The 253,929-nt window shown below is 49.2% G+C and overlaps 7 protein-coding genes and 3 pseudogenes across 16 annotated transcripts; 4 read left to right on the plus strand and 6 right to left on the minus strand.

Moving 5' to 3' along the window:
* Positions 1–4,054: 4,054 nt before the first annotated feature.
* FBXO42 (F-box protein 42) lies at positions 4,055–92,641 on the minus strand. Of its 2 annotated transcripts, none has more exons than XM_069479395.1 (10): positions 92,425–92,641; positions 59,404–59,670; positions 52,869–52,985; positions 44,372–44,506; positions 13,740–13,893; positions 12,809–12,919; positions 10,840–10,936; positions 10,302–10,358; positions 9,508–9,624; positions 4,055–8,981 (listed from the first exon to the last, which is right to left on the minus strand). In XM_069479395.1, the coding sequence occupies exons 2-10, from the start codon at positions 59,651–59,653 to the stop codon at positions 7,866–7,868; spliced, it is 2,154 nt and encodes a 717-aa protein (XP_069335496.1). In that variant the 5' UTR covers positions 59,654–59,670; positions 92,425–92,641; the 3' UTR covers positions 4,055–7,865. The 2 variants fall into 2 exon arrangements, with proteins under 2 accessions (XP_069335496.1, XP_069335497.1); XM_069479396.1 differs by lacking the exon at positions 92,425–92,641 and adding an exon at positions 82,680–82,782 and having other exon boundaries at positions 7,731–8,981.
* Positions 47,717–48,246, minus strand: LOC138389179 (large ribosomal subunit protein uL23 pseudogene; annotated as a pseudogene).
* Positions 66,254–66,742, minus strand: LOC138389180 (ran-specific GTPase-activating protein pseudogene; annotated as a pseudogene).
* LOC138391098 (U6 spliceosomal RNA) lies at positions 81,896–81,988 on the plus strand (annotated as a pseudogene).
* A 7,509-nt stretch (positions 92,642–100,150) lies between the features above and the next one.
* Positions 100,151–122,857, plus strand: SZRD1 (SUZ RNA binding domain containing 1). 2 transcript variants are annotated; one of them, XM_069477382.1, is made up of 4 exons: positions 100,151–100,206; positions 119,284–119,333; positions 120,996–121,250; positions 122,684–122,857. In XM_069477382.1, the coding sequence occupies exons 1-4, from the start codon at positions 100,156–100,158 to the stop codon at positions 122,784–122,786; spliced, it is 459 nt and encodes a 152-aa protein (XP_069333483.1). In that variant the 5' UTR covers positions 100,151–100,155; the 3' UTR covers positions 122,787–122,857. The 2 variants fall into 2 exon arrangements, with proteins under 2 accessions (XP_069333483.1, XP_069333484.1); XM_069477383.1 differs by having other exon boundaries at positions 120,999–121,250.
* Positions 122,858–126,446: 3,589 nt separating this feature from the next.
* Positions 126,447–149,149, minus strand: SPATA21 (spermatogenesis associated 21). The gene is made up of 13 exons (XM_069479150.1): positions 149,018–149,149; positions 147,179–147,330; positions 145,171–145,390; positions 142,215–142,510; positions 141,823–141,871; positions 136,482–136,954; positions 135,972–136,060; positions 133,464–133,601; positions 131,274–131,345; positions 131,040–131,157; positions 128,066–128,241; positions 127,055–127,226; positions 126,447–126,504 (listed from the first exon to the last, which is right to left on the minus strand). Exons 1-13 carry the CDS (start codon positions 149,147–149,149, stop codon positions 126,447–126,449), a joined length of 2,145 nt encoding a protein of 714 aa, XP_069335251.1.
* Positions 149,150–156,665: 7,516 nt separating this feature from the next.
* NECAP2 (NECAP endocytosis associated 2) lies at positions 156,666–170,705 on the plus strand. Of its 5 annotated transcripts, none has more exons than XM_069479397.1 (8): positions 156,666–156,765; positions 160,050–160,150; positions 162,445–162,549; positions 162,636–162,717; positions 163,686–163,794; positions 165,956–166,133; positions 168,553–168,640; positions 169,533–170,705. In XM_069479397.1, the coding sequence occupies exons 1-8, from the start codon at positions 156,674–156,676 to the stop codon at positions 169,579–169,581; spliced, it is 804 nt and encodes a 267-aa protein (XP_069335498.1). In that variant the 5' UTR covers positions 156,666–156,673; the 3' UTR covers positions 169,582–170,705. The 5 variants fall into 5 exon arrangements, 4 of the variants coding, with proteins under 4 accessions (XP_069335498.1, XP_069335499.1, XP_069335500.1 ...); XM_069479398.1 differs by having other exon boundaries at positions 168,556–168,640; XM_069479400.1 differs by having other exon boundaries at positions 156,674–156,687; positions 168,556–168,640.
* Positions 170,706–178,282: 7,577 nt separating this feature from the next.
* On the plus strand, positions 178,283–218,528 carry CROCC (ciliary rootlet coiled-coil, rootletin). The gene is made up of 37 exons (XM_069479401.1): positions 178,283–178,342; positions 178,857–178,980; positions 180,350–180,504; positions 185,082–185,267; positions 185,364–185,447; positions 185,524–185,585; positions 185,669–185,834; positions 186,398–186,504; positions 189,354–189,590; positions 190,008–190,104; positions 190,735–190,818; positions 191,169–191,402; positions 192,006–192,205; positions 193,680–193,862; positions 195,081–195,225; positions 195,879–196,025; positions 196,372–196,602; positions 197,389–197,582; positions 197,856–197,983; positions 199,100–199,269; positions 201,099–201,278; positions 201,969–202,103; positions 202,501–202,644; positions 203,051–203,289; positions 203,762–203,921; positions 205,504–205,671; positions 206,839–207,211; positions 211,973–212,142; positions 212,250–212,370; positions 212,653–212,816; positions 214,127–214,342; positions 215,046–215,270; positions 215,719–215,868; positions 216,145–216,345; positions 216,519–216,650; positions 217,277–217,456; positions 218,189–218,528. Exons 1-37 carry the CDS (start codon positions 178,283–178,285, stop codon positions 218,273–218,275), a joined length of 6,039 nt encoding a protein of 2,012 aa, XP_069335502.1. The 3' UTR covers positions 218,276–218,528.
* Positions 218,529–219,984: 1,456 nt separating this feature from the next.
* MFAP2 (microfibril associated protein 2) lies at positions 219,985–225,637 on the minus strand. 2 transcript variants are annotated; one of them, XM_069477385.1, is made up of 9 exons: positions 225,577–225,637; positions 223,392–223,469; positions 222,395–222,481; positions 222,169–222,195; positions 221,994–222,080; positions 221,826–221,870; positions 221,080–221,167; positions 220,751–220,824; positions 220,062–220,507 (listed from the first exon to the last, which is right to left on the minus strand). In XM_069477385.1, the coding sequence occupies exons 2-9, from the start codon at positions 223,426–223,428 to the stop codon at positions 220,404–220,406; spliced, it is 549 nt and encodes a 182-aa protein (XP_069333486.1). In that variant the 5' UTR covers positions 223,429–223,469; positions 225,577–225,637; the 3' UTR covers positions 220,062–220,403. The 2 variants fall into 2 exon arrangements, with proteins under 2 accessions (XP_069333485.1, XP_069333486.1); XM_069477384.1 differs by lacking the exon at positions 225,577–225,637 and having other exon boundaries at positions 219,985–220,507; positions 223,392–223,474.
* Positions 225,638–228,848: 3,211 nt separating this feature from the next.
* On the minus strand, positions 228,849–248,370 carry ATP13A2 (ATPase cation transporting 13A2). Of its 3 annotated transcripts, none has more exons than XM_069479402.1 (29): positions 248,237–248,370; positions 242,422–242,516; positions 242,135–242,317; positions 241,800–241,858; positions 241,526–241,640; positions 241,180–241,259; positions 239,843–239,920; positions 239,580–239,649; positions 238,601–238,735; positions 238,452–238,518; positions 238,241–238,372; positions 236,646–236,801; positions 236,058–236,168; positions 235,929–235,975; positions 235,654–235,842; positions 234,368–234,574; positions 233,855–233,950; positions 233,614–233,773; positions 233,383–233,503; positions 233,091–233,215; positions 231,957–232,117; positions 231,718–231,834; positions 231,546–231,625; positions 231,192–231,344; positions 231,010–231,106; positions 229,959–230,182; positions 229,726–229,877; positions 229,434–229,603; positions 228,849–229,348 (listed from the first exon to the last, which is right to left on the minus strand). In XM_069479402.1, exons 1-29 carry the CDS (start codon positions 248,244–248,246, stop codon positions 229,211–229,213), a joined length of 3,528 nt encoding a protein of 1,175 aa, XP_069335503.1. In that variant the 5' UTR covers positions 248,247–248,370; the 3' UTR covers positions 228,849–229,210. The 3 variants fall into 3 exon arrangements, with proteins under 3 accessions (XP_069335503.1, XP_069335505.1, XP_069335504.1); XM_069479404.1 differs by having other exon boundaries at positions 229,115–229,348; positions 229,434–229,529; positions 248,237–248,356; XM_069479403.1 differs by having other exon boundaries at positions 229,134–229,348; positions 238,601–238,708; positions 248,237–248,356.
* Positions 248,371–253,929: the final 5,559 nt, after the last annotated feature.

Below are 253,929 nucleotides of genomic sequence, written 5' to 3' on the forward strand. Positions count from 1 at the left end.
CCCGCAAGCTGGAGACACAGCCAATTAGTCCAGTCAGGTCAAGGGCACTGACCTTGTTGCCAAGCTCAGTGGCCAACTGGCAGTCCTGAGATCACCTGACACGGGGCTGGCTCGAAGATGACTGAGTCCCAGATGGTATTGCAGCTAAGTGACAGGAAAAGCAGGAGGAAGAGCAGGCCAGGTCAGAGGAGGAGCTGGGGGAGTGAGGGCTGGGTGGGGGACTGTCTGGAGAGGACACACAGCAGATGTTGGGTTGAAAACACAGGTGAGTGTAATTAAAGTGTTGTGAAAAGAAAAAAATAAAGTTAAAAAAAAAAGTAAAGCACAGGTGAGCGGCCTGAGCAGAGTCGAACACTATCAGCGTGGGCGGACCACGCCTGAAGCAATGGGTGTGGGCAGATGAGACCCCAGATGTGGGTGGACATACCGCAGAGGCTTGGATGCCACCTGGGCAATGACAGCCACTAGCTTGGGCGTAGGAGGAGCAGAGGAACCTGAAACCCCCTCCTCCAGCCCTGGGGCTCCTGTTCAGTGTTGGGGGAGGCTTACCCAAATGCCAGGGAAGCATAACTGGGGAGGGGCACCCACTCCTCAGACTGTCTTTCCTGGGCCTTCTGCTCCAGAGAGAACTCTCCTCAGGACCTCCGCCACGGCCCCATCCGTGTCGTGTCTGTGGGTGTTCTCTCCTCCACCGTGTATTCTAGTCAGGAGCTTCTTTCCCTGCTACAGCCGAGAGGATGACCTCATCAAATCCACACAGGTCACTCTACGTTGTCCTCAGCCTGACCACTGGCTGCTGAGACCTTTAGACTAATCAACACCCTGCATTAGTGACTGCCAGAGGTGAGGCCCAGATCCCACCCATCAGGGACCCCCAGAAAGGCTCTCTCATCTGCCTCCACTACAGTTTAGCAGGGTAAGGCCAGGGGCTATCGTCTGAATGTCCCCCAAAATTCATGTGTTGAAATTCTGTTTTTTAGAGACGGGGCTTTGTTATGTTGCCCAGGCTGGACATGAACTCCTTGGGCTAAAGGGATCTTCCTACCTTAGCCTCCCAAGTTGCTGGGACTACAGGCACATGCCACTGTGCCCAGCCATGAGTTGAAATTTAATCACTAATGTGATATTATTAAGAGGTGGGGCCCTCAGGAGGTAAGTCACGAGGGCAGAGCCCTCATGAATGGGATTAGCTCCTTACAGAAAGGGTTGAGGGGGCAAGTTTGCCCCTTCTGCCATGTGGGGACACCGAGTTCATAATGGAGCAGCAATGAGAGACCACCTTGGAAGTGGAGACTGAGCCCTTACTAAACACCAAACCTGCTGGTACCTTGACCTTGGACTTCCCAACCTCCAGAACTGTGCAAAATAAATTTCTGTTGTTTATAAATTACCCAGTGTGTGGCATATAGCAGCACAAATGGACTAAGACACCAAAGCAAGGAGAGGATTAAGTTCCTAGCTTCTGGCTTAGGAACAACTGTTCTGCTCCTGGCTGGCTGTGTGGGCTGCAGATGGTTCTACTGCAACCTTTCGTATCTTTTTAGTATGATACCTGAATTGTCTTTTGACCATAGCAGCTCGGGATTTGTCATCTTTGTCATCTTTGTGCCACCTCCCTGGTTTGTGATTAGATTGTGAGCTCCTCCAGAGGTGGGCCTTTTTGGAGTCATCCATGTGTCCCACGGTTGCAGGGTCAGTAGATGTTCAGCGAATGTTTGCTGAGAATGGTCCCCAGCTCAGTTCCAGGCTTTCCTGGCCTTGCCAATGGGCCATAGCCCATGTCCCGGGACAGGAGCTGACTCCCTCCTCCCAGGCTGCTGCTGGAAAGGCATCCTTCCTTCTCTTCCCTGCAGTGGGTGAGCAGACAGGCTCCCTGGTGGGGGTACAACACACTCTGCAACCGCTTTTAGGCATTTACTTAAGACGTTAGCTTGGCTTTGTGCATGCCGACAAGGCCTGGGCCCAGAGGCCGGCTCCATGGGGAAGACATTGAATTTCCCACACATGGGAGCTGGAGCAGAGAAGGCAGGTGGGCCAGCCTGGGGATGGTGCTGGACAGAGGCCAGAGGGTGGCGCTACCCAGCTCTGCCAACACAGGGAGGGGAGAGATGGGCAAGCATTTTCCTCCTCCTGCCCATCCTTCTCAAGACTGCCTCGGAGAGATCGCCCAGGCGGACTTGAAGCCTTTCACAGGGTGCCCCCAGCTGGCCTTCTGGGGAATCACATCCACTAGACACATCCACCAGCAGCCCCCAACCTTTTTGGCACCAGGAACCAGTTTCTTGGAAAACAATTTTTCCACGGACGGGGGTGGGGTGGGGGGAAGAGGGGGGATGGTTTCAGGATGATTCAAGCGCATTACATTTATTGTGCAGTCAAATGTCTCTGCTAATGATAATCTGTATTTGCAGCCTCTCCCCAGCACTAGCATCACCGCCTCAGCTCCAGCTCAGATCATCAGGCATTAGGTTCTCGTAAGGAGCAAGCACCCTCGCGTGCGCAGTTTACAGTAGGGTTCATGCTCCTTTGAGAATCTAATGCTGCCGCTGATCTGACAGGAGGCGGAGTTCAGGCAGTGATGTCAGCGATGGGGAGCGGCTGTAAATACAGATGAAGCTTTGCTGGCTCCCCACCCCTACTCCCCCACTCACCTCCTGCTGTGTGGCCTGGTTCCTAACAGGCCACAGACTGGTACCAGTCTGCAGCCCGGGTAGGGGACTGCAGCGTTAGACAGATTAACAATTCTTGGCTGGTTCCAGTTAAATTGCTAACCTCTTAAGTGGCATCATAATTGCCATTTTACTTATCAAATTGAGGCTCAAAGAGGTAGAATGACTTACCCCAGCTCAAAGAGACAGAGCCAGCTTTTGACCCTAGGTCTGTCCTGGTCCAAAGCCTGTGCCTATGTCCCTGTCCTGCTGCCTCTCTTCTAAGTCCCTTCCAAGTCCACAGAACCATGTCTCAACAGTTGAAAGGGCATGTAGGAGTCCCTTGGTCCCATTCAGGATCTGATCAGCTCTGACATCTCCCATGCAAGTCATCAGTCCCTGTTTGAACACGTCAGCAATGGTGGTCATCACCTCCCACAGCATCCACCATTCTGGCAGGACTGTAGGAAGAAGGGGTGGTAATTGCCATTGAGAGCAGAAGGCGGACCTTAGCTGGGGACACTTTCTATGCCTGGGGGGAGAAGAAAAAGCACCGAGAAGCAAGGATAAGCCTTACTTGTGTGGCACCACTATGCACAGGCCAGCCTGCTGGATTTTGGTGGACACCTCCTGTCCTGCCTGGACCTGAGGGTGCTCAAAGCCTGCCACTTCCAGGGACCTTTCTCAGGCTCCCCAGAGAAGGGGTGATGCGGGTCACAGCTGTGGGCTGAGGAGCTCACTCAGGGCAGTGACATGGGTCAGGGATTCCTGCACTGCCTCCTCTTCCCTGGCTAGGTCCCGTAATTTACACTCACATGTGCACAGGCCTGTGGCCGTTTATTATTCAGAAAAACTGGCTGGGGAGTGCTGTGCCGGGACTGCAGTGGCTGCCAACTTACTATGTGCCAGGCACCGTGCTAGCACTTTTCATGTGCTTCAGTGAATCCACATGGTCCTTTAAGGTAGAAGCAACTACACTTACAGTATGAGGAAACTTGTATCCAAGGTTAAGTGGTGAGAAGGGGAAGGCAGAATTTACCACAGGCCTCTGGGGCTTCAGGCTTGTGCTCCATGCGATCCTGGGGCTTTGTGTCCTCATCTTTGCTTAGGGGGCCAGTGACAGTGAAGATGTCATCCTGGCCCCTGGGCCTCTGCTCCAAGCTCACACCTCTCTTGGGTCTCCATCGCAGATGGAACTAAGGCTCTGAAACATCAACCCTTCAAGCACGATGGAGAGAGCTGCTTTGTCATTAAACAGCGGCGTCCCCAGGGAAGGGCAACTCTCTTCCCCAAAACACCACCTTTCCAGGGGAGGAGTATCTTTCCAACTACTTCCCTCCAACTTCAATCTCCAACCTCAAATGCTTCTTTTCACTGCAATTTTTCTTTTCTTACTAATAAAACAGTTAAGACAATTGTCCATTTTGTTTTATTTGTTAAACCGCTAAAAAGTCATCAGGGGGACAACATTAACAAAAAATGAAATTGACAGATTTAAATATCAATGAAGTCCATTTTCATTCCTACACTGTTATGTGCCTAAAATGACTATCTCAGGGTAAGCCACCTGGCATCCCTGAGTTGTATGGGAAACATCACTCACAGCACCAGCTTGGCCAGGGCACCATGGGCGTGCACTGACATGAACCCTGGTTGGTGGGAGGGGAGCAGAGCGAGTAGAGTACAGTGGAGCCAACGCCTAGGGTTTGCTCTCGTTAGACAATGAACATGGTGAGAGGGAGCCACATACTGGTGACCATGCAGAACATGCCTTCTGCAGTTCACGGGGAGCTGCGTGGGACACGGGCCTCGAAGTTCAGCTTCCTTGCCCCTGGGTGTGTTCAGATCCTCCCCACTGACTTGTGTGCTAGTAAGAGACCACAGATAATGCAAAGCAGAGCACTTCAAAATGCCAGGATCACCACAAGGACAAGGACAGACAGACAAACCAACCAGGAATATCACTTTCAAGGGGAAGGAAAAAAGCAAAGCAGAAAGAAACCCAGAAAGACAAGGTGGAAGGAAAGGGAAACACCCCTTTGTTCTCCAGTGGCTGGCAGCTTTCTGTCCTCCAAAGTCAAGACTTCTTAAGTTGTTTTTCTTTCTTCCTCTTCCTCCTTTCTTTAAAGAATTCCAACACAGTTCCTAGAATAGTCCATGGTGTCAGCTCTTGCTATAAAACTCAAACATTAAAATCAAATAAATCCACAGAGGGCTGGGAGGAGAGTAAGCCCAGTATTGCCTTAAAATGAAATTTAAGCTTGTTTTGATACCTAATTTGTGCTCCCAAAATAGGGTAGGGTGAGGTTGTGGAGCCCAACCTCCCAAGTGTGGAAGAGTGGAAATGTGAATGAAAACACAGAGCCCTTTCTGCTGCATAACCTGTAAAATGAGAAAACAGGAAGCTCTGTCCAAGAGAGTAGTAGGAAGAGACTGAATTCTTACATGAGGTCAATAAGGAGGCAGTGGTGAAGTCACTAGAACATGGGAGCTCTCCAAGGCACACTTGCAGGAATGGAAGGGGTTAAAGCTTCAAGTAGAAACAAAATGTATTTTAAATAAATTCTGACAAATATTTGCTTTAGGTGCTCCTGAGGGTTAAAAAAATTTTTTGTCTCATTTTCTCAGTTAATTTTAAGACAAAATTGGTATCATGTCAAAAATGGAGTTGTGGTTAAATCTGATCTAACTGAAGCATCCACGTGTTGTGGAAATGCCCACCTCAATCGAGACACCTGAAGTTCCATTGCACACGTGGCTTCATAAGGCCTGAGGAGAAAATCATCTTGACAGTGTTGGGTTGCCTTCTCAAGGTACACACCCACAGTGCCCAGGAGCCACCAAGACCAACACCAATGTGTACAGACAAGGCAGATTTTTCTTAAACAGCTGTAAGCAGACTGGTTCCAAGCAGTGTGGGCCACCCTAGGATGGCATGGAGTTCAGAGGAACCAGGTTACTTTCTAAGAGAATTAACATCTCCGTTGCCTGCCCCCTTAGGGGAAGTAGAAGGAATCAACAGGGTAACAGCTGGCTTAGGAAGGCCACAGGACAAAGAGAAAGACTGAAATTGAGACTCTGAACTCTCAGGCTTCCAAATACTTTATATTTCAACAGGAACTGAGCTTGGAGGCACTGTCCATGCACAAATGCAATGTCAGAAAAAAGGTTCAGCAACAGCAATAATGCCTAAATTGCTCATCTTCGGGGCTAGTTTTCCCTTGTAATTAAGGACCCCACATGATTGAACAGTCTTTGACAAGCAAGGGCTGGCAACAGTGTCAGAGCCCCAGAGTCTGGAAAGCAAAGTGTGGAGCTTCAAGCAGTTGGACACCACAGTAAGTAGGCACATGGTCGTTTCCTCATCCAAGGGAGCATGGAGAGAACCTTCTGGAACGCATACCTCTCTCCATGAGCTGGCCCTTTCCTGGGCTTGGCACCAGGGCTGCTTCCTACCGAGACCACACTGTAAAAGCTAATGACTGGGGAAGGGACTCAGCATGATGCAATAGGAGAAAACACACTCATGGGACAGACTGCTAAGCGCTGGCTGAAAGCCAGGACCCAGGGCCAGCTGCAGCAGGCCTGTGCCTGGGAAGCGCTAACAAGGAAAAGGGGAGGGAGTACGGGAGTGAGAAACGTGATATTTTGAAATTTAAATCCTAAGGGCAAAACAAAAATCCTCTTTCCACTGATGAGAAATCACCAAAAACCCCACATTTAAATGGTGCCATCTGAAATAAACTTATTTTGACATCTTCTATGTCCAGGCCATGGTCTGCAGACTAGTAACTTGTAACTTTCTGTATCGACCAAAGAAATGCTCTACTTGGTTGCACCTGAATCTCAGAAATAAAGTGGAAGTAAAAGCCCAGTCCCTGTTTGGGTGACACATGAACGAGACAAGCACAAAGGATGGAGCTGCTCCCAAGGCTAGCCATGCATCATGAAGGTCAAGTACATGATATTTGACCTCATTACCTGTCAAATAGCCAGCGAAAGGAATATATGTCACAAGGAGAAAACACATTTCTGGAAAGAACTGTTCCTGGGATTTCCTTTCAGGATCAACTTCCGCATAACATAAATATGGGAGGGTATGCCCAGTGTGCTTTGGAAATATAAAGAAGCCCACAGGGAAAAAACAGTATCTTTTGAAGCTTCACAAATTTTCTCATGATACTAGCATCTTAGAATTCCCTAATGGCCCCCTAGTGATATCAGGGAAAGGGTTCCAGAAATATTTCTAAGAATCATCCAATTTCTCTAGGCACATGAGCTTTGTAAAAGAAACAAAGTGAGAAAAGTTTTAGGGCCTTTAAAAAATGCACATATGCAAAAAAAAAAAAAAAAGAAGAAAAAGAAAAAAGTAGCCTATAAATGGAAAAGGCAGCTTCCAAGGACCAAGTTCTAAGAGAAAAAAAAGGAGAACAAATAACGGTTTTTGGCAACTTGCAACCAAATACGATTGTCAGAAAATTCCACAATCAGACACCAAAATGTTTTCCAAGACACACAGGGAGCACTGAAAAGACCGATGGACATTAGGTGGACAGATGATGGTCGCATACACATTATTTCACGATGACCTGGCACACAAACATGGAATAAAACCCCTTGTTGGGTAACTTTCCTCAGCCATAAAGGGCAAAAAGGCCAGGCATAGGGCATTTCTTCAGAGTTGTCACAGGTTCTCTTGGCTTTAAGAGGAGAAGGGGAAGAACAGTTTTCTATGAGTTACTTTTACCCTGCCAGCACCTGAAGCATGAGACTAAAAACCTCCACCGTTGCCCCTTATATATATGCCCTTTCATTTTTTAACTCCGAGAAGGCCACATAAAGATTTATAGGGGGCTCTTCAGTTTCTTTTGGAAAGTTACTGATATTAGTCTGTTCCCTAACTCCTTGGTCTAGTTACCAGCAAAGTAGAAAAAGGCAGCACAGCCTCTGCTAAAACACAGCAACAATTTTATCTGAACCAGGACGGGGATCTCTCCCTTTTGTAAACAGAGTTGGCTATATAATATATATATATATATATTTATATATAATTTTTTTCTTAATGGAGATTTGATCCCAGCCTGGAGTGAGTTAGGTTGGGAATTAGAGTTTTGGTTTATGGGAATTTTGTTGTTTTCCCAATTCTCAGTCCAAATGCTTGCACACTGGAAAATTCCAAATTAAAAGCCACAGAAAGGGAAAGGGATTTAGAACACATTATCTCTTTGCTCGCACAAAGTACAAGGCGTTTGTTTTTGGATAGTACTTCACATTCTGTTTCTTATCCATAAGTCCTCCAAATATGATGAGTTCACCCCTGCCTTGTACCACTGTGTGCAGGCTGGTTTCAGGAGGTCCGACCACGGAACTACTATTAAATACTTTCCATTTGACCCGCCCCTTCTCCTTGGTGTCTTTAATGTCCAGCACGTACATCTGCATTGGCTTGCAGTTCATACTCTGGTACAGGGGTTTGCCAACATTTAGGGATTGTGGAGGGTGGTGGCCCAGGCGGCGGGCAATGGGAGGTAAGGAATGTCCATCTCCTTGGGCAGGCCCTGGGCGGGGGATGGGCACTGTTTCTCCACTGCTCAGGCTCTGGCTCCCAGGGGAGCCTGGAGAAGACCCAAGAGGAGGACTTAGTGCTGCAGAGGCCGAGGGGCCTTTGGATGACATCGCTTTGACAGCTTCCAGACTCCGACGCAGGGCACCTGGGGAGACGGCCCCTGCAAGGGCACTGGCCACGTGTGGTGGGGTATGCACACCATTCGTCTGTTCAGGAGGGTGTCTCATACTTCCCCCAACTGTCCTGTTGTCCATGGCATCCATATGATTACTACTGGAAGCAGGTTTCAGATCCCAATTCAGATCTATGGATCCTAATCTCAGATCTTTCTGATCTGGCAGTGACCCTCGTCGAGGGACCAAAGAAAGTCCCATTTTTAGGTCATATCCTTCAGCAGCAGACGGAGTACTTGGAGATATGGCCTGTACAGGGCTGTCCAAGGAGGACCCACCGACAGCTGCCGTTCCTGGAGATAAACTCCCACCGTTGAGGATAGGAGAGCCATCTCCTCTGGCTGGGGAAAGGCTCCCTTCCCGAGAACCTGAGGGAGTCTGCCTTTGAGCCCTGGGCCTCAGTGTTCCCCAGCGGCCGTTAACACAAGGAGCTTCATCCATACTTCTTACTGGAGACTGAGAGCGGTACTCTCGGGTTTCGGGAACCAGAGCTGGAGGAGTGGCACTGATAGGTGATGGACGAGAGTTCAAACTGGGGCTGAGTGGGGCTCTCCCACTAGGAGCCTGGCTGAAGACCACCACACACTGTCCCACCTGGAAGACAAAGGACCTGTGCTCACAGACTCTTCTACAATTTGGATTATTCATTTCTATCAAACATTCTATCACGAGCAATCCGAAATGTGCCAGGCATTTTGCAGGTGTCTGAGACATACAGATGAAAATGATATAGTCTGCTCTCTAGGCTAGAAGGAGAAACAGACATGGGAACAATTGTTACTTTAGTGTATGTGACATGTGCTATCATTAGAACTATGTCTACGGAACAGGGTGAAGTAAAGGGAAGAACCAATTTTTGTCTGAGGGACTCCAAAGAAAGTTTCACAGAAAAAGAGACGTTTAAAGTTGGGACTTACAGATGACTGGGGCCCATGTAAGTTTTACCATCTAGTGGCTCATATATGTGAAAAATGCCAAAGGAGCGATGGTTAATATCTACCTCTTTTGTGACACCAAGGTGTTTTCTATTTTTGTACAAATTTCCTTTGAGATCTGACAATTAATGTGGTTTTCCAGTTTAGGACCTCTCTTCCCGCTGGCCTGCCAGCTCCCTGCTTACCCGGCAAGCTGGATGGCACCACAGTTCTGGGGCCCCGTGCTCTTCATTTTCTACCTTGAGTGGCTGCCAGGCCCAGGGACCTGCGTGCATGTGCAACAACCAAGCGTCCTTGAACAGCTGTAAGAGAAGAACCAACAACAGGACTCGGGTGTGACACGTGTTTCAAAACACACACACAGAGCTGCAGTCTCAGAGCCATGCTGTCTGGTCCCAAAAGCATGTGGGCTCTTCAGAAAGAACAGCAAAATCCTAAGTTCATCATTCAGGTATGCATGCCTTCATTTATGCTTTCATTCATTCATATATTACTACTTGCCTGGCACGTGGAATTATGCTTGTAACCCAAAAACCAACTGTGGGGGGTTTTGAATTTTGCCCATGGTCTTACGTGTGTGTGTATCGGGGGTTGAGAGAAAGGGTAAATAATATGTACCCATAACTTTCTGACTCTGCATTCTTAGATGCCATGTGGACTCTGGCAGTTATCAGCTTGCTTCTCTATGCTACCGCCCCCTCCCCCTTTGAAAGAATGACAGTGGCAAACGTTATAGCCTAAAGAGGAAGTAGGAGTAGGAAGAACATAAATATGAATATTCAAGAGACATACGTCTCTGATTAAAAGCATCTCCCACCCTAAAAAAAGGCCAGAAAATACGAAGGCTATATACCCAAGGTCAAAAAGGCATTCCCTAAATAAAAATGCCATGGAAATAGTCCTGCACAGTAAGATACGGGAAGTAAGTTTTGAACACTTAGCAGCACATACACGGCAATGCCACACAAGCAATACTCACAGCATTGGGACCGCCACACCCTCCGAGGATTAAGATAGTTGCATCATCTATGACAATCTGGGGAATGGAAGAAGTTAAAAATAAATCTACAAAGACACAGGTATCTGACTTCCTATGCTTCAGTGGTATATGAAAACAGCCCACCTAGCTCCCAAATGAGAGTGTTCTAGTTACTATAAGCTCTCCATTCTCCCAAACCATGTTAATTACGATCCCTGTGAACATAATACTGATAATTCGCCTGAGAGGATACATTCGTGTTGATCAAATATTAACATGAGTGTCAACTGCATAAAATGCAGGGTTCTCTTGAGAAATGAATTAGCAAAGTAAATGCTTTGGGAAGAGGAATGATATAAAGCCACTATAAATAATATGACCCATTGGAAGCTGAAAAATTAAATGCCAGCAAAAAAGAATGACAAATTTTCTTTGGCTTAGTGTACACTGGCATCTTACCTGACTCCGCCCTCCCTCTCCCGTCCTAACTGAAAGATACTACGGTGTTTGCTGAATAGCTATTTTATTTCCTGAGTACCTGAGATTGGCCACCTCGAGGATGAGGACTGGGGCCGGAGATGTTCGGCTTGGACCATGCCCACTGCTCGAGGTCAAGGACCCAGACATCATTGCTCCTGTGAGATAAAGACAGAAGGATGAAGGGAATTGGGAGCTACCAGGGACCACAGTGGTGGCTGGGGAGTTCCACATGCCTGTGCCCTGCTGGTAAACTTGCACCATTTTCACTTTCACACAGACTGTCTGGGCTGAAGGAGGTTTCAGAGATGGCCTACTCCAAGTTCAGGGGCTTCAGAATCAGAAAGATCACATTGTTGAATCCCAGCTCTGCAGCCTGAGTAAGTCCCTTAATTTTCTTTTCTTTTTTTTTCGAGTCAGAGTCTCGCTCTGTTGCCCAGGCTAGAGTGCCGTGGCGTCAGCCTAGCTCACAGCAACCTCAAACTCCTGGGCTTAAGCGATCCTTCTGCCTCCGCTTCCCGAGTAGCTGGGACTACAGGCATGGGCTACCATGCCCGGCTAATTTTTCCATGTATATTTTTAGCTGTCCATATAATTTCTATTTTTAGTAGAGGCGGGGTCTCGCTCTTGCTCAGGCTGATCTTGAACTCCTGAGCTCAAACAATCCGCCCGCCTTGGCCTCCCAGAGTGCTAGGATTACAAGTGTGAGCCACCGCGCCCGGCCGAGTCCCTTAATTTTCTCTAACTCTGGATTCCTTATCTACAAAGTGAAAATTCTGCTATTAAAGAGCTGATATAAACGAAGTCACCTTCATAAAGATGACTGGCAAAGTACCACACTCCTAGCTGGCATTTACGTTGTACTGTTCTTCCCTACTTTTCTTAGCAGTCATCTTAAGACCTTCAAACTTCTGCTCTTTCCACTGACTCATAAGGCCTCATCTGAGCCATGGCTGTAGCCACACACTAGCACCTGAGGTGAAAGTTAATTGACGACAGCAGGAAAGAGCTATTGGTCAAGCTATAGTCGTTCAAAAGCAAAAACCACAAGGAAGAGAAAAAATGATTTGAAAGGCAGCTTCATCATTGTCCAGGAGTTAAAAGCTTTATCGATTCTAGCTACAAAAAGTAATTTCACAATGGCTAAGGAAACCTGCAGTTTCATCAAGGACAAATTGGCATCTCCAACCCTCAAGGCAAGGACAGACTCCTGCATGGAAGTCTCTCTTTTATGGTCACCTCTCTAAGGTCATTTATTTACACACAGGAATACAGGAATAATAGCTCCAATACCTTAAATCCTAAACCCTCTCATCTAGAAGCTAGCTCCTATAGTCTAGCTCCACAACTGTTTTAAAATGTGAAGATGGAAAATAATCAAGGAGGGGACAGAGTCCGGTCTGGAGTGGTCAGAACACAGGGGGAATGATCACGACGGTTGCTACCATCTAGCCAGATACGTGGTGATACAGACGGAACGCTCTGGCTCTTGACTCTGGCCTGAGCTGGCCAATTATGGCCTGAGGTGGGGAGGACAGCCTCACAGAAGTGTGTCGCACCTAACACAGGTTTCTTGCTCCTGTCCACTCCCCAGCCCATACCGGCTGGAGAGCCTATCATCTCCACTTGTCCTGGCAGTCTCGCTCTTGCCTCCTCTAAAGCCAAAGGGCAAGAGCTGGGTAAAAAGGCAGAGCAAGTACAAGCACCCTGTTTCTTGGAAGCAGGCCTTTGGGTCTTCTGTAGGCACAGTACAGCAGACCAGGTGGAGATTCCATCAGAATTTGATCCTATTAAACAGAACCACATGTCAAACAAGGAGATTCTACATAATCTGGATTTTATGGAGCAAGTTTTCAACATATTGGTCTGTTACTAGAGGATCAAAGAACAGAATGCTAGGGTGAGATAATTAATTGGATTAATCAGAACTACGCTCAGGAATACTGAACCTGACTAGTTCACTTTTCTGACTGGTTGCTCCCAGGAGTATTTACCTTCACGTTAATATGGAGCAAACCAAATATACTTACATTTGCCGGGATCCTAAGGAGCCACCAAAAACAATCATTTTATCATCTATCACGCAGGAGGAGTGGCCAGCCATGGGAGGTGGCCCATGGGTTGTCACAATGCAGTTCCACCTAATGTAAAAAGATAGGAGGAAGCCAAGAAATCAGCACCATCTGTTTTCGATCTTAAGTGTTTAAGGTGAAAGTTGGTAAGTAGGCATCCATTAAAATGACAGTCCTATCACCTTCAGTATAGACACTGTTAGGACAGTACCTAACGGATGGCGTAAGGTACCTGTGCCTTTCATACACACTCGCTTAAAGTTATATTCACTTTCAAGTTCTCAATGTGGATGGCTTGGAGGTAGTGTAGAGAGATGAGAAGACAATGACAAAGGACACGATCATAGCTTCTTGGCTGCTTCAGCCTGGTTTGCTGAAGGAGCACCACCTGCCACGTCTCTCTATGGCCCTAACACTAGCAGCTGCCAAGAGCCATGTACTAAGTATTCCATTACAGGGAACAGGGGTATCTGTCATTTAAAAAATACATGTAAATTACAATTGGGAGTCAGTCTTGGAGACACAGCAGGAAGTAAGGACTCATCCGGATCTATAACACTCCTGGGGAATTAGCAGCCAAAGCTGAAGAGCTCCTTGTTCTTCAACTGGTTCACTCATTTTTCTTGGAAAAGGAATAAATCTCTTCTACTTTTTCTCTTTGGATTCTCAAATAAGGATTCTAAATTTAGGGTTCTAAGAAGATCCTCTAAGTAGACCCTCTGCAACTGTAGGCAAGATCTGTGCATACGTACGTTTTTTCTACTCCTGGGAAAAGAGTCCATAGTTTTTCATCAAATACTCAAAGGGATTCTTGACACAAAAAAGATAAAGAATCCACTGATTTAAAATCTTTCCTTCCAGATTTAAGGAAGCATATGTCATGACTTACCAATTTTTAGAGGGTGAGTAAGTGTGTATTTCATCAAAGAATCTCTCTGGTTGGTGTAGGGGATAAGGGCTTGGCCGCGTCCAGCCACCAAACAGCACTAGCAGGTCCTTGTACACAACCAGAGTTGCTCCGGCTTTCGGGGAAGGATAGGACCCTAGGAGAAGTCAATAACACCACAGTTAGGATCCGGGATCTCACAGCAATCCATAGGTAGGCTATCTACAGATCACCTTTCCCTGGAAGAGTGACAAAAGGGGAATTAATACTAGAAAGCACAGGGGAAAGAGAGAGACAAAATTGGGTTTACAGGTCTGAGAAAATCATCACGAATTGATATATCTTTAATAATTAACACAGAGAAACCTGAGTTACAGAAAAGTTACTTAGCTTCTCTCAGGTTTAATTTGTTCACTTGAAATTAGGCATGAGAATATCTACCTCATAGGCTGTTTTGAGTATTAAATAACATTCATAGATCAGCCTTGGCAAGAAAAAATTTTAAAAAATACATTCAAAGCATCTAACACAATGCCTGACACATAGTAGATACTCAATAAATGTTGACTTTCGTTTCCATCCCTTTAACCAGCTTAACAGAAGGCAGAAGGGAAAGAATGTAAGGGGATCCAGGGATGGATGTATATACAGACGCTGGATACCTGGATGCAACTTAAAAATAACTGCTGCCACCAAACTTAGGTAAAAAAAAAAAGAGACAGAATGCAGTTCTTATTTCTTCTGAGTCAAATGTTAACATCGTGACCTCTGGGCCCCTAGCTATGGACCTCGCATAGCCAGACAGCCCCAGATTAACACAAATGGGGCAGACTTTCAAGGCTTATTGTTAACAAATTTCAATGAAACCATGAGCCTTATACCAAGAGTGGTTACTAAGGCCATCCATGGCCAGGAGCAGTGGCTCATGCCTGTAATCCTAGCACTCTGGGAGACCAAGGCAGGAGGATTGCTTGAGGTCAGGAGTTCGAGACCAGCCTGACCAGGAGCGAGATCCCGTCTCTACTAAAAATAGAAAAATTAGCCAGGTGTAGTGGCAAGCACCTGTAGTCCCAGCTACTCGGGAAGCTGAGGCAGGAGGATCACTAGAGCCCAGGACTTGGAGGCTGCAGTGAGCTATGATGATGACACCGCACTCTAGCCTGGGTGACAGAGCGAGATCTTGTCTAAAAAAAAAAAAACCAAGTAAAATAAAATATATAATAGTCTTCAGCACAGTAGTAACATAAACCTTGTAAACTAGAATGTGGATTTGGATTTGAGATACTGCAAACCCTGGCTTTTAAAACAAAATGTATAAAGGGAAGCAGCAGACCAAGGGCCCCTCAAACAGCCGTAAGTGGAAACAAACAAAAATTAAGAAAATTGTTTTTTTGAGACAGGGTCTTGTTCTGTGGCCCAAGGTAGAGCATGCAGTGGCATCATCAAAGCTCACTGCAACCTCCAACTCCTGGAACGCCAGCAGGCTGGCCACTATGCCCTGCTAATTTTTAGATTTTTTTGTAGAAAGGAAGGTCTCGCTCTAGCTCAGACTAGTCTTGAACTCCTGACCTCATGCAGTCCTACCACCTCGGCCTCCCAAAGTGCTAGGATTACAGGCGTGAGCCACCTCATCCGGCCAAAAAATACAATTTTTAACGTAAATTGGGCAATTAGTATCAAAATTTTTAAATTGTATATGCTTCAAGTCAGTGATTCCATTTCTGGAGATTAATCTAATGAGATAGCTGAGAGGATAAAAAAAGAAATAGGCCGGGTGCGGTGGCTCACGCCTGTAATCCTAGCACTCTGGGAGGCCGAGGTGGGTGGATCACTCGAGGTCAGAAGTTCGAGACCAGCCTGAGCAAGAGCGAGACCCCCATCGCTACTAAAAAATAGAAAGAAATTATCTGGCCAACCAAAAATATATATAGAAAAAAAAAAATTAGCCGGGCATGGTGGTGCATGCCTGTAGTCCCAGCTACTCGGGAGGCTGAGGCAGTAGGATTGCTTGAGCCCAGGAGTTTGAGGTTGCTGTGATCTAGGTTGACGCCACAGCACTCACTCTAGCCCGGGCAACAGAGTGAGACTCTGTCTCAAAAAAAAAAAAAAGGCCGGGCGCGGTGGCTCACGCCTGTAATCCTAGCACTCTGGGAGGCCGAGGTGGGCGGATCGTTTGAGCTCAGGAGTTCGAGACCAGCCTGAGCAAGAGCGAGACCCCATCTCTACTAAAAATAGAAAGAAATTATATGGACAGCTAAAAAATATATACAGAAAAAAAATTAGCCGGGCATGGTGGTGCATGCCTGTAGTCCCAGCTACTCGGGAGGCTGAGACAGGAGGATCGCTTGAGCTCAGGAGTTTGAGGTTGCTGTGAGCTAGGCTGATGCCACGGCACTCACTCTAGCCTGGGCAACAGAGTGAGACTCTGTCTCAAAAAAAAAAAAAAAATATAATACCAAATAATACTAATAATACCCAACTAATTTTCTATTTTTTGTAGAGACAGGGTCTTGCTGCTGTTCAGCCTGGTCTTGAACTCAACCTCAAGTGATCCTCCCGCCTCAGCCTCCCAGAGTGCTAGGATTACAGGCGCGAGCCACCGTGCCTGGCCCCTGTAACATCTTTTGAGATAAATTATCAATACTTCATGGGGAAAGACAAACCAATATTTATCAGTTCTGGGTTTAGAGAGATTACAAATATAATATAAGAATACATATCTCCTAGGTGAAAAATATTCAGAGAATTTTAAAAAGTGTTGGTAAAATGTAATAAAATATATAATGAAACCAGAAGAAAGACCACACTTTAGATCTGTACTGTCCAACACAGTTACCATTAGCCACACGTTGCCAGTGGCTACCAAACTGAAGAGCACAGACACAGAACGTTTCCATCATCACAGAAAGTTCTACTGGATAGCACTATTTTAGAAAAAGAATTTTAACTTTATAAACAGTGTGCCTATGTTTGGGGAGTATGGGGAAGGTGGTAGGGATGGATAACTTGATTAAGAGAAATTATTGCTACCATAACTCTCTTACTACTGACACTACTACTACTAACAACTAGTATTTATTGAGCATTTACTATATGCTAGCATCTTTTTTTGAGACAGAGTCTCACTCAGTTGCCCTGAGTAGAGTGCTGTGGTGTCAGCCTAACTCACAGCAACCTCAAACTCCTCGGCTCAAGCGATCCTCCTGCCTGAGCCTCCCCGAAGTAGCTGGGACTACAGGCGTGAACCACGACGCCGGGCTAATTTTTCTATTTTTAGTAGAGATGGAGTCTCGCTCATACTCAGGCTAGTCTCGAACTCCTGAGCTCAAGCAATCCTCCTGCCTAGGTCTGCCAGAGTGTTAGGATTACAGGAGTGAGCCACCACGCCCAGGCCTGCTAGGCATCTTTCTAAGTGCTCCACATGTATTAACTAATTTAATTCTTCCAAAACTCCTAGTTTTATTCCCATTTTACAGATGAGAAAACTGAGGCACACCTCACTTAAATAACTTGTTCAAGGTCATAGAGCTAACAAGTGGCAGGGAGTTTGGGGCAGTGGCTTACACATGCAATCTCAGTGACTGAGGAGGTTGAGGTGGGAAAAATGCTCGAGACCAGGAGTTCAACACCAGCCTGGACAACAAAGCGAGACCCTGTCTCTCTCTCTCAAAAAAAAAAAAAAAAAAAAAAAAAAAAAAAAAAAAATTAGCTGAGTATGCTGTACTCCTAGCTACACGGGAGGCTAAGGAAGGAAGATGATCTGGAGTTTGAGTGAAAACTCCTTGAGCCCAGGAGTTTGGGGCTGTAATAAGCTATGATTGCACCACTGTACTTCTAGCCTGCAACAAAGCCAGATTCCATCTCTTAAAAAAATAAAAATAAAAAACAAACAAACAAACAAACCACCAGGATTCTAATCCATTTAGTCTGGCTTTAAAGCTCGTTCTTTTGACTGCTATACTACACTGTTCTTCATGCATACGGATACATCGCTTCTGAGCAGCTGCCCCAAACAAGTCAGATGCCTGAAAAGGTCTGAGTATTTCAAAGCTGAAGCTCTTTCCTAAATCTTAATTAATCAGGTATGCTGAAAACCAGAGTCATCAGGGAGATAAGTAAATTGAACAGAAAGCTATTCTTAGGACCTCTTCTCCGTGAGGCTCTGGGACACACTCTAATATAGGACCATTTACTTCTTCTCTAGACCCTCTAAAGAAAGGTAAGCTGAGGTCAGTAACAGTGCTAAACTAATGTAAGAAATCCGTCAGGATTATCTTAGGTAAGGGTTTTCCAAAAAGAGGTTTCAAATATCTTGACCTTTTAGAAAGCCAAAATCTCCCTCTACTTCTTATCGCAAGGACTTAAATATCTTGACAACTAAGTAGAGTCAAGGGTTAAATTTTATTTTATTTATTTATTTTTTTGAGACAGAGTCTCGTTCTATTGCCCGGGCTAGAGTGCCGTGGCATCAGCCTAGCTCACAGCAACCTCAAACTCCCAGGTTCAAGCAATCCTTCTGCCTCAGCCTCCCGAGTAGCTGGGACTACAGGCATGCGCCACCATGCCCGGCTAATTTTTTTCTATATATATATTTTTAGCTGTCCAGATCATTGCTTTCTATTTTTTTTTTAGTAGAGACGGGGTCTCGCTCTTGCTCATGCTGGTCTCGAGCTCCTGACCAAGAGTGATCCTCCCGCCTCGGCCTCCCAGAGTGCTAGGATTACAGGCGTGAGCCACCACGCCCGGCCTCAAGGGTTAAATTTAAAAAAAAAAAAAAAAATTTTTTTTTCTTTTCGCCTCCCCGCACAAAGGTTAAATTAATCATGCTCCCCTACCTCAGTTTGTTAAGTGGGAAAAAATTCCATAAGAACAAGTTGGGGAGGGGGTGGAATTCAACACACAACCTTTATACAGCTAGTTTAGCAACCAGAAGTCAAGGATACTGGTGTATCAAACTTTATGTTACTCAATTATACATATAATGTTTGACTTATTTGCTGCAAATTGGATACTTTTAAATTCCTGCTATTTTAAGAATCAATACTGTAAAGACTTTGTAAAGAGTTCCTAGTTTTATCATTTCTAAAAACCTACTTATTTCATATTCTGAATTTGTTTAAAACAGATGGTCCTTAATTGCCTCTCAATTGTCTTAATGCAAGGCCTACAAATCAAATGAATTAAATTTAGGGTGAGGTTAGAGACTGTGGGACTCCACGAACTTTGGCCATTTCTGTATCTTAAAGAACAAATGTTGGCCGGGCGCGGTGGCTCACGCCTGTAATCCTAGCACTCTGGGAGGCCGAGGTGGGCGGATCGTTTGAGCTCAGGAGTTCGAGACCAGCCTGAGCAAGAGCGAGACCCCCATCTCTACTAAAAATAGAAAGAAATTATATGGACAGCTAAAAATATATATAGAAAAAATTAGCCGGGCATGGTGGTGCATGCCTGTAGTCCCAGCTACTCGGGAGGCTGAGGCAGTAGGATTGCTTGAGCTCAGGAGTTTGAGGTTGCTGTGAGCTAGGCTGACGCCACGGCACTCACTCTAGCCTGGGCAACAGAGTGAGACTCTGTCTCAAAAAAAAAAAAAAAAAAGAACAAATGTTCTCTTTAGCCAAGTGGAACTGTGGAAAGCAAACAATAGGCCTTTACTAGAATTTTGAGAAAAACAAGAAAAGCTGTATTCAAATGATATACCTTTATTTATTTTTTTAAAAAGTTCCAGGAAAAGCCAGCCATTTAAACACTACTTATAAACTTTCTTTTAAAATACACGACCATACGTTATTAGACCAGGGGAAATAACTAACGTTTTATGGACTAGCCATAGATTAAGTGTCAGGTCCAACTCTGAAGAACTGCCCCTATGTGTATGTAATTCATTCCAAACAGCAGCTACAATGATACAATATAAACTTAATAAATTTTTATTAAAGCACATCCACCCATCATAGTAGTACTGATTAATTAGAAATCTTATATAATCTAGCAGACACTTCAAGCTAAAAGGCACACCATCACTGTGGAGTGGTGACATATGCTAAAATAAATACCCCTCCCCCATGAAAACTTATAAAATCAAGGTTTTATACTCATTAGGATATTTCTTGGCCTGTCTTCCAAATAACAAGGCCATTGGGCCTCTAAATGCAGTCTAAGTGTTGTCTTTGCACAAAGGTGAAGGAAAACAGGGTGTCACTCCCACTGAGGTTCCCATGAAGCACCACAGAACCAATGTGTCCTTATCAACCATGGAAGGACGTGTCGCTTGAACCTATTCCCCCAGAGCCAATGGTCATCCTCATAGTATTCACTCCCCAAATACACCAAAGGCCTAATCGCACAACAGATACGATCAATGGAGAGAATTTCAAAACAAGGCACAAGCCCAAAAGCAGCTGTGGGAAACTGGATAATCAGATAGGCACCCTGCACAACAGAACTAACATTCCCTAAAATTGCTAATTGGTTCAGATTTTTCCCAAGGTTCCTATGAAATCAGAAGAAAATTTCACATGTGAAAGACAATTAGAATTATAAGGCATTCGTGTTTACTTTTGCAAAGAAGCTGGTAACAAAGTGAAGCAATTCCAAATTCTGGTTTGGTTTCTATGCCACTTTCCCACAACTGTAGTTTCTAGTCACACAGAACCCAGGACTAGAAGAGCAGCTCAACTATTTGATAACAAGATAAAATAAGCACCCTTTAAAATTGGGGATGCCTGTATTTTATGCGTGATTAAAAAAGTATTTTTACATCTCCATACTATCATCATTATTTATTATTAGTTTATTAAGGTGTTATAAATAATGCTTACCATTTCTGTGCTAACTACTAAGTGCTAACCATTTTATATGCATTACCACACTTAGTCATTACAACCCTACAACGTAGGTACTACTAGCCTCATTTTACAGATGAACAATAACAGTAGTAGGAACTAATGCATAATGCCTACTTCATATGAGCCAGGCACTGTTCTATGTGTCTCACGAAAACCAAAAAAGAAAAAAAAAAAGATCCAATTCCATGTTCTAAGTCATTAAGAAATCCAACCTTAATGAAAGAAAAGAGTTAAGCCTAGGCTGGGTGAGATGGCTCACACCTGTAATCTCAGTACTCTGGGAGGCTGATTTGGGAGGTCAAAGCTGAGGCCAAGGCCAAGGCAGGAGGATTGCTTGATATTAGGAGTTCAAGACCAGCCTGAGCAAAAGTGAGCCCGTGTCTCTACTAAAAATAGAAATATTAGTCTCTACTAAAAATAGAAGAGCATCGTGGCGCACACCTGTAGTCCCAGCTACTCGGGAGGCTGAGGCAGGAGTACTGCTTGAGCCCAAGAGTTTGAGGTTGCAGTGAGCTACAATGATGCCACTGTACTCTACTCAGGACAACAGAGGGAGACTGTTTAAAAAAAAAAAAAAAAAAAAAGTTAATCCCTTCTCTTTGGAAGTTTAGGTTTAGGTTAGAGTCCCCATTAAAAAAAAAAAAAAAGATGTTTATCCTGTGAACACATTTGGGGCACACAAATTCTAAAAAAGAGAAAAAAAAAAAAGTTTAATGGCTGGGCTTGGGTGACTCACGCCTATAGTCCTAGTGCTTTAGGAGGCCGAGGCAGGAAGATCTGCTTGAGGTCAGGAGTTCAAGAGCAGCTTGGGCAATAGTGAGACCCCATCTCTACAAAACGTAAAAAATTAGCTGGGCATGGTGATGTATGCCTGTAGTCCCAGGTACTTGGGAGGCTAAGGCAGGAAGATCCTCTTGAGTTCAGGAGTTTGAAGTTGCAGTGAGCTATGATGACACCACTGCACTCTAGCCTGGGTAACACAGTGAGATGCTATTGGAAAAAAGAAAAAAAAAATAAGACATTTCAAGACCTCCAAGAGGAGCTCTACGGGGCTCACAGTGCCTTTGAGTGCCTTTGGTCCCTGACCACACTGCTGGCTCTGAGTATAAGTGGCCCTAGGCAATAACAGCCAAATGTCACCAGATGAGAAGCAGATTTATAATCCCACAACTTTCTCAATGTCACTTACAGTCTCAACAAATACAACTGTTACTTTAGTCTTAGATTTTCTAGATAGCACATTTCATATCTTTGGAGGGAAATTATTTATTTAAGAAAACAAAAGTACTTAAAAATACTTTCGGCCGGGCGCGGTGGCTCACGCCTGTAATCCTAGCACTCTGGGAGGCCGAGGCGGGTGGATTGCTCAAGGTCAGGAGTTCGAGACCAGCCTGAGCGAGACCCCGTCTCTACTAAAAATGGAAAGACATTATATGGACAACTAAAAATCTATATATAGAAAAAATTAGCCGGGCATAGTGGCGCATGCCTGTAGTCCCAGCTACTCGGGAGGCTGAGGCAGTAGGATCGCTTAAGCCGAGGAGTCTGAGGTTGCTGTGAGCTAAGCTGACGCCACGGCACTCACTCTAGCCTGGGCAACAAAGTGAGACTCTGTCTCAACAACAACAACAACAACAAAAAAAAAAAAAAAAAAAAACTTTCAAATAAAACAATCAAACAATATAGAACTTCTAAAAGAAAAAGTGAAAGTCCTTCCTATTCCCTGGAAAATGGTTTTGCACTACTGTCAAAGTATAGTTTTTAAAAAATTAGAAACCTATCTTTTATACATGTATAGAATGAAGGAGCAAGTAGGAAGCAGAGCTGGTTCAAAGGAGAATTTGAGGAATAGAAGCACACTAAAATAAGTTTGCTAAGTTAAAGACAAAACTAGTTAACATCCATGGGACGATAAAACTATTACCTTTTGGGTTAATTTTTTCTTTCCTTCCTTTTTTTTTTTTTTTTTGAGACAGGATCTCACCGTATTGCCTGGGCTAGAATGTAGTGGTGTCACCATAGTTCACTGCAACCTCCACCACCTGGACTCAAGCAATCCTCCTGCATCAGCCTCCCAAGTGGCCAGGACTACAGGCTTGTGCCACCATGCCTAGCTAATTTTTAAAATTTTTTTGTAGAGACGGGGTCTTACTCTGTCACCCAGGCTGGAGTGTGACAGTGCAAGCATAGCTCACTGCAGCCTGGAACTCCTGGGGCTCAACAAGCGATCCTCCTGCCTCAGCCTCCCGAGTAGCTAGGACTGCACAGGCGCACAACACCAAGCCCAGCTGATTTTTCTTATTTTTTTGTAGAGATGGGGTTCTTGTGGCTGGTCTTGAACTTCTGGCCTCAAACAATCTTCCAGGCTTGGCCTCCCAAAGTACTGGGATTACAAGCGTGAGCTGCTGGACATTGCTTTAGAGCAGTAGTTCTCAAACTTTGGCTGTATCAGAAGCAGCTGGAGGACTTGTTAAAACACAGATTGCTGGGCTCTACCTCTGAGTTTCCTATTAGTAGGTCTGGGATGCAGCCTGAGAAATTGCCTTTCTAACAAGTTCCCAGGTGATGCTTATGGTTTCAGGACCATATTTTGCAAACAATGTCCTACAGAGTTTAATAATCCTTGGGGTAAGCCTATAAGATGACGCTCCAATAGGACATGAAAAGGACATGCAGTCATCCTTTTGCCTTATTTCCAAATTTTAGATGATTTTTCTTAACACTGAACCTTAAGCAGACTTTTTTTGGTGCATATATTCTATATATGAATACAAAGAACTCTTCATTTTGATAGTAGGGTAAGGACAATGATCCAAAATGGGTTTCACTTGACAAACGCTTTGATTAAAGGGGTACTGAAAGGAACTATTTTAGTATTTTCAATATACAAACATTTCCCTGATCATCATCTTCTATAGGTCCCTGAACCTAGACTGCAAAATAAATAAAAGGGAAAAATTGTTCCAACTACTGGCTTTCAGGAAAATCATTGTAAGACTTATTTACAGCAAATAAGTGATTTGCTAATAGTTCTCCATGACTCTGAAAATAGAATGGTCTAGGACTAGGAATTGGGGGCTTATAAGAGGTAAAGTTTCAAAACAAGAAAACTATAAGCATGACAAATTTAACCTTGAGACTTACTAGCATGCCAATTAATCCAAAAGAAAAGCACTGGGCAAAATGTCCACTGAGCTCATGGAATCCCAGAATGTTTTGGCATGTGATTCGCTTTTTTTTTTTTTTTTTTGAGACAGAGTCTCACTCTGTTGCCCAGGCTAGAGTGAGTGCCGTGGCGTCAGCCTAGCTCACAGCAACCTCAAACTCCTGGGCTCAAGTGATCCTCCTGCCTCAGCCTCCCGAGTAGCTGGGACTACAGGCATGCACCACCATGCCCGGCTAATTTTTTGTATATATATATTTTAGTTGTCCATATAATTTCTTTCTATTTTTTAGTAGAGACGGGGTCTCACTCTTGCTCAGGCTGGTCTCGAACTCCTGACCTCGAGCGATCCACCCGCCTCGGCCTCCCAGAGTGCTAGGATTACAGGCGTGAGCCACCGCGCCCGGCCTGTGATTCGCTTTTTAAAGGCAGCACAGCATAGTCTAAATTGCTTTTAAACTAGCAAAAAATTTTCCCTGGATGCTTTCAAATTATTTTATTTTATAGTAAAGATGCCAAAAGGGACAGTGAAGAATGAAATCGAACTGAGGTTCAGGTCATACTCCCATTTCACATTAACAACTCTGCACAGAAACTCACTTTCTCAGGGTACGTCCAATGAAAGGCATTCATTTGCAGCTCTGCAGGCAGTACTAGTCCTTCTCAGATAAAACTGGTCTTGAGGGCAAAATAAGATCAGATTAACCAAAACCCTACCACACCAGTTGCTTTTGTGTGGGTAACTTCTTTGTGGTAGTGAAGAGAGTCAGATTGGTATGTGTATGGGGGATGGGAAGGATGAACTTTGCTGATAAAACCAAAGCTGGTCTTGGAAAGCTCTCATTAAGCCCTCAGTGTCATCACAGTAGTGTGTGAAGTGACTGACCTTGATAGCCAGAGTTCAGAGGTCAGGAGGAAGAATAATTTGGGGAGGCATTTCCCAGAATACCACATTAGCATTAGAATCAGAAAGCCTAGAGGGCACAAGAGGACAGGCTGGCACTTAATTTATAACTTAAGAGGCAACAGACCCCATGAAGGAAAACTACTGGAGTTATAATTTAACTGTGTACTCTGAACTGTTTACATCTCTAAACTGTTTTGATTTTGCAGGTAATACCTTGTAACGAGAACAAAAAAGGATGTTTCATAATTTTGTGGTTTGGGGGAGGACAAAAGGAAAATTAAGAAAAACACTTCAAAATTCCTAAGTATAAAGTCTGTCTTGGCTGGGCATGGTTGCTCATGTCTGTAATCCTAGCACTCTGAGAGGCTGAGGTGAGAGGATCGCTTGAGGTCAGGAGTTCAAGACCAGCCTCAGCAAGAGTGAGAACCCCGTCTCTACTTTCAATAGAAAGAAATTAGCTGGTAACTAAAATAGAAAAAATTAGCCGGGCATGGTGGCACACACCTGTAGTCCCAGCTATGCAGGAGTCTGCGGCAAGAGGATCGTTTGAGTCTAGGAGTTTGAAGTTAGAGGTTGCTATGAGCTAGGCTGACGCCATGGCACCCTAGCCTGGGCAACAGAGTGAGACTCTTACTCAAAAAAAAGTAAAGCCTGTCTTGACTGTAAACACTTTGAAGACAAATATAACTACTTGGAATGGTCTTCAAAGTATGCAGCCCAAGGACCACAGGGGTTCTATCCAGAACAGATGCCAGTTTCTCTTCTGGTAATAAAAATATTTCCAAGTTAACATCACCATGGCCAATAACAATTACAAGCCTTTGCATTTACACAGATGCCCATAGAACACACAAGAATACACTGCTTCAAACAAAGAAAATAGGAGGTAAATATGTCACAGAACCCCTAAACTGCTTTCCAAGACTTAATTCTATCCAAGTGTGCTCTTTAATTTCACTTCTAATCAGGGGTGTTGAAATTATCCATTTAGAGTCTCCCAATAGGATTATACTATCCTAAAGGGCAGGGACTATTTCTTATGAAAATGACTGCTGAATTGAAACCAACTGTAGAAACCGAATGGTTATATTAATAGACCCTTCAAGAGTTGGAGTCAGAACTGGCTCCACCTAATCACAACACACCCTGGAGGGAGGCATCGGCAGACCTTTCAGCAGGGTTAACACCAAGTATTTCTTTGGGTGTCCCTCTCTCCCTACTCCAATTTTTTTCTTCCCCTTTTATTCCTCAGTTGCAACAAGGCCAAAAAAGTTACTGACTGATATAAAAACTCACTGATACTAGACAAAGCTTGTTAAGATCTCAGGCTTCAGGGTACACATTTTTATTATTATAACTATGCCCACATTTTTAAAACCATCACTTTCTGGGTTATTTATGAAACATCCAAACAACAGGAACTTTTGCAATGGGCATGAGAAACTTTTAGATCCTGTATAACTGTATGTGCCACAGGCATGAACAAAAAGAAATTCTCTTTTGGCATCGTTTTCACTTCTAAACAAACCCACATGAAAGACCGCTTGATGGGCAGCACTTATCAGCTAAAAATTAATAACATGAAAACCAGTAATAGTTCCTTGTTACCATTTCAAGTAGTCTTTTGATGATTTCTAGGGGAGGAGAGGAGGTCCAGAGTCTCAGTTTAATCTGATAATTTGTTAATTGCCATTCTAATCAGGAGGTACCCTTTCAAGTGGCTGCATTTAGAAGTGAAAACAATGTTGCTAGTCATAAAGTTTCTGGCCTGGTATCAGAACAGGAAAATTCTAGTCAGTCTGCGGAGAGAGCCAAACTGAAATACGGTAAAATCTTATTTATTCTCTCCCTTGGAGGACCAAAGGTTACCCAGATCTATGCTACGCAAATTTTCCCACTCTTCTCTCCAGCAGGAGAGAATGTGTACCCACCTTAGAAAAGCATGCATTCTGGAAAAATCCCAGGATCTGAACTTTATAAATAAACAGGAAGGATTCCTTCCTTTCCTAGGGGAACCCACTGGCTCTGCTCTCATTCACATGTCCCGAGACCACCACAGGTCCAGGTTGTTCCAGGACTGCACAGGGCTGGAGGAAACAAGGAAAAATCACCATCTTGTAAAGATTAACCAGGAATGGGTCCACGGGTCAGTGAGGAGCTAATACAACAGAGAATTTAAAGTGTCCATTTAAGTAACATCCTACGCCTTCTTAATAGGGATTATTAGCCCATGCAAGTGGAGTCTGTACCTTGGGTGCTTCACTTCTGCAAAAACAGAAAGATGTTGATGGATATTGAAACATTTCATAGTCATTTTAATCAAAAGCACATCATCTTAATAAGAATAAATAATGTGCCTTAAAAATAAATTATAAAAAATTGTGAACAGAATCCTAATTCATTAGTTTGCCACCTTTCCCCCTCATAGGTCAGATTTCCTTTAAAAATCTATCCATCCATGTAAGTCCTGGCTCTATAGACTTTTTTTTTTTTTTTTTGAGACAGAGTCTCATCATGCTGCCCAGGCTGGACTTGAACTCCTTGGCTCAAGTGAGCCTCAGCCTCCTGACTCCTATAGATATTTTCTAATTTATTTTATCCCCATCTACTCTGTTGTACCATCCAGTTATTTTCTTCTTAGTTTCTTTTATTGTCTTTGTATTGATTTGTTTATTATCTGTCTTTCTCCAGTAGACCCGGCTCTTGTTCACACAATACCTATAGTACCTAGAACAGCATTGGGCATATAGTAAATACTCAATAAATAAAGGAATGAAAATGAATAAGTAAAGGAATGAATGCAGTCCCTTTTCAAGATCTGGGAACACAAAGTTCCCCTGGCAGTGATATTTCATTACAAATACTAATTTTCAATCTAATTTCCAGAGAAACAAGTTACCAAATCATACATGAGTACGTGCCATTGTGAAATTAAACTGCTCAAAGTTGGAAGTGGTAGGCTGTGTCTTCTTCTCAAACCCCACCCCTCCCTAAGCCCAATTTCTTTTCTAGCCTCCAGTTACTCCTCTTGGTCAGTCTGCGACCATGGGACCATACCCTGCAGGGCCCCAGTAAAGTAACATGGGAAGGCTGCACACACCAACTGCCCTGGGGGTTGATAAGGCTTCTCCTGAATTTGGGGAAGGAGATTATCAAATTATTCAGTTTCTACTGCTCATTATCCTTAAAATGTACAAGTGAAGAAAATAAAAATCTTTCTGTTATACCAAATGTGAACATAAAAATGAATGTATGGGAAGAGGGTTTCAGATACTTGTGAATAAATGTATTTGGACTACATGCCACCAGTAGCCTGCTGAAATCCTGGGCTCACTGGTCTGTTTCAGTCAAAGTATCAAAAAAAACATTTTCTCATAGGAGAAAGGAAAATTAAATGTTAATATCCTAATGCCATATTACAACAGAGGGTGTACATTTATTAATACATGTATATGGGGAATCTAAAGTTAGGGTTCTCTCAAGACTGATACATCCATATACCTACACTGAAGGGATTCTGATTAGTAATACCAATGAACTATAACTCCATAAAATGTAAAAAGAAATATACAGACCCTGGCTAGTGAAAACAATGTGGAGAAGCCCCATTCTAATTGTTAGAGTTTTCAATTTATTACTTGGACATATTTTCTCTGATCCTATTCTTGTATAACATACAGAGAGGAAAGGAAATGTAAAACTTCTTTTCTAGTAAAATGTAAAACTTCTTTGCTAGTACTAGGAAGGATTGTCAGTAGTTGGCTAAAACACAGACCCATCCCAGGCAAGGTACCTGGATGCCAGGCTAGACACTTCCTGCTGCAACTCTTCTGGAGACATTTCCTGCTATAGAAGGTCTCAGAATTTCTGCCTCCTTGTGGGCAGATTTCTCCACAACCACAGGCAGAGTGGAAACAGAGAGAGCAGAGGTACAAAATCCTCTCTTTCAGCCCTGGCCTGTAACAAAAGGCCAGGGTGGATATTTTGCTATGAGCCCTTAGTTCGTTTTCTGTTGCTTATGACAGAATACCTGAAACTGGGTAATTTATAAAGAAAAGGAATTTATTTCTTACAGTTATGGAGGCTGAGAAGTCCAAGGTCAAGGAGCTGCACTTGCTGAGGGCCTTCTTGCTGGTGGGGACTCCTGCAGAGTTCCAAGGTGGGCACAGGGCATGATATGGCCCAGGGGCTGAGTGTGCTAGCTGAGGTCTCTCCTCCTCTTCTTATAAAGTTAATAGTTCCAGTTCTATGATAATCCATTAATCCATGAATGGACTAATCCATTCATGAGGGCAGAACCTTCATGACCCAGTCACTTCTTAAAGGCTCCAGCTATTAATACTGTCACATTGGGGATTAAGTTTCAACATGAGTTTTGGAGGGGACAAGCATTCAAATCATAGCAAGCACCATTGCTTCCAACATCCTGTTGGATGGAGTTAGGCAGCATTAAATGGAGACAAAGTTTAATGGGGTCCAACAATTTGCTGCTGACATGGTTAACATCTGTCCAGAAAATAATCCCCAAGTGAAGACTGGGGATGAATTCATGAATATGATCATGTCCCTGACTTTCAACATCCTTTGCTTATTTTTTTTATTTTTATTTCTTTTGAGACAGAGTCTCACTCTGTTGCCCGGGCTAGAGTGAGTGCCGTGGCGTCAGCCTAGCTCACAGCAACCTCAAACTCCTGGGCTCAAGCGATCCTACTGCCTCAGCCTCCCGAGTAGCTGGGACTACAGGCATGCACCACCATGCCCGGCTAATTTTTTTTATATATATATTTTAGTTGGCCAGATAATTTCTTTCTATTTTTAGTAGAGACGGGGTCTCGCTCTTGCTCAGGCTGGTCTCGAACTCCTGACCTCAAGCAATCCACCCGCCTCGGCCTCCCAGAGTGCTAGGATTACAGGCGTGAGCCACCGCACCCAGCCATCCTTTGCTTATTCACCAGAGCCTTCAAGATAAAGTCCAAACCCCTTACTTACTCCATTCTTTGAGTGCCTACCATGTGCCAGGTACTAGGGTCAGCAGTGAATAAAATAGATAAAAAAAAAACAAAACAGACAAATATCACAGACCCCAGGCAGCTTACAGTCTACTGGAGGGAGAAAGAAAGATGCTGGTAAATGCCAAGGGAAAAAGATGAAGGAGGAAAGGGAGTCTGGGGAGTTGCCATTTCAAAGAGGATAGTCAGGCCAGGCCTATCAGGGTGACAGGTGAAGCAGGTAAAGAAGAGAATCATAAGGATATACAGGAAAACAGTTGTTTCAGGTAGAAGAAATAGCAAGTGTGAGACCCATATGTGAGGCCCAGGAATGCAGCAGGCGATGAAGTCAGAGAGGTGGAGGAGGGGAAGACTGCGTAGGGCTTTGCTGGCCATGCTTGAACCCTAACTGCCTTTCCAATACCCGCTTGCACTACTCTCCCCTCACATTTCCTGGTCAGGGAACACTGACCCATTTGTAGTTCCATAAACATACCATTTTATCTTACTTCTAATCCTTTGAAATGCTCTCTCCTCCCTTCAGTCAAGTAATTCCAATTTATTCTTCAAGACTCAGTTGTCCTTAGAGATGTAAACTGCAAGGGTTAAAGCAATTTTCCACTAGCCAACAGCCCAGCTGAAAGAGCAAGGGCATGGACAAGAGATCCAAGGTGGCAGCAAGTAGGATGCTTTGGATAAAAGGACATCTTAATCATCAACACTTGTGTACATAAAAATCCATAGCCTTTTCTGATGTTATGTTCCAAGTTCTAGACTTGACGTGGGCAATGTCTGGCATTTGATGAATTCTTATTTTCTTATTTATTTATTTAGAGACAGGGTCTTGTACTATTGCCAGGGCTAGAGTGGCATCATGACAGTTCACTGTAACCTCAAGTTCCTGGGTTCAGGGTATCCTCCTGCCTCAGCCTCCTGAGTAGCTGAAACTACAGGTGCTCATCACAATGTCCAGCTAATTTTTTTGTAGAGACGAAATTTTTTTGTAGTCTCTCTATGTTGTTCAGGCTAGTCTCGAACTCCTAGCATTAAGCGATCCTCCTGTCTCTGCCTTCCAAAGCGCTAGGATTATAGGCATGAGTCACTGTGCTCGGCAGCATTTCATGAATTCTTACCATGATGATTTCAGTTTCATGAAAATTTCAACCAGGGTCCAATATGTAATCACAAAAATAATCCTGCTGCTTGGATGTAAAGCTTTGACCTAGATTCTTTTGTTTTCTTCTAGATGCCCTAGAGACAAAGCCAGTTTGCCTGACCTCTCACTCAAAGAACTCTGGATAACTTATGCTCACTTTCTACTCCTTAGGTAATAACTCAGTATATATAAAGATGTCAACTTCATCAATTACCACATTCCATGTCCAACTGAGTATAGTATGTAATCTGAACAAAAACTATGAAAGGTAGGTATTACCATCTTTACCCTAAAGGTAAGGCAACTGAGGTTAAATAACCTGTCTAAGGTCACCCAGCTATTAAGTGACAAAGCTCAAATACAAACCTGTGTCTGCCTGGGACAAAAATCATGCTCTTCATGACATAACCAACTAGCCTCCGTCCCTCCTACAATAATATACTTCCTCCCATCACTTTAGGTCACAGGCCCCTAATAATGAGTAGTACCTTTTATTATTAGCCAAGTGGTCTTTCCTCCCCAAACCTTTGTAATACTTAGTTATACCATCAGATCTCACTATTTGCAGCAGGACTAAGAGAATAGAGAGCTCTTTGGGATGCTTACCATGCCAAGAACATCTCTTAAAAAGTTGACAATTAGGTCTCAAGTAAGAAATGAGTGCGTATGTCCACCCAAACTTATATAAGAATGTGGATAGCAGCTATACATATTCAAAGTAGAAAAATAATCCAAGTATCCATCAACAAGTGAATCGTTTTTTTTTTTTTTTTTTAAAGGTTGTATTCATATTATGGAACAGTAACAGCAATGTAAAGGAATGACCATTGACAGATGCAACCACATGGATGAATCTCAAAAACACATAGAAAGAAAGAGGCCAGACACAAAAGACTAGTTACCGTACACTTCCATTTATACAAAGCTGAGGAACAGAACTATGCTATAGCGTTAGAAGTCAGAACAGTAGTTACCTCTGTGCGGTATGGTATTGACAGAAAAGGGGCCTGAGGGAGCTTTCTGAGGTGATGGAAGTATTTTGAGTCTTAATTTAGTTAATGATCACATGGCTGTATATATATGTAAAAAAATCTTTGAGATGTATGCTTAAGATTTGTTCATTTTACTATATGTAAATTATGTCTTAATAAAAGAAATATTATTTTAAGAAAAGAATAGCTAAAGTCAAAGCTGGTAGTGAACTGTTAACCATGTTTCCACTGTTGTCACATGGTATCAGCTACTACTTTAGCCAGTACACAGCAATACCAGCAATCCATTATCAGAATTAAAATTCATGATAGGAGGCCTTCAAGAATCCATTCCTCGGCCGGGCGCGGTGGCTCACGTCTGTAATCCTAGCACTCTGGGAGGCCGAGGTGGGCGGATCGTTTGAGCTCAGGAGTTCGAGACCAGCCTGAGCAAGAGCGAGACCCCATCTCTACTAAAAATAGAAAGAAATTATATGGACAGCTAAAAAATATATATATATAGAAAAAATTAGCCGGGCATGGTGGTGCATGCCTGTAGTCCCAGCTACTCGGGAGGCTGAGACAGTAGGATCGCTTGAGCTCAGGAGTTTGAGGTTGCTGTGAGCTAGGCTGACGCCACGGCACTCACTCTAGCCTGGGCAACAGAGTGAGACTCTGTCTCAAAAAAAAAAAAAAAAAAAAGAATCCATTCCACATATGAAATGCAACTACTCTGTAACTCACATATGTAAAGCAAATAGCAAGACACATTTTAAGACTGGGCAGTGGGATTTCAGAAAGCTTACTACAATGGCAGAGAAGACAAAGGGATGTAAAAGCATAAAAGCCAACAAATCAAATATAAAATCCATAGCCCATAATCACTTCTAGAGACAACTATGAGAAAGAAGAAATTATCGGGGGCACAATTTATCAGAAAAGCAGAATGAATTAAAGCACAGTTCAAGAGTCCATCTTCCAAAGAAGGGATGAGAGGCAGCTTCTGAGCTTTGAAAGGATCGTCTCCCAGAATTTAAGTTGATATTTATAAGTTAATAAATGACCCAACAAAGACAGCCCTTACCCACCTAGAGAGAGCACCCTGTAGATTCTTTACAAAATCTTCTCAGAGTCATGAGAGGTAGAAAACTTGAGAAACTAGCCTGATCCTGATTATATGAGAATACAGAGCCAAAAAGGGAATACCAAGCAAGAGTTGGTCCATGGACCTGCTGAGGGTCCTTAGAACCAAAAGGGTCATTCCTGGGGAAGCAGAAGTTAGAAATGACTCAGGGATAATATCTTCTGTGTTCCTCCATTTAAGATTAACCTTCTACAATTTCATTTAGGGCATAAAATATAGTTAATAAATCTATATAGCACTGGAGATACACAGGGATAAGGAATCATACAAAATGAAGTTTATTATGGTCATAAAACATGAAGTACTACTAGGAAGAGATTACATGGATACCTGAGAATAAACAGAAACGACATTAGATGGTTTGAAAGTTTTATTGCACAGGGAACCGAAGAGTAACCAAAAGCTGCTCGTCAAGATGACAGGCAGACAGGATCACAGCGTATGTTTAAAAGCTGAGAATTCTAAGGTAAGTCACTGCTTATTCTCAGTGACACTATGAACTTTTATCTAAAATAAGAAAAGGTTTACAGTGTTTTAAGAAAGGATAAAAAAATGCTCATGAGTTTGACCAAATGACTAAAAGTTAAAGGATGCAGGATTTTGAACACGGAAGAGAAAAAGCTAAAGATAGACATATTAATATATTTGGTAATAAAAACATTTGGTAATCAAGGAAAGATCCGTAGGTAAAATTAATAGGGTCTTCTCATTCACAAAGAAATTAAAACAATTAAGATTAATAACCTGTCTCTAAGACACAGAATAGAAGGTAGGAGTGTATGTGAAAGGCATGCATACCCTCTTGTTATGTGGTCTGATATTTAGCAGTTAATAAGGACCCACTTCTTCCCTATCTCCATAGATTTGGCATTCTGAGAACACATTTGCATATGATGATAATTTTTTAAATGTCTAAAGTATTTAGGTGTAAAACAATGCTAAAAAGCAGAATCCAATGTCTGTGGGTACAGTAATACCTTATTCTTAAAAATGCCACATCCAGCTATTTGAATGTCACCACTGACACCTGGGACCTAAGACAAAGGAAGGACTGGGAGATAGTTTCCCAGAACAGACTCTACTAGGCCAGGCATGGTGGCTCACACCTGTAATCCCAGCACTCTGGAAGGCGCTTGAGCTCAAGATCAGCCTGAGCAAGAGCGAGACACTCTGTCTCTACTGAAAATAGAAAAATTAGCCCAGTGCTGTGGCACGCACCTGAAGTGCCAGCTACTCGGGAAGCTGAGGCAGGAGGGTTGCCTGAGCCCAGGAGTTTGAGCTAGGCTAACACCACGGCACTTGCCAGGACAACTCTGTCTCCAAAAAAAGAGAGAGAGAGAGAGAGAGAGAGAGAGAGAACAGACTCTACTATCAGCTGCTCTGGTTATACCTGGTACCAGGTATCAGTCCCATACTCCCTGATTTTGACACTTCCTGGCAACATTACCAAAGGCTCAGGAAAGGACAGTAGTGAACCTAAGCCTAAGCTTTTCCACCAGACACAAGACAGAAAGCTTTAGCAATGGATCTAAGAGTCCATGTACATCTTTTCTAAGGTTTCATTTACATTGTGAGAGAAACAATAATACTCTGGACAATTATTTCTGGACAGTTGCAGCACTTTCCAGTTTTTTTTTTTGAGACAGAGTCTCACTCTGTTGCCCAGGCTAGAGTGAGTGCCGTGGCGTCAGCCTAGCTCACAGCAACCTCAAACTCCTGAGCTCAAGGGATCCTCCTGTCTCAGCCTCCCAAGTAGCTGGGACTACAGGCATGTGCCACCATGCCCGGCTAATTTTTTCTATATATATTTTTAGCTGTCTATATAATTTCTTTCTATTTTTAGTAGAGATGGGGTCTCGCTCTTGCTCAGCACTTTCCAGTTTTTAAGGATATTCTGGCCTTTCTACAGACATCCGATATGATCAATACTCTTCCCTGCCCCAGCTCCTAGCTTTTCTGCAGGATTACTCAGTGATTTTGGGAGATATGATTATTCTTTTACAGAATAGTCCTAAAAAACCAAAATTATTTCCAATGGAGCTTATGATTCTGAATAGCTATAAATAATTTGATTTTCTTAGGTCATAATAAAAGATATATCTTGTCCCCAGCATCTTGCTCCACACCAAAAAAATAAGAAAGACAAATCATGTTGACATTTAGAAATTCTTTAAGCGATGAAAAAGTCTCTTCAAATGACATGCCTTCTTCTCGTTATTCTTTCCTGATTCTGATGATAAACATAATGGTCTGATAGCTTAGTTATTTCCCTGAAATTTAATGGAATGTCAAGGACCAAGGTCAACTACAAATGAAAGGAAAGAAAAATAGACTATAAAAAAGAATTAAGCCAGGCACAATAGTGTGTGTCTGTAATCTCAGCTACTTGGGAAGCTGAGGTGGGAGGATCATTTGAGCCCAGGAGTTCGAAGCCAGCCTAGGCAACATAGTGAGATCTTGTCTCAAAACAAACAAAAAGAAAAGGGGGAGAAAAGGAGTAACTTTATAGTGGAGAAATCTAGTAAATACTATCTCAACTAGGTGATCAAGGTTAACATCAACAGCGACAAATCATGTTGACAATAGTCACTCTTGATCAGATGTGAGGAGAATGGTACTTTACCTCTTCAGTGTTCCTCCCAAAAACTAATAATTCCAGTCTAAGCACAAGAAAAACATCAGACCAACCCAAAGTGAAGGACAGTCTACAAAATACCTGACCAGTACTCCTCAAAACTGTCAAGATCATCAAAAGCAAGAAAAGTCTTAGAAATTATCACAGCCACGAGGAGCCTAAAAGAAACAAAAAGCCTGCATGTAATGGATCAAGGGATCTTGGATCACAAAAAGGATATTAAGTTAAAAAAAAATCAGGAAATCTGAATAAAGTATAAACTTTAGTTTAATATTGGTTTATTAATTGTCACAGTGTACTATAATGCAAGATACTAACAACAGAGAAAATTGGGTGTGTGATACATAGAAGCTCTGCTCTATTCTAAAATAAATGTCTATTTTAAAGTCTTAAAAAATGTAATGTGAAGTAAATTATAAGAAAAAATAAAACTACTCAGCACTTTGAGAGGCCGAGGCAAGGGGAGTGCTTAAGGCCAAGAATTTGAGACCAGCTTGGGCAACATAGTGAGACCCCCATCTCTATAAAAAATTTTAAAAAATTAGCCAGGTGTGGTGGTGTGCCCATAGTCTAGCTACTTGGGAGGCTGAGGCAGGAGGATCACTTGAGCCCAGGAGTTCAAGGTTGCAGTGATATGGCCATTGCATTCTAGCCCAGGTGACAGCAAAACCCTGTCTCAAAAAATAAAATAAAATAAACAAAACTTGGCTTAGTAGAAAGAACACAGACTTTAGGGACATAACCTTGGCTTTCAATCTCTACTCCATCACTTACTGGTTGTGTGATCTTAAGTAAATTTCTAGGTGATTCTCAGCTTTAGTTTCCTCATTTGTAAAATGAGGATAATTGTAGTACCATCAGGCTATCAGGGTGGCATGAAGGTTGGATAGCATGTATGAAGAAGCTGGGATAACCAGCACCCCACCCCTAAAACCTCTCAAGGTCCATACGCATTTCCTGGGACAGTAGACCGCTCCTGACTAACTGGGGTAAAAGGTATAGCTCTTTCTACAAAGCAGCAGCTAAGAGAGCACAGAGTGGCTATGTTTCTTCCTTGACAACAGTTGAGGAATACAGTTTAGCACGCTACTTACCCACCTGACTCACTGTGTGATAACACTGAGTGAGGTGACAGATTATACAAAAGAATGCAAGAAGATACCGTTTTTCCTTTTTCCAAAAATGCAGATCCACCATCCCATCCCTAACCCAAGATTTAAGTGAGTGAGTCCACTATGAGGCCGAGGAATCTATACTTTGTGTAAGCTTCCCAGGTGATGTGAATAAAGGCGCTTAATCCATTACATGATTTTTATGAACAGTGATCTTGTCTCTTCTTCCTCTTTTTACAGAGAAGGAAATTGAGGCCCAGAGAATGCAAAAGTGACTAAGTTTAAAGGAAAGTAACTGAGAAGTGGCAAGGCCAAGAACAGGCACCTAGGTTGTGTATCACTGTCTTTAAGAGCGTTTTTTCCTAAAACAAAAGTGCTTGCACCCATAAGCCATCACCTGGAATTGTATGTGTGACTAAAAGGGAAGAAACTAGAAAGAGAAAAAATCTTTGGGAAAGACGATTTTATGGGGAGAATGTGGTGGGAAAATCAACTGTGCTCTAGTACTAGTTAAGAAGATGATAGGCTGAGCTTTAAATCTTCATCTAATACTTATAGACTCTCCCAATATTTATTGACTCTTCTAACTATAGAAAGTTTTAAAACTGAAATTTCTTCCCCTTTTGTAAATGGGTGTGGGCTCATCTTTAAGAAGTTTTGAAAATCAGAATATTTGAGTTTTAAATGTAAGATTTCTACTTGAAAACATCTATCTTGATTTAAAGTAACCAAAAAAGGCAGTGTGACTTATGATGATTCTGTATTAAACAGAAGCCAAAATCAGCCTTGGTCTGAATAAGAAGTAATTTATTTTAAAAACAGTGGTTTAAACCTTAGTCTTCCAAAGTACCTATCCTAAGAAATGCTCGTTTGCTTTGGGAATTGAACACAGGCCGAGTAAAACAAATCTGATTAAGAAATAAGGTGTTACCTTCCTATAATACTAGAAGGTGAAACATTCAACTTCCTGAAACCACTTGGCAAAGACTACAATGTACACAATTGTACGTTCATAATCACTGGCCAGGATTTCTAAAGGCGGCTTCTGTTCTGTTCCACCCCCAATTATTTTATCTGAGTGATAAAGCAATCAGTAGAGAACTTCCCCAGGTCCCACCACATCTACCCACTCACCAGCATCTACAATCATATATTCCCTTTTGTTCTTATAGACATACAATGTTCCTCTCTCCTGCCAACCCCTCCACTTGATTCTGCCTTTCTCGCTACTCAAAGACACTGCTCTAACAATTCTCCCCCTCTATCCAAATCAATTCCTCTCTCTAGAAGATTATTTTCATCAGCATATAAACATGCTATAAAATCTGCCATCTTAAAAAGAATAACACAGCCCTGGCAACATATCGAGACCCCAATTCTATAAGAAAAAAAAATTAGTCGGGCATGGTGGCACACTCCTGTAGTCCCAGCTGCTCGGGAGGCTGAGGCAGGTGGATCACCTGAACCCAGGAGTTTTAGGTTGCACTGAGCTATGATCGTGCCACAGCACTCCAGCCTGGGTAACAGAGCAAGACCTTGTCTCAAAAAAAACCAAAATAAAACAAACCTCTAATTCTATACCTATCTCCACTTAGCACCTCATTTCTCTGCTCTCCTTTGCAGTAAAACTCCTCCAAAAAAAAAAAAAGAAATCAATGTATTATTTATACTCCTTGTCTTCAACTCCTCTCTTCCCATTTTCTTAAAACTATTATGAACAGGCTTTCTCCTTACCATTCACTGAGCATGCCCACTTTACTAAACCCAAGGCCAATTCTCAGTGACTCACATGACTTGCCTCTTAGCGGCACATGACATAGTTCATTATTTCTTCCTCTCCTGGAAACACTTTTCAAGAATGCTGGCTTCACAGATGCCACAGGATCCCGGTGTTCTAACTCACTGGGTGCTCCTTTCCTAGTCTCCTGATCTCCAAGTCTGGAGTCACCCAGACTTAGCCGTTACACCTTTTCTCTATCTTCACTCACTCCCTTGGTAATCCCATCCAGGCTCACTGCTTTAAACCCATCAATATGCTAAAGCAGAAGTCCCCATCCTTTTTGGCACCAGGGACTGGTTTCACAGAAGACAATTTTTTCCAGGGACTGGAGGATGGGGGGGATGGTTTTGGGATGATTTAAGCACATTACATTTACTGTGCAAACCTCTCTGCTAATGATAATCTGTATTTGCAGTCACTCCCCAGCACTAGCATCACCGCCTCAGCTCCACCTCAGAGCTTCAGGCATTAGATTCTCATTAGGAGCGCGCAACCTAGATCCCTCACATGCGCAATTTACATTAAGGTCCGGGCTCCTGTGAGAATCTAATGCCGCCAATAATCTGACAGGAGGCAGAGTCAGGAGGTGATGCCAGCGATGAGGAGCAGCTGTAAATACAGATGAAGCTTCGCTCGCTCACCGGCTGCTCACTTCCTGCTGTGCAGCTGGTTCCTAACAGGACACGGACTGGGACCAGTCCACAGCCTGGGGGTTGGGGACTGCAGTGCTAAAGAACCCACACAGCTATCTCCCTCCCCTGAACTCCAGATCCATCTGGATGTCCTAATAGGCATCTCAAACATGTTAACATGTTTCAAATAGAATTTCTCATTTCTCCTGCCCCTTGTTGACCCTGACCATCGTCTTCCTCATCTCAGTTAATGGCAACTCTTCCTTTTCAAATGCCCAGGGTAGAAACCTTAAGAGTCATCTTTGACGCCTCTTTCTCTTTTCTCATTCTCCATCCAAACCAGGGGCAAATCAGTTTGGCTCTATCAAATCTATTCAGTTCTAATCTTTTGTTACCCACCCACATTTGGCCTAGATTATTGCTACCGACTCTTAACTGGCCTCCTTGCTTCCGTACTTGCCTTCTTACACAGTCTCTTCTGAGAAACCTAAACAACTAGCCGTTTGACTCAAAGAATGTGACAAAGTCCTACAAATATGATGTATCACAACAGCCAGAAAGCCCTACATATATCATACTCCCCCATCATTATGTGTCCAACCTCCTCTCCTTTGTTTATTCTGCCCCAGCCACAGTGGATTCCTCATTATCCCTTGACTATCCCAAGCACGCCCCCACCTGGGCCTTTCACTGGTTATCCTGTTTAAAATGTTCTTTCCTTAGATATTCAAACAGCTTACTCCTTATATCCATCAAGTCTTCATTCTAATGTTACCTTCTCCCTGGTCCCTCTTGTTACAATCCCCCTAGCCATGCTATAGCTTTTCTTCAATAGCACTTTTTATCTAACATACTACGTGTTTGTCATTTTCCCCTCATTTGAATGTATTCATGTATTCTCCATTAGGGCTGGGATTTTTGTCCGTTATTGACCCGCATATCCCTGGCATCTAGAACAAATCCATAAATATTTGTTATGTGAACAAATGAAAGCTGAGCAAAGAATTTAACTGAACATAAGGAACACTGTGCTGTCATTTAACAGAAGTCAAGCCCTCTATTTTTTTTTTTTGAGACAGAGTCTCACTCTGTTGCCTGGGCTAGAGCGCCGTGGTGTCAAGCTCACAGCAATCTCAAACTCCTGGGCTCAAGGAATCCTTCTGCCTCAGCCTCCCGAGTAGCTGGGACTACAGGCATGCGCCACCATACCCGGCTAATTTTTTTCTATTTATATTTTTAGCTGTCCAGCTAATTTCTTTCTATTTTTAGTAGAGAGGGGGGGTCTCACTCTTGCTCAGGCTGGTCTCAAACTCCTGAGCTCAAACGATCCACCCACCTCAGCCTCCCAGAGTGCTAGGATTAAAGGCATGAGTCACTGCGCCTGGCCTAAAGCCCTCTATTTTAAATGCCAAACCCTCATAACATCTAATTATTTGATACCACCGTTTAAATGTTTAATAGGGATCAAAAACTAAACTTCTCCCAAATATTTCTTCTCCACTTCAGCAAATGGTCCCACCATCTATCTAGCTGTACAAGCCTGGACCTTAAGTCTCCTTGATTGGCCCTCTCACCCTCCCCTATTCAAGTCATCGGGAAGTCTTGTCAATTTTGGTAGCCTCCCATCTGTTCTGCTTTACTTTCTTGCCTTCCTTCATTTCCTAAATAGTTGCAAAATGTTCTTCAAAATGTAAATTGGATCAATGCACCTTAAAATCTCAAAGGTTTCTGAATCCCTACCTTGGCCTGTGAATGGGCTGGCTCCTGTCTACATCTCAACTCCATCTGTGCCACCAGCCCCCTTGCTCATTATGCCATATCCACAAAGGTCTGCTTTCAACTCCTCCAACATGTCCTTTGCCGCCCCAGGGTCTTTGCACATGCTGTTCTCCCTTCCCTCCATTCTTCATCCTTTAGGTCTCAGCAAAAAAAAAAAGTCTCCTATTTAGAGTAGCTCTTTGCTTCTTTTTCTATATTTTATTCCTTGTTTGTTTCCTTCATAATTTCTAACAATTTGCTTACTTGTTTTTTGTTTCTTCTTCATTTCAATATAAGCTCCATGAGGGTAGGGGCACCAGAGCAGGTGAAAAGGGAGAAGGAGGTACTTCACTGGAAATGTCTGAGAAGTACTAGCTGCTTTCAGCTGTTAGATCTGTCATCACCACCCTACCTCCAGATGGAGCACCTTCTATCATTCTGAAAGGAACTAAAGACGAGCTTTCAATGGCAAATCACATTAATTCCAACTGGTACAGACTGAACTGTGTCCTCCCCAAATTCATAGGTTGAAGCCCTAACCCTCAATGTGATGGTATTTGGAGATGGGACTTTTGAGGAAGAATCAGGTTTAGCTGAGGTCATGCAAATGAGGCCCCCATGATGGGATCAATTCCTTTGTAAGAAGTGGAAGAGATACCAGAGTTGTCTCTCTGCCATGTGAGGACACAATGAGAAGGTAGCCATCTGCAAGCCAGGAAGAGAGACCTCACCAGAACCCAACCACACTGGCACTCTCATCTCAGACTTCCAGCCTCCAGAACTGGGAGAAATAAATTTCTGTTGTGATATTCGTTATGACAGCCTGAGCTGACTAAGACTCCAACCAAAATGAGAATGCTTATGCTCATTTGCAGTATAACCAAATACACACGTAACAGGACATGATGCAGGAGCATTTTCTATCAAGACTCTCTGCTCCCAACCAGAAAGTGCTCCATTGCTTGCTTCATACTCTTCCTTCTCCAACAGCTACACTTGTGAAGACTTAAACACTCTCAAAGCTACTATCACTGCTAGCACGTATTTGAATGCTGAAGATCACCCTCACAACTGACACTAAAAGGAGGTGCATAGCACCCTCTCCCTCAGGCCACCCTCCAACCTACCCGGTTCAATGCACTAAAATGGATGAGTCAGACACACCAAGACACATGAACAACTGTGTTTTGTTCAGAAAGACTCACAGATGTTTCAGTTAGGAAGTGATTTTGGTTGGGACTCATGACAGCATACAGAAACATTTCCTCAGGGAATCTTCCCATGGGATTTCTGCCTAAATGGGAAGCTCATAGGGCTCTTTATTAAACTATTGTTTTTTTAAAGTAGACATTTCAAAAAGCTCAGTTTTTCCTTCCTCTAAAACTAGGTTCTAATAGTAGATTAGGCCGAGGCAGTAACTAGATTCTTTGAGATGCTCTGTTAGAAAATTACTGTAAACATTCAGGAGTTTATATGTTTTATCAAAGGGAACAATCTAAATGTTCTATTTTTTAAAAATTCAGATTCTTTAGAGAACCTAAATTACCAAACCAGTTATTTCTCTAAATTTCTACCTTGGGGATTTTAAAGCATAGTTTTTACACATGGTGGTTTAAAAAAAAAAAAAAAAATCTCATGTCCATCTTACAGGGAGAAATAAGCAAAGTGGCTGGCAGCAGGCTATGAAGGTCCCAAAGCCAGAGCCCCACTTTCCCAAGAGACAGCAACACCCATGCCAAATTATCAAAGGCATAAAGCTTGGTTATAAAACAGAGAAAGCCAGTATTCATATTTTGTGATTGGAACAATCAAAGCTGCTCTGAAATGGGTCCTGGACAAAATACCAAGTACAGTGACAATAGGATGTTTGAACTGAGAAGACCTTTTACATTTTAGGATCTGTGACTCCAAATATAAACCAATAATGCACTAACTATAACAAGGAACAAAGGGCTAGAAAAGGAGACCCTCTAAAGTACAAAATTCTGAAGGTCCTAACACAGTACTAACCTTCAAACTTTTTATAAGATTACCATTTTGTTTTCAATTTTTTCTTTTTGAGACAAGGTCTCACTCTGTTGCCTAGGCTAGAGTGGAGTGGCGTCATCATAGCTCACTGCAACCTGAAACTCCTGGGCTCATGTGATCTGCCTGCCTCAGCCTCCCAAGTAGCTAGGAATACAGGCATGCACCACCATGCCTGGCTAATTTTTCTATTTCTTTGTAGAGACCAGTCTTAATGTATTGCTTGGGCTGGTCTTGAACTCCTGGCCTCAAGTGATTCTCCTGCCTCAGCCTCCCAAAGTGCTAGGATTATAGGCATGAGCCACCATGCCCAGCCTTCAATAATTTTCATAAAGAATTTCATCAACAGAAAACCCAGCCACATCCGTGAGTATCCACTGTCAGTTTGCTCCTCCTATATTTGCCTATTGCAGGCATAAGAACAAGAGATTCTTCTCATAAGTAGCTTTAAGACCCTGGCCTATACATTCACAGTAGAGGTTATATAAACAGAGGGAAACATAAACTAGCTTTCTCAGCCCATTTAAAAATAGAATCGTCTAGTCCTACTCCACATTTCTCCCAGGGAGGTGCAGTAACTTGTTCATAGTTATATAGAGAACTGGTGATTATGCCAGGAAATGAAACTCATGTCTCCTCACTACTTAGTCCAGTGCCCTTTCTAATATGCCATGTTGTCTTCCAACTAGTAATCTAAGTAAGGTAAGACCTAAATAAGTAAGGAACCTGTCCCAGGAAAACCCAAGTCTCCTTAGTCCTAAGACTGAGCTCTCACCTTGAAAAGCCAAATGAAGAATGTTTTGGGAAAACCCTGCCAACAAATCTAGCTGAATTCTTTATATACAGTGGACTCTATTTCTCTATCATACCAGCCCCTGCAATCTTATAACTGTGCCTCTTCGAATTGTCCCATCTCATGATTGCAAAAACAATTGTGATTTTATTTTTTTCCCTCAGGAAAAGTCAGGTCAAAAAGAAGAAAACAATCTAGTTTCTTTTTGCCAGATTTCTGGTATAGTGGGACTGTGCAGGAATGTACCTACCGTGGAATCTTCCCACACCCCCGAGCTGTTAAGAGTTACTAGCAGAGGCATGTCCCATACACTCCCCAAATATCTGAGCTGGCAATAACAAAAGATACTGCCTTAGCCCTGGGACAATAACTTCTGTCAGTCAACCACAGTTCTCATGACTCTGTGTTTCTGCTCTCACTTCAACCTCATACCAAACAGCGTATCATACCTGTACAAGTACTTGAGAAAACCATGCAAATGAATTCACACAGTAGTATAGCAATTTTGGCAGAGCACCAATACTAATGATAAAGTATACTTTGTTAAAAAAAATTTCAAAGACTTAGACAAGCATATTACTCGTTTCATTTATACAGCTATTTTGACAAAGGACCTGGGGCCTCAGTAACTTACCCTGGAGACCAACACCAAAAAGGATCAGGTAGAGTTTCCATGCCAAGGGAATTATCTGGTAAGAAGGCAAAGATCAGCATTTCATCTCTTACCTGAAGCCAAAGGTCGGATCCACTCTTTGCTATTTAGGTCAAGTCTCCAGAGGTCATTGAAGGCAGCATTGCAGCTGCTCTGAGTACAGCCTCCAAACACATACATAGACTGATTAGCATCATAATAGCATGCACCTAGAAAGAAAACAATAAATGAATAACTGCTGTTTAATTTTGAGGGCCCTTCCAACATATTAACCACAGCCCATATTTTTCAGAGCTGAATTATTGCAAACATTCAGCAACTTTGTTACTAAGTACCAAATTTCTATAACCAGCCTCTTGTCTTCAGGTTGGTCAATATCACATTATCCTTTAAAACAAGGCCAGAGAAAAGCTATGAAAATTTTATTTCTGAGCACACTAAGCAAACTGACAATGATGTCATTAAGTAAGATAGTACAATTCCAGCAAGAACATCCAAAAGTTCATATTAAGGGTGCTCAATGAGTGAAATTTGAGCACAGCTACATAATTAATCTAAATCTGCATCATTATCCTTTAAGGCCAGGTAAAGACAGTGTTAACAGATGCACTCTGTCCTCCTATTTTCTCCTCCAGTCCTCCTCTTATTGTTTTTGTTTCAAATGAAATCTGAAGCACAAATCAATAAACAAATCTTTGTATGAAACACAATGACCAAAAACAGTTTTAATCAATGGCACGAAGTAACCACACATAAAGACCAATGTGACTGAAGCAATACAGTTTTTATGAATTCCAAAGGGCAGCCAGGGAAATTCAGAAGTAGTATGGTCTTGGACTGGTCCCAAAGCAACAGAGGGAAAAGGCATGGAAGTCAGTAAGTCCATAGGTATATCCAAAAGCTACCAAGGAAGGCTGATTGATACTGACTAGAAAACCAGAGAAATAAAATTAATACGAAGGTCTCTGAGAAGAGCCTTTTTGATTAGATGATTATATACACATCGCCAGGCACCATGCCTAAGAAAAAGAGATAATGACTGTGGAAGGGGTTGATCCCCCAAAATCAGAAAGACCAAAGACAGTCTAGGCAAGAGGCACGAGTTCTGTGACCTTGTAGTCTCTATCCTTCGGAAAAGATAACCACACTCCTTACAGTCTTGCATTTACCATATTGGATTTAAGGAAGAGGCCCAAGCAGAGCTTTCTTTGCTATCCATTTCGTGCATGCCAGAGGGGAAAAAAGATCTCTCAATGTTCATATGGAACTAACAGTTTAGCATCATGTAAAAGGAAGGGGAGGTCAGGCATGGTGGCTCATGCCTGTAGGATTACAGGCTTTGGGAGGCTGAGATGGGAGGGACTGCTTGATGCCAGGAGTTTGAGACCAGCCTGAGCAAGAGTGAAACCCTGTCTCTACAAAAAATAGAAAAATTAGCCAGGCATGGTGGCGTATGCCTGTAGTCCCAGCTACTCGGGAGGCTGAGGCAAGAGGATCACTTGAGCAGTTGGAGGTTGGAGGTTACAGTGACATATGATGATCCCACTGCACTCTTTCTTTTCTTTTTCTTTCTTTCTTTGAATGCAAGAGGCATGGAGCCACTGCACTTTAAAAAAAAAAAAAAATGGAAGGGGAAAGGGAAAAGAAATTCAGAGACTCAATGCACTAGTGCATGTTCATCCAGCTTATTTGTAGGTCTCGTTCAGTTTAGCACACCACTATTTTTAAGATCTCTTCTGAACTCTGGCACTACTTAGTCAAGCTCAGAAAAGGGGAAATGTTACTACTATTGACTCAACCAATGCCACTGCTATAATCACCTAAGTAATATATCCTTGCCCTGGAAATAACGCTCCTGTTTTTCTTAACTCAGCCCACCTGTTAGTCCCTTGGGACTCTACAATAGGCAGTCTAAGTCAGAAAACTGGGTGAGTTAAGAGGTAACAAAAGCCGTGTGTTTAGCCACTTAAACCCAGTAATCTCAGTCAGTAGAAGGAGTAAATCTAAATTATCTGACCTCTGATAATGTGCAATAATGGAGCTGCAGGCTTTTCAAATTACCAAAGAAATTAGGGAAAACAGATGTGAAGAAATGAAATGCCATCTAATCATCAATAGGCTCACACTTGCAAAATATTTTCTATATTCCCAGAGCTCAAAAACACTACAATAGTATACGGAAGTATGAGGATTTAAATGGTTTTACACTTTCCACTGACTCTCTTTGCCTTTAAAAATAATTTCTAATCTATACCTCAATCAGTTTTTTAATCCACATCCCAACAAGAAAGTCTATTAAGAAGTCCAATGAAAGTTCATTGCTCATGTTTCAGATTTGCTAAGAACTGAAAATAACAAAGGATCAAATTAGAGAACATTAGATGAACAAAAGGACAATTACTGGAGCCACATTTTAATCTCCACTAAAGGGGCTCAACTCCAGATATCTTGGTTCTCTTTAGACCTATCCTGATCTAGCAATCCCGACAAACGGGGGATTTTGAACTGTGCCAACTGGTGATAGGAATGAAAGAACCGTCTTCTCACTTGACATTCCAGACCTCCAGAACAGAAATTAGCAATGTCCTATGGCTTCTGAAACCTCAATGAGTATTCATTATAACAATGTTTAATAAAACAAATCCATGATTTCATAACTAAAGGAGTCAAGGGCTCGTTTATGTTTTCCTGTTCCTCATAAACTCTTGGCAGCTGCCTCCTTGGTGTAGCAAGAGCATAGTGCCTCTATTTTTTCAAAGAGGTAGCAAACATTTTTCTTCTCTATTTGGATTGAAAAGCCAGCCAGCCAGCAGCTGGGCCCCATGAGATCCTTACCACATGTATTTTAATCCTATACTAAAATAGGGCAATTGGCATTTTCCTGCTTCTCTTTGAGCAAACAAAGGTTTCTGGAAGAGGAAGGCACAGCCCAAAGTATGCAAAGCTAGTGTAACTAAAATGGCAAGTTTTCACATACTACTGTACTTTCAATGACTGCAGTCAATTATCAAGTTAGGAGAGGAAGGGAGTCAATGTAGGCAGCTATGTTTAGAACTAACATATAATGGAATGAGAAAATAACTATCAATAATACAATCAACTATTTTAAGCATCCTATTCAGCTCTGTGTATTGCCTGTTTTTGTTTAAGACACCTATATATTGATCTTAGTGGGAGTGGGGAGGCAGACCCAACAAGTTCAAATAAGCTTTTTAGGAAAAATTAAGAATTTGAACAATTTCCAGTGCTCAAGTAGTCATTTCCCTTTTCCCAAGTTCTCTACCCAAATAGAACATTTTACTCTCATAACATCTAGACCATTGGAATGTGCTAAAAGTTACAGCTCATAGTACAGTATGAATACTGGGCTAAGAAATAATATTGAGAATGTTTATTTTATTTTTTTTATTTTTTTTTTTTAAGGTGAAAAGATAATATATTTAGAATTGGCAAATTGGCCAGTTGGACTTGGTTTAGATGATCCCAATTTTGTTGGCAACGTCCAAAGCATCGTAATCGGGAGCCAGTCGAACATATGCCTTCTTCTCTCCATCAGGCCTGATCAGGGTGTTGACCTTGGCCACATCAATGTCATAGAGCTTCTTCACAGCCTGTTTGATCTGGTGCTTATTGGCTTTGACATCCACAATGAACACAAGTGTGTTGTTGTCTTCTATCTTCTTCATGGCAGACTCAGTGGTCAAGGGGAACTTGATGATGGCATAGTGATCAAGCTTGTTTCTCCTGGGGGCGCTCTTCCGAGGATATTTGGGCTGCCTCCGGAGCCTCAGTGTCTTTGGCCGCCGGAAGGTGGGTGATGTACGGATCTTCTTTTTTTTGTGGCTGTGGATGCCTTTTAGCACTGCCTTCTTGGCCTTCAAAGCCTTTGCTTTGGCTTCGGCTTTGGGAGGGGCAGGAGCTTCCTTCTTCGCTTTCGGCGCCATCTTATGAAAAGGCGAGAATGTTTATTTTAATTGCTAAACCTCTTCAGATTTTCTGAAATGGGTTTAAATGCTCCATGAACAACTATTACAAGATACATATCTCAAGTTAATGTCTAATAATCCCTGTTCAAATACAAGTAAAATATTCACAATTTAATTACACACATAGCAAGCAAACAGTTCTTCACAGTTCTGAATACTTCTCTACTATACTGTAATTATCTCAATTGCAAGATCTTCCAGTAGTTTCATATTTTCCATGGTGCATGGAGCATTCAATAAATGTTCCCTGAATGAATAGAACACTCCCACTTTAGCACTTTCAGATGTTAAATTCTCTTTTGTTTTCTCACTTGTCTCCAGGGAAAGATCCTAAGGCATTTATCCCATGCTTAAAGAGACTATGCTGTCATGTGCCTCACATCTACAAGCCAGAACATATTTGATAAGGTCTGTAATTACATAACTATGGAATAAGCAGGAGTGATTATCCAATCTGGGCCTGCTGGCTCCTGCAGGAGCACAATCAGCTTGTGTATGGAACTGCCTGACCATATTTGAAGCCTAAACACTAAAAAGTTTTTCAAAGCATGATGTTGGGGACTCAACAGACCCCTACAACAATCTGAAAAGGATATCCTACAGTAATCAAGCCTTGCATGATTAGCCATGCACACATCAAAAAGCTAGGAGGCCGGGCGCGGTGGCTCACGCCTGTAATCCTAGCACTCTGGGAGGCCGAGGCGGATGGATCGCTGGAGCTCAGGAGTTCGAGACCAGCCTGAGCAAGAGCGAGACCCCCGTCTCTACTAAAAATAGAAAGAAATTATCTGGCCAACTAAAAATATATAGAGAAAAAATTAGCCGGGCATGGTGGCGCATGCCTGTAGTCCCAGCTACTCGGGAGGCTGAGGCAGTAGGATTGCTTGAGCCCAGGAGTTTGAGGTTGCTGTGAGCTAGGCTGACGCCACGGCACTCTAGCCCAGGCAACAGAGCGAGACTCTGTCTCAAAAAAAAAAAAAAAAAAAAAAAAAAGCAGCTAGGAGAATTGGCCTTTTTACTATACCTGCCTTTTTTTGTCCCAGACTTTTATATAGAAAAGATGTTGTACTGTGCATATCTTTGTTGCACTGAAGTCCAAAAAACTTATTAGATATCAAAATTTATTGACATCAAATTTATTAGATATCAACTATGAATGAGGTGCTGTGAATGGTACCTCTAAGACATGGAGACAACAATCTTGTGAAGGAGACATCATCATCACCCCTTTATAGCTTAAAACACATTTTACAAGTGTTTCCTCAATTACATTTCTCAGCAAACCTGTGGCATAAATAGAATTTGTCATACACATTTTACAGAAGAAGAAATTGTGGGTCAGAGGAGCTAAGAAACTTGTTTCCCAAGTCCAAACTTCTTTCTTTTTTGCATGCAGTCTCTCACAGAGATAATATTGGCAAAAGACAAACAGTAATAAATAATGCAGGAAGGTATGAACAGTGTATTCGGGGAGTACAACCAGAGAAAGAAAAGAGCTTAATCTCCATGGTGGGGAATTTGATAGCAATTTGTAAAGAATGTGGCTTTTGGCTTTGATATGAGTTTTAGAGGATAGGACACTTTCGGTCAATTAAGAAGGGCAAACAAGTCTTGGAATGAAAAAGGAACAAGAGAGAAAGAAAAGTTGTGGGGGAAAATGAAATCAGGGCTTCCAAGCAAAATCCCGAAGCAGGGAAGTTTCAGGCACAACCAAGAGGCTCACTCATGTGGCTGAAGCCTGGCCGTATGAGGATGCGGCAGTGAGTCAGGCTGAAAAGGTAAGCTGGGTCCTTAAATGCCAAGCAGAGTGGAAACTTACTTCCACATGCAGCAGAAAGGATCAAGCTTTTTGATGGAAGAATGAAAGGCTGATTGTGTGTTTCAGACGTGCAGTGTTTCCTGATGGGGGATCTTGTCATTTTGGGCAGGACAATTTGTTGTGTGTAGGATTGTCCCATTCACCACAGGACATTTACTATCCCTGGCCATTGCCTACTAAATGCTTGTAGTGCTTTCCAGTCAAGACAAGAAACAATGATCTTACCCATTTCCAAAAGCCCTAGGAGGTGGCACTGTTCCCAGTTTTAGAGAAGATTGCCAACAGTGTCTAGTCCAGGTTTGGATGAAAACAGAACAAAAAGGCAAGAAGACCATTTAGGAGTACACTGGGATGAGTTAGAAAAGGTGCAGTGATTAGAGCATAAGTTAGGGTAAGGGAAAAAGAAACAGATATGAGGGAGATTGTAGAGAGAACAGAATTAATGGGATTTGGCTCTTGTTGAACAAAAGAGAAACAGATGAATCCAAGATTTTAACCTCATGTAATTAAGAGAATGATGATCGCATTAACTAAATTAGGAAGAAGAGAAAATGTGGGGGAAAGTACTGAGTTCCACTTTTACCTGATTGAGTATGAAACATGTGAGCTGGGCATGGTGGCTCACGCTTGTAATCTTAGCACTTTGGGAGGCTGAGGTGAGAGGAATGCTTGAGACTAGGAGTTTGAGACTGGCCTGGGCAGCATAGCAAGACCCTATCTCTAAAAGATGAAAAAAATAAGCCGGGTATGGTTAGGAGGCTGAGGCGGGAGAGGTGGGGGTCACTTGAGCCCAGGAGTTGAAGGCTACTGTGAGCTATGATTGCACCATTGCACTTCAGCCTGGCTGACAGAGCAAGACCCTGTCTCAAAAACAAGCATGTGTATCATTATCCTATTATATAAGAATTAGAAGGCCAGGCGCAGTGGCTCATGCCTGTAATCCTAGCACTCTGGGAGGCCAAAGCAGGAGGATCGCCTGAGCTCAGGAGTTCGAGACCAGCCTAAGCAAGAGTGAGACCTGTCTTTGGAAAAAAAGAAAAAAAGAAAGAATTAAAAATGTGGATCTCAAGCTCAACATGAGATAGGGATAAGAAAGAAAACTGAGATCACAGGAGAAATACATAATAGAAAGAGGAAGGAGCTAAAGAAAGAAATTGAAGGAATTCCTGTTTTCAACCTATTTTGAAAACTGTCCTTTTCCCTGTAATGGGTCTCTTCAGTTTGTCAGTTAAACCAGATAGTATGTACAGACAGATGGAAGGAAACAATGAGAGACTGACCAAAAGAGACAATGAGAGAGACAATCAGAGAGACAATGACACATAGAAATGTACAAGTATCCAAATCCACTTACTTCTGAACTTCTGTGGGCTTACTGATTGTACTATCCATTTTATTCCCCCTTCAAACAATTGTCTCTATTTTGTGGTAATACTAATTTCAAAAGCTAGTTAACTGAAAAATATTTTTCCCCTTTCTCATAAGAAAGCTGAGCTAATGCTGTGATAATTACTCACTCTTGAGTATCTCCTAATCTGGTTTCTATTTTGCCTAGATTCATTCAATTTTCTTCACTTAAGGTTCTAAAACTACTTGTTTCAAAAAAAAGTTTCAGTCTGCAGAAATCTTATCTACCTCTTACTCCAATTATCTGTAAGAAAGTGAAATTACCCCTCCCTCCCTCAATAATAAATACTGGGCCTAATATCAACCCTCCTATAATTTCATTAAATATTCTCAGTAAGAATTCATTTACAGTCCATTTCAGTGATTCTCAAAGTGTGGTCTATGGACTCCTCAGAACACTTGAGACCCTCTCAAAACTATTTTTACATAATAACAACAACACTTGCCTGCTTCATAGTTTTGGCATTGGCACTAATAATACAAAAGCAATGGTGAGTAAAACGGATGGAGTCTTAGTATAAATCAAGGCAGAGTCCCTGAACTATTCTAGTAATCCTGTGTTATTCAATGTCACACACATACACACACAGTTTAAAACAAACAAACAAAGCCAGTTCTGACTTCAGCGAGTCCCTGAAGGGGCCTCATGGACACCCTCCTCCCCAGAGGTCCAGGAATCACACTTTGAGGCCCACTGCTCTGGGCAGTTTATAACAGCATAAGTAAAAATAACTCCTTAAGAGAACTGAAAACACAGCAATAGGTTGGCCTGTTCCTTTGACTTACTCAGGTCCAACTCAAAGACAATGATGAGTTATAATTCTTTACTGAACTCTCCTCTAGATACAAGAGTATATCTGGGGTAGCTGGCCTCTAAGATTATTTTATTTATAATTTTACTACTTAAATTTGTATTTTATAATCAATACCTTTCACCTTCAAAATTTTTGTGAGACTCCAGTCAAATTTTGTGTTTGCTGAACATATACTATGTTAAAATAGATAGTCATTATAAGACTTAGTACTAAAGTCTGGCTACTGCCTAAGCAGGATCTCAGAAATACCGTCATGGATGATGCCTTTCCCTTGTCTTCCCCCTACAATGTCAGATGTTTAAAATTCTAAGCATAACACCCTGAACTCTTTGGAGTAGAGAAAATGAAAAAGCAGAATATAAAATTATTATTAACAAAGTACAATATATTTAGGCTCACACTTTTCCCTAATTCTGGTTATAAAACATAAAGTTGCATTTTACAGTCTTTTCATTAAAAAGCCAGATAAAATACATGTCTCAAAGAAGTTTTTGGAAATATGACCACAAGCAGGGTGGGATCTGCTTTCACGGCGAATACTTACTGTGTGAGAACCGCTGAGTGATTGGAGTTCCGGGGTAAGGGTAAGTGCGGCTCTCCCACTGAATGTTTCCTTCCTGGACAGCCTTCATGAAACCATGATAACACTGGTGGGCTACTCCTGAAGACAAAAAGAGCAAATGCCTCAACCTGGACACTTAACTTGTAAATCAAATTATTAAAACTGTGTCTATTAACAGTTTTGTCACTTTTATAAGATACAGGTTTCTTTGAGGAACTCTAAATTTCTTTGATTTTCATTCAAATAAACAGAATCGCAAAATTTCAAAACTGGAAGATGCAATCCTTTCATTTTATCAAAGTTCAGGGAGGTTAAGTGACTTGCTCAAAATTACAAAATCAGCTCATACTATAACTCTAGTCCCCTTTATATCATGAGGTGATACATCATAACTGGTATTATGATTTCAAAGCAAGGAGGCTGGAGGGTAATTCACCTTGTGAAAGAGTATGATAAAACAGTATTTGAGGCCGGGCGCGGTGGCTCACGCCTATAATCCTAGCACTCTGGGAGGCCGAGGTGGGCGGATTGTTTGAGCTCAGGAGTTCGAGACCAGCCTGAGCAAGAGCGAGACCCCATCTCTACTAAAAATAGAAAGATATTATATGGACAGCTAAAAATATATATTAGAAAAAATTAGCCGGGCATGGTGGTGCATGCCTGTAGTCCCAGCTACTCGGGAGGCTGAGACAGGAGGATCGCTTGAGCTCAGGAGTTTGAGGTTGCTGTGAGCTAGGCTGATGCCACGGCACTCACTCTAGCCTGGGCAACAGAGTGAGACTCTGTCTCAAAAAAAAAAAAACAAAACAGTATTTGAAATATAACAGGTGTTCAATAAATATCTATGGTTAGACCACCGCAATAAACCATTCTCCATCTTAAATATAGATAATTAATCAGCTTATAATGGATTATGAAATGATGAATACATGACTTCAGTAAAGTTTTTAAAAAGTGAGAGCTTTTACTATAATGGTGGACATATGTCATGACACATTTGTCCAAAGCCATAGAATGCAGGACACCAAGAGTGAACCCTAATGTAAACTAAGGACTTTGGGTGATAAGGATGTGTCAATGTAGGTTCATCATTTGTAACAAATGTATCCCTTTGGTGGGCAACGTGGTAGGCAGGAGGCTATTGTGTGTAGGGACAGAGAGTATATGGGAAATCTCTGATCCTTATGCTTAACTTTGCTATGAACCTAAAACTTTTCTTAAAAATAAAGTCTACTTGGCAAGTGTGGTGGCTCACACCTGTAATCTTAGCACTCTGGAAGGCCAAGGTGGGAGGATTGCTTGAGCTCAAGACCAGCCTGAGCAAGAGTGAGACCCCATCCCTACTAAAATAGAAAAAAACAGCTGAGCGTGGTGGCACATGGCTGTAGGCCCAGCTACTTGGGAGGCTGGGGCAGGAGAATCATGGAGCCCAGGAGTTTGAGGTTGCTGTGAGCTAGGCTGACGCCATGGCACTCTAGCCTGGGCAACAGAGAGAGATTCGTCTCAAAAAACAAACAAACAAACAAACAAACAAAAAATAAAAAAACAAAGAAATTTAAAAAATAAATAAAGTCTACTTTAAAAAGTGAGAGCTTCATGTTTCTGGAACGATCTATTTTCTAACACATTCATTACAATGACTAATTTCAGTAGAGCAAAATTTGGAATGAAGAGTACAACCAATTATGTCACATTTTGAAAGAATATGTATCATTCCTGAATTTATGCCACCTTAGTGGATCCTTAAGCAGGATGACAGTACTTACACATGTTTTCCTGTGATGATCACTATTCTCCTACTATGACAAATTTCACTTGGTTGAACTCACAGTTGGTAAGACAGAAATATTTTTAAAAAGCATGGTCATTTTTAGTGAGCAACCACACTGCCGGCTATATGCTGATGAAATGAGTACTACAGATTTGCAAATGTTGAAATGACACAAGGCAGTAATGAATAAGAGACAGATATATAATGACTGCGAGAAAAAACTATCTGGGTCAGGGAACTAATAAACAGTTACAGCAAGATGGCAGGATACAAGATTAATACACAAAAGTCAATCACTTTTCTATATACCAACAATGAACAAGTAGATCTCAAATTTAAAACATAATACCATTTACATCAGCACCAAAAAATGAAGTACTTAGGTATAAATGTAACAAAATACATACAAAATTTATATGAGAAAACTATAAAACCCAGAGGAAAGAAATCAAAGTACTAAATAAATGAAGAGAAATTCCATGTTCATGGATGGGAAGAATCAGTATTGTTAGGATGTCAGTTCTTCCCAACTTGATCTATAGATTCAATGTAATTCTAGTTAAAATCACAAAATATTTTGTGAATATCAACAAACTGCTTCTAAAGTTTATGTAGAGAAGCAAAAAACCCAATATAGTCAACAAAACACTGAAGTCTCAGGAAGAAAAAACTCAGAGACTGACTTCAAGACTTGCTGTAAAGTAATCAAGACAGTATGGTACTGTCAATAATGCCACATTGACAGTGTGGTATTATGTTCAGTGAACATAAATAGAAAGCCCAGAAATAGACCCATACAAATACAGTCCACTGATCTTTGACAAAGAAGCAAAGGCAATACAATGGAGAAAAGACAGCCTTTTTCAACAAATGGTGTGAAACAATTTAACATCTACATGAAAAAAAAAGAATCTAGACATTCTTCACAAAAATTAACTCAAAATCGATCTACGGATCACAGACCTAAACGCAAAATGCAAAACTATAAACCTCCTTGAAGATAACACAGGAAAAAATCTAGATGACCTGGAGTTTGGGGATGACTTTTTAAACACAACACCAAAGGCATGATCCATGAAAGAATGAATTGATAAGCCAGACTTCATTAAAATTAAAAACTTTTTGTGAAAAATACTGTCAAAAGAATGAAAAGATAAGCCACAGATTGGGAGGAAATATTTGCAAAAGACATATCCAATAAAGGATTGTTATCCAAAATATACAAAGAACTCTTAAAACTCAATAATAAGAAAACAAACAACCTGATATAAAAAATGGGTCAAAGATCTTAAACAGACACTTCACCAAAGAAGATATATGGATGACAAGTAGAAACATGAAAACACGCTCTATGTCATTTGTAATTCAGGGAAATACAAATTAAAATGAGGGGCTGGGCGTGGTGGCTCACGCCTATAATCCTAGCACTCTGGGAGGATCGCTCGAGGTCAGGAGTTCGAGACCACCCTGAGCAAGAGTGAGAGCCCATCTCTACTAAAAATACAAAGAAATTAGCTGGACAACTAAAAATATATATAGAAAAAATGAGCCGGACATGGTGGTGCATGGCTGTTGTCCCAGCTACTCGGGAGGTCAAGGCAGAAGGATTGCTTGAGCCCAGGAGTTTGAGGTTGCTGTGAGTTAGGCTGACGCCACGGCACTCTAGCCCAGGCAACAGAGTGAGACTCTGTCTCAAAAAAAAAAAAGAAAAAAAGAAAAGAAAAAATTAGCTGGGTATAGTGGCACGCACCTGTAGTCCCAGCTACTCGGGAGGCTGAGGCAGGAGAATTGCTTGAGCCTAAGGGTTTGAGGTTGCAATAACCTGTGAGGACACCACTGCACTCTAGCCTGGGCGACAGAGCAAGACTCTATCTCCAAAAAAAAAAGCTTGGCAGTTTCTTACAAAACGAAACATACTATCTAGCAATTGTGCTCCTAGCTATGTATCCAAAGGAGCTGAAAACTTATATCCACACAAAAATCTGTACATGGATGTTTATAGCAGCTTTATTCATAGCTGCCAAAGCCTGGAAGCAATCAAGATGTCCTTCAGTAGGTGAATGGATAAACAAACTGTGGTACATCAATGGAATTTTACTCAGCACTTAACAAGAAATGAGCTAACAAATCATGAAAAATGTCAAAGGAAACTTAAATGCATATAATTAAGTAAAAGAAGCTAATTTGAAAAGGTTATATACGATATGATTCCAATATATGGCATTCTGGAAAAGGCAAAACTATGGAGACAGTAAAAAGATCAGTGGTTGCCAGAAGCTGGAGGGAAGGAAGGATGAATAGGTGGAATACACAGGATTTTTATTGCAGTGAAGCTACTTTGTATAATACTATAATGATGGATATACGTAATCTATCCAAATCCATAGAATGTACAACACAAGAGTGAAACCTAATATAACTATGGACTTTGGGTGATAATAATGTGTCGATGTACATTTATCAATTATAACATATGTACTACTCTGATAGGGGATATTGATATTGTGGGAGGCTATGCATGTGTGGGGATAGAGGGTATATGGGAAATCTCTATTTCTTCTGCCCAATTTTGTAGACCTAATTTTGTGAACCTAGAACTGCTCTAAAAAAATAAAGTCTCTTAAAATTAAAAACAAACAAACAAAACTATCTTGGCAATAATTTCTGCCAAAAGATCCAAGACTGTGAATACTAGGTTAGGGTTCCTCTCTCTTAAAAAAAAAATAAAAGATAAGACTGCCAAATAAAACGTAAGGATAAATTCATATACTTGATTAGTTCACAGTCCCTCACCTGTGATTTTCCCATCTTTATTTTAGAGGTGAAACAATGTATTTCTACAGTGTAGGGAGCTATTCTCTCCTGAAGAGACCATTAACTCAGGTATCAGAAGCAGGCTGTGTCTACCAGTATTACCAGTTGTGATCGAATGAGCACAAGGCCCACCAAACAATTTCAACACAGCTAGCCCTTAGTCCTCCAGGTGGCTTTGGGAGTTGGCAAGGAGAACCACCCCTCCTCCCCATGAAAACCACCTTCATGCAAGGCAAATATTTTTAAACTGACTGATTCTGATCTAAAGGTTTTTCTCTGTCAAATCTCTGGCTGCCTTGTTCCCACCAGGAAAGAACAAATTGATACAACCCTTGCTTTGATCAAAGATTATTCAATTGGCTTGGTCATCTTAGACCAAAAAATGGGCCCTTTCTACCTAAGCTGCAATGAACCAAATAACTGCTATCTGTTAATTAAAAATATATCATGGGTAGCAACCTCAACATTTAGCTAAAGGCTGAAATCTTGATTAGGAAAAAGATGAAAAAAAGGAGAAACACTTTTTAAAGTAAAAGATATGCATAGGGTCTTTACTGCTTAGAGATAAAATCAAGCAGCAAATGCTTTCACTATCACACATCTGCTAAAATTAACTATCTTGAGAGACAATATGTATCCTCATCAAGAGTATGGACTCTTAGGCTGGACCTGGTGGCTCACACCTGTAATCCTAGCACTCTGGGAGGCTAAAGCAGGAGGGTCGCTTGAGCCTAGGAGTGTGAGGTTTCAGTGAGCTACTCTGATGCCACTGCACTCTAGCCGGGGAAACAGAGCAAGACTGTATCCAAAAAAAAAAAAGAACCCAGATTGTCTGAATGTGAAACTTGCAACCTGGTGGTCCCCTGCTGTTGGGAGGTGACCATATTGATGGCAAAATTAGTGTAGACACCTGATCAGCATAGGGCACTACAATCCAGAACTCCTGGAGTCAAGCAACCCTCCCACCTCAGCCTCCCAAGTAGCTGGGACTACCGGCAGGTGCCATTGTGCCATGCTTACTATGAATCTTTAATCCTGCGTTAATCCTATGTAAATTAGTTAACTGTGCCTCACTCAGTTTCTTCATCTATAAAATGGAGCACATTCTATTCATTTTTTTTTCTTTTTTTTTTTTTTTTAATTTTACAGAATCAAAGAGTCTAATACATTCTATTCATAGTTTGCTGTGAGATTGTAAAGTAGTTACTACAGTACTTGACACATGGTAAGAACTATATACATGTTAGCTATTACTGTTATCCCATACCCATCCCTAAATAGTCCATTCAAAAACAATATAATTGATGAGAAGGGAGGGAGTAAAAAAAAGCAATATAATTTACCAGATCAACTCCAAGAATATGAAGTTGTTTTTTTTTTTTTTTTGAGAGTCTCACTCTGTTGCCCGGGCTAGAGTGTCATGGCGTCAGCCTAGCTCACAGCAACCTCAAACTCCTGGGCTCAAGCAATCCTCCTGCCTCAGCCTCCCAAGTAGCTGGGACTACAGGCATGCACCAGCTAATTTTTTTCTATATATATTTATAGTTGTCCAGCTAATTTCTTTCTATTTTTAGTAGAGACGGGCTCTCGCCCTTGCTCAGGCTGGTCTTGAACTCCTGACCTCAAGCAATCCTCCTACCTCAGCCTCCCAGAGTGCTAGGATTACAGGCGTGAGGCATTGCACCCGGCCCAAGAATATGAAGGTTTTTAAAAAGAATCCTCACATTAAAACTGCAAATGGGATTAAATACTGTAATATTCAAGTTGTTCATAAAACTAACCAAGGTCAGAAGAAAAATGCAGTGTTAATTGTCAAATACTAAGTTTTATAACCACAATACATTTAAGGAAGAAAAGAGAAAATGAAATTGGCAGTCTAAAAATAAATCATTCAATGAAATCTGAAATAAACCTTTCTCCTTCCCACAGTACCTTTGATAAGTCGATACCACTGTTTGCAGACAAGGGCTGCAGTTTTGTGTTCCTGGTATGGTGAGAGAAAGGACAGGATATACTCCAAAACCTCTTCTGGCAGCTCTGACATGGACCTATTATGTCTAGTCTCCTCAACCTCCAATACTGGACGGGGCTCCTCATCTTGCTCCATTGTCCCTTCCAGCACAGTTTCTTCTTGGTCAACAGCCATGAAACTGTCATCTTCACTGTCCGAGGAACTGGCCATGACATTCCACTCGACAGCTACAGTAGGTAAGAAACAAACATCAGTATTCAACTGGAAGAAGCTTGGAAACATTCAGGCATGTGTATCCAAGCTGTTCATAATTTCTTTTCTACCCTCAGTATGAAATCTGCTCTTCAGCACTTTCTCACACTAGTTGAGTACGATCTTAATTTGACAGGTACAAGCTCAAATATCCACCCCATTCCCACAGCCTTCCTTTTTTTTTTTTTTTTTTTTTGAGACAGAGTCTCACTCTGTTACCCAGACTAGAGTGCCGTGGCGTCAAGCTCACAGCAACCTTCAAACTCTTGGGCTTAAGCAATCCTTCTGCCTCAGCCTCCCGAGTAGCTGGGACTACAGGCATGTGCCACCATGCCTGGCTAAGTTTTTTCTATATATATTTTTAGCTGTCCAGATCATTTCTTTCTATTTTTAGTAGAGACGGGGTCTCCCTCTTGTTCAGGCTGGTCTCCAACTCCTGACCTCAAGTGATCCTCCCACCCAGACCTCCCAGAGTGCTAGGATTACAGGCATGAGCCACTGCACCTGGCCTAAAGCCTTCTGATTATATTTTTTATCTCCACTGAAAACCAGAATGGTAACTAAGTTTTGTTTTGTTTTATTTTATTTTATTTTTGAGACAGAGTCTCACTCTATCACCTGGGCTAGAATACCATGGCGTCAGCCTAGCTTACAGCAACCTCAAACTCCTGGGCTCAAGCAATCCTCCTGCCTCAGCCTCCCGAGTAGCTGGGACTACAGGCATGCGCCACCATGCCCAGCTAATATTTTTTATATATGTTTTTAGTTTTCCAGCTAATTTCTTTCTATTTTTTTAGTAGAGACGGGGTCTCGCTCTTGCTCAGGCTGGTCTCGAACTCCTGAGCTCAAATGATTCGACTACCTCAGCCTCCCAGAGTGCTAGGATTACAGGAGTGAGTGGTCGCTCCCAGCCTGGTAATTACGTTTTAGCATAACCATAAAACCGGAAAGTTTGTTCTTCAACAATTCCTCTAACTCAAGGATCTGAGTGACAGATAGCAAAGGGAATAGCAATTAGCCTTCTTGGCCAGTAACAATGATCCAAGACCTCAAACTTCAAAGGAAAAACTAACTCTGAGTCCTGCAAAGAGTAATAAGAACATTCTGAGGATATGGGTTAAGAAATAACAGTTTTTCTAAGCTTTTACATGATTCACTTAAGAGGATAATAAATGTTCTAATAGGCTTAACCAGCTACAAGGCAATGTTCATGATAGAAAACATCATAACAGATCCAGGTAGTAAAAAACTGGAAACAACCTCAATGTTCATCAACAACAGAACAGATAAAACTGTGGTACATTCACACAATGAAATATTATACAGCAAAGAACAACAGACACACACATATGGCTAAATCTCTCAAATATAATGTTGAGCTAAAGAAGACAGAAGAGTACATACTATATGATTATACTTATATCGAGTTCAAAACCAGGCAAAATTAATTTATGCTGCTATAAGTGAGGATGAGAGTTGTGGGGTACTGCTAAAGAGCTGTTTCCTGACTGGGTATTGGTTACACAGATGTGAAGAATTCAAATGAGCTGAATATTTATGCACTTCTCTAAATAAGCCATTTGCTTCTAGTGGACATAGTATAGATAATTTTTTATTTCTTCTTTGTGCTTACCTGTATTCCCTAAATTTTCTAGAAAGAGCATAACATGTTAAAACATACACACAAAGGCAGACAATTCATTTACACCACTTCCATGACATTACATGCAAAGCCTGAGGTAAAAATAGTAAAATGAAGGAAATAGGATGATTTATGTAAGAACTGTGTCACAGGTTAGATTCTCCAGGAAGCAGATGCTAAATAGAATTTGGAATGTAATGGGAATTAACTTCTGTGAGAAGCGTAAAGGAAGCCGGATTGAGTGGAAGGAGCCATCAGACTTCAACGCAGACCTGACAAAGCCTGTCCAACAGAGAGCTCAGGAGCAAAGGAGCCAGTTAGAGGAATCTAGTGTTGGGAGGGAAGGGCAAGGCTCTTATGTCACTCTTTTGCTCTGCCATTAGCTGGGGGCCACTCCGAGAAGAGTATGACCTTGGCTCCAAAGCTGAGGAAGGCCCTGAAGGAGCTAACAGCTTGAACTATACTCCTTACAGATGGGCAGTTATGTCCTTTCTTGAAGGGACATTTGAGTTAATTTCATTACTTTTAATACATTTATTCCCCCTTGCTCCATACACATCTACCCAGACTATTCACTATGCCACCCCACCTTATAAATTTCTAGCATTCCCTTTATCATTGATGAAAAGACAAATAAGAAATAATAGGAAGAAGAAGAGTGATCTTGAAATATACTTTGGGGCTTTGAGAAAGATCTGAAATGTTCCAAAAAGTGAAGGCAAGGGGAGAGCAGAGAACAGAAACCTCCTACCTCATCTCTACCACTCTAGTAATTTATATACTAATTATGTACAACACCTTTAGAAAAACTGGAAGATGGCCGGGCGCGGTGGCTCACGCCTGTAATCCTAGCACTCTGGGAGGCCGAGGCGGGTGGATCGCTCAAGGTCAGGAGTTCGAGACGAGCCTGAGCAAGAGTGAGACCCCGTCTCTACTAAAAATAAAAAGAAATTATCTGGCCAACTAAAATACATATAGAAAAAATTAGCCGGGCATGGTGGCGCATGCCTGTAGTCCCAGCTACTCGGGAGGCTGAGGCAGGAGGATCGCTTAAGCCCAGGAGTTTGAGGTTGCTGTGAGCTAGGCTGACGCCACGGCACTCACTCTAGCCCGGGCAACAAAGCGAGACTCTGTCTCAAAAAAAAAAAAAAAAAAAAGAAAAGAAAAACTGGAAGAATGATGACATTAAGAAAAATGGAAACATGAAGCAAAACTCACACTGCTTTCAAGATAGTTTATCTACCAAATTAGCTTAAAGTTCACAATACTGTGTCCTAGCAAAGTGCCTGCTAAAATCTTAGTGATCATCAGCAACTGGTGGCTACTAGAAAGTAGTAGAGTGGCCTAAATCCTCCTTGTGGTGTCGGGGGAGAAGCAAGACAGTGGGAGGGCAGCAATTACCTCCATTCCCTCAAAGAGAAGAATATTATAATGGGTTTGCTGAACACTGTATTAGATAAAGGATCCTAGGTAGTCAGGCCTCTTTCTACCACTTTAGGTGAGCTATTTTTCAACATGTTCAACTTGTTAGAGGAAGGGCTTTCAATATTTCCGGCCCTAACTCCTATCCTAAAAAGCACAGAGTACAGTCCTGTAAAATATAAAGTAAAAATAGAAATAGTTTTCCGGCAAAAAAAAAAAAAAAAAAAAATCAAAGGATGCTTTTTATTACTGGAAAAAATATCATTTCCCATATTCCTTCTTATTCGTTCCCTTGCATATTATCACTTCCCACTGGCTATCTTCCCTAACTTACTTTCTCATATATATATATTTATATATTCAGATATATTTTATATATATTATTTATATATCTTTTCTTTTTCTTTCGAGACAGGGTCTTGTTACAACATTACCCAGGCTGGCCCTGAACTCCTGAGTTCAAGCAATCCTCCCACCTTAGCCTCTAGGGTAGCTGGAATTATAGATGTATGCTGCACTCAGCAACTTTCTTTTGTAACCCCTACTCAGCTCTAAAATTCACCAAGGAAAAAGAGTCCAAAGAAAGGGATTCTTTCAGTTTGCCTGCATCATTCACATTTAAATTAAATATAGCATCTCAAATACAGTTGCTACCTTGTACATTTTGACAGACTGTGAGCCTAAGGTCTATTTCAGAAAAAAGTGAGTCAATGGAGACTGCAGAAATTCATTTATACTACTATTTTATTCCCAAGCAAAATAACTTTGTTTCACTCAATAAAACTTACTCCCTTTCCAAATCTTCTCAAAGTACAATTAACACACCTAATTTTCACCATTCAACCATTTCACTGTCCACAAAAACATCAAGCCCCATACCCCTGAAGGACATGTTTGCTAACCTGGCCCTGGGCACAGATACCAAGAACAGACAGGGTGAGCACAGATGTAATTCCTCAGCAATTACACGCCCAACATCAATCTGCTCAGTCCTTCATTTTCATTTCCATGATTAGGTAATGAAATCATCACTTACACTCCCCAAGGATGTGGAGGCATTTTGAAACTCTGAGGTTTTCTTGCTTTCATGCCAAAAGAAGCCCTACAAAACATTTCACATGTAAGTGTATTAACTCGATGAATGTGATTTTCATGAAACTGTTTAAAACAAACATTCTTCACCCTTCACATATCTGTGTTCAGCTTTCTTGGTTTCCCCAAAGTGATGGGTCTTTGGGAGAAACCACAAACTGAAGTCAACATACTGGAAACCAAGCTCCCTGAGGGCAGGGACCATTGGCCCACATCTTTGCCTTCCTAGCACTAGGCATTCCAATGAGTGCAAGGTTTACTGACTTGGAATACCTTTGTGTCAATCTTTCATTATTTTATAATAGAAATTACATCATTAGCACATTCAGGAAATATCAGACCCTACCTTACATGTCATTGAATGCTGTCAAGATATTTTATTGGTGGTAATGAACATACTTCTCTGGTTCTTTGAATTCTGACCTTTCTTTTTTTTTTTTTTCTGAGACAGAGTCTCACTCTGTCACCCTGGGTAGAGTACAGTGGCGTCATCATAGCACACTGCATCCTCAAACTCCTGGGCTCAAGTAATCCTCCTGCCTTAGCTTCCTGAGTAGCTGAGACTACAGGTGCGTACCACCACACCTGGCTAACTTTTTCTATTTTTTGTATAGACAGGGTCTTGCTTTTGCTTAGGCTGGTCTTGAACTCCTGACCTCAAGTGATCCTCCTGCCTCAGCCTCCCAGAGTGCTAGGACTACAGGCATGAGCCACTCCCCCTCGCCCACTATTTAATATTTTATCTACATTAACAAAGCTCATCATCCGGAGACTCCTTAGTTACTGACAGTCGATGTTTTGACAAAAAAGTCTAGAGATAGAATAATTTGGCATAACTACTATTGCTATTAGCAAACCGTGAGCTATTTTGACAAGCAAATTCAGAGAGCTGTTTCTATAAAGCATTCCAAATATAATAACACATATCAGCTGCAGTTTAAAAGAAAGTGGTTAACTCAGAATGTTATCCAATTAAGATTCCCTTCAATGAAATAGAAAAATAAAGTATTCCCCAAAACTACCCATCAGCATACTTTCTTACTATTCTTTACAATGGCTGATATTAAATGGAAGCACCTTATGACAAAGTAATAGTGGAAATGGACCAGTTCTCAGGGCCATTCTCCATACCCATATGTAACAAAGGATTTGTTATTACTAAATATAGTCAAGAAAAATGTACTGGTTTCAATCATCAATGAAGATACTCTAGGTTCTGAAAGTTCCATATGGAGAACCATACATTCTAGGTCCAGCAAAATGTTTCATTTAACAGAAAAAGTATAATGGAAGTTTAATTCTATCTATTTATTTATTTATTTAGAGACAGGGTTCTTGCTCTGTTGCCCGAGCTAGAGTGCAGTGGCATCAGCCTAGCTCACTGCAATCTCATACTCCTGGGCTCAAGTGATCCTTCCACCTCAGCTTCCTAAGTAGCTGGACTACAGGCACACGCCACCGTGCCCAGCTAATTTTTCTATTTTTTATAGAGATGGGGTCTCGCTCTTGTTCAGGCTGTGAATTGTTAGACTTTAAAGAAAAGATGGTAATAATGCACTAAGTACAGAATTCTGATTGTAATAATAATTTAACATATAACAGTAATTTTAAACAGAAGGCTTCATTGTGAAATATAGTATAAATCAGAAGGGAAGTTAGAGGAGGGAAAAAGGTACATTTTTCTAGGCTAGTAAGTGCCATGAGTTTTTTTTTCCTCTCAAAAACAATTATCAGAAAAAAGCAAGAAAAATGCAAAAGGCAAGAAAATTAAAAAAAATTGCAAAATCATTATAGTGTAACAGTGGTAACCTGAATTAACTCAAAATTGACTGCATCAGGTTACAGAAATGCTCAGTTAAAGCACACCTTATCTCTCCCTCTATGCACTTATAATATCACCTGTCTGCATACTAGCAATTACTATTCTGCAGTTGTTTGCTTGCCTTGCCCTCTCCTCCCATTAGGGCACAACAGAAAATAATTCTACTTTCTACATCCACTACCTGCTACACAATATAAGCACTCGGCAAAAGCTTGCTGAATGAATAAATAAGCACAGCTTTATGAATTCATTTTAGAGACAATAACAAAACTCAAATCTTACCCCCTACCCCAGGTTCCCAATGTGGTCTTTATTCACTATTTTTGATGACTATAAATAAGTGTTTCCACTATGGAAAAGAAAGTTAGCACAGTACATTTTCATGACTAGGGAATGGATTTTCTGAAGTCCTCTCTTCAATAGGGCAAAAACTTAGAAAACAAAACCAACCTGAATGTTGGAATTCAGTTCTTTATATAAAGTCCCTTGTAAAAACAAAACAGAATAAAACCGAAAAGGAAGGGCAGGGCAAAATTTAAAAAAAGAAGAAAGAAAGGAAAAGGAAATAAAATAAGACGATTCATTGCTTCTCCTCAGCTTCCTCCTTGGTCTCCTTCACCGAGAGAGCTTCTAGCTTTTCAGCCGCTTTTTCGGCATTATCGTTTTTGCCCGATTCTTTCTCTTGTCTCTCTTCAATCTCTTTCCTGCATTCTTCAAACTTTGTTTTGACTTTCTGTGCATTCTCAGCATTTAGGAAGCGGATGGCCAGCAGCTCCGGCTTGGGGCACTAGTCCGCAAAGCCAGCGGGGGTGTCCCAGACCCAGGCACGGTCGCTGTCTGCATTGGGCTTCAGCTCCATCATCGGCGTGATGTAGCGGCTGGCGCAGATCTTCAGAGTCTTGTCCCGTCTCATGAGGAGGCGGATGGTCCCTTTCTCCTTGTGCTTCAGGAGCTTGACGTCGCCAGTGCCTCGTTCCTTCCACTCTGGAAGATCACTCTCTGACGCAAATCGGAACAGCTTTGCCCGCATTTTAGAAAGCTCCTCTTCATCTTCCTCCAGGGTTTTAATTTCTTGCTCAGGAAGATAAACTATGGGCTCAAACTGGGGGTCATGGTTGGACTCATGTGCGTTCTCAGTGGAGGTATTGTGGTCCTCACGCGTGTAGTTGGTGGCCACCATGGGGGCGCGGCGGCGGCTAGTTGGTAGCCGTTGGCTCCGCGGCCTCTCGCGGCTTCTCCTAGCTCCTTCCCCCCGCGTCTGGCGCCGGCGCCTCCAGCCCACCCGCTCTTCCCTCCGCCCCGCCAAAACGCAAATCTTAATTCCCAGATATTCTGATGAAACAAACAGAAATTTCATATAAAAAAATAATAAAATCAGAGTTTAGATGGCCACAGACTTACATGAAGCTACGCAAAGGGAGGAGAAAAATGAGGCATGAAGAAATAGAAATTTTTATTCTTAAATTAAAAAAGAAAATGTACAATATCTAAGCAAATTATTATTTTTAAGATGTTTGGATTTTTCTGCCTTTACATGCCCTCACTCTGACAAACCAGGAGGGATGTGTAAAAACCACTGCATGTCAGGGTTTTCTTAGCCTTTTGGGAAAAGGCTTTATCACAACAGTTCCCAGACTTCTGAATTTCACAGATCAGCATTTTTATTTTTATTTTTGGTGGGAAGGAATTGACATGGGGTTGACAACTTTTTATTTTTCCAAATAAGGAAAAAAACAAAAACAAAAGAAACCACACACACCAGGAAAAAAATCCTACCATCTAATATCATCATAGTTTCATAAAAGGAAATTTAAAAACCTGAACAAGTTGGAAGATCATAATCTCTAAGAAAGGAAACCTTACACGCGCGCGCACACACACACCCTAAAGACAACATGAACATGAATCAGTATTTTGAGGAATCATTCTTATGTCATATTATATTTTAGTATTTACTTGCTTTATTAAAAAATGGACAATTAGGCCGGGCGCGGTGGCTCACGCCTGTAATCCTAGCACTCTGGGAGGCCGAGACGGGTGGATCGCTCGAGGTCAGGAGTTCGAGACCAGCCTGAGCAAGAGCGAGACCCCGTCTCTACTAAAAATAGAAAGAAATTATATGGACAACTAAAATATATATATATACAAAAAATTAGCCGGGCATGGTGGCGCATGTCTGTAGTCCCAGCTACTCGGGAGGCTGAGACAGGAGGATCGCTTAAGCCCAGGAGTTTGAGGTTGCTGTGAGCTGGGCTGACGCCACGGCACTCACTCTAGCCCGGGCAACAGAGTGAGACTCTGTCTCAAATTTTTTTAAATAATTTTTTATAAAATAAAAAAAAAAAAAAATGGACAATTAAAACAAGATGTGTAGAGTCTGAATTTTATTTTTAACAACTGTGTATGTATATTTAAGGCTAACTTAAATTAAAACTATCTGGCTGGGCGCAGTGGCTCACACCTGTAATCCTAGTACTCTCGGAGGCCGAGGTGGATGGATCGTTTGAGCTCAGGAGTTTGAGACTAGCCTGAGCAAGAGTGAGACCCCCATCTCCACTAAAAATACAAAGAAAATTAGCTGGACAACTAAATATATAGAAAAAATCAGCTGGGCATGGTGGCACATGCTTGTAGTCCCAGCTACTCAGGAGGCTGAGGCAGAAGGATTGCTTGAGCCCAGGAGTTTGAGGTTGCTGTGAGCTCAGCTGATGCCACTGCACTCTAGCCTGGGCAACAGAGAGACTCATTTATCAATGAATGAATGAATAAATAAATAAAAACTATCTGTTTCCAGTTATGCTGGGAAACCATTTCCTAACACTAGAAAAATATTTAGAGATGATGATGGCTACTAGCAAAAGTGTGTGAAAGATGAATGCAACCTGATCTTTTTTTTTTTTTTTAGAAATAGCTTAATTGCTCTTTTCCTCAGGTGGCTAGTCAAATTTATGTTTTACTCATGTGTTTCCTCCACTAAATTCTTAAGGTCTATATTTTTAACAAGATTTACCTGTAATACCTTTTTTTCTTTTATCTTTTAAGCTGAAATTAATTCTATCAGTCAAACTTTATAACTGTTATTGGGGATATTACTATCAAACCATAGGGTTACATAACTTTCCACAGAAACTAAAGGTATTGTTTTCTTTTTGAGACAGAGTCTCGCTCTGTTGGCCCTGGGTAGAGTGCAGTGGCATCATCACAGCTCACTGCAACCTCAAACTGGCTCCAGCGATCCTCCTGCCTCAGCCTCCCCAGTATCTGGAACTGCTGGAACTACAGGTATGTGCCACCACACCCAGCTAATTTTTCTATTTTTAGTAGAGACAGGGTGTCCCTCTTGCTCACACTGGTCTGGAACTCCTGAGCTCAAGCAATCCTCCCATCTTGGCCTCCCAAAGCGCTAGGATTACAAGCATGAGCCACCTTGCCCAGCCCAGAAACCAAAGTTTTAAATATCAGTTTCTCAAGCAATGTGCTACTTAAAAAAAAAAAAAAAAAAAGAGAACGAGTCTGAACCTCATTGCAAAATTACATAAGTTAGAAAACTCTTCAAGATGCAAAGGAGTCCCTGAAATAAGGAAAACAAGTGTTCTCTGGGTTAAAAATGGCTAAAATAATCACCACTTCATGGCTTCAGTTTAAGAAGGTCTAACATCTTTCTGGTTTACTCATCCAATGCAGATCGGTTTCAATAGAAGGAATTTTTAAAAATTTAATGTATTTTACTTTGCATAATCAGTTCTGTATCCTGAAATGCTTTTCTCATAATTAAAGAAATTAAAGGCAATTCTACTTTGATCTACATTTTTTTCTAAATATATCTACATATCTTATACAAGTGTTTTTGCTATTACTCAGGCAGAATCCATACACAAGAAGAAAAATTTGAAAAACCACTGGATTTGACAATGCTTATCAATTTAAAATGTGCAAATCCTTTGACTCAGTGAGGTAATTTTCAGGTATCTTTCCAACACAAACATTCATTAATGTGATAAAAAATGTATGTGCAAGTGGAGGTTTGTTGCATCTTCTTTTAATGACAAAAACTTGCAAAACTTAAATGTCCATTAATAAGAGAATAATGGTAGATAAATTAAGCTATACCCAAACTACAGAACTTAAAGGATTAGTTTTTTAAAATGTGGGTATTTCAGCATATATTGACATGAAAAGATCTCCAAGACAAAGTATTATGCAAAAAATGCAAAATAATATTAATATAATCCCATTTGTGTTGAAAAATAAACCAAAATTATATTCCACATATATATAAAAAGAATTAAAAATTACCTTGAAAGACATATAAAATTTAAGAACATCATCTCTGAGAAGAAAAAGAAGGCTTTGCCTTTTTTAAATTAATTTTTAACAGTCAAATAGATCATACATACAGAACTCTACAGAGGTATAGGTGCTATGGAAGACAGCACCCGAAAGAACTGAAAGCAGGGACTCAAACAGATATTTGTACACTCATGTTTACAGCAGCATTATTCACAATAGCCAAATGATGGAAACAACCCAAATGTCCACTGATGGATGAATAAACAAAATGTGGAATATACATAGATTGGAACATACAATGGAATTATTCAGCCTTAAAAGGAATGAAATTCTGATATGTACAACATGAGTGAAACGAAATTTATTACGTTAAGCGAAATGAGCTAGACACAAAAGGACAAATATTGTATGATTCCACTTATATGAGGAACCTAGAGTAGTCAAATTCATAGAGACAGAAAGTAGAATGGTGGTTGCTGGGGTCTTGAGTGGAGGGAGTGGGAAGTTAGTGTTTAATGAATACACAGTTTCAGTTAGGAAAGGTGAAAAAGTTCTAGGCCAGTGCAGTGGCTCACCCCTGTAATCCTAGCACTCTGGGAGGCCAAGGTGGGAGTATTGCTTGAGCTCAGGAGTTGGAGACCAGACTCAGCGAGACCAGCCTGAGCAAGAGCCAGACCCCGTCTCCGCTAAAAATAGAAAAATTAGCAGGGCATTGCAGGGCCCCTGTAGTCCCAGCTACTCCAGAGGCTGAGGTAGGAGGATGGCTTGAGCCCAAGAGTTTGAAGTTGCAGTGAGCTACGATGATGCCACTGCACTCTAGCCAGGGTGACAGAGAGAGACTCTGTCTCAAAAAAAAAAAAAAAGTTCTGGAATGGATGGTGGTGATGGCTGCACAATGTGAATGTCAATGCCACTAAACCATACATTTAAAAACAATTAAAATGGGAAATTTTATGTTATGCATATTTTTTTCCGTTTTGTTCTAGACTACTTGCAGTCTGATGCATATTTTTTTAAAACTGCATAGAACATAGATATATAGTTTTAAAAATGTAAAATAAACCCTTGTGTACCCAGATCCAAGTTAGAAAAACAAAAACATCACCAGGACCGTTAAAAGGCCTTTTTATATGACCCCCCCCTTCCTCATTATCATACACCTCTGACCCAACCAGAAGTAATCACTAGGCTATTTTGTTTTATCACTCCCTTACTTTTCTTTATAGTCTTACCATAAAAGGATATCACATAAGAATATATCCCGAAGCGATATACTGTGTCGTTGTCAGATGTAGTGAGAGCTCACTTCCACTGCACTGTAAAATATCACTGCATGAATATGCGGCAATTTATCCACTCTATTGTTGATGGAAATCAACTGTCTCCAGTGTTTTGCTCTTCTAAAATGGTGAGTATTTTTTAGTTTCTCTAGAGCAGTAGCTTTCAACCTTTGCACCACAATAAAATAAATTCTGTATCACAACCGGTCCCTGTACACATACACACATAACAATATGTAAGTGGGAATAAGTTTCTCAAGATAATATCCTTACAGTGAGGTACACTGATACTTTCTATTTTAATTAACACTGCCATTAAATTGGCTTTATTCTTACTAATGGGTTGCAAGCTACGGGTTCAAAAACTATTTTCTAGCATACATACCTAGGAGTGAAACTGTTGAGATGTAGAGTCTAGGCCTGTACATCTTTACTAGGTAATGTCAAACTGTCTTCCAAAGTGATTGTTCCAATTTACACTCCCACTTGCAACACAGGCAGCAAATGATATTAATTTGAATTTAAATAATTTAAAATCATAAATGGGTATTAAAGTTCATCAAATGTTTTGTTGCAATTATTAAGATAACATATGGGGTTTTTTTAGTCTGTTGGTGAGGTGTGAAAATGAGCTACCACAGCTGGGCATGGTGGCTTACACCTGTAAACCCAGTACTTTGGGAGGCCAAGGCCTCTAAGAGGATAGCTTGAGGTCAGAAATTTGAGACCAGCCTCAGTAACATAGCAAGACCCCATCTCTACAAAAAATGAAAAAAAAAAATTAGCCCAATGTGGTGGTGCGAGCCAATAATCCCAGCTACTTGGGAAGCTGAGGCAGGAGGATTGCTTGAGTCCAGGAGTTCAAGGCTTCAGTGAGCTATAATTGCAGTGAGCTATGATCCAGCCTAGGTGACAAAGTGAGACTCTCTCTCTCTCTCTCTCTGTCAATCACCCCATGTCTACTGTATATTATATACATATTTTTAAACAATGCTAGATTCGGTTTGCTAATGTTTGGTTTAGGATTTTTTCGTCTATGGTCATGAGTGACTTTGGCCTACAATTTTTCTTTCTTGGGTTGTCCTCTAGTTTGAAATCAAAGTCATGCTAGTAAATGATTTGGGGACTGTTCCTTTTTTTTGCATTCTCTGGAAGAGTTTATCTAAAACTCAGATTATCTATTCCTTGAATATTTGGTAGAAATTGCTTGTAGATCTATATGGGCCTGGAGTTTTTGTGAGATTTATCTGTCCACTGATTCCATTTCTTTAGTGTTAATAGGACTACTTGAGTTTTTTATTTCTTCTTGAGTTAATTCTGGTAAGTGGTATTTTTTTCCTAGGAACTTATAAGTCATCTAAGAGAAAACACATCAGCCATAATCAACTATAGCTTTCATTACCCACATAATTTAAACTTAGATGACTGACTATTCCTTATTTAAGAGTTACCTCTTCTGTGAGGTTCTTCCATCCCCTCCAACCAATTAAGTACTCCTTCTGGGCTCTATTCATTTTGCAAAGTAGCTTCATTATCTTAAGAGCTACATAAATATGTTGAGTGAGGTGGCCGCCAAGACCTAAACCAACATTAGATAAATAATACAGATAGTTTCTATTTTTCACCACTTTACAAGTTACAATTCTGCTTATTAATCATTTGCCTAATTAAAACCTACATTTCAATTCTCATTGCTATGGTTTCCAATAAAGTCAAGCCAAAGGCAACAGCACAAAGGCAATCAAGATGCAACATGCACAACCATAATTTTGCTTTAAGGCAAAAAATATACTTTACAATATGGTGCCCATAAACGTGAAAATTGTCAATGCCAACTGTCCTTTTATATGTGTTGTATCATACTGTGCTTCAGATGGGTAGTGTGACAGCTGAAAATTGTTAACACTCTAATTCAAAATTGAAGAGTCAGCATTTAAAAGGCTAGAATCAGGAAAACTAATTTCCATTTCTGACCTTCTCTAAATTTGCTATGATCTCAGTGAAATTGATCTTGCATACTCTATCAACTGTCTAGTAAAAATAACAATAATCTACCGCAAACTTCAAAAGGCAATATTTTGTACCATCTCTATAAAAATAAGACCATACAAATGTATTTCTTCAAAGAAAGCTTATAATATAAAATTTAGCTAGCACACAGAAAGAAATATGTGGAGGGCAAAAATGTTTACTTCATTTTAATATTGATTCTATAGGCTAGGTGCAGTGGCTCACTCCTATAATCACAGCACTTTGGGAGGCAGAGGCAGGAGGATCGCTTCAGCGTACCAGTTCAAGAATAGCCTGGGCAACACAGTGAGACCCCGTCCCTACAAAATTTTTTTTTTTAATTAGCCAGGTATGGTGGTGCATGCCTGTAGTCCTAGCAACTGGGAAGGCTGAGGGAGGAGTATTACTTGAGCCCAGGAGTTTGAGGCTGCAGCAAGCTGTGATCACACCACGACACTTCAGGCTGAGCAACAGAAACCCTGTCTCAAAAATAAATAAATGGTAAAAAAAAGAAAAAAAATTGATTCTACAGATAAGACTAATGCCCTCAGAACACTTCTCTGGGGCTTAAACAAAAGGTCTATGGTAAACACTGTTGACCACAGTAAGCAGTATGGTCTATTGTAAATATTGTTGACTTTTAAACATTTTAAAAAATAACCTACAACTAAGAACATAATATAAAATAAATGCCCCTAATTTCACTGTTTCATATTTACTATTCTGGATCAGTTTACAAACTCTAAAATTAAACTGACGTACATTTGTAGGATTCCCACCTACACAATAACATTACCATACAAAAGAAAGATAATACCCAGGTTGTTAGCAGTTATCTAGTTCAATGTTACTTCTTTAATACTGCAAACTACAAAATGAAAACTTCAAACTAGGCGCGGTGGCTCAGGCCTGTAATCCTAGCACTCTGGGAGGCCAAGGTGGGCGGATCGTTTGAGCTCAGGAGTTCAAGACCAGCCTGAGTAAGAGTGAGACCCCATCTCTACTAAAAACAGAAAGATTAGCCATGTTGTGGCACACACATATAGTCCCAGCTAAGTGGGAGGCTGAGGCAGGAAGATCACTTGAGCCCAGGAGTTTGAGGTTGCTGTGAGCTTGGCGGACGCCATGGCACTCACTCTAGCCTGGGCAACAAGGCGAGACCCTGTCTCAAAAACAAACAAACAAACAAAACCTCCATACCTCCACCCCACCCAAAAGTTGAGTACATAACTGAAGTAAGACAGGAAAAATATTGGTAATTTTTAAAGCTAAATGATGGGTATAAAAAGACACATCACATTATCCTCTCTACTGTTGTACATATTTGAAAATTTCCAGTACATCAAATTAAAGAAGGAAAAAAGAAAAAGGGTTAACTGAACTGCCCTGCACTAATTAAAGACTTACTCCTGATGAGAGATTGCAAAAAACAGTGGCTACCACAAGAATCCTCAAAATGAAGGTATATTTAATTGTTAAAATGTACAGAAATACTTATGTACAAGTATGAATAAAACTAGGCTTGAGGGCAGGCAATGTGGTTCACACCTGTAATCTTAGCACTCTGGGAGGCTGAGGAGAGAGGATTGCTTGAGGCCAGGAGTTGGAGACCAGCCTGAGCAACATGGAGAGACCCAGTCTCTACAAAAAAGAATTTTTGAAAATTAGGTTGGGCACAGTTGCTCACAGCTGTAATCCTAGCACTTTGGGAGGCCAAGGCAGGATTGCCTGAGCTCAGGAGTTTGAGACCAGCCTGAGCAAAAGTGAGACCCCATCTTTACAAAAAAAAAAAATCAAAAAATTAGCTGGGTGTGGTGGTATATGCCTGCAGTCCCAGCTACTTGGGAGGTTGAGGCAGGAGGACTGCTTGAGCCCAGGAGTTTGAGGTTGCAATGATATGATGACGCCACTACACTCTAGCCTGGGTGATAGAGCAAGACACTGTCTCAAAAAAAAAAAAAACAAAAAATAAAAAACAGCTTAGCCATAAATTTTGTTTTTATCAATTTATTAAAATATAGCAATAATTGAAGGAAACCAAGAGTTATAATTCTAAATGTTTAATTTTATATAGTAAGGAGAGGCCTTAATCAAAACAGATTAGCATGGTTAATTATCTTTATTATTACTTCCTATTTACATAGTGGTATATGGCCAGAACAAGGAGCTATCTGCAACTTAAGAACTGAAGGAAAAAAAAAATTCACTTTCAGAATTCAAACAACACACTTGCACCGAATTCTATAAATGTTTGCTGCCTACAAGAATCTGACTTAGAAAAGATGTATAAAATCATATAAAAAGATTTCAACATATTGCCCATGAATTTTTAAATTAGAAATAACATTCATTTCCAGTGGTACTGATATCCAATGTGTTAATAATCAAGATATAGTCACTTACATCCAGAGACAGAATCACTAAGACTTCTATTTATCCTACTTCTATTCTGAGCTAAATTTTCAAGTTTTCCAGCTAGAATTGACATCAGCAGTTTTTTATATTGGTGAGCCCCCTCTGCTGGTTTAGCAGCAGTAGTTATCCAAAAATTAGTTTGCAATAGTAATAAATACACTTTCATTAAATTAATGAAATAAGCTAATTAATGTACATTTCATTAAATATATACTTCATAAAATGCATTTTCAGTTTAAAGCAAGTTATATTAACTTTAGACCTAAAAAGGTAAGTAATAAAAAGTTATATACATTGGTAAAGAAAGCTAGGCTTCGTCAACTTATTTTTTACATTCACAAAATGACTTCATAAAACATCTAATTTGTACAACATAGTTCACTTAAACAAACAGACTGTCATTTATATTAAATAAATTAGACTATCCCTATAGAGGGCTGTCCAGAAAGTATTCAGCCATTGTATTTGTGTATCCATTGTATCCATGGCTGGATACTTTCTGGACAGCCCTGGTAAAATGTTGTAAATACATAAATATATAGTGAAATATACAAGCATGCATGAGAATGCTAAATATCAAATTCATCATGGTTATTTTAGAAAGAGATGAATGCAATAGGGATTGGAAGAAGAACACATAGAAAGTTTCAAATGCTATCTAACTGTGTCTTATATATTCCTTTAAAAAAAGATTCTGAGGCCAGGCACAATGGCTCACACTCGTAATCCTACCACTCTGGAAGGCTGAGGTAGAAAGACTGTTTGAGGCCAGGAGTTCAAAACCAGCCTGAGCAAGAGCAAGACTCTGTCTCAAAAAAAAAAGCAAATTTCGAAAAAAAATTCTGAAGCACACGTGGCAAAAGAACAAAACTTGATAAAGCTAGTTGAACAATTAAAAACAGTTTATTCCCCCAACAATGTTTTTCTGTAAAATGTGTTATAAAACATTCTTCTTGTTGTTGCTGTAGTTTAAAGCAACTAAGATAACATATGAAGTATTATTCCTGAATCACTCAACTAGGTATCTCAAATAAAATACATTGAATATTATAGTGAAATTAAACAAACAGAACCAACTTTACATGTGAGAAAGATGAAATAAAATTGCTAGGAAAAAGGTCTCTCTCTCACATTCTTTACATTCTTTTTTTTTTTTTTTTTTGGAGACAGAGTCTTGCTCTGTCACCCAGGCTAGAGTGCCTTGGCATTAGCCTAGCTCACAGCAACCTCACACTCCTGGGCTCAAGTGATCCTCCTGCCTCGGCCTTTCGAGTAGCTGGGACTACAGGTGTGCACCACAATGCCAGGCTAATTTTTCTGTTTTTAGTAGACACGGGGCCTCATTCTTGCTCAGGCTGATCTCAAACTCCTGAGCTCAAGCAATCCTCCCACGTTGGCCTCCCAGAGTGCTAGGATTATAGGCATGAGCCACTGCACCCAACCTCTCTTGTCTCACATTCTCTTTTCAATAGACTATTTTTTAGAGCAGTTTTAGGTTCATAGCAAAATTGATCAGAATGTACAGATTTCCCATATATTCCCTGCCCCAACATGTTCTGTTTTTTAAAAAGTAGTAAGAATCAAGAAATGTATTATTGGTTGCACGAAAATATGAATACAGTTAAAACCACCTAAAATGATTACTTTTATGTTATGTGTTTGTATCATAACAAAAAAGAAATGTTTTATGAGTGAGGCCAATTTAAATCAAAGGAAGACAATATTTGATTTATAGGTAAAAACTAAGGACAGGCCGGGCGCGGTGGCTCACGCCTGTAATCCTAGCACTCTGGGAGGCCGAGGCGGGTGGATCGCTCGAGGTCAGGAGTTCGAGACCAGCCTGAGCAAGAGTGAGACCCCGTCTCTACTAAAAATAGAAAGAAATTATATAGACAACTAAAATATATATATACAAAAATTAAGCCGGGCATGGTGGCGCATGCCTGTAGTCCCAGCTACTCGGGAGGCTGAGGCAGTAGGATCGCTTAAGCCCAGGAGTTTGAGGTTGCTGTGAGCTAGGCTGATGCCACGGCACTCACTCTAGCCTGGGCAACAGAGTGAGACTCTGTCTCAAAAAAAAAAAAAAAAAAAAAAACACTAAGGACAAAAATTCCAAGTGGGACTTTCTGCTTATAACAGCAGAAATCCAAAGCTGAAAGCACTGCTCGTGGGCACACTAATGTAATTCTACCTCAATCAGTTATAGATCAGAAAACATCAAAAATGGCACAAGAGAAAAAGGAAATTTAACATTATTACCCTGTCATCACTGTTACAGACAAACTGACAATGAAATAGCAAACTTTAAACTTTTAAAGACCAAATTTCTGAAAATTTCCAGCTTCTTCTGTTATCACCATTGTAATTGCTCAAATTCAGTTTAATTCTTGACTATATATTCCCCTTGGTATCTAACTACCTCTCTGACCCCTCATTGTGTGCTTCCTTTCTCCTTTCTTACCCCATGGAGGTAGCCCCTAAGCTTCCATTTTTTGCCTTCTCTTTCCTTGCTACGTTTTCTCCTTGGGCAATCACGTAGTTTCAAATATAACCTCTAAGAGAATGACTCACTAGATTGTGATATCCTTAAGATTAGAGACTAAAGTATTCATTTGATATACCTGGCAAAAAGCCCAAATTCAGTTAAACATTTATTCAAAAGGATGGATGGATGGATGATTCTAAAACTCATCTCTAGGCTTGATTGTCCTGAACTTCATTCTCTCATTTTCATATTTTCAGTTGCCTTTTAGACACCTGATACACCAAGTTCATTCTGGACATTTTCCCAGCCACCCACTTACTGTCCTGTTTCCCTGACTCAAAACCTAGAAGTCGTCTCTTATTTTGCTTTCTCACTTTCCTCTCATATCTAATCAGTTGTCAAATTTCTCTTATATTCACCCTTCCTTCCAATTCCCTCCATTGCTGCCCTGTATCAGGGCCATATCAGCTCTTAACTAAACTACTTCAATAGGGAGAACTGCTGGTTTCCCACCTTCTTACTCCTTCCCTCTTCAATGTATCCTTTATTTTGCTGTTGGATTAATCTTCATGATGCAAATCTGGATCAAAAACTTTCATTGAAGGCTCATGCCTGTAATCCTAGCACTCTGGGAGGCCGAGGCAGGAGTTCGAGACCAGCCTGAGCAAGAGTGAGACCCCGTCTCTACTAAAAATAGAAAGAAATTATCTGGCCAACTAAAAAATACATATATAGAAAAAATTAGCCGGGCATGGTGGCGCATGCCTGTAGTCCCAGCTACTTGGGAGGCTGAGGCAGTAGGATCCCTTAAGCCCAGGAGTTTGAGGTTGCTGCCTCTAGCCTGGGCAACAGAAAGATACTCTGTCTCAAAAAAAAAAAAAAAAAAAAACAACTTTCATTGACTGTTCAATGTCTATTATTTAAAATTCAAGGTCTTTAGCATAACATTGTTCAGTTTTTTTCAATTTTTATCGTAGTAAAATATTTTTAATATTTTACCATCTTAACCAAGTTTAAGTGTACAGTTCAATGGCATTAAGCACATTCACGTTATTGTGCAATCACCATTATCCATCTCCAGAACTTTTTCATCATCCCAAACTAAAACTCCAAACCCATTAAACATTAATTTCCCATGCCTTCTGCCCCCGACCCCTGGCAACCATCATTATATTTTCTGTCTCTATGAATCTGACTACTCTAGATACTCCATATGCATACATATGTGATTCCATACAGTATTTGTCCTGTCTTGCTTATTTCACGTAGCATAACGTGTTTCACATTCATCCATGTTGTTACATGTATCAGAATTTCCCTCTTTCTTAAAGCTGAATAATATTCCATTGTATGTGTATGCCACATTTTGTTTATCCATTCATCCATCGAAGGACATCTGGGTTGTTTCCACCTCTGGCTATTGTGAATATGCTACTATGAACATTGATGCAGAAATATGTTTGAGTTCCTGCTTTCAATTGTTTTGGGTATATACCTGGAAGTAGAATTGCTGCATTATATGGTAATTCTGGCTTAATTTTTTGAGGAACTGTCCTCCACAGCTAGCATACATGTTAAAGTCACCATAATCTGGGTTTAACCTCACTTTTGTGTGCCTCTACCCAATCCAATCTAGTCCTCTCTTGTTCAGCCAAATTGAATCTTTTTTTTTTTTTTTTGTTGTTGTTGTTGTTGAGACAGAGTCTCACTTTGTTGCCCAGGCTAGAGTGAGTGCCGTGGCGTCAGCTTAGCTCACAGCAACCTCAGACTCCTCGGCTTAAGCGATCCTACTGCCTCAGCCTCCCGAGTAGCTGGGACTACAGGCATGCGCCACTATGCCCGGCTAATTTTTTCTATATAGATTTTTAGTTGTCCATATAATGTCTTTCTATTTTTAGTAGAGACAGGGTCTCGCTCAGGCTGGTCTCGAACTCCTGACCTTGAGCAATCCACCCGCCTCGGCCTCCCAGAGTGCTAGGATTACAGGCGTGAGCCACCGCGCCCGGCCCAAGTTGAATCTTGATAAAGACTCTTGCTTCCCACCTCTATGATCCTTTGCTCCTGATGCTCTGTTTGGAATACAATTTCATATGTGCAAATCTGTCTATCCAAGGCTGGGTCAGGCATCACTTCTTTCAGAAAACCTTCCCTGATTCCTCCAATTAGAATGAAACTCTTTTTCTGAATTCCCTTTATATTTCCTTCGCACTTTCTACCATATATAATAATCAGGTACACATCTTCCTCAACAAGTATGGGTTATATGTCTGATTCATGTATGTACTGCCCCTAGTAACTAACCCATAGTAGACAATGGATAGATGAGTAAAATCAATAGATGACAAAAGATAAAACATAATTTAAAATTTCAGGGCCGGGCATAGTGACTGATGCCTGTAATCCCAGCACTTTGGGAGGCTGAGGTGTAAGGATCCCTTGAGGCTGTGAGTTCTAAACCAGCCTGGCAACATAGTGAGACTCTGTCTCTACAAAAAATCATAAAAATAGGCAGGAGTAAAGGCACGCACATGTAGTCCTAGCTACTCAGGAAGCTGAAGCAGGAGGATTGCCTGAGCCCAGGAGTTGGGAGTTGGAGACTGCAGTGAGTTATGATCACGCCACTGCACTCCAGGCTGGGTGACAAAGTAGACCCTATCTCTCAAAAAATAAATAAATAAAATAAAATAAATTCCAATCAAGTTGAGGATTGTCAAGGAATACTGAACCATAACTGCTAAAATCCCCCAAAAAGTTATCTGTCAACATTTTAAATGCACATGCCAGATGACCCACACATTCTACTTCTAGAAATATGTCTGAATTAAATCTTGGCACAATTGCAAAAAGGATGTTCAATGCAGCACTGTTTTTATTTTTGTGCTGCCCCCCCTGCAGTGCTGTTTTAACAGTAAAAAAGCAACAAACAATGTCGAGACCCCATCTCTACAAAAAATTTAAAAATTAGCTGGGTGTGGTGGTGTGCACCTGTAGTCCCAGCTACTCAGGAGGCTGAGGGAGGAGGATCACTTGAGCCCAGGAGTTCAAGGTTACAGTGAGCTATGATCGTGGTACTGTACTCCAGCCTGGGCAACAGCGCTGTTTATAAAAGTAAATAAATAAATAAAATAAGAATCAAACAAAATGTCCATTAATGGAGGGATGGATAAACAAATTCTAATACAATCATAATTCTAAGCAGCTGTTAAAAAGGAGGTGGATCTTTATGTACTAACTTCAAAAGAGTACTCTACAACTTATTGTAAAATTAAAAACCCATTTTTGCCTATAAATGTGAGAGTGAATATTTTTGTAACCACAGAAAAAATTTCATTTCAAACTGTTAAAACTAGTTACCTACAGCAGTTTGTATAAAAGATTCATTTATTTTATCCTTTTTTATATTATGTAAATTGGTTACAATAAGTACCTATTCTGAAATTTTTAAAAATGTCTCCTAGCACAGTTTGCTGGTGGTAGAAAAAACAAAAAAAAAAAAAAAAGGAAAAAAGATTAATACTAATTAATAAAAAAAAGTCTCCCAGTTTTTCAGTAAATCCAATTTTGTTCCAATTTTTACATTTCTATTAAAAATCCATATGTAAGCCTGTAGTCCCAGCTACTCAGGACCCTGAGGCAGGAGGATCACTGGAGCCCAGGAGTTTGAGTCCAGTCTGGGCAACGCAGCAAGAGTCCATCTCTAAATTAATTAATTAATTGATTTATTTTTAAAAAGTGCTAGTTTGTGCTTGCTTCAAAAGCACATATACTAAAATTGGAATGATACAGAGAAGATTAGCATGGCCCCTGGGGGAGAAAAAAAGTAGACCATTTTATAGTCTAATTTAAAAATAAAAAACACCCAGGACAGTTTACAATATTCCTGCCAAAAGTAAAAAACAAAACTTGCCATTTTTTAATATTTAGAACTAGTGCTGACTGGTTTACATATTAAAACTGTGTGTCTTTAAGTAAAAGAAACAAACAAACCTTGTATAGATGGGTGTTTTGAACTAAACATTAAGGTTAATATAATAACTAAAATTGTGCAAAATTTGTTAATATTTGGCTTTGCTACTTTGAAAAGAAAATCTACACAAGAAATGGATACATCTCTAATACTGAGCAAAAGAAGACAACAAAAGAATACATAAAGTATGGTTCCATTTACGTAAAGACAGAACTATTGTTTGGGGATATATACATAGATGGTAAAACTATACAGAAAAGCAAAGAAATTACCACTAAAGTCAAAATAGTGGTTACTTCAAGGAGAGAGAAATGATTGTGATCAGACAGCAGCACACTGGAAAGATGTTTAGGACACCAGCAATATTCTATTTCTTGACATGGATAGTGTTTACACCGGTATTTGCTTATAATTATTCTTTAAACTGTATATGCTTTATGCACTCTTTTGTATTTCTCACAATATAAAGAAATCTAGCTAAAATTAACTTTTAATACTATTTAATAATGTGCAAATATTTGTGCAATTGAACTTTCACTCTGAACACATGCTCACTCACATAGTTCATCCAAAATAGTTTCATGGCTAGGCACAGTGGCTCACATCTGTAATTCCAGCACTTGGGAAGCTGAAGCGGGAGGACTGCTTGAGGCCAGGAGTTGGATCAGTCTGAACAACATAGCGAGACCCTGTCTCTACAAAAAAAAAATTGTAAAATTAGCCAGGAGTGGCGGTGTGTGCCTGTAGTCCCAGTTTCTCAGGAGGCTGAGGCAGGAAGATCACTTGAGCCCAGGGAATATGAGGTTTCAGTGAGCTGTGATTGCACTCCAACCTGGGCAACGGAGCGAAACCCTGTCTTGTAAAAAAAAAAAAAAAAAAAAGATAAATAAAAAATAAAATAGTTTCAGGTAAGAATGCATAGCAGAACCAATCTGCCAAAGGTAAAAGAATAACCAAATCATTAGGAACTAAGATGAAAGGAAGAAATTCCATTAGAAATCTCTGAAGGTTCCAATGCTTCTCAAACTTCAATGTGAATCTAGTTTAAACTATAGATTCAGATTCAGTAAACCTGGCATAGGACTTGACATTCTACATTCTAACCTTGATGATACCAAGGCTGCCAGTCTGCGGACTTTGTGCAGCAAGGTCTTAAGTAACCATTAAAATGCAGTGGGTGTCAAGACTAGATGATAAAGAGGCCGAGGAGGGAGGATGGCTTGAGCTCAGGAGTTTGAGACCAGCCTGAGCAAGAGTGAGACCCTGTCTCTACTATAAATAGAAAGAAATTAGCCAAACAACTAAAAATAGAAAAAATTAGTCAGGCACGGTGGCACGTGCCTGTAGTCTCAGCTACCTGGGAGGCTGAGGCAGGAGGATCACTTGAGCCCAGGAGTTTGAGGTTGCTGTGAGCTAGGCTGACACCATGGCACTCTAGCCCAGGCAAGAGAGTGAGACTCTGTCTCAAAAAAAAAAAAAAAAAAAAAATGATAAAAAGGGAAGGAAACCACAGGTATTGACAGCATGTGCCAGGTACTTTATCTCATTTAATCCTTAACTCTATGAGGGTCATATTATCATATTATCAGTCCTGTTTTACAGATGAGTATAATGGGGCTCAGATAAATTAACTTGTCCATGGTCACACAGCTTTATAGAAAAGAAGATGAACCGGAATTTAAACCCAATTCTATGACTCCATTTATTTTTTATCTTTCATTTTTTGTAGAGAAAGGGTCTCACTAGGTTACCCAGGCTGGTCTCCAATTCCTGGCCTCAGGTGATCCTCCCACTTCAGCCTCCCAAAGTGCTGGGATTACAGGCATGAGCCACGATGTCTGGCCATTTAAAGACAGTATAAATAAATCACTGAAATTCATTTCACACCATCCTCAAAAGAATAACAGTAATACGTTCCATTACATGATATCTTACATACAGACTTTCACCTTCTTTCACTAGCTCTTTCTTCAAAATGTCCTTCCCCTTTATTGTTATCCCCCTGCTATGATGCTGGTTTCACTGTCATCACATTTAATCTACAGTAGCTATCTAACTCCCCTGACTTGTCTCTTGCTTCATCAATGTGGTCTAGAGGATTATTCTGTAGTCTCTAGAAATTCATCAAATGTGAGCAGATAAGAAACATGGTGAAAATGGTGTTTCAGGAAGAATTCAAAGTACTCTACAATCCCACAATGCTCCTATCAAATCTCTCAGTTTGCATATAAAGTCAGCTTCCCCATTGACACAAAAATATTCTGCAAAGAACATAATACATTTTAATAACATGCTGTGAGGGAATGGAAAATTTCATTTCCACTTGTGTTTCTTTCTGGTGGTGGGCAGTGAAAAGAAATTCCCTCCCACTTCTCCCTACCTAAAATACTCATCTCTCTAGACGGAGGAGAGTACCTCCTTCCATCACAAGTCATTTCCTAACCACCCCCTTCCACACTAATCATTTCCAGAAGTCCATCTGTGCCATTACTCTTTGACACTTAATGTCACACTATTTCATGCTGTTATAGTTATGTTTTTATATGACTTTTCTCCATAATCAGATTATAATTTTATGAATGGTGGATGTTTTGACTTCTTATCTACACAAAATCTAAAGGACTGTCGTGTATGCACATGAAATAAATTTTGCTTCACAAGCTCACCTGATCATAAAAATCACCTAGCAGGTAGATTTCCTGGAGATTCTTTCAGAAAATAGGCATGGGTCCAAGAATCTTTTCTTTTTTTTTTTAATCAATAAGTATCACAGATGTAAGTTCAGAAAACCTTCACTAATACTTCTAAAACTTAACCTTAAATATTCTCATAATTTTCCTATAATGCTTTATACACTTTATTGAACAATAGATTTAAAATATGGTTAACAAATAAAACTTGCAGAAAAATACAAAATAACATAGCAGATCTTAAGAGATTATGGAGCAAATGAACATTTTATTTACAAATGAGACTGAGGTCAGAAAACTTAAGCGACTTAAGGCCATGCAGCTAATAATTGATGGCAAAAATAGAACCTGTACCTTTTGTCTTTCAGCCAAGCACTCCTTCTACCACACCATACCAAAATTTATTTTTAAAAGATTAGCAGTAAAGCATTATTTACTGATGTCCATCAAAAACGGACCAGTTTGGGAGGCCAAGGTGGGAGGATGGCTTGAGGCCAGGAATTCAAGATCAACCTGGGCAACATAGCAAGACACTACCACTTCAAAAAAATTTTTAAAAATTAGCCAGGCTTGGCAGTGCATGTCTATAGTCTTAGCTACTCGGGAAGCTGAGGTGGGAGGATCACTCAAGCCCAGGAATTTGAGGTTACAGTGAGCTACTGCACTGCAGTCTAGGTGAGAGAGAGAGAGAGAGAGAGAGAGACCTGTCTCAAAAAAAAAAAAGGGGGGGGGGGAGGGAGACCAGGTGAACAACTCTGGTAACATCTACACAATGAAGCTGTGAAAATGAATAAGGATTACCTCTGTTCCAATATGGCATGATCTCCAAGACATATTAAGCAAAAAGAGCAAGGTGCTGACCAATGCATGCAGTAGGGCAACCTTTTGTATAAGAAAGGAAAAGAAAAAAATATGTGTAGATATTTGCTTATTTTTGCACAAACAAAAATTCAAAGGATAAACCAAAAACTAACAAAAATTAGGATGATCCAAACACCAGCCATGTGACGATCCTTGGCAATTCCTCCTTGTGGTCCCAGCTCTGAAGTGGCAGTAGTGTTTGAGGTGGTTGCCCTCTTCCATATTCTTAAAGTTCTGGTAATACCATTCTCCTCCCTTTTGTTCCCTTGACCTTTGAGGTGATACCTTCACACTACAGTTATTAATCTCTAAGTTACCCTACTACTACAGTTTAGATATGGCTTGTTCAAACCCATCAAAACTCATGTTGAAATTTGATCCCCAATGTGGTGGTGTTAGGAGGTGGGGCCTAATGGGAGGTGTTTGGGTTATGGGGGCAAGATCCCTCATTACTGGCTTGGTGCTGTTACAGAGATAGTAAGTTCTGGCTTTCTGAGACTGTATTAGTTATCAGGGACTAGATTAGTTCCTGGGACAGTGAGTTGTTATAAGGCAAAGACATCCCTCAGGTTTTCCCCTGTTCCCACTTCCCTTTTGACCTCCTCTGCCATGTTGTGACACAGTACTACAAAAGGCTTCCCCAGAAACCAGGGCCATGCCCTTGAACTTCTCAGTGTGCAGAACAAGGAGCTAACTAAATCTCTTTTCTTTATAAATTACTCAGTTTCAGGTATTCTTTTATAGCAACACAAAACAGACTAAGATATCCACCCTACCTTTTTTTTTTTTTGACCTTTTAGTCTATGTAATACAATGTAATCAGTTCCCTGTATTAAATCTCCTCTAAAATATTTAGTATGTTTTCCAGTTTTTGGCCAGATCCTGATGGATAGAATATTCTAAGATTAAAAAGAACTGTAGGCCAGGCATGGTGGATCACACCTATAATTCCAGCACTTTGGGAGGCCAAGGTGGGAGGATCTCCTGAGGTCAGGAGTTCAAGACCAGCCTGAGCAACATAGCCAGATCCTGTCTCTAAAAAAAAAAAAAAAAAAAAAGGCCAGGTGTGTTGGCATGTGCCTGTAGTCCCAGCTACTATAGAGGATGAGGCAGGAGGATCGCATGAGCCCAAGAGTTTGAAGTTACAGTGAGCTATGATCATGCCACTGTCCTCATGTCTGGAAAACAAAGGAAGCCCCTGTCTCAAAAAAAAAAAAAAAAAAACCTGCAAAGAAATCTTACATTTGCCTCAGTTATTTTATTGGTAGCACTGTGGATACTGTATTTTTAAACCTTCTTATATATATGTAAGATAAAGCAAATAAATGTTAACACTATTAAAACCAAAATTTTCAGCCGGGTGTGGTGGCTCACTCCTGTAATCCTAGCACTCTGGAGACCGAGGCAGGCAGATCGTTTGAGCTCAGGAGTTCAAGACCAGCTTGAGCAAGAGCGAGACCCTCATCTCTACTAAAAAAAAAATAGAAAGAAATTAGCTGGACAACTAAAAATATATATATAAAAAATTAGCCAGGGATGGTGGCACATGCCTGTAGTCCCAGCTACATGGGAGGCTGAGGCAGTAGGATTGCTTGAGCCCAGGAGTTTGAGGTTGCTGTGAGCTAGGCTGACACCACGACACTCTAGCTTGGGCAACAGAGTGAGACTCTCTCAAAAAAAAAAAAAAAAAAAAAAAAATTTTCAGTGTAATAAGTGAATTAAAATCAAAAGGGAAAAAATCCTGTAATATGTTAAAATTCATTTGTAAATATCAACATTGTTGATTTCTAACTAACATATTTTCTAGTTCTGCCTACTAAAAGACCTAGACACAATGAAGACCCTATCGCAATAGACATCCCTCATACACAGAACTTAGTTTCTAATGACACTCCCTATATAAGACACTAGGGCTTCTTAGAAAAATGACTGATTTCACTTCAAGGACAGGGAGAATACAAGGTGAATCTGGGATAGCTTATTGTGACAAAAAACAAGGAAGCACTTGAAGACAAATGGGGACATGTCAAAAAGACACAACACAAGCTTAAGGATGCTTTTACTGGCCAAATTTCAGTGTCAATAGACAAATAGCTATAACTAAGTGTAAAATAACGAATAAATTAAAATGTATGTGCCTACAGTGATACAGAGAGTAGCAAAGAAACTTATTTGCCACCACTGAGATGACCATTGCACCAATTCTTTACTAAGAAATTTTATAATGAAAAGTAAAGAATTAAACACTCTGCCTCATTGGAGAATAATAAAGGAAACCAATTTGAAAAGCATGTCATATTAGTGAATTCCTTAAAAATTGAAATAAAAATATCCTAAATAGTAAATATTCTAAGGGAACATTATCAGCTAAAACTAAATCTTATTTACCTTTACAGAAATTAAATGACCTACCTCAAATCTATCACTAGAAGACAAGAGAAGATAAAAGATAAGTTACTATCTAAGCTAAGTTACTGTCCAGAATAGTAAAGTTTTAAAAGTGACTATTGTTTTATACAATACCTATACATTTATCAGATTTATATAGTATACATATATAAACACACGTGTGCATATGTGTCTGTATCAAAGCACCACAAGATACTTCCATTTTTGAAGTAAAACACAGAACAGCAACCAACACTGGGGAAAAAAAATATTTGTTGAGATGTGGTCTTGCTCTGTTTCCTCAGCTAGAATACAGTGGCATCATCATAGCTCACTGCAAACTCAAACTCCAGAGCTCAAGCAATCCTCCTGCCTCAGCCTCCCAAGTAGCTGGGACTACAGGCACATACCACCACACCTGGATAATTTTTCTATTTTTCTTGTAGAGATGGGGTCTTGCTATGTTGCTCAGGCTGGTCATGAACCCTTGGCCACAAGCAATTCCTCCTACTTTGCCCTCCCAAGGTGCTAGGATTATAGACATGAGTCACCATGCCCAGCCTGGAAAAAATTAAATTAGAAACTTGGAAGAAAACTTTATAAATTAAAAAGTAGAAATTTATTACAGAAAGAATCAAATTCAAAGTAAATTTACTCTCCAATGCATGCATGAGTAAGGAAGTACAAAATTAAAGCTACAAGAGTACCACTAAGTCATAATTTTATAATGACTTACAGAAAAATGCCACAGGAAACAATTTTTAAAATAAGCTGTATTATAAGCTTACTACTGGGCAATTTTGGGGTTTCTTTCTTTCTTTCTTTTTTTTTTTGAAGACAGAGACTTCCTCTGTCACCCTGGCTCGAGTGCAGTGGCATCATCATAGCTCACTGCCACCTCAAACTCCTGGGCTCAAGGGATCCTTCCTGCCTCAGCCTCTAGAGTAGCTGGGACTAAGGGCCATCACACCCATCTAATTTTTTCTATTTTTAGTAGAGACAGGGTCTCATTCTTGCTCAAGCCAGTCTCGAACTCCTGAGCTCTAGTGATCCTCCCAGAATGCTAGGATTACAGGTGTGAGCCACCGCACCTCGCCAATACTGGAGAATTTTTAAATGACTTGTCTATAGGTTATATCCTTGTACATGTAGCAAACTGTCATAATGTGGAAAAATTAACACATCACCTTCACTTTTCTGTCAGTAACAACCTTAGGGCACCATTTTCTGTTAAGATACAGATGGCACATGTTCAGACAATACAGTGCCATGTTAAGATTCTACTCAATCCAAAAATTCATTAAGTTTTTGCAATATAGGTGACAACATGCTAAATTAATTACAAAACAACTACAGCACTAGGGTGCGTAATTTGTATCGGGACACAGAAGTTCAGTATCAGAGATGCATAAGCAACCCCAATCCACATAGATTCCATAAAACATTTCAATGTAATTCTGACTTAAGCTGTCAGTTTCACCCAAAAATGAATAAGACTTTCTCATTTTATTATTGGGAGAAAGGAGACAGTACTAACAACCACCTATAGTCAACACGGTAAGCAATGACAGCTAAACATTTACTGTATTAAATGTGATCAAATTAAAATATACAGTACCTCTTGTGCTAGCTTTCAAAACAAAAACAAAAAAAGCATTATCACTCTAAAGTTGTCACCACTTAGTAATCCGAGATATTTTAATTGCAGCTGCAATGTTTGTGTTTGTTCCCTGTGCATATGACTTACTCAGAAAGGTTCTCCCAAGACTGCTGGATTTTTGGGAATGCAGAAATCATAACTGGGGCATACTGTGTGGGAAGTGTCATGACAGTGAATGAATAAAAGGGGAAAAGAACTGGAGAGAATTTTTTTTGAAGTTTTTATAAAAAGCAAGTCACTCACAAAAGGCAGATTTTGCAGAATAGGAAAGGGTGGGGAAAAGCCATACCAGCCGGAAGAAGCCTTCCTTGACTCTCTTGGTCGGTTCAGTGCACTTCTTATACTACAACATGCTTAATGGGTGTCCTTATCTTGCTCCCCAACCAGACTGTAGGCAACTTCAGACCAAAAGCTGTCTGGTCTTAGAATCATTAGTACCTACTTCCCAAAATGTCTAGCACAGAAAGGGCCCTTAATAGGTGTTTCATAAAGCAGGAATAATCAATCTTATATTTACCTTTTATTCTACATTTTACAAAGCACTTTCACAAACATTATCTCTGTTGATCCACATAACAATCTTGTGAAGTGGGAAGGGCATTATTTAACCAAATGGCTTCTGATTTTATAGAGTTGTTAATTCTACGACTAAAACAACCCTAAAATCAAAAAGATAACTACGTATTTGTTCATCTTCAAGATAGCTTCTCCTTGTGTCCTCAATAATCTCATAAAACTCAGAGGTTTTTCTAGCATTTTCTTTGCTTGCTCTTCATAATAGGTAGGAATAATTACACAGCTCTGAATCTTGCGGAAGAGTTTAAACTACATAAAGCAGTATTAAATAAAGGCCCTTCTAGAAATAAGACATTAAGAAGAAGCATCCTAAGCTATTTTTCCTGATTCTGTTCTTTTTGTAACTGAGAGAGGTAGGAACTGCAAAAGTCAAAATGCTGTAGAGCAAATGATGTCATGGATGTCATGAAGTTGCAGCAATACCTGATGATGATTTAGCACAACAATGCAACATATTATGCCAAGAAGCATGATGTCAAACCACCAGGATGTTTTACTGCATTAATTTCCCGACTCTTTATTAGCAAACTGATATGCAAAGTGGCTCTCCAATTTTCTACCCCAGAGAAGTTGCTGGTTCAGGCTTACATTTTGGAAAAGGCATGAAGAAAATCTACAAATTCCTATGGAAAAGGCTTTAAGAATAGAAAAGGAAAAAAATGGTCAAAGAATTAGCTAATATTAAACTAAACAGTTGTCATTTTAACAACTAAAAGCTTCTTGAAGTACACAACACACCCACAGACCAATGTAGATTGGGTAATATATTTATATGGGGCCTATCAAAAGCAAACAGTTATTGGATATAAAGTGATAACATAACATAGAAAAGACACCCATTCAGATTATACACTTGATTGAATGCACTCAAAGTTAGCAATTTGACACAGAGCATCACTATTCACTATGAGAGTTACAGACTGAATTCTAAATGTTCAATTCTAAATGATGGTATTTCCTCTCAAATTCCCCTCGTCCCTTTAAATCTATGATGTCATCATTCTTAAGCACAGGCAAAACCAATTTGTTACAAAGGTATCTGGTGTGTTCAAGCAAAAGCAATTGCCTCAACAATTCCCCACAGCACAATTCCAACTGAGCCATTATTCCTCAAGGAAGAGACCGACCACAGGCTTCAAACCCGCTTCCCCGCACCAGAGAAACTAAATCAAAGTCTCCCGATTAGCATTTGAACAACAACAAAAAAAGTTGTTCTCAAAAAGCAATAAGCATATTACAATGTCTCTGCCAGCAAATGAGAACTGGTAACGTGCCTGAATCTTCATCTAGATCGATCAGAATCCCACCATAGAAAAATCCAAAGACTTTGGCAATTAAGAAATGAAGCTTTTATTTTCCAAAAAAAAAAAAAAAAAAAGGTCGGGAGATTTAACAGACAAAGCAATTGGTTATTCCGAATCTTAATCCAAAGGTTTCAAACGAACTCCATTAGAGCTGAAGTTACTCTGCTGAGACTATCGAGATCGCACAATTGTTTTCTCTCCGTCTACAAATTCGTTCCCACCCTTCACCGTTCCTTGTGCACACAATTCTCACCAGAAGCCTTCCACAGTCACAACGTGGACTGCTGTCTCAAGCCAGGAGATCCGCAGTTCCCACTTCTCTAGGGGAACACTCTCAGCAAGCTAGGGGATAGGAAAAGCTGCTTGCGTTTTATTTCGCAAACCGATTCCAAAACCATCCCTTTACAGCTGCAGCTTCAGAGATGCTGGCCCCTAGCCGCAGCCCCAATTTTACAAGGCACCCGACTCTGGCTCCTCTCGCCAGGAGTTAAAGGTTCGGGGGAGGAGGGAAAGATTATCTGACACCCTAAAGCTATCCTTGCCCTGGCCACACACCCCTTCGTGGCCCCGGTGAGGGGACTTAGAACCGCCCTGCTGAGGCGAGGAGACGGGTTCGCTCCATTCCAAGGGCTGGCTGGAAAGGGGCTCACCTCCTCCCCGCCTAACACAGGAGAGACCGAGGATGGCGACAGCAAGGCGCCCTGACCAGCCAGAGCCGACCCCCGCACCAGACCTGGGGCGCCCGCTGCCCCCAGCGGGCCCGGGGCATAAAGGGCAGCAGGCGCCGGCTCCCCGCCGCAGCCCCAGGAGGGCGAGAGGCCTCACCTGGCCCAGCTCGCTCCACGCTCTCAGGTTCACTCCGCTGGCGACTGTGGTGAGGGAGCCAAGGACAGGGCCAGAGCAGAGGCGCTCGGCCTCAGGCAGCGCTTGCAGTACTCGGGGCTCCTCACAGCTGGCGGGACCCCGAGCCGCCCACAGCCGCCATCTTCGTCCACTCAAACGCCGCCGCCGCTGCTGCCCCGACCGGGAGAAGACAGCGCAGAGGGCGCATGCGTCGGGGTCCGGCGCGGAGGACGCGCGCGCACTCACGTCAGCGCGGCGGGCTGGCTCAGGGCGGCCAGGGCGCGACGCCATGCTCAGAAGGGTCGTGGTATGGGGCTGAGGTTCTCTGGGGTGTGAAACGCGATCTCGGGGAGCGAAGCTTTCGCGCTCGCCTCCCCTACATCCCTAGCGTTGGCCTCAGTGCTGCATCCACCCTGCGCTGCACTGTCTGGACAACTGGGCGGTTTTCCTAAAGGTGTGAGACTGAGATAGACGTTTAGCCAGGAACCCGGATGAGCAGAGGAGGGCTGTGGCGTATGAAAGTGCCCTTGGTTATCGCCAGCGGGAGGGAAACTCAGTGCCTGGGGTGTGCAGGCGAAGCCTCCCGTAACCGTAACAACCATCATGAGTTGTTACTAGCTCCATTTTTCAGAGGAGGAAACAGTAGCAGAGAATTACCAGCCGTTTGCCCAGAGCCACACAGCAGTGAAGGGGAATGGGGGGCGGGGCGGAGAGCAGGATTTGAACTCAGGCGTGTCCGGTTCGCAAGCCCCTTAACTTCCCACTATGACTAGCACCAGGGGATGGGGTCGAGCAGAGTCCCCCTTCTCAGGGGAGTAGACCTGGTGTGTAGGTGAGACCCTTCATGAACCCATCCCTACAGCATGTTCTCTAAGGAAATGCCAGAGATACAGAGCTCAAGGGCTTCAGTCTTCACCCCCTTGTGCCTAAAACTGGAGCAAGCTTGAACTGCTGGCAGACTGCCCTGGGATAAACTGGACCTCCTGGGATATCTTATGGGACATAGGGCTGTATCAGAAACCAAGTCCCTTCTCAAGTTGGGAGGGCAAGGCCCTGTTGAGCAGATCTGAGTCAGCCTTAACCTAGAAAGCAGTATGTTTCTCAAACTTGTAATGCAAAGACCCCTGGGAATACACTCTGGGAAACAGTGTGAGAAACATTGATTTAAGAAATTTAAGTGTTTCAATTAGGAAATGTCACTGCAAAAGAGGAATCTGGCAATTATAATTGCTAAAAGAAATATTTAAATCATGTCATTAAAAACCCCATGCTTAAAAATTGTCATAGAACTTGTGACCAACTCCACTCTTCCTCCTCCAAATATCCTGTAGCACTCAATATTAGAAACACTGGACCAGCTATTAAGTGTTTCCTTTTAAAAAAAAAAATACAGATTCTAGGGCCCTCCTTAGGCCACTGCTTCAGACTTTTTTTAAAGCTGCTCAGGGATTCTGAAACCAGTCAGGGTTGGAATTGTTGGATCATGTTAGAACAGGTTCTAATACATAACCACTTCACCCTATATCTCGTAGCTCAAGGACTGCAGGGATTTTTCTGTTTTTGCTCACTGCTTTACCACTAGCACCTAATATAGAGCCTGGCACACAGTAGGGACTCCCTAATTACTTGTTGAATGAATGAATAAACTGGGAATTTGGCAACTAAGAGGGCATTTAGTAAGTATTTGGTGAGCACCTACTAAGTGCCAGACCATGTGATATGTATGATAAAATATTTTTTTTTTTTTTTTTTGAGACAGAGTCTCACTCTGTTGCCCAGGCTAGAGTGAGTGCCGTGGCGTCAGCCTAGCTCACAGCAACCTCAAACTCCTGGGCTTAAGCGATCCTACTGCCTCAGCCTCCCGAGTAGCTGGGACTACAGGCATGCACCACCATGCCCGGCTAATTTTTTCTATATATATTTTTAGCTGTCCATATAATTTCTTTCTATTTTTAGTAGAGATGGGGTCTCGCTCTTGCTCAGGCTGGTCTCGAACTCCTGAGCTCAAACGATCCGCCCACCTCGGCCTCCCAGAGTGCTAGGATTACAGGCGTGAGCCACCGCGCCCGGCCGATAAAATATTTTTAAGTAAAACTAACAAGGTCCCTGCCCTCATGGAGGGCTCCTGCAGTCTACTGGGAGAGATAGGCAATAAACAGGTAAATAAGGCAATATAAAGCTATAAATTGTGATAAGCACAAAAATACTAAAGCAAATTCTTTGATAATCATAATTGATGCTTGTTGAGTATTTTTGTTACATACCAAACACTGCTGCTAAGTAGGTGCCATTATTGTGCTTATTTTATTTTTTCTTTCTTTTTCTGAGACAGAGTCTTGCTCTGTTGCCTGGGCTAGAGTGCCATGGCATCTGCCTAGCTCACAGCCATCTTAAACTCCTGAGCTCAAGCAATCCTCCCAACTCAGCCTCTCAAAGTGTTATGATTATAGACGTGGGCCACCGCACCCAGCTATTGTGCTTATTTTAAAGATGATGAAACTGAGGCACACGGGAATTAAGTAGCTCACAGGCAGGGTGACCCAGGTGGTCTCACTTCAAAGCCTATCCTCTTGAACTCTACAGAACCTTGCTTCTGACAAACAGGGAGATAAAATTGAGGCCAGTTGATATATGGCCTGGAATATCAGGAGGAAGACTGGACATTACCTTCTAGGTCATGGAGGTTTGTGAGCAGAGAGGATATAATGTATGATGAAAATGGTGTTTCAAAATAGTCTCTCTACAGTGTGAAGGCTGATTGGAAGATGATTGGAGACAAGGAGACAAGGGATAAGGTTAGGATGAGAGGGGTGGCTGCAGTCTAACAGGTTTAAACAAGATGTTTTCCTCCAGAGTTCATCCTAATAATCAAATATAGTCATGCACCACATGGTAGTCAACAACACACCACATATACGATAGTAGTCCCATAAGATTATATTACCGTATTTTTACTGTACCTTTTCTATGTTTACATATGTTTAGATACACAAATGTCATTGTTTTACAATTGCCTTCAGTATGCCACTCAGTAACATGCTGTACCAGGTTGTGCCTAGATGTGTAGTAGGTGCTACCATCTAGGTTTGTGTAAGTACATGCTATGATGTTTCCACAACGACGAAATCACCTAACGAACGACAAATTTCTCAGAAAATACCCGTTGTTAAGCAATGCATGGCTGTGCTAAAATTCATTTACACGCACATAGTACAACTTTCAAAAGGTACAAAAGGACATATAATAAAAATTGGGCATGGTGGCTCACACCTCACTTTGGGAGGCTGAGGTGGGAGGATTGCTTGAAGTCAGGAATTTGAGACCACCCTGGCCAACATAGCAAGACTCCGTCTCTCCAAAAAGAAGAAAAATTAGCCAGGTGTGTTGGTGTGCCCCTAGCTACTTGGGATGCTAAGGCAGGAGGACTGCTTGAGCCCAGGAATTGGAGGTCTCAGTGAGCTATGATTGTGGCACTGCACTCCAACCTGGGTGACATAATGAGACCATGTCTCCTTTTTTTTTTTAAGTTAAAAAAAGTCTTTAATTTCCTTAAATAATCCTCATATGTACCATCCACATTGTGGAAAAACTGAAATATGCAGTCTGGACAGCGCTGAGATTCCCAAACACTGTCTCTTTAAAAAAAAAAAAAAGATTGAAGTCTATCCTATGAGTCCCTTACCTGGTCAGTCCCTCCCCTCCACCAAAGTTACTACTAAGTTCTTTATGTCTTTCCAGAGGTGCACACAAAACCACACACACACACATATACACACACATAAATAAAACAAACCTATTAATACAAATAGCAGCATACTAAACACATTGCTCTGTGCCTTGCTTTTCGTAAAAAAGTTACCTATAGTTCTTTGAGATCACTTAGTATCAGTACGTTTAAGACCATGTAAATTTTGTTAACAGTTGCATTCTACTCCTTTGTATGAATGTACCATAATTTTTTTTAACAAATTCCTTAGTGATGGAAAATTTGTTTCCAGTCTTTTGTGATTATAAATAACGTAGCAATGGATATCCTTGGGGTCAAAAGTTATGTACATTTTAAATACTGGTAAGTTGCCACTTAGTTCTTAACACAACTGTCTACCTAACGTCAGCTTGTGCATCACATAGAAAGTTACCTCGCTGTGGGCTTTGCTGTTGTGTTCCCATTGCATATTAGAGTGTTTTATGCGGTGTATCAAAGGGACACTCAAAAGTGCAGGTCTCTTTAACGCACAAGCCCCAGATATGAATGGCACCTCAAACACATTTCACAAGAAAGAGAACCTCATGTTTTAGGGTCTCTGCCAATACCTGTGTATGCTGCTGCCTCAACTTTTAGGGCTTATCCCTGAAGGAAGAAATTGCCACTACTTTCTCAATTTTAGAGCTTATTTTGTCCCGTCCATCATTTTAAAGTTGAGGAAACAGACCAAAAGAGAGGAAGGGACTTGCCCAAGGTCACAAAGGATCTATATGATTAACCAAGACTGGCCTCCTGATTGCCCATTTCTATGGAACAAAAGCTATTTCCCTTGCAGGATCCTCAAATGATTTCCAAGATCTCATCTTTCTGATCTCATTGAAAATTCAGTCCCAGGCCAGGCACAGTAGATCATGGCTATAATCCTAGCACTTTGGGAGGCTGAGGTGGGAGGATTGCTTGAGGCCAAGAGTGTGAGGTTGCAGTGAGCTATGATGACTGATGCCACTGCATTCTAGACCAGTAGGTAGACTGGGCAACAGAGTGAGACCCTGCTTCAAAAAGAAAAGGAGAGAGAAAAAGAGAAAGAAAGAGAAAGGAAGGAAGGAAGGAAAGAAAGAAGGAAGGAAAGAAGAAAGGAAGGAAGGAAAGGAAGGAAGGAAGGAAGAGAAAGAAAGAAAGAAAATAAATTCAGTCTCAGGAAATGTCCATCTAATGCTTTTATTAAGGCTCCTTGCCCACTATATTAATAGCGAAATTGTAAAAAACTATCTCCCTCTGCTGGTAATATGGTATAACTACAAAGCCTAAAACTACTGGGAGTCAATTGCATTTAGGAAAAACAAATTAGGCTCCAAGAACAAGATTTAGGTTGACGTCTGACTGTTTCAACCACCTTGCTGTTGCCAAGACCCAGTTAGGATAACGCAATTCAAGGAATGGGTTCACAGGAGAATGTGTGTCAAGTAATATGGTCAAGTAATATGGAGAGTGAACAAGACAAAATCCTTTATCTTTGAAGTTGGTGAGGTAGTTAACAGAATTGGTTGAGTTTTAGACATAGAGAACTTGAGCTGCTAGTGGCATATCCACAGGGAGATGGCAATAAGAAGCCGAGCTGTAGGAATCAGTATCGGAAACACCAGGTCGGTTCACAGCTAGAAGTTAACTTTGGGAGTCTTCAGCATACAGTGGTGGCTCATAGTGCAAGCATCTAGGTAAGAACAGTGAACTGAGGACAGATCCAAGAGATGAACAATATTTTAGAGACAAGAAGTCATGAAACCAGAGAATTAGTGATCATGTCACTTAAACTTTTTTTTTTTTTTTTTTTTGAGACAGAGTCTCACTCTGTTGCCCAGGCTAGAGTGAGTGCCATGGCGTCAGCCTAGCTCACAGCAACCTCAAACTCCTGAGCTCAAGGGATCCTCCTGTCTCAGCCTCCCGAGTAGTTGGGACTACAGGCATGCACCACCATGCCCGGCTAATTTTTTCTATATATATTTTTAGCTGTCCATATAATTTCTTTCCATTTTTAGTAGAGATGGGGTCTCGCTCTTGCTCAGGCTGGTCTCGAACTCCTGAGCTCAAACGATCCGCCCACCTCAGCCTCCCAGAGTGCTAGGATTACAGGCGTGAGCCACCGCGCCTGGCCGTCACTTAAACTTTTAAATAAGGACCAGTAGCATTTAACACATGATTGCAATTTATGGTAATAATCATTAAGAATACAAACTGCAAAATTTCACAACAGGAAGATGTTACTTCAGAAAGATTAATGGCATACTAAAACCATGAGGAAAAAAACACATTCCAACTCAGATAACTTGATTATAGCAGCCAAATGCAACACTACTGAATGACATGTTTTTAAAACTGAGAGGATTACAGAAACATGTCAGTAAGAATAAAGGCATATAATGTTTGGTTTTTTCCCTGCTTTTGTGTTTTGGGAAAGAAAGGATGATTACAGAGAGAATTATAAATCTTCCTCAGATATGGAACACCCCCCCCCCCCCCCGAAATGACAATAGCTAAAACTCTTACTGTGGGTGAGGCATTGCTCTACATTTTCAGCATAGTAACTCATTTAATCCTTACAATCTACCTTTGAAGTAGCTACAGTTATTATTATCTCTATTTGTTACACTCAGGGAAACCGAGCTACCAAAACCTTAAGTAACTTGCATAAGATCACACAGTTTGATCAAGTTGGAAGTGCCTGAAGTTGAATTTCAAAGTCCAAAGTCTCTATTTCTATAGTAGAGAAAAATAAGACAGGAACACCCTTCAAGAAGAAGCATGAATAATTTTTAAAAGTAATGCTAATGTATTTATGTCATTAGAGATCCAGAACTTATTTATTTTTTAGAGACAAGGTCTTGTTCTATCACCCAGGCTGGGGTGCAGTGGCATGATCATAGCTCACTGCAGCCTGGAACTCCTGGTCTCAAGGAATCCTCCAGCCTTAGCCTCTTGAATAACTGGGATTATAAATGCCTGCCACTATGTCCAGCTTTAGGAGAACCTTAGTAGCTGCCCGTCCCACTGGTTGTCGCAGCCCAGGTGCAATACTATCAACTGATGTTTTTAACTTTATGGTAGAGGACATAGGGTTTTTTTTTTTTTTTTTTTGAGACAGAGTCTCATTCTGTTGCCTGGGCTAGAGTGCTGTAGTGTCAGCCTAGCTCACAGCAACCTCAAACTCCTGGGCTCAAGTGATCCATCTGTCTCAGCCTCCTGAGTAGCTGGGACTACAGGCATGCGCCACCATGCCCGGCTAATTTTATATGTATATATATTTTTTAGTTGTCCATATAATTTCTTTCTATTTTTAGTAGAGACACGGTCTCGCTCTTGCTGAGGCTCCTCTTGAACTCCTGAGCTTGAGCGATCCTCCTGCCTCGGCCTCCCAGAGTGGTAGAATTACAGGCGTGAGCCATCACGTCCACGAGGATATAGTTTTAATAGATGATTGGAATACTGGTTTATAAGCAGGAAATATTGTAAGCATTTTCACCCTATCAGATAGATTATTTATTATTTCTACAATAAAATTTTATATATCATAAGATACTTTTCATCTTTTGTTGAGGTATAAAAATGTTTTCAGAATTCTGAAGAAATTATAATCTGCATTTAGGAAAACTACGACTGACTTTAAAAGAAAAAGAAAGTTTTTAGTAATTGCCTGTGCTTACAAAAGATGGTTTCAAAGAACACACTTCCCGCGCTCAAGACGGTGAGGTGACTTCCCTTGAATTTCCATTCTGTGCAAGAGGTAGCGCGTTGCCCTTAAGAAAGATGGCAGCTTTCTGCCTTCCCTGCCCCCTTTCAAGATGGCTGCGTCAGGGTTCTTGGGCCCTTGCCTGGCGCCTCTTCCGGGCTTGGCAGGGGGCGGGGGCCATTGAGTAAAGCCTTGCGTGCCCGCGCCCGCGACGGAGGCGCGCTTCAAGGCGCAGGCGCAGGCGCGGGGAGGGGGTGGGGGAGGAGGGAAAGCGGCGAGTAAGATGGAAGATGAGGAGGTCGCTGAGAGCTGGGAGGAGGCGGCAGACAGCGGGGTAAGGAGGAGCCGCCGCCCCGGGGCAGGGCCGGGCGGGACCTGGCGTGAGGGAAGCCTCCGGGGAGCGGGTCTGAGGATGGTTCTCCCCAAGGAAGGGCCCCACACACCGGGCCTGGGGTGGAGGAGAGGCCCCCGGTTCCTGAGCGCGGTGAAGGCCTCTTAAAGGGGCCGCGTTCCATTTCTCCCTCCACCTTTGCCCGGTGCGCCTCCCTCGGGGCCCTAGATGTGCGCGTCACCCCGGGAGCCCCACCCGCCACCCAAGGCTTCTTTTCCTGGCCCCAGTGCCCACTCGCTTGCCCCGAGCCCCTTTGACCCTTCCTTTCCGTCGGGCTCCCCCGCCCGAGGCACCATTTTAAAGTTCATGTGCTCTGATGAGGAGGGACACGCCATGTGGGTGGGTGGCCTTGCGTGGACCTGGGCGGCATGCCGGGTTCCGGAGAAGAGCAGGAGCAGGCAGTTGAGGGCAGGGGAGAAATTGAGTCCTCTGTGGGCCACTCAACTCTCTGCTAAAGTCCCCCACTATCCGCCACGGTGGGCGAGTCTGGGCTTTTTTTTCTCTTTCACTTTTACTCCGAGAGCCTGTGACAGGCGGGTCTCCCGGGACCCCGCCAGAGCAACCGAAAGCTCAGCGGGCAGCCCCTCTCCCCGAGGACCCACCCCAAGGTCTGAGTCCCAGGGAGGGTCTTGGAGTGTGCTTGCCGGGGTCCAGGAAGAGGGGCGCGATATGCAAAGTAGCCTCATTCCTGGGAGGGGAGGGAGAAGTGGACTGTTCGACTTGTTTTTGGAGTTTTTGTGTTGCCTCTAGAAGCTGTAGGAAAATAGTTTATCTCAAACAGGAACTGCCAATTCCATTAGGTTCGTCATTAATTTGGTTTTTCAGAATTTGTGGTTCTATGGTGGCACTTGTGAAGATGGGGAGATGCCTTATTGGTCTCCCCGTGTTCGTGTCTGTGCTGTGCTGGGTCGACTGACACCCACCTTAAAGGTTTATGTGTGGGGAGTTGCGTGTACCAGGGTAGAACAGGAGCTGGGTTTTTCCTCCCCTAAGCGCCTTTTGAGGGTGCTTGTGAGCCCTGGAAGAGGCCGGGAAATTGACCCTCGAAGCAGTAGGTGTATCTCTAGGGGAATGTTGAAACTTGGCTTCAAAGTTTTTTCCACTGGTTCAGCATTTCTCTCACGGTTGTTTATGTTTTTCCACTTAGCATAATTGAGAATTTGAAGGATTAATTCGTTCAGAGGGTATTTAGTAGAGTTCCTTATGTGCTACTCATCTTTCTTGAATTTTGACTTAAGTGAAGTAAGTTAAAGATTTTATAGGGAGTAACAGGTGTCTGGCAGTTGGATATTTATTCATTCAGTCAACATTTCGAGTGTCCACTATGTGCTAGGCAGTGTGCTTAGCAGTGACTTTGTGCCAGGGAATGCAAAATTTCCAGTAGAGGCGTTTATTGTCTACCACTAAGCTGAATGAATCATCCAGACACCCCTCATGCCCACCCCCTGCAAGAAAGCTTGGCCTACAATTTTAACGTCACTTAAATGATAAGTTTCCTTGGGCATCTTGGCCTTTCTTTGGTTTTTCTTGCCTGTTTCAAAGTGATACGAGTTTCTCATGTTAAAGAAGTAGGAAGAAAATGAAAGGAACAAAAATGAATGTAGTGTTTGCCAGAAATTAGGGATTACTTTAGTTTTTCAGGATGGGTAAGTCACTTAGAGATAGGCCAGTCCCCCATTTAATGGCTGAATAAACCCAGAGATATAAGATTTAACTTAGGTCTTTCTGATGTTTGTCCAGCATTCTTTCTAATAGTTTTACTAAGGGTTTTAGTAAAATCCTTTAAAAGTGCCAGGTACAAAGGTGGAACACAAACCTTGCCTCATTGATATCAAGAGCAGTTCTGCCAAAATGCACATTCCCTTATATATCTTTTATTTAATTAAGTTCTTGAAACAACCTGTTGAGGCATTGTCCTCCAAACCTCAGACTAGGAGACAGAGGTTTAGGGAGTAACCTGTTTTGCTCAAGATCACACAGATAGTAAGTAGGGAAGCTGGGATTTGACCCGAGGCCTATCTGACTCTAAAAATGGGTTCTTTTCTCTAGCATTTTGCTGTCTCCCTACCTGGGACCTATGGAAGTCTTGGAAGTTGGACATTAGCTTTTATTTTTAATATGTTTGCTTTAGGCTTATATTTGAAGGCTCTCTTCAATTTGATTCCCTTTTTGAGTTTCACAGTTTGTTGTGAATATGCCTTTTTAGAAGAGGGAAGCCAGGGGAGAGGGTATGTCCCCATCACTGGGAAACCCATTGACTATAGACTGTACATGTCTTTCATATGTAGACAATTGCGTATGTAGAAGTCTTAGCTTCATGTTATCCTGTCTCTCTAGCCTCCAAAGCTGTAACGAGCTTTGAATACCCCATCCCAAAACAAAACAAAACAAAACAAAACAAAAATTGAGTGAAAACTAGTAAATGGAGGTTGACCAATTCTAAAAGTGAACATTCAAACTCCATGTAATCCAGAGGCAGTTCTGGTCCTTGAAAGTAAAGGCTTTTGGTGATCCTGGTCCTCCAACACTACAAAAAAAAAATTGACATCATGCTAGAATTTCTTTTTTTTTTGTATCAGTACATCTGAGGTCATTGTTTCCTGTATATCTTCAGAATATTCAGTATCAAGTCCTATTGTGTCATTTGGGGGAAGACTAACTTTGAGAAACACCTCAAATATTCAGTGTAAATAGGCTGCTTTTTGCTTTTATTTAGTATTGTAAACACTTATCTACTGTAAAATTGTTCCTTTACCTGTTTCTTCCCAAAGGGTTACCTCCCCAATCAAAGTGTCCTTTGATCTGAGGAATATAACTTAAGATTTCACCAAGGAAATGCTTATTTAAAAATACACTGCCTTGGGGAGAAGTGAAAATGTAAAATAGAGTTAATGTTGAATCAAACTTTAAATTGTGAAGCTGGGCATGGTGGCACATTCCTATAGCCCCAGCTACTGGGGAGGCTGAGGCTGGAGGATTGCTTGAGCCCAGGAGTTCAAGACCAGCCTGGGCAACATAGTGAGACCCCCGTCTCAAAAAAAAAAAAAATCTTTAAATTGTGTCCTTCACCTTAAGCAAATCTCATGAGACAAATAAAGTATTGTGTAATTGGAAGACATCTTCATGCTCCAGAACAAATTAGATCAACAGTTTGTTCAGTTTCTTATGGTTTGAAGCTAGCTTATATTCACTAGTTGTTTATTTAGACAATAAAATATGGCCTAGTCCATCTTCTTGGTTATGAGCTACCTCAACTAGGGAAAGGCAGGTGGTACATAAATGGAATTAGACTGGTGGTTATTATAAAGCATTGACAACCCCTCTAATTTCCTTGTATATTAAAAGTTTCCTTTTATTCTTTTTCTCAAGGTCAAGTCATGTAGCTAGAGGGAAGAAAATACATCTTAAGGAAGTTAAAGGATAACTGGCCTTCTGTAGTAAGAACACAAATTTACGTTTTCTATCCCCATGAACCAGTCATCCAAACATTGCCCCATCAGTGATGCTGCATGGTGTATAAGTCCATAGGAAGGTGTCGGTAAACATTGAATACCTATTGTGTACCAGGCACCGAGGCCTGGCTTAGTGGAGGAGTCAGGTAAGGCAACACTTTCTGTGGAAGAGGCTACAAGTGGGGTACCATGGTTGGGATCAGAGAAGGTCTTGTAGAGAAGATGATGCCCAAATTAAGATTTGAAAGATCAGTTGAATTAAGCAGTGGTAAGTCTGGTAGTGGCCGGGAGAGTGTAGGGCCAGTGCCTGCGTAGATGAGGAGGCTGGGAGAGATGAGTCTGCAGCATTGGGAGAGCTAAAAGTATTTCCTTCTGGCTGGAGGGGAGGGGGTTGGCAGGGCTGAGTGGAAAGAGAAGAGGCCACAGAGGTATGCAGGGGCCAGATTGGGAAAGGTTTCCTTGTGCTTGGTTCTGGGAATTTGGACTTTGTCTTGAAAGCAGTGGAGAGCTTTGAACACTTTTTGTTTTTTTTTTAGCAGGGGAGTGACAGATTTAATTTAGGAGATAAGAACTTTGATTTACTTCTCTTTCTTTGGAGAAGAAGCCATTCTTCCCAAAGTGTGACTGCTACCTCACTTTGGGGTGCCCAGTGTTCCCCGCAGCTGTTGTCATTATGGAACACGTACAGTGGCTATGGGAGTGGGAAAAAGCAGATCAGTTAGTTTGGGGTTACCTGGTGCAGATTTGTCTGTCTCTACAGTAAAGAGGGCATTTAAGATTTGTGGTGTCACAGAAAGCACAAATCCAGGTATATCATGCCTGAAGGGGCCACCTCTTAGCTGTTCCTGGTCTTTTTGGAAAAGTTGAGTCCTAGGGACCGTGAAGACCTCAGAGGGGGCTTTCTGTAAAGCAGTTGGCTAGTTTAGGCATCATGATGCTGAGCAGTCTGTCCCTGGGACTCTGGAAAAAGATCTGTTTCACTGTGGCTTCAAAGAAAGGAGGATAATGAGCTTTTCACTAGTAACTTCTCAGCTCCTTTCATTGAACCGCATGGGGGCCTGTTCCCAGCGTGCTCTGGGTATTGAGAGAGCTACCATGGTTGCCGTGGGCTGGAATTTTGGGCAATCACTGGCTTTCTTGCTTTCCCTTCTACAACAGGAGAGGATTTAGTGTGTCTTTCTAAAACTGTCGGTAAAATCTTGCAAGAGAAAAGTCACTTGTCTACATCTAATGACTCAAACATTGTAGGTAGAGGCCATTCCAGTTTCCGTCTCTATACTGCAGCGGGCCCCTGCAGTTAGCATCAATTTCTGGCTGTATCAGGTAGCTAATCTCCATGGATATGTAGGGTGTTCTCTCCTCTCCTATAAATTTTCTCCACAGGAATAGAAATTTTTTTCCGTTAGGACAGCTGCTGACTTGTTGGTTTCCTAGGAGAAGATTGCATTTAGCTACTTAAATCTGTGGCCAAAGTATAGAATAAAACATTTTTTTTTGTTGTTGTTAAGTAGTAACCATAGAGATTTCTCTTCCTGAGTGTTTTTAACTCTGTTAGTCTCTGCCAAGCATCCTTCTCTTTAATATCTAGCTCTGTGCAGGATGTTGATTAGGGTTATAACCATGCACCACAGAAATTAGCAGCAAATCCCAGCAGTGGGCTGTGTGTAGATAGAAAATCTTATCCCTGATGGTGAGAGACTTCAAAATGTCCCTCACAATAAGTCAGCCCCTCCGCACATGGAAAACTCTTTTCCTTCTAAAAGGAACACAGGAAATAACAGCCATTCCTTTCAAAGGAATAATAAAAATATACAGTTAAAACTGCATTCTTCAGGGGTCGTTATGATTAGATGAGATTGTACAGAAGGATAGTTATGACTGAGTCTGGAAAGGTCAGCACTGTCACCATTCTTCGTTGACCTTGAGAACCACATTCCCAGCCCTCATCCTCTGGCTGTCGTGGCTTATAAAATCTTTTGTGACCTTCCAGCTGTCAGTTGTGTTTCTGCTACGTAGTTGCACACTCAACTGGTGAACGAACACTGCTCATAAGCCTGCGAGCTCCCAAATCCCCTGGGCCCTTTTTGGAAGAGGTTCCAAAAAGCATATTGTAGGGCTTACACCAGGCCAGGAGGAGTGCATTTTTACATTCATTATCAGTGACCTCCTGAGGTGTAAGTGCTATTATTCCTGGTCCTGGAGAGGAAATCATGTGGTCGTCCCTGTCCAGGCTGTTGGCTACCTAAGTCTACACTTTCAGGGACCTCTTTGGAACAGTTTGTTTACATTTGCTCACTAGATAATTAACTAGTTAAGTGCTTTAGGATGCTTAGTTGCTAGTTCCTTTTTTTTTTTTTTTGAGACAGATTCTCGCTCTGTTCCACCCCACCCCCCATCCCCCCCCCCAGTGCGGGTAGGGTGTGTTAGAGTGTGTCATATAGCTCACTGCAGGCTCAAATTCTTGGGCTCAAGCAATCCTCCCGTCTTGGCCTCCCAGACTGCTAGGATTACAGGTGTGAGCCACCACCCTGACCTAGTTCCTTTGAAGAGTTTTATTTGTTTTCACCTGGGGTTGACCACCCGCTTCTGTAGCCTGATGAGCTTTTTGTGTCTCTGAGAAACTTGAACTCAGTGCTCAAGAGCCAAGTGGGTAATGCTGTAGGTGTAATCCTAGGAACATGACTGCAAGTGAGATGCTGGTGGAAATCTTGGTCATAAATGGGAAATAACATTTGGCCAAGTGGAAAAAGATAATATAAATAATTTTTGCTCTGGACTTTAAAATATTGAATTTGAATGCCTTTACCTGGATCTTTGTTGCTCTCCTTTGCTGTGCCGCTTTACCTATTGTGTTCCATTCTGCCTGCTTGAGCCTTTGGCCCTGGAGGTGTGGTGTTTGCTGCCTTTGCTGAGTGCTATGGATTCTAACTAGCCCTTGGATGTTAAAATAAAATTGGATTGTGGGGGTGGAGTAATAGTAACTTTGTTTCAGTCTTCAAAGTCAATATATGTGTTGGTTTTGTGTGTGTGTGTGTGTGTGTGTGTGTGAGAGGAGTCTTGCTGTCTTCATTGTAAATGGCTGCAGAAAAGAACAGGCTCTCTTTGCCAGTTACCAACCCACTTTTTCTCCATCATTGGCAATAGAAGTCAGAAAACTGGGATTTAAATGCCAGGTCTGATTTTTGGGCAAATCACTACCTACCTTCTCTCAGCTTCATTCTCCTAATTTGTGAAATTGAATTAATAGAATTTGCTTTGCCTGGTGGTGAGAGTTAAGTTAGTAAAGTGTCATTCAAAGGTGGATGTTGGAGCAGAGAGTGCCCTTGCTCTGTGTGAAGGTATCATTCCCAGGCCCTCTAGCCACTGACAGTATGGCCTCTATCAAAGTAGGTTTCAAACTTCCTAAGACTGGTGGAAGGACTGGTATACTGTTTCTTCTAAGTCTTGCATTGCTGAGTGTTGTATGAAAACCAAAAGGGAGAACCAGTACAAAAACACAGAGAAAGTGCGAACCCCGTTAGATGCTACCCACTGTTCTATTTCCATGGCAGGACTCTTCACCATTCCCCATACCCCTGCCTATCCCCTTACATTAAGGTAAAGGGCTTTATGGATTCCCTACCGCTTTGGAAGAGGCACTCAAAGCAAAACAATACATTGTCTCAAGATGGCAATTTACAAAGTTTCTGATGCCCTCTGGCCTGGGATACATCTATTAGGTTATTAAGTGTGAAATGTCTGATTTCCTCAAATACTAAGTTTGATAGTTGATATCTATGACATTTCACTTTGATACTTCTTGTTTTATTTTTATTATGAAGGTTCATCCTCAGTCTTTGAAACATATGTTTTGGCTTGTGATTGTCTCTTATTTATTTATTTATTTATTTATTGAGGCAACCTTGCTCTGTTGCCCAGGCTAGAGTGCTGTGGTGTCAGCCTAGCTCACAGCAGCCTCAAATTCTTGAGCTCAAGCGATCCTCCTGCCTCAGCCTCCCGAGTAGCTGGGACTACAGGTACACACTACCATGCTCAGCTAATTTTTTCTATTTTTAGTAGAGACTGGGTTTCACTGTTGTTCAGGCTGGTCTTGAACTCCTGACCTCAAGGAATCCTCTTGCCTTGGCCTCCCAGAGTGCTCAAATTACAGGCATGAGCCACAGCACCCAGCCGCGATTTAATATGAGTTCTGTCGTGGAACCAATGCAGCACAGACAGCATGAAATATCAACGAAGTGTCTGAGAAGGATGTGGCTAACGAACATGTAGTAGTACACTGATGGTTTGAGAAGTTCCATTCTGGTAATTTAATCTTGAAAGTGAGCCATATGGGCGACCTGAGACCCAGGTGGATAGTGATGAGCTGAAAGAGGTAGTGGGAGCGAATCCATCCTAACCTACGCATCAATTAACAGCAAGGTTTGACGTTACTATTCCAACAATACTGGACCATTTGAAACAAATCAGCAAGGTAAAGAAGCTGGATAGATGGGTTCTGCATGAATGAAAGGAGCATCAGAAGAGAAATCATCTTGAAGCTTGCCTTTCTTTGCTGTCACGACATAAAGGTGAACCATTTCTACACCATTTTGTTACATGTTATTAAAAATGGATTCCTTTTTTTTTTTTTTGAGACAGAGTCTCACTCTGTTGCCTGGGCTAGAGTGCTGTGGCGTCAGCCTAGCTCACAGCACCCTCAAACTCCTGGGCTCAAGCCATCCTCCTGTCTCAGCCTTCTGAGTAGCTGGGACTACAAGCGCGTGGCACCATGCCTGGCTAAGTTTTTCTATTCTTAGTTGCCTGGCTAAGTTTTTCCATTATTAGTAGAGCAAGGGTCTTACTCTTGCTCAGGCTGGTCTTTGAACTCCTGACCTCAAGTGATCACCTGCCTCAGCCTCCCAGAGTGCTAGGATTACAAGTGTGAGCCACAATGCCCAGCTGAAAAATGGATTCTTTTTGACAATTGCAAGCATTTGGCACAATGGTTGGATAAAGATGAAGTGCCAAAACACAGTCCAAAAATGAATATTCATCACAAAAAGCTAATGAATGGTGTCTGTTTCATGGTCCAGCACTGGTATTATCCACTACAGCTTCATGAAACCTGATCAGTCGATTACAGTGGATGTCTGCTGCAACCAGTTGGATAAAATGATGAGGATGCTTGTGATTAAGCAGCCAAGATTGGTCGATGGTCAATAGAGACAGGCCAATCCTCTTACAAGACAGTGCTCAACCACGTTACACAATGCTGCTCAAACCACAGCAGATGGACTTGCAAACTCTCTGTCATCCACAATATTCACCAGACCTTGCACTAAGTGACTACCACTTCTTCCAGGCTTTGGACCATTTCTTGCAAGGAAAAATACTCAGTTCTCAACAAGCTGTGGAAAATACCTTTTGCAATTTCATCGCCACCTGCTCTCCAGGCTTCTTTTGCTGCTGGCATAAACAAGCTACCATTACTTTGGCAAAACTGTGTCAATACAAACTACACTGATTTGAAATTGGACGTTTCATATTTAATGACCTAATAAATTGCTGGGCCTGTTTCCTGCTGAAGAGTCATATCCTGTTGCATGCTTCCTCATAGCTTTAAGATGTGGACCTTGGGAATCAGCTTTGTCGGTCTGCTACTGCTGTAGTCCTTCCTTAGGGAACCTAGGGTTGCACTAACCTGGCCTGTGGTGTAGGAGCAAGCAGGGTGGTGTTACCTGTCGGTCCTCATCCAACCTTATTTGTTCCTGCTGCCACCTACCTGCCATTCTCTTGAATCTTTTTGCTTCCCCCTCTTGAGGTTTAAGATTCAGTTCTGTTACTAGTTGTGTGCACTTAGGCAAGTCACTTAACTTCCGAGTATGCAGCAAGGCTGATGTACCACCCACAGGTTGTGGGGAGGATCAGAGGTGGTAAAAGGAGGACCAATGTATTACCAGTACCTGTGGCAGGTGCTTGGAGAATACTGCTCCTGTTGCCACTGCCAAGAAGTGCCTAAAAGCAGCCTTAGCTCTTATTTTGAATATGGATAGTGTCGCTTCCTTGGACCCAGATAGACCCAATTCAAATTCTGGCTCTACTCCATACTAGCTGTGGAACTGTGGTAAAGTTATGTAACCTCTCTGAATTGATTCCTTTTCATTTGTGAAATTGAGATATTTCTGTAAATTCCTGTTTCATTAGAATCTTTCACTAATTCATGTGTGGGGTACTATTTTAGGCTCTCTGGACAAATTTAGTGAATTAAGTTTCTATTTTTCGTAAGGCTTACTTTCTAGCGGGGAAGGTGGACAATAAATAATGTGTTTTATATACATACCTAATGAAGAAAGGTAAAACAGATTAAGGGACATAGAAAGTGACTGGTGGGGTGGCTTTTTATAAAACATGGTCAAAGAAGACCTCTCAAAAATAGGCAGAGAGACTTGAAAGAAGTGTGGGTATAAACTGTTCAGAAGCTTGTTGAAGTGCATTCCAAGCAGAGGGAACAGCAATGCAAAGGCCCTGAGGCTGGAGCATGATTTTTTTTTGTCTGAGGAACAGTAGGGGCTACTGTGGTGGCCATGTTGGGCGAGGGAAGTGGTAGGAGAAGAGGTAGCAGGGAGCCAGATTTGCTAAAGACTAGTAGGTGGTGGCGGATCTCACCTTGAAATAGGAGCCGTGGGAGGGTGCTGAGCGGGCTAACTTGGCTTTTAAAAGGCTTGCTCTTGCTGCTATGTGGAAAATAAACTCTAGGGGTAAGGGTGGAAGCACGGAGACTGATCAGGACGCTGTTGCAACTGTCCATTCAAGGGCTGTTAGTGGTTTGGATCAGGATGGTAGCAACAGGAGTGTTGAGAAGATTCAGGATATGTTGTGAAAGTAGAACCCACAAGATCTGCAGACGTAGAGTGTGAAAGATGCATCAGAGATGACTCCCAAGTCTTTGTCCTGAACCACTAGAAGACTGGAACTGCTGAGATGAGTGGGTAGGAGGAATGAGCGAGGAGCAGCTTGGGTAAGTGGATGCGATCATGAGTTCGGTTTTGGACATAGTAAGTTGGGTACCTTTTGAAATCCGAGTGAAAATGTCAAGTCGACAATTTTATTACTATATCGGTACTTATAAAGCTGTGGAACTAGATGAGATCACTTAAGAAGCCAGCATAGATACAGAATAGGAGAGGTCCAAATTCTGGGGTCTCCCAACCTAAAGTGGTCAGGAGAGGAAGAGGAGCCTATTCTATTTTGGGAGAAATCAAATACAGAGTGTGGGAAGGAGCTACCGGGGAGGTAGAGACCAGAACAGTAGTATCTGGGAGGCCAAGTAAAGAAAATGCTTTAAGGAAGGAGCATTGAGCAGTGTCAGATGCTGCTGAGAGGTTAAGGGAAATGAGGATTTGGAATTTACCATTGAATTTGGCAGTACTGGAGATCATTGGCGATTTTGACAAGACCAGGGTCAGGGAGATGGTAGGGCTCAGAGAGCTGGATTAAAGTGAGCTGGTGAATGTTACTCAGAGCAGAGCCTGAGCTGAACATTGGGCACTGGTTAAGTGCTGGTTGCTGCTGTGCTAACATGACAGACAGGGCCCACCAGAGTAGGTTCTGCACATCATGAGTAAGCAGTGTGCTTCTTAGATCCTTACAGCGCTTGGTTGCCAGTTGCTGAAAGACCTGATGTATAGCAGGAATACTACTAATTCTAAGGTTAGACTCTCATTAAAGCAGTGAGAAGAGAAAGTACAATGTGCAAGCTACATGGGTAGTTTTATATATTCTAGAAGCCACATTTTAAAAGTACAAAGAAACAGATGAAATTAATTTTAATATTTTTAGTTTAACTTAGATGTATCCAAAACAGTATCATTTCAACATGTGATCAATATTAAAAATATGTACTCTTTTTGGGGTTTTTTGTGGGGGGGGGGCGGGGAGAGCCTGTACACTCTTTTTGTACTAAATCTGGAATATGCACTGTACATTTGGCACTTAAAACACATCTCGGTTTGGACAGGCCATGTGTGAAGTGCTTACTAGCTACATGTGGCAGTGGCCACCGTACTGGGTGGCATAGCTAGAGCGAGTGCAAAAGAGGGTGCGCCCAAAGGAGTCCCTCTCACTGGGAAGACAGAGAGATCCTGAAAGCTGAATGAACTTGGGAAGAAAGCAGGAGGAGGTGGTTTTTCCCGTACAAGCAAGAATTGTTTGGTCTATTCAACATACCATCCCGAAAGTCCTTTATAGTTTTCTGGTAACCTTGGTTTCTTCAAATTCATGTCTGGCTGACCCCAGGAATTATTAATTTTATGCAGATAAAGTCATCTCAGAAGGTTTTCCGGAAGCAGATTAAAAGGAGAGATGGATTCATTGTAAAATACCTTTCTAGATTTGAACTTCTTGGTCTAGGAGGTATCTTATTTTCTTTTCTTCTCCTTTTCCTCTGTTCATGTTTTTGTTGTTGTTGTTTTAAGAGACAGGATCTTTGGCTCTGTCCCCCAGGCTGGAGTGCAGTGGCCCTGTCATAGCTTACTGCAGCCTGGAACTCTGGGCTCAACAATCCTCTGACCCCAGCCTTCTGAGTAGCTGGGACTACAGGCACAGGCCACAGTGCCTGGCTATGTTCATGTATTCTCCCTAACTTTTTCTTATACCGCTTCTCTTCTTGAAACTCGTGTCCTTTAAGGCCATGCAGCCTTCCCCGACTTCTCATGGCAGGATTACTCACTGTCACTTCTCTTTTCAAAACACTGTTCAACAACTAATACAGCTACTGTGACTTGTTTATCTGACTTCTCATCAGCAAAGCTTGCCTTCCTCACTTCCTGGTCTCCACGTCTACTTTAGAGTAGGTTTGCTGTAAATGCTTGTCTCCAACTTGTTTTTGTCACAGTGGAGCAAAAAAAAAAAAAAAAAAATGGATTTTAAGGCACATTAACAAAGCACAGACTTCCTCAGACAGGCAATTTTAGAACTATATCCTGTGTCCTACAGTGACCCACTTAATTAAAGTAGAACGTTTTTCCTTGGTGTGGGAGTAACAAAAGAAGAAGGAATGTTTTGTGGGAAATGGAACCCTAAAACAGACTGACCTAAGTGTGCATTAAAAAGGCACATCTTGCCTATAGTTCCAACTATTTAGGAGACTGAGGCAGGAGGATCGCTTAAGCCCAGGAGTTCAAGACCAGCTGGGGCAATGTAGTGAGACCCCATCTCTTTAAAGGAAAAAAAAAAAAAAGGCAAATCAATGAGTGGGCCTGGCTATGCCCCAGAGATCTTGTCTCTCAACCTCTGGATTCTGCTTTTTGCTTCTTTGACTTATCTAATTGTGTTTGCCTGGTGTTGAGTTCTTTTTTTTAATGTGACAGTGATGCTGAAGCATTCCTGTAGAATCAAACCTGGCGTGATAGGACTTTGGGTTTTTCTCTCCCTTGGGTTAGCCAGGGGAGATGGAATAAGCAGGAGCATTGGACATGGCCAACTCTACCAGGGCAGGACACTGTCACAGCTGTGCCACTCACACAGAGAAATAAGGCAGGGATGAAACAATTGAATCGACATGGAGGTTGTTTGAAGAAGTCTATGGATTGTACTCTGGACTTGAAATGGCTAGTGTTGCATTTTAAAGGTAAAGAGGCCTTTTTATCTGATAGTTTTAGGCCAGATTTTGCTGTTATAGATTGGTTATTCCTATGAATTCTTGTGCTTGATTCCTAAGTGAAATTGGGGCCCTCACAGGAAGAGCCAGACTCCCATCAGATTTGTGGTATGGGAAGCATAAGGAGCCTTGCTTGGGAGACTGCTTTGCCAGGAGGTCCTGACACAGGCGGCCCTGCAGCCAGGGAACATGGGTGCTGATGTCCTGGCCAAGACTTGAAGAGGTTAGGCCCAGCATGGACACTGCCCACTGTGGTGAGAGTTCAGGGCCAGCATGTGCTGGAAGTTATTCCTACCTGCTGCTCCTTCTCAGCATCTTTCTTCCCTTTGCTTTTTCTAAAGTGGTGGTTTTGTGTTAATCATGCTCTGGTTCGCAGAGAAATCCTTGTACTCTCCGGGTTCCTGTCTCTTCTTCAGATCTCCCCAGGATCCGCTCGTAGACTTGTGCTTCCTGATTAAGGCTAGCTAGAGAAGACCAGGTGACCCTGTGGGACATAGTGATTCGCCAGGAGCTCAAGACCAGTTATTGTTCCTTGAATTTGAGAGGAAAATCAGAAATGTCATCTTCTGAAATGGAAACTAACATAGAGAGAAGCAAATTATTTGGGAAAAGGTACCTAAATAGCAACTTTGTTGCCAATAAAAAGAATATTTCCTAATTCAGAGCCTAGAACCAAAGGTGCCTCTTAGACCTCTGTTTAATACAACATTGCTTGACTTCTTAGGAGTTGTGTTGGTTGCTCTGGTGACCAGAGAGAGGGATGCTTTGATGGAGCAGAACAGTTCACTCCTTTGTCTTGGGAACTGAGGCATGGGGTGGGGTGAGGGGGCGGTGGCTCTGGGGAGTGGGCAGCAGCAGGGTAGGCACCAGGAAGGGTGAGACTCCTGTTCCCACCCTCATAATATAACAGATGAGGATTTTGGTTTGTTCACTCTATCTCTTGTGAGTTTGGCTAGTTTGAATCTGTCCCCCAGGGCTTCATCACTCCTAGATGAACTGAAATGACTGTTTCTTAATCATTTAGATCTGAGAAAGCATGGCTGTAATGGTGCTATAGTTGCTGCTGTACTTTACACCAAGGCCCAGAATAGCCTATTTTTCTCCTTGGCTTTTTTTCCTCTCCTCTCACCTTCTCACCTTTCTCTTTCCTTTCTTACCCACCTCTTAATGCTACAGGAGTGAATCTGCCATTGTAATATGCTTTGCCTTGCCAACACATCCCTATCCTCTTTGTTCCTTTTGTAGCTTTGACTGTGTAACAAAATTTAGCTGTTTGAGGTGACCCCCTCCCTGCTCTCCTCCTTTGGAATGATCTTATCCCTATTACACTCCTAGGCTCCCATCTCCCAACTTTTCTGCCAGAGGCTTACACAAGCACATCTTTGCAAGGTTAAGGGCATCAGCAGCCAGTGAAGCTGTGCTTCCTCCTCTGATGAGTTAAGTTTGCAGATGTTGATGTCTGATTTCATTCACCTTGTGGCTGTGGCCTCTCCTTTACCTCCCATAAAGGACCGGACCTGTCCAGAACACCTCCCTCACCATTGTGGTTCTTCATGATTTCCTGCCTCTCTACTCTTTCCTTCTGGCTTTCCTTGTTCTCTCAGACCAAGAAGTGTGTACCTCATTTTTGTAGAGGTGTAACCCCAGGACAAATGATACCTTGGTTTGGCAACAACAGATCTTTTGCTTTGGATTTGGACCCATACAGCACACAGTGTCATCTTCTGTAGTCTGCTCGGTGCTGCTTGGCAAAAAATAGGAGGAGGAGCCGTAGGAAATCCCTCCCCTGTCGTGTGCCCCAACACTCACCTTGTGCCCCTCAGAGCAGAATTGTAGAGCTTATAGCCCTAGAAGTCAGGCCTCTAACTCAGGAGCCTTGACCTTGGGCCAGGTTCTGTGCATCCTTGTAAAAAGAGAAGATACCCTAAGGCAATGTAATTCCTTATTTCATGCCCATATCTGGGTGCTTTTTCATACAACGTAAGTTCCGTTGAGCTGTTGCACCTGTGGAGGAGACGCACATTCTCCTTGTCACACACCCTATAGGAAAGTTTTGACTTGGTCCAGCCTTTCAGAGCATAGGCCTGAGAGCAGATTGATTGCAAGGCCTTGTCTGAGGAGAGAATGGACTGACTCATGATACCTGGACAGACTCCAGAGTGAGACGCAGTGCCCTCTCCAGCTGCTGGCAGAGCACCCCCTCTCCTGCTTGGATGGCTCTGAGCATGCTGGTGTCCAGCTGGCCACCTAGAGATGACCAGGATCTGCTTTCCACCAAAGTTGCTTGAGTTTCTATCCCATTCTGTAATCTGATAGAAGAATCCCTCTGCAGCTCTGGTGAAGCCTTCTTGCCAGACAAGTGGAGTTGGGAGTTCTAGTTAGTGGAGTGCCAGGGAGCAGCGTGGAATCGGGGAGATGGTGAAGAACGGATCAGTATCTCATGGCTTTCACTGGCATTTACAGGGATTTGAGCAGTTGTTGGGGCGTGTCAGCATGGGGGCCTAAAGGGCTTGTTCTAGGGTTGGCTTTACGATTTCTTTCTTTGTGACCTTGGGCAGTTCCTTAACCTCTCTGAGCCACATTACCCTCATCTGACAGAGAAGGATAAAAGCTGCCTTATCTATCAAATAGGGCTAGTGTGATCAGAAAATAAGTGTTTGGGAAAGCACTTTGACAGTCATAAAGCATTATATTGACATAAGGCATTATTTTTAAAACCAGTAGCATTATATTATATGCCAAGTATGCTGGTCATGTTCTAGTTTGAGGACAGAGGCACGTTTACTCAGACATGGCCCATAGTGCCCTCTTGGAGGGCTTTTTTCCACCCAGGCCCCATGTGATGGGACTGGGCAGATTCCATCTTCCTTAAAGCCCTAGAGAAATAAGGAAGCGTTTACTCTCCTGAGAGGAAACCTGGGTGGGACCTGTCAAATTCAGCTAATGGATTAGTCCCATTTGCCTCTATCTTATTTGGCACTCACAGTGATAATGAAAGTAAGGAAGAGTTCACATAATGAAGTTTAAAAATTCAGAGCTCTCCCATAAAAATCTTGAATTCAGTTTCTCCTGAAATGGCATCTCTAGCCCTGTCAGCCAAGGTTCGGCTATGCGGTGGCCCTTCTAGGCAGGCAAGTGCTCTTTGGTGCCTTGCAGCCCCTTCACGTCCTCGGGTGTGCCCCCTGCATGTGGAGTTTGGCTGCTTGCCTAGCCTGTGCAGGCATTTAGTTTCGACCCAGTTTGAAGGCATCTGAAATCCCAGAGATGTTAAACCTTGCATTTATGATGGAGAAACTTGAATAGGCAGTCTCGTTTTCAGGTTGGAACAAAGTGATGCAGTGTGGAACTTTAAAACCAGAAGTCATTCGTGAAAAGTTCTTAAAAGGTAATGGGCATTAGACTCATGTGAGACATGGTGTTTACTCAGGCAGTAACATTAGTATTAATAGATTTAATACAGTTTTGACACAAACTCTGCAGTGGGCATAAGATTCTGTGTGAGTGTGTCAGTTCACAGAAAACATCCAGGTCATTCTCTTACTGTTGGTGTATTGAGCGCCAGCTATGTTCCAAGCTGGAGTGAGAGATTTTTGTTTTAGTGCCTTCCTAACCCCTCCAGAGGCTAGTATATTGTAAATATACTTTAAACACAAGTCAGCACCAACCCGAATGGGTGTCAGTGTTAGACTGGATTTAAATCTAGCTTCATATGACTAATCTAGTTCATGTTGTTTGTAGGAGACATGAATAAGGACATGGAAAGGTAAGAAGACACATGTTCCAGGAAGTACTAACCAAAAGAAAGCTGACCTAGCTTTATTAATATTAAACAATAGATGCTGAGACAAAGAAGATCACTTTATCATGATTAAACTATTTAATTTACTAGAAAGACTAATTCTTGGCCAGGTGCAGTGGCTCACATCTGTAATCCTAACACTTTGGGAGGTTGAGGCGAGAGGATTGCTTGAGGCCAGGAGTTTGAGACCAGCCTAAGCAACATAGTGAGGCCCTGTCTCTACAAAAGAAAGAAAAATTAGCTGAGTTGGTGGTGCACACCTGAAATCCAGGCTACTCAGGCTGATGCAGGAGAATCGCTTGAGCCCAGGAGTTTGAGGTTACAGTGAGCTATGCCACCGGAATGCCACTGCACTCCAGCTTGGGCAGTGGAGCGAGGCACTGTCTCAAAAAAAAAAAAAAAAAAAGGAATTCTTTCCATATTCAGTAGTTCAAACGAATCAGTAAGAGTTGACAAGATTTTGACAATATAGGTAACCAGCTTGAACTGCACCTATCAACTATAGAGTACAGTCACTTTCAGGATATACAGAGCACTCCTGAAGGCAGGCCGCACACTGGGCTGTGAGGCAGATCTCCGCACATTTCAAAGCTTTCTTACTGCAGCTATGGTTCTTAATGTTTTGTGAGTGACGGACTCCTTTGAAAATCCCATGTATCTTATAAATCAGGGCTTCTCAACCTTGGCACTGTTGACATTCAGAGTTAGATAAATCTTTGTTGTGGAGGCTGTCCTGTGCATTGTAGGATGTTTAGCAGCATCCTTGGGTTGTACTCACTAGTTGCCAATAGCGTCTATCTTCCGCCAGTAATACTAACCAAAAAAAGTCTTGACATTGCCAAATGTCCCCTGGGGGGCCAAATTGAATCTGGTTGAGAACCGCTGTTATAAACCTTCTCTCCAGAGAAAAATATAATTTTGCATACAATTTCTCCCTTCTCTAGTAGCCAGATGGTCTTGCCCTCACTGAGAATGGATGAGTGAGTGGGACAGCCAAGAAGCCTGGGGGCTGGTCTTTGCTCTGTGCACAGCTTCTCCCCCCACCCTCGTCCAGGGCATGGATGCTCACACAGGAGTATGTGGAGGTGCCACAGAGTTCCTGTGCTGAGGGCCTGTGGGCTCAGATTGCCACCAGCGCCGACATCCCACCCAGGACTTGACGGGGTTAGGTCCAGCGTGGGCACTGGCCTGCTGTGTTGGAAGGTAGTTCTACCTGATGCTCCTTCTCAGCATCTTTCTTCTCTTTGCTTTTTATAAAACGGTGGCTTTGTGTTAATCAGGACCTATCAGGCTCTGGTTCTGAGTGAAATCCATGTTGTACTCTTGGGGTTCCTGTCTCTTCAGGTCCCCCCAGTGTTCATTATAGACTGTGGACTTCTAGTTCCTTGAACATTGGCTTCTGTTTTACTCTATCTAGGTCTTTTGTTAGGTGTTAGTCACAGAGAACTCAAGTCCATAACAGTAGAAAGTAATTATAAAATATTTGATACCTGTGACCATGAAGGAATGTAAAAGGGAGAGTTTATCCCTACGGAGCAGAGAAGACTTTTTTTTTAATTTTTTTTTTCTTTTCTTTTTTTTTTTTTTAAACACAAGGTCCTTTGTTAGTAGGGAGCAGAGAAGACTTCACAGAGGAGAGGCAGACATCCAAGCTGGATTTTCTAGGATAAATGGCAGTTTGCAAGGGGAGACATTATAGGCAGGTGGAACAGCACACTGGGTTCTGGGGGTTAGTAATAGCAAAACAGGAACAGAAGGTATGGGTGAGGCTCACTTAGCAGCTTCAATTTGGTCCTACAAGCAATTGAAGAGTTCCAGGTAGAGAAGTGATATGATCAAATTTATGTTTAGAAAGTTGATTTGAGTGGCTCTGTAAAGGACAGGTTGGAGGCCAGGAGACTAGTAGGAGACTGCAAAGCACCCAGCTCAACAATGAAGTCTACAACTATCGCGGCTGCCATGGGGATAGAATGGAGATGGCCCCAGAGTCTAGTCCATATCCATTACCTTGAAGGACACAGTCACGTCTTTGGCTAGAGAGAGGGCACTGCCCTTAGCTCTGAAAATAGAGACATAAGTTTTTGTTTGAGAGAGATTTTTTTCCACTTTTTATATACATTTTTTTCCTCTAGGAAATAGACAGACGGTTGGAAAAAAAACTGAAGATCACACAAAAGGAGAGGTAAGGCTGCTGTCTGGTCTGAGGACTTGTGCTCTCTTCTGTTTGAGAGCTGGGCAGTCAGTGGTGTTCTCCAGCTGGCCGTTAAGTTTAGCAGGTCAGGCTCCTGGGCAGCAGACCCATCCCTCCAAGTTGGAGACCATGACATGGTGGCTTGAGGCTTTGGGAGTGAGGCTGGAGTGTTGCACTTGCCTCCAACCTTTTTGGGCCCCTTGTGTGAGGTTGTCTGATGGAAAGCGGGGAGGTGACAAGTTGGAAGACTTAGGTGTTAGCCCTGGCTGTGCCCCCAATTGCTCTGAGGTTTGGGGCAGGTTTCTCTGACATAAGGAGTTGGGCCAGAGGAGTTCTCTGGGCCCCCAGTGACTTGGTGGTTTAGGGTCTTGTGAGGGTATCTTGGAATAAAAGACTCTATGAGATTCTTGAAAAGACCTTTAGGGGTAGCTTTGTTCCTCACCCAGAGAGCAGAGAAAGTGAGTTTCCAGAGCAGGCCAAAGTTGACTTAAGCTTTCTGTCTTTGGGCTTAGGTAACCTGTTTGCCAACCCGCTAGTTTTCCTGGCTCCTTGTCTGTCTGCTCGTCTCAGCAACTACAGTAAGCCCTGGTTACAGTCCCCCTTCTGTGCCATTCCTGTCCCCCTAAGACTTGTTCCAGTTCATCCTGGCAGCAGCTGAGTTAGTTCCTCTAATCCTTATCCCTCCTGACAACTGAGGGTCTGAAAACAGGCCCCTGTGGACCTGTTTGGTTCTGAAGAAAAACTAGTTGACTGCTCTGGGGAGGGTCCTGGTGGCTGTTTTGGGGTGGCCATTCCCACCTGGGATTCTTTCTCCTCCTGTGGCTTTTGTTTCTTTCCCTTCCCGTGTTGTTTTCCCTCTTTGTTTTTTGTTAATTCCACTTCTCCTGTGGACACATTGCCTTGATGTGCACGTCCAGCAGCCTTGGACAATGCCTTTCTTTAGAGCATTGCCAAGCACTGTTTCTGGGATCGTCCTTCACTCCAGCCCCGCCGCTGTCCAGCACACCAGAGAGCCCTGGTGAGGGAGGTTTCTCTGTTCAGAAGCTCTTTTGAAGAGGCAATTCAATTGTCTGGCGTAGCTTGTCTCTAGGAGGCGCAGGTCACTCTCACCAGAAGGCTGAGGCAGTTTGGTAAATCCTGTCTTGATGCCGGGCAGGGATGGCATAGCAGGCTCCTTTGTAGTATTTGACTGGTTTGAGCACATGATGGAAGGACTTGGCTGAGAGTGGACACTTTACTAACCCCCCATCTCACCAGCTTGTCATGCTCTGGTCTGTATAAGGAAGTTGGGATCTTAACGAAGTTTTTGGATTCTGGACATGAAATGTTTTGCCATAGGGGCCAGACGGTGGTTGATGTTACTGTGATCAACATAAAGGGATAGAAGTCCCAGAATGAGGTGGTATTCCAGCCCCCTTGGCCAGGGGTTAGGGCTGAGGAACAGTTCCTGTGGACTGCCAGAGCTGGTGGAAGCTTGGTTTTTCGAGAAACCCTTCTTGAGGAGTGGGAGTTTTGGTGTCTGGTCAGAGGCCAGAGAATAATGGACAGAATTAGTGGGAGAGGGGGAGGAAAGTGATGAGGGTGGGTATGGGACAGGGACGGGGCCTCCATAGTCAGGGTAGGATTTGTGAAGCTGTGTTTGCTCTTTGTCAGCAGGAAATCCAAATCTCCTCCCAAAGTGCCCATTGTGATTCAGGACGATAGCCTTCCCACGGGGCCCCCTCCACAGATCCGCATCCTCAAGAGGCCCACCAGCAACGGTGTGGTCAGCAGCCCCAACTCCACCAGCAGGCCAGCCCTTCCGGTCAAGTCCCTAGCACAGCGGGAGGCAGAGTACGCTGAGGCCCGGAAGCGGATCCTGGGCAGTGCCAGCCCTGAGGAGGAGCAGGAGAAACCCATCCTCGACAGGTGAGTGTAGCTGGCAGGGCTGGCCAATGACCACAGCACTAGTCCTCCCCTAGGAGGAGGAGGAGCACAACCTGGCTGCACAGAGAGAGCGAGAAGCACGCAGAATCAGGACGGGAGGCTGCACAGCTCCAGCTGCCAACCGCAGCCTGCTGGGCCCAGTTCTGCGCATTGGTTGAGGAGGTGGTGGTTTGTTGGCGTGCTGCCTCTGCAGGCACCAGGGGGCAGTGTTGCTTGGAGGTTAAAGGCATGGACTTTGCATCAAAGTCAGCCATTTACCTTTCCTTAAAACTACTTAACCTCTCTGTGGGACTTAGTTGCCTAATCTGAAAAATGGGTTAATGATAGCACCTACCTTATCAAGTTGTTGTGTAGGTCAGTGAGTGAATGAGCACAGGATGCTGAGAACCCGGGCTGGCAGTGGAAAGTGCCCAATTAAGTACTTCTGTGATATCTTCTGGGTCTCTGGTAGCCGACTGTGATGTTTTATGAATTTTCTAAGTTCTTTCTTACTCTTGGCATTTTTTTCTCTGCAACACTAGCAGTTACATTATGGAAGTTTGTCACTTCCTGGTAAAGTTAGTATTTTTTAAGAGGTCCTCCTGCTAACTTTGAGAGGCCTCTTTGGCTTGGTATTCTGGTACTTGAAGAACTAATCTGTGTACTTTCTGTCCCTTCATAATTTTATTATTTATTTTTTGAGACAGATTTTTGCTCTTTCACCCTGGCTAGAGTGCAGTGGTGTGATCATAGCTCACTGCAACCTCGAACTCCTGGGCTCAAGTGATTCTCCTGTCCCAGCCTCTCGAGTAGCTGGGACTACAGGCATGAGCCACCACACCCAGCCATGTCCCTTCATAATTTTGCAGGGATATTTGTTATCTCTGTTGTTTTTCTTCTAAGTCTTTACCTTTCTGTAGTGGAAAAAGTACATTTCCTTTATTTAGTGTTCTATAGTCGTATGAGTCAACCTGTAACCACATGGTCTGGAGAGAAAGACAGGAAGATAGAAATGGTGGGGGGACGTGTCCCTCTGCTGAGCTCTTGGTTAGTTAGGGCTCTTTACCTTGGCCTGACATTCTAGAGAGTCTGTGCCACATGGTTCTGCGGAGGATGTGTTGTCCTTGGTCATTGCCTCTGGACAGAATGGGCCTTTGAGCACTCCTCCCACCTACAAATGAAGATGGCGACCCAACCTGGGGGGAAGAATGCTGTAGCTCCTAGAAGTGACCATGGACTGCTGGCCCCACCTGCCCCCAGGGACCTCCCAACTTGGAGATGCCCTGAATCTACTTGCCAAAGAAGCAGACTCGTGGAGCCAGAGTTGGCTGACAGCCACTGTGACTTTTGCCTCAGCTGCAAGGATGGTTGGTTTTTGAATTGGGGACATCTTTTATATCCTTCTTCAGGCCTTCCTCTGATCTTCTTCCCTTCAGGCCAACCAGGATCTCCCAACCCGAAGACAGCAGGCAGCCCAATAATGTGATCAGACAGCCTTTGGGTCCTGATGGGTCACAAGGCTTCAAACAGCGCAGATAAATGCAGGCAAGAAAGGATGCCGCCGCTGCTGCCGTCACCGCCTCCTGGGTCGTCCGCCACGGGTTGCACTGCCGTGGCAGACAGCTGGACTTGAGCAGAGGGAACGACCTGACTTACTTGCACTGTGATCCCCCTTGCTCCGCCCACTGTGACCTTGAACCCCATGCACTGTGACCTCCCCCCTTCTCCCCTCTTCCCACTGTGATTGGCATGTCGACAAGGGCTGTCCCAAGTCAATGGAAAGGGAAAGGGTGGGGATTAGGGGAGGGTTGGGGGGACCCACCAAGAACTCAGAGTAGAGAGTCAGACAGTGCCACTTGGCCACTTGGGGTAAAGCCAGTGCCAGCAATAACAGTTTATCATGCTCATTAATTTGGGATTTTAAAACACAAATGAGAACTCCTGCCCACCCACCCCCAAGTGCATGTCTTCATCACTTAAAAAGCAAGTTCCATTTGAAAATATCCTTTCTTTTTTTTTTTTTTTTTTCCTATTTTTGTTTGTTTTTACAAATATCTGATTTGCAAGAAAAAGCGCATGGGAGGGATTTTAGCAGTTTAATGAATTTTTAATTGAGGAAAGGTAGTTTGGTAGTCTACTTAAAAAAATGTTTCTGGGACATTCACTAGAAACATTAACCAATAGGATTTTGGTGAGCTTAGCTTCTGTATTCCTACTGCCGCCCAGAAAAGGGGCAGGGCTCTGCAGCCCCCAGGACAGATGAGCACCCCATGCCTATACCTCCCTCCCCCAGCTAAGTCCCAGGGCATCTTGGCCTTGCCTGGAGACTGGGCTAGCTCTGTAGGCTCAGAGAGCCAGGGGAGGGTGCCAACCCCACCTCTAGTATTTTGGGAAATAGGGAAAGTGAACAGACTTCCCCTTCCCATATCCCTCAGGGTGGTTCCCTACCAGCCAGGCTTGCTACTTCTGGAAGGAAGCAGGTAGTATCAGGGAGTGAGACCGCACTCCTGGATTTAGAAATAAAGGACTCAAGACTTGTTCAGTATTTGGCTGACCAGGGGAGAGTCTGGCTCCAGGACTCTGAGCCTTCTGCCTAATGTGGTCAGAAGGTGGCTAGATCTTCCCACTCCAGCAAGGCTTGAACTCTTAAGGATTTGCGGTGCTCCATCTCTGTTACTGGCCCTAGCTCAGTAACTTTACTCGGTACATTTCCTGTGTGAAATCAGTACCTTGGGAGCAGACCATTCTGAATAAAGTTGGGAAAAGAAAAGCTTTGCATTGCAAAGATTGATGACAGACGGTTCCCCATAGGCCTAGGCTACCCTTCACCCCTTTTTCCAGAGCAAGGGCCAGGAATGAAGGCAGTTCTTCCTCTGTCCCTGGAGATTTGCTTTGGCTCCTAGAGGTGGAAGAGGCAGCTGCCTAGAGCAGCTCTATGTGTGTAGTACAACCTCAGGCTTTCTGATCCCTTCTCTTGCACTGCACCTTATCCCTCAGCCAGCCAGACGGCCTCCCCACTCCTGACCAGCAGACAAGTTTTGGAGTGGTTGGTGTGGTTTTGTGGTTAGGGTAGCACATGGTAGCCAAGGTGGCAAGCTGAGTTTCACTGGCTCACTCCACTTTTGGTTCACCTAGCTCTCAGCCTTGCAGGAGCTGTGGGAATGGTAGGCCAGGCCCAGCAAGCCATGTTCCACTATATCTTCCCCTTAGGAGGAAGGGCCAGCTGCCAGTTGAGTCAGTGACTGGTCCATAGCACAGCCTTATAGCTGTGTGAAGCCAGGAAGTTTCCTTAAGCAGAGCTGGAACAGAGCTTCAGTAAGTAAGAGGGGGAATTATCTCCAGGAGTGGGTGAGGAAGAAAATTGGCTGCTATCTTTATAGTTCCACTGCCCTGACCAAGTGTCCACATTCTAAGTGTATAGTGTCCATCCCTCATGTAATAGTGGTTTCTGGCCCAACGTGAGACTGTCCTTTCGATTGAGAAGGGTGCAGAGGTAGTCCCAGTGGGAAGGCCAGGAGGAGTGCTGATCGCTCAGCCATTGGGACCATCTGTTCTTACCCCACCCCCTCCAGTGGGAGCCACATGGAGGAGGCTGGTGGGTGTCTGTGGATCGAGGATGTGGCGGGGACTGGTGCTGCCACCTCCCTCCTGCCAAAGATGGGGCTCTGCCCGCTGTGTGCCTGTCACCACCCACCAGCAGTCATGCCCTGGCTTCCAGATGGAGAGGTGGCAAGCAAAATTAAAAAAAGAAAGAAAAGAAAACAGGAAACTTTATTGTGTTGGGGGGAGGTGGGAGGGGAGATGAGAAAACGGTTTGGATTTTGTGTGGGTTTTTTTTTAGTAGTTGTCTGTAACTTTCCTTAAGTGCTTTTTTTTCCTTTTCTTTTTTAAAGTAAGTTGCAGGCTTTGGCTTAGAAAACCCCAGGGGGATGAGGGGCAGAAACCTGAGGCTGCTGCCCCTTTATCTGCCTTCACGGTACTGTCCCCTTCCCCCAGCTCCTCCCCGACCCCATGAGCCAGGCCTCAGAACTTCCAGCTAACCGCTTCCCATGAGCCACTACTCTGATGTCAGCCTATAACCAAAGGAGCTGGGGGTCCAGGCCTGGTGACCAACCCTCCTCAGCCCACTCAATCAGGGTGCTCCCCACCTGCAGGCAGGAGGCAACACCCTATCTGCTACATCAGCCCCTTCCAGAGCCCACCTGCCCCGCCTAGCCCTGCCCTGCCCAGCCCAGCCATACCCTGCTCTGCCCCATCTAGGGGTGCTCTGCTCAGGGATGGGCCGGCAGGGCTGCATCCAGCCTCCCTGGTAAGCAGAGACTCAAGAAACCTCTGGGGTCCTGTTTTCTTGTCATGTGATCCCAGGGGTGCACATGGGCCCCACGGGTGTCTGAACAGAAGGGCATGGGAGGGAGGGCCGCACCCCTGCAGCCTTGCTCTGCTGGTATAGCGGGCAACTGCCCACCCCCACCACACCCTGCACCGCGGGCTCCTGAGTCGGCAGATTAAGCATTTTATAAATTGTATTTTAAATACATGTTTTAAACTTGTCAGATCCTTGTCCTCATTTCAGTCCCTGGCCTCCTACCTCTTGCTGTGGCTGCCTGTTTAACCCTGGGGAGCTACCTCTGCTCAGTCCCAGGGAGTGACTCTCTTTGGTGGAGAAATAGGCTGGGTGGGGTGTGGGTAGTGGGGCAGGGACCCATCCCTCTTGGGCTCTAAATGAAGGAGACCCCTGGGTCTTGGGGCTGTGTCATGGAAGAGCATGGCTGAGGCCACCTCCTGTCTTTCCACAGGGTGTGATGCTTTCAGGGGCCATGTCTTTCCCTTATGTTCACCTCTCCCTCAGAGCAAGTGGAGAGAGAATTCCTGCCTCTGTGGGGCTCCTAGTCCAAGGTGGGGAGACACTCATCTGAGGAGAGGCCCAGCTCTGCTTTGAGAATACACAGAAGGTCAAGATTTTGTACCCAGAGGCACCTGTAGCAGGAACCTTAACTCTGGGCAGGCTTTGAGGTGAGTCTTGTCTGAACGGGGCTGGAGCCTTCCTGGAGGGCCTGCCTTGGCACCAAGCACAGAGGCTGAAGTTCTTGGTTTTTATTGGTTTATCAGGCCACAAAAGCAAACTCCAGCCACAGCCCTGCCTGATGATGGTCTGTCTGCAGGCCTTGAACAGCTGCCTAGAGTCAGGACTCCGAAGGGTCAGCGAGTTTGAGCCGGCACAGAGCTGAGCCACTTTCTGCTGTCAGAGCTGTGTTCCCTGGGGAGAGGGGTAGGGCAGAAGGGTGAGAGGTTTGGCCCTGTCCCTACAGTCCTGCCAAGACAGGAGCCATTCCTGTGTGCCCAGGTGGGAATGGTAGAGCCAGCAGTTGGGCTTACAGGCCTGATTCCAAGTCCAGGGCTCTTTTCCCCTGAGGGTCCTGGGAGGGGCCTGCTGCAGAGGACGCTCCCCTCTGCCCAGGAGCTAAGCCTGCCACTCCTGATACAGACCCAGACTTGGACAAAGGAGCTCAGAGTTAAACTCCCTGCATGGGAAAGGGGGAATAGTGCCAACCTAAGAAAAAGACAGTGCCCATACCACTGAGTCCTGGGCACAGGAAGGCCCTGGCTTCGGTGAAACAATCTGCCTGGTTCACCGGCCCTCAACAAAGGTTAGTTTCTTCCCCATCCATCCTCTCTCCTTCCTGGAGTGCGTAGTCTCCAAGGCATTATCTCTTGGAAAAGTGGATTACCCAGGCATTAGGCCAGGGGCCTTTTAAGGAAGGAGTTGGAAGGGCCTGGTCTGGGGCCCTTGTTCTCCAGGCACCCACCTGCCTCCTTGAGATCCTGACTGGAAGATGCTACCGATCTCAGGGCCCAGGCCAGTGGGGGTGCCCTGGTCTAGCAGGTAGTGGTTGCCCTGCTTCCGATGGACCGTCTTGTTTAACCGTGGGCAGAGTGGGATGCAGGGTACCTGGGCGTAGGGGCTCTGCAGGTTGGCACCTGGTGGAGAAGGAGGCAGGAGGGGCAGCGCTCCAGAGCATGCCCAGCCTTGGGAGGCAGGCAGACCCAGGCGAAATCCTGGCTGTGCCCCATAATGAGCTGGGTGGGCTTGGGCAAGTCACTCAACCTCTCCCTGAGCCTCTAAGCTAGAGAAAATAGTGGTTCCCACCTCAGTTGCTGGTGAAGATTATAGGGTAATAGATGCAAAGCACTCAGCTGAACACTGAGCACAGAATAAGGGCTGGTAACAGTTGAAAACGGAGCACATGTTTTTGTGATGGGTCCTGGCAAAGTCTGGGAGGCACACTCTAGAAAGACTGTAAAGCTCCTGTCCTATCACTGGACACACAGTAGGGGCCTAATAAATGGTACCTGGGCCAGGGAGGCTGGCTTGCCCAGTGGAAAGAGCGTAGTTTTGGGGGTCAGACCTTGGTATAAACTCCCCTAACACACCAGCTGGGGACAATTGGGCAAGTTGCTTAAACTCATCAGTTTCGGTTTTCTCATCTGTAAAATGGGGTAAAAACATGTTTATGAGGATCAAATGGTAGTACATCTGCCAAGGGCCTAGCACAGTGACTGACCCCAGTGGGTGCTCAAGCAGTGAGCTGGGATTGCTAATCCCTCTGCAGTTGCACCCTTCTCACTCTTGGGACCAACCTGTTGAGGAGGCCGTTGTCACAGGGCTGGATGTGGAATAGTGATTATCAGCCGATGCACACCGTTAAGCCCAAAGTGGGAAGCCAAGCCTCTCAGCTCCCTGGGTCTGGTTATGTAGACAGCCAGGTGGGCAGGAGAGCAGAGCCCCCCGCCCAGCCCACCATGCCCGGGGCCCTCACCGTAGTTTTGCTGCTTTAGTCGGCTCAGGATCCGGAGGACCCTTCGTTCTGGGACTTCCAGGCTGTCTGCCTGCTGGGGGTTGCAGGGAAGCTTCTTCCTCGACCGCAGCCGGCCTATGGCTGATTGCATCTCTTGGGCCTTATAGGTGCCTTCCTTCAGCTTCTTCTGGTAGTAGCTGGGGAGGAAGTGCCCACCTGGCTCAGCCTGGCTGTTCAATTCACCCCACTCCTAAGCCCCTGTTCTGCCTGTCTAGCTCTGGAGCAGGAATACAAACCCTGGAGTCTGAAGACCTGGATTCTAGTCCCAGCTCTGCCTTTAATTTTCTGTGACCATGGGCAAGTCACTTCCCTGCTCTGGGCCTCAGTCCCCCTATGTAAAATGGGGGGAAATGGTCATCTCTCCCCTGTAACTGCAAGTCTGCAAGTCACCTGATTTCTCTGAGTTTCAGGTTTCCCCTGGGTAAAATGGATCGAACAGTCCACATGCCGTAGGATTAAATAAGGATTAAATAATAAGGCCCATCAAGCACTCAGCACAGTGTCTGGCACAAAGAAAGAACTTGGTACATGTTACCTATGATTTTATCACTGATATTTTTACTTAGATGTGCAAGTGCTTTGTAAATCAGCTGTGCCGTTCACTCCTGCTCATCTTCCAGATTTTAGCTGAGGGAGCATCTCCTCCAGAAATTCTCTGTCCTCCCCTCCCTGCCAGATTAGCTAGGCTCCTGCTGTCGGCCCCCTGAGAACCCGTGTCTACCCCATCATAGCCCACAACCCACTTGGTTTTCTTAACTCATTACTCCTTGCCTTTTCCTTCACTAGACTGCAGCACCATTCATTCAGCAGATATTCATTGAGCGTTCTCTGTGTGCTGACCACTCTTCCAGGTGCTTGGGAAAAAGTAGTGAAAGACACCCACACAGGGTCCCTGTGTCCTAGTCTCAGCCCCTCTTACTCCAGCCGCTGCCACAGCAACCACTTCCACACAGGCTTCAACCAGCTTCATGCAGGGCAACCCCACAGGTCTCACCTCAGACCCGAGCCTCCGGCTTCCTGCCCTGGGGCTTCTCCGACACATGTGCAACCCAGAAGTGCAGGGGAGTTAAGACACCTGTGGGGCCATCCTTGGCCAAACGTGTCAGTAGATGAGGTTTAGAGGCATTTCCCTTTCTTCCCCTTTGTTTTGTTTTGTTTTATCCCACTGTACATTTGAGATACAGTTCTGAGTCTCAGAAGAGCCTGGGAGCTGTTCAACTCAGTAACACATCCTTGTCTTGGCGCTTCCTCCTTCATAGTTCACGCCCTTTCCCTTACTCCTGCTCCCTGGATTCACTTCCCAAATCAACTACCTGGACACAGACCTAATGCAATAGTCAGACCATAAACAAATAAAGATACAATACCAGGGCCGGGCATGGTGGCTCACGCCTGTAATCCTAGCACTCTGGGAGGCTGAGGCAGGAGGATCCCTTGAGCTCAGGAGTTCAAGACCAGCCTGAGCAAGAGGGAGACCCTGTCTCTACAAAAAAATGGAAAACTTAGCCAGGCGTAGTGGTGTGCACCTGTAGTCCCAGCTACTCAGGAAGCTGAGGCAGGAAGATCGCTTGAGCCCAGGAGTTTGAGGTTGCTGTGAGCTAGGCTGACGCCACGGCACTGTAGCCTGGGCAACAGAGTGAGACTCTGTCTCAGAAAAAAAAAAAAAAAAAAAAAGACCTCATCTCCACAAAATAGAGAAAAATTAGCTTGGCATAGTGTCTCGCACCTGTAGTTCTAGCTACTTGGGGGGCTGAAGTGGAAGGATGGCTTGAGTCCAGGAGTTTGAAGTTGCAGTGAGCTATGTTGACGCCACTGCACTCTAGCCTGGGTGACAGAGTGAGAGACTGTCTCAAAAAATAAAAAAAATTAAAGAGAATGACTAAAATTTTAAAAACTGACCACCAAATTTGAACAGGATGTGTAGTAACCGGAACAGTCATATGTTATTGGTGGGACTGTAAAATGGTACAATCGTTTAGAAAAAGGTCTAGCAGTTTCTCATAACTAAACACACCTACCCTATGACCCAGGTTCAATTTTGTATCCTCTGTCACTTGCATTGAAGAGGCAAGGAAATAGTCTCCATTTTACAGATGAAGAAACTGAGGCTTGAGAGAAGGTGACTTACCCAAAGCTACACGACTAGTAAGAGGCACAGGCAGAGCTCCAAATTCTTTCTTCCTCCCACCAGATCCGGGGTTTTCTCCAACACAGTTACAAAAACTGTGCAGAGCAATCAACAGAGTGCCTTGGCATTCTGATCCCGTTTGACCCTCACAACCACCCCTGCTGGAAGCTAGCAGGTATTGAGCAGCAAGTATCAAAGTATGTTTATTTCAAAGACAAGAAATGGAGGCCTGGGGGTTGGAGATCAGCTGGGCTACTGAGCCTTCACAGTTTGCTCTAGCGCTGGAACGTGCATGTCGTTTGCTCCTGTGTCCCTCTCCTCCTTAGATGAACCACTGCCTACCCCTCCACCTACCCTCCATGCCCTGGAGACATGCGAGGCTTTTGTCTTCTGACCCCAGGCAGGGTCCATCAGATTCCTTTTCTGGGATTGCTACCTGAGTACTACAGGAAAGAATTCCTCTTGCTGCTGAGGTTGCTGAACTAGGAGGGTGTGAGTGTGGGGCTGCTGGTTGCCATCCCCCCCCCCACCCCCAGGGGAGAGCCCAGCCGAGCTCCAAGCCAATGCACAGAGATGGACAGGTAAACCGTTACTGGTATTATGTGGTCTCCTAGATCTAGCCATTCCTGAGACCCTGACCAGTTAGTTATTTGAACCAATACATTCCCCTTTGCTTAAGCCATTTTTATTTGGGTTTTCTTCACTTGTGACAGAGTCCTAACTACCAAAAAGTTCTTAGCTGCCAAAGTGCTAGGTGCCACCTCGGTGTCCACAACCCCCCACCCCCAACAAGCCAGCCCCACTCACTTTGTGATTTCCTCTAAGGCTGCCTCCGGTAAAGCCAGCATCTCCACCAGCAGGGACAGGATCTCAAAGAACAGAGTGTGGGGGTTTGGGGGAGCCATGTCCATCAGGGCATTCTGTTCTGGGGACATGGGATAGTGGCTGCCATTACCATTTGGTGGTCCTGAATCACCCCCCTCCCAGCCAGCTGCCCTCTGCCCCCCCAGCTCTGACTGCCCTAGGCTCATCCCCACTCACCCACGGAGCAGAAGAAGCGCTTGGTGTCTGTCATCACAGCCAAGAAGTCTCTGAAGTCCACTCGACCATCTCCTGTGGAGGCAGAGGAGTAACCCGGTGGGCAGGGGCCTTCTGGAGGAGGTCCGGGCCCTGCAGCCCAGGCATGGTTATTAGCAGTTACCCACTGGGTCTGATTATAAAAGTAATGCATATTCAGTGCAGAAAACGTGGGGCACAACGAGAAAGTAGAAGGGAAACATTCAAATCTCCTGGGTTAGAAGCTGTGGGAACTTGCGTCCCGGAGGCAGTTGTCCGGCTTCATATACCGGGCCCACCACGTACTATCTGTGTGGCCTTGGCAAATTCTCTCCCCGCACTAAGCCTTAGATGTTTCATCTATGGGGTGAGGATGATCATAATACCTACCTCATGGGAGATACTAATAACATGAGGCAAAGTGTGTGGAACAGTGCCATGCGTGTAACACATGCTCACTAAATGCCAGGGACTAGTATTATTACTGTGTGCTAGTCGCTGCATGGTAACACGTACCCACAAGTGTCCCACCGTGGCCTTCAAGGCCCTGCAGGATCTGCCTGTTACCTGTCTCCAGCCTAACGTTGTGCCAGGCTGCTTTCCTCCCTGGGGCCATGTTCTTCCCTGTTCAGGGCCTTTGCACATGCTGCTTCCTCTTCCTGGAATTCTCTCCACCACCCTCCAACTCTCTGACTTAGTAAACACCCTATACTTGCTTCCACTCGACCATCCCTTCCTCAGAGACTCAGACCAGACCAGGTCAGACCCCCCATCAAACACTCTCATGAAACCCGTGCATTTCAACCACATGCTCGTAAGATCTGGGATTTAATGGAGATTCTGGGAGGCAGGCACTGGAGCTGTATTGTTTGGCATTGTGTCCTCAGGGCCTAAGACAGGTAGGTGCTTAGTAGATGTTCTCTGAACTGCTTGACAAGTGAATAAATGGTCTCTAATCCTTAAAGCAGCCATATGGGGGTGACTAATACTCTGACCCCCATGTCCCAGATGAGGCCTGAGGCACAGAAAAGAAGGCTGTTGCTTAGGGTCTCGCGGGGCAGAGCTGGAGTCAATTCCTGACCTGTGCAGTGATGGAGGGAGCAGAGTCATGACACCTGGTGTCAGGAGCCCAGGCCCCGCACACGTCTGTTCCCATACCCACGTCATTCCCCACACCTGGCCATGGCAAACCCCACGTGATTCCCCTCACCCTGCACTGTCTTCCCTTTGTACAGGCCGTATCTGCCACCAGGAATGCCCTTTTTCCTTCTTCTCTCCCTGCCTAACTCCTGCCTCCTGCTTAATCTTTCACAGCTTGGCTCAGGCATCACCTCCTCCAGGAAGCCTTCCTTCCTGACCCCTTCCCCCAAGCCACTTTAAGTGCTGCTTCCATTGGTGCCTCTTACTTCTGTTACTGCCCGATGGCAGTAACTGTTTCTATGAGCCTCTCAAGGACAGGATCTCATGGTTTTACACATCTCTTTTTTTCTCTCTGTTTTTTACTGCTTGGCCTTTGCAAGGACACACATCTCTTTCTCCCTGGTGCCCTGCACAGGGATGGGCACACAGTAGGCACTTAGTAAATATTGGATAAATAATACTGGCAGCTAATGTCTCCTGGGCACATCCTGTACACCAGCCGCTGTGCTCAAGGCTTCGCCTGGATTATCTCATTTCATCTTCACAGCAGCCTGGTGAGGTAGGTGCTGTTATCAGACCCACTTTACAGATGGAGAAACTGAGGCTTGCTGAACTTCAGTCTAAGGTCATACAGCTGGTGCAATGAGTGACTGTCACGGCAGAACATCCAGTGAAGCATGCGTGAGAGCCTGAAGGGAAGGGAATCTCTGAGATCACCCGCACCTCGCGGTCAGGAGGTAGGTCTTTGTCATCTCTGGGTCCCCAGAAGCTGGCACTGAGTAAGCGCTCAGGGAGCATTAACTCCTGGAGGCAGGACCGGTTACATAATTTGTGGGACCCGGTGCAAAATGGAAATGCAGGATGGGGCCCCCTTGCTCAAAAATTACTAAGAATTTCTAGACTGTGACCCCAGAGCATGAAACCAAGCACAGGATCCTTTAAGCGCAGAGCCCCGTGAGACTGCACTGGTCTCACGCCAGGGAAGCCAGACTGCCCGAAGCTCAGAGTGAATGCCCTCCCCTCGCTACCACTCACCATTGACATCAGCGCTCATCAGGGCGTCCTCCACCTGGGCCGGCGTCAGCGAGAAGCCCACCAGGAGCAGGATGTTATTCAGGCTCTGCGCGTCCACCTCGCCAGGGCCATTGAAGATCTCGAAGTAGCTGTGGAAGGCTGTGGGGAGGGCGGGGTTAGGTGGGGTGGGGACATTTCTTGTTTTCCCCATTCATCCCACGCCCCCAGCCACCCTCCTGCCCAGCGTCCTGTCCCACCATGGCCGGGTGGAGGGGCAGAGATAACTAAAAGAACGCAAGTAAAGGGATGTGGTCCCCTCGACTCACCTCGCTTTCTATTCCGAGCCCAGGCCAAGCGTTCGGCTGGGATGGCAAGAGCTAAGCTAATTAGCAGTCTCTGCTTGGCACCAGCAGCACACCCACTTTAGGGCACCCTACTAAGTGCCAGGCACTGGGCTAAGCTCTTTATAGCCATGTTCTCATTTAACTCTTAGGACATCCTTGTAAGAGTAGAATGCTTTTTCCCTTTGTAAAGATAGGGAAACCGAGGCTTACAGGTTAGGTGACCAGACACATCTTTTTAGAGAGGGGGGATCTCGCTATGTTGCCCAGGCTGGCTTCAAACTCCTGGGCTCAAGTGATCCTCCTGCCTCAGCCTCCCGACTAGCTGGGACTACAGGCATGTGCCACCACGCCCGGCTCCAGACAGGTTTTTCTGACTCTAAGTCCATGCCCTGGACCTTGGCATCTGCAGTCACTTATCTGGATGGACACGGCTTCTGGGATAGCTTCAGGTGTCTGGACCAGAGCAAAGGACAGGAGAGATGGTGAGAAAGTCCCAGAACGGCGCCAACTGATACAAAAGCTGCGTCCTAGTCATAGTGTGGTGTCTGGTTTCTCAGCCAGCAAAATCTGAGTTAGAGTCAACAGAGCCTAGTGACTGGCTCTGTCATTGGATAAGCTGGGTTACTATTATGTGCTGGTTTGTGTCCCCCCCAAAATTGTTATGTTGAAGCCCTCACTCCCCATACCTCAGAATATGAGTGTATTTGGAGATAGGGCCTTAAAAGAGGTGATTAAGTTAAAATGAGGCTGCCAGGGTGGCCCCTAATCCAGCCTGACCAGTGTCCCTATACGAACAGGAAGTTTGCACACACAAAGATACCACGGGTGCGTGTGCACAGGGAAAGACCGTGCGAGGACGCAGTGAGAAGACGGCCGTCTGCAAGCCAAGGAGAGAGGCCTCAGGAGAAACCAACCCTGCTGCCACCTTGATCTTGGACTCCAGCCTCCAGAACTGTGGGAAAATAGATGTCTGTTGTTTCCGCCACCCAGCCTGTGGGACTTTGTTATGGCAGCCTGAGCGACTAGGATGGTGGCCATGGGCAAGCCACTGCACCTCTCTGAGCCTCTATTTCTGCACATGCACGACGGCGGAACAGCAGTACGCCCTCTCGGAGCTGTCGTATCAGTTCAGTGCCTGGCACGCAGCAGACTCCGCGTCTGTGAGCCTCTGGTGAACAGCGCTGAACCGCGGGGAAGAGCTAGGCCTAGAGTCAGGGCTGGGGCACGCGGGACCTGCCATAGGCAGGCACATTACAAAGGAAACAACCCAGAACTCTCAAGCAGATGTGGTCGCTCAAAATGCCTGGAAGTTTAAGCCGTCGGAGCAAGGCAGTCAGCTCTTGCCTCCCCGGACGGGGACTAGCAGTCGTGGCAGGAACCCTGAGTCCAAGTCAAAGTGGCGTGTTGTTCATGGCCTGCTCAGAGGCCATGGTGAGGTGGGGCCCTGGTGCTATGTGTAGGATGGTGGCGAGGGACTTTTAATGCTGAAGGAGTGAACGTCAAGGACGAGGTCACGGGGAGCCAGGGAAGGAAGGGGAAGGGGCTGCTCTGGCCGAGAAGGCTGGGGGAGGAGAGGGGTGGAAGGAGGACGCACACCCGTTATTCTAGGGCCAGGGGGACGGGGGAGTGGGTCGCAGGGCCCGCCCCAGGACAACGGAGAGCAAAGGGCACAGCACCTCACATAGGGTGGGTGTTCAGAACTGTTTAGCTTTTTGGTAGAGGTGGGATGTGGCGGGAGTGGGGACATGTCCAAGGTGGTGGCCTTGTTAAATAGTGAGGGACTGTCTGGGATGGGCAGGGGGCCTTGGAGTCCCGCCTCCCATCGAGTCTGCCGCTAAAGAGGCCCAGTAGAGTGGGCCTGGGTGGAGGGAGGCAGAAACACCTGCAAAACCTAAAGCCCTTTGCAGGGCTCCCGTCACTGTCTCAGAGAGGCAGCTCTGGAGCTGGAAGAACGCTGGACCTCGAGGCAGAGGACACAGCATGAGCTCTGGCTCCCCCATCCAGTGCCCTGTGAGCTTGGGTCAACCTCCTTCCCCGTACTGTCCCCCTAGACCAAGCGCAGATAACCCCTGCTGGGTCCACCACACAGGGCTGTGGTGGGCACCGGGACGGCTGATCTGTGCAAAGCCCCAGCCCACCCAAAGGCCGAGGGTTCTGCCTGTGCAAGGGGCCTCCCTGCCCTCACCTTCCTCTTGCTTCAGGGTGAGGTGCTCCTCGGACCTGTCCTCCCAGTTCTGATACAACTTCAGGAGGCTGCGCTCTTCTGGCTCCTGCCTGCAGAGGACAGAACCGGGGCCCAGGGCAACATCCAGCCACATACCCCTCCCCAGGGCTGCCACCGATAGCTGGGGAGGGCGAAGGGGAGACTGCCGCAGGTTGTGGGGAGCATTTGGGGGCCCCGGAAGCTAAGAGTGACAGGAAAAGGAAGTGACCCAGAGAAGGAGTGAGGCAGAGCAGAGGGGGGCTAGAGGAGAAGAGACCCAGGGGTCAGAAATGAGAAAGGGGATAGAGACGAGGGAGATACAGAGACGCAGAGCTGGCACATACGGAGAGGGCCAGAGTGAGGAGAGGTGGAGAGAGGGGGACACACAGGATGGAACAGGCAGGTGCAGTGCCAGGGACCAGAGTCTGGGACAAGGCTCTGGTCTTGGGGAGCCCTTCAGGGACAGGTGGGTGAGCAGGTGGTGGCTCCTACCATGCCTTGGGGTAGCTCAGGCTCCTGTCGCTGCTCTGGTACAAGAGTTCTGTCCTTCTCCAGCCCAGATCCAGGATGGGGATTGACAGCACGGGGCCAGGTGCTGAGGCCGGGACCGGGACTCCCATGGGGGCAGGGACTGGCCCGGGTGCTGGCGACCGGGCCCATGGTGGAGCCATGGCAGGGGCCGAGGAGGGGTTCTGAGGCACGGTCAGAGGCAGGCTTGGGGCTGAGATGCCGACAGGGGCTGCGGTGGGCACGGGGGTCAGGGTCCTGGGGGACTTGCGGGATGGTGGGGTCCGGGCCTTCGAGGCCCTCCGTTGGGTGGCCTCCGCCGCCTCCACCTCCAGCAAGCACTTCATGAAGCCCCGCCGGAGGCTGCTGAGGTTCTGAGTCCCTGCGGCCACCATGGGCTCCTGAGGCTGCTTCTGCACACGGTTCAGCTCCCTCCTCTCTCCAGCGTCCCTCACCTTCTGGGGACAGGGGAGGGCATCTGGGAGGCCAGCAGCCGGCTGGACTCCAACAGAGCTTCTCCCTGCCACCCACTCTCTGGGGATCCTTGAACCGCCCCCTGCTCTCTGAGCCCTTGGAGGATGTACCCCAAGTCTCACATGCATCCCACTGGGCGCCCGCCCCGTGTCCTTCCCGACACTTGACCTGGCACCTCCCAGCTCTGTGCGCTAAGGTCTTGAGTGAGCTACTCCTGGTCCCACCACTTGACCTGTTCATGCTCGTCTGCCCGCCTGACCGGAAGGTAAGCACCTTGAGGACAGGGCGTTGTCCGCCTCTTTTATCCACACATGCCCGGCAACCAGCACATGGCAGCCACTCAATAAACCCTTTTCATTCACTCAGCAAACCCGGCCCCCTCCTGCACCTGCTCCCTCCCATCAGAAGGATGGGCTGTCCCCAGCCTGCCTGTGATCAGGCCAGGTCCTTCTCCCAGTCGAAGACGCTGCCCTTGCCACACACTCTCTTCCTAAAGTATCAGCCTTACCTTCTCCACCAGATCACTCCCAGCACATGTCCATATGTTGCCTGCCTTCTTTAAAAACAAAACGAACCTTCCTGACACCAAACCCCTCGCGAAATTCCTTGCAAGAGCCAGCTGTTCTCCGTCTCCACTTCCCTCCCTTCTCCACTCGGGCTTCTGCCCGCCCCTCCCCACAGCTGTTCTGGCCAGGGCTGCGGGCAGATCTCTGCCCTCGTCTCAGCCGGCTCCTCGGCAGCCTCAGGCACAGATGACCACTCTGTCCCGGACAGGCTCCCTTCTCCCGACGCCCACCCGCGCGGGCGCTCCCTGGTCTGCTGCGGGGGCTCCTCCTCCCTCTTGCTCTCAATGCTGCGGAGACCCGGGCACGTGTCCTCACCCTGCTCCCTGCTCCGTATCCACTCCCTCCAGACATCGTCCCCCTGCCCACGACTCCATTTCCCCCACATTTCTTTGTCCTTCCTAACACCAGACGTCCTCCTTGGGTGTCTAGAACAGACCCAAACCCTGGGTTCCTCCCACCTGCTGCTTCCCCGGGTCGCCGTCTCAGTTAATGACACCACCTGTCCTCGGGCCCCAGACCTAGAGTCCTGTTTTGCTTTTCCAACTTCTTTTAATGGTGGTAAAATACACATAACATTTATCATCTTAATCATTTTTAAGTGTACGGTTCAGTGGTATTAAATGGCCTTGTAATATGCGACCGTCGCCACTGTCCATCTCCATGGCTCTTTTCGTCTTGGAAAAGCGAAACTTCGGACTCACTGAACAAACCCCTGCCATGACCACTGCCTCGTAACCACCATGTCCACTTTCTGTCTCTGTGGCTTTGACTAAGTACTTCATGGAAGTGGATTCACTTTGTCTTTCTATGACTGGCTTATTCCACTGAGCATAATGTCTTCGAGGCTCAACCATATTGTAGCATGTGTCAGAGTTTTCTTCCCTTTTAAGGCTGAATACCATTCCATTGGCTGTGTAGACCACATTTTGCTTATCCATTCGTCTGACACTTGGGTGCCTTCCGTGTTTTAGCTATTGTGAATAATGCTGCTACGAGCACGGTGTACAAATATCCCTCCAAGACCCTGCTTTCAATTCTTTGAGGTATGTACCCAGAAGTGCAATTGCTGGGTTATGTGGTAATTTTTAAATTAAATTTAATATAATTAAATTTTTTAATTTTTTGAGACAGGGTCTCACTCTGTCACCCAGGCTAGAGTGCGGTGGTGTCATCATAGCTCCCTGCAACCTCAAATTCCTGGGTTCAGGTGATCCTCTTACCTCAGCCTCTCGAGTAGCTGGGACCACAGGTGCACACCACACCCGGCGAATTTTTCTATTTTGAGTATAGACGGGGTCTCGCTCTTGCTCAGGCTGGTCTCGAACTCCTGAGCTCAAGCAATTCTCCCACCTCGACCTCCCAGAGTGCTAGGATTATAGATGTGAGCCACTGTGCCTGGCCTAATTTTAATTTTTTGAGGCACTGCCATACCGTTTTCTACAGTGGCTGTACCATTTTACGTTCCCACCAGCAGCGTGCAGGGTTCTGATTTCCCCACAGCCTCGCCAGCCAGTGGAGCACACGAGACAAGACTCCATCTGGCCCAGGCCATCTTCCTGAGCCTTGGGGGACCGGCTCACAGTGAATCCAAGGCCTCTGTTGTCCCTTGCTGCCTATCGGTAAGTAACAAACCCGTGTCATGTAACTTGTGTGTGGGGTGCTCTGCCTCACTGGACTCAGACAAGCTGGTGACCGGTGCACAGTGACCCTGCTTCACATCCTGGGGGCTTCCTGTGATGGCCTAGCCAAGCTTTCCAGCCTCCCTGTCCCTTATAGCCGGTATTCTTGTCCCACCAGGCCTGTCTGTCTATCGTCACCCCTTGCTCCATGTCCACTCCCACCTCTGTACCTTTGCTAGTGCTGGGCCTGCTGCCTGGGTGCCCTTTCCCTGCTCTGGCCATATTCCACCCCTCACGGAAGCTGCCTGCCAGCTTCGGGGCTCCTTCCCCGAGCGCCTGTGGAATTTCCCGTCCAGGACCTCTCATCTCTTCTGGTCCTGCCAGTTCTGCACGTCCTCAGGAGCAGTGAGCTGTCCCCTGCTTTCCTTGCCCTGTCCCTCCCAGCACAGGGCCGGGCATGCCACAGACACTCAGAACACACTGTGGAATCAATCGTACGCTCCCTTCCTCCCCCACATTCTCCAGCTCAAGCTGTGCAGGTGGCAGGCAGGGGGAAGAGGAAATACACACACAAGGAACATTCCTTATTTCTCATCTGACTTCTCATCCGTGCAGAGAGGTACCTTATATCATTCCCATCCATTCATCTAGTCACAGATTCCTATGAGTCCACACTATGTGCTGGACCTTGTTTTAGGCAGTGGTGAATAAAACAGAGTGGCTGCTCATGGAGTTTTATGCTCTAGATTATGAATAATCAGCAAATTAATAAGATAATGTCAGATGGAGAAAGTACTACAAAGACAATGAAACAGGGTAATGTGGCTGACAGGCTATTTGAGATGAGGAGGCCAGGGAAGGCCTTGCTCAGAAAGTGACATTTAAGTTGAAACCTGAATGACTCCAGAGTAAGCCATGAGAATGTCTCTGGGGAGTATTTCAGGTGCGGGGTAGCGTGCAAAGGCCCTGAGGTGGGAATAAGCCAAGCATATTCAAGGGCTGGGGTCAGGCTAGAGTGAGTAGAGACATAAGGCCTGGTGAGCCTTGGTGAAGAGTTGGACCTTATTCTAAGAGGATGAGGCTTGGAGCAGGGTGATGGGAGAGGGGGTAGGGAAGGGATAGATGCAGGAATTATTTTGTAGGTAGCACCAGCAGGGCTTGTTGATGCATTGGGTGCGGTGGGACTGCAGAAGGAAAAAGAGGAATTGGAAGTGATTTTGAGCTGCTTGGCATGAGCCCGTGGGTGAAAGGCAGTGTCTTCTGCTGAGTGAGGGAGCCTGCTCTGGTCATGTTTGAGAAGGGACTTAGCCGGTCAAGTGGAATTCAATTCGGCAGTTGCGTACATGAGCCTGGGATTTAAAGGCACTGTCTGGACTGGAGATATGGGTTTGGGAAGGATCAGAGAGGCTGACTGGGATGGCCCAGGGAGGGGGTGGACATGGGAGACAGGGGGTGGAGAGGGGGTGGAGCGCTGAGGGTGGAGAAGGGGAGGAGGAACCAGGGAGGAGACTGGGGAGCAGTGAAACAGGAGGAGAACTGAGGGTGAGGCTGCCCTGGAGCCTGGAGAAGCCAGTAGGGAGGAGGGGGAGAGAGGGAGCCACTGTGTCACCCACGGTTTTGAGGTGAGCTCTTAAGGACTGTGCCTTTCTGTTTGATTTAGCGAAATGGAGATCGTTGAGACCTCAGTAAGAAGCCTCATGCTGGGAGGGGCTGAGGAAAGACAAGTGCACGGAGCCAGTGGGGGTGTGGGCAGGGGAGGGGCTGGTGCTTGGTTTTAATATGGTACATACTAAGCCATGTGGGGTGCCGATAGGAATGATGCTATAGACATGGGGAGATCCATCATGTGTGGGAGGTGAGATCTCATGGTAAGGCGGGGACCAGCCGTTTGTGGGGGCAGGGACCCCTCTGCACAGCTTCCATCGTAGCCAAATGAAGGCGGGAAGGGCAGTGGATTTGGGATGGCTTTTCTCATCTGATGCGTCTCCTGTTTCAGTGACACATGAGGCGAGATGCAGGGCATGGGGGGACATCCTGGAGCAGAGGGGGAGGGTGGGGTGGCAGCGGGCAGCAAGGCTTGCCAGGAACATCTGACATGGATGGCCACTGCCACAAGTGAGACCCATCAACAAGACAGTCTTCTGCCACCATGCTGAGCTGCTCAGGTGCAGGTGCAGGTGCAGGGTGCGTGGGCGGCTGGGCTCAGCCAGGGTTGGGGTTTTGCCAGTGCATACAGCGGGAAGGGACGGGGCTGGCAGGGCTCGATCCTGACCCTGTGTATTTGCAGGTTGCCTGGTCAGGTCAAGAGGAAGGGGTGGCTGGGAGGGGCCAGGAAGCCTCCCAGGTGCTCAGGGAAGCTTTGCATTGTGTCGGTGTGGCTGAGGGCAAGTGGGTGGAAGACACCTGCGTGATTGGAACAAGCTACCACCTGGGATGAACCCAAGGGCTCCAGGGGGTAAGAGCACCTTTGACCCCCACTCAAAATACACATGCAAATGGGCAAGCACACACGCACGCACATGCACAAACACGTGCGCTCTCTCACACACACACCTTCCCCAGTTTAACTCCAAATACTGTCCCATTTCCACACCTCTGTCCCCTTCCTCCTCCTCAGTCCCCACACCCTCTACATCCTGTCCCCGTCCCCACTGTGGCCCTACTTACTGGTGGAGGAAGAGGCCCCCGTGCTGGCTGGGTCTCCACAGCCTCGCCCCTAAATAGGAGAGAAACCCCCACGTGGGGGAGGGCTCAGCCCAAGGCTTGCCCCCTCGCGCCCACCTCTCAGTTTCACCACCCCAGCCTCATCCACTTGGCCTTCTCATCTCAGAGGGGCTCCTCATGCCCCCACGTCCCCATGTATGCAGGCCCACGGAACAAAGAATTCTGGCATTGGAGCTATTATACAGATGGGGAAATTGAGGCCTAGAGAGGCATGACTTGCCCAAGATCCTACACCAGGTCAGGACTAGAACTCACCTCACCTGTGACTTTTGGCAGAAGAGCAACCTTGTTGGGAGCAGGGAGTGGGGCAGGGGTGGCATTGGAGAATGACTTACCCGTCTTTGGGTGTTTTACGTCCTGGCGTGGATGGCAGGGAGGGGTTGGCTGTCTTTTCCTCTGGAGTCGCCATGGGCCTTAGGGGTGTTGCTCCTTGGGAGCTTTCCCCGTGTTCCTCTGGGCCGGGCTCTGGCAGAGCTGCCTGGGGCCTGATGTGTGGGTGGCCGGCCTCCCTGGAGGGGCTGTCACCCAGCGGCTGTCCACAGCTGTCCACGATGCAGCGAGGCTCTGTCGGCTGCACCACGTCTGACCCATTTGCTGCCTGGTGATCTGAGGTGGACTGATACTTGGGGCCCTGCCGAGGACAAGGACACCAGGGATGGGAGCCCCATCCTGGCTCCCAGGTGAACCTCACGCTCACCCGGAAACCAGTTATTCCACGGTTACTAGGGTCCAGGCCGTGCAGGCATCGTCCTACTGAATCCTCCCAGCACCTCTAGAAGGTAAGCACGGGTACCTCCACATTTTGAGGGGTGAGAAAATTGAGGCCCAAGAAAGTGTGGCCTACCCAAAGTCGTGATCCCTGTGGGGGTGGAATGGGAGCCTGGAAAAGTGAGAAGGTCCCCTTTAAATGGGATTTTCCAAGGGATGTTTCAAAGATCAACAATCCCTCATGATGCTCCTTGGAAGGGGGGTTTACACTAACTGATGTTAAGACTTATGATAAAGCTACTGTGATCAACACAACATGGTCTTGGAATAAGGAAAGAGAAATAGATGAATGGAACAAGACAGACAGTCTAGAAATAGACCCACATATGTGGTCAACTGGTTTTTGACAAAAATGCAAATTTAGTGGGGAAAGGATAGTCTTCAACAAATGGTACTGGAATAATTGGACAGCCACATGCGAAGAAAAATAAACTTCCATCCCAAACTCACACCAGATACAAAAATGAACTCAAGATGGATCATAAACCCAAATGTTAAACCCAAAGTTAAACCTAAAACTATAGAGGTTGAAAGGTTGAAAACTATAAAACTTGAAGAAAACATGAGTAAATACTATGTGACCTTGGGTTGAGCAAAAATTTCTAAGATATAACATCAATAAAAGAAAAAATTGATAAGTTGGACTTTATCAAAATTAAGAACTTGGACTTTATCAAAATTAAGAACTTCTGTTTTTTGAAAGTCACTGTTCAGAGGACAGAAAAGACAAGTTACAGATTGGGAGAAAACATTTGCAAATCGTATTAATATATCTGAAAAAGGATTTGTATTCAGAATAGATAAGAGCTCTCAAAACCCAATAATAAGAACAGAACTAATGATTTTTTTTTTTTTTTTTTAGAAAAGAGCAGAAAGTGAAAAAAACCCTACAAAATAGGAGAAAAAATTAATCATATACTGATAGGAGTCTGGTATCCAGGTTACAAAAAGAACTCTTACAACTCAACAATAAAATGACCAATACAATTAAAATGACGGGCAAAGTATCTGACTAGACATTTCTCCAAATAAGATATACAAATGGTCCATAGCACATGAAAAAATGCTCTCAACATCAGTAGTCATTAGGGAAACGCAAACTAAGGACACAATGAAATGTCATTACACTATTTGAATGCCTAAAATTAAAAAGATTGACCACACCAAGTTAGAGGAGGATGTGGAGCAACTGGAATTCTTGTACATTGCTGATGGGGATGGAAATAGTACAACCGCTTTGGAAAGAAGTTTGGCAGTTTCTTAACAAGTTAAACATACACACACCCTCTGATCCATTCCACTCCTAGGTATTTGCCCAAGAGAAATGAAAGCATATGTCCATATGGACACAAATGTTCATAGATGTTTTATTTGTAATAGTCAAAAAGTGGAAACAGGCCAGGTGCGGTGGCTCACACCTGTAATCCTGGCACTCTGGGGGGGCGGAGGCGGAAGGACTGATTGAGCTCAGGAGTTCGAGACCAGCCTGAGCAAGAGTGAGACCCCGTCTCTACTAAAAACAGAAAAAATTAGCCAGGCGTGGAGCATGCCTGTAGTCCTGGCAACTCGGGAGGATGAGGCAGGAGGATCGCTTGAGCCCAGGAGTTTGAGGTTGCTGTGAGCTAGGCTGACGCAATGGCACTCTAGCCTGGGTGACAGAGCGAGACTCTGTCTCAAAAAGAAAAAAAAAAAAAAAAAAGAAACAGCCCAAATGTGCATCAGTAGGTGAATGGATAAGGAAATGGTGACATGGCCATGCAACGGAATACTACTGAGCAACAAAACACCCAAAGTATTGATACACACCGTGACATAGATGAATCTCAAAATAAACATGCTGAGGGAAAGAAGAATGTATGTTGTGCAATTTCATTTAAGTAAAATTCCAGGAAATACAAACAAATCTTTAGTGGTAGGCAGCAGTTGCCTGGGAATGGGAGATTAGTGGGAGGAGGGATGAGAAAGGCACAAGGAAACGTCCGGGGGGCGCTGGCTGGGGGGCGATGGATAGGTTCGCTGTTTTCTCGATTGCGGTTGTGGCTTCACGGGTGTATTCCTACGTGAAAACACTCCATTGTGCACGTGTATGTCAATTATACCTCACTGAAGCTTTTTTTTTTTTAAACTGGATCTTAAAAAAAAAAGATATTTTGTAGTCAAGTAAGTTTAGAAAAGGCAATGTACTCTAACTTGTCTTGCAGGATCCCACAGGCTCAGCAGCTAATAGAGTGCTTCTAGGATATCCTTGCACACAGAAACCTGTTTCAGCCTTGTTAAACCCAACATGCCCCAGCGTTATCTGTACACAGAAACCCCCACCTGTGGAGCCACTCTGGGAGCAAGACTTAAATGCTTGCGGTGCAGGCTGGGGGACATCCCAGCGGCCCACACAGACCGGGCACTCAGCATCTCCAGTACAGAGGAGAGCAAAGCGGACACGAGGGCACTGCCGGCAGGGGGGCGTTGCTTCCCCTATGGGTAGGTCATTCCATTCCCTTCTGCCCAGATCTCCTGGGGGGTTACCTGGCAGCTCTCGGGGGGCTGACCCTCCGCAGTCCCTGGGTTCCCTTGCTTCCCCTGCTGGTCCTCAGTCTCCTTCCCAGAGCCTGGCTGCTGCGGCCCTTCAGGTACCAGAGAAAGCCTGCCAGGTGGCAACTCCAGCTCACTCTCTGGCTTGGGCTGATCCTGGCCTGCCTGCAGCTCCCCAGGCCCTTCCTGGGGGGGCCAAGATGACTGCTTTGCCCTGGGGAAGACAGACAAGGGACACTTGGGCTCCCAGACTGGGGCACTGTTTTACATTCTTACAGAGTTAGACACACCACAGGTGCATACTTAATGCCCGGGAGAACAAATGAAAGACTCACAGGAATTCCTCAAACCACAGACACTTTGATGTCAATATTTAGGAGGTTAGGATTTGAGTTTTTTAGTATTATTTATTGTTTTTCAGAAAAAAAGAAACAGAAAAATCAGAACTGGATGGGAGAGAGGTTGAGAGACTTTGAGCCTAGAGAAGGATAACAGCTCAAAATCGGACTTGGTGTCCATCTGATCTCACCTTAATACTCTGGGTATTTCCTCCCGACTTCTTCCTATGTGTATACGTGCATATTGTAATGGAGATTTATTTAATTGCCATCTTCAAATAATTGCATGATTTTAAATAGTTCCAATCACATTGCATATACAATTTTGTAGTCTACTTCTTTCAATTAACATTATAGCCTAAATTTTTCCCATGCAAAAAATCCTTCAGAAACATGCTTTTTAATAAATGTATAAAATTCCATATTTTATAGATAACCGTCATTAACCATTTCCCTAATGTTTTGGCAGCTTAGGGGGTTTCCAATTTTTTAGTATTTAAAATTAATATGACAGTGAAAATCTTTGTGCTTAAAACTTTGCCTGAATCACCAATTATTTCCTTAGGGCCTATTTCTAGAAATGCATGAAGGTAAAGACAATTTAAAGGCAGTTTAAACAAATTGCTCAGTTGATGAAACAGATATGTTGAAATGGTTTATATTTCCACCAACATGGTGTGCATGTGCTTGTGGAATGCAATATTTATCTTAGGGGGTGTCAAGCCTGGCTTGGGTTGATTCCCCTAACTTTTCATGTAGAGGAGGTTTTTTAGGAGTTTTTGGTTATAATCAAATTTAAATGATAAGCCAGCTAGAGTCATGTCTTTCACTTTGCGTCTCTCTGGCTCTCTCTCGACCTTCTCTTTTTAGAAAGAATACATTCTTTTTTTTTTTTTTTTTGAGACAGAGTCTCGCTCTGTTGCCCAGGCTAGAGTGAGTGCCGTGGCGTCAGCCTAGCTCACAGCAACCTCAAACTCCTGGGCTTAAGGGATCCTCCTGTCTCAGCCTCCCGAGTAGCTGGGACTACAGGCATGCGCCACCATGCCCGGCTAATTTTTTCTATATATATTTTTAGCTGTCCATATAATTTCTTTCTATTTTTAGTAGAGGTGGGGTCTCGCTCTTGCTCAGGCTGGTCTCGAACTCCTGAGCTCAAACGATCCGCCCACCTCGGCCTCCCAGAGAGCTAGGATTACAGGCGTGAGCCACCGCGCCCGGCCTAGAAAGAATACATTCTTGCCATAGAAAAGGTTAAGAATGTATGCAAAATTTAGAAAATAATGATATCACATAAATCTTTGTGTGTTTTTGTGTCTCTCGGCAGCTTTTGTTTATTGTTCTATTCATTCAGTGAATCAATATTTATTGAGCATCTACTATATGCCAGGCACAGTACCAGGCATGAGGGGTTTGCAGCCAAACAGGACATAGAAATGCCCCTTGAACGAGACATCTAAAGGAGGTTTGTGGTCTAGTGGGGGAGCTGAGACAAAAGGTTAACACGAATAATGATTTAGTGCAAGTAGCGCAATGAAAGAGCAGTACACTGTGCTGTGTCCAGGTGGATTTGCCTTAGTCTGGGAGTTCTAAATTCTCTCTCTCCTCCAGGTGAGTTCCAGGGGATTCTCTCCTGGACCTGTTCTCTGGGAAGCCCCTCAGCTCACCTTGGTCTCACTGGAGGTCTCTGCTCCTGAGTCCTGAGCTCTGGAGACCCCTCCTCGCATGCTTCTCTGTGTTCAGGCCCCTTCTCTGGCCCTCCTGGAGTGGATAAGGGCTGCTTCCCACTGCCCACTTCTGCCACATCTGGAAACACGTCCTAGACAGAGATGCCGGTGGCACTGGCTCAAGGGCTGGCCTTGAGTGCCAAGGGGTGGTTCCCCCCAGCCCCCCAGGCATCCTCCTGGCCTCAGGGACAGGGAGGTCCTGTGCCTAGCTGGGGGGGGGGAGGCATTGGGGAGAGGTGAGGAGGAGCCGAGAGCAGGGAGAGAGAGGCTGGGACGCAGGGCCTGGCCCAGCCAGAAGCTGTCACGCAGCACTAAAGGCTCTGGCATGAACCTGGAGTTCAGATTAGGACCTGAAACAAGGGGATCACCCAAGGGCAGCTTGAGAGAGCAGTCTAGGGGACTCCAAGACCCTCACAGTGTCTGGGAGAGCCTTTCCATGACTTCTGCTACTTCACATCTCAGGCTTTGGAACTAGGATTTGATCCCTGTCTTGGTCCGTCACTCTCCAATTGAGGGACCTAGACCCAGCTCCAAGCCTCATCGGAGGCAGCAAACTCCAACAGCCTGACTCAGTTAATTAATTGATATTCATTGTTATAATAAATGATTCTGATGCGAGCTAACACAGATGGGCACCTACCACCAGGCAGGGCCTGTGCCAGGTGCCTTCCGGGGATTTAACCCAGTTAGTTCTCACCATAAAACAAGTGAGGCCTGAAGGGGTGCAGTGACATGCCCAAGGTCATACAGTGAGTTAGGTGGCAGGACTGGGACCCCTGACTATGCTTGGTGAAAAAATAAATAGGTGGATGAAGAAAGCCCTGAATGTTTGCCCAGCCTCCCTCCAAGGCTGCTCCCCTCCAGGCCCTCTCCCCGCCCCAGGGGAAGCCAGGATTATACCAGAGGCCACGGGGCAGGGTAATACGTAACCCAAGGGAATGCTGACTTTTTTAATGGTGACATTTTTGGCGCTGGGAAAACTGGATAGGGAGGAGGGTCTTCAAGTTCATGCTACTTGGCACTTTCAAAAGGAACGCATTTAATGGAAAGAGGCCGAGAGGTGGTGGAAGCTTAGGATGCTGGCTGGGGGCTGGTGAGGGGCAGGGATGGAAGCCGCGTTAGCTGTCTGGGGGATAAAGGGGAGCTGGAGGCCACAAGGGGGGCCAAAGGCCGTGGAAGGCGCCAAGTAGAATAAGGAGGCAGTTCTGGTTACTGAAGCCAGCATTCTTTTCACGAGAGCCTCCCCTTCTCCATTTGACCCAGGGAGCTCAGCGGAGCCAACTATCACCTCCGTCTCCATTGTACCAAGAGATCCAGGCCACTCCCCCTGCCATGGTAACTGGTTCAGGGATGAGCATGTGACCACAATCTGGGCCGATGGCAGTGATGCCAGAGACTTGCTCCGAGTATTGCAAAGAGGCTTTCTTCCTGCTGGGGATGCTAGGCCAGGGGATGTAAGACGGGAACATGTAATCCTGTAGTAGCCAGGGCAATCTTTGCTACCTGGCAGGGAAAGCCTATCTGGGAATGAGTACAACACAGAGGAAGGTAGAGCCAAGAGCTACTCATTTAACACCTTGATCCAGCCATACCTGAAGTTTACCATGGATTTGTCAGTTACCCAAACTGATGTATTCTCATTCCTGCTTAATCCAGCTTGAATTGGGTTTTGTGTCCTTGTAACTGAGAGTCTTAATTAAAGTAGTTGGGGAGGAAGCTTGGGCAGGGAAAGGGAAAGGTGCAGCTGGCAGTGGAGGGGTCAGAACAGGAGGTCCCTACCTGCCTGACTCCTGATGTGGTGGGCTCAACATCAGCCGTCTTTCTGCTGATCCTCAGGCCAGGACTTGACTGGGCCCCGGGAGCCTTGGTCCTACCCTCTGTGTACATCTGGGCATTTCCGTTGTCCGTCATGCCAGGGCCAACAAGGGTGCCAAGTGAGGGGCATCAGCTGCTGTGCTCCCACAGGAGAAATCCAGTCAAGGTTCCACCAAGCCCATTACCCAACTGCTGCTTCAGTAGCCCACGTGGAGCCTGCAACGTAGAAAGCCTGGCTTGGGGAGAGGCAGGGCCGGGCCTGGCAAGGAGAGGCACGCAGCGGAACCAGAGAGCCAGCCACGTGTAGCTTAGCCACATTTTCCTCCTGACTCTCACAATGGGCCCAAGGAAAAAGAGGCTCTGGGAGGCAAAGAGACTTGCCCGAGGTCCAACACCTACTAGGTCACAGAGCAGGATGCGAACAGAGGCCTGTCAGATCCCCAAACCCACACACTTTCCCCTGGGCAGCATTTCCTAAAGGGTGTTGTTTGGAATCTTGGTCCCTTGAGATGCTCCACAAGGTTCCAGGGCTAAATGGGTTAAACAAAACGGAACAGGCTTTTTCCTGCCGGACTTGTCAATGTCTTTAAAATACTGACGTGCCTTTAAAGGGAGCCCAAGAATGTCGCAACTCCGTGGAAGCTCCATGCTCTTATATGCAGCTAGGGAACAGGAATTGGGAACATCTGTCCATCTGTCTCGGGACCCCAAGGTCTCCAATGGTAATGTGTAGTTCGCCAAAGCACCCACACCCTGCCCTGGACACGTCCCTTTCTAAAGCCTTTCTTAGTGTCGCTCCGGCCTCTCTCACCCACCCTCATCTTGCTGCATCACCATCCCCCACACGAGCTTTGTGTTCTAATCCGGGCAGACTTCTGTAATCCCAGTCCCACAGCCCCCCAGCCTCTGTGCCCACCTCCCCCTTCCTACCTCTCCAACAGCCCCCGCCCCATCCTTCAAGCTCCCTGCTCTTCTCCCGGCATCCAACCACCTTGGCCTCTCTGCAGCCTCTGAATTCCTTTGAGGCAACATCAACACCATTTCTATGGGTACGTCAAGGACCCCTTTTCACTGTTAACTAGTGTCCAGGGGCAAATCCTACCCCCCACCCCCAGGGAGACCGTGAGACCTTGAAGACCTTGATGGTGCTTCCTCCACTTTAAATCGTGGCAGGGCAGCCAACATCCCTGGAGAAACTTTCCATTTGTTGGGCGCCTTTGCGAGCGGTATTCTCCTAGGAGCCCTGTGAGGTCAGTGGTTTCAGGCCTGTTTTAAAGATAAGGAAACCAAGGCTCAGAGTAGTCCAATGTCTTGTCCAGTACCCCATGGCTGGTCTTCAGAGGAGCTGGATTCAAATCCAGGCTTCTCTGGTCCCCCAGACTACTTATCTCGCTGTATCATAAGCTTGCAAAGAAGCTTAAGTCATTCGTTCACTCATGCAGTCAACAACTGTTTAATGACACGTGCCTGTGTTAGGCACAATGTCAGGCCTTGGGGACACACTGGGTGTCTGATGGCTCTCACAGTTCACCAGGGGCACAAAGGAGGTGCATTTAATAGCTGCTGACCCAAATCCCCGCTTCCTCCTCCTACACTCCAGGTCCCTCCTGCAGCTAGACCTGCACCCCCGCAATGCAAACAAGACCTCAGCTCCCATGTGACCTCCCACCCCTGCAGCTCTGGCCTCAAAGGACCCAGGCTGTCACTTGGCATGAAGTCAGGGCTGTGGCCAAGTCCCTCTCTCTTCCCTTGGGGCTCCTCTCTTCTCCCCCACCTCTCTCCCGTGAGGGTTCCCCTAACCATCCCCTTTTCTCTGAGCCTTCCTGTCTCAGGGGTGCATGACCCATCTGGGGGAATCTCCCGCCACCCACCTGACCCCTCAAACACGCCCCCCCATTGTCCACTGTCTCCCCCTCAGAACATGCAGCCTCAACCTTGGAATCTTTAGGCCTCAATATTCCACAAACTAAAGTTTCAAAGGGACAGAGGGAATCCAGCCCCACCATCCGTCCCTATCTGGGGACACAGCTCGCTAACTGTGAGAATTTAGACAAGCAGGGGAAGTCCCAACCCTAGCTGAGGGACATGGAATGCAAGGACAGATTTTGGGGAGGGCTTGGCAAATATAGACTATATGGCCCTTTCAGATCATTTGGTACCCTTTTTTATTAACAGCTTTATTGAGATTTAATTCACATACCATACAATTTACCCATTTAAAATGTACAATTCAATGGCTTTTAGTATATTCACAGAATTGTGCAACCATTACCACAATTTTAGAACATTTTTATCACCCCCAGAAGAAACCCCACACCCATCAATTCCAATCATCCCATCACACCCCCCACCCCTCACCACCCAGCCCTAGGGAACCACTAATCTACTTTCTGTCTTTACAGATCTGCCTATTCTGTATTAAATTCTGTTAAATTACATATAAACAGAATCACACAATATGTGTGAGTGGCTTCTTTTCACTTAACATGTTTTCTTTCTGTTCTTTTCTCTTTCCTGATCAAATAGCTCAGATTATGTGCATAACATTTTCAAGGTTCATCCATGTTGTAGCATGTATCAGAATTTCACTCCTTTTTATGGCTGAGTAATATTCCACTGTATGGATATACCACCTTTTGTTTACCTCTTCATAACTGGACAAACATTTGAGTTGTTTCTGCTTTTTTGCTACAATGAATAATGCTGCTATGAACTTTTGTGCACATATATAAACATATGTTTTCATTTCTCTTGGGTATATACCTAGGAGTGAAATTGCTGCCTCCTGTGGTAACTCTATTTAGCCTCTTGAGTAATTGACGGACTTTTCCAAAGTGGTTGTAGTATTTTATATTCCTACCAGCAGCATAGGAGTGTTCCGATTTTTCTACATCCTCTCCAACACTTATTATTACCTGTCTTTTTTATTATAGCCATTCTAGTGGGTATAGGTGTAAAGTCTTATCTCATTGTGATTTTAATTTGCATTTCCCTGATGGCTGATGACGATGAACATCTTTCCATGTCTTTATTGGCATTTGTCTGTTTTCTTATGGAAACAATGTCTATTCAGAGCCTTTTCCCATTTATATTGAGTTGTCTTTTTATTATTGCATGGAAAATGTTCCTTATAAACTCTAGATACAAGTCCCTAGTCATATATATGATTTGCAATATTTTTCTTTCATTATGTGGATTGCATTTTTAGTTTTTTGTCTTTCAAAGTAAAAAAGTTTTTAATTTTTGTTAAAGTCCCATTTATCTATTTTTTCCTTTGTTGCTTGTGCTTTTTAGTATCATATCTAAGGATCCATTAGATCCTTATTATAATATACATCCAAGGTCATGAAGATTTAGGCTTCTGTTTTCCTCTAGGAGTTGTATAGTTTTAGCTCTTACACTTAGGCCTGATCCATTTGGAGTTACTTTTTGTATATGGTGTGAGAAAGGGATCCAACTTCATTCTTTTGCAAGTGAATATCTCATCCCAGCACCATTTGTTGAAAAGACTATTCTTTCCCATTGAATTAATTGTCTTGTCATGCTTACAGAAAGTCAACTGACTATATATTTTTTATTTCAAAATATTAAGGGGTCAACTGACTATAAATGTGAGGATTTATTTCTGGATTCTCAATTCTATTCCATTAATCTATATGGCTATCCTTATGCCATACTACCCTGTGTTAATTACTGTGGTTTTGTAGTAACTTTTGAAATCAGGAGGTGTGAATCCTCCAACTTTGTTGTTTTTCAAGATTATTTTGGCATTGAGTGGAAACCCTTTTCTTTTTCTTTTTCCTCTTTTTTTTTTTTTTGACAGAGTCTCACTCTGTTGCCTGGGCTAGAGTGCTGTGGCATCAGCCTAGCTCACAGAAACCTCAAACTCCTGGGCTCAAGTGATCCTCCTGCCTCAGCCTCCCAGGTAGCTGGGACTACAGGCATGCGCCACCATGTCTGGCTAATTTTTTCTATTTTTAGTTGTTTGGCTAATTTCTTTCTATTTTTAGTAGAGACGGGGTCTTGCTCTTGCTCAGGCTGGTCTCGAACTCCTGAGCTCAAGGAATCCTCCCGCCTCGGTCTCCCAGAGTGCTAGGATTATAGCTGTGAGCCACCAGGCCCGGCCGAGTTGAAACCCTTTTCTAAGCAGTTGCCTCACCATAAAAATGGAGAACCTTCTCTTGGAAATGTCTATGATGGCAGGAAAATATAGCAGAGAAAGATAAGTGACCTACAATAAATATTTCTGGAGGCTGCCAAGGAGAGCTTGCCCACATCAAACCCCCACCTTGGCCCTGGACCTACCAGAAAGCAGCTGGATGAATCACGGTAAGGTTTCCCAGCCCTGCTTGCCTCCTCACACACAGGATGGGCTCTATCTGAGCCTATACTCTGTTGGCTTGAATTGGATTCGTTTGGTATACAAGGTGGGGAGCAGATGGTGGGTCCAATTATTCTCAGCAGCAGAGGTTTAAGAGTGCATTTTGGGAATGTCCAGCCATGTGTTTAGAGTTTGAGAATAAGGCAAAGGACTGTCTGACCTCCTCCAACTACAGGACAGTGTCATTTCCCCTAGCTTGTCACTGTTTCAGAGGCCCCATCACACAATGAGCATAACAATCGTTGCCCTGCCTACCTCACAGGGGTTATTGTGCCAAGGTAACCTCTCCCAGAGATCCTGCCCTGACAGTCCCCAGATTGAGTGAGGGGTCTTCTGTTTGCTCCCGCAGCCCCCTGTGAGTTTGCTCCATCATAGGGCCTTTCATTCTGCATTGCAGATGACTGCTTTGCTCGCCTTCTTCTCTGGCCCGTGAGCTCCATGACAGCAGGAGCTGGGTGGCCCCAGCACTTAGCACCTGGCACGGGCAGGTGCTCCATGCCAGTCTTTGTTAGACTGAATGGAACTGGAAGAGCTCTGAACACATAGTAAGACCTGGCTGCCCCTGGCACGGAATGACAGTTCTCTTTGCAGCCCATGACAGGGAAGGTTTCCCACCTGTGGCAGCTATAGGAAAGCCCCAAAACAGTTACAGTGGTCTGCCTTCATGCTGCTTGGCTTCCATAGTAGATGTGATGGAAGCTGGTGTTGATGGTGGACACCATCCCAAAGTTCAGCTCCTGAGAGCTGGTCCTAGATGCTCTCCCAGCTGGAAGTTTCTCTGACTCAATGGCCGTGTGTTTTACCCCTAGGATACCCTATTTTCCTCTATGCTGTTCAGCACACACTGATGCAAGGAGTCACAGCATGAAAAAGAAAACATGGTGGCCCAGTCTCAAATTGCCACTTGGCTTTGGAATATAGGCAGTTCAAAACACACACGCACATTCATTCACTGTGGTAGGCCCTGTGCTGCTGAATACAGGATCCAAAGGTGGCAGTCCTGCTCTCCTTCCCTCAAGAAGCTCACAGTCTAGTGGACGAGCAGACAAATCAAAAGGACGATGAGAATATGAGTGGATGAGATTTTCTGTGTGGGAGTGTGCCCTCCTCTCCCTTCTACTCTCAACATCTCTCCTCTTCCACTCTTAAGAGGAGTTCTGTTTTTGTCATTCCAGGGCCTTAGGAACATGGGAGGCAAGACTAAAGAACAATTAGGAAGAACTCTCATTTTCTGGGCCATTTCTCAATTTCTCTCTTGTAGCAGAGAAACAGAGTAATGAGCAAAGTTGAAATTGGAGGTTAAATCAATTCACATAAAGAGAGGTTAAAAAAGGGAGGTTAGCCTCATACACATTACGATGGTTATTATTTTTTAAAAAGGGAAAATAACCAGTCTTGGCAAGGACGTGGAAAAATGGAAACCCTTGTGCAATACTGGTAGGAATGTGAAATGATGCAGCTGCTGTGCAAATTGGTTTGGAGGTTCCTCAAAAAGCTAAACACGGAATTATCATATGGCCCAGCAGTTCTGCTCCTCGGTATGTGCTCAAGAAAATTGAAAACAAGGACTTGAACAAGTACTTGTACACCAATGTTCATAGCAGCATTAGTCACAATACCCCAAAGTGGTAACATCCCAAATGTCCTTCAACAGATGAATGGATAAACAAACTATGGTATAAACATACAATGGAATATTATGCAGCCTTTAAAAGGAATGAAATTCTGATACATGCTACAGTGTGGATGGACCTTGAAAAGAAAATATTATGCTAAGTGAAATAAACCAGACTACACAGAGAAATATTGCACAAGTCCACTTATATGTGGTTTCTAGAATAGGCAAATTCATAGACACAGAAAGAATCCAGGTTACTAGGGGCTGGGGGGCTGGGGAAAGGGGGAGGCATTGCTTAATAGGTACAGAGTTTCTGTATGGGATGATGAAAAGTTCTGGAAATCATGGTATGATTACACAACACTGTGTGTACTCAATTTCACTACATGGTACACTTAAAATGGTAAAATTTATGTTACATATATTTTACCACAATAATAATGTAAGATGTTAGATCGATCCTATAATAAAGATCTTATACAGGCTGGGCATGGTGGCTCCCACCTGTAATCCCACCACTTTGGGAGGCTCAGGCAGGAGGATCCCTTGAGGCCAGGAGTTCAAGACCCGGCTGGGCAAAATAGTTAGACCCTGGTCTTTACAAAAAATTTAAAAAAATTAGCCAGGTGTGGTGGCGAGCACCTGTAGTCTCAGCTACTCAGGAAGCTGAGGCAGGAGGATTGCTTGAGCCCAGGAGTTAGAGGCTGCAGTGAGATCCTGCCACTACACTCCAGCCTGGGCAACAGAGCTAGACCCTGTTTCCAAAAAAAAGGAGCTTGTAAGAAGAGGATGTGGAGGAAGTTTGGGAGTATTCAGTAAGTTGGATATTTAGCATCAGCTGTGTGCCCCACCTAGGGCCTGGCACGTTATAGACACCCAACTCATGGAATTAAGGAGAGAATGGTAGGTACAAGGGATTTTGAGAATTTCTATGGTTCGACATTGTATCCCCTACAATATTCTCTGGGAAATCCAAGTTAAGACTGGAATTCTTTTAAAATGAATTACGTTACTAAACTTTACTTCTCTGAGTACAACTCCTTGTTAAGCCTAGGCCACACGAGGCCCTGGACACATAAGTGGGTTCTGATAAGGGGGAGTGTGGAGAGTGGTCGGGTGGGGGCATCCACTTAGTTTTGTGGGTCAGGTGAGGATTTCTCTAGAAGGAGAGGCTCTGTTGAGCTTTACAGAGTAGGAAGGAAGAACATTGCCGCAGAGGCAGAGCAGAGGCACAGGCTGCAGGAGAGATGCTGCAGGGGGCGCTACAGCTTTGCATCTCAGCCAACGGGGCCCCAGGCCTAAGAATTGAGGCGATGGGAATGACCCACAACCAGACCACGCATTGCGTGGCGTCTGTGTAGAAGCGTTCTCTGCGGCCGAGGGTGTCTGGTGGGAGAGAAGCCTTCAGGGCACTGGGTTCCTGCGCAAGTCAGTGCCTGGGGCCTGTCAGCCGCGTGACTTGAGCCAGGACTGCCAGCAGAGGGCGCGCGGGCGAGGAGGTGCTAAGGCCCACGAGCCGCCGCTCTAGCCAGAGTATGGCCATAGAGTCGCACGGCTTCCGGCCCTGCCGGGGGCGGGGCACAGGAATGAGCCGGAAGTCTGGTGGGCTCCAGGCGTCGAGATGGAGGAGAGCGGGTACGAGTCGGTTCTCTGCGTCAAACCAGAGGTTCACGTCTACCGCATCCCGCCGCGGGCCACCAACCGTGGCTACAGGTGACCTTCCGCCGCTGGGCCAGGCCGGTCCCGACTTAAACCCTTCCCCGCCACCCCGACACACCCACTGCGGGAGCCGAGGACTGCCCTGACCAGTTTAGGGGCGAGGGGGAGGTAATGCTGTGGCTTCTTCCAGTTCGAGGCCCGAGCAGGGAAGGGGACCCAGAGTTTCGGCCGTCTCGTTACGACGTACGGTACTCCTGCCTGCAGGGAAGGCGTTAAAGCCGTTTCTAGCGCTTGGGGACCCCAGTGGGCTGCTGGGTACCCTAAACTTGGTCGGGGGTGGTGGTGTCACAGACCCTTCGCTTTTAGCACTAACCGATGGCCTTGAGGGGTTTCTTGAAAAGCCGTAAGTGAGGAGGGGCCCTATGACAGGTGGAAATCCCCGCAGGGAGGGGAGGGGAGTGGAGGGAGCCTCGAACCGGCTAGAAGGACCCGTCCCGGGGAGCTTTAAGCTGATGGCCGAAGCCCAGGGTCCTCTCCCTACCCAGATCCCTTCGCACGAATTTCACTCTTGATCACAGCCTGTGGCACTTGGGAGGAACCTATCCACACTTCTCTGTGTAATCTTCACCTGAGTTGAGTAAACACACATGTACTTGTAAATAGAGTATCTCTGAAAGGGAACACGGGAAACTGTCTTAGGGGAGTGGCATGGGGAGATTTCCTTTCACTGTGCACCCTTTTGTACTGTTTGCGTTTTATTACCCTATGTATGCATTACCTGTTAAAACAAGACAAAAACATTAAAAGAAAAAAATACATACCTGATATAGACAACCTGGTCTATGGCTATTTTGTGCCAATAGTTGGGTGGTGGTGGGGGGGTGCTCATATAGTTGGGAGGGAAGGGGTGGCTCTTGAAGGCAATGTTTGTCCAGGTTATTTGGAAATACAGGACCGGCCTGGACTACAAGACTGATAGAGTGTCCACATATCTGTCCTTTTATTACTTCCCAGTTGTATTAACACGAGCTCATAGCTGATTTTCTAGTGATCAAATATTTTATTGAACACTGTTGCATCCATGACATAATTTAAAAATAGTATGAAAACAGTAACAATAACAAATGCATTTGCTTTCTATCATCTAACTGGAGATGGGCCATCACACCAGGGATGGTTGTCTACTCCCATCCCTGTCGGGTCTTCGGTAGGATGGTTTGGTTTCCCTTGGTGCCCCAGAAAGTGAGGTTACCAAGTGGCAGGGCTGGCTGGTTTGGCTTAGAGGAAACTTCTGGAACCTGCACTTCAACCTCAGAGCTCTCACTCTGAATCTAAGGCCTGTTGCTCCAGTAAGAGGAACTGAAACCAAGACTGCTGACTTGTGAATTGAAAGTCTGCATTTGTGTGGCCCGCAAAACAACGTGTGTCCAGAGTTTTTGAGAGCTGGCATGTGCTTAGGAACTTCCGAGAAAAGCCTCCTGGAAACACCCATGGTTCTTGCTATTTGGGAGTTTTACTGAGCTGCTGCTTAGAACTAAAATGTGAAGGTACTGCTTTAAAAGAACCAAAAGGGCTGGGCGCTGTGGCTCACGCCTGTAATCCTAGCACTCTGGGAGGCCGAGGCTGGAGGATTGCTTGAGGTCAGGAGTTTTGAGACCAGCCTGAGCAAGAGTGAGACCCTGTCTCTACCAAAAATAGAAAGAAATTATCTGGACAGCTAAAAATACATAGAAAAAAATTAGCCGGGCATGGTGGCGCATGCCTGTAGTCCCAGCTACTCGGGAAGCTGAGGCAGAAGGATTGCTCGAGCCCAGGAGTTTGAGGTTGCTGTGAACTAGGCTGACACCACAGCACTCTAGCCCAGGCAACAGAGCGAGACTCTGTCTTAAAAAAAAAAAAAAAGAACCAAAAGGACATTGCTATAGGTCCATGGTTTCCTGGGTTTCTTTCTGCCTAGAATACCTTTGAGACTCTCTTAAACACCTACCCACCTTTCGCACATGTACTATTGCTCTTTTTCTAATGTACTATTTTCTCTTTCTACTAATGATTGCTCCCCTCTATGCTTGTCCTCCAAGATAGCCTCAGGGGTCCCAAATGGTCAGTTTAACAGACAGCCCAGCATTGTCTTAAACAGAAACAACAGGCCTCATAGCTGCTTCCTCTACAGAAAGGAAACGAGAAGGCGCCTGACTCAGAGAAAGTCTCTGTAGTCTAGAACGGGGGTCAGCAAGCTACAACTCACTGTGTTTTCACATGGCCCACAAGCTAAGGATGGTTTTTACATTTTTAAGTGGTTAGGAAATTTTTAAAGGAGAATATTTTGTTCTTTTTTCTTTTTCTCTTTTTATTTTGCGTTTTCTTTTTTAGAGACAGGGTCTCGCTCTGTTGCCCAGGCTGGAGTGCAGTGGCACAATCATAGCTCACTATAACCTTCAAACTCTTGGGCTCAAGCGATCCTCCCACCTCAGCTTCCCTAATAGCTGGGACCACAGGCGTGTGCCACCAGGCCCTGCTAATTTTTTTTTTTTTTTTTTTTTTTTGAGACAGAGTCTCGCTGTGTTCCCCGGGCTAGAGTGAGTGCCATGGCGTCCTAGCTCACAGCAATCTCAAACTCCTGGGCTTAAGCGATCCTACTGCCTCAGCCTCCCAAGTAGCTGGGACTACAGGCATGTGCCACCATGCCCAGCTAATTTTTTCTATATATAGTTGGCCAGATAATTTCTTTCTATTTTTTTTTTTTTAGTAGAGACGGGGGTCTCGCTCTTGCTCAGGCTGGTCTCGAACTCCTGACCTCGAGCGATCCACCCGCCTTGGCCTCCCAGAGTGCTAGGATTACAGGTGTGAGCCATTGCGCCTGGCCTAATTTTTTAATTTTTTTTAGAAATGGGGTCTCGCTGTGTTGTTCAGGCTGGGCTTGAACCCCCGGCCTCAAGCAATCCTTCCACCTTGGCCTCCCAAAGGGCTGGGATTACAGACATGAGCCACTGTGCCCGGCAAAGAATAAAATGTGAAAATTATATGCATTTCAGATTTCAGTGTCTGTATAATTTTACTGACATACAGATAGAGTCAGCAGAAAATACTCAGTTAAAATACTTAAAGCACCAACACGTGCACATACTGTCTGTCTGCTTTCACTCTGTAACAGCAGAGTTGCCTAGGTGTGACAGGCTGCGTGGCCTGCAAAGCCAAACATGTTTCCTGTCTGGCCATTTTACAGAAAACGTTTGCCAACCCCTGGTCTAGAACAAGCAGCCCTTCCCATTCCCATCCCCAGCATTGGAGCCATGGAGCAGGAGCCTCTGGCAGAAGCTCAGTGGTGTTTGTCCCCTTAGGGCCGCAGAGTGGCAGCTGGATCAGCCATCATGGAGTGGTCGGCTAAGGATCACTGCGAAGGGGCAGGTGGCCTACATCAAGCTGGAGGACAGGACCTCAGGTAAAGGCAAGGAGGGCCACGTCGGGCTGAGGTGCTGCACCTCACGCTGAATGAAGGGGAAGGCAGCCTGGGCCTGGCCAGGCTGCTCAGGGGTCTTGGGAACCCGCGGAAATCAGAGGGGCAAGCGTGCCTTTAAGCTGCCTCTGCTCGCCCACCTCAGTTGTAGAAACCACTGTCCTCCTGTGTAAAACGGACTATTTCTTGTCAAGCATTTGTTTCTTTTGGGAGCCCTTAGGAAAATACTAATTTTGGAGGTCAAGGAGAGGCGACCCGCAGATCGGTCCCAGTGGGAAGGAGGAAGCCTGGAGCTTGCCTTGAAGATAAGCTGCGGAGCCCTGGTTCTTACTCAGGGATTCTGTTTACCAGCTACGAGGTGACTCCCCAGAGCTGGCCGCCGTTAACTGATAGGAGCTGGAAACTGTCCTACTCAGCCCTTTCCGTGGTGAGGGGACAAGCCAAGCCGGGCTGTGTCGGGGTCAGGTTTCACTAGAAACCTCTCTGGAAGTCCTGGGCCGCCAGTGCCTCTGGGTGAGCTGTGGAGGGCACCGGGTCCGGAACTGTCCCAGCCTGAGGCCCCCTCGAGTGGGGATTGAGCACAGTGCCTGCTCGGTCAGGGGCCACAGCATTTGTTTTTTCTGATGCAGTGGTTTTCCTTTGTGGAGCAGAAGAAAGCATAGAGATTTAGAGGCAGAACTGAGCCCCTTCTGCCTGAGCTGTGAGACCTTGCGCGGGCCACGTGACCTCTGGAGCCTTGGCCTCCTTTGTGTTGAAACAGGGATCACCTTAGTTCCTTCTCCACAAGGATTTTGGAAGTAGGAAGTGAGCAGATGTGTCTCTAATTGCTTTGTGAACTGCAAGGTGCTCAAAGCATTGATTTATTCTCCTGGAGCACGGGCCGACGGGGTAAGTACTGGCTGCAGAGGGCTTTGAAGAGGAAGCTGCCGTGGCTAGCCTGGGGAATTTTGGCTGGCGAATTGCTGGGATGGCTCAGGTGGTGTCACAAGGGAGTGGCAATGCCTTTTGTTCTCTGGGGAGCTTGGGAGCTGTGACTGTAACATGACTGACTGCCCAGTGTGACAGCCACCGCTTCAGACTGAGCCTCATCCGCGGGACCCGCCCCCCAGGATGTTCTCAGCTCAACCAGGTCACGTTGGTCTCACTTTGCAATGAGGTAATGAGCAGGTGACTCTAGGTCAGGGTTTCTCGGCCTGTTGACACGTGGGGCCAGGTGAGTCTTTGTTGTGGGGAGCTGTGGAGTCCAATGTATGACACTGGAAAGCAGCATCCCTGACTGTCACCTACCAGATGCCAGTAGTACCCCCCACGTTGTGACAGCCAAAAATGCCCCTAGGTATTGCCAGATGCCTTTTGGGGAACAAAATCGCTCCAGGTCGAGAACCACTGCTCTAAGCTGAAGGCATCTGGGTGAGCCTGCTACGCTGGGCAGGTAAACTGACAAGAAGCTGCAAGCTCTAGGGCCATCGGTTTTAATTCAGTTCAGCCGTGATTACACAGTCGCCTTTAAACCACAGGACTTGGAAGATATTTGGTTAAATACTTAAAGCCCTGACAGAGGTCAGCACATGCAAAAGTGATGCCAGTCATTAATGCTCACAGAAGTTGTGTGTTGTCCTGCCCCTGTACAGAGCCGTAGTTGACAAGGGGGTGCAGGTCACAAGGGCTCCTTTTAAAGCCAATCAGTCTTTTCCCCTGTCTCTGAGATTAAATTAAATCATCCTGTTTCAGATTCTGCTATTGGTACAAGAACTACCTCCCTTCTTTCCTCAGGGCTCACTGCCCCTTCTTACAGTCCTGCATCAGGTACTAGGCCTTTTCGGAAGGTGTGATGTGTTGTGCCTAGGCCAGGGCGCTCAGGGTCCGGGCAGGTAATGTAAATGGGTAAAGCCAAAGGAATGGGTAGGTAGCAGCTCCAGCCTGTTCGTCTCAGGTGGGGATGGAGGCCCAGCATGGTAGAGCCTAATTTTAAAAGAAGCAAGAAATTTGGATTATTTTATATGTACTCTGATTTCAAAATGTTTGGCAATTAAATAAAACATATTAAAATTAAACTGTGGGCTGGATTTGACCTGTGAGCCGTCTTTGACTTAACCTCTCTTCAGTTCTATTTCTGTGTCTTCCCTTCCGTAAGAATGGATTTGATTTGAATCCCAGCGTGAGGTTTGCCCCTCTGCCTCAGCTTGCCGGAGTCGCTTTGTAGGAAAAAGGCCCCAGTAGTGTGCTGGCAACAGTAGGCTGGGAGGGGGATCAAGGCTCACCCTAACTTGTGCTTTCAGGGGAGCTCTTTGCTCAGGCACCCGTGGATCAGTTTCCTGGCATAGCTGTGGAGAGCGTGACGGATTCCAGCAGGTACTTCGTTATCCGCATCGAAGATGGAAATGGTACATGTGGGTCTTGGTGCTTCCTCCTCTTGAGAAAAGTTTCCTCTGCCGCTGGAAAGTGGGATTGATCATGTGTTGTCCTCCAGGGCGACGGGCATTTATTGGAATTGGCTTCGGGGACCGAGGCGATGCCTTTGACTTCAACGTTGCATTGCAGGACCATTTCAAGTGAGTGGTTCTGGGAGACACGTGCTCATGCCTCCTCCCTTCTTTCTCTGGACGGAATGATTTCCCAGGTTTGGATACTCAAAGTGGTTGTGTGTGATTTGTCTGGTGGCAGAGCCTCAGGAAAGCGCAGTTCTCCTTCGGGACAGGCTCCCTTCTCTCTGCTCTGCCAGTCCTCATCTCTGCTGTGGAGTCCTCTCCTTTTCCCAAGGCCCGTCTCTGCCATCCCTGTCAGCTGGCCCAGCCTTCGGGGTGTCACATCTTTTCCCTTACCAGGCTCCTTTGGCCTTTCTGGGCCTGTTCTTAGAGTAAATGGTGCTTGGATTTCCAGGCTACCCAGCAGATGCCCTGGTATCCCTTAAGAAGCTCAAAGACAGGGCAGGAAAGTCCTCCTCTGCCATCTGTAGGGCTCCAGCTCTGGCTGCCCATGAACAGGCAGTGCCCAGCCACTCACGTGGGTGCTCTGGCACTTCCCTGACCTGGTACGTCTGTCCCAGGTGGCTGCTGGATGGTGTTGTATGGAGGGCGGGGGACCTTTGTCTTGCCCTCTACTTCTGGGCATCCGTTTTGTCTCCCATCTACCTTATGAAGTGTAGAGACCATGTCTTAGTTCTCATTGCCAAGTGTTGGGGAGGAAAGGGCCAGACTCTCACATTTCATGGGGACAATGTGTGAGAACCCTCTACGTAAAGGGTCTTACTGAACTCGAGTAGCCATCTTTAAGACCTGTAGAATTGCCAGCCTCTGGTGCTGATGAGGAGACAGACGTGCATGCAGCTACTTGAGTGTCAGAGCCAGGATTTGAATTCAGGCCCACCTCCCCAGCCTGCACTCTTTCTGCCACCCTGCCTCCATACACGCCTCGGCCTGGACGGGGTGGGGGCAGGTGGCAGTAGGTGGCAGTGAAGCGAGCGAGCGAGTGCAGGGTAGTTGGTCTCTTCCTTCCTCACATTTTCTTCCTGTCTCCCCAGGTGGGTGAAACAGCAGTGTGAATTTGCAAAACAAGCCCAGAACCCAGACCAAGGCCCCAAATTGGACCTGGGCTTCAAGGAGGGCCAGACCATCAAGCTCAACATCGCAGTGAGTCCCACCCTCACTTGGCTGTGGTGGCCATGGTCATGTGATAGTTGTGGCCCCCCAGCCACTCACAGTTCAGTTCCTGCAGTTCAGCAGATGTTCTCTGAGCAACTGCCTTGTGCCAGGTCCTGTACCAGCCTGAACGAGACGCCTCTGCTCTCTTGGAGCTCAGAGTTGAGCTGAAAACAGGCAGGTGAAGATGTGATTGCAACATGGCAGGAGAGGTTCTACAATGGAGGGCTGCCCTGGGTGCCGTGGGCTCCTAGAGGAAGGGCACACAGCCCATAGTCGGGGGAACCAAGGAAGGCTTCCTGGAAAGAGTGACTTGTGAGCAAGGGAAGGGGGATCAAAGGGTGGTTCAGCATGTGCAAAACCTCTGAGCTGAGGAGCGTCAGTCATTTTGCTACCAGACCGGGTGTCTGTCCTGGCTGTTAGAGTGGGTCTGGGGGGGTCAGTATGCTCATGCCAAGCTGCGTCTTGGCCTCGTGGGAGAGTTCTGGGCAGGAAGGTGTCTAGGTGGGCGCTGGGAGTCATGGGCACATCTGCTGGTGGTGGTGTCCTGGCTCTGTGTCTTCATCCCCAGCTGCTCCACATCCAGCTTTCCCTGTGAGTTCCTGGCGAATAGGAGCGGGCCGGGCTGGGTTGCCAGGGCTCGACCGTAACCTGGCTGCAGGGCTGGAGTGGGGAGATGGAGTCAGAATCATGATTTAGGGGAACCAAGGACAAAATGGATGTGTTTTTTTTTTTTGAAGAAACTTTGTAACTCTAATGCTTTTCCTCTTTACTTACCATCTCTTTCTCCTCTTTTCTGCTTTATGCTGGTGATGATTTGAGACCCTTGAAGTCGGCCAGCTGGCCCTTAAGAGAAAATACAAATCCAATCCAGGGGACTGGTTGGAATGCGATTCTTTTTCTTGCTTGGAGGAAACTAACATTTAATGAGCATCAGCTGTGGGCCAGGTAGTGTTTTTAGGCATTTCTCATGTGAATAAAACATCCTCCCCCTGTTCTCTGTAGTACCAGGAAATTGAGGCTTAGAGAGGCCAAGGGACTTACCCCAGGGCATAGAGCTAGAAATAACTGGCCCAGCTGGACTCACACGAGGACTTCGAGGTCTTTTGACTTCGGGGCTGGTCTTACTATTTGATTAAGCTGCTGCTTCCTTACAAATAGGGAACCACCTTGTCTTCATCTGTGTAACTCATGTTGGTTTCTGGCTCATGCTTGGTGCTCAGTTTTTAAAAAAAAACATTTTGTTGAAGTATGATACGCATGCAGAAAAGCACATAAATCATAAATGTAAAACTCAGTGAGTTTTTAAAACCAAACTTACAAATATATAAACTATAAACAGCCCGATCCAGAAGCAGAAGATTGCGAGCACTCTGGAAGCCCCTTTCCTGATCCCTCCCAGTAACTGCTTACGTGTCCTGACGTTGCACACCCTCCCTTTTTTTGTTCCGAACTTTGGTGCATTAAATCATACACTTTGTACTCTTTTGGTATAACTTCTTTCCTTTGCTCAGTGTACCATTTGTGAGTGTGATCCATGTTGTTGTGTGTAGTTTGTTCATTCTCATTGTTGTGGCATTTCCATTGTGAGAATCTACCCAGTTTGTCTGTTTCACTGATGGTGGACATTTCGGTAGTTTCCAGTTTGGGGCCATTATAAATAGCGCTGCTGGGAGTGTTTGGCTTCCTGTCTTTTGGTGCACGTGTGTATGCATTTCTGTTGGGTCTACAGGAGTGGAATTGCAGGGTCACAAGTTTCTATGTTGCACTTTATAGATCTTTTCAAACAATTTTTCAAAGAAGTTTTACCAATTTACACTTCCACCAGCAGCGCATGAGTTTTTGCTCCATATCCTTGTCAATACTTAATAGTCTACATTTTGGCCATTCCAGTGCGTGTGTGATGGCATATCATTGTAGTTTTGATGATTAATGAAGTGGGGTGCTGGGTTTTAAAATGAACCATATTTCTGACAGATTCAGAATTGTGATGCATTGAGTATAGCTCATAACACTGAAGGTGCTGGGTAGGACCATCTTTTGGTTATGTAGATGTTGGTCTGGGAATCACCTTGGCCCTCCTCTTGGGGTTTTCTAATGGCAGTGGAGATTTGGCAGAATTGACTAATATGCATTCCTTTGCTCTCTTTAGAACATGAAGAAGAAGGAAGGAGCAGCTGGGACTTCCCGAGCCCGGCCTGCCAGCACAGGAGGGCTGAGCCTGCTTCCCCCACCCCCAGGGGGCAAAACCTCCTCCCTGATCCCTCCCCCTGGGGAGCAGTTGTCTTTTGGGGGATCCCTCACCCAGCCAGCAGTTGCTCCTGGTTCAGGTCAGTGCTCAGGGGTGACTGCTGAATCTGCACCTGTGGGTTCCTCTTCCCCCTGGAAGGTGGGCACCACCAAGCTGATCGTGCACACACCGGGTAAGGGGCTCCTCTATTCCCCTGACACCTTCTCCTTGCCCTGTGGGGTGTCTGCCCTCCTGTGATAGGCAGGGACTGGGGCTGGTTTGTTACTGTGACATCACCACATACAGGTTCCTGGTTCTCAGTGGGTATTGAGTGGGTGATGAAGGCATAGTCTCTGCTCACATGTAGTGGGAGAGATGAGTCAGAGGCACAAAGACCAACTGTACAGGGCCTAGACTCACTCCCAGCTGGTGTGATCTGGGGAGGCTTCATGGAAGAGGCGGCACTGATCTAGACCTTGAGGAAAGGAGATTGGGGCAAGGGCAGTTGGCATGCCAGGCAGAGAGAAGAGCACGAATAAGGCTCAGACTTTTAGACACCTGGTGTATTTAGGTGGATGCAGCATAAGGTGTGCCAGAGTGAGCGGTGGGAAATCCATTTGGAAATTTAGTTTGGAGTGAGCCCCACATTGAAGCTGTCAGATACTGGGAAGCTGAGAGGCAGCTCCCCCAGCAGGCTGCGCTGATGAGCACTTTGGAGATCCCAGGATTCCAGAAGTTAGCGTGTGGGGTCAGCCTCTGACAGTGCCAGGGCACCAGCCCTTTGCCTCTGCCCCAGGCCCCCTGCCCAGCCTGACGCTCCTGGCCTAACCCAGGCTGGGGGATTGTCACCAGCCTGCTTTCCCCACACGGCTCACTAGCCTCCGGGTAGGTACCTTGCTGCTTTCCTGACATTGGCTCCCCTGTCTGGAGGGTGAGCTTCAGACCTCAGCCCTGTGGGGAATACTCCAGCCAGGAGGGTGGCAGGAGTAGCCGCCAGAGAGCCCCTGCCCTGGCACCAGGAGTTATTCTTTAAGTATTATTTCTCAGGGCGGGGTCACAGGACCATTTGCTTTGGCATCGTGGGGAGTGGGAGCAGGAATCTGCATTCTTTCTTTTATCATTCATATGCGCACTAAAGTCTGAAAGCCGCTGCTTTAGGCCTTCCCTGGGTTGCTGATGCATTTTAACAGGTAACGTGGAGCACCCGCTACGTGCCGCATGCTGCAATACAGCATACAGTCCTTGCTCTCCAGGGCTTGTGTTCTAATGTGCGAGGCGGGCAGTTAGCATGTCTACAGACAAGGGTGTCAATTAATAAGCCATGAATAACATTTATTGAGCACTTGCTATATGCTTCAGAACCAGACTGGTTGAGTTCAAATTCCAGCTTACCAGTTTTATGGTCTTCAGAAAAGATTACTTCTCTGTGCCTCCGTTTCCTCGTCTGTAGGATGGGGGAAGTAACAATACCATAATACAGGTTTCTTGGGAGGATCAGATGTGCTAATTCGTGTACAGCACTTAGAACAATTTCTAGAACATTGTAAGTGCTCACTGAATGTTAGCTCTCACTTTATGAATATTGCTGTCATCTCTACTATGTTTGGGCCTGTTCTGAGCATTGGTGTGTATTAATTTAATCCTCACACCAGCCCTGTGAAGTACTCATTGTTATTGTCCTCATTTTAGAGATAAGAAAACTGAAACTGAAGTGACTTGTACAAAGTCGCATGGCCAGTTCTCCCCCGTCTCCCCCTAGGGGCTGTGGTGAGGCTCAAATGAGATAATGTGCATTAAGCACTTGGCGAACTGTAAAAGCTAAATCATCGAGGGCCTTGGTTTTATCTGGTCTCCCAGCCCAGAGCAGATTGGAAGTAGCAAATTAGTGGGAAGGCAGGGGTGGCAGACACAGGGCCTTCAGAAGGGACAGTTGGCAGCACCAGGGGAGGTGCCAGAAAAGTACAAAAGGAGGCATTGCAGCCCCATCACGCTACCCACCTCGGTGAGAGATAAGCACAGGACCGGCTTCTGTGTTACCTCTTCTGGAAGGCTCTTCCCAACCCCAGCCAGTTTGGGGCCTGGGACTTGGCACATGTCAAGCGCATTGTGTTTTCAGCTGGTTGATCCAGAAACTTGGACTGCAGGCTTTATATAAAGATGATTTGTGGTTTGGGTGCGCATTCTCCATTCAAGAAGCCAGGACAGGATGTAATAAATTTTAAACAGCTTTCAACATAAACGATTAAAAACAAAGTCAGCTTCAGGTAGGAAAGATAGATGGCACGTGACTCACCCTCCCTGGCGCCCCCCTTCCACCTCGTACGTGGCTTTCTGCCTTTTCTCCAGGAGCCCTCGAGGGCAGGTGAGAAGATGGTGAAAATGTGGCAGTTCGCTGGTGTTTTGTTGCCCAATAGAATCACTGAGTCTCATGATTTGGTCACTGAGAACCAAAAAGAAAGGTCTCTGACTCCCCTGTCTCCTTCTCTTCTCTCCCTACTCGTCGGACTTTGGGACATCAGTAGGAGGTGCCACTGTATCCTGGCCCCAGCCCAAGCCTGCCACTGCTGCCACTGCGGACGTCTGGGGAGACTTTGCCAAATCCACAGGGTGAGGAGGGCCACGTGCGGTGGGGCTGAGACCAGGGCTGTGGGTCTAAAAACCTGGGATTGCTCCACGTGCTTGTCTTCTGGTGTTGAGAGCAACAGTTTTGATTTGGACTTTCTCAAGCTAGCCAGAGGACAGAGCCCCAGAGTGTCTACATTGGGTGGCACATTTCTCTCCGTGAAGGCTTTATGCTGCTCTCCACTGCTGGGTGGCCTGGGGCCACCTTTTGCAGATCTGTCTGGTCCTTTAAACCACCTCACCAAGTGTTTTGGCTTGTCCCTAGCACTTCCCTCTTCCCTGCTGTCCCTAGTGTCCCCAGAACACTGGGCTGAGAGTTAATACCCAGGTCCTGGCCTTGGCCCATCCTCACGGGACCTCTGAGCCAAGGTGGCTGGCCTTCTCGGACTCTGTAAGATTTCAAGCCTTCACTTGGGGTCAGGGTGAAAAGACGCTAAATTCCTATTGCACCAGTATTTATATGGACAAGTTCTAAGACAGAGGTCAGCACACATTTTCTATTAAGGCCCAGGTAGCAAATAGTTTCAACTATTCGGGCCACGTGGTCTCTGTGCTAGCTACTCAGTTCTGCTGTTTTAGCACAAGGGCGCCCACAGACAATAAGTAAGTGAATTAGGGGATAGCAGTGTATCAATAAAACTTTATTTACAAAAACACAGAGGCCTGACACAACTAATTTAAGAGTCTTTTACAAATAAACTTCTTTATAAGAAAAAATAGAGAGCCTGGTGTCTGGGCCATAATTTGCTGACCGCTGCTGAACATTTAGAAACTGGCTTCTTAGAGCTCTTTGTGCCCAGAGAGAAGCCAACTTTTATCTACTTTGTATTTTCAAACATCTGAACTCCCCCCACCCTTCTCTGTCTTCCCTTCACAGGTCAACTTCCAGCCAGACTCAGCCAGGCATGGGCTGGGTCCAGTTCTGACCTGAGCACAGTTCTCTTTTTCCTTGTATGACTTCTGGGAAGGAGCTGCCTGACTTGGGTCAAAGGAAGGAGGACGAAGCACTCCCTGCTGGCCTCCGCTTGGAGCACCCTCTCCTCTCCTCCTCACTGGGCTCTCTCACATACTCCGTGTTAGGCACGCTGTTTCCTGGGATTCAAGTGTGTGACCAGATCACAGGAGAGAAGCTCCAGGAGGCCTGTCCCCATCTGTCCTCTTGACATGAGAGACTCTGAGACTAGACATCTTCCATCACAATGACCCATATTAAACACAAGCCCCCGAAGCAAAAGAATGGGTTGAGTTTGCTGCCTGGATTCAGATCGGCCCTTCTCAGGGTTTACAGGTGTCATGTGATCATGTTCAGCAGGGGTTTCTGCACCCGCATTGGCCGTAGCCACCTCAGTCAGTCTGCCTTCCAGAGGAGGGCTTCCTTCCTGATTTCCAGCAGGCCCATAGGCTGCAGCTTGAACTGACAGTCAGGAGGGAAACTGGAAGGATTGAGCAGCTTTTTTAAATGTTTAAATATTTTGCTTTACTAACGTGCTGATCTGCACTAACTTGTCTTTGCAAAAGGAACTGCTCCTGCAGCGCGCTGCCGTGGGGGTCTCTGAAGGCCCCCCCACTGTCAGCCAGCTGCCCTGGGCTTCAGGCAGCAGTGTTCATCTCTGCCCAGTTGCCTGGTTTCCCAACACAGGGCCGGGGCAGGCGCCGGAAGCCACATGGAAGTTGTTTGGGCAGGAAGGTGGAAGCTATTGTCACGGAGGTGGGGTCAGCCTTCCTGTCTGCTGGCGGCTCTCTGGGCTTATAGGTTCACAGTGCTGTTCCTGGCGGACTTGGGTTTTCTCTCTGGTGGTTTCTGAAGTATTAATACTCTTTCTGCAGAGAGCCTCTTACTTTTTTTTCTCCTTCAGGGACTGTGAATGACAGAAGGAGCTCAGTGAACTAGAAGTCCAGGGTTGCCTGGATTCTGGTTTATAAGCAATTATTTTATCTGAGCACACCTCTGAAATTGCTTTTATTGACTTACCTCTCAATTGAAAGATTTCTTTTTTGAAGGTTTGAGACCATGAACTGAAAAAAGTGTTGGCCTTTTTGTGGGACCAGATTTTTAAGATAAAAAAATAAATACTTCTATCAACATATGTCAAGGGTGAATGTGTTTTTGGCAGCATGGCTGCTAAACTCTCCAGGATGCCACAGCGAGACTCTCAGCCACCTTTTCTATGTCTAGACTTAAAGTCCAGGGACAGGACTTTAGATGCCTTCAGATGCAGGCTGCCCACGAGGTGCATGTATCGGGAACTATGGGAGACCTGGCAGGCGCCAGCAATAGGCAGTTCCCCTGGAGGGAGCCACAAGGATGGGGGCCTAAGCCCAGACCCTGGTGTTTCGAGGAACACTCTGGAGTGGGCTCCACAGGGACAGGCAGCATCAGAACTGGACTGGTGAGGCCATGAGCCCACCAGGGTCTGGGCAGGGACTCAGCAGGTCTAGGGACTCCAGACAGGGTGACACAGACCTTGACCATGCTGGGGGACCTGGGAGCTAGCTGTGCTTACTGGTAGAGGTCAATCAGTCTTTCACAGGGACACCTCAGGGAAACTGTGCCCTTCTTCTCCCAACTTTGCTCCCCCAACCCCAAACCCCAGGGATTGACCCAAATCTCTCCTGATAATAGGCCTCAGTGCTGGCCCACACCGCAGCCTTGCCAGCACCACGCTGGGGGTCAGAGCCTGAAGGGCATTGGCAGCTTCTGGTGCAGTTTCTTAGATGTTAAAACCAGGTTCCTCTTTGATAAAGATAAAACTCCCACTCATCCCCTCCTACCACCCAGGAGATGCAGAACCATCAGCCATAGGCCTGCTGGCTGTTCTTTCTGGGTACTTACTGTTTTCCAAATGCAAGATCATAAAATGAAACATGCTTTTTCAAACCAAGTACACCCTTCTGTCAGCCCTAGGGATTCTGACTTGCTTCCCCCTTTGAAAATGAATGATTTGATTAATGCCTTCAAGAACAGAGGGAGGTTGGGGTCCAGCGAGGGGATGGAATGGACATGTTGTTACTGTGGAAATGAACATGGGACATGCACACAACCAGGGTTAGTTACAAACGCCCAGTTCCCTCTACGGTCTTATCCCCATCTCATTTGGGGAAGCCATGAGCTTGTGGGAGGGGAAGGCAGCGGACGGGGCACCGCTATTTCATAAGCGAACAAACTGGAGGCCAGAGTGCCTTATCCAGGGCCGCACGACAGCCAGGAAAATAAAGGCCTCCCCTCACCTCCTCCACGCGTCTCTGATGAGGCCGGCAGGGGACGCCCCCGCTTCAGTCTGGTTGCGCGATGGGTCGGAATTTAGGAGTTTCAGGACTTGAAGGCTGGGCCAGACCGCAGAGGAACTCTGCAGACGCGGCTGGGTTGCGATCCTGCGCGGCCACTTTGCAGCTGCGAGCCCTTGAGCGACGTGCTTCGTCTACCGTTTCCCGTTTGTGCAGAAGGAGCTAAGGAGCCCTGTTTGGTGGGCTGCGCGAGGCAGCAATCGCGTTGGCGCAAGATCTTTATTTAACCCAGGGCCGCCCTCACAAGTGCTCAAACATCGGAGCCCGCGGTGCCAAGCCCCGCCCCCCGGCCCCGCCCCCGGCCCGCGCGGCGCAGGCTCCGCCCCCGCCTCTTCCCGCGGCGCCTGGCCCCGCCCCCGACCCGACCCGCCCCCGGCCCGCGCGGCGCAGGCTCCGCCCTCGGCTTCTGGCGGCGAGAGCGCCCCGCCTGGTCCGGCCCGCTGGGCCTCGGCGGCGGCGGCGGCGGCGGCGGCGGCGGCGACGCGCGAAGGTAGGAGGCCGGCGGCGCGCGTGCGCTGGGGGCGGGGCGGGCGCGCTCCCGGCGGGGGAGGCCGCGCGCCAGGGGGCGGGCTGGAGCCTTCGTCCCGGGCCCTGGGGGTGCCGCCGGGCCCCGCCGCTGCCCATCCGCGGGCGGCCAGGAGAGCGCGTCTGGCGGACTCCGCGGACGTCCCACTGCGTCCCGCCGCGCATCCTGCCCGGGCTCTCGCGGGCTGTGGGGGCGGCAGGAGGCCGGCCTGCAGGGCTCTGCCTCCACAGGGCAGAGCTGCGGTGGGAGGCCCGGCCCCGCGGTCGGAGCAAACTGCAGATGCCTGTCTGCGGCCTCCCGTGTGCCAGGCCAGGCGCGGCCCTGCCCGTGCGGGGGGCTGCTCTATCTTCATTGCAGCCCTGCCCAGTTGAAAGTATCTCCATTGTACGGATGAGGAAACTGAGGCCCAGAGCGGCCAATTGGGTTGTCCAGGATGGCACGGCAGGAGGGGCTGTGCAGGGGTTTGCGCCCGCCACCCCTTGGGTTTCTCAAAATCGGGTCCGAGGCCCCCTCTGCCAGTCAGCGTCCCTGGAGTTATCATTTTGAACGAGCTTCCTTGTGATTTTTTACATTACATAAACCCAAGTCTGAGGACTCTGCCCCCGCCCGCGTGACCAGGTCGCCCAGTTCCCTTGGGAACTGGGAACCGGGACTTGTCTGGGGGAGGGGACCATGAGGGTACCATCTGTCTGTTTACATCTGGGATTTCCTTTTTTGCTTTGCTGAGCTCACAGCAGGTGCTTAATAAATAAATCCTGTGGCAGGAGTGGACCAGCTGCTAAGGCCAGGCAGGGGTTCAGGAAAGACCTCAGGAGTCAACCCCTGGATCTTGGAGATTTCCCACACATTTCCCAGACTTAACCCTCCTCTCCCCAGCCTTTCCGTCAAGCCCTGAGGATGGAGAGTAGGCACCCCTCCTCCCAGGAGTGCCCCGAGGAAGACACTGCCTGGATTTTACCCGAACTCCTGGGGTGCAGCAGGAGCTGGATATGTGCTCACTGGTGTTCTTCCGTGATCCCAGTCTGTGGGTAACACCATCCACAGCCAAGACGCCCAGTGCAACCCCGGCCAGAGCCAAGGGGAATTGTTCCTTTTTCTTTTGTATTCTTTTTCATTTAATGTCCTACATTACTGTCTCTTAGCATTCATTCATTCATTCATCCAACAGCTCTCCATGGAGCTTTGGGCCTTAGGCCATGTACTGTGGAGGGAGCAATAACAAGTCAACAAGGTTCCTGCCCTGGGAGGAGACAGAAAACATACATGTTGGAGAAAACAGTGAATGACTATTGGCAGGGACCACTTTACCTGGGAGTCAGGGTCAGCTCCCTCGGAAGGTGACAGTTTTGAGCCAAGATCTGGTCGACAGCAGTATTCAGCCATATGAAGGAAGGGGAAGAGCATCCCAGGCAATGGATATGGCAGGTGCAAAGGCCCTGAGGTGGGAGCGTGCCTGGTGTGTTAGAGAAATCCAGAAGCCAGCATGGCTGGAGTGGAAGGAGTGAGGGGGAGAGGGAAGGCGATGAGGTGGGAGAGGTGGGTCAGGGCAAGATCTGGCAGGCCTGGTGGGCTCTGGCAGGACTTTGAACTTTATTTTAGGTGTGACAGGAGCCAGTAGAGGGGTTTGAGCAGAGGAGGGACTTGATCTCTGCTGTGTGAAAATAGAGTGGGGTTAGGGGACAAGGAGGGAAGCAGAGAGATCCATGGGGACCCATCTCAGCAGTCTGGGCAAGAGATGACAGGGCTCACATAATACACAGTAGAATCCCAGGGTGGTGCCCAGCACACAGCAAATACTACAGAAGGATAGTCACTGTGGTTACTGTTAAAATGTTGGGTCTCAGCTGTAGCTCCAACTCTTGATGGTCAGGTGAATTTGAGCAAGTTATTTAACTTCACTGAGCCTCAATGTTGTCATCTGTGAAGTGGGTAGAACAGCACGAGCATCATGGGGCTGCCGAGAGTGTTAAAGCAGATAAGGGACAGAGGAAAAGTTTTGGGCACAAGGCCTGGCTCATGGTTGGTTCAATATTTTTGTTATAAACAGGATAAAGAAGGGGTAAGCGGGGAAGAGCAGCTGGTATGTTTGCAACTCACGAGCAATCTTTGAGGGACCTTTTGTCTAGTTCCTGCAGCGAGGCCTGGCAAAAGGCAGGTTTGGAGGGTTGCAAGGGCCGGGCACAGTGAGGCCATGAGTGCAAAGGCTGTCTCCTCGATATCTAGTCACCAAGTAATGGCTGAGGGCTGGGCAACCTGTGGCCTTCTGATTTCAAGATTGTTCTTTTTGAAGCACTAAAGGAGGCAAGAAAAGCTGCATCTTTCTCTGCTGCATCCCTTTTAATTAGAGGATTTGTTCTGCAAAATTTGGATTTAGTCAAAAGGCTGCACTCAAGGATCTAGAAGGCCACATATGGCCCCAAGGCTGCAGGTTCCCAACCCCTGGAGGTCTGGACTGGATCTGGGAAGAGCCAGCGATACCCGATACCCGATACCCGTGACAGCGATGATAACAGCAATCATAGCCAACACTTAGCATTCTGTAACTGCAGGAGTAATTAAGGCAACACTAGCTGATGAGATAGCCAAACCCTGAATGCTCAGAGGCTTAACACAACAGAAGTTTATTTCTCATTTATGAAAAGTCCTGTTGGGTGTTTGGCAGGTGGCTTTCTGTGTGGTGGGCCGGGGACCCAGACCCCTTCCATCTTGTGGTCCTGGCGTCCTCTAGGACCTTGGAGTTATTTCTTTCCAGCTGGTGGACAGGGAGGGAGAGAAATAATTCCTCATGGGAGGTTTTTAAGGGCCAGGCCTGAAGCGGCACACGTTCTGTCTTAATGCCAGAACTTGATCACATGGCCGTATCTGACTACGGGGGATCTGGGAAACCACTTTTAGCTATATTCCTAAGAGGAATCGGAAATGCTTTTTGTTGAACACATAGCCGTTTCTGCTGCACCATATCCAGGCATCCAGCTAAGCATGGATCATCTTATTTAATCCTCAGGATAGAAACAGGCACCATTATTATCCCATTTTACAGATGAGGAAACTGAGGCTCAGAGAGTGAAGTCACTGGTGCAGGCTCACACAGCTGGTGAGGAGCTGGTGAGCCAAGACTGGCGTCCAGGCAGTCAGATGCTGAAGCTATCACATCCAGAATCCTATGGGGAATTCAATCATTTTTCAGAGAATTGGGTGTAGTCTGCAGACGCTGGAGCAGTGCACATCCACGCAGGGTTTGGATATGATTTCATGGGGTCCACAGAAGCCAGCAGGACTTTAGGGGGAGAACTTTGGGAGTGGAACCAAGGGTGGGTGCCAGCCAGTGCCCAGTAGACCTGGCATCCTGCTCCCTTCCCCCGATCCCTCAGGGCACTGGCTGGGGAAGGCATAGAGTAATTCAGTTCAGTCCTTTAAGTACATCTGGGGCTCTGGGTCTGCTGAGTGGGGCATGCAGGGGGTGGACATCCTGGTCACACAGTGGGTGTTTGTGGCCTCCGCTGCTTTGGTTATGGGTGTACAGCCTGTAGGGGCTTTTGTGGAGGCTGTCTGGAAGAGGGAGTGTGGGGGTCCCTGGGGTTTGTAGTGGCAGCTCTCTGTCCCTGGCTGGTTTAACTTTGGCTAAATCTTGCTGCCACAGCAACTTGGCAGCTCTTACTTTTTGGGCCCAGTATGCCTTGTTTCCTGGTTTTCCACTTGCAGGACAGATTCTTTAGTTGGGCATGAGGGCGGGACTCATGTGCATTTATGCAGTGCCTGCTGGATTCCTGGGTCTGACCTAGACTCAGTGATCGAGCCTTGAAGTGCACGTGGCCTGGCCTTGTGCCTCAGGCACTCATTAGGAGGCCGCTGAGCTTCGGGCTTAGCACTTCCCTGAAGCATGTCCCCTTGAATAGGTAAGAGCCCCAACCTCTCTGAGCCTCAGTTTTCTCATCTGGTAATGGGTTGAGGTGAGGATTTAATGAGAGAATGTGAATATGTCCCTGTGGGGCACAGCACACAGAGCAGAGGAGGCCTTGAGGCTGAGGGCTGAGAGGTAGCAGGAGGCAGACACATGGTGCTAATGAAGGTAGGAACAGCAGCTGCCATTTACTAACAGCTCACCACCTGCTGTGAGTTCTAAGGTGCGGTGGTTCTAAACCTCTTACACCTTTTGACTCATGTTAATTCTTACAGCAACTCCATGTAGTAGGTACTATTTGCCCCATTTTAGAGATGAAAAAACTGAGACTCAGGCAACTTGTTCAAGGTCATACCTCCAACAAGTGGCAGAGCTGGGTCTCATATGCAACCCCAGACCCGACACTGACTCCAGAGCTGCGGGCCTAACTGCTGTATCACACAGCCTCCTGCTGCGGGGAGGGAACCATGGGAGGTGGTGGGTGGATCTCGGGGCCTCCGGGCCCTGCAGTCAGGCACTGTACATCTGGGATTTTCAGATGAATGAATTAGTCTTTATCGGCCAAGCACAGTGCTCACGCCTGTAATCCCTGTAATCGCAGCAACTCAGGAGGCTTATAAGGCAGGAGGATTGCTTGAACCAGGAATTCCAGACCAGCCTGGGCAAGACAGCAAGACCCTGTCTCTACAAAAATAAGAAAAAATTAGCCAGGCTTGGTGGCGTACATCTGTAATCTTACCTACTTGGGAGGCTAAGGCAGGAGGATTGCTTGAACCCAGGAGTTGGAGGCTGCATTGAGCTATGATTGCTCCACTGCACTCAAGCCTGGGTGACAGTGAGATCCTGTCTCTTAAAAAAAAAAAAAGAAATTAGTATTTATTGAATGTTCACAGTGTGAACCCAGCGCTGTGTCACATACTGTTTATGCACACACAGTAGTTTGTTTAATCCCCAGACAACCCCATGAGGTGAGTACCAGTTTTTTTTTTTTTTTTTTTGACAGAGTTTCACTCTGTCACTCTGGGTAGAGTGCAGTGGTGTCATTGTAGCTCACTGTAACCTTAAACTCCTGGGCTCAAGCAATCCTCTTGCCTCAGCCTCCCCAGTAGCTGGGACTACAGGCATGCGCCACCATGCCCAGCTAATTTTTCAATTTTTAGTAGAGATGAGGGCTTGCTCTTGCTCAGTCTGGTCTCGAACTCCTGAGCTCAAGCGATCCTCCTGCCTTGGCCTCCCAGAGGAGTACCAGTATTATCCACATCTTACATATGAGGACACTGAGACTCAGAGAGGCAAATTCACTGTCCCTGGGACACACAGCCAGTGAGGGCCAGGCCAGGGGTGGAGGAGATTTAGTTCCTAGCCTGGCCTGAGTGATCCCACAGCCTGCATTCTTTGTGCTGCACCTGTTGTGGGAAAACGCACACCCAGCCCCCTGTACATGCTCACATTCTTAGCAAACCGGATGACCCCGGTTCTGGGTCAGCAAAGATGGTCCTGCAGACTTGGGACTCTGGCCTTTCCCGCCTCCTGGCTGCTGACCCCACCCCCTGGGCTTGGAGGGCTCTAGGACCCAGCAGTCTGGGGAGGGGAGAGCGTGTGGGGTCCCGACCTCCAGGTGCTCCCCTCCTTTCCTCCCCCTATCCTTTGCCTTTTCTCTCTCCTCCCCCCTTTCCTCTCCCACATCTCCTTCTTCATCCTTCCTCCTCCCTCTTCTCTCCTCTGCCTCCTCCCCTCCCCTCCCCGCTCAGCGCCCCACCCGCTCCGCCCACCACGTGGTCACATGGGGGCACCGCCGGATTTAAGCTTAATCTGCCTGGTGCTCAGCACAGCGGCCTGGCCCTGGGGGCGCTGACTGGGCTGGTTTGGGGCCCTGGAGAAGGGGGCTGGAGCGCTGCCCACAGCCTCCTCCCCCATGAGCTTGGGGCTGGCGGGGTCGCAGGAGGCCCAGCTGACACTGGAGACAGTTGTCCAGGTAGGTCCAGGATGGGGGAGTGTGGGCTCAGCAGGGGTGGTGAGAGGTGGATGAATCTTGAGGGCCAAGGGGGAAAGAGGTGTGGCGGTGGTGGGGTGCACAGGGACCCCAGATTGCGGCTCCCAGGACGACTGGGGGCAGAGGACACACAGGGCACAACTGCTGCACCTGCTGCAGCTCCCATATCCCAGTGCCCTGTGGTGGGCAACGGGGGTCCCCTCGGGCACAGCAGGATCCTCACCCACCTGTGCTGATGGGGGTTGTGAGTTGGCCGTAGGGTTTGGTTCTCTTCTCTGGCTCTGGGGGGCCTCCTTCCAGCGGCAGAGGGCACACAAGAGTCTCCTCCCGTGGCGCTTTTTTCTTTTCTAACTCCCAGCCTTCGCTCCATCTTGGGGGTTTCCTGCGGGTCCTCTAGGCACCCTCACGCTGGGCGGCAGGACTTTGCTCCTTTTCCTCTGAGGCCGGGGAGCACAAGGTCCCAGGTGTCCTGAAGACCCTCTCTCTTTCCCCGCAGACACTGGAGAGCAACCTCCTGGGACTGGGCGAGCAGGACCTGGCCCGGGACCCCCGGCTCTCCAGCCTGCCTGCCCGCATCCGGGAGATTGTCACCCATAACCTCTGCCAGCCCGAGAGCCCAGGTACCACCCCCGACCCTTTCCCCCTCCATAGACTCTGCCCGCTCCATAGTCACTGCCCGCATGTCACCTCTGCTCACACCCCTCCTCAGCAGGCATGATGGTGACAATGACTATAGCTTTCATCTCTTGAATACTCATTTCAAGGCAGGCATAATCCTATAAGAGAGGGACCCATTTTACAGATGAGGAAATGGAGGCTCAGGGCTGTAATTTGCCCAGACCTGTTCCCCACGTGCTGCAGCTAGAAGGGAAGGGCTGAACGTCCCCTCCCTACTGCCTGCAGCCTGCTGCAAAGACTTGAACCCCAAACACCATATTCTCTCCTACGGAAGGTGTGAGCTGGCTGAACCTGAGATTCCAGGGGGAGGGCAGTTCAGCTCAGACCAGCATTTTGCAGAAGTCTGACAGGGTGGTGTTGTCCATTCCCCACCCAAGCAGGAAGGCTGGTGGACCTCCTCTTGGTGGTGGCATGTTCAAGTTCGTTATATCGTCTGAGGGTCTGGGAAGGGCACAGGCAGTTGCAGCTGGTGTGTTGGCTGCTCTGCCAAATGGTGTTTTTGGTGCTCCAGCCATAGTCCCTGTTCAACTGCTGGGGTATTGGGACCCTAGACATGGAGAGACTTGGAGAGCCCTCACCCAGGCTGGCAGAGCCTAGCGGGCTGCCGCTGGCTAAGGCCTGTGATGTGCGTCCAGTTCTCCCAGGGTGAAGGGCGCCCCACAGGAGCTGACAACCCTGCTTCTCCTTCTGGCCTTTCTTTCCCTCGTTTCTCTTTCTCCTCTTCCTCATAGCCTGTCTTGAGCCCTGGCCTTGAGTGAGGCTTTCCTGCTTTTCTGGCAGGGTCTGGTTACTGTTCCATTTTACAGATGAACAAAACTGAGGCCTAGAGAAGAATAGTAATTGAAGAAGGAAGGAGCAAGTGCTCAGGGCCTAGACTCCTAGGCTGAGCCTCGTTCCTGCACTTTAGCTGCAGTTGCGTCCACTTTATGCCTAGCTCTAGGGCGATGGTCCCCAACCTTTTTGTCACTAGGCAGTGGTTTCATGAAAGACAGTTTTTCCACGAACAGGGAGCTAGGGGGTGGGGGACAGAGCTCAGGCGGTGATATGCAGCCGTTTTCCTCACAGGCCATGGATGGACTGGTACCAGGCCATGGCCCAGGGGTTGGGGACCGCAGCTCTAGGGCCTCTCTTTGCCTACTTTCCTGTTCCTCCGCTCTGCTAGCAGGCCTGGTGCTGCACCCACTCCCACCCGGGCTCCCCCAGGAACCTGGTTGACCTTCCTGCCCTGAGTGACAAGTGGGGTACCTGTCGGGGAGGGTGTCCCACTGGACCTGGGCAGAAGCCAACCATGTGCCCACTGACCCTTGCCAGCCTCGCTGCCAGCCCCGGAGATGGCATCGCTGCTGTCCCTGCAGGAGGAGAACCAGCTGCTGCAGCAGGAGCTGTCCCGCGTGGAGGACCTGCTGGCCCAGAGCCGCGCCGAGCGCGATGAGCTCGCCATTAAGTACAACGCCGTCAGCGAGAGGGTGGGTGCTGCCCGGGGCTGGGGCGGGCACAGGGCAGCAGCTGCAAGGTCCAGACCAGGCCTGTACGCAGGGCGGAAGGTGGGCCCTGGAGTCGGGCCGGCCCAGGTTTAGAAGTGGCCCTGAGCAAAGCACTCCCCTCTTTGAGGCTGTTTTCCGGAGCCGGGATGGCAATGGGACGTAGAGTTGTGAGGAATCAATGAGATAATGGAATAAAGTCCCCGCACCAGGCGTGTTTGGGGTGTGGGGCCAGAGAACAAGACCCCGGGAGGCCCTTCCCGCCCCTGAGTCTCTGACATCTCCCTGTGCTCCTGTTGCCATGGACCTTGAGGTTGAGGCCGTGGCTGGATGCCAGGGCAGGCTGGCATGGGCACCCTGGTGCTCTGCGGGCTGTCTCAGGCAGCTGCTGACACTCCCCGCTGGGGTGAGGCCTGGGCAGGGGAGGAAGGAGAGGGTAGGCCTGTCTCTGTGTCCAGACAGGATTCATGTCACCCGGACTTGCGCTGCAGGCTTGTGGGGGTCCGGGGCCTGGGGCGGGAGGTTGGCGTGCGCCGGGGCCAGGGGCGCGGGGTGCTCTTGATGCCGTGCCTGCTCTGGGCCTTTAGGCTGGTGGGAGGTGCCCCTGGGGAACTGATCGTGGCTGAATATTGGTAAGGGAGGTGCACGGGGATAGAGTGTTTGTGTGCAGACGGGAGGCATGGGGGGTATTAACAATCGTACTAGGAGCTACCATTTATTGAATGCCTACTGTACAGGCACATGCTGGGCGCTTTACATTTAATGCACCAAGGTCAGGACCATTATCATGCCCATTTAGCAGAGGAGAAAATGAAGGCTCGGAGAGGAGAAGCTCCCTGCCGGGGGTGACACAGCCAGTTAAGGCCAGAACCCAGGCGTCCTAACTGCCAGCCCAGGGCTCTGTGTTGAAGTCTTGTTTCCTGTGTGTGGGAAGACACTGGGCTAGGATCTTCAGGGGGCAGCTGGCCCCCGGAAAGCTGGAAGGGACCAGAGGGGCAGGGGCTGGCCTAGGGTCCCCTGTGTGGTAGTAACAGACCTAGGGTTAGCCTGAGCTGAGCCTGTCCAGGCTGAGGCCTGTACACTTGTGTTGCGAAGGGGGTGTGCATTTCTGTGTGTGACTGCGGGCTGTGCCCGTGTCCTGGTATCGCCCGTCTGGACAAGCCCCCGACTTGTTGGGACTTGCCAAGGAGCAGGGTAGGGGCCTGCAGTGGCCCCTAGCATTCAGGACAGCGCGGGGCTAGTTTTCCCGGGGTCTGCAGGGGCGTGGAGGGCGGGATGGCCCAAGTCCTGCAGTGTTGGTGGTAACAGGGCTCTGAGCCAGCCCCCTCCTGGCTTAGGCCTCTCTTTTGGCCCTTGGCAGTGCAGCTAGCCCTGCCTGCCCCCCGCAAAGCCCTCCTGGTTGGCAGGGGAAGGAAAGAGGAGGTGGGAGGTGGAGGTCCCTTCTGTGCCGGGACATAGCTGCTGGGGCTGGGGCTGCAGCACGGGGTCCTGGGTTAGTCTAGAAAGTTCCCTCATGTGTCTGGGGAAGCCCTTGAATAGCGTGCAGAGGGAGCCTGGCATTTCAGGTGTCCTCTGTCCGACATGGTTTGAGTGAGGCCCCACCTGAAGGCAGGGATTGAACGGGAGTGACCTGGACGTCCTATCCTTCCCCTGCACAGGAAACAAGACTTCAACACAGAGCCCTGGGTGGGCAGTCAGGACACCTGGGTTCTGGCCTTAACTGGCTGTGTCACCCCCAGCAGGCTGATTCCCCTCTCTGAGCCTCTGTTTTCTCCTCCGTTAAATGGGCATCGTAATGGTCCCAACCTGGAGGGTGGGTCCACAGAGAACTTAAGAATCTGGAGGTTGACTTATTACAAATGGGGAAACCAAGGCCCAGAGAGGGAGCATGATGGGCCCAAGGTCAGTGGTGGAGCTGGGATGAGACCCCTGGTCCAAGGCTCTGCAGTTGTGTGACACTGTCTCTCTCTGCTGCCCCCTTGTCCCTGTGGACGCAGGTGGGAAGATCTGCCCTGCGGCCATAACAGGCATAGTGAGCTGGGGAGGGTGGCGGGGGCGGCAGCCAGCGAGGTTGTTCTGGTCCTTCAAACCCCATGGCACCCTTGGGGTGGGGAGTGGAGAGAGGGTCAGGATCTGTGTCCTATTGAGGAAACTGAGGCAGGAGCTTCCAGAGACTACTTCCCAGCAGAGACGGAGGACCCCAGGGTCCCTGTGGAGAGCCCCGCTTTCTTCCCGTCCCTGAGAAGCAGGTGTAGGTGGGAATGGAAAGGAGGGAGTGGCCACCCCCCTTGGCTCCAGAGGACAGACCCCCTGGGGTCCCCCAGTGTCCATGGCAACCTGGACAGAGTGAATTGAATGGCGGGTATAGGGCAGCGGTTGCCAGGGGAGACAGTAAACTTCTTTCATCCCTGGCTTAGTGGCAGCCTCCTTCGCTTTTGAATTGCAAGTAAAATTGAAAGGCTGTTTTGTACGGGGTGAAGTTTGTGGAAAGGGGTGAGGTGTGGCGGGGAGGGCCCGGCTCTGAGCATTGACGGAGGGGGAGGAGCACCTGGCGACTGTCTGCACCCCTCTAGATCACAGAGGCAAACGGCGCCTGGTTCGCACAGACGTGCAACGCACACACAGGCCACACCGGCCCCGCACAGAGACACACAGATGCACAAAACATGCCACACGGATACCCTGAGGTTCACAGGATGTTCACAGAATAGTCACCCAGATGGATAGTCACACCACCACGATATACCCACGTGCAGACAACCCAGCACACTGTCTCGCATCTCGTGGACGCACACAGAAAAGGCACACAGCTCAACTCAGCCCGGTCAGCCCACGGAGGTCTGCACAGCTGCACAGAGCATATGGTCACTGACACACACACAGACACGCAGAGCCCAGGCACACTCTCCAGACCTCTCACAGTTGTGCACATGCGTCCCTGCCACACACGGCTATACAAACACATAAACTCATGCCCTGATACACACAGACGGGCCCAATGCCCACACCACAACACAGACGCCACCTAACGCAGGTTCACCCAATTGTCAGCATGTACCCAGCACCCACACATGAGAGACACACACAACGTCCCACGTGGAGACACGACAGAACATATCCCACTCACACCCAGTGAGGTACACCTGCACTGATGCACAACACACGTCTCGGGGCTGCCACCACATATGGAATTAAGTGGGCTTCGTGCAGACACTTGGTGGGCCTGCAGCCACCGTCCAGGCAGAAACCCCCTATTTCCACCTCCCTCCACATCCTTAGACTCAAGGGGGAGCCTCCAAGCAGTCCCAGTGAGCCACCCCAGAGGGCATGTGTCCCTGGGGATGGGGTGGGTAGAGATGCGGTTGTCCTTGGCTTTGTCGGTGGCTCACAGAGCATCTCCTGGGCATACTGGGTGCATTCAGGCCTGGAGGGCACTGTCCCTGCCACTGACCCAGCCTGGACCCGAGATCAGCGTGGGTGAGAACAGCTGCCCCTGTGATTGGTGTGGCCCCACATGGGGGTGTGGGGGGGCATGTGAATGCCCTGCCGGGGCTGTGGCAGGCCAGGTGCTGGGGAGATGACAGTGAGTGTGGGGCTGACGTCCCTGTTGGGTGTCCCCCAGCCCACTGTGTGCTCTCTCATTGCCCTGCTCCTCCCTCCCCTCCCTTTCCCCCAACAGCTGGAGGAGGCTGAGGGGCACCTGGGCCCAGCAGGTATACTAAGGGGTTGAGAGGGTGCCATGGCTAGTGGGGACAGCCAGAGCCAGGCAGACATCCTGCCTGTGCCCACAGAAGTCTGAGGACAAAGGTGCTGCTAGATGCCTGGGGGTGGAGGAAATTGGCAGTGGCAGGGGCTCCCAGAGAGGTACAGGGGAGGTGGGGACAGAGAGGGGGTCAATAGGCAGCATTTGTGTGCATTTCTTATAGATCTTACTACTGTGTATGTGGGGGTTGATCTGTGTCACCCTGGGGGTGTTTGAGCTGCCCATGTGCATTATGTGTGTGCATGTCTGTAGCTCAGGTGTGCATATATGCATATGTGTATTGATGCCTCTGCTTTGAATGTATTCCCATTGCTCGTGCCAATAATTCAGGATCTCAACAAATATTTACTGAGCGTGACCCAAGCTTTACCATGGCCACTGTTCTGGGCACTAAGATACAATGGGGAAGAAAAATCTAGGCTTTCCTGAGGTCATGTTGGGGTGGGGGTGGGGAGACATGGGCTTGAATGTAATAATTATAAACCACAGCAGGACTCTGTGTTCTGGAGGAGAGGCACACGTGCACCGAGGTGCAGCTTTGGGTTTTGCATGCAGTTTGTGGGCCCACCTGCATGTGTCCATGCATGCCTGGTCTGTATGTCCCTGCATGGCTGCATCCGCCCGTCGGTGCACACGTGCACTGCATCCTGGGCTTGCCCACATGTGCCTGCTCTCCCTGGTGCCAGGCTGTCAGCTTGCAAAGCATCATGGGTCTGGGCCCAGCCTGGCGCCCCCTGGAGAGGCCTGTGCCTGCCTTCCCGGGAGGCCCAGGACTCTCACCCAGGGCCCTTTCCTGCAGCTGGAGCAGGCTGTGCGGCTGGAGTCTGGGGAGCTGGAGACGCAGGAGCCCAGGGGTCTGGTACGGCAGAGCGTGGAGCTGCGGAGGCAGCTGCAGGAGGAGCAGGCCTCCTACCGGCGCAAGCTGCAGGCCTACCAGGAGGGCCAGCAGCGGCAGGCCCAGCTAGTGCAGCGGCTGCAGGCCAAGGTCAGGGCCACCCATTCTGCTCCTGCCCTCCCTTGTGCTCACTTTGCCCTGCCCCCACCCCCTGGGGCAAACCATCCACTCTCTGCCCATCCCCAGATTCTCCAGTACAAGAAGAGGTGCACAGAGCTGGAGCAACAGGTGCTGGAGAGAGCCACGGAGCTGGAGCAGCAACGGCTGAGGGTGGGTGCCAGGGTGAGGTCGGGGCAGACCCTCCCCTCCCCCTGCCCAGCCTGATACTCCCCCCTCACCTGCCCAGGACACAGAGCACAGCCAAGACCTGGAGAGCGCCCTCATCCGCCTGGAGGAGGAGCAGCAGAGGTGAGGGCGCAGAGGGAGGGTGCAGCAGGGAGCGTGCAGGGCTGGCAGGGTGGCCCTCCACTGGTTCCCTGTGCCCTGCCCAGGAGCGCCAGCCTGGCCCAGGTGAACGCTATGCTCCGAGAACAGCTGGACGAGGCAGGCTCGGCCAACCAGGCTCTGAGCGAGGACATACGAAAGGTGACCAGCGACTGGACACGCAGCCGCAAGGAGCTGGAGCAGCGGGAGGCAGCATGGAGGCGCGAGGAGGAGGTGGCCCGGGGTGCTGGGAGGCCAGCCTGACCTAAGGGGACAGCCCCCTGCAGAGAGGGGTGGACTTGGGAGTCCAGAGAGGGAGAGGGAGCGCGGGCCAGGTGAACAGGTCAGCAGAGGTGAATAGTCATCGTCATAATCGCTGCCTTCATTAGCACCCGGCGTGCATTTTCTTTTATTCCTCATGATAACCACATGTGGTAGGTGCCCTCGTTCTCCTCATGTTAAAGAGAGGTTAAGAAACCTGCCCACAGTCATGTGACTGGCAGCTGGGGTGCAGACCGAGGTCCCCTGCACTTTCTGCCCCTCTGTGCCACCTCTCGCGGCCAGTGGAAGCCTTGAAACCCGGTTCCCTGTGCAAGAGGGAGCCGTTGGGCTTGAGAGCTTGAGTGTGGCTGCTGTGACACAGCCCTGCACAGGCCAGAGCCGCCCGGGAAGACACATTCCCTGGGCAGCGGTGCCTCCCGGGTCGGGGAGCTGGGGGAGCTGGGGGAGCTGGGGGAGCTGGGGGAGGGGACGGATCTGCACTCACCCCAGCCCTCCGCTTGGCATGTCCCCTGCAGTCCTTCAATGCCTACTACAGCAACGAGCACGGCCGCCTGCTGCTCCTCTGGAGGCAGGTGGTGGGAGTCCGCCGGCTGGTCAGCGAGGTGAAGGTGTCCACCGAGAGGTGAGGCCTGGCCGGGGGAGGGGGCGCTGGGGAGACTCCACTCGACTCAGATGAACTTCAGTACAACTGAGCACACCTACTGTGTGCCAGGCCCTGTGGAGATGCAGAGGCAACTTGTGACAATTAACTGTTAACATTACCACAGTCGGGGCAGCCAGCATCTGCTAGATGTTTATTCTGAGCTAGGTTCTTCGTACATTTCATTTCAACTAATATTCACAGCGTCCCCGTGAGGTGGGAACTGTAAGGATCCCCATTTACAGATGAGGACACGGAGGCTCAGAGAGGTGGAGTGACCTTCCTGAGTAGTACGTGAGTGGCTGAATCAGGGTTTGAAGCTCCTGCTTTGAATCCAGTAGACCATTCGGATTCTGCTACCAAGGGTCTCGCAACCTCTCATAATGAAAAGACATACAGCCCCCCAAAATTCTAGACTGAGGGAGCGAGGGGTCAGTGACATGAGGGTGGGACAGAGGGAATGTCCTGGATGCTCAGAAGGATGGGAGGGGTGGGGAGGTCAGAAAAATTCTTCAGGGACAAGGTGAAATTTGCATAGATTGAAAATCTATGGTAGGGTGGAAACTGGCAGAGCAGCGGGCACCCCAGGCAGAGGGACAGGGTGAGCACAGGCTGCGGGGTGGGAGCACGTGGCAGCCAGGGGGGTTGGAGCCACGAGCCAGCGCAGAGAAGGAGAGCCCGCCTCAGCAGGGCAGCTGAGTCCTGCCCTAGCTTTGAGCAGCGGCCCACCATGGTCAGAGTGGCAGCGGAGCAGGCCAGGCTGTGGGGAGAGCCCCGAGGCAGGAGACCAATGTGTTCATTTTAGTGTCTTTTCTTCATATTATCAAATAGTGTTCAGCTTCTCCAGTTGACTCATAAATGTCTCAGATAGTCTTGCTTTACTTTTTGTCTTTTCAATTTGTTTGAATCCAGAGCCACAGATGTTCACAAAACGTGATTGGTTGCTTTATCTTTTAAGTCTCTGTTAACTTAATTTGTTCAGGAAACTGGGTTGTCCTTAGAGATTCCCGTAGTCTGGATTTTGCTGGTTGCATCCCTATGGTGTCACTTAACATGTTCCTTGTCCCCTGTATTTCCTGTGACTTGGGTGTTATATCCAAGGCTAGATCAGATTCAGGTTCTGTTTTTTTGGGGGGGATGATTTTTTGGCAAGAGTCTGTAAGTGGAGTGTGTTCTTCCATCAGGAGGCCACTTAGGGCTGGATGTCTCTCTTTTTATGACATTGGCAGTGCTGATGCTCAATGCCAAGATCCAAACATTGATCAGAGGTCGCAAAACTGTGATCTCATTCTGTCACTTCTTGGTGTGTTAATTAGAATTCTATAACAAGGCACTTCTGCTCCTTTCTGTTGGATACTCAGTGGTACAGTTCATTCAACAAAGGACGGAGTTTATTAACCTATATTATGGATTTAAAACAGGTTTTATTTTTAATTAGCATTTAAAATTTTTACATTTTACTTTTGGATAAGTCACACCTTCACAAGGTTAACATTTCAAAAGAGTGTACAGTGAAAAGTCTCCCTCCCGCCGCTGGCCCCAGACACTCCCCTTCCCTCCTTGGAGGCAAGCAGTGTCATCAGCTTCCTAAATGGCCTTCCAGGGTTATTTTATTTTATCTCGAGATAGGGTCTCACTCTGTTGCCCAGGCTGGAGTGCAGTGGCGCCATCACAGCTCACTGTAACCTCAAACGCCTGGGCTCAAATGATCCTCCCACCTCAGCCTCCCAAGTAGCTGGGACTATAGGAGTACACCACCACATCTTTTTAAAAATGTTTTGTAGAGGCGGGGTCTCTCTCTGTTGCCCAGGCTGGTCTTGAGCTCCTGGCCTCAAGCGATCCTTCTGCCTTGGCCTTCCAAAGTGTTAGGGTTACAGGCAGGAGCCACTACTCCCAGCCAGCGTTATTTTATACAAGCAAATAAAACAGATTGCATACATTTTTTATGTGTATACTCTTGGTAGAATTTCATCTTTGCAGTTCTTGAAGATGCTGTCTTCACCTAATAGTTACAACTTGGAGGGGCTCTATCTCAGGATAGGAAGAGCTTCCTCCCTGGTTTTTCTTGGCACAGCGTATTCTGTTGAATGGATGTGCCATAGTTAATAGCAGTCCCCTTTTGATGGACATTTAGGTGGTCACCAGCGTTTTTTACATGAGTAATGCTGCAGCGAATCCCATGGCCCCAGGTCACTGCCCTTGTGTCGGGGTGTATCTGTAGGATATGTTCCTAGCGGTGGAGCTGGCGGGGCAGAGGTCCTGTGCATTCAGGCTTTTCCAGGCTCTTCCTAATTGCCCTCCATTGTGGATGCACCACTCACCCTCCCACCAGCCATGCAGGGGCGGCCTCCTACCCCACAGCTTTGCCCACGTTGTGCATCATGTGACTTTTTTGGTTTTTTTTTTTTTTTCCAATTTGATAGCAACTTCCCAGTGTAGTTTTTTTGTTTTTTGTTTTTTTATTTGGGATGGGGTCTTCTGTGTTGCCCAAGCTGGCCTCACACTCCTGGGCTCTAGGGAGCCTCCGGCTTCTGCCTCTTGAGTAATGGGACTACAGTGTGCACTACCATGCCCAGCCCAGTGTAGTTTTTTTTCTTTTTTTTTTTTTAGACAGGGTCTTACTCTGTCACCCAGGCTGGAGTGCAGTGGCACAATCATAGTTCACTGCAGACTTGAACTCCTGGGCTCAAGTGATCCTCCTGTGACTGCCTCCTGAGTAGCTGGGATCGTAGGTGTGAGTCACTGTGCTCAGTCAGACCAGTGTAGTTTTAATTTGCACTTGGGAGCCACCACCGTCCCTTTCTGTCCCTATCCTGTGCTCTCTCCCCCAGGGATCTGCTGCAACTGGGAGGGGAGCTGGCGCGGACATCACGGGCTGTCCAGGAGGCAGGCTTGGGGCTGAGTGCGGGCCTGCAGCTGGCGGAGAGCCGGGCTGCAGCGGCCCTGGAGAAGCAAGCGCTGCTGCAGGCCCAGCTGGAGGAGCAGCTGCGGGACAAGGTGCTCCGTGAGAAGGACCTGGCCCAGCAGCAGGTGCAAAGTGACCTGGAGAAGGCCGACCTTGGTGCCAGGTGGGTGCCTGGCGGGTGCCAGGCAGGCCTCTCTGCAGGGGGTGCACCGGAGGCTTAGGGAGGAGGGAGTGTCTGTTTGGGGATGGGTCCTTCCCCGTGTGAGCTCAGCCGGTCTTCCCAGGCACCCCCTTTGAGGTTCCGAGGGCACTTGCCCAGGGTGCCTCATGCACGGTTCAACTTCCGGATGACAGAACTTGCGCCCCTAACTCCTGCTACCTGGACAAGTCCCAGAGTGCTTTCCCACGAGATAAAATGGGTACCATAAGAAGTCTGAGACCTAGAGAGGAGAAGTGACTGGCCTAAGGTCACACAGCTAGGGAGGTGGATCTCAGAGTCCCTCCCTTAGATCTGGGGAAACACGGAGGACACAGAAGCTGGAGGAGTCCCCCATTCACCTCTGTTTGTCCCCAACTCCAGAGTGACAGAGCTGGCCCTGGCAGTGGAGCATCTTCAGAACCAGAATCTGGAGAAAGATCATGTCAACAAGGCCCTCACTGAGAAACTTGAGGCCCTGGTGAGAGGCAGCTGCCCCCAGGACGTGGCAGGGTGGGGTGGGCCCCGGCCAGGTCCATCAGATCCGGGACACAGGCTCTGGCCACCTTGAGCATCCCGCTCAGACTCATGCTCGCCCCTCGTGTGTGTGCCCGGCTTAGTGCTAAGCACACTCGCCTCCTGTATCCCGTTTCGTCCTCCCGGCAGCCTGTAGCATGGTCCCCATGACATAGACGAGGAGACCAGGCCTGAGAGGGGATGCTTGTCCAGAGTCTCAGAGCCTGTACGCGGAGAGTCAGAACTTGAACTCCTGCTGGGGCTCTCCTGGTCCAGGGCTCTTCCTCTGGGAACTCGGCTGCCTCCCCACCAGAGGGACCCTCCTCAGGGTCACCCTGGGGCCTGGCCTGGGTTCTATGTCCAGTGCTCCTCCAGCAGTCGGTGTGACCTGGACCGGACACAGCGCTTTTCTGGGCCTGGTCTGCTCAGTGAGGGCAGTGGGCTGCTGTGGGGTCTCCCACGTGGCTGGCCTAGGGGCATGGCCTAGAGGCCATCTGGTCCGGTCGGTAGTGGGCCAGGAGGGAGAGGACGGGGAGGTTTCAGACTAGGGCAGACCCCTAACCACCCTTTCTTTGTCTCCCTAACCTCACTCAAGGAATCCCTGCGGCTGCAGGAGCAGGCGGCCCTGGAGGCAGATGATGGAGAGGGGCTGCAGCAGACCCTGAGGGACCTGGCACAGGTGGGAGAGCTCTGCCAGGCAGTCCCCAGCTGCCCGCCACGCCCTCTGGGGCCTTGGGCTGAACTGCAGTGGGCGGCCCGGACCCAGGCTGCTGCCGTCCAAGGAGAGTCACAGCGCTTTCCAGGCCCACCTGTGCGAAACTCTGAGTGTCCTCGCGATAAATGGGAGGCCTCAGCGGGCAAACAGGGCTGTGAGCTAGTGCAGGAGGCAGAATCAGGAAGCCTCTGGCAGGAAGGAGCTTAGGCTGTGCTGCAGTTCGGGGTGAAGAGGCCCCTCGGCGCGCCTGGGCTTCTCTGCCAGCTCACCCCGCGTCTCCCCACCTCCTTCTGCCCCCTGCCCTTCTCCCCCAGGCCGTCCTGTCAGACACCGAGAGCGGTGTCCAGCTAAGCGGCTCGGAGCGCACGGCGGACACGTCGGACGGCAGTCTGCGGGGGCTCTCGGGCCAGCGGACACCGTCCCCGCCCCGGCGCTCCTCGCCTGGCCGCGGCCGTTCCCCTCGCCGAGGCCCATCCCCGGCCTGCTCCGACTCCTCCACGCTCGCCCTGATCCACTCGGCCCTGCACAAGCGCCAGCTGCAGGTCCAGGTAGCAAGGGGCCTGAGCGCCGTCCTGGGGTCCAGGGGGTCCTGAGCAGGTTGTGGGGAGGAGCCTGAGCCCCTGAGATGGAGCCAAAGCCATGAGAAACAGCGACTGAGGGTGTCAGGACCCAAGCAGGTGGCCGAGCTCTGAGCTCAGAGTGGGCGGTGCTTGGGCAGCTGGGGGTGGAGCCAGGGGAGGAGGGAAGCTGTGGCCCAGCTAGAGCCCTGGTAGAAAGGGAGACCAGGTCCCATTATACAGAGCTGGGTCCCTGGGCAAAGGTCTGGGAAGAGGATCATAGTTAGGAAGAGAGAGCTAGGGGCAGAGTCAGAGCCGAGGTAGGCATGAGTCTCCGGGTGGAGCCAGGATGCACGGGGAGCCCCGGGGGTGGAGTCAGGACCCAGGCGAGGAAGGAGTGTGCTGGGGGGCTTGTCTGGCATCCCCGGGCTTGGGTCCCCAGGCGGGAGAGGGCTCAAAATTGTGGTGCGTGGAAACCTAGCCGTGAGGGCCCTGGCCTAGTGTGGCTGGTGTACGTCCGTGGAACCAGCAGACAGTGGGTAGGCTCTGGGAGCCCCCGTGCCCCCTCCGGACTCAGTGATCCCCACGCCCCAGGACATGCGTGGGCGCTATGAAGCGAGCCAGGACTTGCTTGTCGCCCTGAGGAAGCAGCTTAGCGACAGTGAGGGTGAGCGCCGTGCCCTAGAGGAACAGCTGCAGCGTCTGAAGGACAAGACCGATGGGGCCACCCAGGCCCACGAGGACACCCAGCGTGAGGCCCAGCGTCTGCGCAGTGTCAACGAGCTCCTGAGCAGGTGACCGGGAGGTCAGAAGTGGGGGTGGGGGGGGGCGGAATAAATCAGTGTCTGGGCCTAATGCCAGCCTGAGCCTTAAAGCGTGTGGCTTGCACTAATGTGGTCACCACTAGTTGCATGTGTCTATTATAATTTAAATTAGTTGAAATTTTTAAAAAGATAAAAAATTTAGTTCCTCAGTTGCACTGGCCACATTTCAAGTGCTCAACAGCCATACGTTGCTGGGGGGTGGTTCATTACCTGCAGTCCCAGCAACTGGGGAGGCTGAGGCAGGAGGATCACTTGAGCCTAGGAGTTTGAGGCTGCAGTGAGCTACGACGGGGCCATTGCACTCCAGCCTGGCTGACAGAGTGAGACCCTGTCTCTAAGAAAACCCAAACAACAACAAAACCCAGCCACATGTGGCTGTAGAACATTTCTGTCACCTCAGAGAGTTCTATTAACAGCATTAGTCTAAGACTGTCTTTCTTGGAAATTTTAAGCCAAGAAATTATCCAACTCTTAGCTGCCAGTTAGGTTTTTTTATTGTTGTGTTTTGGTTTTTCTCTTCGTAAATGTAACCATATAATGAAAAGTTTGAAAAATGGAGGGGAAATAAAAAGGCAGGACCCCCTCACAGCCTCACCTGCCCATCCTGATCCCCGTTAGGGCCCTGGTTTGCTTCCCACGGTGTTTCCTGGCAGGGGGTGGCAAATGTTCCCTGCACACCTACTATGTGCCAGGCTCTTGGCCAGGTGCTTCCCATATTAGTCTTCCCGGCAAACTGACACAATCTGGAACTGTTACCTTGCCTAGACTCACACAGCCCATGTGGCTGGGGGTGGCAGGGTGGGACTTGGAATCAGGCCCATCTGGTAGCAAACCCAGGCTTTCGATGCCTGGGAACGAGAAGGGCTTTTAAGTAGCTATGCTCACAGTGAACATCGTTTTGCACTCTACTCGTTTTATTTAATATCACATTGTGAGTTTTTTCCTACCCACCTCCAGTGGGGAAATGGCAGCTCTCTGCAAGTGTTTGGGGCTCCTGGTTTCTGCCACCTCCCTCCCCTGCCACGGCTGCCATGTGTCTGTGTGGCAGGAAGCTGTGGGATCTGGACACACCCAACTCTATTTGGCTTCCCAGAATCGAGGGGCATGGGGTGCTATAGGGGGCATTTCCTGGTTGCATGGCCTAGCAGAGCTGGTGGCACAATTGCCCATGTGTCCCAGGAGCCTAGCCCTGTTCTCTTCTACCTGGTGAGGTGCTTGGAGATAATGCCACACCTCCATCCATTCCAGCAGGCCTCCAACAGGGCCAGTTGGGAAAAGGAAAGCCAGGTTCTTCCTGAGGGGAGGTGTGAGTGAAATGAGTTGGGCTTCCTGGAGGCAGGTGCCTGGAAAGACAGAGGCTCATGATGAGAGGAGCAGCCCCGCCATCTTCCCTGGAGGTCGCAGCCCCAGCATCCTGTCTTCTCCCCCTCCCCTTGTCCTGCAGGGAGAAGGGCAGCCTGGCCCACAGCCTGCAGGTGGCCCAGCAGCAGGCGGAGGAGTTACAGCAGGAGCGGGAGAAACTGCAGGCTGCCCAGGACGAGCTGCGGCGCCAGCGGGACCGGCTGGAAGAAGAGCAGGAGGACATGGTGCAGGACGGCGCACGGGCACGCAGGGAGCTCGAGCGCAGGTAACTGCTTCTCACCTCCCTGCTGGGGCTCCTGACAGCGTCGCTGGGGGCTAGGGAGCACCCACTGTGTCCTGGGCCTCCTGCCACCTGGAGGCAGCCTCTTGGCACTCCTCTGATGGAGAGTCTTCTAATCAGTGCCATTTTGGGAAACTGAGGCTCAGGGACGTATGGTCACTTACCTGGGATAGAGAACGGGTAGAAGGGAGAACTTGGATGATAATAACACACTAATTACAATAACAGTAATAATATTCATATTATTTTTTAAATCTGGTTATAATAATACCAATACTAATATTATTAAGTCTCAGTTACCATTTTAAGCACTTAGATTCTCTCATTTAATCCTCAGGATAATTCTGTGATGTAGAGCGTATTATAGTTCCCTTGTTTTTTTTGTCAAGACAGAGTCTCACGCCATTGCCCTGGGTCAAGTGCAGTGATGCCGTTGTAGCTCACTGCAAGCTCCGACTCCTGGGCTCTAAGCCCTCCTTCTGCCTCTGCCTCCCGGGTAGCTAGGACTACGGGCATGCGCCACAATGCCCGGCTGGGTTTTGTTTTTTTCTTTTTTTTTTTTTTGTCTCTCTTTTTCTTTTTGGTAGAGACAGGGTCTCACTCTTGCTCAGGCTGGTCTTGAACTCCTGAGCTTAAGCAATCCTCCTGCTTCGGCCTCCCAGAGTGCTAGGATTACAGGCATGAGCCACCGTGCCCGGCCTGTAGAGGCTATTATAATCTCCATTTTATGGATGCTAAAACTGAGGCATAGAGGGGCCGTGTAACTTGCTCCAGGCCGCACGGCTAGTTAGTAGAAGAACCAGGACTTGAACCCAGGCATTCTGCCCTCGGAGTTAACTTCTTTACCACTGCCCTGCTTCCCTTCCCGAGGCATGAGTGATGGTGATGTTCAGTACCCGGTGGTAGTGGGTATTATTCTTGTGTCTGAAGGCCCTTGGGGTGATGTGTCAGGCACTTCGTGTACAGCAAGTACATGTATCTTTGTGACAACCTTACAAGGCAGGTGTTACCTCATTTTGCAGATGTGAAAACGGAGGTCCAGAGTCAAAGCTAAAAGGCAGTGGGCTTTGTTGTCCTTGTGAGTGAGGCTCTTGTCCCCAAGACTTCTGCCTTGGCCCTGGCCCCTGGCCCAGTATCCAGCTGGCTGCAGGAGGCGCAGGGCGGGCAAGTGACATGGGTACCCTCCTGCACTCTGTCCCGCAGCCATCGACAGCTAGAGCAGCTGGAAGTGAAGCGCTCAGGGCTGGCCAAGGAGCTGGTGGAGGTGAGGGAGGCTCTGAGCCGCGCCACGCTGCAGCGGGACGTGCTGCAGGCCGAGAAGGCGGAGGTGGCCGAGGCGCTGACCAAGGTGGGTCCTCGTTTGCTGCACAACCACAAACCTACCTCTGAGTCAGGCCCCGAGCCCCCTCACTCTGGCACAGACTGATCCCTGTCTCAGGCTGACCTCTGAGCCTGGTTGTAGACTGACCCCTTCCTTCTGGACGTAGGCTGACCTTTGATCCAGGCCGCAGACTGACCTCTGCTCCCAGCCCTAAGTGGACTGACCCTTCTTAGTGGCCATATCCCTGCTTTTCCAGATGCTCCTGGGAGCAGTGCCTCTAGTTCAGGGTCATCCCATGCCGTCTCTGGACACAGGTCCTAGGGTCTGTGAGAGTTGGGGCCACGGCCCAGAGGGTCCTCGGCAGGGGCCTGCCCCACTCCCTGCAGCCTGGGCCTGAGCGGTGCCATCTGCAGACCCTACCTGGGGGGACCCCCTGATCTCTGGCCCTGTTCTTTCACTGCTCTGCCCCGTGTGGCTTCTTTTAAATAGCTCCGTAAGCAGCAGGCCTTCTGCGGTGATTTTCCCGTCTCTCGTCTTCTCCTTGTCCTCCCACCCATCTCTGAGGGTCCCTCCCCCTGTGTCTCTTGTCTCTCCCCACCTCCCCACCCTCCTGCTGCTGCTCAGCTCACCCCGTCTCTCCCTCCCCTACTGTCTCTGGCCGCCTGGTCCTGACTCTGCAGGCTGAGGCTGGCCGCGCGGAGCTCGAGCTCTCCATGACCAAGCTGAGGGCAGAGGAGGCCTCTCTGCGGGACTCCTTGTCCAAGCTGAGCGCCCTTAACGAGAGCCTCGCTCAGGACAAGCTGGGCCTGAACCACCTCGTCGCCCAGGTACGCTGTGCACCAGCCTCACCCACCTGTCCTCCATGAGACCAGCCCTGTGCCCGTCTGTCTTGATCCCTGCCTCTCTTTCCATCTCCGTGGTTCTCTGACTCTGTCTGTCTGTCTGTCTGTCTTCTCTTTCTTGGTATCAGAGCAAAGAAGCCCCATGGGCCCTCCTCTGTTCTTCCTCCTCCCCCGTGTGCACACCCCCAAGGGCACTTCCCCTCACCCCCGGGAGCCTCCCCGGGGCTGGCTGTCATGGGTGGGTAGGTGGGTGGGTGGACGAGGCATCCCTGGTCCTGGGAGGGACCCCTTGCTCACTGGGCCCCTCCCCAACCCCTGCCCGGTCCCCCAGCTGGAGGAGGAAAAGGCAGCCCTGCTGGGCCGGCAGCGGCAGGCAGAGCAGGAGGCCACCTTGGCACGGGAGGAGCAGGAGCGGCTGGAGCAGTTGCAGCTGGAGCAGGAGGTGGCTCGGCAGGGCCTGGAGGGCTCCCTGCACGTGGCGGAGCAGGCCCGGGAGGTGCTGGAGCAGCAGCTCCCCACGCTGCGCCACGAGTGCAGCCGGCTGCAGGAGCAGCTGGCCCAGGTGGGCAGAGTGTGGTGTGGTGTGTGGGGGGGGTTGGGAGCAGGTGGGGGCTGGACTCCCAGCCTCCTGCATCCTGTCCTGGGGTAAGTCGCAGGCACAGGAACACGCTTCTGGGTTAAATCTGGTTCCACCTTTGCTAGCTGGGGACCTTGAACAGGCTACCCCCCCCGTGCCTCAGTTTCCCCCTGTGTAACATGGGGCTAAGAGTTCTCGCCACAGACAGTGATTCTGAAGAATGCATGGGAAAACCTGTGTAAGCACTTGGCAGAGGAAGACGTGGCCCTGAGTTGCCACTCTATACAGATTAATTATATGATAATAGATACAGACATTTAGAATTGGAATCTTAGACTATTGGGGACATCACAGCTGGAAGGGACTTTAGGGTTTCAGGGATTTACGGACCTTTATGCAGTGTCTATCCTGGAGGGCCCGGGTTCCTGAGAGGGGCCTCTCGGGAATGGCCCAGGGGCTACAGTTCTCCCCCTAGGGCCTGCTGAGTATCTCCCCTTGGGTCTGTTTTACATATTCACCTTCTCTGCAAGTTTTGGGGTCAGGCAAGGGCTCTGGTACTCCCAAAGCTGAGTAAGGGTCCACATTCTTATACGCATGTGCATTGCAGGTCTAGAGAAGGCTGTGACTTGCCCAAGTGCATACAGCACATCAGGGCAAAGCCTGGGCTTGAACCCAGGCCGGGGCTAGGTCAGGCCCAGAGTCGGGGTGTTGCATGAGGAACAGGCTGGGGGATGCTGGGAGCGGTGCTCACAGGCCCTGGGTGGGGGCCAGCTCTCCCGGCAGCTGAGCGGGCGGGAGCAGGAGCTGGAGCAGGCCCGGCGGGAGTCACACCGGCAGGTGGAGGCGCTGGAGCGAGTGGCCCGGGAGAAGGAGGCGCTGGCCAAGGAGCGGGCGGGCCTGGCCGTGCAACTGGCGGCAGCGGAGCGTGAAGGCCGGACCCTGTCAGAGGAGGCCACACGCCTGCGGTAAGGCCTTGGGCTCTGCCCAACCTACCTTGGGGGGTTGTCCTGGGGCCACACCATGACCACCTGGCCCAGGCATTGGCCCAGAGGGGCAGTTACTTAGGAGCCTGGCTTGCCAACACGTCTCAGCTCTGGCTCAGGCCTCCCCAGGGAACGTGGGCCCGGCCAGGCAGGTAGGTTGGCACTCGGCCCACATCTGGCCACGCCCTGAGAGCCACAGTTTCCTGGGGCCGGGGAGGCTGAGTCCCAAGGCCTCAGGGCCTGTGTGTGCTGCAGCTTGGAGAAGGAAGCCCTGGAGAGCAGCCTGTTTGAGGTACAGCGGCAGCTGGCCCAGCTCGAGGCCCGCCGGGAGCAGCTGGAAGCAGATGGGCAGGCCCTCCTGCTGGCCAAGGAGACCCTGACAGGTACGAGGGGCGGGGGCCTGGGGGACAGACTGCAACCCGTTGAGTTCTGGGGTCCCAGAGAAGTTGGGAGCACTGGCGTAGGAGTCTGGCTGACCTGGCTTCCAATTCTACTTCTGCCACTTAGATCTAGTCTTCCCCTGAATGAGCCCCTTCCCTCTCTGGGCTGCAGATTCGTCTGTGGTAATTGGGGGTGATAATGCCCACCTTCTGAGCCTGTTGCCAGGACAAGGTGAGAAAAGCACGTAAAGGCCTTGGCTCAGTGCCTGGCCCAGTCAGCAGTGGCTACTGTGTCATCATCGGGGCAGTTAGAGAGTTCTGAGTTCTCTGTGGAGCCATCAGCTGCTTCTTGGACGAATCTTGGCCCCACAGTCTCAGCCCCACCGCCCTGCCTGCCCCTCACCAGTCTCTGAACTCAGGGCTGTTTCCCACGCAGCACGTTAGCTAAGCATCTCCTTGGGTCGTGGAAATGAATTTTCCCGTCCATGTACACCTAAGCCAGACGAACCAGGAAGGGAAATGCTGGCAGGTTTCCAACCCAGGAGATGGTTTTTAGATGGTCCACTGTGGGGTGTCCCCTCCCCATAGTCACCTCCATTCATGCCGACTGTTAATGCTCAACCAAGTATGTTATGTCAGTCAGTCATTAAAGGCGATGCTTCGTGTAAAGCTGTGCAGCTTTGGGAAACCCTGATCTCTGAGCCTCTGTTCCCTCATCTGTAAATGGGACGTGGCTACACTCAATGGCATGTTACGAAGCTGAAATGAAATTATGTCTAGAGAGTGCTTAGCCAGGTGCCCGACCCATAGTGAGTGCTAAATCAGTAACGGGGCTGTGCTCTCTTTGATATCCTTCCCATCTGCCGGGGGGCCCTTCTCGTCAATCATTTTATGATTGATGCCATTCTACGTAGGCAGAGAGAGGACAGGACCAGTGGGCTCATGCAGCAGATGGGAAAACTGGGGCCCAGAGAGGGCGAGCCACTTCTTCAAGGGAGCCCAGCCTAGATGCCAAGCAGGCCATCTCTGCTTTGGGATTTTGCGCACTTGGCCTAAGTCTGCTGGCTCAAGGGGAGGTTTTGACTCAACTCTGCCCCTTCCCCCAACCCTCTCATGCAGGGGAGCTGGCGGGCCTGCGGCAGCAGATAGTGACAACAGAGGAGAAAGCGGCTCTCGACAAGGAGCTGATGGCACAGAAGCTGGTGCAGGCAGAGCGGGAGGCCCAGGCCTCCCTGCGGGAGCAGCGGGCAGCCCACGAGGAGGACTTGCAGAGACTCCAGCGAGAGAAGGTTCGGGCAGCTGGGTAGGGGCGGGCAGGACTCTGAGCCACTGTCTCCTCTGTGACCTCAGGCGAGTCATCCTTCTTGCTCTGCCTCAGTCTCTACATCTGTGAAATGGGACTTCCTCTCTGCCATGGAGGCTGTGGGGGCAGTGGGAAGACCCATGGTGGGGATCCTTTTTTTTTTTTTTTTTTGAGACAGAGTCTCTACTTTGTTGCCAGCCCAGAATGCAGTCATCATAGTTCACTGCAACCTCAAACTCCTGGGTTCAAGTGATCCTCCTGCCTCAGCCTCCCGAGTAGCTGGGACTATAGGCATGTGCCACCACACCCAGCTAGTTTTTTCTATTTTTAGTAGAGATAGGGTCTCCCTCTTGCTCAGGTTGGTCTCGAGCTCCTGAGCTCAAGCAATCCTCCCATCTTGGCCTCCCAGAGTGCTAGGATTGTAGGTGTGAGCCACCACGCCTGGCCAGGGGGATCCTTGTTAAACATGCAAATTTGCAGGTCCCATACCTGTTCCAGCCCTGGTGATCCTAATGTAGGGGGTCCGCAGCCACATTTAAGAAATGCTGACCTAATGTGTAGCAAAAAAGCACTGTTATTTGCTAAGAAGTACTGTTTGCATATGAAGGCTTACTCTGAGACTTTAGCATTCAGAAAGCCCAGGGGCCAGGGAGGTTACTAGAACACTGGCTCTAGGGTTGTATTGCCTGGGCTTGACTCTGATCCTGGTCACATACTACTGGTGATGCTACCTAAGATCTCTGTCCCGCATTTCCCTATCTGTAGAAACGAGGAAAGGATGATGAAAGGAATTATGAGGACATGGTGAGATAATCCGTATGAAGGGCTTAGCGTAGTGACTAGGCACTTAGCAAATGCCCCGTAAATTATTACTGCTGGTTCTGGGGAACTCTCCAGAGTGGCCTCAGGACACGGGCCCTGAGCCCATCCTGGACAGGGTGCCTCCGACAGAGGTTCAGGCTGTCGCTGCATCACGCTAGCGGGCGCCATTCACCCGGTAGTCTCCACTGCTTGTGGTAGGTGTTATCACGCTTCTCCAGCAGGTGGCGGTGAGGCATTTGGAAAAGGGGCGCCACTGTCTGCTTTTTGCAAACTTGCTGGGGCTAGCCCTGGGGCCAGGCACCCGCCCTCAGCCCACGTGGGCTATTCTTTGCCTATGGGCTCTACCCACCCACCTGTCCAGTCCCCAGGGAGCCAAACTGCCATGAACCCCCTTACGCTTCTTACCCCCTACACCACCTGGCTCGGCCTTATTAATGTCCCCAAATCTGTGCTCTTCTCTCCAGCTCTCTGCCACCCCAGACCTCCTGCATTCCTCACAGCCAGTCCCACCTCCCCTCTGCCCCAGCCCCAATCCCCCGTCCACAGCTGTCAGAACATCCCCCTGATCTAAAAACCAGATTGCTCCTTGTCACCTTGGCCTGACCCCACTGTCCTCAGAATCCCTCAGCACACGTGGCCCGGCCCTGGCGAGCTGCTGTCTGGGGCCCTGGCCCCATGGCTCGCCTCGTCCCCTCGGTTTCCCCGGGCGTCCTGTGTGCTCTTTCCTCCAGGCCTGTGCAGGGCTGTGCTCTTGGCTGGGGGGTCTTCCTCTTTCTCTCTCTTTGCCTGGCTTACCCCAGGCCAGGCTGCTGCTGCTCCTTGGCACTTTCACAGCCCTGGCGTGTCCCCGTCCCAGCCTGTATCATCCCGTCATGTAGTTACCTGATCACCCACCCTGTCTCTCAGGGCGCGGGGGCCCTTGCTGCCCTGAGGTTTGCGGGGGTTGCCTGGGGCCGACCTAGTATGTCACACGTGCCTGGGCCTGGCCCCCAGGAGGCAGCGTGGCGGGAGCTGGAGGCTGAGCGGGCCCAGCTGCAGGGTCAGCTACAGCGGGAGCGGGAGGAGCTGCTGGCCCGGCTGGAGGCCGAGAAGGAGGAGCTGAGCGAGGAGATCGCGGCCCTGCAGCAGGAGCGCGACGAGGGCCTGCTCCTGGCCGAGAGCGAGAAGCAGCAGGTGCGTGAGTCCTGGTGCGGCCTCCGCTGCTGCCCGAGGGGCCCCTGTTCTGGGGCTGGTCCCTGTTTGGCCACCCAGTACCTACGAGCCCTGGGGCAGGCCACTTCCCTCTCTGGGCCTCAGTTTCCTCACCTGTGGGGTGGGGGAATGAGAGGGGGGCCTGTGAGTCATCGCTGCACTCTGTGCCTGGCAGGCCCTGGGCGAGTGCCAAGGAACAGTGACAGTTGTGATACCAGGAAAGCTGTCCCACATTCTGCCACCCCTCATCCCACCCAGGCTGGGCATGGCGTCCTCATGACAGCCTTCTGAACAGTCCCAGATGCCCACAGGGCAGCTGACCCTTGGCCCAAAGAACTAATTCCTGACTTTCCCATAATGTAATGGAGACAGGGCAGACTGCGTCTATCTCCTCTCCCCGCCAGCTGTGTCACCCTGGGCAAGTCACCTTAACTCTTTGAGGCTCAGTTTCAGGGTTGTGGTGGCAAGTTAGTGAGATCCTAAATTGTACCCATGTCCAAGGTTCTTGTGACTGCTGTTGTACCCTTTTCCAGGGCTGTGTCCGCCGGTGGTGGCCCACTCAGGCCACTGAGCCTCCAGTGGGCATGTTTCCCAGGACAGGGTGAGGGAGAGGCCTGGGTATGCCCCCAGCGTCAACCAAGCCGCAAGCCCTTTGCTCCCTGCCCTGCCCAGGCCCTGTCTCTGAAGGAGTCCGAGAAGGCGGCACTGTCAGAGAAGCTGATGGGGACACAGCACAGCCTGGCTGCCATCTCCCTGGAGCTGGAGCGGCAGAAACGAGATGCTCAGAGCCGGCAGGAGCAGGACCGGGTAGGGCGGGCTGGGCGGCTGGGCCTCCGTCTGCACGGAGAAGCGTGTCCCTGCACCTTCCCGGCACTTGCCCTGCCTGAGGAGCCCCCATCTGAAGGGGAGGTGTGGCCCTGCCCTGGAGAAGCCTCCAGGCTATGGGGGAGGATCAGCCCTTCCTTTGGGAGTCCCCATCTGAGGGAGGTGACACGGGTCTGCCCTGGTGGATCATCCAGTGTAGAAGAGACCAGCCACGGGGACAGCATTCACTCACTGTGCATCGAGGGATGGGCAGAGGGTCTGGCAGGCCAGTAGGAGGGGCCGGGTTTGGAGCTGAAAGTGGATGGTTCAGCCAGCCCCTTGGGAGCAGCAGGCGGCAGGGGCACAGCAGGACCGAGTCTGAAGAGCCCATCTGTCCCAGAGCACCGTCAACACCCTGACGTCTGAGCTCCGGGACCTGCGGGCCCAGCTCGAGGACGCCGCTGCGGCCCACGCCCACGAGGTGAAGAGGCTGCAAGAGCAGGCCCGCGACCTGGGCAAGCAGCGGGAGTCCTGCCTGCGTGAGGTGAGCCGGCTGCCGCCCGCCGTGCCTGTGGGGCCGGGGCCTGCGGGGGCCCCAAAAGAGTGTAAGATTCCACCCTGCATTTGAGGACAAATGGACAGCCACCTTAGAAAGGAGGCAGCAAGCGTTTATTAAGCACCTGTTGTGTACAGGTGGGACTCGGGGGCTTCAAGGAGGGGTGAGTGTGGTCCCTGCCCTCTCAGTGTCGTCCACAGGACCTGATTGCGGAGGATTTCAGGCCAACACACTGCTGGCCCCCGCAGCCTTGCCCAAATCACAACTCACAGCTTGCGGTCCGAGTCGCTGCAGAGGGATGGGGCAGGTGCCCTGTGGCCAGGGAGGTGGGGTGCAAGACCCAGCTTGACCAGGGCCCTGACTGCTGTCCTGTGGACACCTGCTGTGCTCGCAGGCAGAAGAGCTCCGGACCCAGCTGCGCCTGTTGGAGGACGCCCGCGACGCGCTGCGGCGGGAGCTGCTGGAGGCCCAGCGCAAGGTGCGCGAGGGCCAGGAGGGCTGTGAGGCCCAGCGCCAGGAGGCGGGCGAGCTGCGGCGCAGCCTGGGCGAGGGCGCCAAGGAGCGCGAGGCCCTGCGGCGCTCCAACGAGGAGTTGAGGGCTGCCGTGAAGAAGGCGGAGAGTGAACGCATCAGGTGGGTGACCCCAGGGAACCAGCCCAGTCCTTCCCTGAGCCTCGTCCTTCCCCTGGAATCTCCCCCCTGGAACCTAACTTCACACCCTGAGGTTCTGGGGAATTGCACAGATGGGGACTCTGTGTCCCCTAACCCACAGCCCAGCACGTGGACATTTTAGGGGATTTTCCTCCCTGTCTCATGAGGAGGGGAAGTAGGGAGGGTTGGGTCCAGACTCGGGCCCACCTGTTGTCTGTCATCACCCTGGAAACCAGGCCCCCTCCTGGAGTCACTGGCCCACCCCTCCCAGCTGAGGGCCTAGCCCGATCCCTAGGGAACTCAGCTCAAGAGGGGACACGTGGGCAGTCAGCACTTGAGGCACCTATAGGCTGAGAACTGGCTGGACCCACTCCAGGAATGGGGGAAGGGACTTTGGTGTAGAGCTGCACTCTTCCCAGGACCCAGGGCAGCCTCTGACCTCTGCCCTCTCCAGCCTGAAGCTTGCCAACGAGGACAAGGAGCAGAAGCTGGCACTGCTAGAGGAGGCACGGGCCGCCGTGGGCAAGGAGGCCGGGGAGCTGCGGGCGGGGCTACAGGAGGTAGAGCGCTCACGACTGGAGGCTCGGCGGGAGCTGCAGGAGCTCCGGCGGCAGGTACCCCCTGCCCCCTTGTCACCTCCACCCCTGGGGCTTGCTGTGTGCCCTGGGGCCAGTAGCACCCCCTTTCTGGAGTTGAGTTCCCCCATACGCAAAACCAGGGTTTTGAACTACAAGACTTCTTACCCAACCTTGGTATGAATGGATGCGAGGAGTCCTCGAGCCCCTGAAACTGTGCAAAGTCTGTACGTTTGTGCGCACGCAGGCTCACATTTCCCCAGGGAGCAGGGCCCGTGCTCCTGTCCAGTTCTCAGAGCAATCTGGGGGCAACAAGAAAAGGTGTAGATTTCAGGAACTAGATCAGGGGCTGGCAAACTCCTTTTGTGAAGAGCCAAATGGTAAAAATATTCCGGCTTTCCGGGCCGTACAGCCTGTTGCAACCACTCACCTCTGCTGTGGTGGTGACCGAGCGGTCCCTGCAGTGCGTGAAGTGGGCGTGCGTTCCGATAAAGCTTTGTTTATGGACACTGAAATTGGAATTTCCTATCATTTTCATGCATCAAGAAATACTGTTCTTCCTTTGATTTTCTTTCAACCATGTAGAAATGAACCATTTTCAACTATTTAAAAATGTAAAAAAAAAAAAAACCATCCTAGCTCACACACTTAAAATAACAGGAGACCGGCTGACTTGGCCTGTGGACTAAAGTTTGCTGACCCCTGAACCAGACAATCTCCACACTCATCAACCACAGCAAGCATTGAACAAGTGCCTGCTGTATACTGGGCACTGCCCTGGACAGGGTGGGCTCAGGTTTCCCACTCTAGGAGACTCAAAGAACAGGAAACAGCCTCCTAGGCTCTGCCCTACCCAGAGATATGACAGCCAGGACAACTAATCCTCTCCACCCCCCACCGCAGCCCCTTCCTGAGATACCACAGGAGTCTCCGAAATGAACTGCCATTTGTGTGCCAGGTGTTGTATGCCACAGCACTATCTCACGTCACCCTCACGGTAGTGCTGTGGGGTAGCTGGGCATAACCCCCGCCTTCTCCTGGGGAAATAGGGGCTTAGAATACACAGTGGCATTCCACTTGTCTGGGATCAAAGCCCAGTCTGCTGCTTGTGGGCTGTGTGACCTTGGGCAAGTCACTTTAACTCTCTGAGCCTCAGTTTTCTCATCTGTTAAATAGGGATAATGTTAGTACCCACCCTATATAGTGCTGTTAGAAGATTAAATTAATTAATATAAATGAAGTGCTTAGAACAGAGCTAGACACGTGGTAAGCACTCCAAAAAAGTTAATTATCATTGCAGAGGTGGAAGGTCACCCAGAGAGCTGTGGTCCCTGCCCTGTGGAACTCCCGGTCTCATAAGGGCTCAGCCTTCCCTCCTCCTACCCCCCCGAAAGGTAGTTTTGAGTCTGTTGATGAAGTGGTAAACAGACCGTTGGTGCCTAGGTGCCTGGCATGGCTTGGGCTCGGTGTGGTCACCTGGGGCAGGCTCCCAGTGGATTTGGTGTGGTGTCCGACGCATGCATCCCTAGAGCAGCGGGTCCTCCGTGCCTCCTGGGCCAGGATGGGGCAGGGCATAGGGGCAGAGCTGAACCAGCTGCTGTTCCCACTGTCTCTCTCCCAGATGAAGATGCTGGACAGTGAAAACACCAGGCTGGGCCGGGAGCTGGCAGAGCTGCAAGGTCGCCTGGCGCTGGGTGAGCGGGCAGAGAAGGAGAGCCGGCGGGAGACCCTGGGCCTCCGGCAGAGGCTGCTGAAGGGTGAGGCCAGCCTGGAGGCGGCGCGACAGGAGGTAACTGGGCAGGTGGACGGGCTGCCTGGGAAGTAGATAGGCTGCCCAGTGCCTCTCTCCTGCCTCTAGCAGGAAGCAGGTGGGCACTCTGATGCTGGAGTCACTCTGAGACCACTCCCTGGGACTTGTTCCTGTCCCCTACTCCTTGAGACTCTTCCCCAGTTATAATAATAGCAACAACTGAAAGAACCATGAGCCTACTGGGTACAGGCACACTATGCGGGTGTGGGGGGCCAGGCTCTGTAGGCATGACCTTGTTTGATTCTCCCAGCAACCCCATGAGGTAGGCACCCTTAGTCCCATTTTACAGAGAGAACTAGACGTGGAGGCTCAGAGAGGTCAAGGGATTTACTCAAGGTCACACAGCCACCCAGGTCTGCCTGACTCCAAAGCCTTCATTCTTGCCACTCAGCCTTTTCTGGCTGTTTAACTGCTTCGAGTCTACTGTGTGACCTTGACTGAGTCAATCTCTGCTTCACAGTGCTCAGGGGAGAGGGGCTGGCACAGCAGGGGGTGTGTGAAGGGCCCTGGCACAGGTCCTGGCACCTAGGTGGTGCTCAGAAGTGGGTTTCCTGTGAAACCGATGACCACAAGCAGTTGACTCCTAAACCAGAGGGCTGGTTTTGTGTGTGCCCATACATCCCATCAGTAAATAATTATTTACATACCCCCATGTGTGTAGATCTATTGATAAATTATGTACACTGAGAGGCCGTGTTGCCTAGTAGTTAAGAGAACAGCCTCTGGAGCTAGAGCCACCTGGCTCTGAGTCCCAGCTTTGCCGCTTACTAGCTGTGTGGCCTTGGACAAGATAACTTCTCTGTGCCTCAGTTTCATCTTCTATAACATGAGGATGATTCAGAGAATAATATTTAATTATTTTTTTGGGAAAGTACTTAGTGCCTGGCGATAAGTCCAATCTATATAGGTATTAGCTATTATTACTAATAAACTGTGTACATTGCAAGGCTTATATACAGAAGGGATAAAAAACTAGTAATTTCCTCCCCCACTCCGTGGACATTCTTGCATAGCCTGCTTGGGTGCAGACCACTAAAGGACCAGGTGTGCCGGTCACGTGGGCTGGTGGGCTCAAGGCTGGGCCTGCGAGGTGGGGCGTCAGGTCGGGGGCGGTCTTGCTGACTCCCTGCTTCGCATCCGCCTCAGCTCCAGGGAACCCAGCGGAAGCTACAGGAACAAGAAGGCGAGTTCCGGGCCCGCGAGCGAGGCCTGCTGGGCTCCCTGGAGGAGGCGCGCTGCGCTGAGAAGCAGCAACTGGACCACACCCGCAGCCTGGAGCTGAAGCTGGAGGCGGCGCGGGCCGAGGCCGCCGAGCTGGGGCTGCGGCTGAGCGCGGCCCAGGGCCGGGCGCAAGGCCTGGAGGCCGAGCTGGCCCGCGTGGAGGCGCAGCGGCGCGCGGCGGAGGCGCAGCTGGGCGGTCTGCGGTCGGCCCTGCGCCGGGGCCTGGGCCTGGGCCGTGCGCCCAGCCCCGTCCCGCGGCCTCCGCCCGGCTCTCCCGCTCGGGATGCGGCAGCCAGAGGTGAGCGCTGCTCTGGCTGCGGGCCTGATGGGGAGGGCCGGTGGGCGGGCCTTTTCCGAGTCCCCGCCCATGACCCCGCCCCACATCGCATTCGGTGTTTGGAGGAGCCCGCCCCTCGCTGGGCCACGCCCCCCCACTGAGGCCTGCTCTAGTCACGCCCTCTCTTCGAGGCTCCTCCCTTCACTGATCCGAGCCTACCTAGGTCACTTCTTTTTTTTTTTTTTTTTTTTTTTTTTTTTGAGACAGAGTCTCACTCTGTTACCCAGGCTAGAGTGAGTGCCGTGGCATTAGCCTAGTTCACAGCAACCTCAAACTCCTGAGCTCAAGCGATCCTCCTGTCTCAGCCTCCCGAGTAGCTGGGACTACAGGCATGCACCACCATGCCCGGCTAATTTTTTCTATATATATTTTTAGCTGTCCATATAATTTCTTTCTATTTTTAGTAGAGATGGGGTCTCGCTCTTGCTCAGGCTGGTCTCGAACTCCTGAGCTCAAATGATCCGCCCACCTCGGCCTCCCAGAGTGCTAGGATTACAAGCGTGAGCCACCGCGCCCGGCCACTAGGTCACTTCTTTTCAGGGGGATAGTTTCTTTGAGACAAGAGTCTCTCTGTCGCCCAGGCTAGAGTGCCCTGGCATCAGCCTGGCTCACAGCAACCTCAAACTCCTGGACCCATGCGATCCTCTGGCCTCAGCCTCCCGAGTAGCTGGGACTAAAGGAGCTTGCCGTGTCACCTGGCTCATTTTTCTATTTTTAGTAGAGACGGGGTCTCGCTCTTGCTCAGGCTGGTCTCCAACTCCTGACCTCAAGCAATCCTCCCACCTCGGCCTCCCAGAGTGCTAGGATTACAGGCGTGAGCCACCGCGCCCTGCCGAGGGGGCCGTTTCTTAATGTTCCTAACTCATTTTCTCATTTTTTGAGCCTCCAGCCTCTAAATTGACCCCTGGCCTCTCCACCAGCACCCCATCGCTTTTCAGCCTCTTGTGCCAGCTTCACACCCTTTCATCATCTCCCCCAGACAGATACAGCCTGGCCTGACCGCCTTCCAGGAACTCCTTCTGAAGAGTTCTTGGCACTACCTGCACCCAGGTCCCGTGGAAGACACTGGGAAAATGAGCGCATGTGTCAGGGGTGGGAGTGGCCTCTGCAAAGCGTTCTTGTCTCAGCCAGATGTGAACCTGTGAAATCTTAGAACAGCGGGGAATGGACTATGGGATCTTTAGTCATTGCCTCTTCAAATCCATACATTTAGCCCCAGGATCACAATTATTCATTCGATTACTCAATATTTATTGAGCACCTACTGTGTGCCAAATGCAGTTTAAGCTCAGGGGTGGAGCAGTAAAGAAACTGGCAAGCATGTCTGCTCTTACAGTGCTTGCTGTCCAGCCGTGGGAGGAGCAGACAATAAATGTGATACATAAACTAAATATAGAATATACCAGGTGGTGGTAAGGGCTGGAAAAATAGGTAAGGAAAAACCAGGCAAGGGACATTGCTGTTCGGAATGTAAAATGGCAAAGCCACTGTGGAAAATAGTTTGGCAGTTCTTCGAAAAGCTAAAAATAGAATTACCACAGACCCAGCAATTCCTCTCCTAGGTATATGCCCCAAAGAATTGAAAACAGGGACTTGAGCAGATACGGAACATCCATGTTTATTGCAGCATTGCTCACAGGAGTCAGATGTCCAGCAGGAGATGAATGGATAAACCAAATGTGGTACCTATATACAGGGGAATGTTATTCAGCCTTAAAAAGGAATCACTGACATGTGGTTCCACATGAATAAGCCTCAGTGACATTACGCTAAGTGAAATAAGCAGTTGCCAAAGGGTAAATGTAGTATGATTCCACTTATGTGAAATATCTATAATTGGCCAATTCATAGAGACAGAAAGCAGATTAGGGGTTACCAGGGACTGAGGAAGGGGGGTAATTGGAGTTGTTGCTTTATACGGAAGTTACAGAGTTTGTTTGGGGTTGTCCTAGATTTATTTCCAGGCCTGCTGTAACAATCATCCCTTGTTATCCAAGGGGAACTGGTTCCAGGACCTGCTTGGATACTAAAATCCATGGATGCTCAAGTTCCTGATATAAAATGATGTAGCATTTGCCTATAACCTATGCTCATCCCCCCACCCCCCATATACTTTAAATCATCTCAAGATACAATACCTAATATAACGTAAATGTTATGTAAATAGTTGTTATACATTTTTTTTTTTTTTTTTGCGACAGAGTCTCACTCCATTGCCCCGACTAGAGAGCAGTGGCATCATCATAGTTCACTGCAACCTCACACTGCTGGGCTCGAGCAATCCTCCTGCCTCAGCTTCCCAGTTAGCTGGGACTACAGGCATGCACCACCACGCCCAGCTAATTTTTGTATTTTTAGTAGAGATGGAGTCTCGCTCTTGCTCAGGCTGGTCTTTAACTCCTGACCAGATCCCAAGCAGAGTGCGATCCTCCCACCTCGGCCTCCCAGAATGCTAGGATTACAGGTGTGAGCCACTGCGCCCGGCCTTCCTTTTTTAATTTTTATTATTTTTTATTGTATTGTTGTTTTTATTTTTTTCCAAATATTTTCTATCCTCACTTGGTTGAATCTGTGGATATGGAACCTGTGAATAGGGAGGGCCGCATGTATCACAAATTGAGTGGCTTAACTGACAGAAATTTATGTCCCACTATTCTAGAAGTCTGAGAGCAAAGTGTCTCAGAACTTGCAGGGTCTGCGAGCTTGCAGGGAGCAGGGCCATGTGCCCTCTGAAGGTGCTAGGGAAGGAGCTCTCCCAGGCCTCCCAGCTCTGGTAGTTTTTGGCCTGTGGCAGTGTCACTCCAGCCATCGCATGGTGATCTCCTTGTGTGCGTGTCTGTGTCCAAATATCCCCTTTCTATAAGGACACCAGTCATATTGGATTAGGAGCTCTCCCTATTCCAGTATGACCTCATCTTAACTGACCTTATTTCCAAATAAGGTCACATCAAGAGGTCCTGGGAGTTAGGACTTCAACATGGGAAGTTTTACGGTCAACAGTTCAACCCGTAACAGGGTTATGATGATTTGGGAACAGACAGTGGTGATGGCCGCACAACAGTGTGAATGTAATTCATGCCACCAAATCGTACGCTTAAAAATGGTTAAAATAGTACATTTGATGTTATATATATTTTGTCACAGTAAAAAAAAATTTTTTTAGGCCAGGTATGGTGGCTCACGCCTGTAATTACAGCACTCTGAGAGGTGGGAGCAGAAGGATCGCTTGAGGTCAGGAGTTCGAGACCAGCCTGAGCAAGAGTGAGACCCCCCCATCTCTACTAAAAATAGAAATAAATTAGCCAGACAACTAAAAACAGAAAAAATTAGCCAGGTGTGGTGGCACGTGCCTGTAGTCCCAGCTACTGGGAGGCTGAGGCAGGAGGATCGATCACTTGACCCCAGGAGTTTGAGGTTGCTGTGAGCTAGACTGACACCACGGCACTCTAGCTTGGGTAACAGAGCGAGACTCTGTCTCAAAAAAAAAATTTTTTTTTTTTTAATGTAAAGGCAAGGGGGCTGGGGCTGGGGCTGGGGCTGTTTGTGTGGGGACAGCTGGAGGCTCACGGGGATGTCGGGTAAGGGAAGGAAGGTCCTGAGGCAGCACAAGTGGGAAGGGGCTCTGAGGCCGAGTGGAAGTGCCCTGGCCAGCTCACCCCAGGGGCAGCCAGCAGCCCGGAGTGCTGCAGGCCAAGCTGTCGTGAGGGCCTGCCGGCCACTACGCGGACTTTGCCCCGAGGGGATGGGATCCTCCAGGCTGGAGGACCCTGGGAGCAGGGCGTGGAGGTCCTGCTGCTTTGGGAACCTTTGGGTCTGGACTTTTGGGTGGTGACGGAGGTCATGTCCGCAGGGCCCTTTAGGTGCCACTTGGCAGAGGCAGGAGGATGCTCATGGCAGGCCCCTGTCCTGCAGTTCCAGTGTGGACCTCCAGGTGGCGCCCCGACTCTGTCCGCCCTGCCCCCTCCGCCTCCCCATCGCCCAAGCAGCGGAGCGCAGTTTTCTGCCCGGGAGGCAGGCTGCCTGGGTTCACTTCCCACCTCTGAAATCTCCCAGCTTTGAGACCAAGCAAATCTCTTAACTGTTCTGAGCCTGCCTTGCCTCGGAAGGGGCTAAATTGGTCCTCACCTGTCAGGGAGTTATTATGAGGATGAAATGGGGCAACACAGGGAAAGCACTGGCCCAGTGCCTGGCACATAGTGATCGTACAGGAAGATGTTGAGGTGATGGAGTGTCCACCCTGGGCTGGGCCCTGGGGACACAGTGGTGGACAGGAGAGAGAGCACCTCATGGTGCTCATCTGGGTGGGAGGCAGACACAGACCCCCATGAGGTGGGCTGAGCTCACCCCAACCCAGCCTGGAGTCAGGGGCCCTCTGAGGGGGTAGGGTAGGCTGCAGGCTGTGTCAGCCAAGGAGAAACCATGGGGGGAGGGGGCAGCATGAGCCCAGGCTGGGCTGGCACAGGGAATGTTCTAGAGGGAGTTGAGGTGATACAGAGTGGCCTGCTTGCGAAGGGTGAGAGGGTGGGCAACAGGGCCTCTGAGCTATGCAGAGGAGTTGGGCTTAATTCTGAGAGCTGGGGGTCGGCTAAGTGTTTTAAGCGAGAGGGCTGTTGGAAGCAGCAGGGACAACGTGATGAGATATGTTGGGAGCCTGCGGCTCCGAACCCTTCAAGTAGGAGAGGCCAGTGGCCTCTGTATCCCTGAGCATGTCTTCTCTTCTAGGAAGCGAGGAAGGGCTCAGCAGCCCCAGCCCCTTAGATTGCAGTCCTGGGGCCCAGCCGCCATCGCCGGGACCTGCCACATCCCCAGCACCTCCAGACCTGGACCCGGATGCAGTGCGGGGGGCCCTCCGGGAATTCCTGCAGGAGCTGCGGGGTGCCCAGAGAGAACGGGTGAGCTTGGGCTTGAGTGGCTCGATAGGGAACCGTGCGGCTGGGGGCTCTGGACGGGGTGCAGGGTGTCATAGCAGGGCCTTCTCTCCCCCCACGTCGGGCTGCAGGATGAACTTCGGGCCCAGACGAGCGCCCTGAGTCGGCAGCTAGCTGAGATGGAGGCCGAGAGGGACAGCGTGACCTCGCGGGCCAGGCAGCTGCAGAAGGCCGTGGCCGAGAGTGAGGAAGGTAAGTGTGACTTCCAGGGCCCCAGCTTTGCTCTCTTGTGTTCTGAGCAGCTGAGGTAGGAGCCTGGGGAAGCGACCTGTGAGCCTGCCCTGGCCCTGTGGCCAGGGGACCTGCTCCTGCAGGGGACCCTCCCTGCTCAGCTTCACTCATGTCCAGACCCATATATCCTCAAGGGTGCAGCCCGGCCTGTGGTGGGTGGCGTGAGGGCTGGGCATTCTGTGGCCTGGTTCGGTCTTGGGGCTGTGCCCGGCCGTGCCTGATGGGGCTGGGTGGCGGCTGCAGCCCGGCGCAGCATCAGTGGGCGGTTGAGCGAGGCCCAGGCGGAGCTGGCACTGCAGGAGGAGAGTGTGCGGCGCAGCGAGCGGGAGCGCCGGGCCACGCTGGACCAGGTGGCCACACTGGAGAGGACCCTGCAGGCCACCGAGAGCGAGCTCCGGGCCAGCCAGGTGGGCAGGAGCTGAGGGCTGGCGGGGGTGAGGGGGAGTCTGTGCGTGCCAGAGTGGGTGTCCGAGCCCTGCCCTTTGTCTCTCTGTGTCTGTCTGCCCGAGTCCCTCTGCAGCACACTGTGGCGAGCAGCCTTCGACTTTTCCTACAGAAGCACGTTCTGATTCCATCATCTCGTTTCACTCGTGGTCACTAGCCGTAGAAAAAAGAGCTTGGGCTTTTGAGCCAGACACACCTGGGTTCAAGTCCTGGCCCTGCTGTTATTGGCCTTGGGCCAGTCCACTGTCTGGTTCTCATTTTCCTCATCGGGGAAAGGGGAGGCCAACAGTTGTCTCAGAGATGATGCACGTGAGCTCTCTGCACGTGGCTGGTGCTCAGGGGCCTCTGTTTTATGTCTCTGTGTAGCCACGTGGTGTTCTCTGGTTTTTATGTATGCTTGGGTGACATCTGTGTTCACCTGGTGTACCTGTGTATGTCTGTCTTTGTGTCTGGGCAGGAAGCCCAGGCCCTGGTGGTGACTGTCCAGGCTGCCTTCTCGCAGCTGGAGCCCCCTCCTCCCTCCCCTGTTCTTCGGGCCCTCCAGTGCTGGCCTGGGACTCAGCCCCTGCCTCTGGCTCTGGGCCGGGCTTAGCTGGATTGTTGTGTCTGCGGCTTCATGTCTGGCCTTGGGCCCAGCCGCGGGGGCTGCAGGAGGAGGCCAGGAACAAAGCTGGGCAGGAGCCAGAGTGGGGGCCCCTGGGCCCAGACAGGGCAGGGTTGGGGCTCAGAGCAGGGGGCAGAGGGGCCAGGCTCGGGGTGGGGACTGGGGAGGTTGTAATAACACCCCCCTTGACCTACCCATCTCCAGGATAGTAACACAAATTAGAGGACCCCTGATCTATCTTCCTATCCTGTCTACACCCCCTAGGCCTCCTTTACTGCTGACCACCGTGTGGGGGAGGGGATCATCCCCTCAAACCCTAGGACAGTGGGGCCCACCCAGGGCTACTGGGCTCAGCTCAGGTCACACATGTAGCTCTGGGCCCACTGCTGGAGTGGGGGTCAGCAGAGCAGGGGAAGGGCCCTGGAATCCACATTTCACAGCCCCCTCCCCAGGGCTCCTGTGAGCACCCAGGCTGTGGTACCCCCAGACCAATCCAGTACCGCTACTCTACAGACGTGAAACAGTGCCGGAGTGCAGGAAGGGGCAGTCCTGGGTCACATGGCCTGTGGGTCACACTGTTCTCCACTTCCTCCCAAGGGTCAGTCAGGGCCATGGGGGAGGGCTGTGGGGTGGACTGGACATCCGAGGCCTGAGCCCTGCCCCCTGCAGGAGAAGATCAGCAAGATGAAGGCCAACGAGGTGAAGCTGGAGAGTGACAAGCGGCGCCTGAAGGAGGTGCTGGACGCCTCCGAGAGCCGTACCATCAAGCTCGAGCTGCAGCGGCGCTCACTCGAGGGGGAGCTGCAGCGCAGCCGCCTGGGCCTGAGCGACCGCGAGGCCCAGGCCCAGGCCCTCCAGGATCGGGTGGACTCCCTGCAGAGACAGGTGGGCCCCGCTGCCGCTCACAACCCCAGCATCTGCATGCCCTTTGCCAAGCACTGTGCAGGAACTATGCAATCCTCCCAACAACCATGTGAGGCCAGTATTACCATCATCCCCATTTCACAGATGAACAAATAGAGGCTGAGAGATGATGTCATTGTCCAAAATCACATAGCTGTTATAATAAGAGGCAGAGCCAAAGTTAGAATTCAGGACTATTTGATGACAGAATCTGCACTTAGAGAAGTCATGTGAGACAAGTTAGAGATACAGATTTTACTCGTTTCCCTTTTTGCCTTGGTTGCTAGGAAGCTTACTCTAACTGGAATGTTCAGTAACTCTGCTAGTCCTGCATGGACACCACCAAAGTCAAAAACACAGAAAACTTCAAGGTTGTGGTGGTTACTGTTTCCCTTCTGTAGCAGGGAGGAAAGGGGAATGAAGACAGGGAAGAGACCACAGGGTCTGAGATAACCAGGTTGATGGTGTTCTGGTCAAGGGTAGTTAACTGGCAGTGTAACCTGGGCCCAAGTTGCAGCAGGCTGAGCCAGCGAGAGTACACGGGAAGAGTGGATATCAATCATGGAGGCCCAGAGGTGGGAAGGGCTTGGGTTGAGCATACCTGGTAGAGGTCACAGTGGGAGCAGAGGTGTAGAGACCAGATGGGAACAGAGCTCCTTGACTGTCCTGTCTGTCCTCCTGCCAGGTAGCAGACAGTGAAGTGAAGGCAGGGACCCTGCAGCTGACAGTGGACCGGCTGAGTGGGGCCCTGGCCAAGGTGGAAGAGAGCGAGGGGACCCTTCGGGACAAGGTGCAGGGCCTGACACAGGCCCTGGCCCAGAGCAACACCAGCCTCACCAGCACCCAGGACAAGAATCTGCATTTACAGAAGGCTCTGACCGCCTGTGAACATGACCGTCAAGTGCTCCAGGTATGGGAGTGTCTGGGGTCTGGCTGGGGTGGGCACAGTGAGAGAGTCAGCCAATGAGAGCAGGCATGGTAAGGAGCCAGCCAATGGGGCAGTCAGCTGGGGACCCTAAGTAGCCAGTCGATGAGAATAGGTTTTTGAGGGAGGGGTGGGCCCACTAGAGCATCATCCAATGAGCAGAGGCTCTGGAAGAGGGTGTGTCCAATAAGAGAACAAGCCCACTAGTATAGGTTTGCGGGGACCCAGGTGCAGAGTTAATGGGGAGGGCTGGGGTCTGGGTGGCTCCCGCCTTATGCAGGTCAGTGGATAGGCTGTGGGCCAGGCTTGCTGCCTGGTTCACCCTTCCAGTGAGATGACTATGGGCTGGGAACCTGCCCGGAGGCAGCGTAGAGGGAGGCCCTTTGCCTTAGGGCTCCCAGGCCAGCCCGGCACCACTGGCCCTGTCCTGCAGGAACGGCTGGACGCTGCCCGGCAGGCGTTATCTGAGGCCCGGAAGCAGAGCAGCTCCCTGGGCGAGCAGGTGCAGACGGTGCGGGGCGAGCTGGCGGACCTGGAGCTGCAGCGGGCGGAGGCGGAGGGCCAGCTGCAGCAGCTGAGGGAGGTGAGGGCCAGGGTGGGCCCCTTTGTCCCCAGGTCTGTGAGTCCCCTGGATGGGGTGGGGGCCTTCCCATCCATCTCAACCTTATCCCAAATCCTGGCCCAGCCTCCAGCGAGGACACGTGGAGAAACTGAGGCTCAGCGGAACTGGCTGGCCTCAGGGACCAGTTCTCCAGTGCTGGTCTCACAGTTGACTACTGAGTGAGTGGACAGGGCCAGCAGCTTCAGCATCCCAAGCTGCAGATGGACACGCAGGGCTGAGGCCTGGCTTGCGTTGCAGGTGTTGCGGCAGCGGCAGGAGGGTGAGGCTGCGGCTCTGCACACGGTCCAGAAGCTGCAGGACGAGCGGCGGCTGTTGCAGGAGCGTCTGGGCAGCCTGCAGCGCGCCCTGGCTCAGCTGGAAGCCGAGAAGCGGGAGGTGGAGCGCTCGGCCCTGCGGCTGGAGAAGGACCGCGTGGCCCTCAGGAGGACGCTGGACAAGGTGGGCTGCTCCCCTCACGTCCTCTGGGGCCTTGCCGTGGTCCTGGCTGCGTGTCCCCAGGTCTGCTGCCGCTGCCGGTGTTAGGTTATTCTACTGGTGTGGGGAACCTGAGACCCCTCTCGGAGCTCCTCCCCAGCACCCTGATCCCCTCCTGCCCTGCCCTGCCCGCCTAGGTGGAGCGGGAGAAGCTTCGCAGCCATGAGGACACAGTGCGGCTGAGCGCGGAGAAGGGCCGCCTGGACCGCACACTCTCAGGGGCTGAGCTGGAGCTGGCCGAGGCCCAGAGGCAGATCCAGCAGCTGGAGGTCTGGCCCCGCCCACCCAGCCAAGGACCCCAGCTTCATCCCCAGCCTGAGGCTAAGCAGTCCCAGGTGGCCGGGGGGCCTTCGCCCCCCACCACCCAGGAGCCTGGAGCCTTAGAGGGGTGTCCCAGCCGGGCCACGGAGGGGGTTCTCCCCAAGGTGTACAGAAAAGGCACTAAAGGCCTGTTAGCACGTGAGCCCGTGGGTGCGTGTGTGTTGTGCACGTGTAGCAGTGTGAGTGTCCATGTGAGTATTCTTGTGCACGTAGCATGAATCTTGTACACCGTGTGGCATGTCTAGGGATTATGAATATATGTGTGTTTGTGTACAGATGTTGTCACGTATGCAGATGTGTAGGAGTATTGGGCTTTCGCACATATATGCACCTGTGTGACCTGGCTAAGTATTTACACGCTTGCCTTTGTGCCTGTGTGTCTCACAGTGCGTGCCTGTCCGAGTGAGGGTCGCCGGGCACCCTGACCCGGGATTCGCGGGCTCACTGTCAGGGCCAGTGGGATGGGGGACAAGGGAGGATCTGTCTTGCATCCCCACCTGTGCTGGCTGCGCCCCAGGGAGGTCACACACGCATACACACTGGCCGGGACCCTGACAGCGGCCCCTCCCTGCAGGCCCAGGTGGTGGCGCTGGAGCAGAACCCGAGCCCGGCCCAGCTGGAGGCGGACGAGCAGCAGCGGCTGGAGCTGCAGCAGGAGGTGGAGCGCTTGCGCAGCGCCCAGGCGCAGACCGAGCGCACCCTGGAGGCGCGGGAGCGCACCCACCGCCAGAGGGTGCGCGGGCTGGAGGAGCAGGTGCGCAGCCCCCTGGGGGGACTGGGCCAGGATGGAAGCGCGGGGCTGGAGGAAGTGGAGGAGGAGAGGGCCAGTCGTGACCTCGGTATGAGCAGTCGATGGCTCCCAAAACTGAACAGGGCGGTGGGTCTGTGCTGGTATCAGCCGTGACTGGGCCAGAGGCTCCGGTGGTGCTGCTGGGACTCAACCCTCTTGCCCTGCTGTCCTCTGGCTCCTGCCCAGGGCGCCCCTCTCCCTGGGGGCACAGGTGGCCTCCGCAGCTCCAGCCTCAGTTTCTTCCAGCAACCTGTGATCACGGGAGCGGGGAGGAGGGCCTTCCTCCTGAGAGTGCGGGCAACGGTCCCAGGGCGGGTCCCCAGCGCCTGCTTGGAGCACAGGCCCCTTCCTGACCATGCATGAACAGCCGTGTCTGTAGGGCAAGGCTGCTCGGGTGGGCCGGGCCTGGGTCACATGTCCACCCCTTGAGTCTGGGCTACGGATGGGCCCGCCCAAATGAAGGGGATAAAGGATGTTGGGGGGTGGCCCCCAAACCTGCTGAGTCCTCAGCAGACACCTGGCTTCCGTAAGGAGCAACATGAGGAGGGAAGGATACCCCTCCCTCCCCGGCTCTTAGCGAGGCCAGACCGTCCCTGAAACAGGCACATCGGTCCCTCTGGGTTCCCGGCTGTGCCTCCCTTTGTGTGAAGTCGGGCTGGGGACCTGGGCTGGCCTTACCTTCTCTTTCTCCCCCAGGTGTCCACACTGAAGGGCCAGTTGCAGCAGGAGCTTCGAAGGAGCTCAGCACCCTTCTCTCCACCCTCCGGCCCCCCCGAGAAATGAGCCCCTTCCCGGCCGGCATTTGGAGAGCAGCCCCGTGCCCTCCTCTCAGCACAGCCCACGCAGGGCCTGGTCCTTCGGGGCCCCCGCGCTGGGGGTGAGGAGGAGCCAGGTGGCAGGGCCAGGGAGGGGGATCTCCAGCTCCAGGCCAGACCCAGCAGTGGCTTCCTGGCATCCCCAGGACCCCATGGTCTGTGGGCTGTTCCTCAGTCCAGCCCCACTCCGTACTCTGGATTGTACAGGGTCCTCCCTGAGGGCGGCCGAGCCAAGCCAGGGCTGGGAGAGCCCTCGTCTCTGGCCGGCCCTGGAGCAGGCCTGGAGCATGGGCTCGTGGGAGGGGCCCGGGCCAGGGCCGGGGTCAGAGACCCAGGCCGACTCCGGCTTCCCCGAGACCTCTCCGCCTTAGTTCAGAGTGTTTGTCAGGAAATTCTTCAGCGAGCTCAGAGTCCCTGTATTTTTATACCTTTTTACAATGTTAACTGTTCAGAACTATTTGTTTTTTGTAACAAGAAGACTCCGTTTTCTAAAACCGGTTTGTACAGATGTGTCCCTTTTCTGCTATTAGTGTGCCCTCTACCTGGGAGGACATGAGAGGGGGGACAGGTAGGGGCTGGGTCGGGAGGGATGGGGCCCACTAGGGAGGGGTGCAGGGGAGACAGGGGAGACAGAAGCCTGTGTTGGGGAGGAGCTTACCAACCTCACAGGATCTGGGGTGGCGAGGCCCCTGGGATCCACCCCATTTAGCAGATGGGGCTGTTGAGGCCGGGGGCTGTGACCCAGTCTGCACAGCTTCTCTTTGCAGCCCAAGCTGTGCTGCCTTCTCTGGCCCCCCCTCAGGTCCGAGCCCTCACTCTGGTCCGTGACAGGCCTCCCAGGCAGCGTGGTGAACAGGGCGGGTTTGGGAGTGAACATGGCATCTTGCCCTGGCCCCACTGAGTGATCCTGGGCAAAGCTGCTTAACCTCTTGAGCTTCGGTTTGCCCATCTGTAAAATGGGAATCTGCCTCACAGGCTGGCTCTGAGGAAGTTCGCAGAGGAGGGGCCCAGTCTGTGTCTGAGGGAGAAATGAAGCTCGTCCTCACCTGTTGGAGTCCAACAGCCAGATCCTGTCACAGCCCTGCCACTTACAGCGGTGGACCCTCAGGGGGCTTAGTTTCCCTAAGATGAGGCTATGAACTATACCCACCACATGTTCCTGTTCGAGGGTTAAACAGGACAGTGTGCTGAAGCTCACGCAGAGCCTGGTCCCAGTGCCGCTCAGAGGGCCGTATTGTGACACTTGCTCTGCTTTGTCCTCAACCTCACCAGTCTCCCCGCTCCGCCCCCAAAAGTCCTGGATCTCAGGTCTGTCTGCCTCGACCTGCCTCCCCTGTCACCGCGGGCAGCGTCCCATCTTGGCTGCATCCCTCTGGTGACAGGGACTCACGCCTTCCCCGTGCAGCTTTGATAATGAGAAACTCGCATCCCTGAAACTCCATTTCCCACGCGGCCCCTGCGACACGCACGCAGGTGCCGGCACACACTGGCGTGGCGCGTGCTTCTGGGCAGGGCAGAGCTGATGCGGTGGGCGGGTGGCTTGGGACCGGAGCAGCCACAGGCACAGGAGTGGCCCTTGCTCTCCAGGGGGCTGGGAGCCTCTCAGTGGGGACAGGCAGTGTTGGAGGCACCTGGCTACCCCCTCTATGCGCGCAACTGAAAAAGTGACTCTGAATCTTTTGTAAAAACTTGTTTTTAATTTTGTATAAAACAAACAAAGGTGGTCCGTGCCCAGGGGGCTGTAGGAAATCCAAGCAGACCAGCTGGGATGAGGGGCATAGCCTACCTCGGGGGACTATGAACGGGGGACTGTCCTCAGAGGGGCTGAGAAGGCCCCCGGGGTCCAGGTCCCACAGGGAGGCCTGAGGTGTTCCCCACCAAGGGGGCGGAGACTGGGCAGTGGGGAGCCCCTGTCATGCCCCAGGAGTGGCCACAGGCTGGGAGTGGGGCCTGGGGCACCACAGCCCGCACCCCAGGGCTGCAGTCCACTAACTTTTTACACAATAAAGGGAACTCAGGACGGGAGAAAAGCACCAGGTCAGGTGGGGCGAGGCCCCCAGATCTGAGGAGGGCGGGGCTCAGGACACGGCTCCACCCTAGCAACCCCCGCAGCTCCTGGCACAGGAGGCTGCCACGGATTGGCACAGGCCACTGCTGGCCATCACGCCACATTTGGAGAACTTGTCCCGACACAGGTCAGCTGTTGGCAGGGCAGGAGGGAGGCGGAGGCGGGGGTCAGTGTGTGGCTGGGTGATGGGAACCGCTACCCCTCCCGGCTCTGGTGCTGGGGCGGCGCTGAGGATGGACAGTAGTGGGGGTGGGAGCTCGGGGTGCCCTGGGAGTGTGGCGCATGCGTGTTTAATAAGCATCGGGTGGGTGCACGGTTGGCTAGGTAACAAAGTGGTCACGGGGCAGGGGACGCCTAGCGGCGGGGGCTTCCTACCTCGGAGGAGCTCCTCGTGGGCACAGACTGTGCGGACACAGATCTCCTTGTTGACGACATATACACGGCGGAGGCTGGGGGATGAGGCCAGGATGGGTCTCAGCACCCCCTTCGCCCATCCCCACTGGGACAGCCCGCACAGAATCTGGCATCGGAGCCCTGGAGTCAGGGTCCCAGGCCTGAGCTCAACCACAGAGCTGAGTTCAACTTTGGATTCGCTATGTTTTCCCCAAACTCCCACCTTGGCTGGCCAAAGCCAGCCATCCCCTACCCCCTGGCCACCCTCATCCCCCCCAAAGTCCTCCCAAGGGCTGCCCACCTGTGCTCACCTATAGAAGCAGACCTCGTTGAGACACTGTTTGCAAGGCTTGTGTATGGAATAGAGGCGGGTGCACGGGTACTGCTCCTCGCGGCAGTCTGGGTGGCGGGTAGGGTCAGACTGGGGCCCAGAGCTGGGGGGCAGCCTCCAACCTCACCCACCTGAGACTGGGTCCCGCCTGTACCGTCAGGGCCGGCCCGGACACCCCCTACACATGCCCCACCTACACACAGCACTGCCGGGCCCCCCGGGCTGCCCACTTTGATACAGTGTATTGATTCACTACCGCAGACACAAGCACACGTTCAAACGCACACATTCACCACGCAGCCCGCACGGCTGCGGAAGTCCACGCCCACTCACGGGAGCCCACGCGAGGGCAAGCGCCCGGATTCCTGCACACGTGCATCTCATTCGCTCGGGTTCTTGGCTCAGCCAGCCTGGGCTCCCGGCCCCTCCTGGCTGGCAGGCAGCCCCGGCACGCCTCCCCCCAGTGTCTGTGAGGAGAGGGGCCTCCCCAGGCTGCGGCCAACTCAGCCTCCAGCCAGGCCCTTGGAAGCAGGCTGGATCTCCAGGAGCTGCCAGCCTAAAGCAGGGGCACGTCTGCAAGCTCCCTCCGCCCCCACGTTACCACTGGCAGCCTGCACTACCAGCAAGGGCAAGGCCTCTGTCCTACCAGCGCCGCCCCCCGCTTCACCCCAACTTCAGAGGCCGGGGCTGCGCCTCCGTTTCTCTAACCATCAGGAAAGCTCTTACCGAGAGGCCCGGGCTCTGTGGGCTCCGTCTCCACATTTCCTGGTTCTGGTGGAGAGAGAGGCCGGACAGATGATTGGGAGGGTCTGATGCCCAGCCCTGGCACAGACCCCCTACTTCCAGGGCTGCAGGGGAGACGGGGGAGGGGCGGGAGCAGGGGCTGTGGCCTACCTGGGGTGGGGGCTGGGATGACCTCCTGTTGGACTTGCTGCTGGGACTGGAACTGGAACTGCTCCTCGGAGGGCCGAGAAGTCACCTCTGCAACCAGGGGAGGGTAAGGGGGTCTGCCCCCTCCTTCCCCTCCCAGGGGCCGTGGGCCCCCCGACTCCAGCTGCAAGGCCTTTACCTTGGTAATCATAGTAGTCTGGGTTGTCTGCAAACACAGAGAATGTGGGATTGGTGGGGGTCAGGCCAACCCCTAGCCCCAGGGGCAAACGAGGTCACAACTGAGCCAGGGACCCACCTCCAGGATTCCCTGCAACCTCCCCCACCCCGTCCCTGGCTGAGCCGTGCACGTGGGGGAACCGGGCCGGGGTGACACGGCAGGGCTGGCCGGGGTGGAAGGCCCTTACCGATCTGGTCGCCGTAGTGTGTGTACTGGACGTGGTCAGGGAACGGTGGCAGCGGGTCCAGGTCATACTGGCCCTGCGCCAGCAGGCCTGCGGTGGGAGGCAAGGCATGTGGGGGTGCCTCCAGGGAGGGACAACAGGGCCCCCAAGGTGCTCTGGGGAGGCGCGGTGGGGGTCACCTCGTCCTGCATCACCTCCCTGACCGTGTCCTGCCCGTCCCCCTTGCTGGCTGCTCCCAGGACTCAACATGCTCCTGTCTGCCTCTGGGCCTTTGCACTTGGCTCTCCCTGGGCCTGTGACACCTGCTCAGCTTCTCCCCCAGGTCTCAGGTCTTAACTGAAATTGCAGCTCTCTGGGGCGGCGTCCCTGGCCCCACCGTCTTCCTGTTGATGTCCACCCAGCACCCAGCCTGAAGGGGATCGTGTCTACTTGTTCAGTAGCTGCCCCCTGCCCTAGCCTGGCAGCGTGGGGAGGGCAGGGGTCCGTCTGCCTAGTTCCCTGCTGTTTCCCCAGGGCCCAGCCCAGTGCCTGGCACATAGTGGGAGCTCGTCACTTATCTCGTGAATGAATGTTAGGCATGGCAGGACCTTTGTGATGCCCACTGATAGCTCATTTGGCCAACAGGGACCCCTCCGGGGTCAAGAATGTAGAGGGTGGGAGGGCCCCAAATGGGTCTCCAAGCCAGGCCTCTGGACTCCCCGCCTTGGGTGCCCCCTGCTCCTTCCTGCGCATCGGCTCCCAGGAGGGGCAGTGAGTAAGAGGAAAAGCGTGGCTTTCTGATGCCTGGGGTGTGCCCGCTCTCCGGGATCCTGCCTGCTGCCGCCGTGGGAAGAGGGGGGGAAGGCCCACGAGATGCCAGACAGCCAGGCGGGTGGCCCTGGTGGCTGAGGAGCTGAGTTTGGCCACCGGGCATGACAAAGGCTCACTGTGAGCTCCCCTGCACGAACCCTACTCCCACCCCACATGAGGGGAGCTACCCCCTGCCCCGGGAGTCACGTACCAGGCACGAAGAGCAGGAAGAGGTAGGCAGTTCTCATGGCCACGGAGAGCGGCAGGCCGGGGTGGTGTCAGAGGACAGCTGGAGGAAGGGGAGCGGGGGAGCTGTGCCCAGGCCCAGGACCCAGGACCGCAGAGCCCACTTCTGGTCCCCTGGATTCAGCCTGGAGAAGCAGGCCCCCCGAGCAGAACCCAGGCATCTGGGGAGCCGGGGGGCCGGGGGTCGGGGCTACTTTGGGTAGTCCCATCTGGGTGTTTGGGTCACAAGGGACAAGGCCTCCAACCTGGCTCCGGGGCTGATCTTGACAAACAGACCCCACCCTGCCCTGATCACTGAGGGGACATTTCTAATGCTCTGCCAGCCCTGACCGTTCTCTCCTCACCCACGCCCATGGCCACCCCTCTGGCCCAGCCCTCCCTGGGAGTCCAGTGCACCAACTGTAGGAGTCCCTGAGCCCGGGCCGATACTGGGGACCCCAGCTCTGCCCAGCCAGCATCACGGCAGGGGCTCAGCAGCCTGGGCCAAGCCCACCACCTGCTCCCAATTAGCCCCTGGGCCCGGAGCATCTCTCTAGGCAGGAAACCACGTGCACACGGCCCGGGGCTCCCAGAGCAGCCAGGCCGGGCAGGGCTCCCAGCCCCCAGAAGACTCCTCTCCTGCCAGGCCTCAGGCCTCCCAGGACCTGGCCGTCTTTATCACAGACTCAGAGCCTGAGGTCTGTTTCTGCAGCAGGAGGAAGCACTTAGAGGGGAGTCTGAGGGGGGCAGCACCGGAGGGGGCCATGATGTCACCAGCCCAGGCGTTCTGAACACCCTGACATTGTAGGACAAGTGATGTGTGTGTAATTTTGGGGGAGAGGGCACTGGTGCACACTTTTCACCAGGTTCCCGACGTTCCAGAACCCCTGGTGGAGTCTGGTCTCCAGTCTCGGACACACAGCGGACTTGGTGGAGCCTGCAGGTCCCCACGTCGGGTCCTAGCTCAGTGGAGGGCAACCTCCAGACCACTGGCTTTCTGCGGAGAGGGCTGTGAGGGCCGAGGCCACCGGCTCATCCATCCAGGAGGGCCCCCTCCCTGCCCCGACACAGGAAGTTCTTCCAGACAGCTAACTGGAAACGCTAACTTTGCTGTACTTACCCTTGGGGATCTAGGAGAGGGGCAGAAACGTGGCCAGCTTTCCCCCCTCGCCCACTCCTGAGACCTCCCTGACCCCCACCGGGCTCATACATCCAGCACCTCTGAGTGGGGGTGGGATGGGGGAGCTATGACTCAAGTTGCCCCAGAAGCAGGGGACATCTGGCTCCCCACACCCCCACTCTGAAAACCCTGGGCCTCCTCACGGCAGGGGGATGGAGACCTAAAGATCTTTCTTTGCTGCCCCCACCCCCACACGGTCAGCGCAGCCTGCGGGGCCTCAAGAGCTTGGGGCGATGCCTCTCAGTGCCCGCCGGCCATGGTGTTCCTCCCCCAGGACTGGCACCCTGGCCCAGGCTCAGTGGGGGAAGGGGGCCCACAGGCTGGGGCTGGGGCTGGAGAGAGGAGTCAGTGTGGGAGTAACGCCAGGGGACCACACCTCCAAGCGCTGCTAGACAAGGGGGTTTTGGGGCATGGGGACGGCCAGGACCTGCCCAGGAGGCTGCACCCCCACCTCGAGCCCCTTCCATAACTGCCTCCTTCCCCTCCTCTGCATCCCAGGGAGGAGGGGAACAAGGGCTCCCCACGCTGGCTCAGACTGAGGGAGGCTCTGCCTGCTCCAGAGGCCGGGCAGGGGGTGTCCCCGCAGGAGGAAACCAGATGTTGCAGCCACACAGCTGGGAACAATCAGCCCGGAAACTTGCTCGGAGCTCCTAGGGCTCCACGGTCTCTGATCTCTCTTTGTCTCTCTGCGTCTCTGTCTCGGCTGCTCCCACCGGCCCCCCACCCCACCCGCCACATTCCAGCCTCCCCGGGAGACAAAAGCCGCCTCATCCCCCGACGTCCCCACCGCTGGCTCCCCCAAACTCGGGCTCCCTGCCCTTCCCAACTCGTGTCCTACCCCCAAAGCGACCCCAAACTTTCCAGGTGCCCGCTCGGCAGCTGCCCCCAGGGTCGGGAGCCTGGAGAGGCCGGCACCCCCGCGCCTGGGGCCCCGCCGACGCCCCTGCCCCCACCCCGGACCCCGGACCGCGAGCGCCGGGCCCGCGCCTACCTGTCCGGGTCACTCCGCCGCCCGCTCCGAGTCTGCCCGCCAGAGCCGCCCCTGTGCCCGCTCCGAGCCCCCCTCCGGGCCCCCGACGGGCTGGCGCCCGCCCTCCAGCCCCGGATCCGCTGGGTCCTAACGCGAGCGCTCCGCCCAGGCCTGCGCGCCGCGCCGCGCCCTCGGGGCTCCGACCGTCCTCTGGGGCGGCCCTGGGGGAGGCACCCGCCCAACCGTCCCGGCGTCTGTGTCAAGCGCTGGCTCCTCCTCACGTCGGGTCCTCACTCTACACAGCCAGGTGGGTGAGGTGGGTGAGCTACCCCATTGCACAGAGGGTGAAACCGAGCCTCCCAAGCTGTCACCCAAGGCCACTCAGCAGAAAGTGAACCTTGCTCACCCTCTGGCTTCTCCCAGCTTCCAGGACACCTTTCTGGGCCTGGTTTCCCACCTGCCTCCCCAGCTCCTCCTCTGGGGTTCCGTAGCCAGCTCCTCCTCCTCCTGCACCCCAGAGCTTGGGGCCTTGCTGGCTCCTAACCCGAATTTCTTTCAGCCCCGACCAGGCCCATGTGCCCCACGAGTGTCCCCTAAGCACATCCGACTCAACAAGCATCCAAGTCCAAATTCACAACCTCCTAACCCTCATCCAGACCTGGCCCTCGAGGTGTTCCCAGGCCCAGGAGTTGTCCCACCGGCCTTCCAGCACCCAGGCTTGCTCCCCTGCCCTCAGCCCTGCACCCAGCCCAGCACCCGACCGCCCATTCTACCTCCCAGATACCTTCGGTGAGTCTGTCTACCGCTCCCGCCCTGGGCTAAGACACTGCGAAGCTGTGTCATTGTGCTTGCTGAGCACAGCCCTCAGGAAGAACGCCCTGAAGACGGTAGGGTAGGGACAGTCCCAGCTGCTCTTGCTTGAATCACTGCATTCTTAGAAAAGGTGAGTTCAGTGATCCTGGCCCCTGCTGCTTCCTGTACACAAGGTAACGTGACAGGGTTAACGATCATGCCTCTGTGTACCCTCAGATGTACCCTCGCACCCAAACTGGGTTGGGATTTTGCTCTAATGTGCCTTCTGCACGTGCAGAGCCCCCACCGCCTGTAGGCCAGCCGTGGGCTGCAGCGCTGCTCTGGAGCAGTCCAGCAGAAACACTCTGAACCTCCCCCTTACTCACTGGAGTAAGGCTCCAAATGAAACTAACTTGAATTCTTTAAAAGCCTGGTTTTCTTCTTTAGTTTGCACCACCAATCATCTCCCGCCTGGCTCTGTGCTAGCCCCCAGTCTGGGCCTTCCCCCATGGGCCCTGCCCTCCCCCACCCACCCACCCCAGATTATGGACACTTTCACTGGCTTCTGAGGAGCCGGGGATCACGATTGAACTCTCCTGTGTCCTCCAAGGACCCTGCCCTGCACTGTGGCCTGGCTCTGCCTCCTTGTCTTCCTCCAACGACGCTGACTTCTTGGTAGTCTGTCACTTAACCTCTTCCCCTCCCTGCCACAGGGCCTTTGCTGAAGCCGTTTCTCCTGGAACACTGGCCGAGGTCTCCATGTGGACATAGATCAAACCCTGGCTTCCTCAGGGAACCTTCCCTTTCTCCTCCTTACGTGCTCTCAGACGTTACTGCTCATGGCTGTCTTGCCCTGTGTCTGTGACCATTTGGATTCTGTCCCCCTTCCTGATGAACCTGCTGGCCGCAGGCAGGCCGGGATGAGGTCTGTTTTTGCTCACTGGGCATAGCGGCACATGCAGGCTCGGAGCAGCAGTGCAGCAAACGCTGGTGGAATGAATGAATGAGCTGTACACTCAGTTCTCCCGGGAGAGGCTAGCTGGGTGGTGGTGGGGAGTGCAGGTCCCCTGTCTCTTGGGCAGCCCTCAGCCCTGCCTGGCCACGGAGCCTAGGCCTGAGGCAGGGGTGAGTTGTGGGGGCTGCAGGCTGGGAGATGGGGATGCCCCTGGTTTAGACCCTACCCGTGGGATCTCCTGCAGCCCCCTGCTCCGCCTCCCCCATAGACTTTGAGTCCTTTTAAGCAGTGCTATCTATGGCCTGCACGTCATTTGTTCCCCAGTGCTGGTTTGTGGAATGAATATTTCCCCATCCCCCAATGCCTTGTGCAGCATGGCAGGGACTTCTGTCACCTGGAGAGCAGGGGACCCTCCAACCAGCCCAGCCCTCGCTTTCCTTTAGCCCTTCATTGTGCCAAGTGCATTCCTACCGGGAGAGGAAACTGCCCGGCAGAAATGCTGTCCCCTATACTTGACAAAAGGGGGAAACTGAGGCCCCAAAGCTGCCGACTCTAGTGTCCTCGCTTCCACGTCCTCTCTTCTGCTGCTGCCCATTCCCCTGGCCCTAAGGATCCAAGGAGCAGTGGCGGCTCTTTGGGTGGGTGGGGGACAGTGGGTGTGGTCGCTCTTTTCCCACCATGTCCCTGGAGATGTGCTCCTTCCTTTGCGCGGTGAGCTGCACGCCGGCCCATGTGTTTCTGTTCACCTTTTTAGCCCCTGCTCCTGGCGCATGCCTGCCCAATAGAGTCCTGAATAATCGGCTAAGGGTAGAGGGACTCGAACCCAGGTCTCTGTGTCCTCCCCTTAAACAGCATCTACCACCCTGGCCTGTCACTGGCTGGTGATGCCGTGCCTGGCGCGGAGGTCGGACTGTGCCTGACCCCACACCTTCCCACACCCCACATCCCTTCTCCCCAGCTTGAGCCAACGTTTGCGGAGCTCCTGCCATGCAGGCCTGCGGGCAGCAGCAGGGGTTCCCGGAATGAGGTTGGTGGGGCTTTGGCCGGCAGGAAACAGCCTTTCTTTCCTGTTCTCCCTGCCCAGATGAGCCAGATGACAGAGCTGCATCTCCAGAGCAGAGGGGCTTGGCCAGTGGCCCACGGGCGGGATGAGCTCAGAGGCTCCCACCCTTCCCGGGGGATGGTGCACGTGGTTCTGGCTGGGAGATGCGGGCTCAGAGCCTGGATTTTATCTGAGGGAGGAACCGGACCACAGACATGTCCCAGGATGTGGGGGTGGCAGGAGGGGAGAGGTGGAAGAGACAGGAACTTCCCCCCCACGCCCCAGGGCCTCCCCAGCAAGCCCACTGCTCCCCTCCCCCAGAGGAGTAAGAGCCTGGAAGCTGGAGGCAAAACGATCTGGTCCCATCTCTGACTACTTGTGTGACCTCTGAGCCTCAGTCCCCTCATCTGTAAAATCGGATCGTCCCCTGCAGCTGCTGGAAGGATTACATGACAATGCGTGCGAAATGCTAAACAGGAAATTTATTACTGTTAGGTGAAGAAATGGAGGCCCCAGAGGAGAGGTGTCCAGTGTGATCTAAAATCAGGGGCTGACAGCTGGGGACCTGGGAGGGTCCTGGGCGCCAGGTACAAGACAGGCAGGGCCAAGCCAGGAAAATACCACGACTTTATTTGCTACGACGACAGCGGCTTGAGTGGAGTTGGTGGCTGCCGTGTCTACCGGGATGGTCTCTAGTGGGGACGACAGTCGGCACTTCCCTAGGGTGGGGGCAGTCTTGGGGCAGGAGTGTGACAACGCCGACCTCGGGGCTGTGGGGGAGGCGGTGGCGTTGGTGTCTCTGGAGAGGGGTCGGGGCGGCTCAGAGGCAGGGAGATCCAGTGTCTAGCGGGCCGGGCCGGCCTGCACTACCTCACGGCGCCGGCGGGCAGTGGCGGCCAGGGCTGCTCGGCCAGCTCCCGCTCCAGCTGCTTGAAGCGCTTCTTGGAAGCTCGCTTGGGCCACAGCCGGCGCAGGCAGGCCGGGAGGCACTGGTCCAGCACGCTCTGCAGAGGGCAGGGAGGGAGTGGCGGGGCGGCTGGGGCGCCGAGCCCCCTCCCTCCCACTGCCGCAGGCCGGGGCGGGCCCCACCTCCAGCATGAAGGCCCCCACCAAGTTGAAGGCGACCAGGCCCAGCAGGAGCAGCTTGAAGTGGGTGTCGGCGATGCTCCTCAGCGCCAGCGGCCCCTGCAGGAGGCCGGGGACCAGGATGAGGCCCACCAGGACAGAGCTCAAGAGCGCCAGGGCCACCAGGAAGGGCACTGGGGGTAGGGGAGTCTGTCAGCCAGGGAGCCGCATGCCCGGACACATGCACACATGCCCTCCGCCCACAGAGCCCCCCGGCCCTCCCACCTGCTCCCCCAGCCCCCCCACGCCGCAGCACCGTTGGTGTAGAGCGGCCGGCGGAAGGGCGCCCCCTTGGACATGGCCGCAGCCAGGATGAGGTACTGGAAGCTGGACAGAGAGAAGACCACCGTGTTCTCGTAGTTGGGGAGGTTGTCCGGCGCAGGCACTGTCCTGTTCAGGGGTACAAACCTGGCGGTGCAGGGATGGGGGTCAGGGAATGAGCGTGGGGTGGACGGGACGGGGGGACGGGGCTGGCCAGCTCCTACTCACCACGGCTGGGCCACGGTCAGGAAGTAGCCCCCCAGCTGCACACCGGCCACCAGGGCCACCTGCAGCAGCAGGCTGCTGAGCACAGGCACGCTGAGCAGTGCCCCGGGTGGCCGCACACGCCCCAGTGCCAGCGCTGGCCCCGTGCGACTCATGAGCACTGCCACCGTGGTGGTGATGACCAGGTCGATGGCCAGGAACTGCACGTCACCTAGGTTGGTGTTGATCTGTGGCAGTGGAGGGAGGACAGAGGGGAACTGCGACCTGGCCCCAGCCCAGCCCCAGGGAGCCTCTTGTCTGACAGGGGAGGCCCCAGCCCTGCCCTTACGGAGTCCGGTGGGGGAGGTCCCCTGCCCCTCGGGGCCTCTAGCACCTCGCCTGGCATGGGACAAGCCCCCAGCCTGATGCAGGAGGCACTGCCCTGCACTCAGGAGTCCCCTATGCCCCCCAGTCTGATGGAGAAGGCGTCCATGTGACCCTAGGGGACCTAAATCTCATGGGGGAGGTTTCCCCACCTGCAGTAAAGCCCTAGCCTGACATACGGAGCCCCTGGGTTACTGTGGACACACGGTTCCTACCCTCAGGAAGCTCCTAGCTTTAAGGTGGACACAAGGACACAGTACAAGATTTCCACTGCCCCGCAGTGTCACCTGCATTCAGTGGGGGTGAGCAGGGTCGGGGGCAGAGCAAGTGGGACTGGGGAAGTGAGTGGACCCGTGGGAAGGGGCAGGGCAGGGTCTTGGCTCCACTCCACTTCTGCCTGGGCTCTACCTCAGTCTCCCCTGCAGATAGGGAGCTCCAGGAGTTAGGGACAAGACATGAGCTCACGACAGCTACTGCCATTTCTGATGGCCTACCGCGTGCTGGGCTCTGTGCCTGGCACCGTCATCATCTCATCTGAGCCTTGTCACCCGAATCACACAGCGGGAAAGTGGCAGAGCCAGGCTTGGAGCCCACGTCATCTACTCGAGAACCCACTGGGCTCTTAACCACACTGCTGTGTCCCCTCCTGGGCCGGGTGCGGCTCTGGGCCCAGAGCCCTGCAGATCCTCACCGTGTAGAGGATCAGGACCGAGATGAACTGGGTCAGGCTGTACAAGGCCATGTACTTGAAGACGCTGAATGACGTGTCGAGGGAACAGCGCCCTTCCCTGGGGAGCAGGGTGTGGGCGTGAGGCACCCAGGCTGGCTGATGGGCCCTGCCGAGCCCCCGCCCCCAGCCCCCGGCCGCCTCACCTGATGACCGTGGGCACACACTCAATGCTGGCCGTGCTCGAGGTGAACGGTGAGACCACCGAGGCCTCGGCCTGGGAGAGCGAGATGCCCACGTCGGCCGCCTTCAGGGCCCCGCAGTCGTTGGCGCCGTCCCCGCACATGCCCACGCAGTACCTGACAGAGAGGCGTGCGCAGTCGTGGCCACTGGGGTCCAGCCCCTGGGCCCCTAATGCCCGTGAATGGTGCAGGATTATTTGTGGCAGGGAGACCCAGGAGAGCCTGCCTGGGTGCTCTGGGAGGGTGATGGCGCTCTGATGCCCAAGGAAGGGGACAGGGCCATATGGACCTTGCCCATGTCCACCGCTGAGCACTCACTGAAGTTTCTGCAGCTCGCACACCAGCTCTGTCTTCTGCTCAGGGGCCATGCGGGCAAACACGGTGCCCTGGACCAGGACCTGGGGGCACAGGGGCAGGGGGAGGGCTGAGCCGCCACCAGGGAGTGTGCCAAGAGGGGCAGGCAGAGCAGGGGAGGCTGGGGCAGCCCTACCTTGGGCAGCAGCTTGGGGAAGTGCTTCACAATGACACCAAAGGTGGGCCCGCTGAGGGCCAGGTGGCTGGATCGGGGATCTGGTTCCATGGTGTAGCTTGCGGCCTGGCCAGGATCCTGGGGGCCCGGGAAACTCAGCTCAGCTCCCCCGCCCTCCCGGGAGAGCTGGGGCCTGGGTCGCGTGACACAGGGCTGGGGTCACGGGGTGGGGTGCAGCCAGAACTCTGGGCCAGCCTCACCTTCACCCCGTTCACAGCTGCGGAGGACTCCACTGGCAGGAACTCGAGGGAGGCAGGCTGACCCCGCTCAGGGTGGGTGGCGTGGACGATGACTAGACGCTCCTGGGGACCCACCATGCCACAGCCCCGGGCCACAGTGACTGCCGTCTGCAGGTTGTCCCCTGGGGAGTGAGGGGCAAGATCAGCATCCAGGCCAGGCGCGGTGGCTCACGCCTGTAATCCTAGCACTCTGGGAGGCCGAGGTGGGCGGATCGTTTGAGCTCAGGAGTTCGAGACCAGCCTGAGCAAGAGCGAGACCCCATCTCTACTAAAAATAGAAAGAAATTATATGGACAGCTAAAAATATATATAGAAAAAATTAGCCGGGCATGGTGGTGCATGCCTGTAGTCCCAGCTACTCGGGAGGCTGAGACAGGAGGATCGCTTGAGCTCAGGAGTTTGAGGTTGCTGTGAGCTAGGCTGACGCCACGGCACTCACTCTAGCCCGGGCAACAGAGTGAGACTCTGTCTCAAAAAAAAAAAAAAAAAAAAAAAAAGATCAGGGTCCAGTGCTATCCGCAGAGGCCACCCTCACCCCGACCTTGATAGATGGGAGCATTGAGCCTGGATGGACCAGTCTGTCCCTGCAGCTGCATGAGCTGAGGGAGCTTATAAACGTCTCTAGACCTCAGTGTCCCCCCTGCAGGCCCAGGCCTCCGAGGGTCTCAGGAGAAACCGGGGGCCTGGGCGTGAGCTCCACGCACGCTCTTCCCTGCTGTGTTTCTGCTGGAAAGCCTGCGTGCGTGTGGAGGGTTGGAAGGACCAGGAGGACCAGACCTCTCAGCTTCTGTTGCCTCACCCTGGCACCCTGGCTACAATCTTTCTTTTCTTGCTCCTTGAGACTGTCGCAGCTGCTGGAACCCAGGCAGCCTACACCACTCCTGGGCTCTTGGGAAGCCACTCCCACTCCTCTGAGCCTCAGTTTCCTCAGCTGTCCAATGAGGGTGACAATGACCACTTGGGAGGGATATTCTGAAGATCCATGAAAGGTCTGCAAAGGACCTGGCCTAAAGCAAGGGCCCAAAAAGATGCCCCAGGAAGAGCCGCTGGCCCCTTCTCTGCTGTCCTAATCCAGCCCCTGCAAGCCACGGGTACCTGTCACCATGACGGTGCGGATGTGGGTCCTCCGCAGAGCCTGGATCACTGGTGTCGTCTGTGGCTTTAGCAGGTTCCTCATGACCAGCAGCCCCAGGAGGCTCAGCTCCTGCTCCACAGTGTCCCTAGTGGGTAGGCAGACTCAGGTCAGAGGTCATGCAGGGGCCAAGGCCCCTTTCCCAGCCACTAGGCAGGGGCATCTTCCCTGGCCCTGCCTGCCCCAGAGCCTCCCTCTGCCACGCCTGGGCCTGAGGCTCAGTCCTCATTGTGGGCAGGGTGGGGACAGGCCGACCTTGTCAGCTGCTGAGCTGCCTCCAGGCTGGGCGCGATGGGCAGAGGCTTGCTGGCCAGGGCCACGACGCGGTAGCCGGCAGCTGTGTAGCTCTGCAGCGTCTGGGCGAAGTCGGTGGGCACTGCCAGAGAGAGGCCGGTGTCAGGAGGGGGTCGTGTAGGGACAGAGGCTGAGCACCCACCCCATTCTGTGCCAATGCCCGACCAGCAGACCCCGGGGCTGCCCCTTCACCTGTGTCGGGGTTGCAGAGGCCTGCCACCAGCTCAGGGGAGCCCTTGACATAGGCCTCGGGCTGAGCGGCCCCCGGCCACGCCACCACCACGTCCATGCGCTGCAGGGCCGAGGAGAAGGGGAAGCGGCGGAGGACGCTGACGGGCATCGGGGGCTCTTCCTGCAGGGTTGGGGGCAGCTGAGGGGCTGGCTGGGGCGCCCACCCCTCTGACCCCACACCCCACAGGCGCCCCTAGCTCACCAGTCCCTGCAGCTGGGGCTCTCGAACTGGGGGTCTCATCACTGCCAAGACCTGGGCCCCAAACGCCGAGTCGGTGGCTGGCTCCTCCTGCAGGACCTGCAGGCGGGCAGAGGAGGTTGGCACCCAGGGGCCTTGGCCCATGGGGAGACTCGGGTTAGACTCACGGAGGACTTCCTTCACAGGACACTGGGTGGTACAGACATTAAGAATGTGGGCTTTGGAGCCGAGTGGACTCAAAGTCAAACTCTGGCTTTCCCACTTTCAAGCTGTGGGGTGACCTTGGGTAAGTTGTTCCCAATCTCCCGCAGCCTCAGTGCCCCCTCTTAGGGCTGCTCACTAGGGCCCGGGGCGGAGCGAGTGTGAGCAGGCCCACGCAGCAGTGCGCGACCTGGCCATTGTTACCGACGATGGGCATAACAGAGACCACCCTGGGAGACCTAGAACGAAGACAGGGTGGGCTTTGTTAGGCCCAGCTCCCCAGGGGCAGGGGGCTGACATGTGTGGCCTCCTCACCCATCCAGTAGACTCCACCATCTTGAGGTCCATGGGGTCGCCCACTGGGGTGTCCTGGAGCCGGCTGAGGGTGTGGCAGGTGGCCAGGGCTCGGAGCAGGGGCCCCATGGGCAGGTAGCGGGGCTCAGGGACCAGTGGCAGGAACACCTGCCCCTTCAGGGGCACCACCCCCATCACGTCCAAGCCGTCCTCAGTGAGGGTGCCCGTCTGCGGGGACAGGTGGGCGGGGCAGTGAGGAGTCCTGGGAGGAGCTGGGCGCCCATACCCCAGGCCAGGTGGGCCCCATGGGCCCCCAGGAACCTGAGCGGGAGCCAAAGACACCCTTCCTTGCCTCTCGACCTTTGCACGTGTGCTTCCCTCTCCCGGGGTCACCCCCAACCCCCACTGGTTTTCTGCCTGGTGCCATTTCCTCCAGGAAGTTTTCTTCCTGAACTCCCAAGGTTGGGGCAGGTGGTCCTTGCTTTGGGCTCCCACCTGTGGCCTCTGCACGTGCCCACCGTGTGTGCCCTGTGGAACCTGGAGGAGGACCTGGCCCACAGCCAGCACTCGGTGCACCTGCTGCACGAGAGAACGAGCGCCTGCGTTTCCCACCCTGCACCCCGGCACCCGCCACACATGCGGCTCCTGCGCTAGCCTGACGGCTGGCTGTGGGAATCGGACCACGCCCTGCTGCCTCCCCGCCAGTTTGGAAACTCTCTGTGGCCCCAGCCCCCTTGGAATACTGTCCCGCCTCCAGCCTCCGCCCAGGCTGCGGCCCACCACTCACCGTGCCCCAGGTACGCCTCGGTCTGCTCCCAGAGGAGCCACTTCCTCCCCTGTCCACCCTTGCTGAGGTCACCGAGGGACCTACTCGGGGCTTCCTGACTGCCCTCTCTCTGAGAAACACTCCCCACTCCCCACCCATCATGCTATCGCATCCTTCCTAAAACCCACTGCCCCGAGACTCTCGTGCGTTCCCTGTTCACTTTCTGCAGGGGACACACATGTCAAGTGTCCATGAGGATGCTTCTGTGTTGGCCACCGCTGGACCCCAGGGCTGAGAACAGCACTGGGTGCACAGTAAGACCTCAGTGGTTCTTGAACACATGAATCGGTTTCATCTGCCAGACCACGAGCCTGGGGAGAGGGAGGCTGGGCAGGGGCGGGGGGCTCTCTGGGTGTTTCCGCCCTGGCAGGACCTGGTGTCCGGCGGACCCTCGGTCAGCGCTGCTGAGTGCACAATGTGGGTGTGGGCGGGGGCCTGGCCGAGGAACCTGAGGGCGCCAACCCTGCCCTGAGGCCCCCACCTTGTCGAAACACACCAGCCGCAGCTTGCCGCCCAGGTTGATGCGCAGCGGGTGGATGCAGAAGATGCCCTGTGTCCGCAGCCGGCCCTGGGCGTAGAGCGTACACACGGTCATGGCGGCCGGCAGGGCAGGCGGCACCACCACGGTCACCAGGTCCAGAGCCCGGATCACAATCTCTTTCAGAGGCACCTGGCGGGACGCACCATGAATGCCGAGTGCTAGGCTGGGCCTGCCGGGGCCCCGCTGGCAGCCCCTGCCCAGCCCCTGAGGCTCACCCGGTTGTGGTGAAGGATGAAGATGCTGTAGACGGTGCCGAGGAGAGCTGGGGAGACAGCGAGAGACCGAGTGGGATTTAGGCCCTGGGCCAGGGGCCACCGGCACAGTAGGGTGCTGGGACCACTTACCCAGGACGGAGAGCGCAGCCACGAACTTCATGCTGTGCTTATAGAACTTGAAGTTGATGGGCCGGGGATGCAAGATGGAGCTCACCAGGGCCCCCTTAGCCGTGCAGAAGCCTGGGGGGAAGCCGGGGTTAGGGCAGGTCTCCCCAGCACTAGCCCACCCCACCTGCACCTCTGGACACGATGCCCGGGGGTGTAGCTGTCACCTAGTTTGGGGTCACAAATGACGGCCCACAGGTCTTGCCCAGGCCTCATACAGCTTTTAAGAACAGAATGGTTGACAGCATTTAAAAATGGGTGGTTTCACTCAAAATCCAGACACAGGCTGGATGCCTCCTGCTTGCCACATCCCTGCCCCCTCCAGCGTTTGAACCCTGCTGGTTCCCACAGACATCACAATGCTCGGCCCAGTCTGGCCCCACTTCTCCTGGTAAGCTGGGAACACTGAGGCCCCAGCTGGTGGGGGACTTGCCTGAGGCCCCACAGTGGGGCTGTGGAAAGGTGGGTCTGGGCTCCGGGTCCCACCCTGCCCTCCGTCACCTCTCCCGTAGGCGCCGAGCCCAGCTTCCCTCCCAGCCTCCTGACGCGTACCTGTCCGGGTCACCACCGCCAGGACGTGGGGTCCCACGTAGGCCCGGGCCTGCATGATGAGCGTCCCGCAGAAGAGTGTGTGCCGCCGGTGCGTCTCTGGGCAGTAGGGCCCCGGCCCCCTCGGCAGGGCCGTCTTCAGCACCGGAACGCTCTCCCCTGGGGAGGACACGGTGTGAGGCCCACGAGAGGCCCTCCGTGCCGCTCCCGCCCGCCAACAAAACCGGGAGTTATGTGTAGAATTGTTCCATTAGCCTGAGATCTCACTTTCATTTAATTCTGTAACCAGGTGTGAACAAGCAATCACAGCCCCACTTTGCAGAGAGGGATGCTGAGGCTGAGAGGGCCGAAGACATAAACGCAAGGGCACAGCAAGATGCCCTGGGAGGGGAGTGGCAGCCAGTTAGCAGGAGCCGTCTCCGGGCCGTCGGATGGAGCACGCGTGGGCGCGTGTGTAGTGGGCAGGGCTGGGGGAAGCCTTCCTCCTTCTGTTGGAATTATTTGACAACAAGCACATATTGCTTTTATAATTCAAACCAATACAGGTATTTACAGAGGGGTGAGGGGTAGAGCCTCCAGAAAGCCCTGGGCAGGCTGCCTGGCGGAGTAGCAATCCCTTACTGAATGCTGGGAGAATGAGACTATTGAGCACCTACTGTGTGCCGATTCCTGGGAGGGACTCAGGGACAATCCAGGCACACTCTCTGCCCTCCAAGAAGTGGGCAGATACGGCAAGTGTGAACAAAGTTTGTGGAGGGCCAGGCTCAGGGCATGCGCCCGTGAATCACCCGATCATCATCGTCATCATCATTATACAAACAGAATTCCAGCCAGAAACCTTCCCTGGAAAAAACTACCATCTTGTAGTTTCTAGTAAACTCTATCCAGCATCGACCACCAAGATCTAACACATCCTAGGGAAAGAAATACTCGCACATGGCGAGAGGTGGGACAAGGATGCTCCCCGGGGCATTACCTGCAGTGGCTGGACAATCGCAATCTAAATGCTCACTGATAGTGGACCACGTGGGTCCCTTACGATACACCACGACGTGGCCTCTTACACAGCCGGGAGGCGGAGCCACATGCGCGTGGAACATAGCCCAAGACAGAAAGCCAAGTACAGAACATACGTAGAGCACGCTCCCATGTACACAGCACATGCGGTGTATCTGCATCTGTGCACACACGTTATATACACGCAGATAAAGGCCTGGAAGAACACCTCAAGCCCTTCACGGTGGCTGCCTTGCGGGGGGCGGGACGGGGATGGTGGGGGATGAACAGGGACTCCCAGTTTGTGCTGCACGTTCTACATGCTCTGCCATCCTCGTGACCCCAAGGTAGATGGTCAGGTAGAAACAGTTCACGTGCACTGGGTGCTCACCCCGCACCACTCGCGCTCCTAAGCACTTTGCACAACCCTACCCAGGATTGACAGCCCCATTTTATAGAAGAGGAAACTGAGGCACAGTGAGGTTAAGCAACACAGCCCAAGGGTATGGGGTTAGCCAGTGCGGAGGCTGGAATGTTACTTGAGAGAAAAAGGAAAAGAAAAGTAAAACTCAAACTTCCGACGCGGAGGGCCGGGGGCTGACCTGTCAGGGAGCTCTCGTTGACCACGCACTCGCCAGCCACCAGGGTGGCGTCGCAGGGCATCAGCCCGCCCTCCCGGGGCAGCACCAGGCAGTCGCCGGGCACCAGCTCGCTGGAGTCGACCCACTGCGCCTCTGAGGGCGGGGAGAGTCAGCTGGCCGCGCCCGCCGCCACCTCCCGCCTCCCGCCTCCCTCCTGGGCCCCGCTCCTCACCTCCCCCGGGCCGGCACACGCGCACCCGCACGGACAGCTTGACCATGTCCCTCAGAGTCTGGCTTTGCTGTGGGCAGGGGACAAGAGGGCAGTGGGGAGGGGGCCCCTCGGGGACCTCCCTGCCCACCTGCCCGTCTCACACCACTCACCTTTCTGGTCTTGTAGAGTGACAGGCAGATGGAGACGGCGGAGATGAGGAAGATGCAGAGGGCGTACCAGTAGTAGCGGTCGGCCAGCCACAGCGCGATGCTGAACGCCTGGAACCCGTAGTAGGGGTTCAGCGCCTGGAGAGGGGGGGCGTCAGCACCTGTGTCCCCCGGGCACCCAGACACGGAGCAGAGTCCCAGTGGCTGCCAAAGGACTGAAGCCAGGCCTTTGTCCTGGCCAATTCTGTCCCCTCAACCAGACACCCCTGGAGCAGCCTCTCTGCTCTAAAGAGGACAAGCCAGGACCCCACTAAGCACTTTATCTAAGTGTCACACAATGGCGATGACAATTCCACAAGGTGGTGCCACCATCTCCTCCATTCTACAGACAAGGACACTGAGGCACGGAAGGATTCAGTCACTGGCCTAAAGCGACATAGTTCCCAAGTGGCAGATTGGGGTTTGTACCAGACCAGACTCCAAGACTCTTCCGTGGGTCTGTCCCCAGCTGAGAGGGCTGGGATGGTAACAGGTTAGTCTAGATGTGTCCGGGTCACTGGCTTCCCTTTGTCCCTGTGTGACCTTGGCCACGTCACACCCTTTCTGAAGCTTGGGTTCCTCATGTGTGGACAGAGTGTCATCCTGGCCCCTCCCACGGGGCTGTGGGGAGAATGACAGTGGAAAACGCACGGGAAGACCCCGGGGCGTGGCTCCTGGCACCTGGCGGCTCAGCTACGTGGGTTTGCTCCCGGCTCTAACCCCCACAGGCCGCACCCCAATCCCTGGCCCAGGCCTAGAGCGGAACCTCGAATTCCAGCCTGGCTGGCTGAGCCGACCAGGGAAGCGTCTGGGATGACTCCACTATGGAGAAGGGGACAGCTGTCTGGTCTGCTATTGCAGTGGCCCAGAGGAGGCAAGCCACGGGCCAAGCTCACACAGCGAGCCAGGCCGGAGCCGGGCCGAGACCTGGGGACAGCCCTACCTCGTCCACCAGCAGCTGCGGGTAGGACTTGACCGGTATGCTGATCACGTTGGGGCCATAGACGGCCTTCCTGTAACAGGGGTGAGGCCGAACCGTCAGAGGAAGGGGCTGCCGCTGCACCCTCCTGGGGTGACAGAGCTCCCCATTTTGCAGCTGAGGAAACTGAGGCCCAGAGAAGGCAGGTGACTGGAAGGTAGCCACAAGGGGGACAGGGAAGATTGGGGTCCCCAGTCTCAGGGCATCCGGCCCAGGGCAGCACCCACCTCACAGTTTGCTCCTGGAGGCTGAGGCCAGAGTGGGCGCGGTGGACATCGTCACAGGTGCGGCCGTGGTCCAGCAGGCTGGTGGGGGTGGGGACACTTGTGTGGGCCACAGGGCCTGAGCTCTGCATCCCCCAGCCCGTGCAGGCCGGGGCCTCAGGGCGCCAGGCCCCTCCTGACCCACTCTGCCACACCACACTCTGTCCCTCACTAACTCCAGGCTCAGCTTTCTCCTTTGTCCTCTGACTGGGCCCCAAACATCTCCCCGAGGAAGGAGAACAATGGGAGGTGATACTAACATTAACACTGGCAAGCACAGATATTAGTGACAAGAGCATTATTTACACTGACGATACCTTGGGCAAGTCACTTGCCTTCTTTATGCCTCAGTTTTCTCATCTGCAAAAGGGGGCAGTGACCTCAGGGCTACGGGTGGATTGAACGAGGTGAGCCACGCAGAGTCCTTTGGACAGTGCCTGGCACTTGCTAAGTGACCAACATGCCAGTGACTCTCGCTACTATCCTTATTATGTGGCAGAGGCCATTGGTGCCATCCCCATCGCCCCTTGGCCTCACCTCTGCATGACATGGCAGCTTCCTGCGGACACCTGTCTTTACTTGAGGACTTCTGGCTGCATGAGCCGCTCGACCCAAGGGCCCAGAAAGCCAGAAGTGAGAAGAGTTCAAGCCCCAGGGAGCAGCCCACACCCCATAAGGCCAGGAGTGGACGGGTAAGTGTCCCCAGCTCCCTCGCACCGTGGGTGAGGTCACCCCAGGCGTGTGCTCTCTACCAGCCTCAAGAGATCCCCAGGGGGACTGAGCTCCAGGTGTCCATGGTGGCATACGGCCAATACCACCCTCCTCTGGCTTCCTTCCCTCCCTCGTCCCCCTTCCCCGGTGCTGCAAACGACCCCCTGTACTGCAATCCTCGTCCTGGGCTCTGCTTCTGCGGGACTCAGACTAAGGTGTCTCACATTTATTAGGCATTTAGTAGGTGGCAGAGCAGGGACTGAACCCCAAGCAGATTGTCCGAGTCCAACCCTACAGTCTGATTCAGAGCAGCGTCACCACCCTGGACAGAGGCTGCGCCAAGCTTTACAAATTTATTACATATTTCACCTTCAAAATAACCCTAGGAGGCGGGGGTTGTCTCCAACCCCTTTCTAGACACAGACCTCAGGCCTGGACAGGCTCAGTGACCTGCCCAAGGTTGCAGGGGGCAAAAGTGGCAGAGCCAAGAGGGGAGCTCAGGCGAAGCCAGGCCACTTCCTGCCATCACCCGTGCCCAAACCAGCCCCACTCTGGGGAGTGACGTCGCCTGCGCTGGCCCGGGCTCCTACCTGACTTGGTGGAAGGCTTGCTGGGTCTCGATCCAGATGTAGCGCTGGCCCTGGAGGAGGTAATACCGCAGCACCCGCTTCTGGGTGAGGGAGAGAAGAGGCTGGGTGGGAGGCTGCCCCGGGGCAGTGTGCGGGCACTGGGGGCGGGGAAGGGGGCAGGGACCTCATCACGGAGAGGAGGGGAGAGGCTGCAAGGCACAAAGGCGGTCAGCGGCACCCTGGATGTTCCGGATAGCAGAACCCAAAGGTGCTTGGACAGCGGGAGTCCAACCTTCCCACCGCACAGGGCCCGGGACTAAGGCCCAGAGAGGGCAAGGGCTTGTCCAGAACCCGGCCGTCCACTCACTGCCTCCTCCTGCCTGTGGAGCTGGGTGGTGTCCTTCCAGGTACCCTCCGGTACTGCTCCCAGAGCCACCTGGCTCCGGCCATCCTCTGCCTGGGCCTGCTGGGGCAGCTCCAGGCTGGGGAGGAGAGTGGGGGTTACTCTGGAGCTCTGGGAGCTGCCCTAGCACCTCCCTGTCCCCACAGAGCCACCCTCTTTCCCTGGGACAGGAGGCACCAGCGGCAGCCTTTGTCTGTGGGGGGCAGGGGCTTCCGGGAGGGCGAAGGGGCCGCCTCACCTGCCCTCGCCCACGGCCTCAGTCTGCACCTGGACGGTGAAGAGCTGCCACGAACTATCCTGGAACACAGAGGAGTGGGCTCAGTCCTGGAAGAGACCCTGCTCCTCCCAGGCCCTGTCCCATGGCCAGGTGGCCCCTGCTGGAGAAGGCAGAAGTCGGGGCTACTAGGTGAGCCCCCTCACTTCTGCCCACTGCTAGGACAGGAAACCTGTGGTCCAGAGAGGACAATCACCTGCCTAACGTCCCGTGGAGTCAGTGGCTGGGTTGGGCTGAGACCCCCGCATCCTCCACCCATGGCCGCCCTTCCGGGGTCCCTGGCCTGGCCCGGCTCTCACCTCTTTGTCTCTTATTTCGATGACGAGTGTTTCGGCGCGGGCCAGGTTGCACGGCCGCAGGCGCAGCCGCACCCCCCATGCCGGCTTCCATCGGAAAAGCAGCAAAGGGATCCCAGCCATCATCCAGACCACGACGTGATAGCCGATGACCCTCCATGGACTGCCACAGTAGCCGCTGAGCCTCTGGGAAGGCAGGCGAGAGAGGGCCCGGGGCAGGCAGTCAGGGTGTCTGGGTGGGCCTGGGTGTCACCCTGCCGGGAGCCTCCCCGCCCCCACTGTCCACATACCACGGATGAAACTGAGGAGCTGAGGGGATCTATTGATGTCCCTATCGTTAGGGTCCCGTAGCCGGCCGGCGTGCTGTCCACGAGAGGGCTGCTGTCTGTGGACAGAAGGGAGGACGGTCACTTGGGGGAAGGCTCCTCCTCCTCTTGCTTCTTGAAATGCAAAAGGCACCTGGCCGGCTGTCTGGCTGTTCTGTTGGTCCTGCCCCATGGCGCCTGGCTTCCTCGTGCTGTCTCTGACCGGGTGTGGCTGGTGCTCGCACATCCAGCTCAGCTTCCTTGGAGCGCTGTCCCGCTTTTCCATTCCCTGCCCAGCCCCGACCCAAGGGCAAGGGTCAGGCTGCTTGTCCTCATCCAGTCCCTGTGCCCGGCACAGGCCTGGCAGTGAGGACACGCTGAGGTGTTGAGCCCAAACTGACAAAATATCGGGCCCGCGAGGGAGCTGTCTTTACAGGCGGGTAAACCGAGGCTCTGGGAATGGTACCAGGTGACGCTATTGCAGACACTCTATTTTCTCCTCCCTCCCCTGCTGTAGAGCCAGGATCTCAGCAGGGCAGGCAGACAGTGGGTGCTCTGGGCTCCCAGAGGGGGTGGGGCTCACTGCTCCCACCCCTGGACAGCCTGTCAGGGTCTGTCTGCGGTTCCGGACCACGCGGAGCACCTGCTAGACCTGCAGATGCCTGGGCCCCTCCCTACACCTGCACCATCAATTCCTCGGGCGGGGCTGGTGGTGCTGGGAAAGTTGGGCAGGTGTGGGGCAGGCTGCTGATTTTCTGGGCTCCCTCCTTCACCCCCAAAACCGAGCCCTTCTAAAAGTGTCCGCCTAATGAGCCCAGAGTGTCCCAGGCAGCTGCTGCTGTCACCACATCCCCAGCCTCTCAGCGGCTCCATCCCCAAGCACAGGGCTCACCATGTGCACAGCCCTGCTCCTAGCCCTTTTATTTAATGATAACCTTGCCAGGTAACCTCCGTTATTAGCCCCTGTTAGAGAAGGGAGTGAGGCTCAGAGAGGTTAAGTAACTTGCCCAACATCACACACCAAGTATACAGCAGCTCCAAGATGCAAGCTGACTCCAAGCTGGGTTTTTGTTTGTTTGTTTTTAAAATTAAACAAGGGGTTTATTTGTCTTGCACAAAGAGCAGTCTGGGTATTGGTAACAAGGCTGGTGTAATAGTTCTGATGCCACCGGGGCCCAGGCTCCTCCGTTCCTTCTGCTCCATTCTCCTTGACAGGGACTGCTGCCCCGGGCCTCGTGCAGGAACAAGGAGGCAGCGAGGCAGCAGCGTGGCACATTTCGCTTCACTTCTCACTGCCAGAACGGGGCCACACGGCCACCTCCAGCTGCACCAAGTGACAGGATGGCTGGTTTTTAGCTCCTGATCCTGTACAGCAGAGGCAGCACGCCGGAACGGAATGGGCTGGGTTTCAAGTCAGCCAACGTACAGATCGACCCTCCAGCAACTCACGCCCTTCTTCCCACGTGCTGAGTTTTCAGGGGCAAAATAAATATCATCACTCTTCTCGGGCGGATACTGAGCCAACTGAGCGACACCAGGCTAAGGCAACAGGAGATTAAAGCACATTTCCCTTATTCCAAATAAAGTGGACCCTGCAGTATACGGTTACGCTTGCTTGAAATTAACTGGCCCCAAACGGAAGCTCAGAATGAGGGACGGAACGCACCCAATACTGGTTCAGGCTGGGTGTTAATCACTCTTGAACCACCTGGGAACACCAGGAGGCCATGTGTCCCTGTCAGACTAGGCAGAGTCTGCCCTGTCCTACCCCAGCCCCCGGCCCCCTCACAGAATGACAGCAACAACATACTATGGTGATAACGACAGTAAGAGCAGCTGACCCCACTCGGCAAGTCAGTCCGGGGTCACGGAGCTACTCTAAGCCTCCACTGGATTAACTCCTTCAGCCCTCCCTGCAACACCAGGAAGTGGACTCTCACTTTTCTGTTTTACAGATGAGGTGACTAAGCTCAGAGGCACAAAGACCCATCAATAAATGGCCAGGAAGTCAGAGCCCAGACCCTGTGGTCTCTGGGTACACGGGGGCACTTTCTGAGAACAGGGTACCTGTCCTGCACCTCCCGAGGCCTCTCTGAACCAGATGACTCAAAAATCAGATTAACCCAAGCCCTACCTACAGCCAGTCCCTCTCCCGTCTGCTCTGTTGACTCAGAAAACAAATGGTGGCGTCGCCAGCTCCAGGAAGAGGCTGGTCTCTGGGGACACACACACACACACACACACACACACAGACACACACAGTTGAGTGATACGATCTTAATTTCCACCCTGTGTCCCTCCTCCTTGGAGGGGTGCTCTCCCTCTCGACAGTCCTAATTAAAACACGCACGCACACAACGCACAGAAGCCTCAACCTCTGAGGTCCCGGCCAGGCCCAGCGGGAGGGGTGGAGTCTCCGGCTAGGGAAGGGAGACCCCCGCCTGGGTCCCTGGGGTGCCGGAGGTGGATGACTGGCTGGTTTCCCTTTTGCTCTCTGGTCCCCCAGTGACAGCCTTGTCGGGGCAAGAACATCGTTTCCTTCCCTTTCTGTTGACGGCCCGGAGACAAGAGGCAGCTGAGGGCCTCTCTGCTCGCCGGTGCAGCCGGGGCTCGGGGGAGACTCACCCCGGCTCCTGGCCTGTGGTGAGGAAGGACTGGGCACTCAGGATGGCTGGCAGTCTGGCAATACTGGGTTCTCAGGTCCTTGGCCACCAAAAGCTCTTGTCTTGCCCCTATTCAGAAGGCTGGCAGTCTCAGTTGCCACTGGAGTCCCAACTGTGGCTTTTTTTTTTTAATTTAAACAAATCTGGGGAGCCGAGTGTGGTAGGTCATGCCTTGTAATCCTAGCACTTTGGGAGGCCAAGGTGGAAGGATCCCTTGAGGTCAGGAGTTTGAGGCTGCAGTGAGCTATGATGATGCCACTGCACTCTAGCCTGGGCGACAGAGTGAGGCTCTGTTAAAAAAAAATATATATATATATATATATTTTTTGGAGACGAGGTCCTACCCTGTCACCCGGCACGATCATAGCTCACTGCAGCCTCAAACTCCTGGCCTCAAGGGATCCTCCTACTTCAGCCTCCCGAGGAGCTGGGACTACAGGCACGTGACACCACACCGGGCGCCAACTGTGTTTTTTGCCAGGGCCCTTCATCTGCCCTGGAGACTGGCTCCCCGTCTGAAGTGAGGCAGGGTGGGAGTTCCTCACCCTTTAGGGCCATTCTTGGGACGTGTCTGTGCTGTAAGGGGCTTCCTACAGGCCTTTACATGCATTCGTTTATGCCTCACCACATCCTGATGAAGTGGGTACTACTTTTATCCCTATTTCACAGATTAGGGAACCGAGGCCCAGAGAGGTGAATTAAGTTGTTTGAATGCCATACGTCACCATCGTCATCTTCGCCATGAATGTGCTCCTGGTTCTCTTCCAAGCAAGCTGTGTTTTACAAGGCAAGTGCCCTCACCTCTCTGGGCTTCCATTTCTCACCTCTACGATGACAATCCTGAAGCAGCTGGCACAGACGGGCAGCGTGAGCGAGCGCCGCAGCCCTGGCGTTTGAAGTTCCCGAGGCGTCAGCCTGTGCAGGTGGGCGAGGAGGCGCGGCTCCTGCTCTGACCCATTTCTCGGGCTCCTCTCCCTTCCCACACCCTGTCTGAAACGCGCAGCTGTGCCAGCTCATCCCCTAAACCCTTCCGGCCAGCAGCTCCAGCAGGTTGGAGGATGGGGAAAGCAGCCTGCACCCTGCCGGGCTGAGCCTGGGCGATTATTTAGCTTGTGCAGATGTGATCTCATCCCACAGCAGCCTGCAGGAAGGGCTCTCCTACTGTTTCACACTTGACAACACTGAGCCCCAAGGCAGTCTGCCCTTGGATTTGTCTCAGCGCTGGAAAAGGGCCGTTTCACTCCGACATCCTCTGCCCACGACACCACTGACACCCTCTCCCATCAGGCACACTTGCATGGGTGTCATCGAGGGTCCTGCTCACAGTGCCTGCCACGCACATGCCTGGGGGTCAGGAACACTGATCGATTGAATGATTGAATGGATGCACATCTCGCGGCCATAACAGAGCGTGGAGGCAGCGGTGTGAGGAGTGAGGTACAGAGGCTCGAGCCTCTTCTCAAAGGGCCATTGCCAGAGACCCCAGGATCTAAACAGCTTTCCCTCTGGGAAGTTCTTCTTTGTGTCTGTCGTGAGGACACTCTCCCAGTCAACTTTGGCAAAAAGGAGGGGAAAGGAGCTTGAGGGAGGAAGTCACTTCCATGGAAACCTCTAGAATCCCCCCAAGGACAGAGCCCAGGGCACCCTCTCCTGCAGGACACTGGTCCAAACACTCTGATGTGCCTGCTTCTATCTCCATTCACATCTCAGCGCCCCCAGGGCGGTTGCAGGAAGGTGTCTGAGCTCTCAGCAGCTCAGCCCAGCCGGAGCAAGCGCACACGGGCAGGGTGGGATGAGACAGCTTTCCCCGCGGTTGTCACTGCTCTTCTGAACAACCGCAACTGATCTCGAGTGCTCACCGTGCAGGGCGGGAAGCCCTTCCGTGCACTGACCCCCGAATCTTCACACAGAACCCACTGAAGGAAGTACTATTACTATCTCCATTTTACAGGTGGGGAAACTGAGGAACAGAGCCGAAAAATTCCCTGCCCAGGGTCACAGAGCTTGAAAGGGGAGAACGTAGAAATGAGTGGGTCTGAATGAACACATTCCTCACAGCCACTCTAATGAAAACTACAGATCCCCACTTAAAATGAGGAACAGAGAGGTCGATGAATATGCACAAAGTCACACAGCTATGAGTGACCAAGAATGGACTTGAACCTGGTCTGAGTTCATAGCCACCAGCACTACGGAGCAGAGGGGCTAGAGTCAAAGTCATTTAGGAACCTCTCGTTTCTTGCGGAAGCCTTGGCTTCCTACTGGTGACCTGGCAGCAGCCCAGCCTCCTCCTTCACTGTGGTTCCCCTGTGGCCAGGGGCTCCTGTCCTCTGTCAGGCTGGGGCTGGTGGGGGTGTGTGTGTGTCTCCCCAGTCTTTGGATCTGGGGTCTGGGGCCATCTTTCCTTATTCTTTCCCCTCCTTCACCTGGGGTGCATTCCAGGCTGCCAGGCTGGGGGCTGAGTGACTGACATAGAGTTGAGACCCTTCTGGACAGGGGAGGTCTCCTGGCCCCATGAGCAGCAGATGCGATTTCAATTAGATTCTGGAAGCGGTGGGCGTGGGGCTCCTGGCCTGGGCTGGGTAACATGGAGGGTGTGGTCCTTGCATCAGGAGGCAGCCTTCCTCTGGGCGCCGGAGGTCAGGAGTGCCGTTTGTGCGCCAGCATACTCTCGCCAGTGGCTCTGGCTTCCCCAACCCCATTCATTCATTCAGCTGAGGGCAGTACCAGCCCAGAGGCCCCGGATGCAGCCACCTCCACACCTCCTCCCCGAGCTGGACATCTGTCACTCAGGGTGGGATCCAATCCAGCAGGAGAGGGGCGGTCTCCCTGCCCCCGCTACGGCCCCGGTCGCCCCGCCGCCCCCGCCGCCCCTCTTGCACCAGCGCCGGAGGCTTCCTCTCCGCGGCGGCAGGGTGCAGGAAGGCGGGGAGGGGGCCAGCTGTGTGCGGCGCCATCCCCTAGCCCTGGCCTGTGGGAAGGGCCAGGGGCGAGTCCCCGTAAAGGAGAGGGGACAGGACCAGGATCCCCGCCCAGGGCCCGCTCCCCCGCTGGCGACCCCCCAAGGTTGGGGGGAATACCCCTTTCCCTGCCAGGTGCCACGACGGGCGTAGGGCCGACTCGGGCTACGCACTCACCTGCGCTCATGCCGGCTGCTCGCGCTCATCGCCGGCCCCGGCGCTGCGGCCTGTGGCCTGGGCCCGGGCGTGCGCAAGGCCCCGCGGGGGCGCGGTCGGAGGCCCGGGGCGGGGGCGGGGGCGCGGGGCGGGTGGCGGCACCTGGACAACCGGCGGCGGCGGCGGCGGCGCAGCTCCGACGGTGCCGCAGTCGGTGTCTACGCGCCGCCAAGCCCCGCCCAGCCCACTGCGGTCCTCGTCCGCCGCCCGCGCGCGGGCTGCTGGGACTTGTAGTCCGCCGGCCGCTCCGCACATGCCCAGAGGCGGGGCGCTCGGAGACTGGATGGCCCCCAAACGGACAGACACGCACAGAGACAGACACGCTTACAGGCAGGACAGCTCCCACACAGACAGCACAACCCCCACACAGACAAGATTGCCCCCACACAGACACACACACACAGGCAGGCACACAGGCAGGACAGCCCCCACACAGACACACAGACACACACAGGACAACCCCCAGACAGACACACGCACACAGGCAGGACAGCCCCCACACAGACAGCACAACCCCCACACAGACAGGATTGCCCCCACACAGACACACACACAGACACACACACACAGACAGGTTACACAGACAGCACAACCCCCACACAGACACACACAGACAGGATAGCCCCCACACAGACACACACACAGACACACACAGACACACAGACACACACAGACAGGATACACAGACAGGACTACCCCCAGACATATGGACAGATGCACACACAGAAACACAGACACAGGACAACCCCTAGACAGACACACATACAGACACAGACAGGATACACAGCACAGCCCCCACACATACAGACACAGACAGACTGACAGACAGACAGAGAGAGACACACACCACAAGGAGTCACTGTGTATCCCAGTGGTTAAGGACTGTGTGTGCTGGTTCGAGCCAGCCCCAGGCTGTGTGACTGTGAGCATGTTACATAACCTCTCTGGCCCTCGTTTCCTCACTTGTAGGAGAGCAATGCTGGCTTCATAGATTTGTTGTGATCACACGAGAAAATACATGTCAAGCACTTGGGGCGGCGGTACCTGACACTGCTTTATAAAAGTCGAAGGAGGAAGACACACCTGCCCAGAGACTTGCAGGGTCAGATGTGCCCCACAGAGATACACAGGGACACAGGGAGACTGTGACACACAGGAGGCCCAGAAAATGCCAGAGAAACAGCAGAGGCATAACCCAACCCTAGGAGCCTCCCAGCATGACCTGCAGACACGCCTGCACAGGGGGCTGCGTGGAGGCCCCTGAAAGGCACTGAGGTGCCATACTTGTATGCAGCATTTATTACACTACCCCATAGCGACAGGCACAGACACAGTGTTCCCCTGTCTCTGGGGCCTCTGGATGGAGGAACTCTAAAGACAGAGGGTGGAACCTCAAGACCCCAGGGCAAACCAGGGAAGGTGCATGTTAGAGCCAAGGATAGGTTTGAGCAGGATCCAGCAGTCATTTGTCCAGTATGGATTTATGCCGTGCCAGGCACTGTTCTCGGAGCCAGGAACATGAGGGTATCCCCATGGAGCCTACCGTCTATTGGGAAGCAGCCCAAGGCAAGCAAAGGAAAACTCCAACAATAACCCATCATGGAATGGGCTGGAAGAAGACAGAGTGGTCGTGGAGTGTGGTGATGGTGGGAGACAGGCCCCAGAGGGGAAAGCAGCACCTGAACATAGCATGAGCTCAGTCACATTCGGTCCAGGAACACACACTGGCAGGACTTGCTGGTGGCTGGGACGTGGAGGTACAAGAATGTGTGGAATCCAAGATGCCCCCCAGGGTTTTGGCCTGAGCAGTTTGGAAACAGTGGAGCCATTTACTCAGCTGGGGCAGCTGGAGCAGGTTGAGGGCCATTCCTGTTGGCCACTTGGGGCATGGGGCTGGCTTCACTAGGTCAGGTGACAAGACCTGTTTCATCTGCAGGTGACACCCAGTGGGGGCAGTCTGCTTAACTTCTCAGAGCCCCCATGTCTTCCCATTGGGCTTAGGCCAATGTCTGGCAGGCCACTTAACCAGGGAACCCAATCCCCAGGGCAGCAGGAAGGCTGGGTTTGGACACAGTTAGCTCAGATGGCCCCGACAAGAGGTGGTGTGGTCCAGTGACTGGGGGCATCAGAAAAGCATGGATGTGTGGGTTGCCTTCTAGCTGTGCGAGCTTTAAAAAGTCACTTTCCCTCTCTGAGCCTCAATCCTCACCTATAAAATGGAAGCCATTGAGAGGATGAAAATGAGATGGGAGGTACTTGGTAGAGCCAGTCGTTCTTTAGACCCTGAAGCTGGGTTAGAGGCTTCACAGAAGCAGAGGGCCTGAGGACCGCGTTGGGGACTGTGCTGCAAGGTTGCCCGCCTCATCTTTGTATTGCTGAGGCTGCTTGGCATTGACGAGGTTCCATCCCGAGCCAGCTGCGAAAGAGCCGCACCTGCAGCTCTCGTCTCCTTGATGGGGCAGGAAGCCGGACGAAGCTTCCTTCCAAGCCACAGATAACGTGGGAGGCCCTGCCATCTGCTGGGGTTACTTTTAGGGAAGTGGCTTTTGCTGTGTGGTCGTCTAGGTGGTCTGTGGGCTGGGCTCTCCTCTCGGATAAGTGTATCTGAAACTTCCAGTCACACGTGGGCCAGGCCTAATTGAACGGGCTCCCCCGAGGCTGCTGCTCCCTTGGGGGCCGTGCAGAGGACATAAGCCTGGTCCAAGTGGCAAAAGCCTTGAGAAATCACCAATTTGGGCCAGTTTATTCCAGAGGATTAATTTACTTTTCAATTTCTCTAGTTTCACTAGATTTTTATAGCAAAGGGGGTTTTCTCGCCTAGTAACAAACCCTGTGGTAGGATTATGGCTGTCTAGACACACGGTAAAGTGTTTTCAGCTTTGTTTCGTAGTTATCCCGAGGCAAGGGAGAGAAGGGCCCTGCAGGAGCCGGCAGTGTGCGGGAGAGATGAGGAATGAACACTGTTAGCCTCGCAAGGAAAAACCATCCTCTGAACAGGAGGCCTCTAGCCCTGGCCAGTCCTGTCAGAAATCTACCAGCTGTCAACTCCGGCCTCTCTCACACAGTAGGTGTTCAAGACAAATCAGCCAACTTGAGTTTATGCAGCATTTGCTCCAAAGCAAAGCATGAAGGCCTGATGCTTTCACGTTCATTCTTTTTTCCTCTTATTTTTATTTTTTTAGAGACAGGGTCTCGTTCTGTCTGCTCTGGAGTGCAGTGGTGCCATCACAGCTCGCTGCAGCCTCAAATTCCTGGGCTCAAGCGATCCTCCCACCTCAGCTTCCCGAGTAGGTGAGACTACAGGCGCTTTCCACACCTGCGTAATTTTTTTTTTCCCTTGAGATAGAGTCTCACTCCCCGGGGCTAGAGTGCCGTAGCACGGAACAGCTCACTGCAACCTCCAACTCCCAGGCTCAAGTGATCTTCCTGCCTTGGCCTCCTGAGTAGCTGGGACTACAGATATGCGCCACCACGCCCGGCTAATTTTTCTAGTTTTTTGTAGAGATGGGGTCTTGCTCTTGCTCAGGCTGGTCTCAAACTCCTGGCTTCAAGTGATCATCCTGCCTCAACCTCCCAAAGTGGTAGGATTACAGGTGTGAGCCACCGCACCCAGCCCCTAACTTTTTCCTATTTTTTGTAGAGACCAGTAGGGTCTCATTATGTTGCCTGGACTATAGGTGCCCTGGCTAATTTAAAAAAATTTTTTTTTGTAGAGACAGGTTCTCATTGTTGCCCAGGCTGGTCTTGAACTCCTGGCCTCAAGCGATCCTACCACCTCAGCCTCCTGAACTATTGGGATTACAGGCATGAGACACCGTGTCTGGCCCACATTTATTCTTAGACTTCAGTCACAATTCTGGGAGGTGAATGCTGTTAATTTCCATTTTATAGATGGGAAAACAGAGACACAGACATTTGACAACTTGCCCAAAGACCAGATAAGAAGAGACCACTGGCTTCAGTCCTAGGAAGTCTGATTTTGTAAAGGAAGGCACATTGCCTGGGCACAGAATAGCATCAGGACACAGTACTGTTCTCTGCTCAGCTCTGCAGTTTTATTAGAGAAGTCTTTGTGACTGTTGAAATAGAACATTTGCCCAGCCCAGTGAAAGAGTAAATAAGCAATAAATTAAACTAACAGTCGATAACATACACTAGTTTAGCTCAAGTTCGCTTGGGGTGAGGGCGACCTACAGGTACAAACCTGACATCTGTTAATGCTGATTTGAAGTGGCAACTCCCAAGCTACACTCTGCCTCTTATCAGAAGCTGGGGTAAACTCATCTTTCCAAGCCATTAGGTTATTCAGGAGAAAAAGCCATCCTTCCCTTCAGAACTAGAGATTAGAAGCAAAGTCAAATCATCCATGAATCCAAGGAATGTGACCTTCCCCAGGGGCTCACAAAAATCCATTACGTTTGAGCTGGGGGAACACAGCTGTCCACAGACGTGGCCCACAGCTTTGCTTCTACGCCTTTCACAGTGCAGGGCAGTAAGCACTATCTGATTGTGGCTCTGCTGCCTCTCCCACGCCTGCACACTTCTGAATTTTAAGCTCGAACACCTCAGGACTGTGTACCGTGTGGTCTTACTGAGGTAGTCAAGCATTCAGAGATGCGGTGATGAAGGGCAAAGGCCTTTTCTCTAAATTTCTAATAATTCAGTGCTTGTTCCTTTTTTCTTTGTGACCTTGGCCCCAAGGTGGCAGGGAGGAAACAAACCTTGTTCCTCTTTGTCCCCAGCACCTCACCTCCCTCAGTGCCTGAGACTAATGCTTGTTGAATTGTTCCTTTCTGAAGCCAGAAAAAGCTGATTAAGGTTCATTCTCTGTGAGTGCACATTTTCTTAGCTGCTGGCTTCATGATGCAAGAAGCCTTTGTTTTCAGGATGATCAGGAGGTTTCCAGCTACAACTCAAAAAGAATTGAAAGAGTGAAAATAGGAACCACCCAAATGAGCACTGGCTGGGGCACACCCATGCCCAGAGCACTTAGTAGCAGTTGCAAAGGCCAGGGTAGAAAAATTTTCCACACACATAGACTATGGAAGGTATTTATTAGCCTGGAATCCCTTATATTTTGTGGGGTAAAAATAGAAAGCCGCTAACAGACTATATGGTACCCTAATTTTAGAGACACGTTCTTGCTCTGATGCCCAGGCTGGTCTGCAATGCCTGGGCTCAAAAGATCCTCCTACTTTAGTCTCCTGAGTAGCCGGCGTGCAACACTGCACCCAGCCCTACGGTACACTATTTTTGAAGGGGGAAAGTTTTATATGTGCCACACATTTGTCATAACATAAGGTTTGGAAGAAAATGTATAAACTGTCAAAAGGGAACATGAGACTTGGGGCTGGGTGCGGTGGCTCACGCCTGTAATCCTAGCACTCTGGGAAACCGAGGCGAGAGAGTTGCTTGAGCTCAGAAGTTCAAGACCAGCCTGAGCAAAAGCCAGACCCCATCTCTATTAACAATAGAAAAACTAGCCAGGCATTGTGGCGCACACCTGTATGTAGTCCCAGCTACTTGGGAGGCTGAGACAAGAGGATTGCTTGAGCCCAGGAGTTTGAGGTTGCTGTGAGCTACAATGACACCACTATACTGCACTCTACCCAGGGCGACAGGGCAACAAAAAAAAAGAAAAGAAAGGAACATGG

Source organism: Eulemur rufifrons, chromosome 8 (assembly GCF_041146395.1).
Source record: "Eulemur rufifrons isolate Redbay chromosome 8, OSU_ERuf_1, whole genome shotgun sequence".
NCBI classification, from domain to species: Eukaryota; Metazoa; Chordata; class Mammalia; order Primates; family Lemuridae; genus Eulemur; species Eulemur rufifrons.

Bases quoted from the DNA above. Each gene is read 5' to 3' on its own strand.
- SZRD1 (XM_069477382.1), top strand. From the start codon at position 100,156: ATGGAAGATGAGGAGGTCGCTGAGAGCTGGGAGGAGGCGGCAGACAGC. The intron at 119,334-120,995 runs GTAAGGCTGCTG...GCTCTTTGTCAG, and splicing joins AAGATCACACAAAAGGAGAG to CAGGAAATCCAAATCTCCTC. The intron at 121,251-122,683 runs GTGAGTGTAGCT...TCTTCCCTTCAG, and splicing joins GAGAAACCCATCCTCGACAG to GCCAACCAGGATCTCCCAAC.
- NECAP2 (XM_069479397.1), top strand. From the start codon at position 156,674: ATGGAGGAGAGCGGGTACGAGTCGGTTCTCTGCGTCAAACCAGAGGTT. The intron at 160,151-162,444 runs GTAAAGGCAAGG...TTGTGCTTTCAG, and splicing joins GCTGGAGGACAGGACCTCAG to GGGAGCTCTTTGCTCAGGCA. The intron at 163,795-165,955 runs GTGAGTCCCACC...TGCTCTCTTTAG, and splicing joins CCATCAAGCTCAACATCGCA to AACATGAAGAAGAAGGAAGG.
- CROCC (XM_069479401.1), top strand. From the start codon at position 178,283: ATGAGCTTGGGGCTGGCGGGGTCGCAGGAGGCCCAGCTGACACTGGAG. The intron at 201,279-201,968 runs GTGCGTGAGTCC...TGCCCTGCCCAG, and splicing joins CCGAGAGCGAGAAGCAGCAG to GCCCTGTCTCTGAAGGAGTC. The intron at 214,343-215,045 runs GTGGGCCCCGCT...TCCTCCTGCCAG, and splicing joins TGGACTCCCTGCAGAGACAG to GTAGCAGACAGTGAAGTGAA.
- SPATA21 (XM_069479150.1), bottom strand. From the start codon at position 149,149: ATGACGGACAACGGAAATGCCCAGATGTACACAGAGGGTAGGACCAAG. The intron at 141,872-142,214 runs GTAAGTCATTCT...TCTCCTATTTAG, and splicing joins CGTAAAACACCCAAAGACGG to GGGCGAGGCTGTGGAGACCC. The intron at 128,242-131,039 runs GTGAGTGGGGCT...CTTCCTCCCCAG, and splicing joins GCCTTAGAGGAAATCACAAA to CTACTACCAGAAGAAGCTGA.
- MFAP2 (XM_069477384.1), bottom strand. From the start codon at position 223,428: ATGAGAACTGCCTACCTCTTCCTGCTCTTCGTGCCTG. The intron at 222,482-223,391 runs GTACGTGACTCC...CTCCCACCGCAG, and splicing joins CTTCCTGCTCTTCGTGCCTG to GCCTGCTGGCGCAGGGCCAG. The intron at 220,508-220,750 runs GTAGGAAGCCCC...CCCTGCCAACAG, and splicing joins CCACGAGGAGCTCCTCCGAG to CTGACCTGTGTCGGGACAAG.
- ATP13A2 (XM_069479402.1), bottom strand. The intron at 242,318-242,421 runs GTATGTGGACAG...CTGCCTTCCCAG, and splicing joins GCTCCTCAGTTTCATCCGTG to AGGCTCAGCGGCTACTGTGG. The intron at 233,504-233,613 runs GTGAAGGGGCAG...TCTCTCTGGCAG, and splicing joins CCTCTGCAACCCCGACACAG to TGCCCACCGACTTCGCCCAG.
- FBXO42 (XM_069479395.1), bottom strand. From the start codon at position 59,653: ATGGCCAGTTCCTCGGACAGTGAAGATGACAGTTTCATGGCTGTTGAC. The intron at 44,507-52,868 runs GTAAGTATTCGC...TTTTCTTTCTAG, and splicing joins CACTCAGCGGTTCTCACACA to GTGCATGCTATTATGATGCT. The intron at 12,920-13,739 runs GTAAGTCATGAC...TTTTTACATTAG, and splicing joins TACTCACCCTCTAAAAATTG to GTGGAACTGCATTGTGACAA.